Below are 243,831 nucleotides of genomic sequence, written 5' to 3'. Positions count from 1 at the left end.
CTTGACCAACTTTCCTCTCTCTCTGTCTCTCTTGGCCAATTACTGCCAACTAGCCAATATCCCACCCACGCTCGCACAAAGCCCAGGTGGAAGACATCTGGTCTATTCGCTGTCATTAGCCAGGTAACCCAATTAAGCGGCTAAGACATAAAATGACAATATTTCTTAGCACAACTGAATGCCCATTTCCCCCTTATCCGACGAGTACTGTGTTAGAAAGTGGCTCACTCTCGTTACACTGAACAACAAAGTCACGTTCCCTGGGAAAACACTCAGCAGCGGACATAAAAAGACGGAAGAATGCGTGTAATCGAATCTTCAAGACCGAAAAATAAACATGTTAATAATACAATTTTATGATTAATACGAAATGAGCTGCGGCGCGGGAAAGGTAGGGATGCGATGGGATTGGACAGAGGAGATGATGTTGCTGTTGTGTTGTGCCTTTGCTGTTGCAGCGCCATCGAAAAGTGCGTGGGCCGTTTTTACCTCGCATCCACTGAAGATGCCGGGAACAGCAGCGAATGCTGTGGAGGATGCTGCTGCGATGCTTCGGATGATGGGGGAGCGGAGGAGGCTGGGGAGCTTATTTATAAATCACGCACATAATGAAATTTCAGCAAGTGGTCGCCGCTGTCCGAAAAGCGGCAAAATATGCAGCGCTGATGTGGGATAGCATCTCGGGTGTGTCCGAGCCCCGGTGATATATGCACATCTGCATAATGCTGCTGGAGCGAAACTGTCCGCTGACATGCCGGCGACATAATGACGAACAGGTCGCGGCAGTGTCGCACTCCACTCCAATCCTCCAACTCCAACTCCTCCCCAAAAACACTAGATATTGTCGTGTTACGCATCAGTCCCGTGTCAGCCAAAAGGGAAGGAGGCCACCGAAATAGGGGACACTTGTACTGCATAAGTAGCCATTAATAGGTGCCATATGCATATCATTTTGGGGTCTAGTTTTTACGAGTCGTTCGGTTGTTTTAAATGCCTGCAGAGCGTGCCGTTTATTTACGATCCTCTCATTTCAAAAGATTGTCTGCCGGCCCCGTCTCCGGAGTCCGGACCGATTTTAGGATCACGATGATGACGGGGATGCTGTGGAGGAGGTCTGGAAACAAGGCTGGACGCATTAACGAAAAAAGGGTTCACATGAATTCGATTTAATGGCCCCAACGAGGGCTACAATGTAAGAATGTTTTGGAATTGAATTTCCGCATAATGGCTCAAAACAAAGTGGATATAGGGCCACTCGCTCCCATGATCTTTAAGAAGCAAATTATCCGTGAATGAACGCAGGGGTGAAGGAAGTAATATAATATTATGTTATAACCATATTAAAAATACTCTATATCCGTAACAAAAAAAAATGTTCGAAGCCTGGAAATTCATTATAATGTTCATCCTTGAATGGTATCAAGCCAAATTTCGTCTTATAAAAACAGATTGCTTGACTCAAAAGGGCTTTTTTTGCAGACCATAGAAAAGCGGGTCATCAAATCATTGCCTACTTTAAGGCAGTGTCCTCTTGCGGGTCAATGATGTAGGAAACTAATTGAACATCGCATTGTTCGGGATATTCAGTTGCTTTTTACAGTTTGTATTCTACAAGTCCCACTTCCTCGTTTAATTTCCGGAATTACCAAAGCTTTCCGCCATCGATCTGGCCACTCTATCGGCGCTGTTTACGCAAATTTTGCACGTGGGCGTCTCGGCTTACTCACGCGTCAAAAGAAACACAAACGAAGACAAAACGCGCTCTGCTGCTGCGGCGTTGCTTTTCTCCAGGTAACAACAACAACGGGCAACCAGTCAACAGCTGAGAACAAAACAAACTGCAATCAAGGCAACAACAAGTTGTTGCTGCCTCCGTCGCACAGTGGGGATATTTGGGGGTTTCTCGTTGTAAAATTTATAACTTGTGAACGAAGAAAGTTAACAGAGAAATTTAACTGAGATATAGATAATTAAAAAATAGTTTTGGAGATACAAATATAAATATATAATATAAATAAAATATACAAAATATGTTTTAGCTTTTAAAAATGTACAATAGTACATAAAGGTTTTTTATACCCTTGCAGGGTATTATAATTTCAGTCAGAAGTTTGCAACGCAGTGAAGGAGACGTTTCCGACCATATAAAGTATATATATTCTTGATCAGCATCAACAGGGGAATCTTTCTAGACATGTCAGGAAGAAATAGATTTTTTGGCCATTTTTGCAAAATTTTATAAGGGGTTACATCATTAAAATTTTTGATTTTCATAAAAAATTGAATTTTCAAATTTTTTAAATGAAGTATGCAGATTTATTCACTGTAGAAAATCTTGCACAGAACAGTTTTCAGATTTAAAATTAATGCTCTTTTGGCAGAGTTATGATATTTTTAATTTAAGAAAAAATCAAGAAGTTTTTTAATATAAAAAATATTCTTGATCAGCATTAACATGCGAATTTTTCTAGACATGTTCGGAAGAAATCGATTTTTTGGCCATTTTTGTGAAATTTGAGGGGTTAAGGGGTTACATCATTAAAATTAGCAAAAATGGCCAAAAATTTTGATTTCTTAAAATTTTAAATTTGGTATGCAGTTTTTTTAAATTAATAAAAACTAACACAAAACTACTTTCCGAATCGAAATGAATGCATTTTTGGCTTAGTTCTGATATATTTTAATTGTTACCTGCAAGGGTATACAAACTTTGACTGGTCAAAGTTAGTTTTCTTTCTTGTTTTTTATTAATCTTAGTTTAAACAAAGTTTATTAAAAATAATCCGTTATTGTATTTAATATAATGTTTATTAATTTATTATTCTAGCTTAGACCGATGAAAATTAATTTCCTAAAAAGCAAACTGTCAAATTTTTATTATATATTAATAATAGAAATTTTTAAATTAATTAAAACAAACAAATAAAGAGGATTCATGATCGACTTTTATTTGATTTGACCTGAAATATGGCGTGTTTGCGTGTTTTTTGAAAATCTCAGTTTACTAAAACTTTGTATTTATATTATTTAAACAATTTCCTATATGTGATTTGAAAACATTGCTCGCAATCATGATATTTTGTAATTTTCCAAAGTCTACTCCTCAAGAGACCCCATAGTTCGCCGCTGCTTTGGCCGACTGCGACGCCAGCCGCTCAGCCGCTTCGAGCCAATCGCTCCCTTCGCATTTTCAGTTTCAGTTGGCACGTTGAACAAGACGGTACGTGGATCGGATCAGTCGGCGATCGGATCGAATCAGTGATCAGTGGGATCAGTAGTCAGGTGGCAGATAAATCACGGATATCTCACGGATACGGAACGCTGAATGGGGGGAAATGCGCGCTGCAGTTAGTTGGCCGTGATCTATGGCCGCTTTTAAGTGTGTTTCTCAAATCATTCGGAACCGGTGACAAGATTTCTGACAGCACCCATTCATGCCATGCCTATCTCGGGCAGCATTCAGTGCAGCATCCACCATCCACTGCCAAGGTGTCCGCGATCGCGTCGCGTTTGCGTTCTGGTCGTTAATAGCATAAAAGTGTTTTAATTTTTATTGGCACGAACGGCGAGAGTCAGTTGTTGTGGAGCAGTTGCCGTCGCCGGAGGATCGGATCAGGCGTCGTCGCGTGTTCGCCTCCTCGATCCCATAAAATCAGCTCCCCAAGATCTTCGCGTGTGTCCCCTTTCCACTCAATCCCAATCCGCATCCGTATCCCAATCCCGAACCCAACCCACCTTCGACTTCTCCATTTCCCCCCCTCGCTTCCAATTGTGGTTTATGCTTGTCGCTTGGAGATTTTGAAAAGGGTTTAAATTATCTAATGCATCCGTTTCGTTATCGATTCTTTTAGTGTGAAGAGCCTGCGATTTGTTTGATCTTTCGGTCAGCACATATAATAAAAGTGTCTGTGTGTGTGTGCGTTCAGGAAGCGGCGGAAAGTGTGGAACTACTCGTAAAAATAACTCAGGTCGTTTCCATTCTAATTTGCGCGTTGACAGCCGCAAGTGGCGCAAACAGCCTAAGGAGCCGTACGTCAGTCTCTCCCCCAGAATAATTCACTTAAATCGGTGCAGCAGCCGGCGCACCTCTTGAGGAGCGAGTGGTACGTGCAACGTCCTTGACTAAGAGGTGAGTGTGAAGGTTAGCCCCAGACCTCCAGGCGGAGGCGCTGTGAATATAGTACGTAAGCCTCTGTGTGTGGCCAAAATCTGGGGTAACCTAGAGTCTACTAAAATAAGTGTAAAGTGTAGTCACGGTTGGTTCGTGAGGTTCCTGTCCTGTACTTAAGGAAGCGGGTCGTTTTAAGACATTTTTATTTGCATATTTTACAATTTTAAGGAAGTTTAAGTTCAATTTCCGCAGGAATTGCGCTGTTTAAAATTGAATATAAAATCAAGGAAATAACCACAACACATAAACTCTATGATATTAAACAGTATACCCCTAATTCAGTTTAACTAAAAATTTTTAATTTTAAACTCTATTTTATGCTCCGCTAATCGCCAGCCTTGTTGATAGGCCAATAAATGTATAAATGGTTTTTATATGCGTCTCCTGAGATAACAATTTATATCACCGCCATTTTATATCTGATGATAAATCATGCTAATTGTTGTTGTAATTCAAATACTATCGATACATATTAATTAGCCACACCCAGCAAGACAACCGCAATATCGCTGTCAAAGCGGCCTGTGGCATCCACAGAGGCCGACCGAGCGACCACCGACATTAATCTATTGAAGATCTTTGGGTTTATCTGCTTTGGCGCCGTAAATACCAAAGCCGAGTCATAATTTATTAATTACCGGACTTTCCACACATATTTAAGAAGATTGTCCGATTGCGGTTTATGTTTCTGAGAGAACTATAATTATGTGATCCTATAAGGTCAGCATATACAGAATTGTTTGCTCTGCAAAGCTGAACGGCAGCCACAGTTTGTGAACACCGTTGACCAAATTTGGATGGAGACAGCTTTAGATTCCAAAGGGATTGTTAAATACATTTTGGGATAACATATTTGAGTTTATTTGGCTTGATTCCCCCATCACTTGGCCAGTTTCTACTGGGCTCCACTGCTACTCTATGCCAAGCGATTCAATTAAAAGACGCCCACAGCAGCGATCTCCATAACAATTTATAACTGCCTTTCTAAGATGTCTCACAGACTTGCGGTTATTTTATTATTTGAATATATTACTCAGCGGCAGTGGCGTCTTGGCTTAAAGGGGTATTGGTCTAAATCGTGGCCTTAATTTCCTTTGGGCCTTTAAATTTAATGCGTTATAAACAGGGCTTTAATTGGTTTTCATAGTCAGGTAATGTGAGATTTAAAACAAAGTTGTTTAGAGTTTTTTTAATAAATTATTTGTATAAATATTCTTTTCATCAAATTTCCGTATTGATTTGTGTTTTAGTTATATGATATATTTATTACTAAGGTTTTCGTTTCCTTTGTCACTGCTCGGCCATTTATTTTTACCCCTTGCCTACACAAGTGACTCCTCACACTTGGCAATATCTTTCTCAGCGCGCTCACCATATATAGAGCTGGCGTTTGACATTATTAAAACATAAATAATATTTCTATTGTTGGTATTGGAATTTCCGCTTGGCAGCGAGTTATGGGTTCATAAACAAATGCAAATTAAATGGAAAATTGTTGCAGCAGCAAATTAGCGCATCGTCAGTGGAAAGCCATTCAAATCCAATATATCCGACCTTATGCGGGAAATCGGGCTAACAAATTTTTAATGCTTTGTATTGACTCGTCTTAAATTTGCAATTCAAATTGATCGTCACAATAAAGGCAGCAGCAGAGGCCTTTGTTCGCTGTTTGGACTTGCGGTGTCAAAACTGATTCAGTCCGCGATTGAAGACGGCGACTTCGGTTTAATGGTTAATCAACATAAGTTAATGGGTTTTCGGTTTTGGCCTAATGATAGATTAAACACATTCTCAAACGTTTTGACAAGATCGCCAACATCAAAATAATAAAGCTGAGCCAAAAATCCATCCACTGGCCAGTCACAAAAATATCATTTATAACCTGTTGATTAGATCCATCTGGAGAAGAAGAGAAGAAGATCCTCGCCATTGGTTTCTTTATAATTAGATATTCAGCACTGATATGCAAATTCTGTAAGTCAACGCAAAGACCACTTGGTGTGGTCCCGCAAACACCTGATGCTATTTTATATAATTATATGGCGGCTATATACGCAGCAGCATGTTGTTTATTGAAGTTTATGGCATTATAATATGATTTCGGACAGATTCTAGCTGCTGGCTATTTGTGGCTGTGTAATTTATTCATGATGTATGATTAGCTAAGAAAATACTTAATCAAATACGTTTTTAAAGTGTGTAAAAATGTCTCAAATATGTATTTAATGTTTGGATACACGATTTCTTCGCTTACTCAACTATTACGTTTTCAAATTCCTACATTTAAGGCCACAATTTCCATCATCTTATCAACTCTGATTGAGTAACTTGGCAGGTGGCAATTACCATATCCAAAATCTCCTTTTCCCGAATAATATATAATTGACAGAGCTTTCAGTATTTGGAAATAGGACCATGTACAGCCACTGAATGGTCAACATTTCAAACTGTCCACTGCTGCCTTGTTTCGGTGGGAAATAAGTAGTGAAAAACGTATTGAGAAAACAGCAAGATAAAAAGATTGAGCCAAAGCCGATATTTAAATACAGAAATCAATAAAATGAGGACGTCAAGTGCCGCTCGAGACTATTGAACTCGGTTTGGAGTCCAATCTTAATCTTGACACTTTCACGCACCGTTCGGCCAGGCCTCGCCGGAAGTCATACAAAGTCTATTATGAAGAAACCAATTTATCAGGCTGCACCGAATCAATGCAGTTCGGAGCTCAGTCCAATTATAATGTGCCTGGATATATAGTTAAACAAAGCCAGAAGAAAGTCAGCTGCAAATGAAAATCCGCAGAAGAATTTCCCTAAGTGGCTTAGCCGGGGCCCCGCTGCCCCTCTGCTCCCCCTTTCTTGCCGCTCGTGATGCGTAGGCGCCGTCATAGATTTTTTCCATGTCAAACCAGCAACTGACAGCAGGTTTTCCAGCGATTCCCCGAGCTCTACGGCTCGAACTGAAGCCGAACCGAAGTTTTCGGCTGAGCATTTAAGCGCGGCTGATTTGATTTCAGTGACACGACGCTTGCGGCGACGATGGACGCGAAACTTGTCCTGCCCACACGCGACTTCACTCCAACTGAGACCAAGACGGCGACTGTGACTGCGACTGCGACTGCGACTGCGAAGTCAGCTTTAGCGGTGTGAGCAGTGTGAACAGTCGCGCATGCGCAGAAGCTGGCCGGGCGTTTTCTTTTCGTTTTAATTTTTGCGCCGCTTTAAACGCCCGAGGGGACAAGGCTGTGGATGTGGATGTGGTTGCATGCTGGCTCCGACCGGCAAAAAAAATCAAAATATTTGAATTTCTAATGCCATCCGAGGGCCGATACAAGAGTGTATCAGTGAATCATCGTTATTAAGGAGAGGATACTCAAAGCTAATTGAGTTGCTCACCTTGTTGTCTTTGATTAGATAAACCACATGAGTTGTTCATTTAATAGAGTTTGTCCTGTGGTTCTGGATTCTTTTTTTAATTAAATTCGATTTACCTTTTATCTTCGATAAGCCTTTTATTTGATTTTGGAAGACATTTTGTCCAAAAGTTTTACAAAAACATTACCAGTGAAACTTGATGTTAAAGAGTCGGTAGAAATGGTTCGATATCGCTCTTTCAAGATTGCAAAAACAAATCGTGAGTGTTTTTTGAACAATTATTCTCGTATTCGTACATTTCTATTCAAGCTTTTTTGTTTTACTTCATTAGCACTGAAAATTATTCAAATTTTTATTCAAATCCCACCTCAGTCCAAAGCTTTCATATCCCCAGAACAGCCCTCGCCAGCCAGGGTTCTCGTTTCCCTTCCACTGTCCTCGGGCTAGCCATTCAATCTGATGAAAATGACTTTTCCGATAAGCATCAAATTTCCTTTGATGATAGTCCAGCAACGCCTTTGTCACCGCCGTGACAGTCGTCACGCTAAACCCGTTCGATCGGCTTGAGTCTAACCCGGCAGGGGTCTAAAACCCGGCTAGTGGGTGAAGATCTCATCTGGAAGGGGATACCCGATAGCATCCCTTCGCAGTTGCGGTGACTATGATGCTGCGGCTTCCGTGTGCTTTTGCTTTTGCTTAATTAAATGTCAATCAATGTACTCATCGCTTTATGGAGACGGACTTTGTGTCTGATTTGTCCGCTTTATTAAGTAGATGTGGCGTCGTCTTCATGAAGCTGCCGGCTGCTGCCGTTGTTTTTTGTGGTTGTCACTCTGGCGTCTCCATGACGAGATTCTCTGCCAGAGGCCTCGGTTAGTCGGTTGCGTGGGCGCTGGCAGAGATATATGCCCGGCCTATGCATGATCTATACCGAACCGATGGCATTAAAAAGTATTTAATAAATTTCGGGGGACCGAGGATTATGTGTACATTTGGAAGGTGTTTCCACTTCTGGTTTCGTCTCTGTTTTTTATGTTCTGGGGCGGATTACCTGGTTGACATTTTGTGGGAAAAGTTCTGGTAGCCGCGGAGCCATCTTAACTGGCTATTAATAAACGTTTCAATGAACACTTGGCACAGATCTCAGGCATTATGCTTGGGTTAAGTTCTTGGTAACCTTTCACGGAATTTGAAACGATTGAATAGCTCGGAAGACCTTAAGCCTTGGAAACTTATAGGTAATGATCGGGCCTAGATGGGATTGCTTTCATATAAGCTATAGTCTTATGGGAACAGGAGATGTAAATTGAAAAGTATATGCAGTATTTTTCAATTGAAAAATTGTTGATTTTATTTCTTATAACGTGATTAAGTGAGGGATTTACTTGGAACTCTCTTGGATATATTGTCACTAATATTCCTTAAAGTCAATACAGCTACCTTCCAGGTAGTAAAGTTCTCAATGGCCTTGATCCCTCCCATAGACTGGGCAAATAAAACCCCTAAAATATTCTCAAATGCTCTTAGCTCGCAAGTGCCTGCTAGTTTAACTTTTCAGAGGAGGAGACCCACTAGAAACTGGGCTGCTCGAGCTCCGGTAATTGCGATTGCGCCCATAAATGGAACAGATCCTACGGCCCCGTCCATCCACTCAGTGACTCAGTGACATTGTAGCCAAGAGAACGAGAAGCCAGCAACGCCAATGACAACTGCCACTATAAATCCATAACTGTCAGTCAACATTTTGGACCAGTATCGGAGAAGGAGAGGAGTTGTCGTCGTGTATAGTATGGCCATAACGACATTTGCTTTTGGCTCTGACTCTGAACCTCTCGGAGTCTCGGCATCGGAGCCACCGTTACCACATTCCTGGGACACCTTTAAGCCAGAGCTGAGCCGAGCAGAGCATCTCGGCCACATTTCTTGTGTTTATTTAAGCACGAAAGTTGTGTAATGGCCGGGAGATGGGATCGAACAAGGTCTGGAGGAAGGTGGCTCTACCCATTTGATTTGTTTGTTATGCAGTTTACAACACTTGTTGGCGTTTTTGTGGCTCTCAAGTGATGAGCCAAATGCCTAATTGCAACTGGGTATATTTTTGTGAGGCGGAAAGGGATCTCCACTTTGTTTTATGACTCCCACTCGCTTAATGCCAATCAGTAGGTACTTATTACAAGCTAGATCTTTCTACATTTTATTTTATTTCATTGATCGTTAAAGTTGCGTCTAAGGTAATTTATGATCACTCCACTGCAGTGGAAGTTCTTCTCCCTTCGCTTCCGAGATTTATGTAAGTTAGATCAAAAGTTTGGTGTAAGACGACTGATGATGCTTTGTAGGAAAAGCAGATGGCCAAAAAAGGCAGAGCAGTGGAGTTGTTAAGACATTGCATAAGTTAAAATCACTCTAGTAATTTAATTAGACCAACTCGTTTCTGGTTGTTCATATTTTTCCTAATCTCGCCTAGATATTCCAGGAAACTGTTTGAGAAAATATGCAGTCCCTTAGTTCATCATCTAGCGCCGTGCTCCCATCAACCTTTCCGCGGAACTTCCTCTGGGGGCAGCACCTGAAAATACACCTAGTCAAAAACAAAGCTGAACACACGCACATTAAATAAACATTTATTTAAGTTTTAGAAAAAGAGGCTGGCAGGAAAGAATGATTGCAAAAATCCGACATAAATCTCCACAATGGGCCCCCAAAAAAATTACAAGAAGAAATATAAAACTTAAGCTCCGAAATGCTTTATTGTGATGACGCCCACAGATGGGCCAACGAGATGAAAGACAAAGAATGGGGGGATCGGGATGCAGACAAATATTTTTATATAGATACATCTAGGTGATACCCGACCAAATACTTCCGGCCAGGAGAACGGCAACGCTTGTTAGAAATTTAAAAAATGCAAAATATTTATCAATCTCTTTTAATTCTTTTCTCGCTACACAAAATTTAATTTGAATTTTATTTATTGTTTTATGCGATTTTATTTTATGCCCCGCCACGCAACGCATTTAACCGTGCGTTTTATTTTTAAACATAAATAAACAACCACCGGCTGAGGAGCTAGCTCTGATTTTCCCGCTTTATCGTCTCTGTTTTCTGTTATTTATATTGCAGTTGGACGGAGGAGACACACTCGGAAGACGGCGGCCACGACGACCACGATGATTTGGACGCGCGTGCTGCTCGTGGGGCTGACCGCCTTGGCGCTGACATTCGTGGAGGTTGCATCACTCTCACTCGATCCAGGTAGGTGCAGTGCAGATGCACTGGGAAATAGTAAATTTTGGTTTAGGAGAATCCAGTGGGGGTTTTGACTTAATAAGAAGATCATTTCTGCTTTATAAAATCGATTGTAATTTGCAAAGACTATGCTTAAATTAAGATCATTTTTAAACATTTTATTATTAGAGAGAATAAATATATTAAACTTAATCTATTAAAATATTTTTGCAGTGTAAATCAATACCAATATTTTCACATTTTTTTATGGCTCAACATGCGAATGTCTGCAACGTCAATGTTTGCCGATAAACGCCCAAATGGCAAACTTTTGGTCACCAACTAGCGCCGTTTTATGTAAATTTCGAACTGAATCCCAATGCAAACGTCGCCGCCTGACAGTTGGGCTCGTTTTCTGCTGAGTTGCTGACCTCCCACTCCGTAGATGGCGTTACTGCAGCGCGATCACGAGCACAAGGCTTGGGATTCCATGTCCATGTCCATGTCGTGAAGGTCATCGGGGCTTGAGCCTGTCAGAAGTTGGTCGCAGCATGACAAATAACCGCGCAAATGCGTGAAATTCTATATGGAGTCGTCGTCTTGACGGATTCCTTGGTCTGGGCAAATACGATTGCGTCTCAAGCATTTATTTTGGGTTAACACGATCCGCTATATTAGAGGCAAAGTCTCGCGGTGACCAAAATAAACAGTTCCATGTTCCGCGCCCGAAGTGCTGTAATCTCTGGCAGGCGCAAAACCGATTGCCAATGTTTGTGGATAAATAGAGCAAGTGGCTGAGACGGAGAAAGAGAGATTAACAAACATGTGGTTTGGCCACCTCAGTGCTTTATCTTTGTTTGTATTTAGTTGTTTGTTGATTTGGTAATCAATATGTTTGGATATCGCAGAACGGAAGTTCTTCTTGAGGGTTTCGTAACTGATCTTCAAAAACATAACGAGATAAGGCACGGAACTGAGATTTCCCTCTTTCCTTTAAATAATGATAGGAGTAAAAAAGAATATAACTTTAATAGCAGGTTGATTCTAATAAAACGATTAAGTAAATGCAGATTAAATTCCTTTACTTTATCATTTATAATTCATAAATTTTAGTTGCCTCTGCGGAACTGGAACAGTTTATACGAAAGGGGGATGTGGTCATATCCACCCGTCACATAAGGTAAGCAGACTTTAAGAACCATAGGGAGCTTCTTAATAACATTCTTGCCACCACATAGACCTCGCCGCAAGCTGCACATATCCATTGAGGCCCTCTTTATGATCGACTTCCCTATGCTGAAGCACAAGATGTCCTTCTTCCTGGACCGCAAACAGCAGCGGGTCACGCTGGACATTAGTGCTAATGGGGCCACCGAGTCGAGGAACTTTGAGATACCCAACATTAACGAGACGAGCACCATTCGCTCCCTGGCCCTGCAGTTCTCCAAGAACAGGATAACACTCCACGTGGACTGTAAGCCGAGCACGCATCACGACATCGACATGAACCTGGCCAAGCTGTATACTCAGATGGATGATCCGGTGATCAAGCTGGTGAGTGACAGAGATCCCTACTGTCCCACTGGGGGATAAAAAGTTTTCTATTTCCTTGGCAGTTTCGGGAGCGCAAATATCCGTTGCACTTCGATGGCGACATGGAGCACTCCCTGCAGCGAGCCAACTGCCAGAAGGGCTATCATAGACGTGGCAATCGCCGCATGCTGCGCAACAAGATCACAGAACGAGGTAAGTTATGCAAGACTTTTAAGAACTTCATTTCCAATTTCTTAAAGAAATCTCTTCAGCCAATTTCTTATAATTTAGGGATATATTTTAAAATAAAATTTCTCTCTCTTTTCAACTATTTTAGAGAAGAACAAGAAGCGCGATGTCCGCGGCTGGTATGAACCGACCATTGCCCGGGAAGGAGTCGTCGACCACAGAAACCAGGAGGTGCCCACGAACGTAGAGCGTGGCGATATCCCCGTGCTGCATGGCGACTGCGAAGGTAGGTTGCCCAACATTCATTTCATCCACCCATCACGCCCAGTGGTGGATCAACTCCCCACGGTAGTCTGAAGGCAGTCAAGGAATCTCGGCCCAAAGGCGTGGCCCCTTCCTACGGCTCTGGGATTAGATGTTCGCTCTGATGAAATTATTTGGCTTTTGTCAGTTGGCGTTTATGTCAACGGAGGAGCATAGGTGATTCAATTAGGCAAATGTGGTAGAACAGCCCAAGTCGGTGTAGAAGCGTGGGCAGGGGAACTGATTCGGGGGATTGCTGCATCGAGTGGGGGCTTGAAAATTTCAATGGCATGTGCAAGTGAATGAACGAGGCCTTGAAAACGAGAGAAGGCATTCGGAAAGTGCAGCCAGAAAATTGTGAATGTTTAAAGCGTAAAATATAGGTAATTCATTACATAAACAATAATAATTCGTAGGAATTTAAACCAATCCCCAACAGAATGAATTGTTTTGACTTGGCTAAAAATATACGGCCCAAAATGACACAATTGTTGACGTTGATTGATAACTTACGAGTGCCATTTATAAGTCAACTGATTTATGTGGGTTTCTAGACTTAAAAGGCAACTAACTTATGGATCAAATGGTGTAGAAGTACCTAATGGTTCTGAAATGGTTTAAGAACTCTGCATAAGAATAATCAACCAGGTTAATAACCTTGTAATCCTATTGCCCTGAACTTGATCCGGTTGCCAAAGCTGTAAACTATCTTCACTTAACCCGCTAATACCTTATAAATCTGGCAAGCGATTATTAATGAGGCAAACGCACATCCGCTGCTGTGTGATATAGCCATAAGTACCCTCATCGAAGTCACCATCTTGGCCAATAAGTCGCCGCTAAGTGATCGGTAGGGGGAGAGGCGCCCACAGAGAGCGACAACACTAATGAACGCCGAGATATGACAAAGCCCCGTGCATAGGTTGTGCACTCGCTTTAAACTACAAACAGACTCGTACATTGGCACCTGGAGTCGAGTCGGCATAATTATTATTTATCTGGCTCAGAGCAAAGACACCAAATTGGTAGCCGTAGCCCGCTCTGATCTGTACCCACACAATCTACTCAGCGGGCATAAAGACTCTAGGCTACACCACGAAAATGGCACAAGTTTCTTTTGAGAAATAAAGGAAATTTAAAGAAATTATCAAGCTTTGAGTTATAAATTTTTTTTAACAAAGATAGTTAGTTGCTCTAAATGATCAATCAATGACAATATTACAATAAGATGCGTAACTTCCACGTATTTAATTTTCCATGTCCTATCTTATATCTTATTGTTTACAAGTATATCATCTTTCTTTTTTAGTAAAGTTATTTTTAAAAAAAAAATTTCAAATTCTCATGAAGTATAACTATAGTTATTCCCAGTGTACTTGACTTGAGTACAGACCGGCATGTATAAATCGCAAAGGCAAAGGCAACGACAACGGCAATCGTAATGAATGAATTACGTGGCCAGGCCGCCGACGAACCAGATAGAAGCGAAGGTTGCCGAATGTGGCCAAACCAAAACGAGATCGAGATCACTGGCGGGGCGGGGTTAGGATGTGGTGGGGCTCGGTCGGACTCGGAACGGATGCGTTTGGGCGTTAAGGCGGCGGCGTTTCAGTGTTGACAAAACTCACTCAGGCAGTCAGCCAGGTAAACCGACAGAGTCGTACAGATGTGCATATGGATGGAGCGGACCACTCCGTTGAACTAGTTTAGTTGTTGCCATGTGTCTTACACGATGTCATACAACTTAAGCGGCCTAGAGATGACAGATCCATAAGCGATATATTGCAATTTGTGGACTTTTCTAGGATTCCCCGCATTACAAATTGAGTTGGCTTTAATTTTGCCCAGAAGCAGTCTCTTTGGGATACCTGTTTACAGTTCTGGTTATGGTAAAGACTTTATAGTCTTAAAATAAATTAAAAAAATATATTTTAATTAGAAACAATATTATTTTCCGTTTGTAGATTATATAGATTTAGAAAGAAATCAGTTATGAGTTTATCAAGGGGTACTTCCCACACATATCACGATAATTTCCGATAGTTCCTGTGTCAAAGTCTTGACGAGGTTAGTCACTTGGATATCTCATCAGTAGAGTTTCCTGGCTTATGGCATAAATTAATGCAAGTGTGATTCAATCCACTTACCAATCCGAAAGATACCCACACACAACGTGCACAACTTAGGGCCTGGATTATTCAAGTTTCACCAATTAATCAGCACACTGACTCATCTCTAGAGGGAGACCAGGATTTGGTGCTCCGCTTTGTTGTCCCATTGCATTAAGCTGCACTAAAGCCCCGATCGCATTAGCAGCTGTTCAAAGTCCCGACGGAAGGAAGGAGTTCGCTGGAGCGACAAAGCGGATTAGGCTGCAATCAGAGACCTTCTGGTCCACACTCCGGCTGGGATCTGCGAGTGCGAGTGCGATTTTGCATCGGTTAGACCTTAATCTTGTCAGACGCTGAACGCTTCCCACACACATACACACACCTTTTGAGGGAGGGTGTTCCTGAATTATCGTTGCTTTATTTAAGTCCCCAACTCAACTGTTACTTTACCCTGATCTCTGTTCCAACCCGCTCATTGTTCCAAACAGACGCCCTCGCACGCTCGCTGAGCGATTTACTGGCTCTGGTGAAGCTGCTCCGCGAAGACGTCGCCCACCAGCGCCAGGAGATTGCCTACCTGCGGATGCTCTTGGAGAACTGTGCCGGCTGCAAGAATCCCCTCAGCGGAGACAACCAATTGCGCCTCGAGCCCGACTGCCGTTCGGCAAATCCCTGTTATCCAGGTGAGTAGTGCGTTTACGCAAAATGTAAACTTTTCATTTTAGTGGCTTAAAAAAACATTAAAAGCTTTTCTCTAGTACAAAGATGGGCCCTTATTTTTAGAAACTATCTTAAAGAAGACTCTAAATATAATATTTTTTATGTAATTTAACCAAATACTACAAAGACTTATTCTTATTAGTCTAAGCCCAAAAATTATAAGATATGATTAAGATCCTTTAGAACATATAATATTTTGCAGGTGATAATAAAATGCAATTATAAATTATAGTTAGGGCTTTAAAATAAAACAATTCCTACATATAACCTAATATTTTCTTGCAGGAGTGGAGTGCCTGGACTCGGCATCTGGACCCAGATGTGGCCATTGTCCTCTTGGCTTTATTGGCGATGGCAAGACCTGCAAGCCGGGCGTCACCTGCGCCCACCTCGTGTGCTATCCGTAAGTCCATCCTTATGTTCATCCTTATGTGTTGTCCGTGAGCGTGTGTGTGCGGAATTAGCGCGGCTCATGGGGACTTTAATGGCGTCAAGGGCGTGGCCACCGCATCCATGTTAATTGTATTTGTCATGCTGCGACTCCGAGGGCTTGAAAAGCGCCGGCATCCGAACGCCTCTGACTGTGCAATTATTTGCATTTTGCATTTTGCGACTTGCGTTTGGCCTTAATGGCAATTTGATGTTGTTTATGGTTTGATGATCTAGGCAAACAGGCAACTCCTTGACAGTCCAGCAGTGTCGCTATCCTCATCTGTGTGTCTCTGTTCCTGTCTATATATCTCTGTGATTGATAAGCACGTGATGGCCATTGAGAAGACACATTTAGGCCTTTATTTGCTGGATGAATTCTACGAATAAATGGGAGCAGGGAGAGACCGTGGACTTAAGCTGGTTACACAGAACCGCGTAAGTGGATTGGGCTTAATGGCTGCGAGTCATGTGAGTGATTCTAGGACCGGTTCTCTCACCTCAGCCCATCCGATAAGCTCCATCGATCGCAGATATGTCAATTTGAATGCGAAGTCTTCCTAATCCCTTGTCACACCGAAAGTTTTCCATTTTTTACGTTTATGCCTTATCTAAGCCGCATCGCCAAGTCGGGCTAAGATAGTTTAGGCCGTTGAAGTCGAAAGATAAATATTCAAATGATCCATAAGAGGGGGCTTTATCTGCCAAACGATCTCTTTGATCTGAAGTATTGGGATTCATAATCCAGTCACCTGCCGACATAATATAACCATCATATCTGCGGCTCTCACAAGGAAAGTCTTTCTCCAAAAAGACATCAGGAACCACCCACAGCCCCGATGGCCAGCCGGAAGAGCTCATGAACACAGTCGGAAATCAATAAAGAACCCAGTGAGGATTGTTCTGGCCCCGATCTCCGGTATCGCGCCGCTGCCAAATTTGTGTCGAATCCAACTAATTATGCAAAAGACCCACAGCACTGCTGGGGACTCTAATAAAAACATTATTTCGGGCACAGGCGCATGTCATAAATATGTTAAACAAAACTATAACAAGTTATGCGATGTAACGGAGCTGGAGTTGGGTAGAATACACTGAAGGCATTGTCCGACAAAATGCAACAAAACCTTTGGCAATACGGAACGTTAAGCTGTGCGGCCTGGACCACAAATGGCACTTGAAACAGCCGCATAAATTAGTTAAATGTGAGCTGGAATAGAGAACCCGCACACCCAGTTTAGAGCTCGGGTTCGACAGAACTCCCAACTCCCGGGCTCCCAAGAAGCCCAACTTCTGACTGACTTCATTGTGTCAGAAGGTCCAAAGTGATTTTGGACTAGGAGAAACCAGGGAAACGCGAGAGGCGAGCGCCTGTTCGGCATAGGAAGCCCTCCTCCGGGCCATAAATTTGTGTAAATTATTGAGAAGAGCCCGAATGCCGGCCAAGAACCGATGTGTGGTGTAGGTGTCTAGGGATCGCTTGGGCTTGTTTCGTATTTGTTTGTATTTCTTTGGATGGGTGCGTCCTCTCCCCGCTTGACCGTATTTCAATTTGCATAAAATTGTTTTAAATGTTGTCACGACGTCGATCGTCTCGTTACTGTCATCTTTCATTATCGATGAAATGTGGCCGATGTGTGTGGTAGGCCGCAAACGATACTCTGTTTTCCCCTCCTCATTTCTAGTCCCAGTCCCAATTCCAATTATTTTAATTTAGAACCCACCAAATGTCACCTGAATCAAATGCGGCGTCATGGCTAAACATGATCAGCGCTTAGCTTGCCTTTAGTTTGATTCCGGCTCCCATTCTTTAGGAGACTTGGAAAGACGATCGATTCTATTAAAAGGCCGTAAAACTTGCGCTAATGACATGCACACCTGTTGATCCTTTGTTGTGGCAGTTATCGTGTGTGTTTTATGGGGGTATTGAATTTAGAATAGGTCCCAATAGGTCCCTGTCCCTGTGGAGTGATCTCTTTTGTGTCCGTTGAGATAATGGGCCGAGGTTTCATTCTTAGTGCCTCGGCTGAACTCTACATTGATTCCCTACATTCTTTTGTATTCTTGGAATTTACTAAAATGAGCATAAAGGTCATAAATATAATTTATAGTAAGTAAACTAATATCGGGCTATTTGAAAGTCATAGTAACATTTCTTTTGCAATTCTTAAATTAGACACTTGAGATTTATAAGGACACATTACCATTAAAAGGAAAGTGCAAAAGATAAAAAAAGGATACCAGCCATCTTCCTGAAGTTGAATCTCCACTTTTATTTGCATTTCGTATTCTCCCAGCACTTTCCATTTCCAAGGGCCCCGGCACAGGTGTGCTGTGTTGACCACCTGAAAAGCCAATCATAACTTAGCCCCAGGCCGATGACAGTCGGACGCCAGGCACCTAGAAAGATTTCACTGCGCCGCACACTTTTGTTCAATTTAAATTATGCATTTGATGAAATAATCAGCGATGCAATCAAGCTGCAGTCCCCGAACCAAGGCAGATAATATTACCATCTGTAGATGGGGCGATAGCGGCTGGGAGTGTGATTCCTGGACCGATGGCAGCTGCAACATGTGTTCGGGCATGTTGGACAGTTTTCCCGCGACACAATTCCATTTGATTGTGGCAACTTTCCCACAGAATCTCCATTTCCCTCCTGCCCCCCAATTTCCACCACTCCACCCCTCCGAAAGAGCCAAACAAAACGTTTACGTCTCAAAGGCAAGAGCGGGAAAAGCCAAGAGTGGAAGCGGCAGCGAGCTGGTTCACGGCTCGAAACATCAAAGTTCGGTGGAACGCATATCTCAGTGTGAATCAAGTTCGCCTACGCATTGGAAAAAAGTGGATCCATTGATTCCAAGTCGTTGTTGTCGTCGTCGTTGGATTCGTTTTTGTTGTTCCTCCTCTCGCTGCTGCTCTGGTGCCGCTCTGGTGCTGCCCTGGCTGTTGACTCTGCGGCTGTGGCAGCATTTGACTGCTTGAATTCAAATTAATAGGTGGCTCTGGCCTCGTTTATACCTGAGGGGAGTTTGTGAATTACTTCAGTGAACGATATTAGGATCAATGATCTTGTCTTTAATTAATTAATTCGTTATTTTATTGTTTTAAAAATGATTGTTCACCTCTTAATGCAAATAGACTACATATTTCTATAAGAATTTTTGATGATTTCTAAGAAGTATTTCATACAGAACTTTTTAAAATATGTCCAGCTAGCTTCTTATTTAATAATCCCATAGTTGTACCCTTTATTAAGTTTGACATATCGTATCGCCGCATAAACATTTACGATGCCGGTTGTCGGGACCGTGCGCAGGCGCAGCAATGAAAACAAAAACAAGCCCCGACCAAGCCGAGTCGAGATCAGGCAAGAGCCAGAGCCACAGCCACAGCCACAGCCAGAGTTGGAGCTGAAGCTGGAGCCGGAGTCAGAGCCGCAGTCAGCCTCGCAGATAAGTGGCCTGTGGCAAAATAAACGCCGCTTTATGGCAGTTAGCTGCAGTTTGTCCAGAGCGTGCGCCACATTCGAGGATCGGGGTAAGGGAGCACACAGGCGATTGAGGATTGGATGGTGGTGGCACTTCTCCCCCTGGAAAGGGAGCTCCTTCGAGTGGCAGCCAAGTGCTTGGTGGCTTCGTAGCTGCTCTGGAGTGGTTTGCATTTGCATGGCATGCGCTACCATTAGAAGCCATTTGGAGGAGGTTAATGGCAGGGGAGCGAAATGTGGGGAGTCCGTAAGAATAGGGGCTACGACCGAGCTGACTGGCAAATAGACCATCAAACGGGCTAAAGGGTTATCCAAAATGTGGGATTGGTGCCCCTTAAGAGGACTTAAATATAATAATATATGGAATACAGTATTATCCCGACCAGTGAACGGCGACGTCCCATTGCCACGAGATGGCCAAGGGAGTGTGGCTAAAAGCCTTTGCATGCTTCGAATCCATGTTCACACATTACTCAGGCCCTGCTCCTTCACGGGACCAGCCCTCCTCCTCCCCGGTTGCTTCTATGGCTCTTTTGGTCAGTGTTTGGACTCGAGGAAGATCGCGGGGACCTCGCCAGCAAATTGGAATTATGAATTATGAATGCGTGGTTAATAAAAAGAACGTCCAGCAAGAACGGCAGTCGAGACAGGGCAAGTGGGTCCGTCATGCTAACCATCCAGCATCCAGCATTCAGCTTCCACTGGATGCAGTGGAGGCGGCTGGAGGGCGGGGTTAGCGGCCGAAATGCTAATGCGTTCCTCGCTGCGCTTGACTGGATATTTTCCCAGCACTCAAACGAAGCCGCACCGAGCGGCGGACCCAGACAACATGGTCGGATGAGCCGAAACAAAGCAGAAAAGCGCAAAGTGCTGGCCGAAAGGGAACCAGAAGGAGGCGTGCGTCTCTGGGAACGTAGCCGGAAAGCGAAAACCCCCACGCAGCACCCAAATCCCAATACAGCCTGGCCGAGGGTACCCGGACAGCGCCTTGACTTAGACCGCTTGCCACTTAAGTACTTAACACTTTTTGCTAATTGCGCGGTGCCAGTTGGCAGTTGCCAGTTGGAGGCCATACCCGAAATGTTCCACGGCAGAAGACAATATTGACGCACACACTCGGGATTGGACAAGTGTGTTGCGGCCCACCATGGAAATGCCAAACCCTGAAGCTGATGGGTCTCATCATCTGACAGCACTAAAAAATAACACAAAAATCATTTTTTTGCGACTCGGCCTGTTTTTTCTAGCTAGCCAAATGTTGTTTTAATACCCTTTTTAAAATGAGAATATTGAATTTACTATAAGGGTTGATAATGAAAATGTTAACCTTGATTTGAAAAGCAAGTTGGAATTATTTTCCTATTTAGTCTTAATAGTTTAGACTTTACAGAATGCAGCTTGACACCTTGAATAATACCAATAATATACATAAATATTATGTTTGCTACAAGTAATTAGCCTCCTTTTTACAGAGTATAAAAGCGCTGTCAGCTTTAGAAATCCTCAAATCTTGTTTCGTCATTATTGTTAGCTTCTCGGGCCATAGCAAGCTGGGAAGCTAGGGCCAAGTCCGAGTCGCAGGGTCCAAGACTACAATTAACTCTGACTCTGTGTCTTCCGGCAGGCGAAAACGCACTGCACTGCATGTGCTTAGTCATAAAATATTGGAAACTATGGCTTCTGGGTCAGTTGGGCACGGTAGTTCTTGCTGATGGGTGATTTTCCTAGGAAATTGGACTGCCATGAGTTATGTCCTGACAAAGTGGGATGCAAAAGCGAAACACAAACCGAGCTGCACATGGCAATAGAGATGGAGATGATGGCAGAGGCCCAGCTGCAGATGAAGATGGGGCCGCGTGTAACTGTAACCCCGAACCGAAGCAACTAATGACCATGTCATGATATGTAAATATTTTGCAGAGCCACAAGCAATCCCACACTCCGGAGCATAAATAAGGAACGGTCAGGGAAATTTACATGCATGCAGTGCATTCGGATATGTTGTGTTTTGGCCATGGGCCATCCGCGTCACAGCCTACACAACACATGATGTTGGCTCTGGGCTTATTTATTTGGGCCTCGCTGGCTTTTAATAAGATTTTCTTGTAATTGTAATTTGTTTTCTTTTCGGGATCCGCCGCTGCCCTCCTGCAGGAGGCAGCAGGCACATGTCTCGTCGCTTGTCGAACCCCGCTTTGTCGGTGCTTTTGTGACCCTCGCCCTCTCATCCTCTCTCGAGCGCTGTCCCCTCCGCGGGTAACCTTTTCTCCTTTCCAACTCCCAGCTCACAGCTCAGTGGCCTTTGTGTAACCATTTCCACTAGCCATCATTAATAAATATGCCTTTGTGCGCCTCGGACTGTGTGTGTGTGCAACATTAACAGTCTTTTGTGGCTGTTTGTTCCTGCCTGTCGGTATTAATAAAAATAAACAATATGCCCCAGAACACATAGCACACACTCTCCCACTCCCATACCCATTCCCATTCGGATCCCTGCTCGATCGCATTAACAAAACAATCTGTGTCTCCCTTTTGCAGAGGCGTCCAGTGTCACGATAGCGTGAATGGAGCCCAGTGTGACTCCTGTCCGGCCGGCTACGAAGGTGATGGACGCACATGTTCGCTACGTAATCCTTGCCTGGACACACCGTGCCCCTCAGGTAAGTCGAAACAGAGTCGGGCCTCTATTGGATTTGCTTTGGGCCCGCTATCTGTTCCCTCCCCTCAAGTGGAGTTTTGTCTTTTGGGGAATTTGTTGGTTTTATGGCTAATTTGGGTTTGTTGTGCCATTAGCTCAGCATCGAGCTGGTTGATGGGTAAACATGGGATCATAGGACAAAATTTAAGGAAGAATTAGAAGAAGGAAATGGTTTGGAAACATTTTAATTGATTGGAATAAAGGGGATCAACGAAAAGTTTTAATTATTAAAAACCAGTAGTTTCAGAAGCTTTAAGCTAATTAAAGAAATAATGTATGTATAGTAAAAAAAAAATATGCTTTGGATATTATTTGATAATATTTATATTTATTAATATTTTTAGAATATCTATTTAACCTTCGATGTCGAGTTTAATAATATCATTGGCTATTTATTAACATGAATTTAACAATCCACAGATATTTTGCTAGAAACCTTATCTCCTAATAATCCCCAACCTTTTGAGTTTAGGGTAGCCGTCGGTTCACACGACTATTTGATTTATTAATGCCAACTTCGGTTAAATTCAGCTAATTTCGGCTCTCGGGCTCTGAGGACTCGCCGACCCTTTGATTGAATAAAAAAACCCTCGAAAATTATATGGTGCCAGGGGTAATTTCTGGCTTCCCGCGAATGTGTGAAACAAGACAAGGCTAATCAGGGCCCAGTTTCTCAACTCGGTTCCTGGGCGTGCTGGAATGTTGGGGCCCCCGTCAGTAGTAAGTCAGTCAGGTTGGCAAATCGCTTTGCGGCAGAAGTACAAAGAGCAGCTGGATTCAGTAGAGGTGGGATCCATTAGCCATGGCGGTGGGGAGACGTCACCAATTACACTACCTGATTACTAATAAACAATTCTCATTTGTACTAGGCAACATTCTAGTGCCCTCGCATAATGTGCAACACTATCAGAGGCAGAGCCAGTACACGGCCCGCAAATACTCGGTCGTAACGAACTAATCCGCAGCGGGAGAGCTTGACACACGCCTAAATTACTTGCTACCGAAACATAGAAAGTGCACATATTGAATACTACTACCAATATTAGTCATAAGTTGTAAGCTCTACGATTGGCAAACAGCGGAATTTAAGTATTAGCAATCCATCAGCAAAAGCAGCAAAAAAAAGAAATATTCAAGCAAGCAGCGAAGAAACAATAAAATTATACTTTTGATAAATCGTTGCATAGAGTACATATAGAGTACATGTCCCATTTCAATGCCCAGAAAGTGGAGTCTATAAACGTGTAACGAAATTTGTTTCCCTCCCCGCCCCGATCGAAATCTCCCAATTATTGTAATAAAATATGAATAATATTAATAAACAAAAAATGTATGCTGTAATTTTTTTCTATTTAATAAAAATAAACTCAAACATTGGCTCTATTTCATTTTTTGGCTCTCAAAAATCATCTTTCACACATCCCACATGTCTGTATATCGCATCATGTTTATACACTATCATTTTCTGGTCATGCCTCAGAAGATATAATTGTCAGGGTAAGTGAGTTTATTATCTGGTAGAGTATTATCTAGAGCAAAGCTTTGACTCCAGAGTCAGCAGAACCTCTGAAGACATTCGCACAGTGTCCTTTCTTATTGAACAGTTTTGTAAAACCGCTTCTTTCCCATTTTTTTTTTTCTATAAAGTCAAGCTCTAAATTTTATTATTAACTTTAAATTATTATATCTTAGATTACAATATAAATAAAATCATAAATACATATTTTGAATGAAAACATTCTTTTCTTAGCACTTAGCTAATTACGCTTAAAAAATTAAAAAAACCTCTTTGACTTTTATTTACCATAGGGACTTATTTTCCTTCTCCGATAAAAAACTGATATGAAAACCAACAGGATATATTTTATAGTACAATTATGTTTTTCTGGCCAGAAGCCTGTTGAAGTTCCCCAACTTGTCTTCACTAAACACATCATCCGCTGCCACTAATCCCCCATTTCATCAACTAAACCCATTATTTGGATATCACTTATATCCGTTGTGTTCATTTCCCGCTGACCTCTCTTGATTGCATTAGGTGCCCAGTGCCTACAGGTAGGCTTTCCGCCTCACTTCCAGTGCATCACATGCCGGAAGGGTCACGAGGTCAACGGCACCAGCTGCCGGGACGTGGACGAGTGCCGTCTCTACATGCCCTGCGACGATCTCACGACCTGCACCAATCTTAATCCAGGCTTTCAGTGCGGACCCTGTCCACCAGGATTCGATGGTGTCCACGCCCATGGATACTATGCGGACTTTCTTTCGGTGGAGTATCGCAAGCAGACCTGCGTGGACATCGATGAGTGCCTGTCGGGCTTCTTCCGCTGCCCCGACCATTCCACATGCATCAACGAGATTGTGAGTGACTTTTAGAGAAGAAGATACGACTCTCTTCAGGAGTATACTAACTACCATGTCACTTCTGCAGGGTTCTTACCGATGCCAGTGCCACGAGGGCTATGTAACCAATGGCACCTACAGCTGCCTGGACCGCTCCTCGGTGGCCGTGTGTCCGGATGGCAACGTCTGCGACCGGAATGCCGTGTGTCTGCTGGCGGATAACCTGCGGTACCAGTGTCGCTGTAATGTGGGCTGGGCAGGAAACGGGGTGATCTGTGGGCGGGATCGGGATCTAGATGGCTGGCCGGATAAGTCACTCGAGTGTCCGCAGCTGCATTGCAGGCGGGACAACTGCCCCGATTTGCCCAACTCAGGGCAGGAGGACGCCGACTTGGATGGCCATGGCGATGGCTGTGACGAAGATGCTGACGGGGATTTGGTGCAGAACAACAAGGACAACTGCCCGTTGTCCTACAACACAGAGCAAGTGGACACGGACGGCGATGGAGTGGGCGATGTGTGCGATAACTGTGTGCACAGACATAATCCCCGCCAGCTGGACGCCGATGGGGATGGACGGGGTAACGAGTGCGACGAGGACAGCGACAACGACTCTATACCTAATGAGGGCGATAACTGTCCGCTCCTGCCCAATCCGAATCAATCGGATGTGGACAACGACGGCGTTGGAGATGTCTGCGACAATTGCCCCACGATCCCCAATCCTATGCAGGAGGATCGCGACATGGACATGGTGGGCGATGCTTGCGACAGCGGAATAGATGGGGATGACGACGGAATTCAGGATTCCGAGGACAACTGCCCAATGGTCAGTAACTCGGATCAGCTGGATACGGACGGGGATGGCAAGGGCGATGCCTGTGACGATGACATTGATGGCGATGGCATACCAAACTATAGGGATAACTGTCCCCTGGCCAGGAACCCCAAACAGCTGGACTTTAATGGCAACGGCAAGGGCGACATCTGCGAGGAGGACGAGGATGACGATGGAGTGCCGAACATCCTTGACAATTGTCCCAACAACTCAATGATCCACCACACGGACTTTCGCACCCTCCAGACGATTCCCCTGGATCCCGACGGCGACTCCCAGGTGGATCCCAACTGGGTGGTCCACGCCAACGGCACCGAGATAGTACAAACCCTCAACTCTGATCCGGGCCTGGCCGTGGGCAACGACTCCTTCGGCGGGGTTGACTTCGAAGGCACCTTCTACGTGAACGACGACACGGACGACGACTATGCCGGGTTTGTGTTTAGCTACCAGAGCAACCACAAGTTCTACGTGGTGCAGTGGAAGAAGGGCTCGCAGACCTACTGGGAGCCGAAGCCCTTCTACGCCTCCGCTGAGTCCGGCGTTCAGATTAAGCTGGTAGACAGCCTGACAGGTCCTGGGTCTAGAATGAGGAACAGTCTTTGGCACGAGGGCGATACGCCCGGCGAGGCAAAACTATTGTGGAAGGATCCAATGAGCATTGGCTGGAAGGAACGAACCTCCTATCGCTGGTCCCTGGTCCACCGACCGGCCATTGGCCTCATCCGCCTGCAGTGAGTAGTGATGAGTCTCTCGGGAATTCATGATATATCCATGTCATATTCGTCTTCTCCTTACAGAATGTTTGAGGGCCACCGTCTGCTCATGGACTCGGGCAACGTCTACGACTCAACGCTAAAGGGCGGACGGCTGGGCGTGTTCTGCTTCTCCCAGGAGATGATTATATGGTCCAATCTGCAGTACAAGTGCAACAGTGAGTAAAGCCCAGTCGAGGAGTCTTCAGTCCTGCTCATGCTCATCTATCCCTCTCTTTTATCTTCCATCAACAGACCACGTGGATGCCCTGATCTATAGAGATCTGTCGGATCACCTCAAGACGAAGGTGGATCTAAGCAACTGATGAGTCCCTCTTGCGAGCTTAAGTCCTTCTGCCATCCATGTTAACCAAATTAATGATTAATGCTAGGCTAAGTGAACACAGATACTACATAAGATAATAAATGAGTTGCAACCTTTTTTCTAATATAAAAGTAAACTAAAACTACTCTTTTAGAGAAGATATATTTATAAAGGAAAACCCCTTTGGAACTGTTATAGGAAACAATATTCTATCTATTCAAAAACCAGTACAATTTTCATAATTAAAAGTCACACCGAAAATGTTTTTAAAATACAAGTTTATGGTAAAATTAAGAATCACTCACTTTACCTGGTAGAAACACCTTCGAAGCCTTTATTGAAAACTGAAACTCTAGTAGGCCCTGAAAAATGCATTACCAAAGTCAAACCTAATGTCCCCCGTGAACATTATTCTACTCGCACATCTCATTAGCGTAGGAACATAGTTCAGACTAGGGAAGGTTCAGTTGCTAAAAAGGTATATATACAAACCGAACCATCGTACACACAGTTGTCGAGCTAGCCGACATATATATTTAAATTCGGTTCAGTCTTGCTATAAATTGTTAAGGGTAAGTAAGAGCAGAGACTCAGAGTCACTTGAAGGCGCTATCCAAATTGATCGGAACCCTTTCAAGCGTCTAGGAACCAACGATGGCCAACCGTAATGTGCCAGCGACTCCATCTCAGGAGGAGTTACGTGAGAAAGTGAACATTAAGAATGTGAAAAATTCGGAAGAACGTGAAACAGACAATTCGAACACGAATGTAGACACTGACTCGCTGCCGTCCGTTTCCTCGGCGGGGGCTGTGAGTCGCGGGGCCGTTAGCACAATTAGGAGCCAGACCAAGATTCCGGGGCCCATTTCTCTCGGCCCCAGCTCCAGCACCTTTAAGTTAACCAGCCGCAAATACACAAGTGTCCTCGACGTTAACAGACTTCGTCAGCAGTCGGCCAATGACTCTGGCATCCAGATGGACTCTTCGATGTCCGATGCGGAGGCAACCGCCATGACACCCATACCCGCCCCCGTTCCGTCAAGCCGAAGCGAAATGGAACTGAAACTGGCCGAGGAACAAACCCTGAAGGAGCTTCAGCGCGTCGTTGCCGAAATGGAGGCCGAAGTGGCGTTGGCCGACAAGGAGTACGCGGAGTTGGATCTGTTAGATTCATCCAAATTTGACCAGACGTCATTGTCTAGCGACGTGGAGCCGAGACGAGAATTAGATGACCTCCAGGCCAACGAGGACAAGTCAGCTCCCATTGAGGCACTACTGGCCGATGAAACTGAACAGGGATTGGCACAGAAACAGGCATCAGACGATGTTCAGAAAATCGAGGCAACTGCTCAAGTGGAGGGCGCACTAGCTGCCCCGGAGGCTAGCCAGAAACTGTCACCTGACGGGACTCAGATCAACTCGGAAAAATGTGGGCAGGAGCACCCTCTTGCTGGTACGATCACTAATGAAGTGGCTCAAGACAATCAACAGATGCTGAAGAAACTGACGCAGTTAGAGGAACCTGAACCTGAAAAGAATCTCTTGGAGCCTATCCCTCAGGGTTCTGTGGAGAAATTCCCACAGATCGTACTTGAGGAACCTTCTAGGGGCTCTGTGGAAGCGCACCTTCAGCAAGCTTTCGCCAATGTTAATCAAGCTCAGGAGCAGGTGACGCCGGAGGAGCCCGGAGATGCATTGAACGAAGCTTCCGGTGAACAAACGGATGCTGTGAGCGAGAACTTGCTGAGCGAGGCAGAGCCAGGGATTGGGGAACTGGATCTGGCCACCACCTCGGAGAGTGGGCTAGTCACCCAGCCCTCGCAAACAAATAGCCACACGGAAGACCCCTTGGACAGCAATCGCAATGTGATTACCTTGGAAGATCTGCTCCGAAACGCCAGCAACGTAGAGCTGCTGCGCCGGCTGCTCCAAATCGGGGCAGAGGCCAACATGGTCGAGCCTGAGCCGGACTTTGCCACGCAGGAGTCATCGGCAGAGGATAAAGAGGAAACTGAGTCAGTACCTGAAACAAGTACGACTTCTGGCACTGCCACGGGAACGGAAGCCTCGACCGACGAGGATGGGGAGCTGGGGAACGATGACGAGGACGAGGATGGGACGGATGTGTCCTCTCAGGGACTCAACAAGGCGACAGTTTCTTTGGTGTGGCGCCTACTCTCCGGCAAGATGTTACACCTAGCCTGTCCAATACTATTTTGTGGCTTTGCTGCCGGCTTGATATACATGTCGCGCAAGTAAATTGGAAATTACACCGAATGCAAGTACCTATCACCGATTCGACTCAGATTCCTTGGTACACATTGTGCAAGGCTCTTCAAAATCGCTCGATACATTGGCACAGAGTTGACCTAAATTATATAAAAATCAATAAAGAATTTCAAAACCAATAAATATATATGATTTTACGTTTTTAATTTGTAATTCAATTTAAGCGCCGATAACGGAGGTGATCGAATAGACAGGTTGCGCTACCTCACGGAACAAGCAGTGGTTGCAATCGCAAGCAGTGCCTAAAGTCGATTAATCGATTAATAATCAAATTTGAAATTGATTCTGAGCTGTCATTTTGTGCAAACTGACGGACAGACGGACATGGCTAGATCGAATCATTTTTAAACCCTTGCAGGGTATTATAATTTCAGTCATAAGTTTGCAACGCAGTGAAGGAGACGTTTCCGACCCTATAAACCATATATATTCTTGATCAGCATCAACAGGGGAATCTTTCTAGATATGTCAGGAAGAAATCGATTTTTTGGCAATTTTTGCAAAATTTGATAAGGGGTTACATCATTAAAATTTTTGATTTTCATAAAAAATTGAATTTTCAAAATTTTTAAATGAAGTATGCAGATTTATTAACTGTAGAAAATCTTGCACAGAACAGTTATCCGATTTAAAATTAATGCTCTTTTGGCCGAGTTATGATATTTTTAATTAAAAAAAAAATAAGAAGTTTTTTTAATATAAAAAATCAGATTTTATAATACAAAATAATATTTTTCTAAGTCAAGGAATCATTTCCGACCCCATAAACCATATATATTCTTGATCAGCATCAACATGCGAATCTTTCTAGACATGTCCGGAAGAAATCGATTTTTTGGCCATTTTTGCGAAATTTGATAAGGGGTTACATCATTAAAATTAGCAAAAATGGCCAAATTTTTTGATTTCTTGAAATTTTAAATTTGGTATGCAGTTTTTTAAATTAATAAAAACTAACACAAAACTGCTTTCCGAATCGAAATTAATGCATTTTTGGCTTAGTTAGGATATATTTTAATTGTTACCTGCAAGGGTACACAAACTTTGGCTGGCCAAAGTTTGCTTTCTTTCTTGTTCTACCTCAAATTCGTTTGAAATTTAAGTTTTGTCATTTGTTGTTTTGACATTTATCAGTAACCTGTGCCAAATCTGACTTTTAAAAATATCCAAATTTTCACATATGTATGTATGTTTTCCCACTTTTTATGTAAAAACTTGTACGGCCAACGAAATTGTATTTTGCGGATCTTCTTATAAATATTATAATGACATATTTAGCGAGTGTCTGCGCTGCTGGCCTCATTCACCTGATGCACAATTGGGTCTTGCCGCCCGACCGGTCCAAGTTGCTGGGACCACAGTTACCGTCTATCTTGGTGGCCATTGCCCTGCTGGATCTGATCTATGATAATAGACTTTTACCCCATGGTTTGGAAGTAATGTCTGTCATGCTCCAACGGTTCTGCGAAATGACAATGGCGCTCATCTTGCTGGAGCTGGGCATTAACGTCATCTGGATACCGGTGGAGCGCCTTATCCACCTGCTGACTAAAATATTCTTGCGTAGCACGGGTCTTCTGTCAGAAGGTTTCGAGGGCTTCTGGGTGGGCTGCGTGACAGTGCCACTGTCCCTGGTGATCCTGGCCTTCGTTGGCCACGCCACCGATCACTTCTCTTTGCTGCGCAGCCGAAGCTTTCGTGTGAAGACCAGGGTCCTGCTCAACGTGGACGCATCATTGCGCTATCTAAAGCGTAACCAGAGAGTCACCGGAATGCCGTTGCCCAATTACGCCGAAAAGCTTCAACAACACAAGGATGCTGCAACCAGGCGCCGACGAGGTCAGGACTTCCTAAGACACTTCCACGATTAAATAAAGAATTCACATAGTTTTTTAATTAGATTCGTTTGTTTGTTTTTTATTTTTTACAAGAGATTTCTAAAATAATTGTCATACATAATAATTAAATTGCTTTTATTAAATTACACAATAACGACTATATTTGATTTGCTTTCAACAGCACTCGCGAACAATTGATGTGTGGTTGGAAAAATCTATGTTTATATAAGGTTTACATATAGCATATATATATAGTGTGTATTGCAATTTCGATTACTTGTTTAGGTAAATAATACTTAAGATTAAAACAATGTTTTTCATTCATTATATTACGCATAAGTTCGACTTAATTTCATTTAGTTTGCATACCTAAAGAGCACATATGGGAGTTACTAATTTAAGCTTTCTCGTCTCGTTACGTTTTGTCGCGTTCTGAAGGAGCTCTCGTAGCCTTGCATTAAGCCACGTAATATCCGAGATATTTGGGACTGAAGATGGTTCGAAATCGTGTCGCGAGACCATTACGTCGATTCAATGCAAGGCTCTCCAGTGAGTATTTGTGGGGCAGTGTGCTGGGAACACTGTGCTGACAGTGCGTTGCTGCTCCTCCTTTGTCCTCCGCTTTCCATTCTTTATTTATGACCACATTTTACATTAAAGCAGCTTGGTTATTCTTGCAATTCATCCTTCCTTACTGCACTTCGCTATCACTATCACTCTTCTCTGAAAATTCAAAACAGGGAGCCTTGTTAGTATGTAGAGGCAGAGAGGATCTGCTGGATGGTCTTACCCTTCTTGCCCGGATAGGCGTGACGTTTCAGTCGGTCGTATAAGTCTTCTTTAGTTCCGTAGAGCGAGGCATTGGACCTGGCCAGCGTGCTCATCTTGCCGCCATGCAGACCTGGAAATGGGTTAAGAGGTTAATATTTTTTTTGAATAAAAATTGTTTTATTAAATTAAAACTTTGTTAACAAGAAATTTATACTTCTTCATAAGCAGTTAGCTTAATGCCTAGGTGCCTCTGAAAGATCTGTTCTACTATTTGTAATTTGGAATAATACTATTATAATTATATATACAAGTTTCTAAAAATCAAAAAGAAACATAGTTTTAATAAAATGCAAGGTTACCCTTATCAGTATTAGAAATATTTAAATGTACATATGACCTATTGCAGTTTTAAATTATTTAATTAACAAAAAGAGTAAAGCCTATAGGCTATATCTTATCTGGAGAGTAGAAAATGGAAAAGTAAGTAAAGCCTTCCGTCTATAAAATTAAGCAAGAATATAATATATTAGCTCATCTTAGAAACTCCCTTTTATTAATGACCTAAGACACACCCTCTGATTTTTAATCCAATCTCAGATATAAAGCAGAACCTCAAGATCTAACTACATTCAATGCTGTACCAGATGGCAATACAAGCTCCTCATCAACGTCACTTACCATCCTTCATGTACGTCTCGTTGTAAAAGTTTGGCATCTCCCAGCCGTCCTCCTCGTCGTCGTAGTAATGGGCGTAGGTGCTGTGATGCGAGGGCGCAATGGACTCCGCATAGGGCGTGTGGGCGCCATAGTAGAAGTTCACCTGGGATCCGGTCTGGTCGATGGCCGGGGTCAGCATCTTCTTGGGGTCGCGCCGCTTGGTCGAGCGCACGCAGATCATCCAGATGAGCAGGACGATAATGATGATGAAGATCACGGCTCCGGCGATGCCGCCCGCAATGTAGGCAAACTCAGAGCGCTCGGCACAGTGGGGTCCAGTGAAGGAGCCGACGCAGCGGCACGACGGTGTGCCCTTCAGATCCTTGACGCAGGCACCCGAGTTCTCGCAGTAGCCGTCGCAGACATCCGTGCAGGCCATGCCCGTGCCGTTAAATCCGGGCTTGCACTCGCACTTGAAGTCAGACGTCTCTGGCACCATGATGCAGTAGGCGTTGGCATCGCAATGTGGCTTGCCCTCGGCAATGTGCTCGCACGGATTCGTGCACTCGCTCTTCGAGGTGGCCCCGGTGATCTTGGTGCTGTGGTTCGGCGGGCACTGCAGGCAGGCAGTCTGCTGGGACTCCGACTGGTAGAAGCCCTTGCGGCACTCGATGCACATATTCAGCGTGGCGTTCAGATACGTTCCGGGCGAGCACACTGGCAGGGTGCACTCCTCCACGGAGCTGGCGCCCACCTTGGGTGTGGTCCTGCCCAGCGGACAGGCGGCGCACGAAGGCTGGACACCCTGGAGGCGGTAGGTACCGCGCGGACAGGGCTCGCAGCGACCGTCGGCGCCCAGCTGCTGGCCGGAGCTGCACTCGTCGCGGCACTCCTTGCGCGAAGTGGCCTCAGTGGAGCGCGTCGTCTGGCCCAGGCCGCAGAGCTCGCAGCTAAAGGCACCTTCGTTCGGTTGGTAGAATCCATGGCCGCAGGAGCGGCACAGGCCTGTCTCGGCGTCAAAGTACTTGCCAGCCGGGCAGCGCTCTTTGCAGTCCGCCGCCGAGCGGGCACCGGGTCCAGCTGTGACTCCGGGCCGGCCGGCTATCACCGGACACTTGCTGCACTGCTGCTGTCCAGCCTCGGATTGGTAGGAGCCGCGGGCACAGGCGATGCAGGTCTTGTTGGCACTGTCGTAGAAGGTGCCGATGGCACAGGGCACGCAGTCGGGAATCATCACCACCTGACCGACAGGACAGGCGTATTCGGAGCCCAGTTCCAGCGAGGCTGGATCCGGAACGGTGTTGGGCAGGATCTCCTGAACGGCGAACTGGTCGTCCTCAAGAATGAGCTTCTCGAGCAGCTGCTTGACGCTGGATCGCTCGCCGGTCGAGGTGTGCACCACGGGATCGCTGCAGAGGGAGAGAAGCCGAGATGGTTAGTTGGGTTCCAATGGGGTTACCTTGTTCGTAAGATTAATAATTAGGTGCTCCAATGGCCATTTCCAGATTTACAATTCGTGTATCGCATAAATGCTTTGACTTTAATTTTTTTAATACAAAATTTGTAGTAAAAATTATAAAAAATATTTAAATTTCTCTCTCTAAACCTTCACCATTATTTCCCTGAACATTTCCTCGAATGATTATATTCTTTTATGTGACACACACATGCAAATCCCTTCCGGCCATCAAAGGTCAAGCATTATGTTGTGGTTAGAACGCTTTTAACATTTAAGATGGGGTTAGCATGGTAACGAGTGGAGGGCACGGCGATGGGTGGGTTGGAGTTGATGGATGTTGGATTAGACTGAGAGACTGAGAGATTGCTTTGGTTGGTAGTTGGTAGTACTGGGTGCAGAGCAGATGCTGGGTCGAGGCAAACAACGGGGTGCAGTTAGCTTTAGCTGATCGCACTAGCGAGTGCTGGACATACTTTACAGCCGGGAAGGCTATCTCCAGGGTGTACGTGTCGCCGCCGGTTTGCTGGCGTCCCTGGCGACCCGTCAGAGCCAGGTCGTCATCCTCCTCGCTGCAAATTGGGTTAACGAACACACAAAACACATATGACATATACACAGAGTACGAGTACGAGTGCGAGAACGAGTCTCGGGAGCACGAGATCAGGACATGCTAGACTGGTGGCTTCACTCTTCCCCCAATGGCATGCCTCTACTTACTTGACCACTGGCAGCTCGGCCTCCATTACATAGACACCGCCATCCTTGGCCTGGCGACGCACTCGGTTATTCTGGGCAGCTCGGTAGTGATCGCACTTAACATCGATCTGGATGTCCTTGCACTCCCTGAAAATATCAAAAGCACGCGAGATTAAGTACGTCATCCCAGACTGGACTGGATGTAACACCCACCTGGTTCCTTCAATGGCGTACGAGCAGAAGTTCCAGTCGCGGTTCAGGCCATTCACGGAGTTGGTCACCTTCTGGCGGAGCACCGCCTGACCAGCCTTGTTGCACAGCACGTCCGAGGGGAAGAGCATCTTGATGCGGAACACCCGCTGGGCGGGCTTCGAGGGTGAGCACGATGGGTAGACCAGGGGCGTCGAGGGTTCGCGAGTGGGTCGCCAGAAGCCCTCGGCTCCGCAGGTATAGAACTCAGGAACTTGCTCCGAGAAGCGCAGGCCGGCATTACAGGCGATCTCGCAAACCTTGAACTGGCCGCCGGCGCCCCAATCCTTGCACACCTGGGAGCCACCAACGGGATCGGCCAGAGGTGGACAGAAGTCGGCTGAAAGTAATAATTATCATAAGTAAGAGTGAAGGAGAATTACCACTCGTAATACTTACTCAGCAGCGACACCTTGAAGCTGCAGGAGGCAGTGTTTCCGGCGGCATCCGATGCGATGTAGGTAATGTCGTAAGTGCCCCAAAGGAGCGTAGTACCGGATCGGTGTCCGTTGCGCTCGTAGATCTTGGTCACGCCGATATTATCGCTAAAGTGCGGCTCGTCCCAGTTAACCACCGCCGATCCGTTCTTGGCAATGACCCACAGATCGCCGGGACAATGCTCTACCACTGGTGGCTCCTTATCAACCACCAGTTGCTGGCAGTTGGGGCCAGTATAGCCTACGGGGCACTTGCGTTGTCCACAGAGCGAGGGCACGTTGCGCTCCACTCCGCCGGAGGTCACCTCGTAGCCAGCCCAGTTAAGGATCAAGCCAGGATAGAGAACTGGCTCCGATCGGCAGTCGCGGACCTGCTTCTGGATCTCCGAGGTGATGTCGAGGGCTCGGGCCCACACCTGGGCCTTGGTCACGGTTCCCTGGAAGCCGGCATCTGAGTAGGCCAGCTCATGGCTCAGGCCGTACGGCTGTGGGCGTCCCAAGACGGCCCAGAGATGCGATGGCAGTGAGCCACCTGCTCCGTACTCCATCTTGCTGGCAATCAGTCCCTCGGTGATCAGTTGCAACTGTCCGGAGATCCCATCCCAGACCACGGCTACGTGATGCCACTGGCCGTCGTTCACGGAGGTGTACTCGCCGAAGCTCAGGAAGGCGTCGGATTGATCCTCGAAGAGCGATACCTGGACACCGCTAGAGTGGGCCTGGAGCAGCATGCGACGGCGCTGGGTTATGCGGGCGGACTCCACGCCGTAGAGCGTAAAGAAGATGCCGGGGTCGTCCTTCTGGGCAAACTGTACCCACATGGCCACCGTCAGGCTGTTGGCCTCGCCCGTGGGGAAGGGCACCACCTGGGCGGCCGTGGAGCGCGATGGGTCGCTAAAGTACAGGTCGTAGTCCACCTGGATGGCCTTGCGGCAGTCGTCGCCGGTCATGTTGAAGGGGCACTGGCAGTAGAAGCCATTGGTCAGGTCCACGCAGGTGGCGCCCGGCGGACACGAGTTGTCCTTGCAGTCGGCGATGTCCTGCTCGCAGTTGCGGCCGGTGAAACCAGGCGGGCATTGGCAACTGTAGCCAGCACCATTGTCCAGGCAGGTGGCTCCGTTCTGGCAGACGTGCTCCTCACAGGCGTCGTACTCGTACTGGCAACCAATGCCGGAGTAGTCCGCCGGACAGCTGCAGTTGAGGCCGGAACCAAAGTCTTGACACTTGCCGCCGTGCATGCAGGGATCGCCGATGCAGCGCTCCGGCGCGGTCTCGCAGTTCTTGCCATCGGTTCCGCTGGGGCAGACGCAGAAGTAGTCCTGGAACAGGTCGATACAGCTGGCGTCGTTCTGGCACGGCGCCTGCACGTTACAGGTGGTCACCTGCTGCTCACAACGCATACCGCTCCAACCTGGCTCGCATCCGCACTCGAAGCCGCCGACTCGATCCCGGCAGAGACCATTATTCAGGCAGGGCTGCGCCTCGCAGTCATCGATGTCCGTTTCGCAGAGCTGGCCCTTGAAGCCGTCGCGGCATACGCACTCGAACTTATTGTCTTGGTCCAGGCAGCGCTCTGTGCCCACCGGGTTACAGGGGTCGCTCAGGCACTCGTCGATCTCCGCCTCACAAGAAAGGCCCACAAAGCCGGGCCGGCATTTGCAGCTGAAGCCGTCTAGCTGGTCCACGCAGGTGGCTCCGTGCTGGCAAGGATTGGAGGCACAGTCGTCGATGGTGTGCTGGCAGTTCTTGCCCGTGTATCCCGGCTCACAGTTGCAGCTGTAGCCGTCCACCAGGTCCACGCAGGTGCCTTCGTTGGCGCAGGGACGCGTCTCGCAGTCGTCTATGTTGATGTCGCAGGCGCCGCCTGTCCATCCCGGATGGCAGACGCACTCGTGGTCGAAGAGCCGATCCACACAGGTACCGTGCTTGCAGGGCTCCGACAGGCAGAGGTCGATCTTCTGCTCACATCGCTTGCCCGTGAATCCTGGAGGACACGAGCACTGGAAGTCGTTGACCAGATCCGTACAGTTGGCGCCCAACAGGCAAGGATTCTCGGAGCAGTCGTTGATGTTCAGCTCACAGTGGATGCCCTCCCAGCCTGGCAGACACTCGCACTTGTAGCGGCCCTGCTGGAGGGCCTGGCAGCTGGCTCCGTTGCCGCAAGGATTTCCGTTGGCGGTGCAGGGATCGATGGTCACGTCGCACTGATCCCCAGTGTAGCCGCTGCGGCATAGGCAAGTCACATTCTTAAATCCGGGCTCGTTCTTGCACATGGCCCGAGCAGGACAGGTGTCGGCGCCGCAGTCGCTGGCCTCCTCCTGGCAGTTAATGCCTGAGTAGCCCGCCGGACACTCGCAGCGGTAGCCCTGGGGCAGGTCCTTGCACTGGCCGCCGTTGTAGCAGGGCTGCGAGGCGCACTCGTCGATGTCCTGTTCGCAGCGCCGTCCGGAGAAGCCGGCGGGACAGAAGCACTGGATGTCGTGGCCCATGGGCACGCACAGTCCTCCGTGCTGGCAGGCTCCCTCGCCGCACACAACCGGCTTACACTGTTCCCGTCCCTTGGAGCCGGCGGAATCGGTTCTCATGTTGCTGGGACACTCGTTACAGCTCTGCGCTCCAGCGGCTCCTTGGTAATGATGCAGCGGGCAGGGCGAGCAGGGTGCCAGTCCCGTAGCGGAGTAGGTTCCAGGCGCACACTTGGCGCGACACAAGTCCCTATTGGCGGCGGCTGGTTGGTAGGTGAAGCTCTGGGCCGGACAGGCCTGGCAGTCCTTGAAACCTCCTGTAGGGGGCTCTGCGGTGAAGGAGTTGCGTGGGCACTCCAGACACGGGACGAGACCAGTGGGAGAGTATGTTCCATAGCCGCAGACCGGCACACAGTCCGCCAGGAGCTTGGTTCCCTCCTCCTTGGTGTAGGTGCCGGCCGGGCAGCGCAGGCAGGTGCCCTGGCGATCCCTGTTCTGATAGAAGCCGCGCGGGCAGTAGGTGCAGCTGTTCTGGCCCTCGGACACATAGGTGCCGGCGGGACAGTGGAGGCAGCGGGGCACGTCGCTGGTGTCCATGTTGAGCACCTCGCCCACGTTGCAGTTGAAGCCGCGGGTGATCTGAGACTTGAGGGCCCGGAGTGGTGGACACTGGTTGCCGATGTTGGCTATGTTCAGCAGGTCATCGATCACGGCACTCGCGTAGGGCACGCTCAGGTCGAAAATCAGGTTCAGGGTGGATCCGCACAGGTCATACAGCTGAGGCTGGCGCACAGCCGGCAGGATGGAGAGGATAAAGTCCATCTTGACAACGTTCTCCTCCAGCAGCATGGGCACCGACTTGACAAAGGTCACGTTCATGTTCACGTTCACCGCCGAGCAGCGCTGCGAGAGCAACTGATTCAGGCCAGAGTAGTGCTGAGCGAGCACATCCTGGTACTGACCCAGGCAGGATTGGGCAACGGCTCCATTGGCACGGTAGGTGATGGTAGCGGTCACATGGTAGGCGGCCTGCTCCGTGTTCTCCGATACGCAGTCGGGAACCACGGATGTGGGACGCCACAAACGGGATGTCTCACAGGAGAAGGTCTTCAGCGGTTCGCCGTCCGTGAAGCGGAAGCCTGGCTTGCAGGTGGCAATGCACTCGATGCCCCGGTCGCCTGGCAGGCAGTTGATGGCACCATTGGCCGGCGGCTGTAGCTCCCAGTCGACGCAGGGCGAAGCCTTGACGGAAACCTGGAAATGGCAGGAGGCCCGGTTGTTGTACTTATCCGTGGCCGTAACCGTCACGTTCTCAAAGTTTCCGATCTTGATGGTGGCACTCTCGGGCTTGAACTGCAGCTTCACCTCGCCGGTATCGTCGGAGGTCTTGATCCGCTTCCGAGTGTCGTTGAAGTTCACGGTGTAGCTGTCCTGCCGATCCACGAGCTCGATCACGTAGCTCTGGGGGCACTGCAGCAGAGGCGGCGTGACGTCCGGGACCGTGATGTTGATTTCGCAGATGGCCACGTTGCCGTCGTAGTCGAAGGCCACGTACTTGACCACCGTATCCTTGAAGATGTAGCTGGGAGTGCGGAAGTTCTGCGGCTTGATCTCCAGGCGGGCAATCGATCCGGAGTTGTCCACGGCCGTGGGCTCGGTGAAGTTCACGGGCAGCACACCGCCGTTCTCATCGCGACGCACAACGATCGGTTGCTGGGGGCAGTTCTGGAAGATCGGCGGCTCGTTGTCCACGCAGGGCGAATAGCCGTAGTCGTAGCCCAGCAGGGGCTCCTGCTTCGGCTCATCGCAACCCATCAGCTCGAACTTGAGGCAGGCATTGTCCATGTAGCTAACGATGCCCAGGATGACGAAGCGGGCCTGCACGTACTTGGGCAGCGTGATCATGGCCAGTTCGCCGTAGTTTCCGGGATCGCGCATGGTCAGGTTGAAGTTGGGGAAGTACACCACGTAGTTCTCGCTCTCGGCCTGCTTGTAGAAGAAGCGGATCTCCGTGGGGCGACCTACAATGTCGTTGGTGACCACACCCTTGACCAGGATGGCCTTGACACGGTAGATCTGTCCCAGATCTACGCTCACGTAGGTGAAGGCTTCCTGCTTGCCGCACCAGCCCGTGGCCGAGTTGAGACGGATGTTCTTGGCCTCGTAGTTGGGTCGCTCCGAAGTGGCGTTAATGGCCGAGTCGGGAATCCGGCCGGAGCTCAGGCCCAGAGGCTTGATCACCTTGCACTCTGGCTCCCGGATACAGGTAATGGGTCGCGGGTTGATCAGGATGTAGCCGGGTCGGTTGCAGCCGAAGTAAACCTCCGAGCTCTGCTCGTAGCTACGGGCAATCTGGCGACCATCGGCCGGACGGCCAGGATCCTCGCAAACGGGTCCCTCGCAGCGCAGATCGCCAAAGTCCCAGATGCCGTCGGCTCCGCAACGGACCACGTTGTCGTGACGGCCCGTCTGTCCGGCCAGCTTGAAGGTGTTTTGACAGCCGAAGAAGAAGCTGCTCTGGAAGCGCGTATCCACAAACTGGCCATATTCCGCTCCGGGTGTGGGCATGGGGGAGTAGCAATCCACCCGCGGGCACGAGGGCTGCATACCCGAGAGCCAGTAGTCGGGCAGACCTGGCTTAGGGTCGTACACGCACTGCCGGAATCCTGAAGAGGCGGTGGCTCTCAGTTGGCGACCAGCCGAGCCACAAGTGATAGTCACGTTGTCGCGGAAGGGCACCAGGACGGACTCGGGATCGGGACGGGCCACAGTCAGACCCTCCAGCTTGTCGTCGGGCAGGGAGACGCACTTGGCATCTGGAAAAGGAAATTAGAGAATTTAGAAAAATGAGAGGACTAGATGTATTCCCTGCTACTTACAATTGCACTCGGGCACGCTGGCGTTCCACTGGCCGCTGGACAGGCACAGGGCCGCCGAGCTGCCGCTCATGATGTAGCCAAAGTGGCACTGGAAACGCACTACATCACCAAAGTGATAGTCATTGCGATCGCTCAACAGTTGTCCGTTCTCCGGGGCCTCCAGCTCCGGGCACATCACGGGAACACAGGTCTTGTTCCTTTGGTAGCTGTCGCCGTCGCGTTCTCCGGTCTCGGAGCGCTCAATGTGGTAGCCAGCCGTTCCGTTAGAGGTGTACAGCTGGTAGCCGGTGTTGCATCCGCAGGCATAGCCTCCGGGGGAGTTGATGCACTTCTGGTCGCAGCCGCCGTTGTTCTTGCTGCACTCGTTGATGTCCACACAGTCCAGGCGGGTGCAGCCCATCAGCTCCATGCGCAGGCACGGAGCACCCACGTAGTCCTGGATGCGGAAGCGGATATAGCGAGCCTCGATGGGCAGGGGCAGGTTTAGGATGGACAGGGTGGGCTCCAGAATACGGAACTCAACGGCAGTGCCATCAGGATTGGCGTAGTCCTTGAACACATCGGTCAGATCGTTGGAGTACTGCAGACGCACCGCCGAACTGAAGGCCACATTGCCGTCGGGTCGTTGCACGGACATGGTGCGGAAGCCACGCAGAATGGTGGGTGCCTTCAGGTCGATCAGGATCCAGTTGGCGCCGGGCTCCGAGGAGCCGCCGCACCAGCCGTTCGTGTTCAGGCGCACCTGGGTCTTGCTGTAGCCGGGCTCGCTAACCGAGGTGCTGATGCTGTCGTCCGGAATGCCTCCATTTCCCAGCCCAAGATCGCCCACGGGCCGGCACTCGGTGGTGGCCGTGAATCCCGAACGGCACTGGCAGTGGAAAGAGCCATTTGTGTTCTGGCACTCGGTGGTGGTCAAGTCGCACTGGGAGGAACTGCACTCGTTGATGTCCTCGCAGGTGGGTGGCTGCTCGAACTTCTGGGCCTCGCTACAGCGCATGATGTTGCTGCCGATCAGCTTGTAGCCCTTGAAGCACTGCACCCTGGCCTCGTCTCCGTACAGGTAGGCACGAGTGGCGTCCACAACGAAACCGTTGGCGATCTCCGGGAATTCGTAGCACCGTTTGCGGGTGCAACGAGGCACATCGCCGCTCCAGGTGCCGTTGGACATGCAGGTGAGCACCGGGTGACCGTTGCGCTCGTAGCCCGGCTCGCATTCGTACTGGACAATGGTGCCGTAGCTGCGTCCGCCTCCATTAAGTAACGTCACATTGGCGTGGGGCACCTCCACAAGGGCGGCGCACTGAGAGGCCATGCAGTGGGGCTGGCGCTCCCAACGACCATCTGGCATACACGAGATCTTCTCGATTGGGGCACCGGAGGCAAAGGCAAAGCCTGCATAGCACTGGTACATGGCGATGCCACGATAAGTCACATTCGAGGAGCCAATGGAGAAGCCGTTGTCGATCTGTGGCACAGGACCGCAGTAGACCTCTGTGGGAATAGGAAGAGATTCGAATCAGTAACTAGTTTCCTGAAGAGAACCTTCGAGATACTCACCCTGACACTTGGGTATGTAGGAGACACTCCAGTTGCCACCGCGCAGGCATTCCGTAACCAGACGCGTTTTGCCGGTGGCAAACTCCTGTCCAATGGGACATGTAAAGCTGACCAGCGTACCGAAAGCGGTGTCGCGACTGGAGGCCAAGGCTCCGATGCCAGGCTGCAGTTCCGGGCAATCAGCCGAGAAGGTGGCCGACCATCTAGGGTTCAAGAAAACAGAGATTAGTCCCTAAATCTTTCTATAGAATCATGAGTAACTTACCCCGCAGCATTGTGCAAAGCATCCGAGGTAAACTTGATGAGCATCTCGCCCGAGGAGGCGGTCAGGGTGAGTTTGGGCGCCGCCGTGCCAGTGAAGCCATTGCCCGAGTGCAGGCGCAGACCGGAAGTGGATGATCCGTCAAAGACCTGGACGTTGTCGCTCTTGTGGACCGTGAACTTGTCAAACTTCAGGGAGAGCGGCGCTCGGGCATTGTTGCGAATGGTAAAGTAGCACTCCTGGTTCTTGGGGTAATCCGCCAGGCCGAAAGCGGGCGAGGTAACTGTTCCGTTTCTGGCCGTGATCGTGGCCTTGCATCCCTGGATGTACCGCAGACTGAATCCCTTGCCAGCTTCACCCAGGCTGGACTTGAAGTACAAATACAAAGCGTTGCCCGTGGAGATGATGACGCGTTCGTTCTGGATCGTCTTGCCAGTCAGCTTGGCGATGGTGCGGCTCATGGGCGAGTCTCCGTCGCGGATCATCAGGTAGTCGCGTCCCTCGGCCAAGTCCAGGTCGTCCACCTCGATGGAAATGATTCGCCCCGGCTGGGCTTTGATCACGTACAGGCACTCCAGGCCGCCGGGATACTGCTTGGGGTAGTTGGGGCTAGTCAGGATCTGGCGCTGTAGAGTGGCCTTCAGGGTGCCGCCGCAGTTCTTGGCCTCCGTCTTCCAGGTGGCCCGGAATCCCTTGCGCTCCACACTGCCGTCGGTGGTGAACTTGACGATCATGAAGTTGGAGGCGGACACGAAAGGTTGCGTGGTTAGGTCCTGCTTGCCGCTGAGCGTGGCCAGCGACACGGATTTGTCCTCGGTGCGTCCGCCGACGAGGATCTGGACGGTGTCAAAGGTCTTCTCCGTCTCGAAGTCCTGGAACTGCAGGATGATGTTGCTGCCCAGTGGTCCCTCCAGAGTCCACTTGCACTTGCTCAGAGCTCCGTACTTGTGCGGATAGTTGGGCGTCTCGATCACATCTCCGCCAGACTGCATGTGGTAGTGGCACTGGGCCGGGCAGTCCAGCTCATCGGTGCCATCTCCGCAGTCGTCGCTGCCGTCACACTTGAAGGCCTGGTTAATGCACTTGCCATTGGCGCAATGCAAGGCTCCCTGGGGACAGGCCTGGGCGCGGCACATGAAAGGCAGGAGGGACTCGCAGGTGCCCAGATCCCAGCTCTGAGACTTGCCGCCAAAGCCAGCGGCCACGCACTCACCGGAATCGGAGTTGGGCTGGTGCAGCGACCAGTAGCCGGAGTACTGCGAGATCAGGGCTCCCGAGGCAGACTCAAGCGTGTTGGTCCTCAGGTCGTCCAGGGAGGCCAGACCCAGCCAGTACTTGTCCGAGCCGCGCTGATTGGGATCACTGGCCCGGGCAATCGACAGGGTGTCGTTGTTCTCCGCATAGCTGTCGATGGCCACCAGTTCGGCGCCATATCTATGGAGGAGTAAGAGGAAATGAAGAAATTAGTTTTGAAAAATATAAATGCACTTAAAGTTTGCCCGAAAAGCCAATGAGTTTATGTGGAATTTTTAATTATCATTTGTTATTGCTCCCCAGAGGATATGGGCGTTTAGTGAGTTGCTCTTGGCCAAGCTTCCGCTGCCGGGCGTAATGGAACTTCAATTATGCAGCTGCGCTTTACTTTCTATTTTGCGCTTCTATCTCAATTATGCGGCTGCATGTGGATCAGGGGAAATCAGGCGCTCTGTAGCCAGCGAAACTTTCGTTTCCAATCGCTAAACTCACTTTGATTTCAATCTCAAAATGCAGAGTTCTGCGGGAAAAACAAAAATAAAACGAGTTTACGCCCAGAGCCATTGCGACATTACGCATTCGCCGCGTGGGACGTGGCTGCAGCTGCAGCGGCATGCCAAAAAATAAAAAAAACGCAAGAAAAAACTCTGAAAAATCGAAAAGGCACAGCAAATTATGTATGAGAGACACTCCCTGCAGCGAGTGCTGCGTGCCACACAAGAGTGAAAACTTCAGACGCGGCTCCGTAAGTCAAATTTTATATATGGCTTTGCAATTTACAATACGTATTTATATATGGCCTGGGCGGGCCTAAGGTAAGCCGCAAGAGATCTGATCTGTTTGGGCTTGTAGTTAGCGCTTTCGCGTATTTCAAGTATTTTCACCCAAAGATATCTCTTAGTTGGCCAAATTTTGAGGGTTACTTGCTGGATTCCAGCCATGTTTGCATGGCAAATTCTTGTCTCGCTTTCAGGTGATAATTTGCGAAAGGCAAAGCCTATTATATCCCTGATTTGGGATAGTAAAAGGTAAAGAAAGGTATGGGAAATGGTACACAGAAGCTTAGATTGTTTAGATCAGCTAGTAAATTGTTTTTAAAATTTGTATTTAAACGAATTCTCAAAAGCAATATTTATACCTTTAAAAAAAACACGTTTAAATATATTCTAATTATATTTGCGTTTATGAAAATCTTAGGAAAAGTGTTTCCTTTATAAAAATATATTCAAAACAATATATGATCATTTCGGTTCCCTCAAATTTAAAATTTCCCTTAAGGCCAGGTTTTTTTGGTAACAACTCTGCTAACTCGAAATGTTAACGCCTTGTCAGAGCCTTCGCTTGATTCTGCCGCATTTCACATGCTGCGCACGCCAGCCAAGAAATTTCACCAACAAAAAAAAAAGATCAAAAGGAAATACAAAGAAAAAAACCATACTTCACAGGTGAATGGGTAACGACACCTGTCAACGCAATCGCCCTCTGTTTCTGTTGATATAAGCAATACACTGGCAGTCGACATTTTGGCAAATCGTCCGTTTGAAGACACACACAGCCAACGTTTGTTGAACTCGGGTCTTAGCCACGTAGCCGGCATTCGAATGAACACTGGACTTGACTGGCTGGGGCGAGGTCTATGGCATGTAAATTACATTAGGATAGCCTGGCCAGCGGAGTCACGATGTGCGGAGCATACTTAAGTGCCATTTAACGCCGTCGATGGCAAAGAGAAATTGCGTAGGGCATTGACATTCCGCCGGAGCCAATAACTTTATTAATACATATCTTGAGTCCGCCGGCGCTAACGAAACACGAGTACATCGAGCGAATCGCCGAAAAAACAAAACTGGAGAAGAAACTTTCACCCCGCCGGCCAAGAGGGTCAGCTCGAGGTTCGGTTCTCACGTTCATTAGGACTGGGGCTGGAGCTGGAGCCGGGGCTGCCTTATCAAAACACTCTCGGTTTCCAGGGGATTCTTGGTCAGGTGCTCGGGTGATTGGGCGGCGGCCCAGGTATTTGGGTATTTGGGTCGACCAGAAACAGGCCTGGAACGACTTGGCCGGAAGCATTCGGCGACTTTCTTTTCGCTCGAAAGATGGAAAAAGAGCCGAGGTGGAAAGGCGTAGTTATGAATCAGCCAGGTAAAGCTGTAGGTATCGATGGTATTCGGCCCTGCCCAGTCGGGCTGAAAAGCAATTTCAAACTTGGTCAGCAGCGGTGGCGGCTCCTTTTTTTTTGGCTCGGTTTGCTGCCCACTTTGGCATTGACAGTTAGCTGTCGGCAACGGAAATGCAATGCGGTGCTGTAACGGCATCAAGTACATATACATCTCTCGCCGCCGATAAAGCTGGCAACCATCGATCCATCCATCAATCCGTCCCAGAACAACAGGTAGCGCATTTGTTCAAGCTTGGCTGATCGTACAAAAACAAAAACTACATCTTGATTGCTTTGCTACCTTCTCTGGTTCTCCGGTTCGATCGTTGATCGTTGACAAAGAGCGGAACCAGTCCAAATCCCCACTCACTTCCTCTCTACCAAACTTATCTTAACTTGGCTTAGGAAATTATCATATAGTTATGGTTGTGATTCCACTCACCTTCGACACAGTTCGGCGCTTTTCTCCCACGAGTGCTTGATATTGAAATACTTGTAACAATTTAAGCCGCGCAGTTCCCAGCCTGGAAAATGAAAAGAACATGTATTTAGATAGGAAGAAGAAAATTTAAATTATTAAAAATAAAAGGGGAAAATGCATTTCCACTAAAGTAGACAAAATATTTATACATTCCCCCCTTTTCTGTAGCTTAAATTGAATTTTATAAGTGGTATTTGGCCCAGACTCGAGGCTTTTCTCATAGTAAGCTACTTATGAGACCCCCCCAGAGTTTTCCTGGAAATTAAACTGGATATATTTAATCATTAAGTATCGCCACCAACTGGAAGGGGAAAAGAGAGAGAGGTTGTATGTGACCCCAATCAGCATTTTAACCTGTTCTGCATAATTTATTACTATCTGTGAGTGTGTTTGCTATAAGAACAAGAACCGATAATTAAGTCGTTATGCTTACAGAGATGAAGATGTGATACCGAAGATGTGACCAACACTTGGGCTGTGACGCTTTCATTTTCCGCCAAATACCAAGAGTTTTCCTGGTAAAATGGGAAAGTTGTGCGCGAAACTTGGACACGGCCCCCGGCCCGCCTCGCAGTCAGCTTGATTGACAGCTTTCATTTAAAATCAAATCGACCAAGATATATACACACGACACACACACGAAACCAAAACAAAAAGCAAAAGTATTTAAACAATTTGTGCTTTTTATGAGTGCCCAAGCACGCGCCATCATTTAAAAGTCACAAGTAGTTGGTTGTATTTGGTATTTACTGTGGGTCGGCGCAAGTCGCTACAGATTTTATATTCGTTTGGGAGTTGATCCGAAGGTGACTTTCACGATTTCCTCGTCCATTTGAGCTGCGATTTGATCGCATTGGGCTTTCCATTAGATGGGAAACTGCATCCTGTCGATAAGGCCTGGCCAATTGAATGTCTCTCTTGGCTTAAAAGTCTTTCATTAAAGAAATGCATGCTGCCAGTTCCAAGATAATAATTCCCCCTTAATTACCTATCACTACTTTACATAAAAATGTATGATTTTCGACACTATTGTGCATTTAAAGTTTAAATTAAAAGTTCAAGACTGACTAATGTGTGACATTAGTTGCGTTTTCCTTGAACCCGGAGCCTGTCTTGGGGTTATAAATATGGCCACAACCGTAAGACTTTTGGCAACTTAATTGGCTTTTCACCTTCACATGAACTGAAGCTAAGGTGAGAAGGCACTGCCCTGTTTTGAAACCATATTTATTTAAATGTATACGGATTACGACATAGTTTAGATTATATTTAAAAGATTTTCCAACATTTTATCTGATTCATTGTTATGCCGCCTCATAGTTTTTCCTTTATTTTATTCATTTTTCCCATTAGAAATCAATCAAATCCTCAGGCAGCCACAAAGCCTTGTGGTCATTACCCATTTTAGCACCAATTCCACCCAATTTACAGTTGGTTAACGTTCTTTCTGCGGCTTAGTGGTTCGCCTAACTGGCTAAGTGGACCGCTATTGGCCGCACAATTTGTACGAATTTATTTATTTGTGTGCCACATTTACCGCACAATTTGGTATTAGCCATGCTTCAATGCCAAAATAAAGAACACGGCTAACTGTAAGCTGTTCCACTTCCATACGTGGGCGAGAGAGCCTCCAACATTTCTGAATTTCTTTCGGGGATTCTTCTGAGTTGCCTGTCTACCACGCTTCAATTGGGATCTAAGTCAGCGCAGAAGCCCCGAGTAATTGCGTTTAATAGATTCTCTTTTTCCCTATCTCTTTTCTATCTCAGTTGGCGATAAATTCTCAACCTTCTGGCCATGTCACCGTGACAGCCAAGAACTCCGGCGTTCGATTCGCGGCGAGCAATTAAAGCCACGTAACTGCCAATTGGCTTTGGAAATTCTTTTGGTCTTCGACTCGACTCTTGGGTGCAGCCACCACATCAACTGGACAAGGTTAGCCGGTTTCAGTTGCCCTGCCGCACTGCCCTCCTCCTCCTCCGCTGGCTTGCTATTTCTTTGGTTCCATTGCGCGTTGTGTGCCAGATATTTGAAATTCTTGCCAGGAAGTTTTATTTTTCTCCTGTTTCTGTTTTTCATTTGCGCCATTACCTATGCAAATGTTTGCTGCGTGACTTGGCCAAGTGCCTTCTCCCCGGTCTGTGATCATTGTCTATATTTAATTTGCAGCCGAGATTGCAGCATACGAAGAGATCTTGTGGAAACAATACCGAATTAGCAATGTGAGAATTTCTTACGTAAAAATCATCTAGTTATCTACTATGAGCATGTGAGCATGATTTTAACATGGGCTTATATATTATTTGGTTATTATTCTCTTTGTCAAAGTTAATTGTAGCTAATGAACTGCAGCAACAAACTGGCATTTTGTGGGTTGAGCCAGATTGAAAAGATGTGGAAATTATAATTGTTATGGAAATAATTATGCATATCTTAGAATCAATTATACTAACTGGAACAAAGAGGCTGTAAAAATAGAATTAAAAACCTTTAAAATACCAGTTCCCCTGCTTAACCCCTCTTATAGCTCAATTTCGTAAACGAAGATGGTATCTGGCTGGCCTAAACACACACGTATTACCCATATTTCGAAGTAATATATGTCATGCCCGGTTTTCGGTTAGCTATTTCGAAATTCTCGTAATTATTCTGCTTAGGGAAAAGTAAAATAAGAAGGGAAAAGTGAAAACTCGGCGGTGGTTGGCAATAAATCTTCTTCACTGCGCTCATTTCATTAACCCCATTGCCAGCCAAGAAATTCGTTATCTTGGCCATTAAATCTCTACGAAAAAGAAGAAGCTGGCAGGAAAATGAGATCTCAATTACAGTGAGTGCGTGGAAAGCTCCAAATGTTCTTCTTGGAAATGCTGTTGGCTAATTATTTAGCTAATTACTTTAACATTGATTGAATTTGGTCTCTTATAGCCCTCCCTTTTGCAATTCCCACAGAGGTCAGTCAGGTGGAAAAACGCTGGCTTCCCCTGGCCAAACTCATGTGCCACCAAATGTGGAAATTTTTTGTTTAATTTGACTTGAGCACACGCGCATTTCATGCTTTATGATTTTCCAAGCGCCTCAATATCATAAATAAAACAACAAAACCTAAACAACTTCCTTACAAATTAGGTGTCGCTCATTCATAAATCTAATCCAAGTGTGTGCCTGCCGACCCAGAAACGTTTATCAAACGCTTATATATTTTTCTGCCAGTGTACATGGCTGGATGGTTGGCGGCCGAAGAAGCCGCAAAGAACTCGCCGTTTAATTAGCTCGAAACTCTTGGCAGCTCGGCGGCGATTACTCAAGCGTGGCCAAAAGTGTGGAAGTTGCTCTTCTAAGTCTTCACGATCGACTTCGTGAGGAGTGAGTTGTGTATGTTTGTCAGTTGGTCGTCTTCAATTTGAGGCTTTTACCGTTAGGCCTGACTCGACTCCCTAGGCGCTGCCAATGGCCAGCGGCGAAACAGCTTCTAGTTGAGTTGGAACATTGATTTCTTAGGGTATTTGAAGTGGTTGAAACGGAATATCCTATATATATATTTCCTATAAATACCTTTGAACAAAATTCCTAAGCGTCAAAGTATTTATTTTTAATTGCGGCCTTGGATTCCCCCTTAACACCATCACCATAAATCTGTGAAGAAACAACTGACAGGTTATAACCTGAGCATCATAATTCCATTAGTTGAGTCATAAAACAAAAAATGTCGTAAACAACAGTCTCTCATTCTTAGCCCATATATCTTTCGATATCGGTTTATTAGCATCGATCAATATGCAACAGCAAAATGGAAAAACTGCAATAACTGGCAAGAGTTTGGCCTATTTTTCGAGCCCCAGTGTGAGTGTGTAACCAAACCCAACCGACTGCACCTAAGACAAGTCCCAAGCCGACACACGGGCAGGCACCTGCATATGAAAACAGAAAACCGAAGCGCGGTGAAAAAAAAATATTTAAAAAATAAAAGACTTAGGCAACGAACTCGTTTGAGAGCGCCTGTGTATATGTGTGTGAGAGTGTTAATCAGCACAGCAAGCTGCACTGCAGCTAGTTAAAAGATGGACTCCTCTTGGCATCGAGAGACAGGAGCTTAGTCAGTCACTCAGTCGGGCAAGTGAATAAAAAAAAATAGACAAGAAAAAGTATATGAAAAATAAACAGCAGCAGCAGCAGCAACTGCTGCAGCGGAAAACCGTTAAGAAATCTTGTTCCAAGTCTGGAGTTGGAAATTCTTCTTATGGCGCACTCTCTATATATGCTGTCATGGCTTAGCATTCTACGAACGAGGGAAAATGGTAATGGACGCGACGAGAAACGAGTTTGGCCATATGTTATAACTGTTATGGTTTACCTATATATATATGTATGCGAGGTACTATAGGTGTTGTAGGTGGCCAAGTGAAAGGCCCACCAGGAGCACAACTCCGGCAGAAACTACGGGGTACTGATTGATTGGCCTGGCCACCACTTCCGTCATGTTCACATTCTCTGCACACTTATACGCTTGCCCAAGTGTGTTTCTGGTCAGCTTTTTTTTCGTTTTTTTTGTTGGTTCTACCAGGCGTTAACCCGTTTAGCAGGTTGCTTATTGGATTTTGTCATTAGCTTAAGAATTTTTATAGCACAAACGTATGGGATATGTTTATGACACAAATATGGCTAAGCCTACACTGAGCATTAAATACTGGCATTCGATCTTATAAAGGAAATAAATACAAACCAAAGGAACGAGATAGCATTGAAATAGTTTATTTTTGAATTCTTAAAGTATGATGGATTATATCCAATTTCGTTAAGCCCATACAATCCAAGCGTGTTAATGACCTGCCATCTATATTGTAAACTTTTCTTGGCTTATCATTGAGGAAACTATTTTCTTAAAAAGGGAAACTCACAGCGTCATCATTCAGCCATTATTCGAGCCACCGAAAAAGCAGCGTGAAATTAACATTAATAGGTTGAAATCGAAAAACGCTCAAGCCAATTCATCAATTTTAAGATTAAAGAGTGGATAATTTGGGTCAGAGCCTCTAGTTCCCACCGACATTTCTTCTGGCTCAGCAACAAGCGGAAGTGAACCATCATACCACGCTGCGTTCAAAGCCAATCAATTATGCAATTAGAAGCTCTTAGACCAGCCGAGAGACAAAAAGAATTCCTAAACACATAATTGCCAACTGCTGGCACGCCCCTTATAAGCACCCAAACAAATCCGTTTCCGATTGCCACGGCTGCAATTATACTCGCTTTTGATTTATGCGCAAAGTTTTGGCTTTGGCTGCTACACCTGCCTCCGCCTGGCCGTGCACGTGTTGTTACCAACGCAATTGGCAATTCATACTTTATTTTTTGGGCTGGAAAAATGTGAACTAACAACTGGCAGTTTAACTTACCATTTGGACACGAAAACGCCTCGTCCGCTCCGATCGTGTGTAGCAAATTGAAAAGCAGCAGCGACGACAGCAAAGCGGCCAGCCAATGCGAATTGGCTGCCGTCGGTTGGTCCATATTGGCCCGATTTAATGCCCAATTAAGCGCTGGATTTTGTTACCAATCTGCAATAGAAAAAAAAAAGTGAAAAAAAGTGTCAGTTCGGTCGTTTTAGAATCCAATAATCCAGAGGAAATTAGTTTACGGCCTCGCCCTGACACTCGAAAAAATAAAATAATCATAAATAATCATAGGAACCGGTTGCCTCATTCACACCTTCGCACACACGCATCCGATAAACTTAGACGATTAGCGAATTTATGCCACGCTGACTCAGTCTCCGGCTGATCCGAGCACGTGTTTCTGCGGCTGCTGCGGTTTTAGAAAGTCCCTCGAGAGTCCCAAGCCGCAGCTTGCAGAAAAGAATTTGCATATACTAAGCTTAGCCATGAATAAAGCTAATGTTCGCTTTGATGTGTTATTTCTAGTTGAGAATGGAATCTTGGTAAGATGACTTTCGGAGCTGGAGAAATTCAGTATGGAGATTGGGGAAATACCGAGCTTAACATGATGATGATGTCTTGCTATAACAAGGTGGTTTCGTATGTTTAATTAATCTTCATTAAGTAAAGTTTTTTTTATATAATATATCCACTAAGAAACCCATAATGTATTATTTCTACTTAATATTGGAACTTTTTACCATTAAAGTTTAATATTTAATCAGTCTTCATTAAGTAAATCCCTAAGAACAAAACAAAATATAATAAATTTCTTGTTTTATTCAAGTTTCTACCTCACTCACACTCCTTTCACCTGTCTTAGTCACGTTTTATTTGTAGCTCCTAATAAATTTACCCCAATCGCACCTTCTATGAACCTTAAAGTAATCCAAACTGTATGTGTTAAGGTCGCTGTACTCAAAAAATAATAAATGTTTAACAAATGTCAAGAGTTGGGTATTATTATTTAGACTAACACGAAAGTTTAAGGCTAATCCGCAGCTTATTGTCATGCCTCACGACTGTGATTGCTGAGCTTGTTTGCCAGCCATTGTGTCTGTGGGTGCGTGTGTGACTTTTCATTCATATCCGAAGCTAAATTCAGTCCGTGTGGGGTGTCTGGGTGTCTGTCTGTCTTATTAAAGGTGCCCGGGGGGTGTCGGTGTCTGAGTGTCTCGCCCCTCGTCGCCTTGCAGTGCTTTTGTAAGCGGAGATCGAGGCGCAAGGTTGCCGTTATTGTCAAGTAATTATAGACTAGCTAACACAAGATGTACAGTTGCCAGTGGTTACAGTTTTGATTAATATTTGCGTGCTAATTGAACTTGTTTTGGGGTGGAGGCCAAGATCTTTTTGGGGGGTGAAGAGCTTGACCTGGAATTACTTAATAAAAACGTGGAAATTGAGACAAACATTTGAGGATGCGAAAGAAACATTTCTTGAAGGTTTGCTCGATCTTAAACAATCTGTACTATATCTTTATTATTTTCATATTTGACTTTCACGTTTGTTGCCTAAGTCTTTTGTTTGTAAGTCCAAACCTGATTGACACAGTGGACATTGTGCTGTGTTTCTTAACTGCATTTGTAATACAAAACCCCAACGCAACTCACTCACACAGACCAGTCGCAGACCAAGTCCATTAACAACTTCCGCAAATTGTCTCGGAGAGAAATCTCAATCTCGGCTTAAAATTTAGTCAAACGCGAAGGCAAACGCCCTGCCACATGTTTCGTTTGCAATGAGATACACACCGATACTCCAACAAAATATTAGATAACTCTGTTGCATGCGAATAAAAGGCTTAAGCCCCGAAATGAAAAAAAAAGTGAATAAAAGCCATTGAAAAGCGGCTTAAACCCCAGACAGGTCTTGGCGGCTTTTATTGAAGGAAAAGACACAACAGCAGCTAAAATAATTTGCAAGTAAGCTGAGACTGCACGCACCACTCGGCGCTAATTAAGAAAAATAGCGATGCCAACTCTTGTTTATTTTTATTTCTCTCGGGGGCTCAGAAATCATAATTAGAAAATAATATAAGCAAAAAGGGCAATGAATTATGCAATGCGTTGTTGTTTTCTTTCGCCGGAGTTTTCCCAGTTTTAAGTTGAATCTGTGGCCGCAGCAGCAGCTGCAGCTGCCTCGAGAGCCAAAAGCCAAGCCGCATTTTTTGTGCAATTAGTCGGCTATGCGGTTTGGCCCAGAAAGCGACTTGCAGCCGCCAGGCAGCAAACTTGTTCGATAGCTAACTGTTTTTCGCCGTGTTTTTTTTTTTGTGTTTGTTTGTTGTTTGCTCGCTGCTTATCTACCTGTCCACACAGCAGCTCACATATTTGTGTGCCTGTGTGGGCGAAGCAGCCATTGTTTAGCCAGGCCAAGTCGCCAAAGTCAACTTCAGTGGCAGTCAGCGGAAAGGCGCCAAAAATTATAGAGTTTTAGCCAACATTTATTTACCTTGCTGCTTAATGAAGCGCACACCGCGGGAAGGGGGCCTGCGACTGCGTGGGCGTGGCTGGGAGTGGGAGTGGGAGGCTTTGACCTAACCAAAGACCAAAGACAGCATTGTCATTAGCTTGGCTGTGAAATCTGTGAATTTGTGAATCCATTGAAGGTTAAACAGCATAAGTATTCACATTAGCTCTATGGCGAAGATTCATTAAAATGAAATGTTTAAGTGTATGCAAAAGGCAACAATTAGTAATAGGTGATTAGCTATAACAAGCAGCTAAAATTGTTTACTTTTTTTAATTTATTTTATAAATTTAAAAACACAACTTCCTATCACTAAAAATATGTATTTCTTAATTGATTTCTGACAGGACAACTTTAGACTTTCTGAAGTCAACACCCTGGATTAATATTTGGCTTTGAGCTTATATAATCACAGCTAATAGTGCAAGCACGAGCGTAGCCTCGGGGCTTAAAAAAAGTAAGCAAACACTTTTTTATGTTCCTCCTCAAAACTGCAAACTGCAACCGATTGCATTGGCTTTATGCTAATGTTGGCTTGGCTAATAAACAATAAAAACTATAATTTATACATCCATTTAGCATGTAAATAAGCGAAAGACCTGAAGAGAGTGAAAGGTCCACAAATCCGCAGATCCGCCGGGTTATTTGATTTAAAGTCAACCGTTTATTGGCCATTGATTTAGCTTTGATTATATTTCTGTCTGTCTCTATTATGCAGACGCCCAACGAATGGGTTGGCAATCGTTTTGAAATATTCACAAAAACAATTTGCATAAAAATGGGCGGCATGGGAAGTCATTTGGTGTGTGTGTTTTCGTGATTCCCATGACTGACACCGTTTAAAGGTTGATTAAAGCCAAGATAGCAAATGGAAATTCATTGGGTAAGCTTATTTTAACCAAAATAGTTTTAGTATCTTATTTCATAAGATGTTTTTAAGTTATGTCCCCCAAAAAGAACTTACTGAAATGAAAAAGCTGGTTCAATGCGGGTTCAATAAAATATAGTTTATCCTTCAACTTCGTCAAGTACATTCATTTTAATAATACTTTTATAATAGTAAAACAAAAAATTTATATATAAAATCCCATCTAGCACTTGGAATAACAAAAGACTTAAGCAACGAACTTGACGGCGAAGAGAACACCTCATCACAACGACAGCTGAATGGTACAGAACAAAAGAGTTGGGCAATCCAACACGAAAAACCTTTTCCATCCGCATTGAAGCTCTGTGTGTATGTTTCGCAATCGCTATCGAATGTGGAGAGGAAAACAGCATCAAGCTGCAAGAAGTGCGGAGCGCTGCGTCAGTCGCGATCAAAATTCACATATTTTCTAGGCACACATGTGCCTAGCAAAGCGAATATCACCAAGAAAACGGAACGATCTGTGACCAAACCGGTTGCTGTTGGCTCAGCCAGGTCTGCAGCCATTATTGATGACACCTTCGACATTTAGCCGGGCCAACAGAAACGGAAAAAAACAACAGCAAAATCAAAACGAAAACCTTAAGATGATGACTAAGTTGAGCTTGAGCAAATGGTAAAAGTCAAACAGGGTACATAATTTTTGGTGAACTTTTTGTGCTGCCGGTTTTCGATTTTGGTGATTGGAAATGCAGCTGGTGCGCCGCAGCATGCCGGTTTGTTTGCCTTTTAGAGCCGCCGTTTAAGTTTTCCATTTCCATTTCGCATTGGCCATCTATCTTCACACGAGCTCATGATTTTCCACCGAAGCCAAGGCGGCACTTTCACTTGCGCACTTGTCTGGAGAGCATTTTCAGTGTTTCTTTCGTTTGCCAATTTTCCTTTTGTTTTTGCTTTTGGCCAAACAAATCGATGCGGGGAGGGGCGCCTCGAACACGTTTCCAGTTTTTGTGCCTGCCCAACTAATGACCAAATATTATTTTACTTTGATTTCTTTTGGCCTGAAGGTCAATTGCATTTTGTTTTCCACCTTTTTTTTACAAATTGAGTTAGTTTTTCGGTGTCAGTCGGCTGAGGGAAGTAGAGTTGCAGTTGCTGAGGAGAAACTGGGACAGTAAACGAGGATCAAATGCTAGCAGAGATGGAAACAGATAGAGAAAGACCTTAAATGAAATGGAGAACCGCTTAGACGCCAATGTATTTATCTAATTTGATGATCTTCAATTGAGATCAGTTAGAGAAACACTTAACTTGTGGACAGCAATCAAGGCGAGTAGATCAATCTGGGATAGACAGTCTAATGAATAATAAACATAGCTTGGGTTTCTTTTAATTTAATTGAGACTTTTACTAGAGACACTAAATTGATCAATTTATTGCTGAGATAGATTGGCTTTAACTCGTAATACATTGGCAAAAAATATCTATATCAAATTCAAAAATTTTAAGAAGTTTTGTTAAAATAAACAGACTTTTGCTTTTTTAAAGTATTACAAGAGTTTATCAAAATTGTCAAATCTCAAAAGGGTTTTATTTTCATAAATTGAATACCAGAATCTCTTTAGAAGCGGCTTCTTTGTTCCCCCAATCAGACTCACTCTCATTGGGCCTGAGCTTTCCATAATCCAATCAACCCAACCGTTATGAGTCTCTCTTTTCTTCTGGAGAAGTGAGTCTCTCTAAGCACTGAAACCAGATTTTTATGTAAATTTATGTTCTTTCTGGCTTCGTGATTTCTTTTCCCCCCCCCACCTTCCATTGATCTTTCGGCTCAACATAAAAATTTGTGTTTAATTTCGATGGTCAGGTAGCCGAAGCCGCAGGGAGCACCGGAGCTCGAGGAGATCGGGCTCAGAGGGAAAACCAGCTGGGGCAGCTGGCCGATTGGTGGAGAGACCCAATGAACTAGTTTCGGGCTTGTGGCATGTAAGTGTGTGTTTTTTTTCCGAACGCTTTGGTATTTGGGTTACTTGAATTGTTTGTGGCCAAAGTTGCGGCTAAGGCAATGAGGCCTTAATGTGGGTCCTATTGGTCGGGGAAATAAAAGAGCTACGAAGGCTGCACATATGTATGTGTTATATCCATCAATGAATAGGGCAGAGATTTTTGTAAATATAAATAGTAATCAAATTGACTTCTTATCAGTTAGCTGGGAAGATATTACTAAACTTGTTTTGGGTTTCCCATCGTAAATGCCTTTTTCTGAAATCATTTTCCTCGCACAAGCCAACACAAATAGCTCTTTTCACCGGGCTTGTATTTGTATTTATCTTTTTCGGGTAACTTGCAACCGGCAGACTTGCAACAGCAGCAGCGCCAACAACATCCATTTGTTTTCATGTACGGCCAGAGCCGTCGAAAGCTGGGCACAAAATGGTCAAGTGGCTTCCACCGGCCAACACTTTCACAAGCAGAAAACGCAAAGAAGCGCGGCGGGGCTTCGAAGTGGGTGGCTACCACGAGTGCAATTAATATTTAATTCGTAAATAGACAAGGAAAAGTTTTGTTTTCAAGATTTGGTAACTGAAAACAAACGACTTGGTGGAGCGAAGAAGTCGAAATGCCAAGGAATGCAATTCGACACCGCACCTCAACACAAACAACACACAGATCCACCCACAAACACACTGGAAATGCCGAAATGAAGTCAGCGGTTCGGCTTGAAACAACAAATTCAGGTTATAAACAATGGCAACAACTACAAGAACCACAAGGGAAAATGATGGCACACCCGTAATTTCTTGAAGTGCTATCATTCATGACAATGAAGAGTGGAGATTATATCACCAAACGCAGGTCGACGAGTGATTTCTCTAACAGAAACTATGTATTTTTCAATGCAATGTACATATTATTGATAAATTAACTCTAAACCAAGTTCTTAGTGAGTTAAAATGCTTATTCAGATTTCAAGTAATTAACAGTTAATTTATAAATTATATAAAAAGTATGATCTTTATAATAAAACCTCCAAAACATATTTATAAATATTGTAACTCATTTTTTAAGTCCATTAATCACCAGGGCTTGCCCAAGAGTATCACTATCACACCAAGCCCCAGTATCAGTTTCCCAATTTTTTGTTTTCGTTGGAAACTTTTGAAGATGCTGGCTGCGTGACTCGAAGATCCGCAGATGCGAAAGACGCCAAGACGCGAAGCCGTCAAGAATGCAGCCAAAAAGGCAAGAGCGAGCAGCCCAAAACAGGTTAACTGAAATATGCACACCGGAGTCAAGAGTCAGACGGTCTACCCAAGAGATGTGCCTTTTGTGTGTATATGCGGTGTGAAGCAGTCATGTGAATTATATTTTCAGCCAGTAGTTGTTTGGAGATTCGGCAGCTTCGAAATAGAGATAATCTTGAAAGTGAATGGCGGCTCTTGGGAGAGTTATTTTTTTAGCCAACTAGAAGCCTGATAAGTTGGCATCAAATAAGAGAGACAACTCTCCTCACTGAGCTTACATTTATTATGTTTTTCTATTTCAACAATTGTCGACAATGACAGCGTAAAATGTTTTTTGTTTTGTTTTGGCTTTTCCCCTGCGATCAAGCTCTACTTTTCCGTACACAATTCTCACAATTAAAAATATAAGCACCAAACATGGCGGGGGACGGGGAGAAAAGATTGGGAGATTGAGAGAGGAGAAAAAAAAATAAAGAAAATTTGTGGCAATTGTAACTAATCGACGGGCAATGGCAGATGGCGCCGTGAAAGCGCCCACCTAGGATAGGAAAACTTATGAAATTGTCAACTGCTTTTCAACGTGATTAAGCTGCTTTTTTTTGCGGCGGAGAAATGGAGAGCGCCGAGATGACCATTAAATCGCTTTTAGAATGAGTCGTGCTTTCGTGGCCACTTTCACTGCCACTGAGACGGAAGTTGAGAATTTCCAAAACAACAAAATTGAAAATCAAAATCCACAGAAACTTTCGTTACTGGGAAAGAAAACATCTTGTTGATTAGAAAATGATCGACCTCGCCGAATTGTTATAATTATTTAATGATTTGATGAGCGTCAGACACGCACTGAAGATCCATTTTGCGCATGTCGGTGAAAATCTAAGAAGCCAGGACGGGATCAGCCTCATTAAGGGATCTCCTCTTAGATCAATTCAGACAAACACGCCCTGACATTCCTCTCTTCTAATGGCTAACTGACACTTGATATAAGACAGGAGATTTATCAATGCAGTTAACCGAATTCCACCCTTGAGAACGAACTACCAAAACTAATTTTCTTTCCCCGACTTCATTTGATTTCTCGCACTTTCAGTACAGGTATCAAAATGGAATGATTCCAAGTCCCTTACCTGGGTGTGATTGTTGTGAATTGATTTCCAGGCTTGTTGTTATTTTGTCTTTTTTTATGGTGTGTTCGCTTGCCTCTACCTGCCAATTCTAAGCCTTGGAAAAAGGTCAAAGAATTCTTTGCCATGTGCGCTCATAGCCCAACTAATAGATTTCTTTGTGGCGTTTCTTTTAAGGTTTGATTCCTGTGAAATGGGGGATTAGATCATCGAAGTGCAAACGAAACTCAATACCATTGTTTTCGGTTTAGGCAGTGAAAAAAGCAGGAAAAGTTTTAATTTATAATTTAATTTCTTTTATATAAGAGTCAAAAGCCATTGAAAGAGAAATTGTTCATGCAATTCTGGCCAAATCGCAATTTAACGCAATTACTAAACACAGACAAATCGAAAGACTTAGGCAACGAACTTGGCTTCTCTATAGGAATGTTTATGTAAAAAGGTACTTCACGGCTAGCTTTCCACATTTATCCGCAACTTCCGTTTGGCAGCTCCGAGGTAAATACCAATATACAAATTATGACTAAGCCTCAGCGCAACTTGGGCCATAAAGCACGCGCTAAAACAAGTTTTACTTGATTCGATACTTTTTAGCAGAGCTATGGAAATTACTTAAGTAGAACTCATCTCTTTCGAGATTCCTTAATCATGGCACAAATTTCCATAAAGAAACGAGTTTATTTGTGTTTGCCAAATAGCTTTGCTTTGCCAAAAAAAAAACTGAGCCACAGAGGAGAGCAAATAAAGTTTTTGTGCGCTGTTTAAAGATCCAACGAGTGGGATTTTTGTGACGGGCTTGTACGTCATTTGTTCTGCTTTTCACTTTAAGTTGACTTGGCTTGAGTGAAATTTTTTACTATTTCTACGGCGTTTCGGTTTCTGTTATTAAGCAACAAAAACAACAATAAGAACAACAACAGCAGCAGCGCTCAGAGTGCGTCTTGAAATTGAGGTTAACTGTTTGGTAGCTCTCGCTTTTCGCCTCTCCGGGGGAGCGGCAGCAGTGGGGCTGAGGGCCCGCTCGACTTGGCCTTTATTGAATGAATGTGACAACAAAGGCGAGTCAGACACGGCCGGCAGGCAATCGAAGCTCTTTTTGGGGTTTTGTCTAATAGAAAGTAAAAGAAATTGTTCTTATTGTCGCTGTGTTGTGGCCGCGTGTGCCACTTTTTATGGCTTAATGGAAACACACATATGTGTATATTGATTGTTTTATATATGGCCCACAGCATAACCACTCTCGGCGCAATCAGAGGAATCAATCAATTATTTAAATACAATTAAAGCAAAGTTTAATTGCAAATTGTTGGATAAAACGAAAGCATGCCATTGTTTATGGATACATATGTATATAATCGAATATTTGCGCAATGACCGAGTCGAAGTGAGGCGTGGCCTGAAATTGGTTTTTACTTCATTATTGTTTAATGATGGATAGTAGCTAGCGCATTGTAATGATGTCAGCTTCAAAGCCGAAGAATATAGTCATCACTATATTTATTCATCAATATTCCAGTCCCGATAGTTCCCTCTTATTTCCGATTCCCTTCAAGCCCCCCAATTCTTTTACTCTTCCACTCTTTAAGAGCCTGTTCGCAGCCCTTTCAATATGCAACTCACCTCTTATAAATGCAGCTGTAGGTATAAATATAACCACAATATGGGTTCGTTATGTATCGTTCGCGAATATTTAGTATTCCAATTTATGTGGCATGTCAGCTGGTTATCCTTGAGGTCAACAAAGGCGACTACAACGACGGTCTCTCTCTCTCTCTCTCTCTCCCTTTCCCGACAACGGCGGTGTCAGCTCTTTTTCTTTATGGCAACTTTTGGTTTTTTCGTTCACTATTTATGTATATATACATATATACGTGTATATATAGTTTTTAATGGGCAAGGCCAGTGTTGCACTGCTGGGAGGTATATTCAAGTTGATTAAAGATTAAGCTAAACGAAATTAAACCGCGTCACATAAAGCTAATTTACGATCCCTGCGTATAGACCGACTATCTATAGTTTCTCTAAAGGGGTTGGGTCTGTTTAATTATGCATGCCATGGCGGAGAACCGAAAGAAGTCACACCGAGAGTTCTCGTCACCAGTCTGAGCACGTTTTCGGAATGCGTTGGGAACATTCTTAGGTTTCGAGGTAACCGAAATCTTCGAAGAAATACTTATGCTAATTAAGTGAAAACCGAGCCTCGAAGAATTCCAATTTCACATTTCTGTTTGCCATGATTTAAACAAAAAAAATAAACAAATGACTTAAGGCACAAACTAGTTCTGCCAAACAAATGACTTGAGCAACAAACTGTTTGAAGGGAGTTGTGGCTGGAATTACCTAACCGAAACTGACTGCACTTAGACTGCAGCCCTAATTATTTTTTGGCAACAGCTTGTGCTTATTTCTGGCAGCGCCATTTCTCTTGGTCGTATTGTTGTGCAAAGCACTTGCTGCCCAGTTGTGGCTTCTTTTCGCCGCATATGTGTGTGTTATTTAGGCCCGGTTAATGGGAGCGTAAATGCGCAGCTGGCATGTGAAGTGAGTACGGTGGAGTGTGTTACCCCTGTGGAGGGTACTGCTACCATTCCCCGAGGGTACTACACCATACGTGTCTTGGCAGCCGTCTAATGTCAGTTAACAAAAGTAAAGTGCAAAAGGCACAGACAAGTTAATGGACTGGTAAAAACCGAAGAAGCATAAGAAAATGGCTAAAAGAAATTATACTAGAAGTTCAACTAACTTGGTTGGCTAAAAACAACACAGAATCATTATAGCGGCAAGATTTGCTCTATTTTAAATTAACTTCCTAGGTGTGGTATGGTTTATCGAATTGTTTTTGAATTTGTAGTTATTTAAATGTTGGTTTAAATGCAGGTTAAGTGTTTCCTATTTTCTTTTGGCACTATTTTGTTTTCAAAAGGTTTCTTTTGGCTTGGCTAACACTTGCTGGAATCTAAACTGGTCCCCAATGTTCACTGCTTATGTTGCACTTTGGAAATTTTCCTTTTGTTTGGCTTGTTGCATTTTAAACACACGATCCAAGCACGCGCCTCTATTAAAATGCACAGAAATCCTTTGCCACACAAACACACACAGAATTGAGCACAAAACAACAATTGAATAAATCCAGTTTCGGGGCCAAATACATTCACAAGCCAAGGCACACCAGGGCACTGATATCTAAAGATCCGGGAGAGCGTTTACTGTACCATGCCACACGAAGGCCAGATTCAGACTGAAACTTGTTCGAAAAAATCAACGCGCCTGCACCTGAAGTCTCCGCTCACACACTCGAGCCCGCACACACACACACACACACTCACACGATATCACAAGACACGACAGCAAAAAGGCAGCTCAAGAAGAAGGCAGAGAAGCAGAAGAGAAACAGAGTAAAAGAAGGTAGAAATGTAAGACGGCGCAAAGAAAATAAGACAGCGCAACGTGCCCGTTCCTCGGATTTTCTTGCCTCCGCAGACTTCTTAACGGCTCTCGGCACTCACACACGCACACACCCAGCCAGTGATCGATACATACACTTGTTTAGCAGCTGAAGTTTTGCCGCAGCCTCTCAACGTCCACAACGCGCCACAGTCGAAAGCATACTGAAAAGCCGAAGACTCGGGCCGAAAGCTTGCGACTTCTTGGCCTTCCGCCGATCGATCGTCGCCGCCGTTACCGCTTAATACTCGGCTCGGAAATCTAGCCGGCAAAAAGGTTGCTTGATTACAGCCTAACATACCTTTGGCCAAGTGCGTGTGTACATGGGTTTAGTCTTCTAGGCAGGATTAGCCACAGCATCCTTGCTTTCCGAGAAAATCCAGCTAATTGTATTCAAAGATGCTGGTGATTCCTTAATCCCCATTCTGTTCAGCTACCTTATTTCAAAAATTAAAAGACAAATAGAACTCAGCCAAATTTTACTAGGATATCTTGCATAGGCAAACGAAAGACTTAAGCAACGAACTTGCAATACAAGAATAAATATTCAAGTTGTACAAGTTGTACTGTACATAGTGCATCAACGCCTTGCAATAACTTTACATTTTTAAGTTGTAATTATCAAAATTTACCTATGACTGAAAAGTACTCGAAATGACGAAAGGAAGGGAAACCAGAAAGAGGCCAACAAAAGACTGAGGAAACGAACCTGCTGAAGGGTTGACTAATAAAATAGAGTGGGCCATAAAAGTAGGACTGTTACAAATTAGACTTAATCTCTAGTACTTAACTGGCACCATTTTTATATTTTTTAAGGCCTTAGAATCCTTCGCTTTTATGATACTAAATATACTTAATTTATTTTATTAAATTTTTCCTATTTTTCGCAATGGGTTCATACTTTACGTAACGATGTATTTTTGTGTCTTTAAAAATTCCACCTAATTGCGTTAGGCATGTGCCTCCGATGGCAGGTTTTACCCAAACATCCTGAATTCTGGATAACTAAGATCCTAACAACCCCTCAAGATGTGCGAAATGGCAAACGGAAGCAATATAGATATATTAGAGGCCCACAAGAGACTCAGGCAACGAACCTGCTAAAAGAGGTCATAAAAGTAGTCATAAAACAGGGTTTGTTTAACATTCTATACCCTTGGAAGTTATTTACAATACAGCTTTCAAGCTGCCATTAGTTTTTCAGGATGAATATTGCCATTTGTTAATCACTTTACTGATGAGTTTAACCCTCTTTGTCAGCCTAATTTTGTGGGTATAGTAAATATAAAATACTTGAATCGAGCCTGGTTACTAATTATGCTTAAAATTAAAGAAATTACTACTCTAATTATAGTTTTGTATGACAGGAAAAGCCATTATCCCCGTCTCAGGACCTATGTATCTTTCTACGCTCTGCCAGACAGTGAAATTGAACAGTGCTCAGACCACAGTGACACATTAAACATAAGGCCAAATCGTCAGCCATTCAAAGTGGGAAGCGAAGACCACTACAAGCCAATTGAAGAGTGGCCATCAGACGGTTGACGAAATCTAACTGCTGGGACAGCAGAACGGAAGTACCATATAGGGCGCACATTGAAATATTCCGGCGACACGCATGCCAGATGAGGGTTTGGGTCGGGTTCGGGCTCAGTGTCCAAGTTCTAGGGCTTGCCTGCCCAATTTTGGTCAGAGAAAGTCTTGACATTACCCTCAGAATAAGTTTTGTATTTTAATTTCGAAAGACCCTACTTCAGCCTATACAAGATGCCATTCGGTCGACGCGACAAAGATTTCAAGGAGCTGAAAAAAATTCAAAAGGCTGATAAACTCATATATTTTCGTGTTGTGGCCACTGTCATACCAGGGATTTTGTTGGGTGGCTATGCCGGCATGAAGATTGCACAGTTTCTTGAAGTATGCGAACTGTTCACGCCCGATACCGTGGAAAACGATGACTAGAAGACAGCATGGCACAGATTGAACAAGAGTATTTGGAGCAAGCCAGAAGCATCCTGTCCTCTATATGTATGCTAATGTGTCGGGGCCAAACAAGCCAAACGGGATGCTAGAAAAAAAGAGCAGTCCAGACCGGTAATTCCAAGAAATCAGCCCACAAATTTTTAATTGAATCATAATTATGGGACCAGGTTTAAAATTATATAGTTTATCTTAATAAAGCTTATTCTACGGAAAAGCGAAATTTTACAATTGAAAACTATTTATAAAAATCTCTTTATCCCTTGAGTACCTATGTAGTTTCCATTATATTAGCTAATTAATGTAGCTAACGACTGGGTAAAGGAATACTATTTTCACCTTTTAATTATGACACAATTACAGCGAACTTATTTCAGTTTATGTAGAGCATGAAGGGTGCTTTGAATTGCAGATGAGCTTGGCTCTTTCGCAGATTTGGTCATCGCCTTCAATCGAATCTAGAATATATTTATTTTTCTGCTTTGGATGTGGGTTAGGCACTCATTGGGAGCGAACACGCATTACAAAACAGAAGTCCAACACGCTTCAATATTTATCCAAGCACCTCATCATACCTGTGGATCTCGATCTTCTCCGCTTGAAAACCCATCCCAGTCGCTTTTAATTTGCTCTAGGAGCGGAGTTTCACGTTATTAATAAGCCACATTCTTCTGAATAATGGAATTATTTTTAAATTTTGCAATAAATTCAAAGTTTAGTAAAATTTTAGTAAAATTAATAGGTTTACAAAACTTGTTTTTATTTATGCTGAACCTGATTAAAGATAAAGATAAAGATTAAAGAAGATAAGCCAATAGTGTTTCCAGCCTAAAAGTATACCTCCTCTCGTTTTGTACTACAATAAATCTTCTTCGGGAGGCGACCAATACATTTTTTATGATCAAAACATGAATTTTCCGATACTTAGGCACCTTACGCCTTACTATTTTCACTAAAAACATGAAAACCTAATGAAAATGGTTTGCTAGCAGATAAAAAAGTTCATTTTTTGAAAAAGAAACGTTACATTATTAGTGGTGGTAGTTGGGTTCGATACCAAATCGATAAATTTCAAAATACCAAAATCGGCCAAGAACAGCTGTTCTTATCGCAAAAAGTAAACAAATGATAATAATAGAATGAATGAGATTAGTGTCAGAGTGTTAAAAACTAACTTTAAAACGAACCTTGACTTGGCAGTCAATTAAAATCAGTTCACAATGTGGCTGGCAGGACGTGTCCTTGGTGGCTCCATTCTCCACACAGGCCGCACTTCCTGTCGCTTGTTGCATCTTAAACGCCGCGAGGTTTATTCGGTAAGAGGAGACCTTAAGTTGCGTTGCTTCCTTTCCCCTTATATAACGTCCCATCTGCATCATTAGGAGTGTTTCCGCATCCTGGGCGTGCACGAGTCGGCGGATCAGAATACCGTGCGCCACGCCTACTTGGACCTGGTGAAGCGAGTGCATCCGGACTCGGGCACCGAAGAGGCCAGCGCCGAACGATTCCAGCAGGTGGACGAGGCGTTCAGGGTGCTGCAGGAGAAGTTTGCCAAAGGGCGACGCAACATTCAGGAGGACGAGGACGAGGCCATGGAGTTTGATATTCAGCACACTGCTCCGCAGCACCGCCAGTACCTGTCCAACGAGGGCATTGGCGTCGGTACACCGTTCCAGCGCCAGAAGCAGTACCAGCAGGTGCGTGCCATGAAGGCACAAGAGCGCGTCCTCGAGCATCGCATCGACAAGGCGGCTGCGGGCGAGAAGACCCTAATGTCCAAGGGCAATCATTTCCGCAAGCACGCCATCAAGACCAAGTACGGCATCGAGCGCGTGGTGGAGGATCTCATCCAGGAGGCAATGTCCAAGGGCGACTTTGACAATCTAAATGGGGTCGGGAAGCCGCTTTCATCGGCCCAGTCGCAGACTCCCTATCTGGACTTTACCACGCACAAGCTGAACAAGATAATGCTGGACAACGGCTTCACGCCGGAGTGGATCAGCCTCAGCAAGGACATACGGGAGGCTGTGGCCCAGCTCAAGGAGAAGGTGCTCCAGGAGCGTACCCATTACGGCGAGTGGCCACTGCAACGCCCCGAAGAGCTGGCCGCCTGGCAGACGTTCAGTCAGCAGCACCAGGAGGAAGTCCAGCAACTGAACAAGCTCATAGACAAGTACAACCTGTTGGTGCCCATCCTGAAGAATCAGTTCTTTCGCCAGAACCTGGACACAATGGCCGAAAGGGTTTTCAAGGAGCCAGGATTGCAGCGCAACCTGAAGCGACGACCCACTCCGGATGCCTATATCAACAACAATGATCAGAAGCAGCAGAGCACGAGTACAAGCATCTTTTCCCTCTTTAGCAATCTTTTGTGATGGAAAGTTTGTTTTGAACAAACAATTGGTGATATTAGTGATATAATAGTTATTTTTAATAAAAATGAATTGCAGTCTTAACCAATCAAAAATGCATATAAAGAAACGTCATTTATTGGCAGATGTATCCATCCCTGTGATTTCCGTGCCTAACTCAAAAACAGCCTAGGATGGCAGTGTAGTTCTTCCCTCGGCACTGAGACGCACTGTTCCGCTGGCCAGCAGGGCTAGAGCTCTTGGGAACGCCCAGTGCTCGGCCTTGTGGATGCGCTGCGTCAAAGCGTCCTCATCGTCTCCGGGCAAAATGGGAACTGCAGCCTGAACTAGAATGGCTCCCGTGTCCACGCCCTCGTCCACAAAATGAACCGTGCATCCCGACTCCTCCTCGCCAGCCTCCAACGCCTGCCGCTGGACATGTAGACCCGGGTACTTGGGCAGCAGAGAAGGATGGATATTGATGAGACGGCCAGACCACTCCCGAACAAACGGTGCACTCAAAATGCGCATGAAGCCGGCTAGGCACACCAAATCCACACGAGCTGCCTTGAGATTTCGCGTCAGTTCGTCGTCATAGAGCTCTCGAGTCTTAAAGTCCTTGTGTGCGATGACCACGGAGGGTATTCCGGCACGAGTGGCACGTTCCAGGCCCAGGACACCTGGCTTGTTGCTTATCACCAGCACAATCTCGGCATGCACACCCTGGGCGGAATCGCGAGTGGCATCGATGAGTGCCTGCAGGTTGCTGCCCGTTCCCGAGATGAGAACAGCCACTCGTTTACGGGGCGTGGAGAGCATCTTTTGGGTCCTCGCCAACGAGGCCTCGAAGTTCTGGACCACCACCTGCGGCTTCTTCGGATCCTTGCGGGCAATAACCTCTCCAACCAAAGAAGCCCGCTGTGGGTACCGTAACTCCTTCAGTACACGGTCGGCATCGGCGGCGGAAACCACCAGGACCAGACCTAAGCCGCAGTTGTAGGTGCGCTGCAACTCGGCGGAGCTAATGTTTCCAGCTGCCGCCAGCCAGGCAAAGACAGGCGGTAGCTGAAATTCATTGGCGTCCAGACGCACTGCCAGATCCTTGCGGAGCACGCGCGGAATGTTCTCACTGAGCCCGCCGCCGGTGATGTGGGCTAGAGCCTTGATCCCGTGATTTGGTTGCGATAGCAACTCGGCCAATGCCTTTACATATATCTTGGTGGGCACGAGCAGCTCCTCGCCAAGTGTCTTCTCGCTGAAAGGCGCCTTATCGTTGAGACCCAAGCCGACGCGTCTCAGGACGGCATGCACCAGACTGAAACCATTGCTGTGGACACCTGACGATGGCAAGCCGATGAGCACATCACCCGGCTGAATGTCGCTTAAACGGGGCAGGATACCAGAGCGTTCAGCAATACCCAGGGCGAAGCCAGCCAGGTCATACACCTGGGGCTCGTACAGCAGCGGCAGGGCAGCACTGTGCGAATCTGGCAAGGAATTGTTCATAAAACATTGTACTTGATATTCAGACCAAGATTACTTACCAATGAAACTGCTGTTGGCCTGCCGAGAACCCTCTAGGACTCCGCCATGTACCTCCTTGGCCAGCTCCTCCTGCCACTGACCACAGGCATAGTAGCTGGAGAAGCTCAGCGGCTCGGCTCCATTGCACAGAATATCGTTGACACACATGGCCACCAGATCGATGCCCACGCTGGAGTTGCGATTCGTTTGCTGGGCAATTTTCAGCTTGGTGCCCACACCATCAGTGCCCAAAATAAGAATAGGGTCCTTGTAGTTACCCGAAACCCGAGTTAGACGGCGTCCAACTGCATTCTCAAAGCAATCCGCCCTCGAGGCTGCTACAGCGTCTTTGGAGGCCAGTTTTTTTAGCTCCTCTGGCAGCTCACGTTCACCAAGTCCTCCAAAAGGAGCAGCTACGCGCTGCAGTTGCTCTGTAAAGTTGCGCACCTGCACTGCAGCTCCAGTGGTCTTTGCTCGTCGCTGCAGAACGCCCAAAACCTTGGCCCCTGGCAGGGATGTGCGCCACAACTGGCTAGACTGTGGCAGGACTAAAAGCATACCAATGCCGCAATTGTGTCGCTCCAGCAATGTTGCTGCGCTGAGCTTAAGCTTTCCCGCCAGCCAGCCAAAGATCTTGGGAACGGGAACCGCTCCAAAGTCCAGTGTGGTCTCGAAACCCTCAGGCAATAGGCGCTGTACATCGTTCAGAAGGCCATGGGTCACGTGGGCCACCGACTTGATCTCATCCCCTTTCTGGAGGTGGGAAAGCAGCTGCTGAACATACAGTCGGGTGGGCGTGGCCAGGGAATGGGCCAGGGAGAGACCATCCTCTCCACCGTCGACGGGGGACAGATCCTTGAGATTCACTTTCAAGTCTTGCAGCCTTGTGAGAATTTCGTTAAAGCCGGCACAGTGGAGTCCAGATGACGGCAGGCCAATAAGAAGATCTCCTGGCTGATAGAGATTAAATCGTGGCAGAACGCGAGACTGCTCCACGATGCCAACACAATAGCCGGCCATGTCATGCTGACCGGGTCCATAGAGTGAGGGCATCTCCGCTGTTTCGCCACCTGGAAGGTAGAAATGGATGTTAATGGGTTTCCTCAAGGTGAATTAAAAGATTTTTTTCTCACCAACTAAAGCGCAGCGCGCATCCCGACAACCATCAGCCATTCCCTTGACCAGCTGAGCAGCCAGCGGAACGTTAAGCTTGCCGCAGGCAATGTAATCCAGGAAGGCCACAGGCTCAGCACCAAACTCAAGCAGATCGTTGGCAGAGAGGGCAAATAGGTCGTAGCCCACATTCTCATACAATTCGTGCTCCAGGGCCAGCTTAATCTTGGCTCCCACTCCCTGTGTGGCCTCGGCAATGACGGGCTCCTTGTAGCTGAGCTCATTTAGGCGAAAAAGTCCACCAAAGCCACCCAGGCCGCCAAGAACGCCCGGCCTCTGGGTGCCGCGGGACAAGGGCTTAATCCGCTGGACAAGAGCATCGCCAGCATCGATATCTACGCCGCTGTCCTTGTAGCTTAATCCTGGAGTGCTGGCAGTGGCTCTAAATAAATAAATAAATATTAAGATACACATTTGTTATGCAACGAGAAGCTTTGAAGCATAAAATGTAGTGGGAAATGATCTCTTGTTGAGTTTTAATGGCTTGATTCTTTTATTTTTTATTTTTTCTCATTCAATTTTGATGGATGATTAACTTGTATTTACATTTTAAAGGCCTTTTGGGCAATATCCGTTCTGTACTGAGCTCCAGAGCCGGAAAAGCTGATACTGCCAGCCAATTTGGTGGCCTTGGCAGCTGCCTCCTTCAGGCCGCCGTCGAGAGCAATGGCAATTAGGACACGACCGCCATTGGTCAGAGCTTGTTTTTCTTTGTTCACGGCCAGGCCACTATGGAATATCAGTTGGGTCGGAGTGTTGTTCGCAGGAAGACCTACAAAAAATACAATTTAGAAAATCTTAAACTGGATTATCAAGAAATGCATACCTGTGATAATACATCCTTTTGTGGAAGTCTCCGGATAGCCAGCACTGGCTAGGATCACGCCCACGGCGCTGACTCCACTCCGCCACTGCAGAGTGAGCTTGTCCAGCTTTCCGGTGCAACAAGCCAGCATCACATCAAACAGATCGGTTTCGAGCAGCGGCAGAATGACCTGAGTCTCCGGATCGCCAAAGCGACAGTTGAACTCCAGGACGCGGGGACCATCGCGTGTCAGCATGAGTCCTGCGTAGAGAACACCCTGGTAGGAGATTCGTTCCTTGGCCAAGCCCTGCACGGCCCTCTCAAGAACGGCCTTTTGGACCAGTTCCAGTGCCGGCTGACTAATCAGCGGACATGGACAGTAGGCCCCCATGCCGCCGGTGTTCGGTCCAGAGTCGCCGTTGCCCAACCGCTTGTGATCCTGGGCGGGCAGCATGGCGCGCACACTCTTGCCATCGGTGAAGGCCAGCACCGAGATCTCTTCACCCTCCAGAAGCTCCTCCACTACCAGGGTAGCTCCCGCTTGTCCGTACTTTAGCTGGCCCAGGATTTCATCCACTGCCTGGCAGGCTTCATCCACATTGGCGGCCACCACCACACCCTTGCCAGCGGCCAGACCAGCCGCCTTCACCACCAGAGCCGGATAGGGGGCGCTGGAAAACAGGTATCCAGTTTCATTTCACTTTAAAACACTTGAAAGACCCATATAACTCACCTCTTGATGAACGCTTTGGCTTTGTCCGTGTCCGTGAAACTCTCGTATCGTGCCGTTGGAATCCCGTGACGCAACATAAAGTCCTTGGCCCATTTCTTGTCCGCCTCGATTTGGGCACCCTGTTTGCCAGGACCAAAGCAAGCAATGCCCTCCTTTTGCAGGACATCGCCCAAGCCCAAGGCTAGCGGATCTTCCGGTCCCACGACCACTAGAGCTATCTCCTTTTCCTTACTCCACTTGGCAATGGCCTGGAAAAAAAGTTAAATAAAAAATAATGAAATGATCGGGCTTTTTAAAATATTTTTCGATAATATTTAAATAACAAATACTACATTTTTTATATTTAAAACTCATATATAATAAAGTTAATAATATTTTTCTATATATTTGTAAGGCAGGGTGATCTATATTTCGGTATTTATAAAATTGAAAAGTGACAATAAGTATAATTGAGTTTAAAAACATATTTACTTATTAATAAGTAATTCCATTAGGAATTTTGGGAAATCCATAAAACAAATTCAGGTCTTGATAAGCTTGGTAAATAATGAAAACAAAATTAATGAAGAAATTTAAATTCGGTTGAGATGATTATAATCAAAGAACCGTTAAATTCGCATTTGCTAAGCTCAAATCAATTTACCTAATTGATATCACAATCATTTTTATACAAGTGCCACACTGAAACACATTTTTTGAAAGGCCGAAAGCCCCCTCCTTGCATTTCAAATATATTACCCAAGGTTGAAATTCTTTAATAACATTAAAACAAGTACATCTCCTTATATCTTTGATCCACAATCTCAAATTTGTAATTACTCATTCTAATTTACATATTCGATTTCATGAAAATCTGATATTTTTGTGCGATCTTTATTGGATTTTCCCATCTAACCGGGCCAGTTCTTTGTTTTGACTTTTTGTAACCACATTCCGAGTGGCAGATAACACTCCTCTAAGTACTCAACCGGTTCCCTCGTCAATTTGTCGCCAAAATAATAAATGCCTTCCTAATTGTTTTGCCATTAAACTGGGTCTGGGGGTGCATTGTCTTTGCACCGTCGAGATGAACTGACTAAGGCGCCAGCTATGTCAGCCGTGTGTCAACAAACCAAGTTAATCCCAGGCCCGGATCGCCGATCGAAGATCGACTTAGTCCGGTTTCGCGGTTGGCGTGACTTCGATATCGTTACGCAGCTCTAATTCGAATTGGCGCCAACGCAGAGTCGGATTACCCCGCCGAGGTGAAACGCGTCCGAATTGCACTTGGCTGCGTTCCAGACCATTTAGCACCTGGAGCGGAGACTACTCATCCAGGTTTCAAATTCCCAGAGTTCAAGAACGTTCACACGGTGGCTGCCGAGAAAGATGACGTTTTTATTGAGCCACTTGACTTTCCAAATTAAGTCCGATTTGGCAAACCCGGCCAAGGTTTTAATTTCCCGTAACGAAGGTTAGAGAAGAAGCGAGAAGCTGACTTGCTTATGACAGGCGGAACTGGCCAGGTGATAAAGGGGGGAAACTGAGAAGAGATCTTCGGCAGAGAGAAGAGACACAGAGAGAGATCAACAACATTTTAAACTCGGAATCTCCGAACGAGGGGACCTGCCAAATTTGGCTAGAACGTTTTCGTCTTTATGCTTTACAGAGTGCGCTCATGATTTACTGTATTATATGCAAATTAAGTGCGGGAGAATGGGATCTGGGGTCTGGGGGGGTCTGCCAAGGAATGCTGCCACATTTGTTCACGGATAAGTTAGGGAATTAGATACGCTTTGCTGAATTAGTCGGACGGGTTCTCGCACATCTTCCAAAAAAAGTATATTCGGCGGTAAAGATATATCTCTGGGATGAAGCAGGAAATTTCGTCTGGGATTTTGCTGGCAAAAGAAGTGATTGAATTATATGTTTGAAGATAACACTTTATACATCATTTATCAGAACAACTATGTCGTGGAGCTTAATGATTGAACTATGCAATTTCTAAGAATAACTATGCAAATTTCATGAAAACAAAGAAGAATTAATTAAGCATCGTTTACGTGAGCCAAGGCTTCCGAATTTGGCTTAAACTGAAAAGTAATAAAAGTGTTCCCTTCATTGGAATGCCATTTCCTTCCAAATCCAATTAAGCTCGTGAAAATTTTAACTGCTTTTACAAAAAGTATTGAAAATAAATCTTAACCATATGATTCATACCCATCAATCACTCAAATAATAAACTTAAATGCAAATTCCAGATGCAAAAATCTTGTAAGGCAGTTCAACGATCGTCGTGGTATTTAGAGTTCCTTGAGAATGTAAGCCGGGCAAGGCAATATGGGATTTTCAAGATCAGCCACAATACATATCAAATTGTAAGTGCCCCAACCTTCGAGTAGGGCATACCATTCACGAATGTTTCACAGTATATTATTACTCTTCTTTCCGTTTTTTTATATATATATTTTTGTCGCTCTTGTTTTGTTTTTGGTTGGTTTTATGCCATCCCACACTTTAGGAATTGCAGCGGCGGCGACAACGACAAATAACGTCGTTGATACCTATATAAAATAATACTTATAAGAAATAAAATCATTTTATTTATGACTGACTAAGGCAACCAACGGCGATCATGGAGAAGATGACGACGCACCGGCGGAGACGGAGACGCGACGCTGGCGGCTCGGAACTGGGTTTCCGAGGAGAAAAATTGCCAAAAAATCACTGGTGAGCGGATGGATATAAAAACGAAAGCCACTGCGAAGCGAGCAAGTAGTTTAGAACCAAACTCGAACACGACAGCAGCTCATCCTCCATCATCATGTATTTGCTTGTAAGCCCAGCACCAGCCCCATCTGGGACTTTCCCGTAATGGATAATAACAGATGTCTCATCCCATCCTTCAGGTTAGTTTTTGCGTCGCCATTTTGGCCGTGCTGCAGGTGCAGGGTGCCTCCTACATCCCGGATTCGGACCGAAACACCAAGACGCTCCAGAACGAACTGCAAGTGGAGCGGGATGGCAACTACAGGTACGCCTACGAGACCTCCAATGGCATATCCGCCTCGCAGGCAGGACTAGGCGGCGTTTCCGTCCAGGGTGGATCCAGCTACACCTCGCCCGAGGGCTCTGTGATCAGTGTCAACTATGTGGCCGATGAGTTTGGCTACCATCCCGTTGGCGATCACATACCGCAGGTGCCGGACTACATATTGCGGGCCCTGGAGTACATTAGGACGCATCCCTACCAGGTCAAGGATTACTATACCGGCGAGCTGAAGACCGTGGAACACGATGCAGCTGCCTTCAACGTCTACACCCGCAATTTCCAGGAGGCAACGTCACCGAGATCCCGGCCAAGCACCACACCAAAGACCATCTACCTCACCCATCCGCCCACGACGACAACGGTGCGACCTGTGCGACAGAGACGCGGTGCTCCGAGGCACTGAAAATGACGGATGACTGGGGATGTGGTTCAGGAATCTTTGGCGGGGGAAGGGGCCGGTCTCCATGGAAACCAACATACAAATCTGTGAATTTTGATCTAAACAATTAATTAAGCCTCAAACAATAAATAGAAGTGCTAAGCAAGCGTAAGCTAAAATATGAAAAAGAAGACAAAAGGCAGCTATTGTTAATCGATCTGTTGACATATTCGTTGGGTATTGTTGGTCACGAAAAAGAGCCGCAGATATCTGAGCATGTTTGTGAATTTGCGATCATTTTTACGGATTATCATCATAGTTTCACTTTACTTGATATTTTGTGTGAAACATTATTTGGATTGGGTTACTTTCAAGCCAAATGTGCTAATACCAGATAAAGTTAAAGCTTTATTAAAATCATCTTAAACAAATTTAGTTGATTAAAGCGAACAAAACACTCTATGTATTTAGCTTATTATTTTAGATAATTTTTCAAGCATCCAGACTAAAATATTATAACTTTTATTGCTGCCCCTTGCTATAATTAATTAGCTTAAATCAAGTAGATGAAGCTTAAAAAACTGGTTTTTGTAGAAAGATCACTTTCTGTTATCTTTGAATAAACCAAATATTGCAGCCTTAAACTTTTTCGTTTAATGGAATACCAATTAATTATAATTAATATTTAAAAAAAAAACAATTTAAAAATTATTCGACACTTAAGAAAATATTAAATAAATAAATTATCGTTGCCTCGATCAATTTAATAGATTTACGTAAATATTATAGTTAATTTTGATGGCATATTTTGTTTAAAAAGTGAATGCCTGAATAGCAACTACAAAATCTTAACACCTATGTATGTATGTACTGCTACACAGTATTATACGTTAATTATCAGCAATAATTATCAATAATTTGCTTAAAGTTTCGCAATCGCAAATCAAGCACCGTGGCCCAGCAACGGGTTAAGGCAGCTGCGACTTATCAGCGATGGCTGCACTTAATCTGCACTGGAATCTTCTCTCCCGCGTCTCGATTACGGATTTATTGCGGGCTCAGAGCATAAAAAAACTCTCCGACAGCATAGTCACCATGTTGGGAAGCCATAAAAATGTATCACAGAGGCAATAAAACGGAACCAAACTACATTTAAGTGCCGAAAATTCCACGAACTTTTGCTTTTGCAGCTGCAACTCAATTAACCCCCACAATGGGCACCGTTAATTGACTCAAGGTCAAGCCGTGGACGGGGACAACAACCTACATACCTCGAAATCCTTTGGGTCCAGGACCTTGGAGTCCAGATTCTGGCATTTGTCCACCTGCTGGATGCCATAGCTGCCGGGCAGGGCGTAGATCTGCTTTATTTTCGGCGACTGCGAGAGCTTCCAACAAATGGCGTGCTCCCGACCCCCGCTGCCGATTACTAGGACGCGGTGCGACATATTTCGAATGGAAAACAACAACCAGAACTAATCACGTTTCCAAAGCAATAATAATATCGCTTTTTTGATGCTCGCCCACGTGTTGAGCTTGGCAAACAAGAGAACGAGAGAGCGCACACGCGATACACGCACGGAGAGAGCGAGGGAGCTTTAGACTGAGAGAGTGGGGGGGCTTTAAACCCTATGTTTGCGCTTATGTTTTGCTTCCAGCGATCTTATGGATCCAGTAATAAACCGCACCGTACGACGCCTCGTTTCCAACTGAGATCCGAATATATTTTCATGTGCTCTATCGCCCTAGGCCTAGGTAGGCGACGTCGCGACGTCAGCGTCCGATTATGTTTGTGTTCGTGGGCTGATAAGGAGCCCCCGCCCGTCTCAGTTGCACTTTTTTCCCACTGTTTGTTGTTTTCCATCGTGGGATTGGCGAATACAAATAACAAAAACACGGCGATAGCCTTTCGGAACCTCTGAAGAAGCAACGATCGCTGGGGGTAAATGAAACTGTAACAACACCAAATGCATCGCCTATTGAGCTGGCATTAATTAAGGAATCAAAAAAATAAATGGAATGATCTGGAATATTAATGATCTCCTAAAAGATCAGCCGGCGTCTAAAAGCTCTGTTTAAGCTTATCTAAGAATTGCTTAAAAGCTTCTAAACTCCTTTGGAATTTACCATTTCAGGGTCACACTAGTTTAAAACTTATTTACATAATTAATTTCAATAAACAATCATAAATTATGTATCTGTAGGTATAACATTGTTAAAACAGAGCTGATTTTACTAAATAAGTTTTTAAAAATCCATAATTTAACAGCTTCTGATTGATGTGGCTTTGAAGCTGTAAACAAGATAACACCTTTGGCTCAGTAATTTAAGGGATCATTGTACTCCAGAAATAAACAATGGCACGAAAATAACATAAATACAACTAGTACACTTTGTTATATCAATTACTAATCTCGAAACAAAACAATATAAGAGTAGTTTTCAGCACTAGTTGTGTTCTGTCACTATTTAAAATTATGGTTTCGTTTTATTAGTATGCATTATACAAAATTGTGTAGTGTGAGTTGTAAATTTACAAAATATCTACCGTAGTCCTTCATAAAATTTGTTTTACATTGTTGTTGTTGATGCTTGGGTAGAGTAGCCTGTGGGATAAAGCAACGAATATGCGCCACATCGAAAAATTTTTTAATGTTCGGCGACTCAGAATCTCAGAATGAATTGTTTCATGCTTTTTTTTGTGGTGGTTCTAAAGAAAAACATGCGAAGAATATAGAAGAAGCTCTTGAAATGGTGGCACCCCGCCGTACTTCATCGCTTCAGTCTGTTACCGGCGCATCTGAAAGCCAATGGAGCCATTCGGGCCACGAGGCAATCGCAGGACTTCGTTAAAGGGATGCGGATGCGGGTGCTGAGCGAGTTGCTGCTGCTGTTGCTGGGGCGATTGCAACGATTGCTGGCGCAGCAGGGCAGCAGACACACTACCGCCCACCACTGGGGACCAGCTCTGCTGCGGATTGGGCGACGTCTGGGTCTGCTGTGCTTGGGCCGGCATCCCTACGCCACCAAGACCTCCACCTCCATATGGCGGCAAGCGCTGGTTATAATGGGGCTGAATGGAGGGCGACTGCTGCTGCTGCTGTGACGGCTGCTGCACATTGTGGGGATAGTAGTAGTTCAAGCCCGGCTGATTGTGCGGCCCCTGGAAGTAGCTGTTGTAGTTATTATACATGGCCGACCCCTGGGACATCTTCGGAGCCGAACTGGAGCGATGCATTCCCGCCGCTGGATGGCTGCCATTGTTGTTATTGATATTGTTGTTGCTGCTCGCTGTGGCAGAAGGTGGTGTGGCAGCCGGTGCCGAGGGCGGAGCGGTCGCTGTTGTACTGCCACAGGCAGTTGGCGTGCTGGGAGCGGCTCTAAAATGAAAAAAATTAGAAAATTAGAAAAGTTTTGGCTTTGGTAACTATATGGTCACTATGGGAACTTTTGATCGTTTTCCTAATTCATTTGGTAGTACTTACGGTTTGTCATCCTCTGGATTTTTGGCCGCACCCAGGATACGAAGCCTGGCCTCGGCGTACTCTTGCTCGCGCTGCTTGAGCGTCTTGATCGGCTGCTTGGGACGCATACCGTTCGTGTCGCGACGCTCCTCCGCCTGGGCCGGTCGCCGCAGAATCTTCACCGTCTGATTAGTGGTGGGCGTGGCATAGCTGGCTGAATCATAGTCGTTTGTCGACTTGTGCAGCACCATCATAACGGGCTGGGGGGCCTGCAAATCAGCCTCTGTTGGCTGCAGCGGAGTCGGCTTTCTGGCAATGGTTATCTGCCTGGGCGAAGGAGTGCTGCCGCCCCCGCTGCTGCTGCTGTTGCTCTCCAGGAGGCTCTGCGGGCGCTGAAGCAGTTTCATTTTGCCAACTGGACGATCGTCACTAGTCTGCAGCTGCAGCTGATTTTGCAATGTCAACGAGATCTGTGTGGTAGACGGAGGATAGCATTGAATTGGGATGTTGGAGAGCTGTCAGCCAGCGAGTACTCACCGCCGTCTCGTCAATTTCCTCCCAGTTGTCTAGCACATCCTCGCCATGGGACATTGTTTAGCACAAGCTCGTTTTGTTAAACGGAACACGTTGCGTGCTGGGGCGCTCGAATATATACTTGGTTGCTTTACGCTCTCTCCTCCTCCGCTCTGCTCGCCTTGCTCACTTCCTTCTCTTGCGCCTGCTGCTGAAGCTCGCACTACGACTGATACATGATTCCTTCGCACTTTTATCAGACATAAGTTAGGCGTATGGTTGGCACACACAATTTTCACGAAATCCGCTCCTCGACACTGCTGGAAAAAAACACAATACGCAACAATTTTGTTCTGTTGTTGCCGTTGTTGTTGTCAGTGCTGCTTCTTCTTCTTGCTCTTCTGGCCGAGGTTTTTAGCTTTCCACTGCTGCAGGATGAGCAACTGCGAGCCTTCAGCCAACATGCGTGTCGCCAGAGGTGTGGAGGCACCCGTTTATTGCCAACAGTAATTGCTATGCATTTAATTTCAATGATTAAACATGTCTCTTTGCTTTTTATTTTTTTTTTTTAATTCTTTGTGTGGCCGTGCACGCGTCTCGCAGCGAATGTCGATTAAAATTTGGTATTAGGTATATTGGCTGTTTTTGTGATCGAACACAGAATTTCAAAAATATATATTGTATTTCTCTGTTTTGCAAACTTATTTCTATGTATATCTTCGGTTAAAATTGTTTACAATGTGACAATAAATACACAATTTTGGACGCTCTATATCTGAAAGAGTTTATAGCTAGTATTTTTTGTTGCGCTGGTATCGGTATCGGTAGTGCTGCCAACTGATAAAAAAAATAATTTCTGACTTGTATAAATAAAAAGGAAAACCTAAAACTATTAAACAAAAAAACAAAACTTAAATCGTAACGATATTTCCCGTGTTTTTTTACCATGTGCTTTTTTTCTAAGAATAGTACTTAGACCGACAAAGTCATTTTATTACTAAACAACTTTTTTGACGTCAAAATAGCTGAATTGGCAGCCCTGCTCAGATTGGCGCTGAAGAGACTGCAATTTCGGTGGAATCAAATGAAATACAATTTAAAGCGATAAGCCAATTGATCATGGAAGTAGTAGCAGTACTCCCACAACCTGCGGAACACAGCATTAACATAGGTCAGCAACCGCTTAGAGAAGAGATAACGAAGTGATAGCAACAGCTGAAATTTGGCGTTTTTCGTTCTTCACACGTGCCCGTTCGTTCCTAAGAGGCTTACGGATTTACCAGATTGTTTACGTAAATAGAAGTAATCACGCGATGACGACCGTGGAGATCCAATCTACGGACCGAAAGGCCAATCCCGTCAAGTCCTTCATTGCCGGCGGCTTTGGCGGCATGTGCAACGTGGTCGTCGGTCATCCCCTGGACACAATTAAGGTGAGCCAAGAAATTGAGTTTGTGTGAAATTCCTGGGATAACACATGTGTCTCCTCAACTTCACCAGGTTCGCCTGCAGACCATGCCCATGCCATTGCCAGGACAGCCACCCCGATACAAGGGCGTTGCGGACTGCGCCGTAAGGATATTCCGGCAGGAGGGATTCCGAGGTTTCTATAGGGGAATTTCCGCTCCTCTGGTTGGCGTAACGCCCATCTACGCAGTGGACTTTGCCGTGTACGCGGCGGGCAAACGATTATTTCAAACGGACGAACACATTAGGCTCACCTACCCGCAAATCTTTGCTGCCGGAGCCCTAGCCGGAGTCTGCTCCGCACTCGTGACAGTGCCCACCGATCGGATCAAGGTGTTGCTTCAAACACAAACCGTGTCCAGTGGTCCATTGCTGTACAATGGCACCATGGATACGGCGATAAAGCTGTATAGGCAGGGCGGGATTAGGAGTCTATTCAAGGGTACCTGTGCCTGCATTCTGAGAGGTAAGTAACTTAGCTTTGCATAATCGAAAAGCAACAGATATAAGTTAAGCTAAACCCCTAGATTCCCCCACCGGCTTCTACTTTGTGACCTACGAGTTCCTGCAGAACTTGGCCAGGCAAAAGTCCAAAACAGGACAGATTAGCACCACATCAACGATTTTATCCGGCGGAACGGCTGGCATTGTGTTTTGGACTTTGGCCGTGCCCTTTGATGTACTTAAAAGCCGCCTCCAGTCGGGTGAGTCAGCCACGTCAAACCTTTACTCACAAATCGAAGCTTATAAATAAACCATTTTCAAATTGCAGCACCCGAGGGCACTTATAAGCACGGCATTCGAAGCGTTTTCCGAGACCTGATGGCCACCGAGGGGCCGAGAGCTCTATTCAGAGGCATTCTCCCGATACTATTACGTGCCTTTCCCTCGACAGCCGCTGTTTTCTTTGGCGTGGAGCTGGCGAATGATTTGTTGAATTAGGTTACATGTTTTGTATTTAAGAGAGAGGCTGTAGTTAGTTGATTAAATTTTGTTATCAGAGTGATTTAAGAATTTTCCTTATGGGATGTCGACAGAACCAGGTAAGTCTCACTTCCATTTAGAAAATATTCACAGATTTCCTTCTAAATTACAATATCAGTTTATTTTCTTTCTTTAGTTTTTCATTTAGCTTTCGTTTGTGGTCTATCCCATAGTTTTAACTACATGCTTAATTTTTGGAATGTCATAAAATCACCTTACAATATTACGAGTACCATTAAAACTTGCTTTATAAATGATTGCACATTAATCATATAAAAATACTTTAAAGTAATTGCAAAATAAATACATAGAAAAAAAATGTATAAAATGTACAATACTCCTTAGGAAAAACAATTAAAACTAAACAGAACTGTGTGTGCATTAATTATTGATATAATAAATTCATCTGAAGCATTAGCTGTGATGCTCACTTGGTAATCGCAATCAATACGTTTATATAATACTTAATCAAGAAAATCAGGCTTCAGGAGACTGAAGTTTATGTAACACAAATATTTAGCATCCATTTAGTCATTGACAGCTAGTTTTTGGAGTGGATCTTCATCGTGATATTCAGAAATTGAAGAATTCTTTAGTCATGGGTAACTGTGATGTTAGGCTTCCCCGAACGAAAGTCAAACAGTCATGGGAATACAATCCTTAGAATATGGAAGCTGGATTAGCCGTAAAAAAAAAAATAAAATAATTGCGATGGACTCTCAAAAGATCAATGGAATATCACGACTTAGCTTTAACTAGGTATAAATTAGCTGCTCAGTTTCTCAGTTTGGCGTAAACCTTAGCCCGTATGACTAGTGTTTGAGCCATTGCTGCCACCTCCGCCGCCGCCGGCGAGTCCACCACAGCAATTACTCTGCGCTGCTTTGGCACTGAAGCTCCCCAGTCCAATGGAGCTTCCCTCCGATTGTCGCTGAGCGGCCGCCGCAGCGGCAGCACTGCTGCCATCCTTGCTCCGCGCCTGGCCAATCAGCTCAGCGGCAATCTCGTAGAACAGCCGCTCCACGTTCTCCGCCTCCTTGGCAGACGTCTCCAGGAAGTACATGTCATGTTGCTTTGCGAACTCCTCGCCAATCTGGGTGGGTATCTCGCGGTCGTCTCGGTCCGTTTTGTTGCCGACAAGTATCTTCAGCACCTTAGAGTTGGCATATTCCTGGATCTCGCGCAGCCAATCGGGCAGGCAATCGAACGTGGGCTGGCAACTGATGTCGTACACCAGGATCAGTGCATGAGCTGAGCGGTAGTAGCTCTGGGTGATAGAGCGAAACCTTTCCTGTCCGGCCGTGTCCCAGATCTGTAGCTTAATCTTCTCGCCCTCCACCTCCACGGTTTTGATCATGAAGTCCACACCTATGGTGGCGCCCTGGCCGGGCGGAAACAGTCCCTGGGTGAAGCGCCGCACCAAGCAGGTCTTCCCGACGCCAGCGTTACCCACAAGGACGATTTTGAACAGGAACTTGTAGTCCTCCATTGCTGAAGCAGCCAAAGAGAGATTGCGTGGGCGTCGAAAAGGTGTGTGTCTGTGTGTGTGCTCTGAAAACGGAGGCGAAAGTTAGTTGGTCCCAATTCGGAGTTTAGACACACCTTAGTCAACGACGCGTAACGATGAATGCGATGTGCGATGATGGGGTGGTTCCTTGGACTCGCTTACGCCATCCGGGCAGGAGACTCGCCTCTCACCTGTGGCTCTCTGACGGTGGGGCTAACGGTCGGCCTCAAGGCTGCTGCTCTCGTGCTTTGTTTTTTTGTTGTTTTCTTTTTGGCTATTTTGGTGATGACTCAACACAGCAGCGCTCCTCCAAGTGCTCTATTTTGTCTAATCAGTGATAACCATAATCCGCCGCGCATTTATTCAAAGCGCGCTGGCCAGACTCGGAGTATTGGAAAATCGGCAACTGGTTGCATGCTGGCGCATTAATTGCCAATTGTCTTTTCTTTTGCGTATGTTTACCAACAGAATTTTGCTGTTTTTCGATTATTGTGATGGTATTGGATTTGTGAATGAAATGCGACCGTTTCGTCTTATCGAGACAATACCAGCAGTGCGGTCACACTGAACGAATTCAATTCAAATATCGATATATACAAAAATCGACTATACAATTTAGTAAAACTGTATTCCTACTAATAGTTTCTATAGTTCTGTAGTTCTACTTTTTTTCAAGTAGGTAAATATGTACATACATACCTTAAATTGTTTTCTCAAACTATCGACTAAGTTTTTATGGCGACTATTCGATAGATCGATACGTCGATACATTTTTCACAACAACCCTGATGCCTGAAAAAACAAGCAGCCACGCTAGAGGAAAAAGTTGTGGAAAATTTATGAAAATTGAACTTTACTAAACGCTAAAACCTCAAAAGAAGTTTGTAAGTGGTCCTGCGAATTGCGCTGAGCGTATCCACCACCTTTTGATTTCTCCAAACGTGCCAGACGCCGAGCGGGAGACTTTTTTCACGCAGCACCCCGCAGCCAGCAGCGGAAGGAGCAGAAAGCCGAGGAAATTGAACATGGCCGAGGACTTTGACGTGGAGGCGATGCTCGAGGCGCCGTACCAGAAGAATGTAAGTTTCGAATGCCACCTTAAAAAGATTATCATTAAAATTAAGACCTACTGGTTTGTACCTAAAAATGTGATTATTTTGCTGCGAAAAAACAGTTACTTCATATGTCTGTATACTTCTTTTTCACATAGACACCCACAAGCGCGCCGTTCGTACGTGCATTTTGTGTTTGTATGTAAGTCGTCGTCGTCTCGGGCACACATACACACATGTGCACTCGATGCATATTAAGTGGCCGCCAGTCTTAAATCGATTTTTAACCTAATTTTGTTGTTATTTCGGAAAAATCGGCAGGCGTAACGGTGCACTGTGTGATTTTTTTGTTCATCTAGTTTCATACCTGACTGCGCGCATTCAGAAATAATTTCGCCAAACGCAATGTGGGCAAATCTCTGTCTGTATGTGCGTTTTTCTTGTTTATTTTTTTTTTTCTGCGATATTTGGAACAGTGGTTGTCGGTCCCAAAAAAAAATGGGCACAGTGGCGGGCAATGACAATTAAAAAGGGGACAAAATATGGAGTTTTTTAGTCCCCTTTTAACATTTAATTATTCATAAAAATTAAAATTAAATTAAATTACAAATTATTTGAAAGACAAAGACAAAAATAAAAAGTATACTAATTTTTTTAACATTGATTTACAATTATATACTCTAGAATAGACGATTATGCTATTAAATACTATATTTTTTTAGTAAAAACTATTGAAAAAACATTTTCAACATTTTGGCTTCGGTCATTTTCTGAATATTTTATTTTATCGTATGTGAACTTACTCTGGGATTTACTGTTTATGTTCTTTGTTTGGTTTTTACTTGAACTTTGATCTTCACTACTGACTGACGGACAATTTAGTTGTGTATGCATACATTTTTTTATTGTCCTCTCGTAATTGGGTAAACCATCTATCTGCAAGCGACTCTTAAAGTGGGAAAAGGTTATAAAGCATTCTATATCATATTGAAAAAGAAAACAACTTTAACTCGCTTACGAAGTCGAACGTTGTATATCCTTAGCTCTACCGTCTTCAAAACCTATTATGTTTCTATAATAGACTATGGTCTTATCTTTTAAATCAATGAAAATATGGGAGCTGTAGACACAACTAACATAATTACCTTAAAAAAAATCTAAAAAAAATTCAGTTTCCAAAGATACTTGACTGTATTGCCAAGTAGATCTACTTCAGCTTCTGTTTGACCAAATAACTCAGAACCCGAATCATTAGTTTAAAAGAATATTTACACTTATTTGCTCATTTCTGAAGATCTGACATGTTGATAGTAATAGATCAGAACTGTTATTAAATTGGCAATTATTTTAATCAGACTACGAAATCATTTAATTCGTCCGATTGTTAACTATCTAATTTTCCAGATTATTCAGGTTTTTGTTAAAATGCACGAAATCTCATCTTGTAAACATATTCCAATGTGGAGGGCACATACTTGAGTTGTGAACGCTCTTATTTCTCCCTATCTGCTGTCTCTCACTAAGAACAATATATGAAAAAAAAAATACCCACACAATCACCTTAAAAAAATATAAACAAAAAACCAAAATGCTAGAATAATTCTTAAGGGTGAAATGTCTTTGCAGAGAATCGTATAAGCTCAATATTGTTGCTAGAGATTGTTTTGGTCATTCTAAACACAAAAAGCTGGAGACCATTTGGTAAGTTTGATTGTGCCACAGAAGCTGCGAATAAAAAAACCAATTACAAAATTAAAAACAATAAAAAAAAAAAACCAAAACATATCTAGGCATTTTGTATTAAATATGATTTGTTTATGTTTGCGTTTTTTTTCTTGAACACACTCCAATTGAAATCCGTTTATTTACCGCTCTCTATGTAAACCAATGAAACTGAACGTGCACTAAATTTCAGATAAACTCCTCCTAACTTGTCTGGGGCAGCAGGCAGCACAACTACTACTCTCACTCACAGACAGACAAGAGAGAAAGTCTCGCCCAGAAATTACAGAATTACCATAAACAGAAAAGAAATCAAAAATAAGCAATGACCAACACAAAAAGCCCACAAAGCTAAAATAACTCTATTTGAAAACAAGCAAAAAGTAATAAGCAATTCTTAAACTAGCTTTACAAATTTACTTATATAATGTCTATGTCCTATATATATATAGACGACGTCTTTTTGAGAACCAATCAACCAAGTCCACTCCACTCCACTAGCCAGCGCTAAACATTCCCTCAAAACTGAACTGAACTGATTGACAATGAGATTGAGAATGAGCATGGGAAATTTGCCCATGTGGAGACAACATTTCTCGCCGTCGTGAACCATCTGTGTGTGTGCCATATATACAATATATATATTATATTTACCAAAAAACTACGTATAAGATCTCTATTATTATTACTCTATTACTACCTTGCTGTGAATCGGCAATGATCCACAAATGATCATTGTTGACTTAAGCATTTCTATTTTATATACTTGCAGATACCAAAAATTTAACTAATTTACTTTGATTTGCTTTCTCTTATTCAAAAAAAAAAAAAAAAAAAAAAATATTTCAAAAAAAATATGTACGAAACTGAAAAAATAATATATCATAACAAACTCAAATGATATAATCGAAAATCAACCAACCAACATCTCAACAACGACAACAACGTAACGAACGATCAACCAACGCCCGTTATGTGTTCCTACCCCCACCACAAAAACTGAAATCCAATCGACAAAAAAATAATCCAATTATATGTATGTACATTATTGCTTGGGCCCGCCCCCAACCATCTCCTTCTCCTCAACCTGTCCAAACCATCCACCCCAATCCAAAATCCACAAAAAAAAAAAAAAACAAAACCAACCTATCTGTGTAGAATGTCAGTGCGGGCAGCGGGGGACGTGGTGGACGCAAGCGCAGCGGCAGCAGTCCCGGCGGTGGAGGCCATGACGACGACCATCCCGAGAATGGAACACGCAATGGCAGCGGCGGTGGAAGCTCAAACAAAAAACAAAGCAAGCGATCCCGGTAAGTTATTCCCTCTATTATCAGCCCTACATTGCGCAGATTCCTTCAGTATAATAACTTTATCCACCTTCCTCAGGAGTCGAAGCGGCTCGCGTGATGGCAAGTCTCGTCGTGATCGCGGCGACCGCGGCAGTGAACGAAGCAGTCACCGGGATAAGGACAAGGACAAAGACAAAGACCGCGATCGAAACCGCGACAATAAATCCCGCAGCGACAGGGACCGAGAGAGGGAGCGGGATCGTGAACGTGACAGACCTCGACGGAGTCGATCACGGGATGAGCGTGGAGGTGGTGGCGGTGATGATCGCCGCATGCGTTACGGCGATCGGGATAGGGATCGCCCTGCAAGAGATCGTCGTGGGGGCAGCAAGAGCCAGCAGCGGGACCGGTCACGGGAGAGACGGCGACGCAGTCGGTCTCGCGATCAGCAGCGCAAAAGGCTAAGTCCTATACGTGAACGCAAACGCAGTCATTCCCGTTCAAAGGATAGAAAGTAAGTTTTAATTCCTGCTTTCATGGATTGCTTATTAACCACTATTTTTATCCGCACAAGTAGCAGCCGTCGGCGAGGCAGTAACTCCCCTCGCCGCCGCTCGCCGCCAAACGGAGCTGGTGACCGGACCCCGCCTACCGAGCTCAGTCCCGAGGAGCGTGACGCCCGCACTGTCTTCTGCATTCAGCTGTCGCAACGGGTTCGCGCACGGGACTTGGAAGAGTTCTTCTCGAGCGTCGGAAAAGTGCGTGACGTTCGCCTGATCACATGCAACAAGACGAAACGTTTCAAGGGCATTGCCTACATCGAATTCGAGGATCCCGAGTCCGTGGCCCTGGCCCTGGGTTTGTCCGGCCAGCGGCTGCTCGGCGTGCCCATTATGGTGCAACACACGCAGGCGGAGAAGAATCGACTCCAGAATGCGGCACCGGCATTCCAGCCGAAGAGTCATACGGGTCCCATGCGCCTCTACGTGGGATCATTGCACTTCAACATCACCGAGGACATGCTGAGGGGCATATTCGAGCCGTTCGGCAAGATTGATGCGATTCAACTGATCATGGACACGGAGACAGGCCGGTCCAAGGGATACGGCTTTATAACGGTGAGTTAGGCATTAGTTTCTTCCGAATGTAGATTAAACATCTCACATTTTTTACCCTGTAGTACCACAACGCTGACGATGCCAAAAAGGCTTTGGAACAACTGAACGGCTTCGAGCTGGCAGGCCGCCTCATGAAGGTAGGCAACGTGACGGAGCGCCTTGACATGAACACAACATCGCTGGACACGGACGAGATGGATCGCACTGGCATTGATCTGGGCGCTACTGGACGCCTACAGCTGATGTTCAAGCTAGCAGAGGGAGCCGGCCTGGCGGTGCCCCAAGCGGCGGCCAATGCGCTGCTGGCCACAGCTCCGCAGCCAGCACCGGTGCAGCAGCAGCAGGCAGCACCCTCGATTGCCACACAGTGCTTCATATTGTCCAATATGTTTGATCCGCGAACGGAAACCAATCCCACCTGGGACGTGGAGATACGAGACGATGTGCTGGAGGAGTGCGCCAAGCACGGCGGTGTGCTGCATATCCACGTGGACACCACCTCCCCCACGGGCACCGTCTACGTAAAGTGTCCAAGCACAACGACGGCGGTGCTGGCAGTGAACGCGCTGCACGGACGCTGGTTTGCCGGACGTGTGATCACGGCGGCGTATGTGCCCCTGATTAACTACCACTCCATGTTTCCGGACTCCATCAGCGCCGTCAATCTGGTTGCATCCACCCGCAAGAATACCGACGATTGAGGATGCGGAGGGAGGACAGGACCTATTACGGATGTGCAGGGGGGAAATTTGTTAATATTCGTTACGCAAATCATTTTTGGCCAGAACTTTTTAAATTTTTTTCAAAGACTTTCGACGCAAGCTGAAACCAGGGGCACATATTCAAATACAATTACTAAATACACTTATAAATATATATGAAATTATATAAATTAGGCATTCCTAACCCGCCAAACCGCTCTAATTTGGGATTTCAACTTTGAAACTAATTTAAATGTAATCTGAAATGCTGCTCTGATCTTTCCAGATCGAAAATAACTTAGTTCTAAATTGTAATTTGCTAGTTTGACCGCCAAAAACAAGTTGAGGGCACAGACACCGATGGACGATAGGTGGTAATCTGGGGCGGGCCGGAAAATAATTTTCATTTTTTTCAATATTAAAAGCCTATTTGTTAAGCCCAGCCTAGCCTAGTTTTACTATACAAATATTTGTAGAAAAGACTATCGAATCAAAAATAAAACAAAAAAGACAACGAGCCAAAAGTGTGTTTAATTTCAAGCGCCGATAGCGATAGGCCGATTAACAGGGCTGCCGCCTCGTGAAATTTGGTATTATCGATACATTCCGATACTTGACCGAGCAGCCCTGTTCGTGCACGAATTTCGGCAGCTGCAAATCGAAATCTAGTTAAATAAAATTTTAATTCACAACATCGGACACGCACTCGGGGCACGCCGTGTATTTTACCAGTTGAACCAAACATTTGCCAACGTTTACCAACCATTAGCGAGCGCGATGTGCAGTGCGGAGTAGAAGAAAATTCCATGTGACCCCCGAGCTCCCCCGTCCGTGTGTTTGTGTGTGTTTGTGAAAGCAGCACAGCGATGGAAAAAATGGCAAACACAAGCGCACAACTACAACAAATGTAGGTACCACAGGCAACTGAAGCAACAAAAGCAACGGCCAAGCAAAGCAAAGAGTAGGGCCGAAATGAAAATTCAATAATTGGACGCCTTGGCGCTAAGGTTAGTTTTTCCGAGAAGGGGAAAACTATTATGAAATGTGAGAAGTGTGCGCGAACAGTGTTTTATAATTCCCGCACACACACAGGCGCACAGCTGCGCCCACGCAAGATTGTGTGTGTGCTCATTTTTGACCTCCCCCACGCACCAGCATCTCCATCCTTCATTCCCAGCCCCCCACCCGTCGCCCAGCTGATTCATGCTGCCCGTGATAAATCAATCGGTGTGAGCCCTAAAAAGCACAACATTGCAACGGTGTCGCTGCCGTTTAATGACCCTGCCCCACTGGCAACTTATATAAGGGAGCACGAAGTGTCCAAGCGCTGGTGCGTGTGTGTTTGTGCGGCGTGAAAATAGACCAAAAAGAACAACAAAAGCAACGCCAAAACAACGGCGGCAGCAGCAGCAACTTAAACAAATGCTCGGATTTTGGCAAGCGTCTGAGGGTTGTCGTTTGCTTCGAAATTAATTTTAGAGCATTATGCCATCCACGCTAGTGTTGTTGTTTCCCCGTTCTGCCTGACAATTGCGCGCCTTACGCTTGAAAAAGGAATGAAAAACGTCTTCCTGTGTGAGTGTGAAAGTGCGAGTTGGCAGCGTCATGACAGCGCAGCAGCAGCGCGGCGACAGAGCAGCCCGACTATTACCGTTACGTCCGACGTCGCCGGTTTCCATTCACGATTTTCTTCTGTTTTGTTATTTCTGGCCCTAGTCTATATATGTATGTAAATTCCTCTCAGAGCTCTTCGATTTGCCATGTGTGTTATGCAATGCACAATGCAGCAAATAGCAAATGAGCGCAAAAAAACGCCATTGATTTGAACAGTGTTATCATTGGGCGGCATTATCGCGATTTCTTTGCGCTGGGACACCCCGCGAACCAAGCCTTTTTTGAGTCCAAAGCGTCGTCACATGCTGCCCGGAGTCCGTTGGTCTTTGTGCGTCACCGAGTTGCAAATTGCAGACTCCAATTCACACTCCACCGTCGCACCCGCTCCTTCTCCGTTTTAACGATACTCGCTTCGCTGTGTTTATTGCCTAATTACACTTCATTCGGCGCTTGTTCGCTTCGCGTCATTATCACTGCGGTTTCCATTGCAGGCAACGCGCCTCTGGGCACGTAGTCTATCTGTTCCACTTGATTTTGGCCATCTCTCCAGCTCTTTGGCTCTTGGTTCTGCTTTTGAGAGAAGTACTCACCGTTTCCGACCTCGAAGCACAGCGTCGTGACTCGGCAAACCAGCCTCCGCTCCATCAATCAATATTGGGGTCGAGATCAGTAGACGCCTGCGCGACGCTTAACATACTCCTTAGTAATTGTTAGTTTTGAAGCTTACCTCATAAAATGATATAAAATAAATTTAAGGTAATCGTTTTTAAGTTGTAAAAGTGATTACGTTAAGCATCAAATCAGAAGGAATATTGGAAATGGTCAAGGATTTAAAATCAAAATAAATTGCATTGCTGTAAAAAGACCATTTACCTTTGTTTTTCTCGAGTCTTTTGTCTTTCTAAAATCGAGTTTTAAATTTTATTATTATTATTTACTCAGAATATCCATAATTTAATCCTTTCATAATTTAAAACCCCAATAATGGCTTACCAGTAGCATTCGACATTATTTCATGTAAAACTGTTTGCATTACACACATTTGTGCCACTGAGTGTGAAACTTTGCCACTGCCAATTTAGTAGTTGATAAATATTAAACGAAAATCCTTTGACGTTTCGCCAATATTTATAGTATTAATAATCATTCACTTTTTCTTCCCCGCCGCCCTTATCAGCAGTCAGATAAGCGACAGCCGCGTACGTTCGTTCCCCCGATCGTTTGTTAGCAGTGAACTCATACTCATTCCCATACTCATGAAAGGCAAACAGCGAAAATAGAGTGGAAAAGTCGCTTGGCAGCTGGCTTATTAGTTTCATGTGATTGCCAGACAATTAACACAAGTCCGCGCCTCTTTCTCTCTCTCTGCTTTTTTAGTTGAGCAACTAACCAGACGCGAAGCAGAGGAGTCCCCAGGAAACCCATAAGAGATTTAATCCCCAACCCTAAACCGAAGAGTAACAATCCACGACAATACTGGAATCCAGGAGCGATCACCATTTAATGCTATCTGCAACACTGGGGGCCAATGGCGGCCCTCAGCCGCTCAGTCCCTCCGCCCAGGCGACGCTCAGCAAGCACCTGCCGCGCCTCCAATCGAAGCGTCTCCTCCAGCAGACGCAGTCGACGGCTTCCCCGAGACCCCAGACCTGTGATGCCAGTTGCCTAACAGGTAAGTGCGAACCCAGTCAAGCTTTTCTAACACGGACATTACTAAGAATAGTTTTGAACTTAAAAAAAGTGGATACCTAAGTGTGTTGCATTTTATATTTAATTTTTAGTCAGTTGTAATACAATTGCAATCGCTGGGGGGATATGGTGCCCCAAGGTATGCCACTACATTACAAAATAAATTAATCTAAAATTTAAAACCTAAGTAAAGCCGAGTTAAGGAGGTTTGACTGTAACTGCATTTTAAGCTAATAAACACAGTCATGCTAATTTGTTTGTTTATTTATTGCAGAGCTGTGCAGCAGCGAGAACCTGCCCGAAGTGGAGATCTTTTCGCTGCTAGAGGAGCAAATACCCAAGTACAAGGTGCGCAACGACTTCCTCACAAACTTCTCCGGCTATGCGAATGAGGACTGGTTTGTTCCGGCCCCAGCGCTGCCCATTCCATCAGAGGGTCTGGGCTTGACCAAGGAGCAGACCCGAGAGTGCCTCAATTATTTCCGTGAGTTTGCAATGTTTATATTACGAAATTTTTCATAAAACCAGGGAAACCAAAACTTAAGCTATATAAGTTTGATCTGAACAAGGCAAAACCTTGCTTTTGTGATAAAAGCCTTATTGTTTGCTGACTAGAAAGTGACTCAATCATTTGTGTGACTTTATGTTGATTATTTTCTTGAGAAAAGGGTTATGAACGGAATTTTTTGTGCCTTAAATACTTAATTACTTATTTATTCAGGACCAAAGCTAGGTCTACTAACATAGCCTTTTATGGAATGAAAACCAAAAATTTTAATATTCTAATATATTTGTTTATATGGCTCTTGTATGTCATTGCCGCGTCGCTATGAAATTGCTCAATTAATATGAATTTATCAGCGGAAACTTGTGCGGGGCCCCAGCCTTTGAATCATATTCTGTGTGTGTTATACAATCGTTGTATACTAAATTCTATATAAATAAGTGTGTATATATTTCCATTGTCAGAAAAACACAAAAAGTTTGCTTAAACTTGTCATCTGGTTTTTGTGTTTTTTATGCGTTTTTAAATATTTCTGAGTGTTTATCTACTTTCACTTTGACGCGAAACGCAATTTTCTTTTATCTTCGCAAGAAAGCAGATTAAAAATAAATTGCCAAATATACTATATTCACTACAAATTCTTTTTGTATCACATGCAAATTTCTTCTGCCGTATTTTTCGTCGCTGACATTTGTTTGAATATTTCTGTCAATATTTCATGAGCTCTTTTAGAAATGCCCTCAGATTTTGATTGGTTTATACACTTAAAAGTGGTTTTAAATTTAAATTCAAGAAAACTTTTTTTTTTAACAAATTTGTATTTGTATTTTATGAAAATTATCAAGACTTCTGGAACAAGTTTACGAAGAAATTTCTATAAATACGTTTACGCTTTCTATTTTGAATATCCTAGATTTGATTGTGTGTCTTGTTTTCTTGTATTAGTGCACAAATATCAACAAACAAAAATATTTAGCACATTTGTAATTTATTTTATAGGGTTATTGACCTTTTCGTTTATTAAAAAACAACTTTGGCTCATGAATCTTTGATTGAGAATCCGATATTTTTTTAAATTTCATTTATTGCAACTGGGCAAGTTGCAAGCATCACACAAGAAATCGTATAACTAGAAACATTATACTTATTACTGTAACCCAACGTTTTCATAAAGATCACATAACTTTTGAAATTGCCGCTCAAAAGTTCTCCTTAATTTCTCTTCCGCCCAAACCAACACTTGTTGCTGTGGCCAGTATTGGAAAACAACCGCAGACAGCTGTTGCTTTGCTTTGAAATTCAGAGTGACCAAGGAGAAAATATCAAAAAATATCAAACAAAAATATCGCGATTTCGATATTTGGGCAAAAATATCGACACGCCAGATATAGTGGGGAAAACAGCTGAATTGACTGGCCAGCACTACTTCGTCGCGTGCTTCTGCCTCTGCTTGTATTTAAAATTTGAAATAGCGCCGCGTCGTCGTCCGTCGTCCGTCCCGTGATAAATAAATACGAAACCCAGTGCCAAAAACACCATTCGAAAATGTAAGCGGTTCGCCCCGTTTAATAATTGCAGAAATAACCCCAAGACGGCGGCGAGAAAATGTGTGTTGGCAGTGAAATTGTGCGTGTGCTGCGGCTGGCATAATTGCCAAAAATACACGGGGCAAATATGTGTGCCGCCGAATAAGAGCGGCGAAAAATCATTAACGCAACGCAGAAATATTAATGCATTGCTCATACGCCGTGTTTGTGTGCCAAAACAAAGCGAAACACTTGGAATTTCTCCAAGTGTTGGCGCTCCGTGTGCCGTCATACGAATTGAATTTATTTTTAGGACAACTACAGCGGTTGTGAGTGTGTTTGAGTGAGTGAGTTAAGTTGTGTGTGTGCTAAACTTTATTTTTTTTTTTTGTTCATGAATTATGAAGAGGAAATTTGTTGTTCTTGTAAACATTTAAAGGGAGCGCGCCCTCTATGAACGGCTGTGGGTGGATTTGGGGCACTAGTGTGTGTAAGGCCATGGGCAGGGCTTGTTTCTGTCAGATTAATTTGTTCTTTGCTGTCTCTGAGGCATTTCTTTACTTGTTGTTGCTTGGGTCTTTACATAATCGGTTTTCCATGCGCCGCTATTCCTTTATTCCGTTTCGTCTGTCGCTTTCGCTGATAAGAGGAGCGTTCTATAATAGGCCCTCTATCGGAATTTCCAGTATATCTCTGTCTCTGGATCGGCATTCGGTCTCGTTTCCCCACTCTCCCCATCACTCTTCCACTCGCACTCGCTGTCTCGAAGCAGCTGTTTGCCGATGTTTGTTTGCCATGTCTATTAGTGTGAGTGCGCGAGTGTTGGGTAATTTTACCATTTACCGTTACACGAATGCCATTCGTCCAGTTTGTTGAGTGCAGCCGGTTACAGTGACCACCGCATAATAAGAATCTCCTGATTGTAAGAAGGCTTGTTGTAGTGTCTCGTTTCAGATAGCGAAAAGTAGTATTTAGTTTTTGATGAAATAAAGTATTCAGAGTAATAAGTTGTTATTAAAGGGATTACACGTATCTTTTTATAAACAAAATAATAAAACAAATTAAGGTAAATTTCCAAACTGTCTGCCAAGTCATACTCTTTAATAAATTTTGCGATCTTTACCGCAAATGATTACTAATTATGAGTCATGACAAAAATGATATTCGCCGCAAAAAACACAATTAAAGCTCAAGACATGACCGTATAAATGAACGGCTCTTGCAGTGCCAGCTACCACTGTACGCTTTTAACTTGGCTTCTTGATCGATCACCATTATCATCCAGTGGCTCTTCCGCATCAATCAACGGTTTATCTGCCAAGCTGGGAGAGCGCGTTCCGTTGCTAATAGCACCATCATCAAGTGCTTCAATGCGGTTTCGCAGAATATTAACCGTACGGCGGGGCCCTGGCCTGCGTGTAAGCTATGAGGCACGCCGAATGGCCAGTCATAATCGCCCCGACCGACAATGGTGCTTTTATTGGTGCTAAGCTCCGCCAAACTAAATGGCACAACACCCAATTGGTGTCATGTACGACGTCGTGACTATGACCGACCGGGAAAGCGGATAATGCCCGCTTTTTGCTCGCCTTTTCGGCAAACTATTGTCCGAGATGGTTTACATTTTGTGTTGTCTTTGGCGTGGCATACTTTCATTGCGTCACATCGTCACCACCTGCTGGCGGCATTCGTCCAATCTGTCCCGCACATTTTCCCCGACTTGCTCTCGGCTTCTTCTGTGTCACTGGCCTATTGAGTAGGACATTCACATGGCCGGCGATAATTAGTGCACTAAAATGTGGCTCAAAGCATTTTCCACCGTAATTGCCACATGATACAACGATCACTCACTTGTGGATATTGATTACAGCGGGCGGACATCGAACTTCCTTGACTTTGCCATTGTTCATTGACACGATCGATTGCAAAAGAGGAAAAGCTGGGACTAGCTAAACATATTTTCGATTTCAGTATGCTAGAGACATTTTTAGCTTTAACTAGGATGGATTGCCAACCTACCTCAGGTAGTTTTTGGATCTTGAATCGGGGTGTCTTATTGTTTACTTGTTTTAAAAGTCATCAGAGATGTAATTTAAAAGGTAGGGTTAGTAGACCTTTAGCTAGTTACTTCGGTATTCTATATGGAACAAATTTATTTAAAAATGGAAAACTTTGGGGTATCCACCCATTTTATTAGTAAAAAAGCTTAATTTCCCCTTTTGAATATATTTACATTCGAAAGTTACGTAATCTCCTCATATCCCCAGCATCTTTTCTACATATTTCTAATCTCGAACCTAGACATTGGAAAGCATTCAGGTGTTGACCGGTGCTGCTCATCTTGTACTGACCATAAAAATATGCTTAAATGCACCAAACTTTGGTCAATAATTAATTACCAACAACCAACGTTTGTGAAAGTTGATGTGAACCAAATACATCATAAAAAAAAAAAACTAAAATACTAAACAAAAATAAAACATGCCAATAGAGTTTTTGTCTAATGTTACTGCTTGCTGCCATTTTCGTTTCATTTTCGCGTGTACGAATTGATTGGCCTTTTTCGGATGTTGCTTGCTTTTCCCTCAGTTATTTATTCAGTTGTCTTTACATAATTACCCTGCCTGGGGCTTCCGAATGCTCGATCGTCTGTTATTTTTTATATTTTTCATATTTATCTATCAGCCAATTAAGCTTACTATTCTTGAAGCCCATTTTGTCATATGCCGCGTATTGTTTATCTGTGGCGATAACTTGATTTATTCGGTATAGACGTCGGCTCCCTTCGAATGGCCGGGGGAACGTGACTCATAAATGCATATGAGTATAAAGTGAGTGGGCTACGCTCTGTGCATGTCGATGAACCTCTCAAAAGCTGGGCTCACCGAAGCACATTACCCGCTTTCGACTGCAGGGACAAAAAGCAAAAAAATAATAATTAAAAGAAAATGCAAAATACAAATCAGTTGAATCATCTGCCTAGCGTATTTTTTTGCTTGGCCAGATTTATGTTGGTCATCTCATGTTGACCGTTCATTTGGCACAACCGTTAGTATCTTGTATCTAGCGCAGCAGTTATCTCTGCTGGGTTTCAGCTCTGTTTTTCTTTCACTTCGCCAGCCGGCCATATAAATTATGATCGAATGGCCATCGAGAGCGTGAATGGACCAGCCAGAGGAACGCCCAGAGCATCGGGATGTGCACCATTTACCACTTAAGCTGGGCAGCGTTCTGAGACAACCCACGCCTGTTGCTACTGTTGCTTCTGCTACCTGTTGAATTTCCATCGACCTACGTGATCTTGGCCATGTAAGAGAACGTCTCGGACGCATCTCTCAGAGCCAGACTCACTAATTTATATAAACTCGTTTGCGCCCAGCTTTTCTTTCCCCTAGTTAAAGGCAGCCACTAAATTTTCACGATACCCACAATCTGTCCACTCTTCTCTTGGGCGTTGCGGTGTGAAGTTGAAGTTTTGAAATATTTGTGATTTATTTTTTGGCTTGCATTGTATGTTAATTTCGAGATTTATACGGCTTTGCAATTTGCCATTGTTGTTATGTTTTTGTTTTGATTTTTTTGGAAAACAAAGCTAAAAATCTTCCGGAGATGGGAAGTCATGTTGCCTCATAATCAAGAGACGGCGGGGCTCCAAAAGTTCGCCGTTAGTCGAAGAGAAGGCTTAAAATAGCACATCGATAATTGCAATTCCGGTCGTAAAGATAAAGATCTGACAGTCCGTTATCGGGTGGGAACCTCGTGAAAAACTGATCCAAATGCGCACTAAATAAAAGTATTTTAGGCGTCTGTTTGGCAACCCTAAAGGCCTGACAAGTGCCGAACTACACAACACTCACTCCACACCCAATCGTTGTGGGCATTAAAACACACACACACGCAGAAAGCAAAGTAAACTAAAGCGCTTAAATTAAAAGTTAATTGTTCGTTAGTTATAAACATATGGTGTTTACATTAAAGTAACAAAGAAGTTCGCGTTGAAGAATAGCAAAGAAACGATGCACTTAAACCAAAATGCCACTACTCAACAATGTACTGGAAGTTAAAAGCAATCAGCAAGAACCGAAGCCGCCACAGCTGCTTCATTATCCCGCTCGGAAGCTGGAGGCTCTGCCCATAATAACCGAGCAAGAGGCGGACGATTATGGGGAAAGCTTCGAGAATGGCGTCCAGCTGAATAGCACCTTTTGCTTGGACGCGGATACCACCAGCTCACTCGCCACAAGCAAGTCGAGCAGCTCTCTGTGGTCCACCACCTCGGAGGATTCCCTCAGCAGCGTCTCCCAGATCACCAGCCAGCCCTCCAATGCCAGCAAGCATTTCGAGAATACCTACAAGCTGCTAGGCCAGCATTTGGACACCAATAGCCAGCGAGCGGCGGACAAGTTGCAGCAGCTAAGTGTATCTGGCAGCGATGTCGACAGCATCTCCAGCACATGCTCCTCCATGTCGGCGATTGTCAACGGGATCGAGCCACCACCCACGCGTCTGGAACTTGAACTGGAGGCAGTGGATCGCATGCGATGCATAGTCAAGCAGATGAAGTCCAGGCCAAAGTCGACTGATCCACCGCTGGGAGTTTCAGCACCTTTGTTGGCCCTGCTCCACGACTTTGCCTCAAAGGGGGAGCGCAAGGCGACAGGCTGCAGCAGCACTCCATGCACTCCGGTTCCCAGTCCGATTACTGGGCCCTTGGAGGCACCGACCTTTGAGTTGCCAGCGGAGCTGCTGCAGGCGGCCAGCTCCTGGGAGCTCATGTACTACGCCTCCAAGAATGTTGATGGCAAAAACTGCCTGAAGGTTGTGCGCAGCCTGCTGACTAATAAAGGTAAGAACAAGATCGCGGCTTGATCATCCAGCAGATGTTACTCATTATTGATTCCCTCTTTCTGGGAACCGTATGTTTGGGTAATGGCAAGCGAGCCATTAAAGCTATTCATTCTATAATAGATAAATGTAAAAGCTATAGTGGATAATTGAGTGGGCCCTAATCGTAGTAATCTACAAGTGTCTGGATTTGATAACTGATTCAGTTACAATACATGTACAGGGCTTTCAAAGTGTGCTTATATTTATAATATTACCAAAGCTTGATTAGTAAAGACTTTATTTTAAGCAAAAAGATGTAAGCAATGCCCAAGTGTCTTTATCAAAATATCTGCATTCGAAATAAACCGGGTAGATTACCATTGTTATTAAAGTATTTTGGTTTTATGGACTCACTTTCTGTAGTTCAGGGACAACTTCTCCTGAATTTTTACTTATTATTTATTAACTTATCAGTAAAATGCAGCCTGCAATATGTGTTGGCCTCAAGTTGTTGAGCCATATCTTATCAAACGATTTAATGTATTTCCAATTAATGGACTTTATGGTTGCTTTTCCCGTTTATTTGGTTTCTTGTATTCTGGTCGACGTGTGAACAAACACGACAGCCATTTTTGCACATATAGGCATATATTCAAAAGGTTCTTCATTCTTCTGCATAAATATATTTACTTTCATGAGTGTGTCTCGGACTTTGTATTTGTTTTGCGATATATTGATCGTGCGAGCTTGTCATTAGAGTCTCGACTGCCCTCCCTGTTGATATTTGCACAACTTATGGTGGTTATTTTACTCTCCTATAATCGTCTAGGTTTTTAGCAAGTTCATTAGAAAAACTATTAAGTTCGCTGCGAAAGGCACATGATCTCATCTTGTGCGGCTGTGATCTTGATGTCTAGGGCTCCGCTGCTGCTGCTTATCAACGCAACCCTTGTATTAATTTCGTTTCCAAATGTGGAGAGGAACTTTTGCATGGGGCTTATCTTTCATTCGCTAGATACACTATCTTTGCAAATTGATTTGAGCGAAAAAAGCTCTTGTCATTAATTGCCGTTAATGCAGACAAAACCACATGACCTTTTTTGTGTCTGTCTGAAGTTCTATTAGCAGCGTCAAATAAGTAAAAAGTCATTAAAGAAAACGTTTTATGACTTGCAATTAAGATTCACTGAACTAAAGTTGTACTAAGGCATTAAGACTTCCCTTTAAATAACTGGAAAATTTAATTTTACGAGCAAAAGTAAAAGAAAATAAAACTTAAAATTTTTTTTAATATCAATAAATACGCTTGATAAAGTACAATAATGTCAGCTATAATCAATACATTTTTAAAAGACTATAAAAACTTAAAATATCTAGAAGTTTCTTACATTGGTTATAGGTAGAAATTTACAAAACCATTAATATTTTCGAAAACAAATAGAGCTATGCAATCTTTTATGGGGTGTTTTAAATATGTCTCAACCACAGACATACAATAAATGAGGTCTGGAACGGGTTGTAAATCATTAATTGGGTCATTAGTTTGGGGTACTTTGTTCTCTGATTTGTTCTTGATGTGAACCTTTTATTTATACGTGCCGTCCGAAAGAATCGTGAGTCGAGTACCTAATACTGATCCTCTTCCCATTTTATTATATTTAAGACGTTCCTTCCTACCTGTCTAAGTGCTCTGTAGTTCTTGGAAATGTATTCCAAGATTCGTACGCGGAAAATTGCCGCGTTGATATTCGCGCCCTATTCATGAATGGATTAGGATTATGCGGAAAATGTTTCCGGTTTTTGTTGGACTTTTCCTTTGTACGGTCAATTACCTGCAAAATAGGAAATATGTAAAATATGTACCACATATGTATGGATGACGAAGAAAAAAACAATTTGAAGTTTACAGGGATTTTTGTAGGACAAAAAATTATAAAAAGAGGAATATAAATTATTGAATACTTTCTTGCAGTTTTAAATAATTTATTGAATCTTGTTAGGAAATATTAATTTATAAAGATGAAATGCGAATCTATTATATATAGAGATATCTTTTGGATTTTTTCAATACTTAGTGCTAATTGTTTTTAATTTTAAAATTCGTTCAGCAAAATAAAAAGGCTTAATTTAATATATAAGTAATAGCATAGTTGAAAAACTAGTAACTTCTAAAAAAGGGCCATAAAATATTACCACGAACTAACATATGCAGGGTATAAATTAGTCGAACCTCTTAGTCGCTCTCTTTACCTTTTTTGACGCTGGCAATACTGTACTGAGAGCGAGCTGCTCTCTTCCGTTCTCTCAGTCGCTCTCCCCGTTGTGAATGGTGGTGGATTCCAATACAAAATACAACAAACAAAATTCATTCGCTGCTTCCACGCCTCGCATCGGTTCTCGTATCTGCAATCTGTAAATTACACAATTTGTGCAAAATTCAAGCAGCTGCCGTACAACAATATCCCAAAATTGCCAAAGTCAAGGGAATAGAAGTGGAATTTGTGCAGTGCATCTGTAGAAAATGAAGTGAGCAAGAGAAAACTTTGGCAAACTGAGCAAAAAGAATAAATTAAGAAACACGCAAAAGGCATAAGAAGAAGAAAACCCCCTTGTCCAGTAAAAGTGTGTGTGTGAGTGCTCCGTCACGAGTTTGGAGCGCAGTTGTTGTTTCTTCTTCTAGCCACCTAGATTTGAAGTTTTCGCGTTTAAAGTTTGTTAATGTCTCTCACCTTTGGACTCTTGAGCAGATCAGCCTTGGGGCTATTATATACACTTATTTATTGTGAAGTGAAGTGAAACGAAACGTGCAGAAAATAAGCGGAATAATTTGGAACATGTGAGTGTTTATTCTCTTGCTTGCGTAAATTTCCCATTTTGTTAGAATTTCCAGCTGCATAGCTGTGTCTTGTGACTTTTGTCTGGGAGATAGAGATAGATTCACAAATACCGTTGCCATTTCCCTTTCACTCGCAATGTCTGTTTGGGAAAAACGCCTTTTACTTTGAGTGCTACTGCAGTTGCTGTTGTTGTTGGTTTCGTTTTTCCTTCGCTGCCGGTCCTCCTCAGTCGCAGCCAGCATCGCAGCTGCCATTTGTGTGTGTTCGTTTGGCCTAGCAAGAAGTTCCACTCTTCCAGGAGAGTCAGAGCGCGAGAGCGGGTGGTTTCCAAGCTGCGCTCATGGCTAAAAATAAAAACAAAAGATAACATTGACCAGTCGAGCGAGGTTTTAAATTTTTTATTCGGCTAAGCGAAATCTTTTAAAATAAATTAACGAGCGCAAAGTGATATTGCGCATGCTCCACGGATAGTGGGTGGCAGAGAGCAAAAAAACGGACCCAGAGAGCGAGAGAGAGAGAGAGAGCGCGACATGACAGTTACTCACATTTTCTCTTGTGACTCGGGACAATTCGCATTAATTTAACAATTAGTTTTGATGTTTACATTTACCGACTATCATGGCAATTGAAAGTAAATATTCAGCGAAAATGTACAAAATCATGTGATGCCCAGAAAGCAGCGGATAAAGCAGAGCCAGTAAAGTATAAAGTGTGGGAAAGTAACATTTCCACCCTGCGGGGCCTGCAAACAAACCGAAAGAAGTGCCTTGCCAGAATTTGTAAAATGCCTTAAAAATTACATAATACAGCTTGACAGGAAATTGCACACGACGCCTCGCCAATCGAAACGATTTAAATTTAATTCAGATCAAGACAAGAATGCCGCAATCTGTGCTGTGACTAAGAAAAGAATTTACAATAGAAGAGCAAGGAAAATGACGCACGTAAACAATGCCGAAGGGGAGATGGAGATGGAGAAGGAGGAGCAGCAGAAGGAGTCGTGGCGAGAGAGGGAGATTGCTGCCGGCAGCAGTGCTCACCATCGATTTTTACCAAGTGCATCGGAGAGAGATGGCAATACTGCTGCTGTGGATGCTGCAGTTGCCACAACAACCACAACTGCAGCAATGACGATAACCTGCTTGGAAGACTTTGCCTTTGATGCATGCCAAAATTGGTCGCAATTAGACGAAGACTTTTGCATCACGGACAATGAACTTGAGTACGAGGATGAACTCTCCCTGGGCAGCTGTAATATGGCAGAGGCAGCGGCTTCCGCAGCCGAGTCTCTATTAACGGGAGATCAGCACAACGAGCAACTGCTAATGGAAGGTGGTTAAAAGTTAATTGTGGGCTCTGTAATTTCAAAATTATTAATAAACCTTGCGACTTGCGAGTTGGAAAATTTCTGTGCCGGCACACCCTAACTTTGCACAGAATGTAAACAATGCATTGGTGCGGTGTTATTATGTGGCTAAATAAAATAGTTGTTTTAGTCTTAGATATTGTTTATGCACTTTTCTAGAAAATTTCCCTTTTTTCCACTTTTGTTTTTCTTTGAAACAAGATAAAAGATTTATAAAACATAGTCCTTTTCTCCAACTTTCAAACATAGATCAAACCTGAGAGCAGCAACAACTTAACTTTTATTATGAAAATACGTTAAGAGATAAATTTCCAACAAAATATAACAAAACTATCTGGCATTTTATATATTTTTTGTAGTTCTATGCGGAAACCGCGTTAGCCAGATGACTCGCGCATACGATGACATTGAGGCCGTGACGCGACTGTTGGAGGAGAAGGAGAAGGACCTGGAGCTGACTGTCCAGATCGGTAAGGAGCTGCTCACCCAGAACAATGCCCTCGAGGCGAGAGTCACGGACCTGGAGGCTGATCTTAAATCGTCCAACGACGATCGCGCCCAGCTGGTCCATGAGTTGCACAAGAAGAACGAGCTCATTTCGGTGCTGACAAATGATGCGGACGATGGCACGGATACTGGTGAGTGTTTAAGGATTTTTAAAAAATTTAAGCTGTACAGTGATACAAAAAAGAGCCAGTAAGGCTGCAATTTCAAAGCGAGCAATGTTTAATAAAAGTAGAAATTGGCATATTTTATTATTTCAATTGGTATATAATCCAAACATCAATTTTTGCAGATACGCCCACAATGTCCAAGTCGATTACCCTGGATCTTCTGCAGCGCAAGGTCAACACGTTGCTCGACGAGAACAAATCGCTGAAGAGCGAGGCTACCCAGCTGGCCCATAAAACAGACGAGGTGGAGGAGCACGAGCGCCAGCTAATGGCAGACATCGGTGCCCAGCTGAATGACGCCAATTCCCAGTATGACAGCATCAGCTTAGAGCTGGAGCGACAGCGCGAGGAGAATCGACTGCAGCACGAGCAGATCGTCAGCTTGACCGCTCGCCTGGCTGAGGCGGAGATGCGGCTGCACCAGCTCACTCAGGACAACGACGAGCATCTTTCGCTGCTGCACGTGACCAAGGAAAACCAGAATGCCCTGGCCCTGGAGCTGGTCGAGTTCAAGCAGCGGTACGAGGAAGTCCTGGCCCTGCTGCACTCTGCTCAGGACCAGCTGAAGCAGCAACGCAAGCGTTCGCAACCGCAAGCACGCAGCTCCTTCCTCGGAGGCCTGGGCACGAGTGGAGCCGGCGTTGGTGGCGGCCTCTTCCAGCCGGATTCGCTGCACAGTGAGCTGATGGAGTCATCGCTGTACTCGGAGAACAGCCTTGATTCTGGCATCTCCGGTGATAGCCAGCGATCGGCCGATCGTATCAATCGCATGATGATGCAGATGCCTTCCGGCGGCATGAGCTCCTCGGCCATGGGTGGCAGCATCTATGCCGGAGTTGGCAATGTGCCCCCATATAAGCGGGTCTTTGATACTGTACGATGTGCGGGTAAGAGCGGCAACTACATGGACAGTGGCAATGTGTCGATGACCCAATTGGGTGCCATGTCAATGAGCAGCACTTCGGGACCGCGAATGGCGTCTATGGCGTATCCAGCGGGCTCGTACTATCGCGGCGCTAGCAGTCAATCGCTGGGCGTTAAAACTCTGTCCAGCGAGAGTCTCAACTCCCAGTCTGATGACGGCTATCCAGCCCAGCCCTCTGGTGTGCCAGGAGCGCCCGGCGCCAAAGAGTTGGAAGCGGCACTAAAGCGACTGACGCCGGCCGAGGTCTTGGCCCGTCGAGCAATGCTTTCATATGCTCCGGCTGGCACCTACAACTACGATGAGCCGGCGGCACACGGAACAAGTCACGAACGCAACTCGAACCTCCCACTTGGCGTTCGCACGCCGGACAGCATCATGTCTACGGGCTCGTCGGGAATGTCGGGATCAACGAATCACATGTCCGCCTCTATGACGCACCAGTGGCGCCTGCCCGAAAAGCTGCAGATTATCAAGCCGATGGAAGGATCGCAGACCCTGCACCATTGGTCGCGCCTGGCCACGCCCACGCTCAGTGGCCTGCTCGACGAACGTCCCGGAGTAACGATCCGTGGCGGTCGAGGATTGGATGACCTGGGCATGCAGGTCTATACGCTATCGGACGTCGAGGAGGATGTCAGCGATGATTTGCCCGGCAAGCAGTTTGAGGCACCTGGCTGCACCTTCACCTACACCACAAGCATGGTTATGCATCCGGACGATGGCTTTGTGAATGACCTCTCGTTCCTCTCGCAGTCACAGATGTCCTCGCGCATGGCCTCCACATCAACGTCAAGACAGCCCAGGTAAGGCAACAGCTAGGTTTTGAATCCATTCCAGTCTCTTATATCAATTACGCTCGCTTCTTTCAGTTGTCCTGCCACGCCTCGCGCTGGACTCTCGCGCAAGAACTCCTGCTCCACATTCTCGGTGAACCTCGGATTGGCTGGAATGCTGAATGAGCGGGGAATCAAGGCTGTGACACCCAGTGCCCTCAACACACCCGCCGGTCCCAACTTTTCGCCCACAGTGACGCCCTGCAATAGCCCCGAGGGATCGCCACCCAGGTGCCAGTCGCCGGAGCCTCTCTTCGGCCTGCTTTCTTCGGGTGCAGATCTGATCCGCCGCAAGATTGTCGGGGATCAGCACCAGCAGAAGCAGCGGAGCAGCCTAAGCAAACAGCAGCAGCAGAAGATCATGCTGTCGCACCTAGAGAGGCGGGCTTTGCGTTCGCTGAACCTAATCGAGAAGGTGGAAAGCATCGGACTGGAGAACATCATCCATGCACAGCGTGGCGTGGGCGCGGGAATAGCCAACCGCAGTAGCTCGCCGCTCAGCAGTGGCAGCTTGCAGAGTCTTCACACCAGCACCAACAGCATTGTGGACGACATACACTTTGATCGGGCGCAAATTAAGGGCGTCCTTCACCGAGGCTTAAAATCACCAACACCTGCAGCACCGTCATCTTCAGCAGCAGCGGCATCGACATCGGCTGGAAGCAGAGCAATTTCGACGATCAGCAGCAGTAGCACCAGTGCTTACAACAGTGACGATAGCGACGATCAAGGTTTGGTGATGAAAATCAAGCCAACGAAGAGTTCAACGCCGACAACATCGATAGCACAAAGTCAGTCAACACCTGTGGAGAAGGCATCGACATCCACTGGCGGCGGCACTGCGACCGAGACGCGACTAAAGCAGATGCAGCGCCAGAAGTCGCGAAGGCAGCTGAAGAACGGCATGGCCAGCCAGAGGCCCGACCTGGGTACAATCGCTGGCGGTGGAGCAGGTGGCGGACGAGTGCGCCCCGATCTGGGAAAGGTATCGGACAGCACTAGCAGCGGCAAAACCACCAAGCTGGGCTCCAAAATTGGAACGAAGGCAGCGGAGGAGGAGGAGGCGGCGCCGCAGACCATCACACAGGCGTTTGTGGGCTCAGTTAGTTCCTTGCTGTTCGGTCGCAAGGGCGGTTGGCTGTAAAAATGCGAGCTGAGGTCATTCACAACCCTATTCTTTACTGTTAACGTAAAAAGAATGCCTTTTGCAAGTTAAAAGTTTTATTTTTTTTAGGCACAACGCGAATCGAGTTTAAGTAACGAAGTGTAATGTTATCGTGTGTACGTTTAATTTTTATTTTTTATTTCTTTTTGCCGCCCGGCCGTAAAGCTCCGCAAAACGCCTGTCATCGCCACCTTAAAGCAACACTGGAAGAAAAGGCTTTAGTGTTTGTAGCTGTGATTTGTAAATACATATAGAGAAATGTTTAAATTTAGTAGGTATTAATCTGATTACTTCGCATACTATTATTATTTTTTGCTTCAACTGAAGGCGGCAAAACGACGGTCAGTTCGGAGTACCAAAGCAGCTATTTTTTTAGTTTAAACAACACTTTGCCAACTTTGTATTTATTTTCCTGTGTTTATTACCACTTAAACGAAGACAAAACCATGTATACATACATTTATTTTTATGATTTTCTTGGGATAACTATTTGTGTATAGAGTCGCCAGTTTGTATATAGGAAATGCGAAAAACGAAGCGAGAGAAATCTGTAACTTGAATGTGGTTAAGCAAAGAAGTACATATATATATTTTTTTACACGTATGTAGTTTACGTTTTTGCTTTCCACACGACGAGAGAGGAGATGAGCTCCCAGCCCAGCCCTACCCAAAATATATAATCACAAAACACGTAACTCAAAAATTGCTATCGCTTTAAATCGTAATACTTACTTGTCTCGGTGCTTTGTTTGCTGCCATACGAAGGTGCATAAAACTCGAACTGCAGCGAGAAACTATTATTTTTCTAGTCCTATCCTGGGTCGGTGCTCGTTTGGCTAAGCAAAATATATACCAAGCTTAGCTTCAAAACAGAGCGCCCTTCACTCTCGAAGCCTCCACAACTTAAGAGCACTGAACAAAAATGTGTGCAGATATGCGTATTAATAGATTTATTAATGGGAAACATACAGCAGCCAGATCCAGTAAAACATACATTTCATTGGTGCACTGACACTGGACAACACACATCCTTAGCAGGCACATGTTATCAAGACACTGGCAAACACACTCTCTTAGTAGCCAGAGGCAGTTTATTGACAGAATCCTCAGAATTAAGCAGATTTTCTTTCTTTTTTTTATTTGAGTGACAAAAAAAATATCATGGATTAAGAGAATTAGGAATAATATCAAGTTTGGGGAGAGTTGTACGAGTTCTTTTGAGGATTTATGCTTAATGGCATTTAAACAAAAGAGTGTTTGGACTCAAAAGCTAATCGAGTGTGTTATACCCTACAAAAGTAACGAAAGAGAACATTGGAATACAGAACAGATTGTAAAACTTATTAGTTTTAATTATCAATATATTTATTTATATTTGCAAAATAAAGAGAACATCGTTAAATACAAATCGAATGAATCAAGTTTTTCTGTCTACAAAAATGGATTGAGTTTCTTTTCCCGACCGACCTCCAAGCCCATTTAGGTCATTAATTGTCTTAACCTACGTATAATTTATTAAAAGGAATCTTTAAATTCTACAATTTGGTAATGAAATCCCCTTTGACGTTACGAACTACCAATATTTAGACGATCCTTCAAAAATATTTACAGGAACTTGAGGAATGAGGAAGCCATCGCGTGTTTTTTGGAAAACCGTTGATAAGAGACTTTCACCTTCACACTGAACCCCGGATTTGCGTCATGCTGCTCAAACAGAGCTCTTGACTACAAGACAAACACAAACATCACAAGGCGTTAATTAAAGAATATCAGACGATATTCATAGCGATATTAATGGTGGCTAGGTGTAAGTATCAGGAGTATAAATATATAGGAAACAAGGGAAAGCCTAGTAAAAATTCACGGGGAATAACATACATAGTTATGTATTTACATTTATTGTATTAATTCTATTAATTAAATCTATCAATTTCCCCAATCATTTCTGGGGCAAATGCCTTATCGATCATGGAAAATAAATATATACATATATATACGATCACGGCTTGTGATAGCTCTTATCAATTCCCGTCGAACCCGAGATGCTTTTTCGAAAGCCTTCCAATAAATCGTGAATCAGTTCACCAGAGAATTTCACACAAAACAATCTCAAACTCGCCCAGTTGAAGGATGCACAACTTCGGTACCTTATTCCTTTGGGTGCTGGCTTCCTGCAATCTGTGGGTTGGATCCTTAGCGGAGGACCTTCAGACCGGCTCAATCTTACCCCAAGGAGTAGAAGCTAAGCTGGAGGATCAACATCAGCAGGCGCAGGCCAAGCTGGAAGATCAACATCAGACGTTACAAACCAATTTGGGGGTGTACCAAGCTAAGCTAAATGAAAGTCTACTTGCTGTGCAGACCAGACTTGAAACCCAATTTCAGGCGGCTCTGAGCAAGGTGGAAAATCAACTGCAGGCTATGTCAAATAAGATGGATGAACTTGAACGAGCAGTCAAGGTGAGAGTCCCGGATCTAGTTGGAAATACTATACCACATGGTTTCGAGCAAATCGGTACCAGATACTTCCATGTGGCAAATGAACGTGTGGATTGGGCAACTGCTAGGATAAGGTGTTATGAGATGGGAGGTTTCTTAGCCACCTTTCAAAACGAAGACGAATTCAGCACCATCACAGCAAAACTGCCAAGATGGCAGGGCTATTGGCTGGGTATCAATCGGGATACTAATGGCCACTTCGTATCTGTGGCCTCGCACAAGCCAGTGCAATTTTTAAAATGGCATAAGGCAGATCCAAACGACGAGAACCACCTGATCAACTGCGCCCTATTGCACCAAGGCGAGATGTGGGACCACAATTGTAGTACCCGTTGGAATTTTATTTGCCAGGCGGGCAATGAAACATAGCTTTAAATAAAGTAAAATTTTGAAAATAATAAAACCTTGTCAATCATTTCCAGAGCATTTACATAGATACAAGTTTTGGTTTAATCATCGAGCTTAAGTTTTACTATTTATAAACCGGAACGTTACTTGATATTTGGGACTTTAAATCTAAAATTATTTTCTACAAAAATAAACCTTTGGATTAAAGATTATATCAAAGTCCCGTCTCCTCTAGAAACACTATAAAATAGTACTCAATTAAATATAAAAACATAAAATAATAACAATAAGCTAAGAAAATATAAAAATTGAAAAACAATTCTTTTTCCCCATAAAGTATATATATTCTTGATCAGCATCAACAGGGGAATCTTTCTAGACATGTCCGGAAGAAATCGATTTTTTTTCCATTTTTCCAAAATTTCATAAGGGGTTACATCATTAAAATTTTTGATTTTGATAAAAAAATGAATTTTCAAAATTTTTAAATGAAGTATGCAGATTTATTAACTGTAGAAAATCTTGCACAGAACAGTTTTCCGATTTAAAATTAATGCTCTTTTGGCCGAGTTATGATATTTTTAATTTAAAAAAAAATCAAGAAGTTTTTAATATAAAAAATCAGATTTTATAATACAAAATAATATTTTTCTAAGTCAAGGAATCATTTCCGACCCCATAAACCATATATATTCTTGATCAGCATTAACATGCGAATCTTTCTAGACATGTCCGGAAGAAATCGATTTTTTGGCCATTTTTGCGAAATTTGATAAGGGGTTACATCATTAAAATTAGCAAAAATGGCCAAAAATTTTGATTTCTTTAAATTTTAAATTTGGTATGCAGTTTTTTTAAATTAATAAAAACTAACACAAAACTGCTTTCCGAATCGAAATTAATGCATTTTTGGCTTAGTTATGATATATTTTAATTGTTACCTGCAAGGGTATACAAACTTTGTTTGGCTGGCCAAAGTTAGCTTTCTTTCTTGTTATCAATAAAAATTACATTCTGGATTTTCAACAAAAGAATCATCGCATTGTCTTAATAGTTCCAAATGGATGGTAATTTTTTACAGTGTGTATATGCTACTTAGGTGCTTCTCCTCGGGAAATATATACATACATATGTATATACGGGCAGCGTTTTAAATAGCTATTATCAATTCCAACTTGAATTGGATGCTGATAAGAGACTTACACCAGACCATCACCCGGTAGCCGACGAGCCTAAGCTGGGCAATATTTCTGCATCTTGAATTAAATAGTGGCCTAGAATATATTGTTTGTTTGTATATACATTTTTATACACACAGAAGTTAGGAAACGCGTGAACAGAGTGTGTCGTCATCTTTATAAAAAGCTCTTATCAATCCCAGCCTAAGCTCGATGCCTCTTCGAAAGTCTTTGAATAATTTGGGAATCAGTTCACCAGAGACTTTCGACTTCCGCGATCCTACAATTTTCCAGTAAAAGTATGCACAACTTTGGTACCTTATTCCATTGGGCGCCCAGAAATTAGGAATTGCGTGGACAGAGTGTGTCGTCATCTTTATAAAAAGCTCTCTTATCAATCCCAGCTTAAGCTAAATGCCTCCTCGATAGTCTTTGAATAATTTGGGAATCAGTTCACCAGAGACTTTCAACTTCCGCGGTCTTAAAATCTCCCAGTAAAAGTATGCACAACTTCGGTACCTTCTTCCTTTGGGCGCTGGCTGCTTGTATGCTGTGGCATAGAGCCTTCGCAAAGGACCAGTCGGATTATGTTCGCCTCGTCGAGGATTCAAAGGGTTTTGCATCTTCGATGAGGCAAACATAACCCGACTGGTCCTTCGCGAAGGGTCCTTGCCACAGGATACAGGCAGCCAGCGCCCAAAGGAAGAAGGTTCCGAAGTTGTGCATCCTTTTACTGGGAGATTGTAAGACCGAGGAAGTTGAAAGTCTCTGGTGAACTGATTCCCAAAATAATTAATCACTGTCGAGGAGGCGGAAGTTGAAAGTCTCTGGTGAACTGATTCCAAATGGTTTTGGATCCTCGATGAGGCGAACATAACCCGACTGGTCCTCTGCGAAGGCTCCTTGCCACAGGATACATGCAGCCAGCGCCCAAAGGAAGAAGGCATCTGTCTCACTGAACTAAGCCCACGACTTAGCGAAGTCGTCAAGGCGCAGAACGAAGGGAACACGAACACCCGTGATGCTGACAACGAAATCAAATCGAAACTGGAGAAATTGGAGGTGAAAATAGGAGAAGTGCAGGCCAAGCTACTTCAGGAGGAGGTGCAACTACCAAGAGTGGAAAGGAGGCTGATCAGACGACTACAAGGAATGGAAGCTAAGCTGGAAAGACAACTTCAGGTGCAAATCAAACTGGAGGGCCAACAAATCAAGATGGAGGCTATTCTGTTTGCGGTTCAAACTAGGCTTGAAACCAGACCTGAGGCGGTTCTAAATCAACTGCAGGCAGATGCTGTTAAGGTGATCACTGCGATCACGAGTCTTTCCTCGAGTAAAAATGTCATCACATAACAGGATCGAGAAACACATTTTCTAAGTTTAAATTTGTAGCTATTTTTGTTGTCAATTAAACATTGTATGGTCTTAATGTTCCACATGACGAGTCTTTTTTTGTAGTGTATTAAGGTGCCCCTCCTTGGGAAATGTATAGAAACGAGCACCCACAGAGTGCGGGCATCGCTAGAAATAGTTCTTATCAATCCCAGCTTAGACCGGATGCTTTTTCGGAAGCCATGGCCTGATTTTGGGAATTCGTTGATAAGAGACTTTCACCTTCACCCCGGGAACCACTGATTTACGTCACGCTGCCTAAACAGAGCTCTTAGCTACAAGCTTTACTTCTTTCTGCTACGAATTAATAAAAAATTTAAATTATTTTCATATTTATATAACTATTAATCAAAACCATCTTGAATGCGAATGTTTTAAGAAAGACATTGTGAAATTTGTATAATTTTAATATAGATCATTTTTATTTCCTTGTAATGACTAACATTTTAAAAAATTACAATTCAATATTTTGGATAAATTATTTTGTAAGCATTATATATTTGTTTTTATTTTCGGCTTGTGTCCTTTTTTTTTGTTGTCGTGCTTAATTTCGTCTTCGTTTTCTCACACACATTTTAATTTGTTGTTTACAATAAGGTTTAATTTTTTTTTTCATGTTCATTTTCTCAAATTTTAATTGTTTTTTTTTCTCTCTATGTGGTTGTTGCTGCTGGTTTGAAGAATTATTGCTTGGTTGCAATTTGTTGAGTTTAAATGTATGTAGTCATTAATGTAAAATTTGTAGTTCTATAATACATACATATGTATATATATATATATTTAAATACATATATCATCCTGGAGTCACACATACAGGCACCCAAAAAGCATGCAAATATGTGCGAAGCCGGTTGGTATTGTAATGTTCAAAATAAGCAATGTGTTTAGCATATAAAAGAAGGTTGGAAATATATAAATATATATCCATTCAAATGAAATATTTAGATATTTGCTTGCTTCGTTGATAGAGTGTTCACAGTGCAAAACTAAAAACAAATGTGTATATGTATGAACAGATCCAAAAAATAATATGCAATTAAGTACAATTTTCCGAACATTTATAGATCCTTGATTACTTTAGCTTTAGCTTGTAACTGTGTTAAGTAGATATATTTCGTTTTCTTCACTCTATACTTTGCATTCTAAAATATTTTGTGGTAATTTGTATTGTTTTTGCCATAATTTAATTTATTCCAGCATAGTTTGATCCAGAATAATAGTTTTTAACTGCTTTGGCGAGCCTTCTACAACCATTTAATGGGGTATATGGGCTGCTCATAACTCTTCTGTTCTATATGTCGTGGTTACAAAATTAAACTTGGGGGTGGCTGGGCTGAATCGGATTGTAAAATAATAATAAATTACATTAATTAATACATACAAATTCTACATGTTATGCGCCAATACAAGTTACAAATTCAATTTGAGATTTAAGGTTTAATAATAACTGGGGTTGTGATTCAATTCTTCGTCTACTTTTTTTTCGGGTTCTATCATTCCGCATTTGTTTTACATTCTTGCTTTTCTTTTCTTTTCGTTTGTTTGTATTTTTTTTTGTTTTTGAAAAAATGAACACTTTTTATCTGGTGGGAATATACATATGGTTTTGGAAATCTATTGCACAGAACATGAATTCTTATGGCCATTTTTGTGCTTTAGCCGCGCCTTCGGCTTGTATTTTTCCAAAAATGAAAGCTGCTTGGCATTGATGGCTCCACGTCGTTTGCTAAAATAAATAAAATAAATTTAATGATATTTAAACTTTAGTAGAGGAAAAAACAATATAAATGAAAAGGATGCGCAACGTCAGACTACTTTTTTGCACTGGCATATTGAAATACAAATAGACATCTTAATTTATATATTTGCAATAAATCGATATACGATTTAAATCGAAATAAATCAGATACAATTTCTCAGATATTCTTCAATAATTACAAATTCCGCAACAGTTTTATATTTCCTCTCGTTATAAATTCTTAATTTAAATGTAATCTCGTTACGCATCTTATTCATTTGTATTTTCAGAATAGCATATGGCACTCACTCTCTTATCATTTCCACCGCTGCCTCGTATTTCAAGCCCAATTCAATCAGTGCCAAGGCAACCAAGACAGGAGCTCGTCCCAAGCCTGCCACACAGTGAACGGCAACGCAGGCCTCCGGATTTTGTTGATATCTAGCAGAGAGCGAGCAGAGAGAAGAGTAAACATTAACATAGTTAGCATTCCAGGTGGGAACAGGCACCGTGCTTAGATGAGATTAAGTTAACATAGAATAAAATTATACTGATTTTTGGCTAAGCGTGTTTGTTTATCTGTTTTTTTGGTCTAAATATTATTCTAGGTCTACGCTTACCGACAAGTCTCATTATCAACAAATGCAGTATTATTATATATTGCTGATGCTAATTCGCCAGTATCATTGAGATTATCGTATTCTGTTAGGGGAATGGTATCTGCGGCCCGACTGGACGCTGCCGATAGACTGGCTCTGGTTGTAGACGCTCTTATTGTTGTTGTTGTTCTTGTGGCTGCTGATGTTGCTGTTGTTGTTGGAACTGTTTTTGGTATGTGTCTGAGCGAGAACCGCTTATGTTTGTAGTAGGATAGTGTGGCGCTTGTGGACTTTCTAAAACTAGGGCACAGCAGCAGCAGAGTATTGGTATCATAAAATAGCACACGAAACGAATCATATATATATAATATATATAGATATATAGGAAGAAGGTAAGGTAAGTTCGGGTAGATCAAAATTGATGGCTTAGAAGTAAAAATAGTGGGTAGGAAATTTACAAACGAAAAGGGTTGAGAAGAACGATTGTACAAGAAGTATTGGAAGTAAATTAAATCTGTACAGCAAATGATAACTGATGACTACGTGGGAAAGCGCTTTTTCAAACTAAAAACGAAAAGAGTTAGCAGCTAAGGCGTTGGCGTGGACTAAAAGCAGGGGGTTTTACTCATCGTCAGAATGTTCGATTGTTGATGGTTTGTATCACATTTATAACAGCACATTGGATAGATAGATGGCTTAGCGCAGCGTATAGATTTTCGTTCGGATTTCAATTTGATCGATTTGATCTTTTCATTCAATCGTATGTCACAAAGCAATAAATAATACTGAATAAATTGATAAAAATCACTTGAGGTTAATCTATGTATGTAATATACTCGCGAATATTTCGGATATGAATAATGGTATCTTATAAAATAATATTTCAACAGAATTATTAGTACTACATTATAATAGTCTATGACTAAGCTAGAAAATTAGGATATTTTAACTGGATTTGTAATTGTACTGCAGAGTACAATTGTTGTTAGTAATGATCGGATCTGGCAAATGATATATAAAGTGATCAAATTTCGATATACCCTTGCAAGGTTATGATGCCTTCAGAACGGGTAAAGAATTTCTGGCAAAGTTTCTACTCTTAACTCTTGCAAGGATATTAAAGCTTCGGTCTCCGAGGCTTGTCTTTAGAGCTCCATAATAATTGCACAAAATAAACAAATGCCCTATGCTCAATGAAACGAATGAGTGTAATATTTAAATGTAAGACTAAGTAGATAATCTACATAAGGCAAGAGTTGTCATTATCTTTACTTACTTATCCTTCAAGACCTCAAACCACTCGTCGACGACTTGTTGAGGCGGAAAGGTGCCGTCCTCAAAAGCCAGGTCCTTGACGCTAATGCCTTGTGTCTCGAGCTCCTCGGTATTATAGCTGGGCTCGCACACGCGGACCACAGTGTTGACATTGTTCTTCTTTAGCTCCTGCGGGTAAGGAAATTGAATATTAGAGTGAAATTGGATGCCAAAGAGACAAGGAGGACTTACCATAATGTAATGATTAATTGTTATGTCTGACGGTCGATCGGTGATTAGGAACTTCATGCCCTTGTACTCGATTAGAGCGGGGGCTGGGCGCAGATCTTTTTGACGCATGTTGATGCTCATAAACGATTACAATCGCAGTTCTGGAGGAGTAGTTAATCTGACTCGGCGGTGTTGCTTGAATTAAGTGTGTGTACTTTTTCTTTTAAATTTAACGTGTGGTTTTCACAAAATTTTGTTTAGCCTTTACGGAAGTAGTTCGATTTCTAGATTTAAAAATTCAGCGTGTTAGAATCTTACAATTGGTTTTTCGTTTAGTTCCGATTAATGTATACAAAATAAATATAATTATAATTAACTCTGTTTTAGATTAGTACGCTTAAATTGTTCACATCAAATACACACACACAGAACTAAATTCTATTCCTTATGACGAAATTAGGTATTCTTTTTAAATATTTAAGTACAATTTTGGATTTTTCTTCTATCACAAAGAAAATCAATCAATTTCCTTTGACGATTTCTTGCTCACACATAAAATAATGATTCCCTGTTAAGTTAAGCACTCGTTTCTCGATTGAAAATGATTGGATTTTTAGAATAAATGTTGATTTTGTTACAATTTCATTTCAGCTTTGTCGCGATAAATAAAAATATGTCCCTGCTGTGATATGATCTACGATCACTGCGATGCTTAAAATGTATTCCTCTTCAATGTATCTCCTCCACAGATTGACAGATTGACCGACTTTGGCTACTGGGGCCCGTTGCTGTCGCTATATCAGCTAATCCGTTGACGGTATCCAGCTGAACAGATGCACCAACTTATCGACGTCGACTTCCGAAGAGGTGACCGTGTTCACTCAGGCTATCACCGCCTTGTTTGAGAGTTGATTACCTGCAAAGAAATCGGGCGAGACGATAGCTTAGTATGTGAACTGGAGAAATCTGGTTATAATCGGTTTGGGGCTTCTTTATTTAAGGCTCACTACTCATTGTTCACTCAATTGGCGACTATTCGTGGGAAACTAAAAACAATTTAGCTCAATTACACGCAATGAAATAATTGAGACTTTTGCAATTTTAGCCAGACAGACACGCTTCCCTGTGCCCTTATCCATTTCGGTCAAGCCAGCAGTTGTCCGGAAAGGTCACTGCGCTTAATTCCCATCCAGTCAGCTGACCTTTCCATCACCACCCACTTGAACACCGGCACATACACAGAAACACCCAGAAACACTTGAGCCAATTAATTAAGAATGAAAAGTGGAAAATGTTCAGGTCCTTGGCGCAAAATAATCCATATCTAAGCTTACTTTTTATTTGTGCTGTGCCTGGCAGTATTCTGCACTGTCTAGATGAAACTCCATAGATGTGGGAACAGGTCTAACCAACTGTAAAAGAAGAGAATTACGAATTAGTATAATTCTATTACTTAAATATTTTAAATAAATTTATTTACAAGCTAGCGCATGAAAGCATATAAAAATGAATTTGCCGTTGCAAAGGTAAAATGTTGGTACTCTCAACAAAGACATGGCTTTACTTCATAATAAAACCAAATCATAATTAAAACCTACAGCATTATTATCTTAATATTTCACGAGTCGAAATTCACCAGCGTAAAGTGTCAACCCACTCGCGAAGTACACCTTTTATTATTTCTGTCATTTGAATATAACTTTTCGTACAATGTCCCATTTATGTGAGGTAAATGCGCCACACTCTTAAGACGGAAATAATTTGTAAAAAAAAAAAAATATGTACTTACTTTCCGGAATGCAATAAATCAGACTTAAAATTCACAAGCTTTTGCATTTATAATTTCTGGCTGATAAAAAATAAAAATATTATATATACTTTACTTTTTGACAAGCAACAAATATATATTTTAAATACTTTTGTTTTATAAATGCCTTCCATCATTTATTACAGCCTTTCAGTATATGTAAGCTTGTTTGTTATAATCGACATTTTATAAATAAATAAATTGTGATTTATCAAGAATAATAAATCAAAGAAATATATAGAAACTGGGTTGCTTAGCTAGCTGCCTGTGAGCGGAAACATTAAAAATATTCCCTAAAAGCGATCCAAGATAATTTTTGCTCTAGCCAAACGGGGGAAAATCGTTTCCAAGAACATTTACATTATATATGTACAAAATATGTATGTATAGTATATATATTTAGCGTTCCGTTGTTGATCGTGAAAAACATATGTATAAAATTAGTCCACAAATAAAGACAGAACCAGAACACAATGATTGTATAATGCGTATAGTATTCCGTACGGGGAAGGTGATAACACTCTAAGCAAATATTCCATTTTTTATGGCCGATAAGTCGTTTAAGTTTATTTTAGCATTTGGGGTTTTAAGCATAGTAAGTTCTCTTGAAATTCGGCAAGCAATTGTTGCCGGCCTGCAACTATGTACTTATATTGAGGAAATCCATTATGGATTTCCCATAGAGCGAGACACAGGCACTCGTGAAACTAATTAAGAAGAGGGCGCAAAAAAAGAGCACGGCGAACTTTTCACCAGACGCCTGTTTGTTGTGATAGAACTCGGTAGAAAACTTTCACTTGCTGGCATGTGTATATATATATACTTATATCGGACTAGTACATACTAGATATTTCCGAGCGTGTATGAGTATGTTTACCCCATGACACCTCCTCGGACAACAAAAGCACTTTTTGTTGATGCTATTTTACTGACTTATGCAATGTATTTTTTGTGTTTTGCGTCTTGGCGAATTTAAAAAGTCACACACAAACGCTAATAATATATATGTAATGATTTAGCAAGTTATACACATATAATATGAACTCTAAGTAACTGATGGTTTACTGATTACAACTGGAATCCCGATTAGATATGGGCTTCAGTGTCAGGTGTCAGTTTGAGCTTGGAAGACGCCGATCGGTTTTATCGCCGTTTATCAGCCGGATCGACGAGCACTCTCCAAGCTTTTTATGGCAACTGAGGAGATCCAACAGACATCTCGCAACATATGTACATACATATATACGGTGGTCTCTCGCATTGGAGACTTACTGGTGGAGATCGCGTTCTGGCGGATAGGGGGGGAAAAAAAAGGTAATTACCACAGTTAGTCGCCCGTGATGCGGCGCGATAGGATCTCGATTAAGTATCGACAAGTGTCGATTCTGAGCCGTTGATCGATAACGATTACTCCACTAGGCAGACGCGTATTGATGCGCGATGAGCACTCTCTCATGTTTTGCTATCGACTGTCGCGTTTGGCAACTCATCGTTCGCCATATGTACGGCCCCCACTGTGGAGACTTACTGCCGGCGAGAAATAGAGAAAGAGAAAGAGCGGCAGGAGTGGCAGAGAGAGTCGTGACGCCAGTCGCTCAGTTCACTTGGCACGGCTCCCATGACGCACATCTCTACACTCTTCATTCACGCGGTGAGCTGTGCCAATGTATAGGTGCTCTCGCTGACCCCCTGGGTGCCGCGCATCCTCGACTCCCCCCAAAATGATTTTACAGTCTGCTGCATATTTAAAGCTCTTTAAAACGGATGTTGTACAAAAAACAGTGGTGGCAGAACTGATAGCAACGATAGGCCGGAACAGGTATTGTTTCGATATCCAAATTGTTAAGCTTATGTAAAAATTATTAAATTTTTAATTAAATATTTTTTAAATGTTTTAGAAAATAACGTAATACAAAATGATACATTTTGAAATATTAATTTTCTTTTATAGCAAAATTAAGAAAGTGTGCATTTATTTTTAAAAAATAAATCAAATAAGAAACATAAATATAATAAAATAAATTTATACATTTCTTATAGTTCATTAACTGATATGAAAGGAAAAGTTAATCATCCAGCTTTCATTTGTTTAAATATTTTATAATAGTATTTATAAATTATTCCCTTACAATCTCATATATTTAATTTACCAGACTATTTTCTCACTTCAGTTCTCAACCAATTAAACCTTTAAAGCACACAAAAATCACTAAAGGAACTTTTACAGGTAGAACCAACCTTTGCGGGAGCTCCAAGGTCAGTTGTTATTTAAGGGCAATAAACAACGCTTAATGCGGTTTATTATATGCACAGTTAATCAAGGCTAGAGCCGCGCACAACTTGTAACTTAATATAAAAATGGTCTTATATTAAAGTCAGTTAAACCTAATCAAGATGTAGGCAAATGCCATGACTACAATAATAGCTAATTGTCGCAATAGATTTACTATATGTTAGGTATGTATTTATACATATATTCGTCATACTCGACTGCATTTCGATGTAGATACAATTTAATCTCATGGCTGGATTTGGGAAAGCTCGATATCATTTACTTGCACATGAAAGCTGCAGCTGATTCCAACTGTTATTATCTATCTATTTTACGTATCTTTTCATTTTTATAATTTTAATAGGAAGGGAAAAAGGAGCAAGTTATTTTATACGATTTATACATTTAAAAGTTTTAAATGCTGTTTATGCGATTTTATTTAATTTAATATTTGGGTAAATTGCTAGCTAATAAACAATTTAAGACAAGAAATATTCATCAGTAATTTATATCCCAAAACCCGCCTTAGATGGCAATAATAATATAATTAAAATGTTTACCCTTGGGCTGAAAATTAGCTTTCACAAAGCCTTTTTTTTTTTGGGGTAGCAGCTGCGTTAAGTCTAGGATGAAGTTGGTTGAAATTCCTCGAGACAAGGACCAGACAAAAACAGGTCGGTGGCATTTACTTATACTGCAAAGCAGACAAGGGACAAAGAACTCAAGCAAAAACCAAAAAAATTCGAGACAATAAGTAAAAAAACAAAGGTAAAGGTACATTTTATTCATCCATTCATCATTTTGGAAGGTTGGTGGTTTGAGTATTCACTGAGTTTCAAGTATTTTGACTATCTAGCTTTATACTTCGGTTTAAAGAACTTCTATTTGATTTCCTTTGAATTAATTTGCAGGCTAATTCTTTTGTATATGCATTGTATTTAAGAGTAATTCTTAGAAAACAAGCGGGGCATATGCAAAAACTAGTTGCCTTATGCCTGTTTTTACAAAGCGCAACAAATAAATCATAGTAAACAAATAAAAACGGCGTGAAATTTGATGATGGCAACTGTCATTTAAGTTTCAGCACGACTAAGCCGATGTCTGCAGTTGTCAATATAAAACGAGAAACGTGCTGTATCAGCAAGCAAAGCCAGACACAACGCAGACACGCAAGTGCAAACAATTATCGAAATCAAATCGGATGGATATATATTTTTGCAACAGTTGCAAAGAAAACTAGAAGACTAAACAACACGAAATTGAGAAAGCAAATGTAACTAATTATTAAAGAAAATATTTTTCCCATAAGGGAGAAATTTATGGGCTCAATGATAAAATTCAGTTAAGGGGGATGATCTTCCTTAGGACGTTGTAAAGTTACTATTACGACTAGTTGACCCAACTTGTACAACTTATTGGACCTTTCCTTATTTTCCACCTTAAAACTTTGCTAAAAATCCCAAACTTTTTAGAAAAGTAATCTATTAGGCATGGCAAAGTTTTGCTTACCTAAGTTAATAAAACAAACAAACACGTTAAGAACACACTCACAGACATTTTGCCATTTAGGACTTATTAAAACTCATGGACAACACAAAAACCGCAAAAATCCGACAAAAAATACTTCGCTTTGTGCACCACAACAGACTCAAAGGCATACTGAGTCCAAGTTACGAGTTATTGATTTTGCGACTAATGGAGGCGGTGGATCTCCGCCTCCTAGCTCGCATCCTTGATTTCGTTATTTCGCCATAATGGAAATTTCGAATTCGTGGAAGAACTTTCCGTCTGCACCGTACTAGGAGATGGGCAGGAAGCGGAAGCTCTAGTCCGAGGGTTGTCACATATTTACGATAGTTGTGAACTACCAATTAAATTAAATTGAATTTATAATATAATAATATTTTACGGCAAAAGCTTTTAGACAAAGCGAATATAAAATATGAAAGGATTTTAATCAATAAATCCTGTATTTAAACCAGTGGTACTTGACTCGCGAGTCACCAATTTATCTGTTAAATTTTAGTTTTAATAAGCTTTTTTTTTCTTTTAATTCTTACTCTTATTTATTGAATATAAGTTGGTGTATATATTAATTTTATCATTTAATATAATATTATACATATATTCACATACGAGTCATGAGACTGGTGGTTGAAGGTATCTTTATGCGTCATCGTGTTTTTATTGTATTTGCTCTCAACCAGAAAAGCGGAGAGGAAGCCAGAGACCGGCTGTTGCTGTTTGTTTTGATAAAAAAGACTAATCAGGGGCGTAGCCAAGAAGTAGGGTCCTATAAGTCCTATACTCCACTGATGGTAAACAATCATCTTGTTATTGCAATTATCAAATGCATGTCTCCCTGCCACAAATCGCTTGTCTTCTTCCAAGGTTGATTTTGACAAAAATTACCCTAACAAAATGTCGTCTTACTATTCAGTTTTTGTTATTTCGCTTTAGCCAAGGGCAGGGCAAACTATTGAGGACAAACCGCACAACATTTATCGCACTATATATAGAATCCGTTGGTGGTTGTCGCCGAGGGAGGACGGTGGTAGTGGGCGGTGGCACTTTCCTATCTGCCTCCCTTCACCTACTGACGTTTGTAAATCGTATTGCATGCTTTGTTGTTTGTTTTTGGTCTATATTTAGAAATGACATGTATTGGTGAAATTCTGCACACAAGCTGCCAAAACGTGACAGCAGTAAAAATAATACACGGCTATGAATTATAGCCAGGAAAAGTATTCAGAAAAACCCAACTCTCATTCGAACTTATAAGCTCTAATTAGCGAGTGCTTCGCTTGAAGTTAAAAATTGGAGTGTTTGAGAAACTTACTTCGAACCCCAATCAATTTTAATCAATCGAAATGACCTTAAGCTAATTGGTGGCAATTAAATGACCATAAATTCGGCTGCATAGTTGGAAGTATTCAATTGATATACAAATGTTTGGCTCTCGCACTCGTATGAGTAAGAATATAGAATACTTGAAAACTGGCAGAAAGCAGATAAACCCAGAACATGACGATCGAAATGCTAAGAACTGGAGGCAAGAATACTGCCTGATGAACAAAAAAGAAGAAGGAAATATGTGTGTACATATGCGTAATACATAAGCTCGTATCATTTCAGCAGAGAGTAATATCAATGTTGATTAAACTTGAGCAAGACTTCATCAAGTGTGGATTTTAGATAAGACAAAAAATAAATGGGTACTCTTGAATTATATATAAACTTATCTTCCTCTATGTGGAACGGAAAAGTTATTGAAAAGTATACTGGATTTTTCTTTACAACTTAATTATCATGGTGATGTAAACAGTTTGTTAATTAATGAATTTTTTTCTGATGTTATTTGTGAAATAAATTTTGTCTTGATATAACCGGGAGTTTCTTCCTCTCGATAGGGTTATCTTTGCGTCTTATGAGAAAAAGGAATTTTAAAAACGTAAGATCAACACTTGAAATAAATGATATTTTTTCGACCAGGCAATATCATTGAACTTTTTCAAGGACAAGACCCATTGATGAGAGAAGCCACAGAACGGAAACCAAAGAGAAGAGAGTTGTATCGCTATTTGCCTTTTGACCACCGGCTTTCTCACTCTTTGAATTCCAATTGACGCAATTGACTGATAAGTTCAGGTTGAACCGATCGGCAAACATCGCGATAAATATATAAATACCGGCGACCACCAGTGTGTTCCGGCGTAAGAGGGCAGAGATAAAAGTTAAATCAAAGCACCGAACCTTGTTAAGTAACTGAGCAACTGATTACAAAAAGGCGAAAATTATGAGTGCAAAAAATATCATTCCACTAGATAACTCTGCGTCCACGGTTGCTCAGTATAAAATGGGAACTGATTTGGTTATTTGGCTCGAAATTTTTGCTCTCCTACGTCTTTTGTTTATTGTTTGTCCTCTCTCCCACTCTTTGATATGATAAATCTGTTTAAAATGTATTCACAGATTAGATATATATCTGAGTTTACGTGCCCGAATGACGTATTGTGTGGAGCAAAGAGAGAAATGGCCAGAAAAGAAATTAAAGGAAAAGGCGAGAATGTAGAGCGATGTTCGAAGTTTTTCTGGGGCGGCGCAAACAATTCCTGGCCTGTCCTAGTTCCATTCGGATGATAAACTGGGTCAGCGGCAGTAAGCTGACATTTACTTTCAATTGGCAACGTCATGCGGCGCAATAAGTGTAATTTCATGCTCACAAAGGACCATTTTCCGTAAAAGCCACACATTTACATAAGATGTTACAATTGTTTTCCTTCGTTTTATTGATATTATTCGAGCATTAAATGATCTCAGGTAAAATAAAATAATGAAATGATTCCGAAATGATTAAAGTCATCTAGGTCGTTTTTTATAGCATTTATTTAGATATTGGTATAATCAAAAGATTCTATCGGGTATATGCGGGATTTTAATAGGTTGGTTTATTTAGAGAAAAATGTTAAAAAAGTTATAAAAATAAATTTTATAAAATTTAAGTTTAAGAAAAGATTCCATATCTTATTGCCATTTAATATGATAGTAATTTAGGCATTTAATAGGGTATCGATTTTATCAACAGAAAAATAAATTATATTCAAAATTGCCAAATTTTAGTTGTTGTAATGCCTTTAACATGAAACCAAAAAGTTTATTAAACACAAAAAAAAAATAATAATATTCCTTATAAACAGCAACATTTATTGCAACGACTCTTGCATACCCTTACACTCTACTTTCAGTGCCAGGTAGCGTAATAAAAGGCTGGGCCCCAAATACCAACGCACACAAACACACACCTTTTCTGTGAGTGGAAAGGTACGGTTTTTCTTATCGCTTATAATTTGTAAAATGGGAAAATGGCTGCAATGAAAAGCCAAATACACTTACCACAATTGCCATACACATTTGAGTATAACTTTTGAAGCTTTTTCGTTGCTTTTTCGTGCACGCGAAAATTGAATTCACGTTCACACACACAATCACACACTGACAGCGACTCTCACAGACAGGAGTTCCACGAATGCACTTGGCTTGTCTGCTCGACCACGAATTTGGCCTTTACTGTTCTCAACTGGGACTAAAAGTGTTTTATGTTAAATGTAATTGGCAATTGATTGCTTATGGGCGACATTAACTCCGAATCCGTTTGCTGCCGTGGGCGAAATGCTTAACCTCAAATTTCTTTGTCGCAAAGTCACACACACACACGCAGAGTCGGGCAAGGCGAATATCAAATGGTCTACGATTTTAACAGGGCGTTGCTAATAATTTTTCTTAGCGTTATTCGAAAGGATTCTATGTCACTGGATTATACAATTCACATGTGTATCCACCAATTTCAGGGTGTAATTTAAGCAGAGCGACTTGCTAACAATTCACAAAATTAGTGGTTAGTGGTGGAAGTAGGACCGATGTAACACACATTCGATTAATCGATAGCACCGATGGGTTGGCTAGTGTCTTAAGACTATCATGAAATTAACAGCTAAAACATAAGTTAAAAAATCGATCACTTAACTTTGAAATACTTATATGTACTTAAGTTTTCCACGAGATAGAACTTGTTTAAACAAGTCGATTCTGAAAACGTATATCGATGTATCGCATGATTAAATATAGTTCAATCGAGTATATAACCGATTCCACTCCAATATATCGATACTCCGATAAATCGATATTATTGCAAATATATAAACCTCGATATATTGAGCAATACGAGTTTATTTTGCTATTCGACAATAATTTAAAAAGTGCAAGAAAAGCGAGATAAAAGATTCAAGTCGAACAAAAAGGGCATGTCCAAGCGCAAGGCCGAAGAGACGGAAGGTGAAACAATGGCGGCAACGGCAGAGAAACTGTCACTGGTGAGCGAAAACTCTAGGAGAATCGCACACCTGAGCAAATAATGAAATACGTTCTTCTGATGATTAATAGAATGACTATACAATTGGCTTGGAGGATCCGGTGAAAGACTACCAGAAGCTGATCGAGACGCGGGTTCAGGTGGACGAGATCGTCGAAGATGAGATCACCAAGGAGAATTTTAATAGAACGGCTGCAGCTGCGCGTGAGGTCATCTGGCGGCTGCTATTCACCGATGCAGCCAAAGCGGACGGTGAGGATGACTCACGGCAGCAGAAGGCGAAGCAGCTGCTTGAGGAATATAGAGGCGACGCTTGCTTCTACGACCCGATTCCCTACAATTCGTGGATCGTCAAGCTGCGTGACGAGCTCCTTAAGCGAGAAATGTTGGATTTCTGGCGCGATACCGTCGTAAAGCAGCAACTGGGCCCTTGCTGGTCGCGTGATTGTGACCTGTTCGACAGCGATGACACGCCCCCGCTGGAGTTCTACGCCCATGCCGGGTGCACGGCTCCATTTGCGGCCAGCCTCAAGGTGCGAGCCGCCTTCGAACACCAGGCCTCGCTGGATCAGGAAGAACAAGCAGCAGCCCAGCCGAGTACTCCCGGCGAGCTAAGTGCCGACGATGCCGCTGCTCTTTCCGGCGACTTTGAAGCCGTGTTGACCAAGGAGAACCCTCTTGAGGAATACCGCACCCTGATGAAGCGCTTTGTGCTGACCAAAATCATTGTGCCCGACAATGTGCATCAGGAGAGTGTGAAGAAAGTGGCCGCCGCAGCAAGGGAAATCATTTGGAAGCTGCTCTTTGATGGCGTGCCTTCGCAGGCCGACCAGGACAAGGCTGCCGAGCTGCTGCAGGAGTACAAGGGCGACGCTGGCTTCTATGGACCCCAAGATTACAATGAGTGGATTGTCAAGCTGCGCGACGAGGTGCTTACACGGGAGCTCCTCGACTTCTGGCGCGAGAAGATGGTCAAATTGGAATTGGGGCCAAGCTGTGCTCGCGATTCGGACTACTATACCAATGAGGATCCGCTGCCCCTGGAGTTCTACGATAAGGCCGGCTGCAAGGCACCCTTTGAAGCCAACACCGAGGATTAGACTTTAATATTTCTAGAACTAATCCGAAAAGGCAACTGTATTAATTGTTATTTCGTCGTACTTTGAGCCAAGCTCAAGTCGTGCCTCTTTTTCTTAAAAATAACATTATTTTGTTAAGGTTTGACAGCTCAGATAATCCGAGTTGATGTGAAATTCATTTGTCCTTTTTCTGTAAACACTAACAGATGTCGACATGTCTCGAATCTTAAAAAACAACAAAATATTTTTGTAAAGAATTTTTCAAAATATATTACCCAAAAAAAATCAAAAGTTGTCTTTACATTTGTAATTTTGAAACTAAGAGGATTTATTTTATAATTTTGAGTAGGTTATATGCAAATAAACAGGGATAACTGTATAACACAACCTAAGTAATATAAGTATAAGCAGCGTAACGCTGTAAGTTTTTGACACAAATTTTTCTTGAAGGTTCTCAAGCTGGCAGATTAGTTCTTATTCATTGTGTTTTTTTTTTTTATTTAATTTTATAATTTTATACTATCCACAGCTGTAATATAAAATAAAAAAAGCAATGATTTTCCTTAAATGTAATTGAAACTTAATTTTATTTATTTTATAAATCATTGGCATTGTTAATAATACATTTGGTTAAACGATTGAAAAAAAAAGGAGACTGTACTTATAAGATGAGGTATATTTCATTTAATGGTATAGAATTACTGATTCGTTTTCCATCTACCTCAGTTATATTTTTATATTATAAATAAATTTAAAGTTAGTACTGCTATTTTGATTATTTGCTTAAATTTTGGAATGCAATAATTAAACCATTTCTTTCTCTTTTTTACTAACTAGAAATCACTTTATAATTTTTCCTTAATTATATAAATAAATTCATTAATGGTTCACAAATGTATACACTTTTGTTGATTTTTTTTTTCGGTTGTGGTGAATAATAAAAAAATTATATTTAATTACGTTTGTTTTGAAAATAAATAATCTTTACATTTGTATATAATTTCATTAGTTGCTTAAATTTATCTTTTGTTCTTATAAATCTGGTTTTTCAATAATTTCTTAAGATACAATTAATTGGTAAATAGTTCTTAAATTTAATCGTTATTTGCGATTAAAGCATTTGTTTAATTTAATTAATTATGTAGTTTCTAGTGTGTTAACATTATATTATTATTATTTATATTATTATTTTTTTTAATCATACAAAATTAATTTCGAATTTGTTCTTAAAAATGTAAAAATCACTGCATTTCTTTGGGTTTCTTCACGAGTTATCCTTGCGGTAAAATTAATGCTTATAATAAGTAACTTAAAAAAAGGTTTTATCATAAAATATACCTTAAAAATATGACTTCTAAGTTTTGAACATGGAAGGTAAACGAGAAATAATTTCAAGATTCTAATTTTCAACCGACTAGATTTTTTTTGTTTGGTTTCTCGTTCCCTTTTTCTATAATTATTTTTAATTTTATTTTGGACACTGGACTGATATTTAAACTTAAAGAAATGAAACAACATAAAATATAGTATTCAACATTGACAAAAAAAAAAAAACGCAACGAAACGAAACCAATAATTCCAATTAGAAAATAACGTTGTTTGAGTTTGGATATTCCTTCTTAATCCCTAAATCCCTGAAGCTCTAATCCTCTCCGTCGGCATACAGCAGACGAGATCGTGACTTGCGTAGAGGGCGGGCGCTTCCGCCACCGATACCACTGTCGCCGCCCTCGCTCTCACCGCTCTGCCACGACTTGGTCTTGGCCCGGAAGTAACGGAACTCCTCGTTGTGAGCCGGCGACAACATGGGCACATACTGGCGCGGCTCGCACAGGTCGGCATGCGAGCCGTAAAACTCCTTGTACCCATTGTGCAGCAGATACAGCTCCGGATAGTCAAGCGTCGGGTAGGTGGATGCGTGATGGCTGCGGTCGTTGTTGCGCAGAAAGCGCAGAAGCTTCGGCGCCCGCTCTGAGGAGAACTCACAATGGAACACATAGATGCGACGCTGCTCCCCGTCCTTGTGCGTCAAGCTGGGAAAGGCATCCTGGATTTGGCCGCGTGTATAGAGATTCCTAGAGCCGCGTATGTGTCCGCCCAAAAATTCGTACGGATAGCGACAGTCAATGATCTGGTAGTCACCGCCAGTGCCCAGCTGCTCGACAAACTCGCCCTGGATGAGGCGGGCCAGTGTTTCTCCGGAAATCGTCTTTAAATCGCGATGGCGGGTGCCGGTTAGCAGGCAGGGCAGAGCACATGGTTTGCTCAGATCCCCGATCAGTTCCGGCTCGTCACCCAGGGCGGTCATGATATCAGCATCGTTCATGGAAAGCGTCTTGCGCTGCAGTTTCCTCGTGGACGGTGTGGGACCTTGAACTTTTTCCTGAGAGTCATCCTCGCTGGGAAACAAGCTCAGACAGCGGCGCAACGACCGCTTTTGTGACTCGCCTTTTTCGGGATGTTGTTGCTGCTGCTGCTCCGCCTTCAGTTGGCCGGTAATGAGCAGTTCTAGGTTGCCGGGCAGCCCCAGCTGTTGATCTTCGTCCTCCTCCAGCTCGAACATGGCCATGTACTCGTCGTCAAGCGAGTTGCCCGAGTCGTAGCTGTTGAAGCTGCTTAGGGCCCTGGACGATGTGCTGTGGAAGCTTCTCTGGGTGGACTTGGGCGTGCCGCCGCCGCCACCAGCTTCCAGGCGCGCACCACGCATGTTTTGCGCCAGTTCCGTGATGGGCGACAGGATGGTGGAGCCGCTGGACTTGAGCAGGCGCTGCAGCGGTGTTCCCAGTGGCCCCTTCACCCTCTTGGCTGCCTGTGGGGCCACGCTCTCCTGGCTCTCGTCCACCTGGTCGCATGCCCTCGCTGTCTCTCCATCTTCGCCGACTTCAAAGTCGAGCATCAGCCGCTTGCTGGCCATCTGCAAAAAGTTTCGCGGTCAGCTGTACGCAAATATCAGCTGTAATTATGTAAATAAACTCACTGGACACCGCTAATCGTCGCTGTTTGGGGTTTTATTCGGTTTAACTTTGGCTTTAGCCAGCACAAGCACTTTATTTTTCACGTTTCCTGGAGGTCTCTCCGCCTTTTTGACAGTTTTCGTTTCGGCTTTAGCGGCAAATTCATTGGCGCCTTTTACCTATTCCTCGTTCCAGGGCTAGACCAAACTCAACGGCGGGCACACTCGCGCATTCGCGCGCCCCTGCTTTTTGTTTGAATTTGAACAGTGTTTTTTGGGGGAGTAGTGAAAGCTTTGACAATTTTAAATGGAAAAGTAAATACAGATGACGTGGTGTTTACAGAAAATAGAGAGAATATACATTAGCTTGAATTTCACAGAAAATTATCATCACAATAAGAAAAATATATCGAAGTTTTTATACCTTATTGAAAAAATATATACTTCTCAGTATCCATCTGGCAATATTTTTTATTTATGATAAAAATTTGCCATAAGTGAAAATATTTATGTTGGATAGACCTAAAAAAATGTACGAATATTTTCATGACAACCAGGTTTAATAGATAAAAACTATCTAACTTCTATTTAAATGGGGATAGATAAATATCGATTTCCAAGGCCGATACATCGATATTAAATTGTAAATAAATCGAAAATATCATTTAAACTTTCGATAAGACCATTCCGGTTTCTTTTTGGCAAAAAAACACCGCTACCCTTACTAAATAAATAAAAATAGATAATAATAAAAGACTTTCGTCGACGATTACTTTATTTATTTTGCTAAGGAAATTTTTTAAAATGTTTACAGTTTTTAGTTTTAGTGGACATGTCTTATAAAATGTGTATACGTGTCGAAATTGAATAAAACTCGATTAAAAGGAGTCCGAAACTCATAGAGATGAATATTAATTGGATGAAGTCGCAGCAAATCCACGTATACCATTATGACTAGATTTACATATCTTCGTAATGTTTCTTTTTTATACATTTTACAACGTTTAAACACTCCAAAAAATAAATGTTGTATTAGTAATTCAGTTTGTTTAAAAAATTACATTTAATAGTTAACTGTTTTCAAATTTCCATTCATTTCTCTAGCATCTTAGCTCAGCTTTAAAAACGCCGTCTTCATTTTGATTTCATTTCCTTGAAAATAATCCTAATTTAAATTGTCTTCTTCATAATAATATAATATTATTATATTTTTTCTATGCATAAATTCATGAAGTTCATAAATTGTTTCCACATTTGAAATACGATACAAAGGCAATTAGGTTTTAGTATTCAATTTTTGTTTGGTTTATCCATCTTTATGTGTAGATCTTGCTAATGCTTCCAGACTAATTCTAAGGCCAGAAAAGAGCTTTAAATCATAGATGGTTTATCGAACTCAATATCGAACAAGTATTAGATACTTTACAGGTGGTCCTATATTTGTTTTTTAAAAAATCTGTGCGCGCGTTCGACGTTGACTGCTCCGTCAACTTGGCCGTTTTTAAAACATTAAATTCAATAAAAATACACATTACAAAACAGGAGGAAATACATGGTAGGTATCTTCTTGCAGTAAACATTAATTATTATCCCGTATAAAAACCGTTTTGTATCTATAATTAAACCGTTTTGGGGGCTGTAACAAAAAATCAACGAATTTAAGTAATTATTTTCCATTGCAATAATAAGAGTAAGTGCATGTGTCTTATGTTTTATCATTTACTCGTATTATACAATAACTACTCTTTTATTGTTGTAAAAACAAACAACTAAGCTTTATAAAATTACAAAAATAATTGTTATTAGAATTATTTTTGTTCTCTTTTACAATTTCTTTGGTATTTCGTTTATTTTGTGTTTTGTTTTTTTTTTTAATATTTGGCTTTGGTTGTACCATAATAAACTATCAAAATTGTCTATGAAACGTGGGGTTTAAGCTATAGGCGTTATGTATGCACTTGGGTTGCACATAAATAACATAACGTAGCATTATTTAATAGTCGTGAGAAATAGTTGAAGGATCCGCTGGGGCTTCCTTTGGGGTTGGTCTGTAAGTTGCCTTTTTCTCAATTCGCTACATTTTTGTATAAAGTATTAAGTAACTTTTGGCGCGGTTTGTAAGTCTAAGAGTTGAAGTTGTTCTTGCTAAAATTGGTTTTTAGTTAAGAAGATTGTGCCTGTGTTGGTTTGGTTGCATTCTTGTTAAACATTGGACTACGGCATAGTATAGTTTACAATCTATATAAAACAAAAATATATTCATATAAGGACAACAAACCGATCGTAGTCGCGTGTAGTAAGTACATCGTAGTTGTTGTATAGTATAAGTAGTTGTGTGTGTATATATCCCCTAGCGCATAAAGCAGCGCGTCAAGTAAAACATCAAAATCATGGTCAGCGGCAGCAGCTGAAGCGTCAAACCCAGCCGCGAGGCATTGCCGCAATAGGTGTACAGTTCCTCCTGAAAATAAAATTAGAAGAGATATCGATAGTTATAGATAAATCATAGACAAAACACATCATTCTCTTATGACTGCTGGAGAGGTGCATATTTTTGAATATCCATTAAGAAATTATTAAAAATTTATCAGGACTTCAGAAATCTATTTTAAATAATTTTTTTTTTATTCAATCGATTTTTTCGATATTTTAAGTATCGATATATTAATTTTCACGATATTTTCGATATTGAATTAATACATTATATCACACTTTTCCATTCAATATATCTATACATTCCCAATCCCCTTTCCCTTACCCTTCAGGTTACTTACATTTTCGTGCTCCGTGTAGCACTCCTCGATGCGTCGCCGCTCGTAGAAGCTCATGTTGAGCTTGTAACAGGGAAACTCCGTTGGGTACTCCAAGCGCTGTGGCTCGGTCGTCAGGCGGACACTGCGCGATGGCATCAGGACGTTGACAACCACCAGCAGCAGATTGGAGTTGGGTATCTTTTTAACCAAGAAGGGGCGGGTCGAGGGTGGCTCCACCCAGTCATTGATGCCCACCAAGGCACTGGGCTCCAGGGCGTACAGCGTGGAGCGCATGTCGCAGGGCTTATAGATGGGATCCGGTTCGGGTTCCTTAAACAAAGCATTCTCATCGTCGCCGTCATCCTTCGGCTTGGAAGCCGAAGCTTTGCCGCCGTCGCCCACGGCCACGTACTCGTCCTCGATTTCGTCGGTGTATTCCATGACTAACGATCATTGAGAGATTATTTACTGATAAAAGTTTGTTTTGAATTGTAACACTTACATGGTGCTCCATCTGCCCACCACTGAATCCTTTGATACTGAAAGAAGAGATGACCCACTAACCACTTCCAGCCAAGACTTAACAATCGAAGGGGCTAATGGGAAATTTTAAATCGAAATAATACAAATATATACAGAAAAGTACAAAATTTGTGCATATCTTACATGCAGGATACCATGGGCATCACTGTTCGTTTTTGGCTCCTCCTTGCACTGCTCCTGGTAATCGTAGACGGCGATGCTCAGGAAGATGCCCCTTTCCACCATCGCAGACATCACGTCGCCGTGGAACTCGCCAAAGAACTTACCAGTTGTGTTGATGTTCTGGCCAATCACAATGTAGGCATTGTTGTCGATGACCACGCAGTCCACGTCGTCATCCGTACAGATGGGCAGGCAACGGTTGCACTGTATAAAGGATTTTAAATCAATTTTTTAAGGTAATTTTTTTGGACGCCTGGACTTCTTCTTACATGATCCACGGCGGTGATGTTGAAGAACCTCTCCCACATGAGGGCATGGGAGAACTGAAACCCTACGACGCAGGCGGGCGCCTCCTTACCACCGTCCCTTGGGAAGATCGCGTGCGAGGCGGTGACCTTTACTTCGCTGTCCTCCATCGGATCGTTGTAGTGTTTTACGGAGTATACAAAGCTCTCTGTTCGGTCCTCATGGTGCTGCAGGATGGCGCTTTTGTACCAGGTCTCGTCAATGGCCTTGGTGTGGTAGTCACCGAACTCCCGATCCGTGTCTACCTCCACTTCCCCAAAGATAAACTGCCACCGGGTGAGGCCGCTCATCGTGGCCACAAAGCGAAGATCTGCTCCAAAGCGCTTGATCAGCTGGCGCTCCTCCTCGTTCTCGAACTTCCACTCGCCGTAGCTGGAGTTGGTTACCTTGGCGTCGAAGACCAGCAGATGCACCAGCTCCGTGTTGCAGTAGTAGGCATCGTCGCCTAGTGTTTGGCGGCCGCAGTTCACTGAAAAGGAGAGATTGCTTGTGTCAGAAGAAAAGTGGACCAAGAAAGCTAATCAGCAGCAGACTTATCTACGTACGGTCATCATTTATATCTCTATCGGATTCGTCTTCGGCATACTGTTCTGACCATTTCCAATCCTTCTTCACCATCTTGCCCAGAAACTCCCGCAGCTCCGCCTCCGGTGTCTTGAACTCGTGTCCCTCCAGATAGTGATACTTGCAATAGACCCTGTGTATGATACGATTTTGTTTAGACCTTTTTCTTCACTGAGAACTAGCGTTTCACCCACCAATCGGGATGGACCTTCCAGTTTTCGCCGATGAAGAAATCCGATATATTGATCTTCATGTGCGTATTCTTAGACACCTCCTCGCCCACCTTGATCCACGTCTTGCCGTACTCGCTGGGCATAACGATGCCCAAGGTGAACGGGGTATCCGGCAGAGGGGCGAAGAAGTAGTCTTGCTTCTCCTCCGAGACGCGACGCATTGTGTCGTAGTGGAACTTCACGGATACATCCTTGAACTGCTTGGTCTGGTTCCGCACCATGGCGTTGCGAATGTTTAGGATGGTATCGCCAGGCTCTCGGGGATTTTCATCCTCGAATAGATGCTCAACTTCAGTGAAATCGATGCTGTTGTAATTCGGATTCATCTTGCCATTTGTCTGTGTGGAGGAGGAATTAATATTAATTGAAAAATGTATGTAAAACATTATATTAAGATTAGACTTACCCCCATTGGTCGCAGGTCAGGATGCAGCAAGACATATCCGTTGTTGGACACCACAAAGGAGTAACCGTTGACTCCAAGCTGAAGGGAATTAAGAATAAGCTACCATAATCCTAAATAGTTTATCCATAGTCTCTTACCTTGTAGGGCAATGTCAGCTTGTCTATATCTTCCACAGGCACATCTGTCCCAGCTACGCCCAGCATACGTGCCCTCGTGTTGGTGCTGTTCTCATTGAGATAGGATCGATCGAATGCTGGCACGCCCACAGCTATCATAAGACGGGGTCTTCGCTCATCAGAGGTCTTTGGATCATACTAGTGATGTCAAATATATATATTTAGCTATCGATCTTTATATTGCAAAAGTCAATCAATAAGTTCCCACTCACCGTCTTATCCGTAAAGGCGTGAGTCCATGTGGGTGGATGGGCTGTGTTCTGCAGAACGAGGGGTGTTGCAATGACGTCCACGTACTTGAGCACCTCCTCGTGCACCTCGTCAAGGGTCTGGACATGCGAATAGTAGCCCCTGTTTAGGCAGGCCATCCACTGGATCTCGCGCACCTTGGTCACCTCCTTGCCCAGCAGGTAGGTAAAGATGCGCACGTTCATGTGCCAGGTACCGTTCTCGCCGCTGCCCCAGTTGTACTTTTGGAAGACCTCGGTAGTATTGCCGGCGACGCCGTCGGTGACCAACATGATGGCCTGGTTACAGCTAGACGTTGAGTTGGCATTGCAGTGCCTGCTATCGAAGTAGGAGTGCAGCAGCTGGAAGGCCTTCTCGTATGCCAGCGTCAGATTGGCATAGCCCTCCGGATCCGGCAGGTTTGCGATGGCCTCGTTGAAGATCTCGATGTTCTCGGGCGTGGCCTGGACGAGCGCTCCGTTAAAACAGGGGATGATGTCCTCGACCTCCGCCGAGTAGCGGAAGATGGTGAAAAAATCGTTGTTCGAGAACGTATCCAGGATGCTACGGATGGTGAATTTTCCCACGTGGTGGCGAAAACCTGTCATTGATCCGGAGTGATCCAGCAGGATGACGATGTCCTTGGAGCAGGTGGCCGTCTCAATGTACCAAGATCGCTTCCGACAGTCGTAGGTATCGGCATCCATGCGATTCGGCCTTATGTCTGTCCACTGAGACGCTGGATAGTGCCGCAGTATGCCCGTATCAGAGCCGAAGTACTGCCACGACAGGGCCGGATCGGACTTGTAGTTCCTCTTGAATACCTCGTCTAGCTGCTCCGACCACATGATGGTCTTCAGAACTCGGTCGGAGCGATCCCAAACGTTCGAGGGAACGTGCACCGAACTGTGCTCAGTGTCCACCGGCGTGTTGTAGAAGTGCGAGTCAGGATTCAGTTCCATGGGGGTGTACATCCACGCGAACTCAGCCTCATTCGGCTCCAGAGTCTCGGAACTGTTACCATTAAAGGTGGAGTACTTGCTGGAGTAGTATGAGTAGTTCTGCAGTGCGTAGGAACGGTTGAACTTGAAAGTCTCGTACTCTTCCTCCGCCTGCCTCTGAATGCAGCGCACCGCATTCACCTTCCGGGCCAGCATCTTGGCCACGTTGGCCGTGATCGATTTGATCAGCTCGGTGCCGTTCTTCAGCTCCACTCGAGCATTGTACTCCTTATACTTCTCCTTGATTTCCTGCGACTTGGTTATCTTCTGGGCAAGCAGAAACAGCTCGTCCCCAAACTCCGTGGCCCATTTTCCGACTCTGCAATGGAAAGACAATTAATATAGTTAGTATAGTATATATTTTTATGCTTAGTTGTTAAAAAAGAACTTAGGGATTAAATACTCAAAACCCCCTAGAGTATGTAATCCCACGTTATTATGCTTCTTTTGGATTTTCACCAATTAAAATCTCAATCAGATATTTCGCAAGGATATTCCAAGGGAGCGGTAAACAACAATTTATCAGCGTCAGAATTCCCCAAGCGAAATGTCAACCACCTGTCCGAGCTCCACTAATTCAATTAGCGCACATGTTCCGCCCATGGTGAGAAGCGGGCGTGTGGGGGAGCAGCCGAGAGGTGTGTTCGCACCTGACCGAGGTGACAACACGTCCTCCTGGCAGCGACGCCAGCGTCTTACCACGAACAGCTGTGCCAGCTTGTTAGTGTGCGTGAGAAATCAACAAGTGCCGGCGCGCGCATCTTCTCTCACTTCCGTTCTTAGCTTAGTTCGCAGATTCTCTTAAACGGTTTTCTCTCTCTTAGGAACCTACAGTGCAGCGGGTCGATTCCATTAGTTAATGCAAGCATTAAATATTTTAACGGGAACTTAAGACAGATCTATGAGAAAATGATTCTAAAGGTCGGGTGTCAAGAAGTACAGTGGCAACTTTTAGTTTGATATGGTTACCTACACTCAAAATAATTTTGACGCTCTAGATTCGTGAAAAATTTGATTGAATTGCTTTAAGGATAAGTAACTTTTTAATAGCTCACATATATGTATAAAAATCATATAATAGCATATAATAGTACAAACATATATCCAGGGATGTTAGAACCAGTTGGGAATTATATCTGTAATGATGGATGTACAGATGAACAGATGGTGATGGCTCATCAAAAATGTTAATATTTTATGTGATCTAAGGTACTAAAACTATTATTATTTTAATCATGTCTTATATATCATTTTAGTATTCATTTGTACACCATACTATATCTTTCTTATTGGTTAATTTTCTACGCTGCCTATTTTTATATCCGTCTCTTACAGTTCAAGGGTATAATTAAATTATCCACCGGAGAGCATTATTCTCTATTCTCATTTAAAAATCAACAAAACAACATTGTATTACACAATATTATTTTAAAATATATAAATTGCTGACTGATGGAATGAATAGTATTTGATATATAAATATGCAATGCCTTAAGGACCTAGTATTTTTGTGGTCTAAACACTCTTCTAGAGCGTTCATTTACGATTTATAAACCAGGTTTTATTTCCACCGAATATTCAATACATTTTTACGAACTATAACCATTCATAGCGTTTGAGTGTTTTGGTGAATAATTTATATTTCTGGTCGGCGAGTAGTCGAAAGTAATTAAAATTGCAGTGCCCAGCGAAATATACACTGGCCGAATTCAGCTTGCGTGTGAGTGCGGCGTTTATTATAAACATTTAATGGCAGCGGGTGCCTGCGCATGACCAAATTCATAAAATCACTCGCTCTTTCGCTCAGTATCCATGAGTATCTTAGTATCTGCGAGGCGGGGCGCTCTTGACGTGGCTTTTGATGTCACCGACGCTGCCTGCGGCGCTGCTTCGGCCATTTTCATTTCACTTCTGTCGCCGACGTTGCCTTTGACACAGTTATTCCGACGGCACACATGCACACCAGCAGCCCACACCCGCACTCACACCTCACACAGGCACACACACAGGCACACTCGAGTGTGTTGGCCCGGTCGGCGCTCGGAGAAATTGTTTTGGTTTTTGTTTGCCGTTTGTTGGTAGTTGGAATTGAATGATGCCTCTCTGACTTTTATTACGTTCTGGAGTTGTTCAATTAATTTGGCCACATTCCTGTGTCGTCGTATCGATACTGTCATTGTTTTGGGGGCCCCACTTGTTAGGTACTTTTATGCCACATAAGAAGGTTCCTGAACTTTTGATAATTGTTAAAAAGAGATAAGTAAGAAAGCAATACAAATAAGGTAAGCTACATATAACATAAGATGCCAATGGTTCTTTTATTATTTTCATAAATTTTACTTTAAATTTAAACTAAATTATTATACCAATATATATTTTGTATAGGTAAATAAAAATTCTGGGAAAATTATATTGGTCCATACCATATTTCCAGAATAATGGGTTTATAAATCCATATATCTATCTCTCTATTTATCTTTTTATGTATCCATCTATATATTTCAGTATATATCTATCTTTAAATCTATATATCTTAATATTTATCTATCTATATATCTCAATATATATCAATCCAGCTTAATATTTATCTATCTATCTATCTATCTATCTATTTATCTATCTATCTATCTATCTATCTATCTATCTATCTATTTATCTATCTATCTATCTATCTATCTATCTATCTATCTATCTATCTATCTATCTATCTATCTATCTATCTATCTATCTATCTATCTATCTATCTATCTATCCATCTATCTATCCATCTATCTATCTATCTATCTATCTATCTATCTATCTATCTATCTATCTATCTATCTATCTATCTATCTATCTATCTATCTATCTATCTATCTATCTATCTATCTATCTATCTATCTATCTATCTATCTATCTATCTATCTATCTATCTATCTATCTATCCATCTATCTATCCATCTATCTATCTATCTATCTATCTATCTATCTATCTATCTATCTATCTATCTATCTATCTATCTATCTATCTATCTATCTATCTATCTATCTATCTATCTATCTATCTATCTATCTATCTATCTATCTATCTATCTATCTATCTATCTATCTATCTATCTATCTATCTATCTATCCATCTATCTATCCATCTATCTATCTATCTATCTATCTATCTATCTATCTATCTATCTATCTATCTATCTATCTATCTATCTATCTATCTATCTATCTATCTATCTATCTATCTATCTATCTATCTATCTATCCATCTATCTATCCATCTATCTATCTATCTATCTATCTATCTATCTATCTATCTATCTATCTATCTATCTATCTATCTATCTATCTATCTATCTATCTATCTATCTATCTATCTATCTATCTATCTATGTATCTATCTATCTATCTATCTATCTATCTATCTATCTATCTATCTATCTATCTATCTATCTATCTATCTATCTATCTATCTATCTATCTATCTATCCATCTATCTATCTATCTATCCATCTATCTATCTATCTATATATCCATCTATATATTTATCTAAGTTTCTATTTATCTATATATTTTCTATTCATCATAATATTAATTATTAACAGGAATTTAATTATTTTCTGCATCTGCTCTGTTGTTAAAATGTTGTTTGTGTCTATTTTGTAGCTTTAATTTGCTTGTGGAAATTTTCTATTATAAAAGTATTTTTGAGGCTTAAATTTTGAATTATTTATGGTTCCATGATATAGTTTGCTAATTGGATATTAACTTTATTTTTATATTCTTGGCCTTGGTATTATTATTAATAATGAGTCATTAGATCTGTTAGTGGCTGATGTCATTTGTTTTGCTTATTCATTTCGAATTTATCGGTTTCCTCTGAGGGTTTGAATTGAATAAGCATAAATAAATTGATAAATGGTTTGCCTCTATATTTTAGAACGATTTTTTGATATATATTTGGTGTAGTATTTGCATTTTGGTTCAACATTTCATTAATTAAGTTAAAACAAGTGCACAGTAATTGATTAAATCGTTTTATCGCATATTTAATTAAAAGCAAAACACCAAGTGTTTACCCACAAAAAAGCAAAGCCAAGAAATATAAATAATTCGGTGGTCGCTGGTCCCGTATTTACTTAAATTAAGTGCCCAACTTTCGGCATTATGTTTAGCGCGGCCCAACAAAATGTCCAATAAAATATTCATTTAGCGCCAGTAGGCGACGGAAGGTCTACCTGCTCTACCTGTTTGCTCATGCCCAACAGTCAGCATGTCAGGCGAACAATTTTTTGATGTGACTTTATGAAATGTTAGGGCCCAAAACAAAAATGCGAAAAGCATGGGGGAAAATTCAGGGAGAGAAAAGTCGAGCAAAATGCTGACGCACACACGCATGCACGCCAAAATGAAATAGAATAAAAACGTTCGAGACAAAAGACAAAACGCTTAAACACGCAAAGCAAAATGAGAAAAAAAGACTATAAAACCAGGGGTTCGACCTTTAAAATACCTTATGACATTTTTAATATTTTATTACTTTTAGCAGGTGGACTTATTCCTAACTTCCTCAGCTTGTCTACTAAATAAATTGCAGCTTCATGTGCCTTAAAGGTCACTATCTTGAAACGTTATGTATTATTTAAAATTGAAATAATTAACATCATGTTACAGTTGAACTTAAAGATCCATCTATAAAGTAGAGAGTTTTTGAATATATTTAAATCTCTGAACTATCTACCACTTTCAAACTTTTATATGTAATACATACTTAACTCTAAAAGTTACTACATTATGACTGTAATGCAGAGACTTAGAAGAGACTTGGTTGATTCACAAAAGCTTTAAAAATAATATATATGTCGTAACGTGTAGGCAACCATCTCCCACCACTCTTTCCCTTGTTTAACTTTCCCAAAAACTCCTTATTTGCGCAAAGACTTTATCTGAATCCGATTCGCTTCCTTCTTTGAATGTTCAAAAGGAAAACAATGGCTGTAAACACGATAAAGCTTTCATCTTTCCTTCTGCGCAAATACATAGTATCCAAAGGCAGCCCAATAAGCCCCTTTCAGTGTCTACAGGGAATTCTCTTGAAAGGAAAATAAAAACCGCGGGGAAAGCGGGCGTCTGGCAACGAAATTAGCATAAAATGTACGAAAAATTAACGAGCGTCGTTGACAACGAGAGGAAGCAAGGCGACAAGGATGATTAGAACACGCCCCCTAATTGACTTGTTCGCGGGCCCTGGGCCTATCCAGCAAAACCGAATATCTGCTGACCAATTTTCACCTGCTGTTGGCAAGGGCAAGGAGGGAGGGTGCGGAGAACACTTACGCTTCATCCGCCGCCGAGGCCTCCGCCAACATGGGCGAGGATGTGGGGGAAATGCCGCCATGCGGCCCGCAAATCAGCAGCAATAACAGCGGCTGGGAGAGGAAAAATGCGGTCAAAATGACAGCGAAATGTGTCATCAACTTTTCGCATAAACCAAACATTTTTCTCGCATTTTCCTTGTTGCTGCTTGGCGGCGTCGATTCTCGCTGGGATTGGGCTATTGGCTATGGACCATCGGGTCAAGTACGCATACGACGGGCACTGGGAAAACTCGAAAACCCTTCAAAATTGATATACAATTTTGGGTGGAGTCGCCTGCGTCGGCTTCGACGCCAGCAGCGCTGACGGGATTTCCTTTTTTCGCTTTTCGCTCTTCACCACACAAACACAGTCACAGACACACGCGAACGGCACACGGAGCGTATGCGTAATGCGAATAATAATTAGAATAATAACTCCCTTTATCGTTGTTAAAAGCCCGACGATTCTCAGAATTTTCCTCGAAAAAGTGGCCACTATTTTTCGATTTTCGTAATTTATTTTTGTATTTTAGTTTCCCTCAGCAGCGTGCGTTGAAATTTTCTATATATAAACTGCGGGTTCCGAGCGTGTTCTTTGATTACACATATGGAGCACACTGTCACTGGGCGAGAGCGGGTGTGTGTGTTAGTGGACGGGCAGCTAGAAATTTTCCGCGCTTTTCCGTTTTCCGTGCCACTAGCCGCCGACGTCGAAGAGCTGCGAGCAACTGAGTTGGGGAAAATGTAATCGGCTGGGCAGCCAGCTCTCGCTTCTTGGCTCCCCAGTTGCCGTGCTCTTTGGGGGTGCTCTTTCGGAGTGTCCTATATTTAGGCGCTCTCCTTGTTTACATTTTCTCGAATGCCGAGAAGGCGATGAACAGCTGTTATCGCTGGCTTTCCCTTTATCTATTGATTTTGTCACGAGGGATTCCGCTGATTTTCATCGAGTTTCCTTTGTGCCGCATATTCACAACAGAGAGGCGTTTTCCCGTTTTTTATGCGAAGCATCGTAAGAGTCGTGCGGCACTTGACAAGAGAGCATTATCATGGGGGTCTCTTGGGGGCGCGAGTCTTAAGAAATTATTTTCGATGCCCATGGATATTATTCTTGGCTTTGTTGACCCAAGAGATTGCAGCTTTATGGGCTATGGAACGTAACTGTTTGCTTATGCTGCTGGTTTATTCTGTATTTTTGGGATAGGGAAATAATAACTCAATTACTTTTTGATACGCACACGAAAAAGATGATTTAAGTGTAATATTATGTTAGTTTTTTACGACTCTTTTATACTTAGAAACCTGAGAAATTTAATAGGAATTTAAAGAATGCTTTAATCACATCAATTTTAATTGAATTATTTTCCAATTCATAGGATAATTTTACTTACTACTTTCCTTTTATCCTTTGCAACACATTAATGGCAGAGTCACAACAACATGCCGCCTGCATATTTCATGAGCTTTTTAAATCGACTTTGGGGGACTATCATCTTGCCATAATCCCCGGTTTCAAGCATTCGGTCTGCGTTTAGCAAGAAAATCCAATTTTGGTGAGCGCAAAACCGAAAAAAATGGCTTCCCTGATACACATACTAAACGACAAAGTTCAAGTTCAAGTGTGAGAGGTACATACACTTCTCGGGAATGTTAAAGTGTAAAAGTTCTAAATATAAAAAAGACTAAAAAACTTAAAAATAATTAAGATTAATATTAAAGATATATAAAGATATATGTACATGGTTTTTTAGAATGGACTTTATAGTATAGAGTCTATACTACAGAACTATCATAAACTATATCGTATTATAAATAATGTTTAAAATAAAATTAGACCCTAAACCCTAACGATTTTGAAGCGATCAAGCTACCTTTTATAATTGTGTCATGTTCTTTGACATATCAACAGTTTGGATATACGAAAATAATCCATTTGGCATTTACATTTCGACTATAACCGAAAAAGTATTCCTTTTAGACCTGAAATTTTTTTATTATTCAAAATTACAGTGCCCATGAAAGCATAGCTCTTCGTACGTCTTACTAGTTCCTACTTGGTGGTCAATGCTCACCCTAACGATCTTGGCGATCCTCCTGGGATTCATCCAACTTGTGCTGTTTCAGTAGGAGATCCACCAAGGCAGTGATGCAGGTTCGTAAGCCACGTCCGTTTGGGGTTAAGTAAGGCTCAAGTTAAATTTTTTAGTTCCTATTGGGAGCTATTCTCGAAGCCTGTTGCAAGCTTGGATAGTCAGAAGTCGACGATTGTTTGAGGTCGCACAGGTAGGGAAATATAATTTCCTTGTGGAACTAGTCTAACACCTCTGATTTATTCAGGTCCTTGGCTATGGGATGCTTAGCTTCCAATCGCTGCTTCTCGTTCTTTTCGGGCATACCTTAAAGCTGTCCTTGACAATCCTGACGATCCAACTTGTGCTGCTGCTGCAGGAGGTCCATAGTCTTGGTGCTGATGCTGGATTGAAGTCCACTGCCGATTTGAAAGGCTTCCGGTTGGCGTTGAGGAGGTGCTTCTGCTGGATCACGCTTGATGGCTTGGCGGTTCTCAAAGGTGGCATGAGAGCAAGGTTCCCAGGGTCAGAAGAAGAATAACGCTTGGGAAGATCGCGTGATGCTGCTCCAGGGGGGACTACCTAAAATAGGCTTAAAGTTCGAGGAGCTTGAAAGATTAGTGCTGGTCCAAATAATTTCCACAAATTCACAATAGATTTATTAACACTATGGAGGATGATCAACCATTAAAACCCTATTCTTCCTCACATACAAGACGTACATTCGTCGCTCAGGCGATACTCCCTGACATTCAATCTTAAATATGCTCGTCGAAAAATAAGAAGTGATCCGAATAAAAACCAGAATTTGTAATTTTTGTAAAAATTTCTTGTCTTCAGTTTACCTAATTTTAATTTGTATAAAATAAACAGTGACTTTAGAGATCAATTCTAAATCGAATAATATATAGTAAATATTTTGTTAATAAAATCTCATTTGGAATATTCACACAATGCTTTTCTTTTGTGTATGTCAGTCCCTCACAGAAACATGCGTTTAAATGTATGCACACATTCAGGACTACAGACAAGGACGTGCTGGATGCCAGGCACCAATAGCACACATACAGAGCTGGCCGACAGTTATGGAATTCAGCACCAGAGACAGGGGCCAGGAGGTTGCCATGATGACGATGACAACGCACTTAGTCAAATTTTTAATGAACTCAACAACGTTTTACTTTCACAGAGAACGTCAGTAGCAAAGGGCAGTGTTTTGGCTTCCGACTATAAAGTACCTATTAATGTTTTTTCTTTGGGGAATACAAATCCACAAAACTGTCGTAAAATGATTAATGTGAGAGAGTCACCTTTATGATTTAAAACCATTCTTTTATATGTTCCCTAAATCCCATATTTTATACCATTTATATTTACTGTATTTATATAAATTATGTATTTATTTAATCCAAAGCTTCATATTAACCCAATATGCCCTCTTCCCCAGAGAGTTTCTGGAATAAACCTAACTACAAGTTGGAAGCATATGATGGAGGACCCTTTTTGAGTGCAGTTGCCTGCAGTTTGCCTCGACAAAGGGAGGGGCCACAGAAAAAATTTCACAGTAGTGCCATTTCAGGTATTTTTTTGTGTTGCCTGCTGCCCCGGCTGTGGCCTCTGCTTCTGCAGGCGGTCTAAATTATAAGCATACTTTTGAGGGCGCCCCGCGCACTCAACCTCCGTGATAATGCTCGTAATTGTGGCATCTGTGGAACACGCATTTGCCGGATGAGAGGAGGTCTCGTGTGCGGTTGGGTCTCTGTCTGTCTCCCACCTTTATTTTTTAGGTGCTTCAAGTGAAAAGCGAGGGAGGCGGGGAAATACCGCAAAATGTTGGCCTGGGCGTATTTCATTTGCATAAAATTATGAGCAGCCGAACAAATGTACAAAATTGTGGCAGTTCGAGGCAGATGAATGCCGGGGGAACTGTTTGCTTGAAACTTCCGCGAATTCATGATGAACACACACTTCAATTAAAGACTGATAGACCAGACAAAAATTTCCAATCGAATCGTACGCCTTGGAGCATATAATCAACTTTTGGCAATTGCAAACTTTTTGCCAGCCAAAGACCCCCGGAGGCCGATTGCTTCGACTTTCGTTTTCTTTTCTGTTTTTTTATTTTTTTTATTTGTATACAGGGTGCTTAAGATGTGCGATGACAGATGCGAAATGCTTGCTCAAGTTACACTGTAAAATATTTTAAAAGATAAAAGATGATTGATAAATCTCAAAAAATGTAATGAAGATCAACCTAATTGGATCTGTATTTGGTATAACTATAATTTTGTTATGAATTTTTTGAAACATCACTAGAGATTACAAAAATCAGCGATATATCTGAACAGTATCAACATTTGTCTCAATAGTTGGTGTATTTATAAATCTATATTTTAACGAATCGATATTCTATTTAAAAGTTTTTACAAAATTGGTTTAAAATTCTAATATGTTTGGTTTTATTATTAAAAATTTTAGTTTGTCGATAAAACGATATTTTCGATAGTCTATTTTTGACATACTATTTAATGCGATATATTTTAACTTCTCCTTTTCAGTATACATGCCTGCACAACACCCTATTCCCATAAATTTGTTGAGAGCCCAACCAATATTTTTTTTGGTTCGTCCTTTTGCCTCCCGTGGCTGTTGACTACAGTCGCCATTGCAACACCAAGAGCAACACAAGCCAGGACAATGCCAGAGAAAACAACAAAATAAAGAAGGAAAAAATAAGAAAAAATAGGTTGACATCCAGTGTCAGTTGCCATTTCCATTTTATTGTTTGGATTGGTGCCAATTGCGCGAACGTTTTCCCCTTGCTCTTCTCTTGTTTTATCCTTTATGTCAATTTTGTGCACACAATTTTTGGCAGCGTCCTTTTTGCATCTTTTATGTGTACGAGTTTGGTAGCTATTTGGGTAAAATTTATTTTAAAATATATACACAGTTTTATAACTTCTCAATTAAGAATTTTCATAACATCTTATATCTCACAAGTAAGTACCTAATGAAAATAAAACCAAACAAACTTCATTCATAAGCTTAAAAGGTTAAAGTCTAATAAAGTAACAAAATCTAGAATATTTGTACACATTCCAGGCTGTGGTTCAACAATCTTTTTAGTATCGAGCTTTAAAGGGTTCTGCTTTTTGGGTCGGTATTCCGGTTAGCTGATTTCTTTCTGCTGTTTTTCTTGTTTTTCACAGTTGGCTAGCTACGTTTTATAGTCCAATGGCGCATCAGCATCATTTCATTTTCACCGCAAGTCCTTTAACCGAAATTGTTCTCGTGTACGTGTGTCCTGCTCGATGAATGTGTGTATGGGTGTTCAGTGAGCTTGAATAACAGGCAGAGCATCCAAAGCGGGTTTCGTATAATCTACAATGTTGATTTCGTGCCCAAACCGTTTTGGATCTCTCTCTCTCTCTCATTGTTAAGTATCCTTTCAGTGTCCTTTCGGTCACATTGACATCGGCGGCAAGCTGCTTTGCGGTTTCATTTTGGCTTACTCCAGGGCTTGTCAGATTTTTGGCTGTGATTTAATTACACTGGATATTGTTAGAGTTTCGGTTTTACATTTAATTTTAATTGCTTACCAATCGAGCTGAATATATTAAGCGCTTTAAGCACTTTCAAAAACCAACAAAATGGGGAAATGTACACTTGACAAAAGGGTTTGGTACAATTTTCAATTTATTTAATTAAATGGGTTCAGTAATTTTCTTTTAAATTGTAATAAAATAGTCAATATCTGCTACCTGTTTTTAATTGTAGATTTAAATAACATACATATATTTAATGTTCTAAACTAAATTTTACCCTAAAAAACCGCTGAAAAGTGAAGGATATTTAAAATGACATTAGAGACACTTACTCTTAAAATAAATAGAAGAAACTCTTGATTATCTTTACCAGATAACAACTTTGAGTTTCTAAACTTTTTCTATTACAATTTTGGTTTTCGTATTTTGAAACTGATTGTTTTTGTTAGAAATTAAGTGCATTATAATGTTTGCTTTGCTTTTACCAAGAAGACTCCTTAGTATACTTTACCAAAGGTTTCTTAGAACATACACTAGGATAATCCTTGTACAAGAGCTGTGGTTTGTGAAGCATATGGTAATGTCTGATTAGCTTTTACCAAGAAGGCTTTTCCTTGAATTTTACCACCAAATTTACAGAACTCAGACTTGGATATTTCCAGTACAAGAACTGTGGTAAGTCTTAGTATTTAAGGCCAGAGTTAAGATTTTTATTTCAATTTTTATAATATTTTTCATTTTATGTTTCTAATTTCAAGAGTCCTCTTTAGGATACAATAAAGTACAATATTTACACAATATAAAATACAATGCTAATAATTCCTTTGACTAAACATAACATTTTTCGTGTGTACCCTATTAATTATGGCCGAGTTGGCAAAAGCCTATAGGCAGGCAGTTAACTGCGAATCGAGTGTCAGAGTCATTTTGGCGTGGGAAGTGCCATAATTTATGTACTGGCGCTCCCATTTCATGGGCTCTTGTTTCCCGGTAAATTATGGCCTCTGTACGTGTTCCTCGTATATTTTACCCTGCGACTGACAATGACTCTGACACATTTGCCGGGTTTTTGCCTTTCCCATTTGTCGCTTTAATGTCAGCATCCATAATGTTGCGAAAGCCGAAATGCTCTCATTAGCATGCAGTCGGAATTGAATTAATTTATACGCAAACCGATTCTGCTAATTAGTTATTGCTGGGATTATTTGCCCAGAGTAAAATGGCCCAGTGCACTGGCACGTGTGTTGTTTGGCTTTCGATCTGTGGCTGGGTTTTTGTAATATCAAAACCGCTAATTAGTTGTGGTGTGGCTTCTGAATGAAAAGAGTGTTTGTAGATGCAAAAAGAAAATCGATTATGCTGGGTTAGCCATCATTGAATATCAAATTAGTTGGCGAAACATCGATATTAATTACATGCTGAAGGCTAAACCAAACCAAAGAGCTAAGATTATAAGTAAATGTATTGTAAATACAACCACTAAGTCAAGTCATCGTAAGAACTTCTGCATTCCCTATTCTTTGCCTTTGGATTGGATTTGTCTTGAAACATCCCGAAAAGCTGTTTGTGACATTGTTTATTCAGCGGCTTAATATAGTAGTTCTCGTCCAGATTTTTGCAACTCTCCCAATTCAACGCCTTTTTTGCGCACTTCCGTTTTAATTAGGCGAGAAAGCTTTTGGGTGGGATTTTTGGTAAGCCTCTGTGCCAAGCACTTTGCTTAATTTATCTTTTCAATAGGCTCCCTTCACTCGGCCTTGTTCAATTAATTCGACCTACTTTTAAGGATTTAGCGGAGCTGAAAAACAATGAAACTGAGGGAGGGAGGGAGTGCTTCGGGATTAATGAGAAATGGTTTTCGGCTTCAAGTTTCGGGCAACTGTATGGTAAACGTTTCAACGCCTCCGGGCTATAAATAGAGTCGCTGTTCGGGCAAATCGATAATTGCTTTTGTGGGGCTACAGATTCACAAGCTAAATTACGGGAGAATTAAATTCAATGAACCGCAAATTAGTCCCCGAATCGATGTTGAATTTGATCTGAAAGTGTTCCCCGGATACTTAATGAGGACTGCCTTGTCATTGTCAGCCATTTAAGCAATATCTTTAATTAATTTCCTGCGACACAAGACGTTGACACTCGTCGGAGAGGAGGACAGCTTTGATCCTACAGGGACTGCCAGCGTTTAACCTTGTTGCTCGTAGCCTTGACAGACAGCTAGGACCAACGCCCACACCCATTCATCTTGGCCACGTTTCGGGAAGAGACACGTCCATTGTCCCGTTGACTGATGATGGGCGACGTATGATTTATGAGCCTCGAAACCGCCTCGTTCCATCTCGACATGCGAAAAATCCATTCGTTTTTCTAGACCAAATTTTTGTTGACATCGAAAAAACGTTAACTGCAGTTGGCTTATGTAAGCGATGCAAAAAAGAAGGCTCTTTTTTTGAGTAGGTTTTTAGAACAAACTTTACTGACTTTACTGGCTGAAATTGATGGCTTGTTAGATCAAGTCTAGGCTTTAAGGTACTACAAATTGGCTTACATCTTTTATGGAGTATCAAGGGAAAAACTGTGGTAGTCTTCAAATTTAAATCCCTTTAACTTTGGCTTTCCTATCAGCCACAAAAACGGGATTTTTTCCTTATGTTTCAGTATGGATCCATTGTCTCATTACTTAAATTACGGATAACGAAGGCCGATGGCCAAACGGACACCTGACACTTGCCCAAAGTTCGGATAAGGACACGGGAAGCCAGAAACTGACAAGTGTCAAGACTTCTTGGGCATTGTGCGCCTAATTAAAGAGCAAACAATGTCCGGGGCAGGGAACATGACTCCTGGGCTGCTGCACCTGACACTCTGCTCTCTGCAGGGGTTCCATTCGTGAGTCCTGCGCCGTTGAGTCCATTTGCAATTGCGGTCTGCGAACTAGGACAGCGTGATTCTACACAGAAAGAAAGAAAGAGGGTCTTAAAAATCGGGAAAATGTGTAATGTATTCTAAGCATATATTAAGCATTTGTTTAAAGAAACCCATAAATTTAAACATAAAATGTATTGACATGACAAAAATATTACTTCAATTCATTAACTGTTTTAAAAAGATAAAGGATTTTATGATAAAAGACATAGCACCTTTCTAAAAACCTTTTAATCCAATCTAAATGATAAATGTATTTGAGTTTTTTTTTCTTTTTGTGTACTTTCCTTGTGGTATTCATATCAGGAGGCAATTTACTCGCCACAGAGACTAAGTGCTCATAAAGACATCCGCTTTTGTGGCGACGATTGGCACCATTGTCAACACTTGACCAAACGGTTTGCCCCGCCGGAATGGAGGCTTTGCTGATGTGGATTCCGGCCTGAATATTCATAGGGCCAATGTGCTAGTCGGAATCTCGTCACTCATGCATTATGCAAGCGCTGGCATCCCCATCATCATCACCATCAGCATCATCTCGGGAGGTGCAGCGACAACAATGCCAATAGTGCCGGCTTTGACGAGCTTTACTAGCACAAAAACCAATGGAAAAAAGAGGTCCAATTGCAATACCCAAATGGCAGTAGTAAGAGTGTCTGTATTGAATCGATTCGTGAAATAATTGAATATGGAAATTCTCCATAAAGGCCGCAAATAAAAAAAAGCATAAAAGGTTTTCTTTGGAAATGTGTAAACAATGAATTGCATGCAAATGAAATGCAATTGAAGCCTATTATATGCATTTTGTATTTAATTATCAAGGGTTAAGTGCTAAAGGGAAAACTCTTTTAATATGATTTAAGCAAATTTCACAAATTTTGTTGTGCTGATTAAATATTTATACCGAATAAATGTAAACAAAAGGATTAAACATGTCAAAAGAATGAACTAATTACATTATTGGTTTTTCGTTGAATCAGTGTTTATTGTGTTTAGTATGCAAATACATAATAGAATTGTTGTCAAAGGGTACGGGTTTCTGGTTAAATTTCAAAAACCACATTGTTTTATTTTAAAGAAATAAGTAAATATCAAGGACTGATATTGAAAGAATCAATTTTTTAGACAGTAGTTTAGGTTTCTAAGGCCTCTCTACTAAAATATATATATTTTTTAGTTTAACTTGTACAACTTAAGAGCAAAGTTTATAAAATATTACAATATTTATTCTTACATTGACGGCACCTATAGATGAGCATAATACACTGAATGTAAGTGTTTAAATTGCATTTTTAAGGCTAAATATTTTTTATTCAATTTGACACAAAATGGTATATATTTTGTACTCATATTACCCACTTTCTTTTTCTATTTTACAGCAATATTGACAAAGGATATAGAATGTCTCGGCTGTACGATATTAGAGTATGAATAGTAACTACGAAAAATGTATCTTTGACATTTGACATTTCACAGATTTTCGTAGCATTCATTTTACTTGACTGGTGATTATTTCGAATACAATTAAGTTAAACGTATTATCCAAATTTAGGATAAAAGCCTGTGAAAGCTTCGATACGCTTTTAGTACTATCCTTTTCAACAACACTATTAAACTTGAGTCCTGAAAGGCTTTTATAAGCTTAAAGAAAGCTTAAAGCTTCAAAAAGTTTTGATATCTTTTGCTGCAGGTCCTGTAGAATATTTCTAGAGGGAGTTACTTATAAATTTAAAAATATTTACTTTATTATTTATGGGAATATTTTAAGGTCTTGTTAAAAATTAACAAATTTAAAGAATGGTATATTTGTCAAACTCTATAAATTGTTGTTTGTAACTAAAGAATGTCTTCAAATAAGCTTGAACTAATTTTGATTAATTACATTCAAGGCTTAATGAAATCCAATCGGGCATATTTTAAAAGGTTAACTACAGCAGCAGCAACAACGCAATCAGAGGCAGCAACAACACTCTACAAAAATGACCTCAATTTGATTGTTTTCAGGAAGTTCGACGATGCATGTGTGCAAGGACTTTGTCTGTGTGTGCGTTTTGCAGGTGAAAGGCATTACAAATATTCAATTATTATCCATTAAGGCAGCGTTATTGGTTTAAATGCATTTCTAGCATGCTTAATTGAATTTCATTTGGCAAATTCCCTCCACAATTAAAAATTATTATTTATTATTCGTCTTTATTTTTTGTATATCATGGCAAATGCAGAGTTAAGGCAAATCTATACAAGTTTATCAATCAAAAGTTAATGATGTTGATTAAATATTATACAGTTTTACTTGGTTTAATTGATTTAATGTAATAATAAAGCTAGAATCGGTTTGAATTTTTAGCTTTGATGGGATTATATATAATATTTAAGCATTTAGAAAATACAATGGATGAAAACTAATATAAATCATTGTAAAAATAATAAATCTAAGCATGATTAGCTAAGAAAATATAGAAAGAAAAGTATATGCCTGCCTTGACAACTTGTTATTATTGCCTTTATTAAAGTTTTTTTTGGGAAAACTAAAATAAAAAAAATATGGCCAAGAACTACCATACATTTGATCATTTATATTTTATTTATAAATACAGAACAGCTTTTTGTAATATTCTTTTGAAGAAAATATTCCCTAAATAATTACTTTAGTGCCTCACATTTTCTTAGTTTAATGCACTGCCCAACATCATCATCAGCAGCACTACGGAATTTCCACTCATCATAAATACCGGTGGAATTCCCACAAATTCATACGAAATACTTTACAATAATAAATAGCATTTTTCTGCAAGTATGCAGTAAGCAGCAATGCGTGCTAAAATAAAATGTCCTGACAATGAGGACGAAAGACGAAGTCCTTCCCAGGGGCAATGGCACCTCTTCACTCTCACAGGCAGTCAGGAAACAGACAGAAAGTCCGTTACTGAATGCAACAACTGCGGCGGGTATCATTTATTCACAACAAACCCCACGAAAAAGAGAGGGTGTCCCGGAAAATGGCAGCTGGACAAACTCGAGTTGAGGGTTCAAGTGGGGTAAGAACTTTAGTTAATTGAATTAAGGTGAAGAAGTGAAAAGTGTTTCAAAATAAAGATATTCTCTGGAGATATAAGTAATTTTTAGGGTTTTCTATAAAATAAAGAAAACCAGGGACTAGAGCTTTATTTATACCAGCTAAAAATACAAATTGTTTATACATTTTTTAAACTATTTTAATATTAGAACACATATCAATTCAGGTTTTAATATAATTTATCATTGCCTAAAATGATCCCAATTAACTTGTTCATTTTAAATCTTATTTATAAATTTTAACTCCACTTTCCACGAAATATTTAAACTTAAAATACTTACTGGTCAACGCTTGGAATTTTTCTCATTTTATCCTCCACTCACTCGGGCCAGAAGGAGGCATCACGTAGGCCGGCCCTGACCAATTACTCCACATACTTTATGGGCATCAGCAGTAGAGCTGGCAGCTTCAGACGATGAAAACTTTTGCCCAGCACAGCCAGACACATATACCAGTACATATATATATTTTATAAAATTTAATGCAGCTGATAATAAAATGGGCACCAGGCGGGACACAAACACACCACGAGGAGTGATGTTTGTGCCAAAGTGCAATGCGCATAATTCATGGACTTAAAAGCGTTAAATAGAATGCCGGGCAGATGCAGAGAAATCGGGCTGAAAGGGGCGTACAGTAATAAGCCTAATATGTATGTAAATTGCGGATGGAGCGGCCCAAAAACTGTGGCAAATTGCAGACTGGCCGCCAGACCCAAAACCAAACCGAAGCTCAGGACCAGGCCCAGGCCCAAGTCCAGCCAGCCCTCTCATCTCTGGTGTGTCAAAATTTATGAGGATTGCGTGACCTTCGTGCATTTGTGCGTGATAAATCAATTTCATTGCAATTTGTAATTGTGTAAAATGTATTTTCAATTGGCCTGGCCAGCGCAGGCAGAGACAGTGGGGAGGGGGGAGAAGGATAGGCGGGCGGAAATGCATGATTTTGGTCACATTTCCAATTGTCAATGAGATTTCAAATCTCCGAGATTTATGCGTTGCAGTTTCACCAAAGCGCACACACAATGAGCGTTTTGTCCGCTGTGTCAAGCAATTTCTAAGCCATTATATATGCACCACTGCCACGTGTCCGTGTGGGTGAACGTATCTCTTGTCCGTTTGTAAATTTCAGTTTTCGGTTTCATGATTTATGCATGGCCACCAAAAGCTAAAAGCCCGCCACCCCCGCCTAGCCCGTTCAAGACCAAAGACTAATTGCATTTGGTTAAGTTTGAACCAAGAGTTTTGTGGATGAATTTAATTTGCCATCCTCTGGGTTACAACCATATAATTTGATCAAAGGTTTGACTAAATATTGATCGTTGCTGTAAATTATTCTTAATTGTAACTTGAACTTGTGAGGTAACTAGTACATCTAGAAAATAAAGTAGTACTTTGTTTAATAATTGTCAAATTTATAATAAACTTAAATTTACCAGAACGTAAAGCAGACGAAAATGTTGATAGATAAACCCAAATGTTGCAGAGAACATGTTGCGCAACACTGAAGTAAAGACACAAGTTGCTAGGTAAAAGTTGAGTTAAACCAAATACCTTCTTTTTGTTAATTTGGAAATTTTTGGTAACTGCAGCACAACATATTTCGTAATTTTTTGTTAATTTAATATGTCCCATTTTAATTTCCTTTTCTTGTTTAAATTTTGTTTATCAGAGAGAATTTTCCCATTGCTAAATTAATTCATTTGATTGCAGTTATCAATTCATATGGTTATATTTCATAAATTTACCATATGCCAGGCAAAAGTTATGCCCATTTCATTGTTAATTCATGCAAATTATGTTTGGTCATTGCACACAGCCCAACGGCAATTAAGCTAATATAAAAAGCGATAAATGAATACAATGCCAAGCACCAAAAATGGAAACAAAAACAAGTGCTAAGCGAGTCATTTAATCTGCATCATTAATCAAGGGGCATATGCTCTGATTATTATATTGCATTAGGCCCACTAAATTTCCAGCTAAACAAAAACACACACTAGTAATGTTAATTTGGTCAATGGGCCTTCCATAAAAATCGATAAGAGAATAAACTCCAAAAACCTGTAATGCCAGTAAATAATTAAGCTGTAATGCAAAAATTACTCAAATTTAATTACCGAATGGCAATGTTTTTGTTGTCATGCTTTCAATGATTTAATAATTGGAATGAATACTTGGGATAAAGGCCTAATTCAAAAATGATGCGTTTGTGTGTGTCTATTACAATTGAGTTAACGTCTAATCCTTGGCCCAGCAATGAAATTTAAGTGAGCAGAATTAATAAACTGTGGTGTGATTACATGTGTGAAATTTGAATTTAATTTGTTCAATCGGTTAGAAGAAATGGATTTAGTTTGATTGTTTCACTCACCTTTATTAAAATTTCTGGCAAATAATGCAGTAATGTGCGGACATCAAGCACATTCCTTCAGTTGAAGAGGATTTAAGGAATTTAAGTGGCTTATGGAAGACTTAATGCCAACACTAATCCTTACCATTTTTCCCCAAACATAAGACAAATTGCTGTCGAGTCAAGGTCTACGTTGATGAACTGTCCTAAATGTATTGGTAAAACTGAATAGACAGGCCTGAGTTTTAGCCAAACAACTCGACTTAAAAAGGGCAAAAACTATAGAAATACATGAGGAATATATTGAACTTCAAATTAGTGTATACTGTTTGTTATTTACAATAAAAATAAGTGAGTTTAACTATTATTAATATATTATATATTCAAATATCTCAATACCTTTTCTAGATTTTAAGATTTCTCTTCGAAGTTTGCCAAAGACTTAACTTAAAATTCGATTATAAATTCTTAATCACAAAACTCTCTTATGAAGTTTTCAGTGTCTCTCTCTGGTCCGCCTCTGACCTGTACTGTTGGTTTGCTAAGACCTCTGCAAAAGCCTGATGACTGTCAAATTAGTCCAGGAAAAATGTCAAAAAACGAAACAGAAAAACCCAGCAAATTTAAGGAACTATCCAAGTTCCATTAGGACATCGGCCTGCATTATGCTGAAAAATGTTTTACGGGTCGCACATTTCACATTCCAAGGCGTAAAGCATAATTCCCCTTCAGTAAATTTTACATTGCATATTTATACTCGTGTGCTTTGATGCATTTTAAAATTCATTCAAATTTTCTTGCTGACTTGCTGCAATAAAACTTTATCTTTTTTAATATTCATCTTTCATTTTTGGCAAACAGCAAATATTGTTTCCGAAGGCGGAGGAATTTGGAAAAAATTTGCATAAGTGCTAATTTCCTAATCAAAATTCAAAAGTAAATTCACATCTTGGTGAGTGGCAGTTGCAGAGAGCAGAGTCAGAGACTCTCGTTCAGTCTATTTATGCATGAATGAAATTCAATTTGCATAATTAAAGTTAAATGCATGGCTGTTGCTCAGTAAATTCATAAATAATCCAGCAGTGCACAGATTACATCAGAGAGGAGAAATAAGCTCAAACAAATGCAAAATAAACAAATCACAAATCACATGTTTAATGTGACAGAACTATGCAAACAAAAAATTGGATTCAAAAAGCAAACAGTTTTTTTTTTTTTATTGAATTCATGAAAAACCTTTCCTGATTATTCGGAAAAACCAAAATAAAAACGGAAACTCACTTAGGCGTAAGAGTGATGGTCGCAAAAGTCAACCCATTAAGTTTGTCTAGCCAGAGTCATTTGGCCTAATGGCCTTCCAGCAGCATGTGCTGGTGGCTAATACCCGGTCTTATCTCTCCCGTCTCTCCCTTTTTTCCTCCCGAGCATGGCCATATGTCGCCTGCTTGGCCAAAAACTTCACTTCACACTTGCAGTCGTCCGAAAGAGTCATAAAAGAGTTATTAGTTTTAATGAGCCCGTCCATCGGTGGAATTAAGTTCTTGGCTAAGTTCATCCAACTGTTGAACTTTCCACTTTTGTGTGAAAAATGAGGCGCATTTCCATATTTGTATATGCACTTTAAATTGCTTTTTAATTTGTATTTGTCTGCTATTATTTGTTTGTCATTCATTGTGCTGTAAAAATCAATTGACCTAATTTTGATGGCTTTGAAACTGTTATTTTTTGTTTGCTTGATGCAAAATTCCATTGTCTGAATTGTATTTAAATAATTTTATTTGACACTTGGAGGCTTTTGCAAATTGCGTTTTGTAATTTGTTTTGCAAAATCATTAAAGACAGTTAATTATTTTCGACATTTAAAGGTTTGAAGCAGTTTTTTTGTGGGCAAGAAATTTAACAAAGTGGTTAGAAAATTCTGATACAAGAATATATATATATTGTATATACTTTATAGAATCGAAAAGGTTTCCTTCACTGCGTTGAAAACTTCTGACTGAAATTATAATACCCTGCAAGGGTGTAAAAATAGGTATATGTAAGCCTCTGAAGAAAATCTACACTTGACCACAAAATTACCAGAGAAACTGGCAGACTCGTGAGCTCGTCCCTTCTTAACATGTTAAAATAAAAACAAACTACTTTAGCAATCACATTTAAATGCAAAATGTGCATGTTGTTTGACAAAGCCTCTTTTAAGCTTTTAAGCAATTAATTAAAATATAAATTGTTTGAGCTTTCATTAAATATCAAAAAGCAGGACAGTGCTACTATTTCAATAATCAAAAATGGTTTAATCCACTTTTAAAGCCGGCAAATGCCTGAAGTGAGCTTCATTATTGCATTAAGTACTTTAGTGACCAATTAATGGTGGAGCTTGATTCAAAGCCGAATTAATCCACTCAGACGGATGTACATAGGGATTATGCAAATGTGTATTACGGAATTTGTGCAGTGGCAAAAAGCAGTTCATTAAATAAGCTGCACAGACAGACATTTGTGATGTAATTTTGTCATTTTCTTATCCGTCAGCTCAGTTGGAAGCATTTAATTAACAAAATTGAAATGTTAAATTCGCAAATGCCACTACTGCTTTACTACTTTCCACTGTGAAAGGCCACCAAGGATGTGGGACAGATCAATAACGAATGGAGAATTGAAATGTGGAAAGCTTTTTAAGCGATTTAACATGCCGTAAAACGCTCATAAATATGATGGTCAATAAATACGATAATAAAATGTTTTCTTCATATACAAAATACAACTAGAACACACAAAAAGCTCCCCCCGGGCCGGACACGGATATTTATATGTGTGTGTGCACAATGGACCCGCATCAAGGATAGGCAAGGCAAAGCAAGGCAAAGCAAGGCAAGGAAACCATTGAAGCAATCAGGCAGTCCATGACCACAGCTACTGCATTCCGCCCCAGACCAGCCGTCTCCTCTATTCGATTATGATAAAATGCCTTTAGGTGACCACAGCCACAGCCAAAGCATGCAAAAGTGGGAGGCATGGCATGGGTTCGGGGGGGATGCTCAGGAAGGATATTCGAAGAACCCAAAATAATAATCGTGCGCATAAATAAAACATTTTAAATCAAGTGGTTACCCCAAAATCCCCTTCGCCGCCGCCCCCCCTCGCATTCGCATTCGAAAACGAAGCGAAACAAATAAACAAACCAGTGAGGATCCAAAGGAAAAGGACAAAACTGTAGATGAGGAAAAAACTGAAATTGAAAGTCAGGACATGAAATATTTATGTATTGTGGGTTTCCCGAGAAAGTTTTGTGGGTGCGTTGTTGCCATCTTGGCATGTTTGCTATTTGTGGTTTATATGCCAATAAATAAAAACCTTTGCTTTTGCCCTTGCCCCGAAAACAACAACAGCAGACAGCAAATTTTAAAGTGTGTCCGTTCCCAATGCTCACCGCACTGTAACCAAGAAAGCCCACCAATCCGTTTGCCCCCAGCCACTTTCCAAATGACCCACACACTCAGAGACACACTCAGGACTCGGACACGGACACGGCCAAACAAATTGTTGCCTGAACTTTGCTCTGGCCAAGTTGCCTTTTGATTGAGCTGTTGGTTTTCCTAAAGGGTCTCCACTCACACTGCCACCCTGCCTGCCTGCACAGTCCCCTTTGTCAGCAAACTATTTGCACTTGGTTTTGGCTATTAAATTGCATAATAAATGTATCTGAAATTCGTTCTCTCGGCATCAGAGAAGTGTAAATTATTTTTACAAATTTGTTGGATGGGAAATTTGAATGCAGGAGAGACCGGTAGTTTACTGGACACTGCAATTTCAAGTGGATACTAGAAGAGAAGATAAAGTGGTTATTTTAGAGCGGAGAAATGTCTGGAATAAGTGAGTGTTATTGCTGAACAATAGTTTGAAAAACCTTTAAACGTTGTTAAATAGTTCTATATCGAAGAATATTCTTTTACAAAAACTATATATATGAATTTTGTATGTTTAGGGAGATTATTAATTATAAAATAATATAATTTTAATTGCTATATTATACTCTCTTCAACATTAATGGGATTTTGAAAGTCCGGAAAGACACATCTTGCCTAAAAGAATTTTCCCTTCAAAAACCCAGAAAAGAATTACTATTAAATCTTGCCAAAAAAACTAAAAAAGAATCACCATACTAACAGCAAACAAGTGTCAATAATTTATAAGCAATTTCCTGCAACATTTGTCCACCTTACTAATCTTGTGGCCAAGTGCAAACACCCTTTGTGTGCCTTTTAGCCAAGGTCCTCTCAGCACAAGCCACCACCACGAAAGGCCGATAAAAAGAAGCCGAAATTCTTTTCTATAGAAAAGTGCCTGCCTGGGCAAACCAAGGACTATGCAAAAAGAACTTAATCAGGAGCTGTTGACAGTGCCCAGAGTCTTGGCTTCAATGATACAGGGTTTTTTGCAGAAAAAGAAAAAAGGAGATACCATGGCCTAGGGCAAATATGCTAAGTCCAGAAACTGACGATGGCCTCTGCAAGATCGACCGGCAAGTTATTTAATATAGTATAAAACATTGAAATATGTATTATGTTTATTCATGGCCCATATACCCTCGTGGCGTATCCTCAACCTCTAGCTCATCCGTGGCCCCCGATCCCATCACTCTCGTCTGCCTGGCTTGAGGAAATGAAAAAGTTTTAGGCCCATCTGCTGGCTGCTCCTTGGCCTCCTCGCTTGATTGCCGCAGGCGTCTCTGGCTTTTTGTGCTGCTCTGTAGCTTCTCCACCCCTCCAACCATCCAGGGAGGGGTCTTTGAATTTTCACTTAGGCTTTTTGCATAATCAAGATAAACGATAAGTAAATTTATCTTTATTAACAAATCTTTAACGTGGCCTGGTAATTTATTTGCGGTTTTGGCCGCCTGCCCGCCGTCAGGAAAATGTTCACCAGCGGCCCTTTTTCTTATTTGACTGACATTTGAAATTGAGTTTCGGTCTGTGGTTTTCCTTCTCACAGTTGGAGTGTGATGGTAAGGTCAGTAATTATGTAGTTTAGTTGACAGGTGAAATGAATATATAATATATACACTTGAAAAACATTGATAACCAATAGTTTAGACTCAATTTATGGGGATTAAGTCAAGCCCACGCTCGTATTAATACTTAAAGTTTAAAGTTAAAAGTATATTTATGAGTAAGTCTATTTTTATAAGAATCCATGACTTTATTTAAAGCTTATTTATATTTATTTCAGACACATTGGCCCCCCTATTCTTTGTTAGTTAAAAGTTGTGCCATTTTCGGGGAAGCAGCTCGGCTGTAAACACGTTTCGCGGAAACAATCATGCTTGCAATAGTTTCCTGCCTGATTGTAAAGCGATTATCTCCGCTATATGTATGGCTTAAATGTGTGCGAGTCCGGCAGGAGTCCATGCTGCTCCGGCTACCAGACCGATCCAGCTTGCCGGCTCCTGTTCCTCGGCGTTCCCTTTCACGGGCCAAGGGATGTGCAGCCGGTGGCACACATGACTTCCGTCTGATGGAAAATAAAGAAAACGAATTGAGTGCAGGACAACGGCATCGCCGGGCTTGGAGTGGAGGGTTGGACGCGAGGGTTTCGAAGGAAGCCAGCGGGCAGAAGCATCCTAGAATGCCACTGATTAAAGCCAGACGGGAGAGACGAGAAGCTCAGAGACGGAAAAAATGAGGGAACACGGTAAGCGACTAAAATAGCTTTGGTATTGGTTTACTTTGCCTGCACCTATAAAGTAAATAAGGAATTCGAGATGCAGCCGGCACTGAAAGGAGCTAAAGCTGCTAAAGGAGCTGAAGTACCCGTTGCCGTAGCCGTAGCGTCTAAAACGGCATTAAAGGATTACGTAGTTTGGAATTTACTATAATAGGGACATTGGCAACCTGCAATCTATATCCTTCCCTTGCTGCCGGGTGGAATTTCTAAACTGGATATTAATCCAAACGACAAAGGGAAATTAAAACTAAGGCAAACATAAAGAATTTGGAATAGGGAAAAGTCATTTTAAACTATTAAATGTCTTATTTTCTCACCTACTTTTATATTTAAGAGTAAGATTTCTTTAGCCTTAAGTCTTATTTGTACAATGAAACATTTCGATTGAATTCGAAATGGCAAACTTGTTGCACTATTCATTCCCCATGCCATATTCTGTTTATCTTTTCGAACTTTCCCTGCAAATCAATCAATTTCCCCACCATAATTGTTTATCGTTATTCACTTATCCGGGGCTTCAATGCCACCTTTTCGACTGGCAATCAGACAAATAAAACTTCAATTAATTGAATATCAGAAAGTAAAATGCGCACACAATTCCGGCCAAACAATTCCTGCTGCCTGCCGGCTGCCAGGCGTCGCCATTCGGCCGAGTGAGTCGTGAACATTAAGCCGGCCGGAATTCGTCATGCAGGACATGACTCTCTGTCCAGCAATCCGCTCCAGACAAAGTATAAAGTGATAAGAACCAGAGCCCGCGGGGGCAGAGATGCCGGCAAAGGCACCGGACAAGGCAGGAAACAGGCGATTCGAGCCACATAAAAGTTTTTACCAGTCCAAAGGAATGGAGGGTCCTTCACAGCAATGCTGCCGTAGGTATGGACAGAAAAAGTCTTGTAAATATTATAACGATATTTCGTATAAGAATGAAAAGGTAATGCTGGAAACCCAACTTACTTATTGGATAAAGTAATTGATATTAAATTTGCAGAAATTGAGATTGAGTTTGAGTCTGTAAAAAATATTAATAATTAGTAATGATTGATGATGGTTTACTTGGAAAAAATTGAAATCTATACCTTAAAGATCCCCGTACAAATTTTCGTATATTTTTGTTGACATGTCTTATTTGATTCCAACACGATATATGTACATCCCTAGTGAGTGTGCATGCGGAGGGACTTTTATTTGGCCGCAGCTAATTGTTTTTCGTTACGCTACGCATACCAATGCATTTAGCCATCGAGCAGGCAGGACCATAACTCTCGAGTGTTTTATGGCCTCACGCACGGCAGGATCAGGACAATATCTTACCACCGCACACCGCACACAATATCCTTCCTTCCTGCCACACACTCGCGAGTGCACACCCTTGAGCCATAAAGTAAACCATACACCGGAATCCAAGTACTTGGAAATTTATTAATGCCTTTGGTCGCCAACGATAACTGCGCGATGCCAATTCCACTTTCGGCTCCACTTTCCAATCAGAATTCAATCTGTCAGAAGCTTAAAATCTCATTTAATGCTCTCCGTGGTTCATTGCCGGTTTAATTGGCTTCCGGCAGCAGTTTGTGAGTTGTGAGTGAAACCAAAACACAATTTAATTAATCGAATTCGAGCGGCAGGAAGAAGAGAATGAGTGGCAGCCTGGCTCCTGGGAGTTATCTAGAAACAATAGATGACATAATTCACATGTCTTTGTGTGGCCCATTGTCCATTACTGGCTGCTGCTTGCCTCGTTTACTTTGGCTTCGCTACCATTCTTTTCGGGCTCCTTTGTCAGACTTTTTTTTCTGGCTTTTCCCGGCTTTTCCCCCGCACAAAAATGTCTGTGAAATGAGCCGTAATAAGCTGAAAATGCCTTATGGTTTCAGTCGCTGCTCTTTGGCGAGGATGAGAAATTTGCTTTGTGTGGGGCTTATAATGAGGTTAACGGAAATTAACTTTGTCAAGTTGCGTAGTAAATTAAGGTACTTTGGCGCAAAGTTTTTAAAAAATTTTCATGTAAAGTAATTCATAAGGAAACCATTTTTGTAGTATTTCTACTTCCTGATATCTTGCGTTTTAATACCTTTTTCATTTTCGTGTCTGACCTCAGTTGCCGCAGGATTCCATTTCCTTTTAATTGGTTATTATAATTATTTTAAACGAACATTTACAAACTAAACTTGCCTTTTGCCACCGTTTAATTGTTGGCGTAAAAACTTTATTGCAATGTTAATTGTGCAAATTATGCTGCAAAAAGGAACTCTCTAACAAATACACACACCGACCTCGCACACATGTGTATGTATTTGCCGCAACAAACCCTAAACAAAGGAAAATGGCAAAATGCAGAACATCAGCAACAACAAGGACCCCTTGCAATCCTGGCAACAGTAAAAACCACATGCCAACACTTAATGCCCACCACGTTGGGCTCGGACAGAGGCCGGCGTCCAGGATCTGGCTCATATTATGCTTAATTATAAGCGTATATATGCACAAAAGGCTGTCCCGCTGGCCAACAAACATTGTGGGCATAGCTGACCTCGCATAGGTCATATTACACGCCAGTCTGGCCAATTTCCACAAACACAAGGAGGAGGAACGAAGGACGAAGGACGTAGGACGGGTCCTGTATCTGGTCCTGTTGTGCGACTGCATTGGCCAAAAGTTTGGCACGCCGAAAACTTTCTGCTTGCCTTGCAGAAAGTCGCCAGTAACGAGCCCAAAATCAGAAACAGGATCGCGGCCAGGACTTTGGGGATGTCTTCGACATTCCCGCAGGAAGTTTTGCGGCTTGGTGACGCTCTGGTAGCCCAAACTGAGTCTAGATTCTAGATTTCAGCGCATTTCTTAACTGCGTGAAAGTGCAGCCGCCAAGTAAACATCAAAAGGCAATTAATGGTTGCTTGCTGACATGAAATAATTATTATAGCAGAGTCTGGCCAACTTAACCCTTTGTTTTCTGGATTTTAAAGAGCATTTTGAACTTAATTTAAGCTAATTTAATTATGCCAGTTTCCTTACAGATCGTTTGTCAGGGAATAAGTTTAGCAAAGCTTTACTGTACAGATGATTCGAAGCCACCACAAAACTCTCATCTACTTAATAATTTATTCAATTTATATAATAAGTCAAAGAAGCTAAAGAAGAGGGGAATATCACAAAGCAGAGGATACATAATCAACTCATCTCTGGTGGTAAGTTAACTACATATTCCTTCCATAATTACTTTCCTTATAGTACCACAATACTTAGTTGCCAATGAAAATTAATTTATTGCTAGCAAATTGAGGCTGTACCCCATGGGTCCCTTTTGTGCATATGTCGAATATTTTATGACGACACCATTAAAGTTCATTACCGAAGATTTCCCGCATTGTCTGCATTGTCATTTTGTTGCAGCATGCAAATATATCAAAAACTTTAGTCTGTGTGTGTCTATGCTCGAGTTGAGTCGTCGCCAGGACGCCAGGACGCCAGACGGCGGACCCGACTCCTCCAGTCTCGACTTGCCTTTGCCGATGCCAAAGATTTATTATTTATCAGTGCAGAATGTGCAACTACTTGGCTCCCCCCCCCCCGTTCCCCGGGTTCAGTCATGTGAGCAGCATAAGATTTCTTGGACACATACGCACATACTGTAGGTACTTGCTTGGGTGGGTCCTGCAGGCTCTGCTTACATCCTTTGCCTGAAAATCTATATGCATTGTCTCGAGTCGAACATGCAGATTGTTTACTGATGTTATTTTGTTGTTATTTTCCATGGCTTCCTGCAGTGGCTCGAACTGGCAACGAGAATTGCCTTGATTTTGTTTCTTCCTCAGCGGGGCAGCCCAGTGGGTGTGGTGGTGGTAAAGGGTTGATAGATGGAAATGATGGCATTAAATGGATGAAGAAGTAGTCTTCCGTTTCAGGCCAAGGCAATCGAAGGAGCAGTTTGCCCTTTCCTAGTCCCACAATATTATTTCAGTATCTTTCCCAGAAGCTACTCTCAAAACAAAGGACTTGCACATTCTTTTCGACTTTCACATGACCATATCGTGGCTCCTCTGCCTTTCTCTAAACAATTCAATTACGGGTATAAACAGCAAATAAAAAGAGAAATAATAGTGGGGAAAAAGTTTTTGGTTGTCGGAAGCGGCAGGAGGAACTAAATGAAATGAAAATGAAAACCAGACACGCAGGCAGAAAGCTGAAAATTATCTGTACATTTCGTGCAAATGAAAGCAGAAAATTCATTTTTGCCGCAGTCAGCTGACGGTATCTTCGTCCTCCTCCTGGCTCCTTGCTTCTTAATTTCAGCCTTTGCTTGGCTGCATTTAACTAATTGCGATAATTAATTAGGACTAACAACTGGAGTTGGGTAAAACTGCAAACTGCAGCACGGGATAACACAACACCAGGAACCGTAAAAACATCGTCAAAGAAAGCACTGGGCACGCAAAGAACGCCTATACGAAGGACCGGAATCCTGGCCCGGAATTCATACAATATGTAAGGATGTGCTACCAAATAGATATAGAAAATTCACCTCCTGGGGCCTTATGCGTTATGGAGTTAATAGCTTTGCTTGGCTTCCAACACGAGCTTCGCTTTCATGTCAGAGCGGAATTGAGTTGGTTGCAAAATAGTAATTGGGTTTACCAATGAAAAACTACAGACTGCAAACAGTTGTTAATATTATTTATTATCTTGTATAATATCTCAGAGGTTCCCCAATTATTTCCATACATTAATAATGCAGCTTGTTAATTTTTAAAATTTTTTAAATAAAGCGGCAAGGGGCTTCGATTCAGAGAAGCTCCTTGTGTGTCTTGGACTTTGTTTATATTGCATCGTTTCTATTGTAAGAAAACATTTAGTGATTACTGTGATAAATTATACTATTATCTTATTTAAGAATATAGATAATATCATAACTTTATATACATTTATTTCCAATAATCTGAATGTGTAAACCATAAACATTTCTTTGGCACTCTTTAATTTCTCCTATAATAATTTCTATATATAATAATAATAATAATAATCCTATAATAATCCTATATATAATTTCCCTCCGGAAATCCATAGTATCTTCTCATATGGGATCCCTAAAATTTGGCAGATTTCAAATTAATTTCGCTTCATTAAGTAATGAAATTCCCGAGGGCCTTGCTTCACACCCCTTCTGAGCTTCAGTTATAAAAAAGTTTCCTTTGCTTTGGCCAGGCATAAAAAGCCGCAACTTGTTTACTCAATGCCGTTATTTTCACTTCAACACTTGGGTGGGTATATTGGAAGCCCTAGGGAGGAATAGACACGATGGCATCGCGGGGGTGTGCAAACCCTTTTTTGGACTTACAGTTTTTGCATAACAAAGCGGCAAACACAGAGAGAGAGAGAGAGAGTCTGGAAGGACGTGGCATTGCAATTTATTTAATAAAAAACGCGATGTCGACGACCCCCGCAATTGAAACTTTTTCAACCGCGAAATACTAAAGCATACTTCTAGGCAATAACGTAATTCAAATGCCCCGTAGACGACACCAGCAAACTTTGCACACATTTTTTCCCAAAAGACGAGGAGCTGGGTAAAAGGGAACGCAGCTGAAAACTGAATCTGAACACACTCAAACAGGCGAAGGAAAAGTTTTTCCAAAAATGGCGTAAATTGCTGGGTCTCCCCAGAAGCAACAACAGCAACAGCAACATAACCCGAACCCGAACCCTTTTGCCCCCACAAACAATCCGACCCGACCACTTTTTTGGGTAAATAGTGAGGAACCGAGGGTGACCAAGTGGCAAAGTCAAAGCCTTGCGCGGCATTTACTAAAATATTCATGGCCTGGTGCGTCGACACCCCGTCACCGATGGGCCATGGGAATGGTGGTAGCGGGAGATCCCGAGATCGACTGCTAACTGGCCTTTGGACTTGAATTGGTTTCGTCGCCGCTCGTCTGCATTTTGCTGCTCTTTTTGTTTATGACACGAATGAGCGAAGTTTTTGATATTTGTTGATTGCTTTTTATTTTTTCGGCTCTGATTGTGGGCGTTGAGTGGGCAATTTGATGATAAAGTGGGCGTGGTCAGTTGGAGCGAAACAAATCCATTTGCATTCTGATTTCCAGTATGAATAATTGTTTAATTGTCTTGTCAGAAGCGACGCGTTGAGAGCACAGAACAGGGCATTTTCAAACAAGATAAAAGTATTTTAATTTAAAGTTTTGCCGTTGGTGGTTAGCAGCATGTATTTAGTTTATTTGTTTGCCAGACATTTGGCATTAGATTGGTAATCTGACAACAATTAAATTATGTTTAATGCCTGCTCCTAGGGCTTATTTATGACTCGTGGTTAATATGTTTTGCAAAATTTAAAATTAAAAATAGGAAAGTTAAATTTCTGCTACATTTCTTTAATGATAGATCCCGATAAACCCTTTAGGCAGTGCCCTCCATTAGCGGAAAATTCAATTCAATCGAAACACTTTTGTTTTGCATTTTTTCCGCTTAAAGAAATAAACAGAGACATTTGGAAATGTTTTCATTGCGAGCTTCGTGGGAATGCGATGATGCTGAACAACTGATTTTTCTTCGTGGAAAATTCTTTTGTGTATCTTGGGGTATGCATAATGGAGGGCACAAAAGCATGTTTAAGAGATAAAGATGTAACTACTAAAGGAGCAAGTGCATTAGGTTCGAAATTAAAGTGTTTTTGCATTAGGAATAATGCGAGGAAGCTCACTTAAGCGATACTATTTACTCAGCAATTACGAAAGGGAAATTGTGCAGGTAAAATGTAGTAATGGTTATTATTCAGCACATAAAATGAAAGAAACATGTTTTATAATTAAAAATATTTATAAAAGAGTACACCAATAATACAAGTTTAAATTATAAATTTTGTTGTTGTCCAATTCCGAGTCTTAAGTAATTGCTTATTCCTAAACTCAACCATAATCGTCTGAGAGGTGGCCTCAGAAGCAATTTGTCCGTCACCGTGCCATAAACTGGCTGGCTAGAAATTTGTAATAGCCCCGATAACAATGGCTTGGCACGTCAACACGAGGACTCCTTGAATGACAGCCAAGGATGTCGGGGGTCAGAGGAGAAGGTATTCGGTGAGAAAGAGGATTCCGGCATGACCCAGAGATAGCGGAGGATAGCTGGCAGGTTGGATTAACCCCGTTCTCGGGGCCGAAGTCACTACCAGGCAGGACACTTGAATGGCAGTTTCGAGCAAGTTGAGGCGGCTGTGCGATTGGTTTGCCGGCCATAAGGAGGCGCCCCCCTTCAAGGCCATAACGGCAAATGGCCAAGCAAAATGGATGTCAACAGCAGATGCTCCAGTTCCTGCGGTTGCCCGTCATTTGCATTTTACCCCTTTTCTTTTTTTTTCTTTTCATTTATTCATTCATTGGCGCGAATTTAGATGACGCTATTTGTGGTAAATATTTGATCGATCATTGTTATTTATATAAACCGATACTAATCGGTTTATGTGCGAGTTTTTTTCTGCACATTCTGTCACAAACAATTGGTGAAAAAAGTGTATATAAATAGTAGTTGCAGCATTCCGCCAATGAAAATTGATTGACGCCAACATAAAAAATAAATACTCACCTGGCCGCTGCCGGAAATGACCAAAAAGGGCAAGCTGAATGGATTGGTTATGCTGATGGAATAAAGGCTCTGTTTCAGCTATTCCCGCTGTTGTTGTTGTCATTAATGCTCGATTCTTGTTGTTCCTGCAGCACTTTATTGACGTTTTCGGGTTCGTTTTGGCCCCTTGATTACAATTCGCTTCCGGCATTCATTAATTTTTATTTAGCACATTTTCGGATCGACCAAAAAGAGTGGAGGAAAATCGCACAGGTAAGTGAAATGGCACAAGGACACGGCGGGAGCCGGGAGAATATGAATAAATTATGGCTACATGTGGGTGGCGTTTTGGGTGAGACGGAAACGGAAAGTGTGTTAATTTCCGACAGCAAAATGTTTACGCTTCTGATGGACGTGGCCTGCAATTGATTTCAATGCGCTGACAGAATGGCGAAAAAAAAAAATCCTTGTTGCTTAATAAGTGCAGGTGGCCCGGGGGTCAGTCGAGTTGAAGAGAACACATATACATTTTTTATGCTTCCATGTATGCGCAAGAATATTTAAAACGAAACAAAATATGAGGTGGACAAATCGATCGATTACAAAGAAATGTAAAACATAAAAAGTTTGAAATATATTTATCGGTGTTATAAATATTTGTATTTTCCGATGATAAAATAATAATGAAAGTTTTATATTTGTTATTTGAATGAATGAATTTTTAAAATGATATAAATACCAAATATTAAGCCTTAAAAAAATAAAGATATTTGTATTTTCAGGAAATATCCTTTATTTGATATATTAAATTTTTTTCTCTGAAATTTGCTAAAACAAATTACCATTTTGGTGTTTAAAAATGTGTAATAAAATCAGTTTTTCAATTTAGAAATTTTTAGGAATTATTAATATATATATTTTTATAATTTAACTAAAAAATGTATATTAAAAAGGTGTACAAAATGATACAATTTCACGTCCACATTTTTTCTAGATTTTTTTGTTGAATTTGTTGAAGTTCAGCTTCATCTTTAGTAAAAAAAGAGAGCTATAAAAGTTTCAAGAGTAAGGAATGTTAAGTAATTGTAATGCAGCTATAACCTTGTTCAAATTAAAAAGAAGAGTAAAGAGTTTAAGAGTAAAAAAACTAAACAATGCTCCTTTTAATGATCCTACAATAGTACAGCTCACTTTAATAAGTAAAGAAATATTTTAATGGCCACTTCTTTTAAATGAATTGGTACAAGTTTACTATTATGGCACTTGCATTTTTACTGCCGTAAAACTCAATAAGAGAATGCATTCTCACTGCAGCAAAGAATGCCTCATTTATTATTCATTCAATATTAATTCAAGCATTTAAAATTACCGCTCCACCTCCAGTATTCCATTAAAAATGCTTTCGCATTAACCAAACGCCCATATCCTGTAGAGCTATCATTGCCCGATTTATTGTCACCGAGGGCACCGTTGGGCCACCCGTCGTCCTTCACTCATTCGGTCACTGCAGTGACAAAGGCTGCAGCGAGCGAACACCTCAGATGTCCGCAGGTGAACTTCATTTGCATATGTGTCGGTCTGTTTGTACGACTTTTTTTTTGTTGTTACTCCCTGCTTTCCCTGAGCCCATTCCCGGGCCAACATTTTCATTTCTTCTGCTGGCGTTACCACCGCGGGGCCTTTGTGTCCACACGCCCCTTTCTGTTTATCATTTTGCGCCCATTCCCGGTCTCGATTTTTCTCACAACATGTAAAATGCAGTCGAGCATTCGAACGCGTAGGCGTTTCCTTGTGAACTTACATCAAAATGCCTGTGCATGGAAAAATTATTGAATTCTTTATTACGGAGAGCAGCAATTAAATTGACTTTAAATAATTAAGTTGAGTGAACTGAACTGGAGTAAGTGCATTTATTTTGCAAACAAATTGTGTTCTTATTTCGCTTGAAAAGTTTATTGTTAGCGTTTCATTTGATTGGAAAAGAGATACGTGAATATATGTAAAGAAAGTGACTTTAAAATGTGGGTGGCCTTACGTTATTTCTATTATTTTCTTTAAAAAAAATTATAGAAAAATAACTAAATAACTTTTCATGTACAAATGGAGATATACAGATTAGATTTAAATATTTGCTACCCTTTCATTTTAGTTCCCAATTGCCATAAAGTGAAGCCTAAAACCCTGGCCAGCAACAAGTTGACCGAGTTGGAAGCAAAACGCTAAATACAAAACAGCTAAATTCAAAGCCAGAGCCTTCTGGTAGCCAACGGATGTTAGTCCTCGCAACACCACTTTACGACCAGCACACACACATGTGGGGACGCCCCCACACACAGCTACAGCACACGCACTTAGGCCGCCGTTTCCGTTTCCGCTCACTTAATGTTTCATTTTGTTGCTGTTGCTGTTTGGCCGAAACCGAGAACCGCCGCCTGTCACTCAGCCGACCTGTGTGCGTGCGTGTTTGGGGGCCAAGTTAATGTCCAACATGCTTGTCCATATGTCAGTTAGTAGTGGTGTGTGTGTGTGGGCCATGTGTTGGATGCCGAGACAAAATGGCTTAAGTAGTCACTTTTTGTGCTTATGCCTGGACTTTGGTTTAATTAATTACAAGATTAATGTGACTGCACAATGTGTGTGAGTGGTTCAGGCAATTGCTAACCATACTCTGGACCAGGAACATGGGACGTGGGCCGTTGGCCATTGGACATTTGGCAAACTGCGTGTGACGGCGTCGTAGATGAGTTCATACTACACAGCATCGGCCAAGTAATTACATTCACACCCCACACATTTGTCATTAACGATCCTCCGGCTGCGGTGTGAGTGGGAGACGCTGGAGAAATGTCTCCATAAATGTTTATGAACGAAAGGAAATTTGTGGAAATTTTGTGCAAGTGTTTACACAAGTGCAAACGATATATGAATTATAACTAAATAAAATATTTCAAGAATAAATATTTTAGTAAACACTTTTCTTTGGAAATATTTATAGAAAACTTACAAATTATTAAAAATACTTAAAAAAAAAGCTTATTTTACATAAAACCATCTTTCTATCTATAAAGATTTCCTTATTTTATATTAATTGCTGCTTGTCTACTTTAATTACTTTGTCTAGAAGCATATTTTGGGTTGATGTCAACAATTTAATTAATCCCCTGAAATGCTCAATTTCATTGCGGTTTTGTCAGTCGGCTTGTTAGCAATCACTCATCCCAGATAGGTCTTCCCTTGGCGGATTCTAGGCCACTTTTTCGGTTTCCCATGCTTCCCTATTGGTGGCTCCAAACGCAACTGACATCTGTCAGCACTCATTAGCTCAGTGCGTCGATGTGGTCATGTTGTTGCTGGTATATGTATATGTATTTTTTCATGATTGATGCATCGTCTGTTATTTAAACATGTGACACAAAAACCCTTGACAAGCGAGCTTTAAACTCCCATATAGATCGTGCAGATGAAAACGTACAATTTTTGTTATTTCAGAGGGGAGAGTTGAGAGATTTCAATCCCTCTACTTGTCTACTTTACATTCAAATAGCATGCCAGCATGAAGCTCCTTCCTGCACAGTGTTTTTTTTTTTTTTTCTTTTTTTGCGTTAAAGAGCCTTTCAAGTTTCGATATGTAATCCTTTGATTGATGCTCGCTACGTCAAAGCACCGACCCACAGCCGTACACAACACCTCCACGCCCATCGTCCTTGCAGTGCTAGGTACTAGGTAGCTACCGAAATCAACGCCTATGCAAATTTGCCGAAGAACGACGACCAAGGTGAGAGGAGTGACGAGTGATAACGGGATGGATGGATGGGCAAAACTGGTGGCGGCGAGAGAGTCCCAGGAGTGAGACGAGTGTTAGACATATGATGACAAAGACGATTTTCGCATTTTTGCCTTTTGATTAGCCAGCCATTGCCTCGGCCTCGGCCTCAGGCTCGGTCTTTGGCTTGGGCTAGGGCTTGGGCTCGGGGAGGCCTTACAAGGATATTTACCCTCCGACAGAGCAGGAGAAGCCGTCCTGTCCAAGCGAAATTGTAGTAAAGTTCAGGTAGCCGTAACTGTAACTGTAAGCCCAGCCGTAAACAGTAGCCACAAAGCAAGGCATTTGATTAGCCCAAATGGAGTCTTCAAAGCTATCAAGGGGACAACGCATCTGGCCAGCAACGCACTGCAATTGCAGCTCCTGCAGCTGCAGACTGGCATGGAGGGTCTCAAAGAGGATAAGGATATCAAATACGGACTCTAAGCTATTGGAGATTATCCTTTCTTTCAGCCTTTATCGATTTTGTCTGGCTAATTCCAGTCTCTTTATATCTAACTTTATTATATTTATCATTAGTAATATTACAATCTCTCTCAATAAACAACCCTAATTTCCATTTTACAATTTCCAGAGTTATAAAGCTTTTTGCTTTTTCTTTGTTTTTAATTTAATTATTTTATTATACCAATTCATTACTCCCTTTTGCATACCAAATCACTTGCCTTATAAAAAAATAGTTTATAATTGAATTGTCGCACCTGGCCAAAGGCCGCAAAAAGCCATTCTTAAAGCTGACCGCATTTTGATGTCTGCAAAAAGCCAATCGATGTTGTCCCCAAAAGCCGCGAAATGCAAATTGAAATCAATTAGCTAATTATGGTGCATTGCAACCGCAATGCGAGAGAGACGGCCAGAGTCTGAGGTTAGAGCTGATTTTAAATTTGTCTATCGATTAACTGGGCTCGGTCTAAACTTGGCCATTGCCCTAGCATTTAAGCCAGCTTGTTGTCCTCGAAATCTGTGAGTTAACATTTCTCTGGCCAGGCAGAGAAATCCTTTTTCCCTAAACCCACTCAACTGATTTTGGCCAAAATAGCTGCATTTTCGCGTGGGCGTTGTTGCGTTCCGCGCTCTTCCACTTCCACCTGTTGGATAATTGAAATCTGGCGTACGCGGGAAATCGGGGGAAACAGGTGTGGCGGCCAGGTGGATCTAACTTTGCACTCTGTCGAAAATATTATTGAAGGGTTAAAGTTTAAGCTTTTAAGTGCAAAAACACTTAAATTCAATTGTCTGTGTGTGTGTGTGCCTGTAAAGGTTCGTGGCGAAGCGCACTTTAAGCCAGTAGTGGTCTGAAAACTTTTCGATGGGATTGTATTTGCACTTCTGGTACCTAGGCCACAAAGTTGCATTTGTGTCGGACTGAACCTTGCACGCACTATATATTTTCTTTACATTTTTAATATCTTATGTTTTGTTTTAGTTTTTAGTGCAACTTTTAACAAGGTGAATACACAATCTATTATATTAGAACAAGATATGGTTAGGTTCTATCTGGAATTTCAAATAATTAGAAATTGTATTTTTTATGTTTATAAATAGTTAAGAATTTCTACATATATTTCTTTGCTAGTTTAAATTAAATAAGCATAACATTACAGTTCATCTCCGGAAACGTTGACAATGGAGAACATAATGGCAGAGTGAATAAAAAGAAGGGAAGACGGAAGACATTTGGGGGACACAAGCAGTTAAGCGGCTGCAGGATCTCGCTACGGGGAACCATCCCCTCCAGAAATCTCCCTTTTCCATTGCAACATTGACAAGTGGCCTTTAAATGAAGTGAAGAAGCCAAAGCTTTAGCTGCCTTTTGCAGCTGGCGACCTAGCCAATGGTTGAATGGTGCAGAGAGAAAAAAATAATGTTAAACGATGGTCAAGTTGAACTTAAAAAAGATCCTACGCTTTGTGATGATAGATTAAGGAATCAGGATAGCCGAATATAAATATATATTGAATATTAAATCATATATTTATTATCAAGCAAGCTAAAGACTAAAGCTGAACCGATGATGATTACGGCCAGCCAAGACAGCGTCCTTGAATGCTGGTTGACACAGGCGGCAAGGGTCTCATTTCTCCAGTTCGGCGGTCCTTATGTCTGTGCCATTTCCCTTCGTCGTCGTCGTCCTTCGACACGTTTAAGGAATGCCAAGTAACTTTGCGCTCAACAATTTAGTGTACATCTTCCTATTATTCTTCCGCTCGCCCACTTCCTTGAAGTTTTTCCCGCGACTTTCACTCGAGTCCTTCTTGCAGTGGGAGTTTCGTGGGCGGGGGCCCCGTTTAAGTGATAATCCTGACTTATGCTGCGAATAATGTTGCTAAACTGTTGACTGCACTTTCGCTTTAACTTTTATTCCCACTTTTCACCACTTAAAGTCACGCCGAATGTCTGCTTTTCAGGACTCGGAAATCGAAGGACTGAAGGATGGAGAGAGTAAAGTAAAAATGTACTTTAAATTGGGTAAAAGATAAAGCCTTTGGGATCTTTTTAAAATAAATTTATATGCAAACTAAACTTAAATAGGATTTTTATATTATTTTAGTAAATTTAAAAAACTCAACTTGAATATTTCTCTATATACTCGTTTCTACATATATATTTATTTGCATCTAACATGGAATAGACACGCATTTGTTTCCAACGGCTGACTTTTCGGGGGCACGAAAGCCAGTTGCCTAAATTCCAGAAATACCACGACTCTTCCTTCCTTTTCACGGGCTTATGCAACTGAGGGGGGTAAAAACTTTGCTCACGTTTTCGTGAATTGATTTGCGAGCGTTTTTGCGGCGAAACCCCCAAGGCCTGGGGGTCACAGGTCACCCCTTTGGCCTTTGCCTTGTCTTCGGCTCCTCATTCATAATGAATAATTTCCGCACGAATTGAATTCAATGGCCAAATGGTTTTGCCGGCTTGTGCCGTTCCTGCCTAATGGCCATTATTATTATTAGGATTATTATGATTACGATTACAACCGAGAATATTACCTACCGTACATTTCCGTGGCTCCTTGATAGTTTGGTTTCCATTTCATTAGATTGACGTTCGATGGCAAAAACTCCATTTAATGTTTCATGATTTATGGCGTTTTTAATTATTGGGTTAAGGTACGAAAACAGGTACCGCTGGGGCTGGTCTCTGTAATTTGATTAATTTGTAAAATGGCATTCAGTTGGAGTTCAGCGCACAAGGTCAGCGATGAAAATAAGTATGATTAAGGGCTGTAAATCAATCCCCAAACTAATTAAATGCTTTTCAATAATCCAATCTGAATACATTTAAAATTGAAGACAAAAAACCGCTTGAAAAACTCACAAACTCACTGAACTTAAAATTCGCAAAAAAGTTAAAGTCCCACCAAATGGAAAAATGTTTTTATTTTAAGCAATTTTCCAAACAATATTTCCATTAATTGGCAAATAAAAACACTACAAAGAAAATAAAAATAATGGATATGTGAAATCATTGACTCCCGTTTCGATATGAAATGCGTAAAATGGTTGAAAAAAAAAATATACACCTAAGCGGGGAAACCAAATGAGAATTATCAAAAAGGCAAAGTCCATGCCAAAAGCTTTTATGTTCTATATGGAAGACTTGCTGCAAAAACGAGCATCAGAAGTAAACAAAAACGAAATAGCACGCATACAGGGAAAAGTAAAGCCAACAACAATCAAAATTGGCCAACACAAAAAACTTTGGGCAATAATAACTGCATTTCGCCATTGAATGTTATTGCATTAGTTGGTTGGTTTGGAAAAAATAGGAAAATATAAAAAGAACAAAACAGGAATTGTCCAAAAGAAACTGCTGAGTATGCGAAAAATCACATTCGGATGAAAACTTTTTACTAAATGACACTATGGCATAACAATTGCATTATCCCCTTTGATCTGATTGCTTTTATTTTCTTTTTTTTTTGTTGTGGCTTTGACCATTTGCGTGGAATTTGTTCCCATATAATCCAATTCCAATCAAGGCAAAGTGCACAAGGATTCTTTTTAATTTTTGTTATGATTTTATTTTAATTCAAGGTTTTTTTTACTAGCTTTATAGATTTTTAGGTTAATTATTATTATTTAAAAAAATTACTTTAGAATTCTCATTAAAGACATACAAAAATTTATACAAAAGTCTGTTTATTTCAAGGAAAAAGTAATTTTTAATCATAAATAGAAAATTAAAATGTTTAATATATTTGGAAACAAACTAAAAACTATTTAATTTCATAGATTAAATCGCACAAAATTCTGTTAAAGTCTTTGCATAATTTTTGTTTGTCAAATTCGCTTATTTGGTTTTGGTTTTGATTTGGCTTATATTTTCCTATAATTCTCTTTTTTTTTGCAAACTGCAACGCTAACCATGATGACGATGGTAACCGAATTCCGGCCACGAAGTGACAAACGCATTGAACAAATAAATTTGATGGCCAAAAAATAGTTTCACCCGAATCGTGTGACTCTTTGTCCGAAGCATGCGCATGGCAGGCTTTTCTCGCTTTTCTCGAAACTGGAACGAGAGCGGAAAAGTGCAGGTTTCACCACGGATAAGCAACAAGTGGTCGCCGGTTCAGGGAAACTGCTTGCTCTGTGAGGGGAAAATGCTGGGGTGGGTTCAATGGACTGCTTTATTCACCAAAAACTTTCCCCAGCAGTCGAAGGAGAGTGTGTGGTGAAATGTATGCAGCGGCAAGCAGTTTTCCTTTGAAAATCTTTCTGGTAGCTTTTCTCATTAAAATCTTGATTTCTGACTCCCATCCAAATACTCAAATTCATTAGGCTTTTCAAATCCCGATTTTGAAAATCCTGATTTTTTTTATTCACCTTGATTAACAATTTTCCAAGTCTCAATTTCGAAAATACCAATTTCCTTAACTTAGAATTTCAGAGTTTAACCCAACTTGGTGGGAATTGGGATCTATTTGGGGGACATTGCCTCCCAAAATTATAACTTCTCTTCTTTTTTTAATCATATTTTCATATTCTGTGAGATATAACCATTTATATTATTCCAGAATTTTGAAAACCACAAAAATTTAATATATAGTTGCCATAGGAACGATTCATAAATGTTAATGAAAATTTAAAACTGTAACTTTAGAAAGGTAAATATGATATGGAAATCTAACTTTATCAAAGCTTCAGTGACCTTTGATCTTTTATAGTTTTTTAATGCTATACATTTAAGAAAATACATTGGTATTTAATATTTTACCGGTCAAATAAGCCAAGTCTTTTTGCATTACACTCTTTTTTTTTATATTGAAGCTTATACAGTAAGAATAATATTATAAAAAACACTTGTAAAGTGAAGCCAATAGCGTCACTTGAAATGGCTTTTCATCTTCTATTACAAACCATTTTCCCAACGCCTTCAGGCAGGGCACGTGACAAGTCTCCAAGCACCAGAGCCAGTCACGTGAATCGGAATGGTAAAAAATGAAATGCTAAGCCCTTTGTGACTGCCACGCAGTCAGAGGTTAAAGTTCCAACGTGCGAAAGTTTTGCGAAATGTAGCGCAAATAATTGCGTAAGATGAGCACAAGAGCGGAAAAACTTGTTGCATCCCAGCTAGGTGTTTGTGGCTTTCTGATTGCGTGTCAAGTTTGTGAGGTTTGTGACTTGTGAATATAAAGAGGATATTCTAAAAAAAAAAACCTTTTCTAAACGAAAATTATATAAAATATTTGTCAATGCCTTTCGATACCCCTTTTTCTTAGGATTATTATTTGTTAAACTGTTAAAAAACAACAGATGAAATTAGATTACAGAGTAGCATCTAGTAGACCGCACCAGAGAGCTCAGCGGTGACATGAAACATATTGTTTATATTCATTATACCCAACCCATGAGAGGCAGCCGCAGGAGGGGAAAATCTGCATATTTATTGTGGCAACCATTTCTAAACTAACTTAACTAGGCCGTCCCAAAATGTGCACAGCCTCTGCCCCCGGATACTCAGACTTTCATCATGAAATTTAGACAAAACAGAGGGCAAAACCAACAATAACTGAAATCCGGCGAAACGGAAGCACAAACATTGCCCAGAAAGTTTTGTCATCATATCGTTGTGGCCATAAATGTTCAAACACGGAATGCTGCTGCCCTGTTAGAAAGTCATGCCAAAATCTGACCAAATATGATCAATGAACCCAGAAGTGTGTAGCCAAAATTACGAATAATTTGCAGAGGGGGAAAGGTGAATAACTAATGTGTGTGTCTTTGGTTTTCCTGCCTCACATGAATCACGTACTTTATCTTGGCTTCTATTGAGTAAATATTTATGCTTTGGTACCTGAGTTAATTGCTGGCAAACGGAAGTTAAATATTCCCAATATTACCTGTTCATTACAGCTAACTAAATATTTATAAATAATTAGGCAAAGACCAAATAATTGGGGGAAATGGGTGCACACAAGTCTTTGTTTGATTTCAGAATCCAAATGTAAGCAAGGTTGGTTCAAAGTAATTCTATTGTCGCAAGCCAACTCTAGACTGTGTCAATTACAATACCGGCAATTTGCATTAAAAGCTTATGACAGCTGGCGGAAGGGCAGGGCCCAGGAAGAGGATGAACTTTGAACCAGAATCGCATGATATGTGAGAAAGAACAGCTCTAAGTGCAGGCTAAGTGCCGGCAATTCTACTTACTTGCACATCTGTCAGGTCCGTGGGGGACTCCGGACTCAGGAAGCACTTAATAAATTCTAAACAATTGTTTGCGTCTTGGTCGAGTGCGAACAAAAGGCAGACGTCATTATTGTTCGTGCCCGAGTCCAGAGTTCCCTGTCCTCAGGCCAGAGATAAACCCGGGTCAACGGTCTCCGGGCCAAGTTAGTCAAGCTGCATGTGAGGCCGTACATCATAATTATCTAAATGCCTGCACTCTCGGCTTGTTGAGTGCAAATCGAATTTCAACCACATGCAAAATCACAAATCAAAGTACGGAAAGCTTGGAGCGTGGTGCTGGGCAACCCTTGTGCTCGCGGAAAAAGAGATGATGATGATGATGATGATGGCCCGGACATGGAAATGGACATCCAGGATGCTAACCAGTAACTGCACAGTGACATGTTTGTAATTAGCACTTCACCATCGGCACGTCCAATTTGAAGGGAGCGAAGCTGTTGTTGCGCAGCAAAAACCCCAAAATTAGTTTAAAATTTCGCACATTCCAGTCAAAAGGCAGAATATTACGTTTGCTCCATTACAGAGGTCTATTATAGCTGGGGAAATTCAGTCTGGTTAAAAGCGAAAATACACTCTCTGCTGGAGATGTGGACTAATTGAAATTAATTACCCAATATTGACGTATGAATTTAAATTAAAGAAATTACCTGAAGGACGGGAGTGTTTGTAGCCATTCAGGATTCATTTTATTAAATTACTCAAGTTATTTGTATCCTTAGCATTAAATAATCTTATGATTTACACAGTATAATATTTCAGCTAAAAGCTAAAGTTTCATGGCCTGACTTTTCCTTTTTGGCCAAACACTTGGAAGTGAACTTTTGTCTTAACCTTGTTACCTCATTTTTGGAAAAAATTTCGTCACTTGGATATCAAAAATTCAGCTTGAAACAAATTTAATTTCACCGAACCTTTGATTTCGCTTGGAAGACGACTGAAATATGTTGATATACTTGCTTATTTTAAATCAACTCACGTGCCAAGGAAAAGCGAGGACACTAACTGAAAGAAGGAGATGCGAAACGCCTTGGTATAATCTTAAGAGATATTTTTATTTAGCAGTCAACAAGTGACCTTTTTTTAACTCACTTTTGGAGAAAGGAAGTTGAGAGGACGATGGCAATGGAGGGGAAGTGAACATTAAATGAATCAGACAGAAAGTGCATTAAATGCACTTAAGGCTTGTCATCAACCATCGAGAGTCATAAACACGATTATCTGGAATTTACAAGAAATTCAATCAAATTTATCCAAAGCAAGAAAATTGATTTAACCGCCGAAGAAGTCAAACCGCAGAAAAGACCAAGCATCTTACTATACTCTTTAATGTGACAACTAATGCTAAGACAGGACTCTTCTAAATTCATCAGCAGTTTATAAATAAAGTATACTTATTCAGTTTAGGCTTTTAAAGAATGAAGGAATGCTCAAGGACCATCAGATTTTAACTAAAAATAAAACTATTTTTTAATAAAAATGTATCCTAATCGTTTGTTTTTAAATATAAATTGTTCTACATAAAAATCTATTATTAAAATACTACCATTTTGATACAAAAAGTCACAGGAAAATGTTTCAGAAATCGTCTGCCGGGTATCTAATGGGCGGAAAATAAACTTTCCTGTGAGTATTGGCTTTTTAGTTTCAGGCAGCTTACAACTTTGCATCATTCTTTTTCATTTTGCGTGAGTAGATGGATGAATGGATTGTTGTGCCTTCGTCTTCCTGCGTTTGACTTGCCGTTGGCTGAGTGCCTGCTCGTCCTGGTCTAGATGGAGCCAAGTAGTCAGGCAGTCAAGCAGCCAAGCAGCCAAGCAGCCAGTTGGCGGCGGCTTGTTGAAGCGAGGATTTGTCCTCCTCTTGGCCCGGATGATTCTGCCTCTGACCTAGGAGCTTCGACCTCGATGCCCCTCCTTGCGGTCCAGGGCCTTCGCTGATGCAGCCGGAACGGTCGCCTCGGTGGCGTCAAGAGCTTACATTATTTATTTTGTTTTATTTTTCAGTCTACGATGGGCGGTGTGAGGGCGGTACAACGACCCAGAATGATGACAGATCAAGTATTTATAGAACGTCGCTTTGCATTTCATTTGGTATTGATTTTGTTAATGGTTAAAGCGAACCTTGATAGTTATAGTTTATAGTTTCTTGAAGCTCTGGAAGAAAGCAGTAGTTTTGTTTATAAACTGTTTCTATATTATTTTTTGTTTATATTATATTAAAAGTTAAAACTGAAAGTATAACTCATAGAAATACTACAACTAACTATAGTTTGTGTCTAAGTAAACTCTTAGAAATTGTGTTAAAGAAGAGAGTAAGAAATCTTAGCGATAGTCATCGTTTTAATAATTGAAAAACTGTTTAAATAACTGCTACCTTAAAACTAAAAATCTAACAAAATTCTAGAAAGTTTCTTTAAATCATAACGCCTTTTCTTGTTAATTTAAAAAGTTATACAAGCATTGCGTATATTTAAGCTTTTATCAAAGTTACAATAGCCCAAGCTTATCCTACTTTAAGGCATAATAATTGTAAATATATCATTTCAGGTCTTTTATTCAATTTTTTGTTGGCATCTGATTTTTTCCGACTGAGCTGTTAACATGTAAAAAATATGGTCAACACTTTTCACCAGACAGCCAGTGCAGCGGGGGACACTTGTAAAGGAGTGGGGGCTTTTTACATTTAATAAAGGACATACAGAAATCAGCTTAAGCCGCCTCTTTTGAAGTCTCCTGGGCGGCTTGGGCCACCCGTCGCTGTGTTGTCATTTTGGAAATATTTTTTCACTCTACTCATGATGGAAGGCGAACTCTCTACGTCGTGGCTCTGCACTTGCTGGTATTTTTCGAGCTTGGTTGTATTTATTTATTCTATTTTTGTTGTTGTTGTTGCTGTCAAGCAGGATATTACACCTCGGATTTCGGCGCTGTCTTTCACTTTCGCCTGCTGTGACATATTTCTATGGCCATCCTACCATCCCCTGGCCCGCTGCGTGATAAGTTTGAGGCATCCAGACAGACACATTTTTTGTGGCTTATTCGCATCCGTTGTCGTTTTTTATATATATATATGTATATATAACCTGCTCTTTTGTTTAATCTTGTAAGCAATATCAGCGGGTGCTCTTGCCTCAAATTGTTGCGTATATCATCCCTAGGGGCTTTATTGTTTTAATATGTTAAGTCGCAAGTTTGCTGAAATTTGCATACCTTAATATGTGAAAGTTATGGGAATGTTACCCATGACAAGTAAAAATAATTACCAAGACTTTTGAAGGGGAGATGATGCAGTAAAGTAATAGGATATTTAGCATTTGAGTTAAGAAATTTATGAAAATCTTAGTTTTAGTTGGATCTAAATCCTTCCATTCCCCAACCCTTTTTTAAAATTTAAAAAAATCGTAAAAAAGTTAAATTCCTGAGAATTGTTGTTAAATTCAACAAGACTTTAAGTGCACCCTTTATTATCTGTTGTTAAAGTATTTTATATTTCTTTATTTACCATTGGCAGAGCTACCGATTCGTACTCATAATTTAATGCAATCCACGTGGTTCTTCTAATCGACATTCCTTTGGCTTCGTCTAACTAATTTTCATACATTTATCAACACTTTTTTGGGGAAGGCCCTCCGGCGAATGTAATTTGTACTGGCTGAGCTCGCTCCTACGGAATTCCGCTCAGTTTCTGGCTGCTTGATTTTTTCACCGAACATCCGCACATCCGGGTGGATGAGTAGGTATTCGCACCCAAGCGCCCTCACCAAATTAGCCATTTTCTAATGAAACACAATACGAAGATACCGAGATGGGCTTGGGTCTGTCTGCTTAGATAAAAGCACAAAGGATAATGCCGGGGGCCGAGGCCCTACTGATGCCCTTTAACCCCCAAAACCCCCACATGGTACATAACTCACCGCTGATTTTGAAGCACTGCCTCTCGGTTTTTTTTTTTGTTTTTATTTGGATTCACCGGCGCTTTGTTTGTAGTTATGTTCTACGTGCGGTTAATCGCAAATGAGCAGCGCCGCTATTCCTTGGGCCCATAATGAGACCAATTAGGCCCAAGGCAAAAACTAAATGCCGTGTGCAGCTTGTGTAATGGGCCGCCTAACTATGCGTAGTGCTTCCCTTCCCTTTCACCCACCACCACCCCTTCGCAATTACGTATACGCTAACGGCTTTACATCTTTGTGCGATATCCTGAAGTTAACAGGATGCGGCATCCGCAGCTTTAAGGTCCGTCTTTCGCCTCGTCTAGCTGTTTGTCAGCCATTTGATGCCCGGATTATGCTGATGTTTCGCAGACCTCCTGGCGACCAGCGGCAATTGGCCCTGCAGCATTTTATGGCTCCATTTGGATGGGAACTCTGCACTGGCGAATGCAATTTGAATGGGCCAAGTTGGAGCAAGTTTCCCTTAACGCTTTATGACTTGTCTTCGACTGAAGTTTTTTCTTTTATTTTTCAAATGATGCTGAGTTTGTTATCGTGGCAATAATGGCTTGTTTTCACCAAGTTTTTAAATAAGCTGATTGACTTTAAGTAGGTTAATACATTTACAAATGGTCCACAAATGGTTCTCGATAAATAAAAATCACTATAAATTAAAGGACTATGATTAAAGGAATTTTTATATATTTTTTTAGCCCTGGTTTCTTGATATCCTTTTTTATTTAAGACACTTGACCATAGCTTCTTTTCCGCTCATAAAAATATGTTCACTGTCCAGGACAAAGGATCTCCACGCGTACAATGACGATGCATTTGTGGAATATTTGCACGGAAATCGCCAGAGAGCATGTGAAATATTTATGAAAGGGCGCACTGTGGATGTCACGATGATTAGTTGCATATCCTCTTAACCCACCAATGCCAGGGCTAGCCGCATGCTTCTGAGGCTCTGGGCCCGATTTCCTCCAGGCAAATATTTAATTTAAGAACATTTTCTTGCGTTATCCCATGGCCATGGGACGTGGCCACAGTGTGGCGTGTCCTGTCCAGTGGCTGTCCTGTCTTGTCTTTGGAAATCTCAGTTGAATTCCCCCACTTTCTATACCCACTGAACACACCCCCACACAGCTCCTTTTATTTCTCAGCAGCTCTCTGTTGTTTTTTCCTTCGATTGCAGTTGCAGAAGCGTCCACAGTAGAGCTGTTAGTTTGGCTACAAATATCCTTTAGAAACCCTGAAAAAGAGTCAAAGATCCTTTTGGAATAATTGTATATTTTTATGAACAATATTTTTAAGATTTTCTTTAAAATCTTTTATTGTTTTTAAAGTACTTGGGTATTATGTGCTCGGGATATTAAGCTTCTTGTGTAATACTTTTATTATTTAGAATAGAAAAATGTTTTGAAAGGTTATATCTTGGATTTATTTTGCGTTTTAAACGCAGCACTGGACCACTGAGCCTCGGCTCAGTCATACTCGTATTAGCCCAAGTCAAACAATGGCATTGGCAAACCGAGAGCAGCGCCAAATTGCAACGTGCAGGAACCGACGTAGTGCAAAGAAAGGAGCCGAGAAACAGGGGGCTGGGCCAGAGATGTTAAGAAAATGCAGCAGACAGAAAATCGATGGAACAATGCTGGCTAGTGCTACTATGCCGCTGCTGTGTGTTTATTTGTTTATTTTCTGTTATTCCCTTTTTGCGGCCAAGTGGGGGAGGCACTCTAAGTCCTTTGTGTGGCAGATTAACACGTGCAGGCTCTCGGGACTCTAAGAAAAAATGGGGAAAGTCAGAAGGTCACTCTCGAATGGCTGGCACATGTATTTAAATTGGATGCGGAAATACACATACTCTCACAATTTATTATACTACCATCAGCTCAGCTCTGCTCAACTTTTTCAAATCGATTAATATGAAAAAATCAAGCGAAATCAATTTGCACTTTTTTAATTAAACTTGTGTATTCCCCCCCCCCCCCCCCCCAACGTTTATTCCCTCTTATGGCATCCGGGATTTTATAAAATGGTTTTGCAGGTTTCTTTATTTTTTTGCAGCATATTTTTCAGAAATCGCTGCGGTTGTTTGTCAATTGAATGATGAAATACTGCTGTGGGCGTTTTCAACCCACTTTAGTTCTGTATATTAAATTATATTGAAAGAAAAAGACATTTTATTTAAATGACATGACTTTCAATCAATAAATTTTCTGAACAGTAGGTCGTTTGTTAAGGTTGAAATGTAATTTAACTGAAAAATTGTTTAGTTTTTTAGATAGAGGGACGTTATTGAAGACTTATTATTGCCATATTATCTATAAGATCAGGTTGGTTCACTGTAAAATGAGATTTAGATGTTAGATAATACCTACGTAATTAAACAATTATTTGTAATAAAATAACCTGAATATAAAACAATTTAAAACACTCTAGATTCTCTAATTTTAAAGCCAATTTAGTTGCTTATTTCTTTTGTTTGAAATCTTAATTTCCATTAAATATTCTTGATCTGCTGTTTGGTTTAGGAATCCCCCCCAGTTAAAAATACCTTCCAAATTTTCTGTTGCTCATATATTTTGTTTGTTTTTATTTTTAAAAATTCAATCATAACAATTAAAATTCAGTTTACATTTACTTTTCAATGGGTTCGGCGTCTCTCATTTCTGTTGAAATTATGCTATTACATTTATGAATTTGTCTGTTATATATATATTTATAGTAAACAATTCCTTTTAACATTAATTAGTCAATTATTAAATACTTAAAAAATAAAATGCGTCTAAATCGAAATAGGTATATTACTCTGTCCTTCAATAACGAAAATTATATGATGTATATCAATTCTTTTTTAGGTGATTAAACTCTAACCAATTATATTGTTCCATTTTTTTCCCTTTTAATCATTTTGGTTTTGATTTATATAATTATAATTACAAGTTAGGCTTAGGTGTTTGTTTTCCAAAAATATATAATTTCCTTAATTTACATTCATATAGTATGTTGTTTAGTATTTTGTATGCTTAATATTGGTTTTATGGCTCGTTGGAGGACAATGCGCCAAGATAGACTTCTCAAAAAGGCAAAAAACACTATTCATTTTATACAACTACAATTGGTTGATTTATTTTATACAAATTTTACAAGTTTATTTTGTTTTATTTTGTTGTCTGCTGTCGCTTTCGCTTATGAACGATTCGAATAGAACAATTCTCGGCCCTTAAGACTAAACTGTTTTTTCTTCGCTAATTATACAAATATTAACACATTCCGCGTCAACTTTCGCTAGATGTACAAATAAAATTTCGTTAAATAGTACACATTTCGTTGGATGTGCAGTTAAAATTCCACCAAGAAGACATTTTGTATATGTGGCCTAAAGTGTGCGTGCTATGAGGAGAAGCCCTGATTCTGATTCCCCTGGCCTCGTTGCGGCGATTTCTGCTGCTGCTGCTGCTGCTGCTGCAACTGTTGCTGCTGCTGCTGTTGTTGTTGTGTGGTTGGTACGATGTTTATTTGACTATGGGCATTAGCTCTATTTAAATTACTCAAACTGTTTTGGCTAAGTTGGGACTTATGATTATTGTTTGCGGTCGTAACTGTGGCCACGCGTCTGAGCCGATTATCCGGAATCGGTGGGGATTGTAATGTGCCCGAATACGGCTGATGTTGCGGCGACAGGGAGGCGGGTCCGCTTCCACTGCCACCGAAGGCGTTGCGAATGCTACTGCCGCCACCTCCACCAGCACCCACCAGCCCGCTGGCCGAGCCTCCAAAGATGCTGCCGTTGCTGCTGCCGATTAGGCTCAGCGAGTGCTCGTTCGAGAGGATCTGGTGGGCGGCCAGGTTCATCTCCTCGGGCGTCATGTCCAGGGCCTCACGCATCTCGCGAGCGGCCGTCCCCACGAACTCAGAGTCACAGTATTTGCCCAAACCCTCAGCGGCGAGTACCTAAAATATTTCATTCAAGATTCAGGATTCACATTATATACATTTTATATATTTAAAAATTTTAAAAATTTCTTTTGGATTTATCTAAAATAAACTGCCCACAATATCAGAGTATAAGATGCGTAACGGCAAGAGATGCTGGCTCTAGAACTAGCTACAGTCCCTCTGAAGATTCTGTTCATAAGAGGTCTCTAAAGCCAGCTGCATCTTATTGCATTATTATAAGTTTACCTATATTCAGCTGTTACTCACCCCTCCAATCAATGATTCGGCCAGGCCGTTCATTTCAGATGAAGTTGGTAAACGACGCTGATCGTAGGGACTAGCTGGTGTCGATTGGATCATGCGCTCGTGGCCAGGAATAGTACCATTGGGGGCGTAGACTGCTTGTGCGCAATAAAACAAGAAATTTGGCAATTAATTCATTTAAAGGTATACACAAATATCGTATCTTTGATGGATATACATATATATATATACGCATAATATGGATATAACTTTATAGAGCTTGATGATCTGTGGTATTTTACAAAATTTTGACAATGAAATATACTCAACTTTTCTTAATTTATATGTTTCTAGAAATAATTACCTACAATTTTGTATTTTTATAGTGAAAACTTAAAATCGGTTTCAAGTCTATTAATACTAAGGCTCTTATTACATTTGATATATACATTTTTAGGTACCTTAACAAAAACAAAAGGAAAACGCATAGATGTTTAAACCAAAAATTGAAGTCCAATTAAGTAACTAAACTAAATTTCAGTTCTCTGTGATAATTTTATATGTCTTTATACAAATATTTATATTTTTAAACGTTTTATCGATACTTACATTCTTCTCTTTTAAATATAGTATTTCTTTAACTCTCATTTTGATCATCAAGCTTATAGTTTGTTCATATTACAGTTAGTATTTAGTTAGGCATTCGATATTATAATTTGTATTAACACTGTTTTCAAACATTGTCATTCTGGTTAACAACCTTTAAGACTATGATCATAAGCAGAACTCAAACCAAATCAAAAGATTCTCTAGCTAAAGCAAGCAATTATGGATACAACTAGGCAAACTTAGTATTTTGGCGGATACTTATAAGCTAGGTAACATCTAAACGGTTTTACGGCCAGGCGTTCTATGAACAATGCAAGCGATATCTCAGAGGTGTGGCGTGTATGGTGTATTCACAGTGTTTTGAATGTTGGTGAGGGGGATCCCTAGGCCCCATCCATGTGACTGTAAATTCCACACAAAACGAAAAGAGGAAGCGACGACGACATTACAACATTGAAGGACAACAGCGAGGAGTCATTGAAAGAGCTGCTCTAGGAAAACAAATACGTATATTGGTAGCATAGCAATGGAGACAACGATCACCGATCGGATCCTCGGCTCGGGTATAGCGATTGAGTAATTGGTTTAGTTAGTATCGTAAGTATTTGATGGGGGGTTTTTTTGTTTATGGTCGCAAGGCACACACGCACACACATTTTCTTAGGGGCTAATGTTCAGTAAAGCCAAGTCCAAGGCTTATGAGTAGATGGGCACAACATCACGGCTTGTTTATAGGTATATAAACAAAATTGCATATTTATATATATATGGAGAGTATATAGACATCGATATCGGGCTTTTGGGTTTGCTTTTAATTACGTTCTCTCTTGTTGCTGTTGTTGCGTGTTAAACGATTGTTGTGGTTAAAGTTGTTTCTGGTTCTGGTTGTAGTTTGTTGTTCTGGTTGTTCTGGTTGTAGGTGTTATGTCATTAGATCCACTTTTGTTATCAGGGACGAAACTCTCAACTCGGTCACACACAAATAGCATAGTCTTTACCGTTACGGTAACGGAATGTTGCAATTGTTCATTTGTCTCATTCAAAACTTAACGGAAAACATTAAAACATAACTCTGAATCTTTGGGAACGATCTCTGACTCTGTGATCTGCCTCGAACTCTTTCGAAACTCATCCATCAGGAATTTGTCAGGGTTCGAAACTCAGCACTCGGTGGTTTTTAAACTCGAATCACTTAAGCTATAATGAAGATTTTTGTGAGAAAGAGTTATAAAGACAAATTACTTTAGCAGACACAATTGACTGATGTGTTTTTGTTCTTTCTAGTTTGATTTTATCTTAACGATTTCACGTTGGATTTTTCGTGTGTTAGTTCCGTTGATTAGTTTGTAATTAACAAAAGGAGCCACATTCGCTTCGGTTAGTAGTATTAATTTATTAGGGCGATTCCTTGGGGAGAGATTACTTGTATAGGGGGGTTTGTATCGATAGTATTTCAGATAGATCAGCCAATTAGATGTCAGGTATAGTTACTTGCTGCATCTTGTTCTTAAAATAAAATACTTTGCTCCAATAAAAATAAGGAAACGTAATATAATAAGGTAATATGGGGCACTTTCACGGGGTTATCAGTTATGGGGACTCTTCAGAGTCTTCAGAGTCTGCAATGTTTTGACTTTACCTGCTTAAGATCTGCTCTGGAACAATCTCAAATGTATATGCTTATGTATCGAGATGTGTGGCTGTGTGTTTTGCTTGACTTTAACTCTATGGCAGCGAAAGCGTTTCTAGTTTAGCTGTTGGATGAAGCTGCACTCAAATAGTACTACATTTGTTCTACATTAACTAGACTATGTAATCCTAATTAAAGATCTAATGAATGCTTACTACGAATGTTAGGAAAACATAATGCTGTTTTGATTTTAGTTGTTTTTAATTTAATTACCGATTAACGAACAGCCAAGAAACTACAATAAAACAAAAAATCAGCCGCCTAGTCTCATTGGTTATGGGTGTGTTGCTCTCGATTTGAATTATCATATCAACATTTGTACATGCCGCAGGCAATAACTTATAGAATCTTATACGAGAACGCAGTGGGCGATAGTCTGTACATGATTTAATTTTGCAATATTTTTAGTTGGAATGCAGCAGCTACATAGTCGGAGTTCGAACAAAACAAATGAATACAGTCATATCGGTGTTTTGGGTAAGAATTTGTTGCGTTTTTGTTAGGGTCGAATTTTTGGGAGTGTGTGAGAAAACAACAAACGAACCAATCGATCGGAATTAATTTCAGAATTTTATCCAGTAAAAACGAATAAAGTATAAACACATTAAAAATAAGGTTAATAAATTGTTGTGCACTTTTGCTGTTGCTGTTGCTGTTGCATTTATGCTGTAGTTGATTGTTAGGTTTTGGTTTCTGTTTTAATTTTATTATTGCAATTTGCAGCATTTTAGGCTTACCATTGTTATATGGATGCAATAAAATACCACGATTGCGGTTGCTGAAATTAATGTTCGGGGATTGAGTAAAAGTTTGGTTTATATGTGGCTCTTTTTTTTTTCAATAAGTTCTTGTTGGTTGGTCTTATTTCGATTGGTTTTAAATCCGCTAGTTTAAAGGTATTTTGTGATTGCAACTAGGTTCGCTAAGTCAACTAATTTGAAACTCGGTATCTTGCTTTGGTGTGCTGCCAAGTCGGTACGCTTGGCCGGCTCCTTTTGTCCATTACAAACTTTAAGGCGCTCTTCTCTAGGTGACCAAACAAAATGCCACGAAACAGAAACGATAATGGTTGGCAGTAAGGAATATTGATCAACTCACTAAACAGCAAGCCATAGTAACAAGTAGTATGGTAATGGAGCTTGGTGTGTGTTTATCTTTTTTTTTTTTCGTATCTTTTTTTTTTTTCTCTAGGTGAAAACCAAAAGAGCAAGCTCCAACATTGGCCTAATGTCCGTTCCCAGTGAAGCCCTACGCCCGCATACTCACTCGTAGGAAATGGCATTGGCCTCCGGCGGCAGCGTTCCGGTCACAGTAACCGGAGCCCCGTTTTTGGCCAAAGGCCGCATGGAGATGCTCTCGCCGAAGGTCCTCAGTTCGCCGCCACTTCCGGAGGCCTGCAGCTCGTCCTGCAGCTTCCCGGCCGCCGCCAGCCTGGCCTGCATGATGTTCCGCGTAATGTTGTTCACCCCGTCGGCCACGCTGCGGTTCAAGCTGTCGTACAGATAATCCCCGCCAGCGGCATCGGCGCTGCCCAGCACCATTGTGCTACCACCCACGCCCATGCCCACCGCCGCGGAGGCTGAGCCGCCGATGGCCAGAGCTCCGTTGCTTTGCGAGGCGTTCGCCTTGGCGCTGCGCCGGAAGGTTCCGTTGCCATGGCGCCGGATCGACGACCACACGCTGCCGAAGAGGGTGTGGTGGCGCTGCAGGGAAGTCAGTCAATAAATTAGACTTTATAAGGAATTTCATTCTCTTACCCGGTGCATGGGCTCCGGCTCCTGGTCCAGTTCATCGAGGTTGCCGGAAATTGCTCTCTTGAGGGCCGGCGACACCTCGTGCAGGGTTCGCAGACCCGCCTGCAAGGTGACCGTATTGCTGTCCGGATGGCCTTCCTTGCCCTCCTGCTCCTTGCGCTTCTTGAAGCGCCGGAAATAGTCCTGGATGAGATAGGTGGCGTAAAATTTGCCCACGGTCACCTCGTCATCGTTGCCCGGCGGCGGAACCACTTGATCCAGCAGCTTCGGATTGGTTCGCTTCCAGATCTGCTTGATGGTGGCCCGCAGTTCGGCGTTAGCGTCGTCGATGTTGCCCTCCGTCTTGATGCTCAGCGAGGTGCGAACCACAGCAAAAAGGGTGGCGTTGAACAGGACGGTTCCGTCGGAGTTGAGGGGCATGTTCATGGACACCAGCCGTTTGCAGGCCATGCGATGCGGGCAGAGCTTGCCGAAGCCCAGCGGCGGTGATATCTTTCGCAGCAGCGTGACCACGTCCAAGTGCTTGATGCGGCCCTTGGCATCCGGATCGTACTCGCTCCACAAGCGGATGAACTCGTCCAGATGATGGGGACCCAGGATGGACCAATCGCGGGTCAAGTAGTCGAAGTTGTCCATAATGACAGCCACGAAAAGATTGATGATCTATAAAAATAGGGGTTTTATATTCCATACCAGGAAAGGTTTATAAAATTTCCAAGTTACCAAAAACGAACAGAGAACGTAGAAGGAAATGAAGTAGGGATAGGCTATTGAAGAGCCGCAGGGATCTCCTGGCGTATCCGAATTCATGTCACACTTTACGTCCGGCTGGGCCGAGCAGGACATCATGATATCCTGCCACGCCTCTCCGGTGGCCGAACGGAATAGCACCAGCACCGCCTGCTGAAAGGTCTGGAAGTTATTGTTGTGCGTTATGGAGTTGCCGCCATCCAATGCAATTTTGCCAAAAACCTTGAAAAATAAAATATAAACTTGAGCCAAAGTACTTTAGAGTATTTTCTAAAGAAGACCTACTTGCATTCCCACAACTGCATAGATAAAGAATAAAAGTACAATAAGCAGGGCCACATAGGGCAGAGCCTGAAATGATTTGATAAAAGTCCAAAGTAAGGTGCGAATGCCTTCTCCTTTGCTGAGAAGCTTGACAAGTCGCATCACACGAAACAGGCGGAAGAAATTAATGGATATAAGATTCGAGCCACCCTGAAAGGTAATTAAATGTAATAAATATATATTTATATATATTTAATCGATAAACTTACCGACTTGGCCTTGGATTTGCAGCCCTCGACAATGTCACAAGCTGCCTGAGAAGTGTCTTTGCTCTGTGGATATTTTTACAAGTAAAGTTTTATAGATCTCAAAGAGTTAGCCCTGCTACAAACCTTGATTTCAGAGTAGACAATGTCAATGAAACTGCCCAAAACAATAATAAAATCGAAAACGTTCCAGGCATCGCCAAAGTAGTTCTGCAAATACCATGAATTAATTATCCCCTTTTTTCCCCATATTAAAACTCAACTTACCTTAAACCGAAAGGCTGCCAGTTTAAAAACAAATTCCAGGGCAAACACTGCCGTAAAGATCATATTCAGGGCATCAAGAAGTTCGGTGTACCACAGAGGCTGATTGTAGAACTTCATGGCCAGCGTCACCGTGTTTATCATGATCAGTACGAATATGGTGTATTCGAAGGACGAGGATGTCACGAACCACCAGACCTTATACTGTATGCCATGCTTGGGTATATAGCGCCTTACAGGCTTTGCTTTCAGCGCAAATTCTATGCAATTACGCTGATTCTTATCCAGATCACAATTCTTGTACTCCTGCTCGCCCTCGTTTTGGAAGGTGACAATAACGAAACCGACGAATATGTTCACCATGAAGAAGGCAATAATAATAATGTAGATTATATAGTAGGCAGCCACGATCGGACGGAAGTTGTGTATGGGGCCGCCATTTTCCATGTTTGAATCGATGGAAACGTAAAGCAATCTAAAATGGAAATATTAAGGATCTGAGGAGTCCGGAGAAGCTTCCCTCCACACTCACTGGGGCCAGCCCTCGAAGGTGGAGACCGTGAAAAGAGTCAGCATGCCCTTGGCCACATCGTCAAAGTGAAACCGATTGTTGCTCCATTCCCGCTCCTTGAGACGCGGCTTATGGACATCACCGTCGTCGTAGACCAGATAGGTGCCACTATAAGGGGTTAGAGAATTTGTAAATCCTCTTTTCGTTGCTTATATTAATCAAAATCAAAACTTACTAGCATTCAGCTTCAGTCATTTTGGAACCATCAGTGCACTTGAAAAATTTGCCCTATTTTTATGAAAGGTTTTGGTTGGGAATGCAGAGGGACGAAGCGGCGATGGAAAGACAGCAAAGAATTAGAACATGGAATCTAATGCCAGATAAGTCAGAGGGAAAGCAATCTCAACGGGAAATTGACTTCCACCGAGGTTGCTTTCCGCAAATCACAAACATTAAAACTGCTTTACTGTACGGACTATTAACTAAGACCTAGTCAAAAATATAGTATGGATCGGAATACAATAGACTATCTAGCTCTATGTTTTTATTTTGGATTAAATGTATGCACACATATACAGGGTGTTTCATATGCAAACACATTTACATACACGGCTGGAAATTATTGGAAGGACGAGAACGATTTTAGTTAATATTTTTGTTGGACAACGCAATATATTTACAGACGGGACAAAAACGAGTTGTTACTAGGTTTCAAGTGGTGTTAGGTACATGGGAAGATATAGAAATATATTACATTGGGTTAGCAGGGGGGCCAGCCAACGACACTCTTGCCTTGAGGTTACTTTGGAGAAGCCAAAAACAGAACTAAGCCGGTTGGTAAAGCCTTTGAATTGCTCTTTGGTTTACCAACTGTTGCAAAGCGTAGATTTCGTTAGGGAAAAGGAAAGCTCAGAGTTTGTCATAGAAAAAGATTGGTTCTGTCCATAATTCAAAGATATGACATTGAGAATAGTTACCTTTGGGTTTGGAACTATCACAAAAATTAACCTACAACACAGATACCCAAATGGAAAAAACACATCAAAATTCAAAGCACATTAAGCAGCATTTGTTTTCTGTTTTTAATTTATTTATATAGTTGATTCCTTTCAAAAATAGAAGCGCACACTTAAAGCCAACTGAAGGCACCCTTCACCAATCATGTTTCATATAAAATTCAAAGAAATTACCTTAAAGAGTTGTACTCCAATAACAGCAAACATGAATTGCAACAAATATGTCACCAACATGATATTACCGATGGTTTTGATTGCGACTACAACGCACTTGACCACATACTGCAGAGGTTCGTAATGTTTCAGTGCAGGCCAATTGGTTGGATTTTTAATTTGTGACGTGATTATGATAATTGAATAATTTTTATATTTTCAATTCAAGTTTGTGTGTGATTTGTCAGCATCAATAATAGGGTTAGGGTGTTGTGTTTTTGTTTTATTTTTGTTGGCCACATTTTAATGTTTAGGATTTTGTTGCAATGAAAACAAAGGTTTGAAATGGTATCAGTATTAATTTTATACAATTTTCGTTGATGGGTTGCCAAAATACAATTAAAAACAACCAAAAAAATACACGTTCAAGGAGAGAAAATGGAAGAAAATACATTTAAAATATTGGGTCATCATCCTTAAGAAGTTTTGTATTTGGTTTAAAGTAAAATTTTTTGAAGAGTACGATTTTGTTTTATAGTTTTGGATGGATAAATAAGGATTTATAAAACAAAAGGTCTAGATTGAGAGTGTTAAGAGAAATAATAAAGTGTTTGAGTAAATAATAAAACGAGTGTATTTTATTGAATAATAAATCCAAAGTAAAAAATTTGAGAGAACATAGGGAATTACTTTATTACTCGTGGATCTTTGTGCACTTAAAATATATTTTACTGTGGATTCAATCAGCTTTACAATGGAAATGTTAAAATGGATTGTTAGTTCCGATGGTCCGCAAGGCTCTAAGGGTTTTTTTTTTGTACACCTGAAAGCTTAGCTTTGGTTGGCCTTGATGCTAGGGTGCAAGGTAGGTTGCTTCTGGGATGCTGGGGGAGAAAAACCCAAGACTCAGGTGCTGTGGTGTGTGCTTTTGGAATATTGGATGTCGATTCGTTGCATTTAGACGTGTACAAACGCAGAAAATGGGTGTGGAATATATACGAATTGATATTGATTACAGTTTATGCATAATGTGTGTGTTTTAGAGTCGTGTGAGTTGTGTTAGGATCGGTGTAATCGCTTGAGTTGTTGGTTAGCTATCCGAGAAACGATAAGTCCTAAGGTAATGAACGGACATGGCTTTGGAACTCCTAAGCAATCTCTTCTTCAGTTGTTGATCTTTGATTTTTAGGCTCCTATACCGAGTGCTCCTTGAGTGTTAGGCTGCGCATTAATAAGCAATACTAGGCAGCAGAGGTTTTAATTATTTACATTTTCATTTGTTTTTTTGTTCTTATCTAAACTGATTTCATTATTAGTAGAACCAATTATGCTGTACATAAATTAGTAAATATATATTAAAGACTAAAGGAAAAACCAACTTGTCAAGCAATATTAATCGTGGCAAATTGAAACGAAAATTAATTTGGAACAACACAATGTTAGGAAAGTTCTTTGCATGAGTTGAAATAATCAATATTTTGTACACATCTCTTAAATATCTAGACAAACTCCACCTATTTTAAATTTATAAACTAAGCTGTAACTATCTTTAAAACTTTGTTAACTTGAAGACTAAGCTAAGTTAACTTAAATATTAGGAAAGGGTTCATGCGCAGACTGCTCTCTTTTTACATAAATTTGAAATTCAATTCACATTTTGTATACAAGTCTCTTAAAATTAAAGCATTTAATACCCTTGAAATCTAATTTAGAGACATTTTAAATAAGTTTATACAGTAAAATCAAAATTTTAAGTACATCATAAAATGTAATATATCAATTTCCTATTCTGAAAAAACTTTTGTTAATCTCCAAATTTAAAAATAGGTAATTTCTAATATAACTGTATTAAATACAAGTTAAAAAAAGCCCAATTTATATTATTTCTCAAGGGTATTAAATGCCTTGGCAGGTACTTTTCTTCTAGCCCTATTATCTTAGGCATGTACTTAATAAAAAAAAAAATGTAAAAAATCAAACTTAAAAGTAAAATCATACCTTAAACAACTGGACTCCTATAACGGCAAACATGAATTGCAGTAGGCATGTGACGAGCACAATATTTCCGATAGTCTTAACCGCGACTATGACACATTGAACAACATGCTGTATGTGATACGACGATACATAGTTTTAGAATTACTCTCGTTTAAATATAAAGGACTTAAAATACACAATGCTTATTTTGTTTCTGACTTCCTTTTGTTGCGCGCACAAGTCGGTGGTCGTGTGTTTTTAGTATCAAGGGTTATTACATAGATTTCACTATGCCCAAGCCACGCCCATACATTTCTATTCCACGCCCATTTTCGTTAGGTGTTACGAGTAAAGCTCAAAACTAAAAATTCTTCTTTTCAGCTGTGTATAATTCATTAAGATATAATATATATATTTTTGTATAAATCGATTGTGGTGCACCCTACACCCAGCATTTCAAGGTTTTATGTTTGGTTTTCTTTTGGCCAAAGACCACATCTTTGGGTTATTTAAAAATTGCATTTTACTTTAAGTAGTTGAAAATAAAAAAGGAGTTATCTCGCAACTGAATTAAGTAATCAAAATAAAAACATTTTTAATGAAAGCAGTTATTCGTGTGTCAGAAAAACGAAAATAAAAAAGTAATAGAAAATGGCGAGTAGAGAAAGTGCTTTGGATGAACTCTTACCTTGAGACCCTTGGCACGATTGATGGCTCTGAGCGGCCTTAAAACACGGAGCACACGTAGAATTTTCACGACTGAAATCGCATTCGAACTGCAGTTGAAATCGACGTTATTGGTTTTGTTCCAGAAGTAATTAGTATCACAACTACTGGGTTAGAGTAGTTAAATGAGTTATCGTTTACCTGGACACTAGAGATATCAAAGACACGCAGACCACAAGTAAATCTAATAGATTAAATGCGGACCTGCAGAAGGCTCCGTCGTGTAACACGAAGCCGTATGAAATCAATTTCAGAATCAGTTCTATTGTGAAAACTGCCGTGAAAAAGTAATCAAATTTATTGAGCACCTGGAAAACAAATGGACAGGGATAGACACCGAATGAAAAGTGTGTTCAGATAAAAAGAAAGCACAGTAGTGATGTCAACTCTAGGCAAGCACAGATCGTAACTTGGTAACTTACAAGTTTTAAAGTTCACTTGATGGCATTTTGCTTGGAACAGGAGCTACTTACTTTATTCAGGTCGTCGTTGGCCCTCAGAGGGTTCTCGGCTGCCAACATGGCCGACGAGAACATGATGCAACACAGGATAATGTTGCCGAAATTGCTGTGATTGCAGAGCCAGTGGCAAAAGACGCGGAACCTGTCAGCGAATAAAAGAAGGTCAATGAAAAACCCAAGGTTTTCGGTTTTAAAAAAACAGTAAAAACACAAAAAACAAACTGAAATACAGATCATGCAGGAGGATTAGGGTGTTCACAAGACAGGTTATAGAAACAATAAAAATGGTATAAGAAGCAGCTAATATTTATGAATCTAAACAAAGTTGGTCTACTGAAATGGGGCTTCTAAAGACTAGTCAAAATAAAAATGAATTCGGGATGGTTTTGATTTTTTTGTGTTTCACTTGGGACAATACACGAAACCAGGTTAAAAAGGACACAGACACATTATCACTAATATTATGCTTTACAGACACACATACGCACATATAAAAAATATTTGTTTTTTTTTTCAGACATTTTTCTTATTCTGAGGGAAATTAAAACTAAACAATAATAATAAAAACCTGTTCTTTTGTGAGAAAAGAAAAAATGATGTGCCCGGCGGTATGGGTAGAATTTTCGTGGCCGTATTAACCTCGGACATACGTCGTGGGCGTGCTGTAATCATGCCTTCTTCATCCACTATATGCAATACAAATTTTATCATATATTACGTGTATATATGTGGTTGCCAATTTGGAAAAAAATAATAAACACAATGATGAGCAATTATGGACGGAAGCCATTTAAACGGTTCATCTACAAAATACCTTAAAATTAAACCTAGATTCTAGCAAAAAAATAATCAGTTCTGAAAGTGTCATATATGTGTATATAAAAAGTATTGGTATCGATCATATACCTGCATTAAAAATGTTTTGTAAAATACTTAAGATTGGCCAACCTTAACAGCAAAATGCAATAAAACCAAGGTAAGAAAAACTGAAAAACTGAAAAACATGAGCATCGTATATGGGTTTCTTGTCTCGAAAATATTACAAGTTATATACATTCGCAATACGCATTAGATACAGCTCGATGGGGAATTATATAGTCGATTGTTTGTCACATGCAAACCACAAACTGCTGAACCGGTGTGCAAACCAGGGTAAGGATCAAAGGAAAGTAACTCAAATCAAATCACAAGACACATGAACCATATCAACGAGTGTGCGACTGTTTGTTTGTTTGGTTTCTTGGGTTGGTTTCGATCAGTGATGGATTGCTTGATTGATTTACCTGTTCGTGTAACTGAAAATGAAAAATGCACTGCCTCGCGGAATGGGCTTTTTAGTCTTCTTCATGCTGACTTCGGATAATCGCCGGGGTCGTGCAGTGACACGTGCTGATACTTCGGAATTGGAGTCTTTCGATTAATAATTTCGAGTGTTTCGTGTGTTTATTTGGCAGGTTTTTATTTTTTTTTTTGTGCGAGGTTTCCAAGAAAATAGCGGCGGAGTATGATGGCGTCGGCGGCATAGTTTTAGGAAATATTTTTGGGTTTGGTTTCGATATGTGTTAGTTTTTAGTATGTCTAAGCGTAAGCTAAGATACCTAATTTGAATTCGTAGTTTATGTATAAATCTTAAACTAAAGCTTAGTTGAAAAAGTTATGGAAAGTGTCCATTAAAACATACCTTCTTGTTCCTCCTCGCACATTTCACGGACTTCCTCGTCGGAGAGGGTTTCATGATCCCTAAAAATAAGGACTATTAGTATCTGTCTTGGGCAGGAATGTTCTTATATGAATATATGACAAAGATCAACTCAAACTAGTCTTAAAATCACTGACTGACTATGTAATTTTCCTACATTTTGTCCTCGTCATCCATTTCTTGGTGATCCATATCCAAATCAATGCTTAGATGATCATCCTCGCCATCGATGGTGGGCGTGGGACTGTGAGACTTTTTCTGAGCCGATTCATCGTGCTGGAAAACATATATCGTTAAAATTTGTAATATATTTTCAGAAAGGTTTTTCTACTTACGGGCTCCTCTTCCTTTTCCACCTCGGATAGAGAGTCGGCATCGGCCAAATTGTCCACGGCAATGGCCAAGAACACGTTCAGCAATATATAGTTACCGCATATGAACAATATGATAAAGTAAATACAGGCCAAGGCACCGTAGGAGGAAACCCCACCATAGGCATTGATGCCCGTGTACATCACAGCGTTCCAGTCCTCACCAGTCATGATCTGTCGGGATAATAGCATTACTTGATATTCCAAGTTTGGAGTTTCATACAACTCACCTGAAAGACTGTGAGCAGGCTCTGCCAGAAGCAGTCGAAATTCATCCGATACTTCTCCTCTTTGCCATCAAAATTAAACTTGCCGCCAAAGACTTGCATGCCGAGCAGGGCAAATATCACAATAAATAGGAAGAGCAGTAACAAAAGCGAAGCAATCGATTGTATAGAGTTCAATAGGGAAGCCACGAGATTCGAAAGGGATCGCCAGTATCTGAAAGGTAGAAAAGCATTCTAGTTATATAGAAACTTGTTGATATGGTGAGCACTCTTACTTGGTCACTTTGAAGACTCGCAAAAGACGCACGCATCGCAGCACGGAGACACCCAGCGGAGGCATCATTCCCGTGTTGGTCAGCAGGGTCTCCGTGATGCTGCCAATCACCACGAAGCAATCGAAGCGATTGAACAGCGAAACAAAGTAGCCCTGAAAGCCCAGACTGTACATCTTCAGCAACATTTCACAGGTGAAGAGGCCGATAAAGACCATGTTCGTGTATTCTGTATAAAATATATCGGTGATGGATAAATATATTATAGAAAACGATGCTATATTGTCTCACCCTGGAAGTTGTCCAGCCAATCCAACTGCTGATAATGCTCGGTGGCCAGGACGCCCGTGTTGAGGAACACCAGGACAATGATGAGCCAGTAGAAGGCCTGGGACTTGACGGCCTTACGGCAGGCACGTCGCATCCGGCGATTGACCCTATCAAAGTCCTTCTTCATCTTTCGCCATCTCGACTCGGTCAGCTGGACTTCGGGCATCTCCTCGCCCAGATTCTCTGTGGAGTCCATTTCGTTGGGTTGCTTGACCTTGCCATCGGATATCAGGCCGCCGACGGCATCCGGCTCGATGTCCTCCGCCTGGGTGATCCAGTCGAGGTAGCCCCGCAGGTCCTCCTCGATCTGCTGCTTTTCACGCAGTTTTTGGAAGTCGCCGCGATTCTTGGCCTTGTTACGCTCCTTAGAGAACTCGCCGGACAACACACCGAGAATTAGGTTCATCACGAAAAAGGCACCCAGAATGACCATGGAAATGAAGTACATCCACTGCCAGTCGCTGCCCATGGCATCTTGGATCTGGAAGGGTGAAAATTATTATTAAATCGAATAAATACATCAATCTTTAAAGGCAAAAGAACTTACCAACAGTTTAAATAAATCAAAATATATATAAAGTTAACAACATGACTAATTTTTCTAATTTCTTGTGGCGACTTTTTACACTTTAAGACAACTTACGTTATACAGGACATCAGTCCAGCCCTCGAGGGTGACGCACTGGAACACCGTCAACATGGCCAGGCCGAAGTTGTCGAAGTTGGTGATGCCATCGTTGGGTCCGTCCCAGCCGCCGTAGCACTTCATGCCCGGCGGACACTCATAGCCTCCGCCGCAGGCCCGGATCTCGTCCTCGTATTCACCTAGATTCCGATTTGTTGGATTTTGATTTGTTTAGGATTCATGCATTAGTGATGGAGTGAAATGTGGTGATGGGATGATGGAATGATTTCTCTGGGGCTCGTTGTGTTCGTGGGAGTGCCTGTTTGTTCTGTTTTGTTTCTGATTGATTCTTGTGGAGTGTCATTGGCGGAATATGCCGCATCTTTGGCATATTTGACTTGTCCAGAACATTGTTTACACGAACAGTTTTATTGACTAGCAGATTAGTCGGAAATCGAGGCACTTTCAAAGTGGAAGTGGAAGTGGGACTGGGGTGTAAGAGTCATTGGGTAGGCCTCCGATTTCCGAACTCACTAATCTACTAGTGATAGAACCTTTGGACGCTGATTTTGTAATGCGACATATCTGGTGGCATTCAAGACAATTGAATGATATTCGAACAACGTATAAATATTGTACGGTTCGTTGGGGCAATATGGGAGTGTCTTTGCTTACCTGTGACCTCGTCGCGACACGCCTTGTGCAGTTTGCCAGAGAAGAGCTCTAGGCCAATGATCGCGTAGATTATGATTACGAAAATTACCAGGAGTGCAATGTGAAACAGTGGCACCATGGCCTTTAAAATTGAATTAAGCACAACCTGTAGACCTGTAGAATAGCGTTATGAAAAGCCAATATATTCGATTGGGTTTTTGTTTAGTTTCTTTTTTTTTTTGTGCTCATTAAGTTGGTTACTGGCCAAATATCTAGGACAAACAATTAAAGCTTGGCTGAAAACACGGCACAGATATGGGGGTTCTTTACGTTATCTGTACTGGTTGTTTAAGATGATGAAGTTAATATCAGAAATAAGATCAATTTGTAAAATTTGACGAGACTAGGAGTGTCTTGGGATCCGGAAATGTATTATATATTATTCTTAACAAACAAACAATTCTATTTTTATTTCTGTGCCGCATTTTGGCCACGATTTGAACCGTGGATATTGAATTTTCGCTTGACATTCGGGACTAGTGATTTGGTTACTATAGCTTTCTTTTCTTTTTTTGTGGTGCAGTGAAGCTCTTACTTGGTACACCCGATACAAGTCGCAATGGACGTAGCACACGAAAGGCCCGGAGGGCCTTCACATCGAAGGCGTCCTTCATCAAATGGGAGAGTGCTGTGCTAATCGCTCTGTAAAAATGTGTGGCATACAAAGTTCATACGTGTCTCAGTTTTGGCATAATTTGTTTTTTCTTTTTCTTTTTTTTTTCTTGATTTTTTGATTCGTTTAAATTTCGATTAAATTGGATATAAGGTAACATAGAAAATGGTTAAAACGAGGCCGGAGGGGGCCTGGGCGCTTTGCGCTTTTAACTGGAATATTTTAAATGCTTACCCTATAACTACAATTGTAAAATCTAATAAATTCCATCCATTTCTTAGATATGCACCATTATGTAACATAAAACCATATGCTAAAATTTTCATAACACATTCCGCTGTGAATATAACTAGGAATACATATTCAACTTTTTCCTGTGTGTTTTGGTTTTGGTTTTTGTTTTGGTTTTGGAGTGCATGTGTTTTCGGATTGAGGAACGTGGGCGTGGTTTTCGGGTTGATTTTTTGTATCGAAGATGAGTTTTATGTGACGATTGGATGAGCGTTTCGAGTGCGGGTGAGGTGAATATAAAAGATACATGGGGAAAAATTCATAGACATTAGTAATACACAATTCAAATTATATTCCTTAATCGTTTCCCAGTTTGGGTCAATGAAATGACTTACCAAAGTCTGATTCGTAACATTCGAATCGCTGCCCGGATAAGGGGTGTAAACAGCCAAGGCAATACAATTGGCAAATATGGTTAACAAAATAAGGAACTCGAATGGTCTAAAAGGGATCATTGGTTAAGAAAAACCAACTGAATGATAAAGTTTTGGCTTATTAATTTATAAATATCTTCTATACCTCGAACAACCGACTGCTGAACTATAATTAATAATTATTAATTATCATAAAATTTATGTTATTCTCTTTCTATAAAAAGGATACTTCCACTCCACGATGCGGATGCATAAGGCTCGCAGGGGATTCTTAACACTCAGACAGAATAGCGCTCTCTGCGGACGATCCGGCTGCGGCTTGCCCCGTCGCTGTGGTCTCTTTTGGCCGGCGGCAGCGGCTCCCGCTCCCTTCTGGCCACCGGCTCCACTGGGACCGATGGTGGTGCCATTCATGGTCTCCGGAATGTTTGCTATGCCCATTGAATCGATGCCTAGAAGGGGATGCAAGCGGTTGGTTGACAGATACAATTTAAGCGGAATTAGGTTCTATATCTCGATTCACAGATTATAAACATAGCTCCTAGAAAGTCGAACATAATTAACTAAAGAAATAAAATATATTTTTGTATAAGAATTTTTTTAAAGAACCCTTTTTTAATTGATTCTTTGAGGTAACTTTGTTTATATTCGCGACTCACCCATTATATTGTTCCCACCGCCCAGTTCTCCCTCGCCGGCATAACGCGCTCCTTGGGAGGCATCACCGCCGCCGGGTCCGCCGCCATTGCCGTTCGGCGAAAAGCCGCCGGCAGCTCCACGCTCAAAGTCCATGATGTTGAAGAATTTTCCAGTGCCCCCACCGAAATTGTCTATGAGCTCCGCTGAGCTGGAGTAGAATGGCGAAAAGGCCTGGGTGTCGTCCTCCTCCTCCTCGAAATACTCGTCCACGTCCTCGTCGTCGTCCTCGATGGATTCGTCTTCGTGCTGCTGCTGCTGCTCCTGCTGTTCCTGTTCATCAATATCTATGGTAGTGCCCTCCGGCTCCTCGTCATCCACCTCCTGCGCCTCGTGATCGATTTCAACGTCGTCGTCGTCGTCCTCCTCGGTGATCCTACATGTCCTCCTGATCGAAGGACGGTTGCGCGTATTCTTTCTCACCACCACATCGGCGTTGTCGTCCACCTCGCCGACGTCCTCGAGTGAGTCGTTGTTTCCGCCGCTATCCTGGATGATCCGGACGCCCTCATCGGCATCCTGGCGCCTTTCGCTGAAGCTTTCGCAGTCTGTATTTCCGCCGGCGCCCAGCGATTGGTCCTGATCCCGGTCGCGTGCCTCCTTGGCTGCTGCCGCAACTGCCGCTACGATGGCAGCCGTGCGCAGCGTCTGGGACTCGTCCTCGGGGTCGTCCTCGTGGTCGTGCTCGCACTCGTCGCAATCCCCGATAAAGCTGCTGACGTCGCCCACGCCAAACCCATGCAGCGTGCTATTGTCACCGGTGATGTCGCAGTTGCAGCTGTTGCTGCTGCTGCTGTCGCCGCCGACGGCGCTGTAGCTGCTGTCCTCGTCGCGTCCCCCGCCGCTGCTATAGCTGCTGTTGGTGCTTCCGGCACTGGTCACACTGTTCTGCGGCTGCAGCTGCCACGCCTCCTCGGGCGTGAGTCTGGGCGGTGCACTGATGCCACCGCCTCCGCACGAAGTGCAGCTAGATTTGCGGCGCTTCCCGCTTCCTCTGCCTGTGCCGCTGGTCGAGGGTCCAGCCGCTTGTCCCGGACTTGTGCCCGATCCTTGAGCTAGTCCAGTAAGAGATCCTGATCCCGATCCCGATCCCGCTCCTGCTGCTGCAGCGGACTCAGGGCCTCCGTTGTTGCTTTTGTGGCGACGCTGCTTGAAGTCTAGCTTGTAGGTGGCGTTGTTCACAATCTGGCTGGTGACGTTGCTGAGAGCGAGTTCAGTGCTGGTGGGTCTCCTCCTGGTTCCACCAGAACCCGGCTGACCAGGATCCTCGAGGGGTTCAAGCGCACTGCAACTGTTTTGGGGAAAAATCAAAAAGTTAACATTATATATTGATAGAAAGTCGAATTGTGATAACCATTTATTCTACAGGTTTTGGGGATGTACACCGAAAAAAATAAAGGATAAATGAAGAATAAAATGCAATTTAGAAAAGCAAAACATTGGGACACATTTAGTTTGATCTTTGATTTAGTTTCTTCAAGTGAATCCAATCTTTTTGGGATTGATTCTTACAGGGATTTCTTTAGTTTTTAAGCTAATTCATCAATTTCTTATTCATTTTGTATTACTTTTTTTCGGTGTACAGGAGCTTACATTAAGTAAATGCTTTTCAATTTTAAGGTGTTCCATTCCCTTAACACATAATTTGCTTTGAGGAGTCTTAATGAGGCTATTGAGGGATCCATTGACTAAAACTTATCGCGTTGTGGAGAAAACTGCTCTTTTGCGATATTTAAAATAAGACTTAATATCTTTTACCCCTTATATTAAGTTTTATACAATTTAATACATATATTTTTCGATTTCCCTAGTGATTCTAAATTGATTACAACAATAAGCCCGAAAAACCAGAAGGTATGTAATAAACTAAATGCTGAAAGGCAAGATAAACCACCGATATTTAAAGGAATTTTCCAAATAAACAAACAAATTTCGTTGGACTTGGATTTTGGCGATTTATGGCAGCTGTAAGCTATATGTGTTTATTCGATAACGACTTAATTTGGCATAAATATTCAAATCAGTAATAAAAGTCCAAGAAAGGTGCCAAGATTTTGGAAGAAAATCACATTTTAGTATAGTAAATATTTGTGAACCCATCGAGTGTATGCATAAAACTTTGACTTTCAGTTATAGGAAATTATAAATGAGTTTGGACTTCAATCTGAACCTCTAAGTTCCGCAAATATTTGACTACTTGACCACCTTTTTACGAAAACCTTCCCAATTGTCCTAAAAACACCCACATCTTAAAAACTAATTCTTGGTTTCGCATGCGATTTCATTTTCACACCAAGGTAGCCAGACAAACACAGGACACTTGACAGCTAGGGACAACATTTAGGCACGATAGGAGTACGAGTACGAGTACGATAGTTAATTGTGGGGTCTCGTTCCGACTTACTATGCCCTAGACCGCCTAGTTTGTTCCATTAAATCGAACTCTTGCATGGCATGGAAAATGTATTTCTTTTCGTGCTCCAGCTGGAGCTGCATGTACCTTTGTTGCAGGACCGTGCCCGTCGCAGTTCCCAGTCCGGCTCCCAGGCCCGCTCCCGTGGGCGTTGTGCCCGCGGACGCCGATGTGGTCAGTGCCGACGTCGCCGCGGGCACCGGCAGCGTTATCGTGGGCGATCGATGCTGGTGGTGATGCTCCGGCCTGACCACCACCACCTCCAGGTCGCTTTTGGGCGACGATGACTTGCGATTGTACTTCCTACTGCCGCGCGTCGGCGTCTCGGCCTTCAGATAGCGCCGCGAGGTGGACGGGGAGGTGGGCGAGGGCTTGCGCTCTATGACCAGGGTGTTGTCATCGTAGGCTATACAGTTCACGAGCTCGCCGCCGCCCATGGGCGGGGGATTGGAGGCTGCGGCCGTGGCCGTGGCCGAAGCTGAGGTCGACGCCTCATCTCCGGCTCCGCCACCGCGGTCATAAAGTTTGGCCTCCTTTTGTCTCTGGAATTGCAATTGGCGGCGTCGCTGCGAGGAGGAGGTGGTGGTGGAGCTGCCGCTCCTTGAGATCGAGCTCGACTCCTGGGCCCTCGTCGGCGCGCATGATTCATCAACGATGACAACACTGGCCGTTGGCAGTAAATCTCGGCCGGGCTCCCTTCTCTTATCGCTAGACTTATTATCCTTATCCTTATCCTTATCGTTATTGAATTTATGATTTAGCTTAGTGGTGGAACTAGAACTGTCCAAGGCATCGTGTCTGGTAATTGGCTGTTGCTGCTCCGGCTGCGTCGGCGATTGTTGCGGTGTTAATGGGGCTTGCTCCTTACGGTCTCCTTGTTGGATTATAACGATTACGATGACGTTAATTGGTGGCACAGAGGGTGGGGAAGAGGTTAGGTTATTAGTTTTCGATTTTTGGCATGACAAGTTGAGTTGTGTGACTGAAATAGCCATAAATCTGCCTTTATTGAACTAAGGAACTTCAACAAAAATGATGAAAGTTAATCAAATATTCTCAAATTGATGCTATATAAATGGAAGGATCTACATTTAACACTGTTGATAATACTATTAAAATTGTCTTTCTATTTTTAATTCAATTTTTAAACGTATTCTTCAAAATTTACTGTGTTGAATTTCTTTTAATGCGTATACGTAATTTTTCACAAAAACACACGGCTTAGATGTAAACTTGAATATGCATTTTATGAGTTCATAGAGTAAATTATAGCTTAATCTTCTGTTTGTTTACTTTTAGCTAAAATATTACGTATACAAAAATATTACGTATACGTTTGAAAAATATTACGTATACGCCAACGATTACCAGACACTGCCATGAACTATATTCGATTTGGTTTACTGAAACTCACTAAATTAAACCAAAATGTAAATGGAAAAGAGTAAATACTCATAGGAAAAACGATTAAATTGCCTTTTTACCTGTATTCATATTTGATTTTTCATTCGGACGCTCAATTTTATTTGCCTCTCTTTGAAATTTATTTCAGAAATACGCTTTTGTTGGAGAAAAGTGATTGCCAAGTGCCGAAAACGCAAAGTGGTAAAAAGTATGGCATCAACAGGTGTGTTTGGTCCCAGTCGTCACGCGGACATAAATCTCACGGGGGAAAGCTTTCTATTGTTGTGTTTGGTAAGGGTGTAGAACATCGACGGTGATGGCTTAGACTATATTTATTTTTTTTTTGTATTTAATTGGACGAGTTTAAAGCGACGGTTTATAAAAATTTGGCATTGTTTTTTAGTCGGTAGTCGTTTGAGTTGTGTAGATTCCCAGTAATGGTTTGCTTGTAGGGCTTATTTTTAGGCAACTGTTGCTCTCAGCGCACTTTATTGGATTTTCCTTAATTCCGTTTGAGTGAACAGGCCACGAATTTTCATTAGCGCTGATAACTTATCATTGAGTTTCCTATATATAGTATCCATAACCTAGTAACACACACACAGCGAGAGAGAGAGAGAGTGAGAGAGAGTCAGAGCGAGAATCTAAACAAAAACACGCACAATGTTTACATTTTCCATTTGTTGTCGCATTTTCCCCAAACTGTCAACTCAGCGTTGGCCAAGAGAGAGCCACTTTCTCTCCCTCTCACTCTCCTGCCTGCATGCTCCTTTTGCAGCCGAGCTTTAAGCCTTTTTGCAGCAAACAAATCAAACTTTCACCAAGGTGCCAGAAAAGCCACAAAATTATTTTCCTTTTTATTTTGTTACTGAAAACCAAATGCCAAATGTGCACAATGGGCTTATTTCCCGAAAAAAGACAGGGCTTGATTAATTTGTGGCTGTAAGTGGAAGGAAAGCCGGTGATTTCCGTGGAAGTAATACCAAAACGCCTGGCAGGAAAATGAGGTCAAGAGCGCGCTTTTGGCACTAGAACTAATTTGCTCACTGGCCTTTGATGGCCCGCCTGGGAAATGTTCTGCGGACTGTATTAATTACATTAACTTCACGGTTTTTCCACTAGTTTTTAGCCGAAGTCACGTCTGGCAGTCAGGCAGTCAAGCTGACCGATTGACCTACCCACGCATATGTAATAGCCTTCAAACACAGGCCAACACACACACACACTCGCACCAGGCACCTACACATGTGAATGTGTGAAAAATTTATAAGGTCCACCACGGCGAGGAAAGTGAAAGTAGCCTGCACTTATTCGCTTCTAATTTGCAATCAGTCCTTTGGCCTTAGACTTTAGCATTAGACTTTACAATTGCCGTTTTAGGATTTCGGTTTGTCAGGTTTTCCTGCGTTGTATTTTATTGTATTTTTCACACGCGACACCCCAGCAACGTGAACGAGTTTCAGGAATCAGCAACGAAAGCACACTGTGCAGGAAAATTCAGCTTTTCCCGAAAGCAACCGCTTTTGAGGAAAGCTTACGGGTGCAGAGCTTGCTTATCGATTTGGGGCGTGCGTTGGGTATCCTCCGGAGGTTGTGACATTGGATTAGGCGACCTTTTGGTGTGTTTCAATATTTGAAAATGTAAATATTACTAAATAATAGTAGGAGCAATGCAAATCAAGTAGATATTCTATTTGCATAACTAAGTCTAAGTTTTATTTTGTGTAGAATTAGCTAGATATGCTTAAGGGGTCTATAAATAAATACAAAATGTATTGAAATAGGTAAGAATATTTCTTAAATTTTTTTAATAACATTGGGATGAAATAATAAGGATTTCTGTGTTCAGAAAAACTATGACTTTACGCCTTTAATGATATCTCAAAACTATACAAAGGATATGCCAGGGATATCTAGAAAATCTGTGACTTTTCAGCCTTAATGATATCTCAAAATTAGGTCGCAAGTTATCAACTCTTTTAAATAATAAACACAAGTAATAATAATAATTATTACCCCGGAAACTCACCAATAAAGAAGTAGTCATAACAAATTTGAATTGAAATCTTGTTAAAACAAAAAAAAACTAAAAGTTTTACTATAAAAAACTGCTTTGTTTACAAACAATTTGAAATCGGAACGTAAATGTGCCGGGGAATGGAAAGCAGGAACCAAACATTTATGTTTTACCTATTCGTATTTTATTTGTTCTCTTCTTTACCACATACATATTCACTAGAGGCCTCTACAAATATTTATGAATAGATCGCGAGAGTTTTCCGATTTTCCATATCTTTATCTCGCTTGCACCTGCATTTGTTGTCAAACAGCTGTTGTTGGTGAACGCATGCGCACATGAAAAATTTTTGACATTTGAAGAGAGATCGAATCTCTCTCAACGAGAGAAAAGCCCTGAGAGAGAAAAAAAGACGTCAAATTATAGAAATGGGCATTTTCCCCCGCCGACTTTCCTTTTTCCGAATGAACTTCACTTACACGGCGGCTGCCTGAGTCATCGCAAAATATTTTCTGACGCTCGCCGATATATCAAAATGTATAATATAATTTCTGTTTTTGCTTTGGGTGTGTTTGCCGATGAGCTATACAATTTTCCTAATGATATATATCCGGCTGAAAGGAGCTCGGTGATTTGTTGGTATTCCTCGGCGTGTCATGGAAATAAATGTTCACAAATTGTGATTCAATTTGAATACATTTCAGTCAACCAATTAGTATCTGGAACGTGTCTTAAACGTTCCTGTGAGTTTTTCTCATATAAATACCATACCATTTGATCACGTCTTTATGATTTGTTTATTTTTGTGCACAATTTTCCCCAGGTATGTGATTTTTTGTTTTATAAACAATTAAAGGCAATGGAATTTGGATTTTGATCTCATGTGATAATGGAAATCTGCTTTAAGGTATTATATGTTACAAGTGCACTTGAAATAACCAGTACATCCTTGCATTATTTTTATATATATTTATATATAGACTTAACCCATAAATTCTTTTGATTACTTAGGACCAAGAACATAAAGTCGGCGGCATCAGCAGAATTAGTTTTTATAGTGTCCAATGAGAAATGTGCGGCAAGTATTTTTTGAAACAACAGAAAAACGTCAGAGGGTGATCGCTGATGCTCAGGGGGTATAGATACACCGGAAAAAAAGTTGTATTCAATTTTAAATAGCATTGAAATAAGTAAGGAAAAAGTATTATACAGCTTGTAGAAGTTTAATAACAATTCAGACTAAGTTTAATTAATTTTTCGACTATTGTTGTTTTTAATTTCATACTAAATCTCCACTTTTTTCCGGTGTATAGTGTGTGATCGACATTCGGGGGCAGTTCGTCGGTCATTTTCGTTGGGCCAGAAGACGTTTCGCCCGTCTAAATTTAGATCAAGCCTACGTAGTTGAATCGGCCGATGTTTTCTTCAGTTGTAGCCCCAATTCGAGACAGAGAAATTAAGTTTAGTGAAATCAAAAATCGTTTATCCTCTAGCACTCGGTGCAAATTATGCCATGGAACACTTTAAATTGTTATTTTTAGACAGCTAAATCGATGCATATATAGTATACACTTGATCTAGTTAATTGCGGGGCTGCTTGTTGTACATTTCACTTACACGCTGATCCCTCGGCGTTTCCCTCGCGTGGCAACAATAAAGACACGCCGCGACTTTTATCTGCTGACGGGGGGCGGCGGTCGTGCGTACCGAAAATCCGAGCCAAGAGGCAAAGGCAGCAGCCAGCATACGTGGCGATGGTATTTTTAAACTTTTTTGGGAGATATCTTCTCCCTAGCTAGTACATATTTTTCACTTGGCTGGGATATTTTTCACTTTCCACCGATCTTAGCTATAACTTGTGAACGGTTACTGATTCTGCATGGCTGTATTGTTAACTTAACTTGATTACCTTATGCACTGACATTTGTATTTATTTTTATATCTAGCTGAGCAAAGTGTGCCACCGCGCAGCATGTAGTATAGATTTATTTCACACTTGATACATATACATTTTCAATATATATATGTTTTTCCTTTTCGATTTCGGGCACTTTAACTCGATTTACCTTTGACTTTGCACTGAAATTAATGGATATTAAGGCTTTACTTTAAAAGAAAACCGACAAGAAATGGGAAAAAGACCCCGAAAGCGGAATTTTTCCTTCGCCCGCGCAGAAAATATATTTTCTGCAAGTAGCTTAAAAATAAATCTGAACACACACGGGCGCGTTGCGCGATGGCTGGCAAGAACGCTGCGGCGCCGAACCCGAACCAAACCAAACCACGCCAACGATCAGCCGAGAACTGTCAGATTGGTGAGATCTTGGCGGCCCCCGTTGCCTGTTGGTGTAATTTTTTGGTATTTCTTTAGCACCGATAACTAAGGGGCCTTTTTTAGGATATTTATTTACTATTTTTTAATTTGGAAACTAGCCTATAATTGTCATAATTATATTATAATAGTAAAAGTATAAAAGTATAATATAAAATGAATTAAAAATTCGTTTTACTATTCAAAAACAAAACTACTACTATTTTAAAATGAATTTTATAAGAATTTATATATTTAAATATATTTTTTTAAATTAAGAGAATTTTTTATAAATAAAGGTTAGCTATATACTGAATTCTAAGATTTATTTTATTTGAATTTATATTTTTAAATCTTTAATTTATATAAAGAGAATTTTTTTTGATTTTACTTTATATTAATATATTATGCTTTTATATTTACCTCTGCTTCAACAACCTTATATACTATAACATGCCGGCACTTTTGTAACTCTGACAGGTACAAGCCAACTTTTATAATTAAAAACTAAAGCACAAACAGCGAAACAAATTCTAAATTACAAGAATCATAAGCAGGCTTACAAACACAAACAGAAAATCATGCATGTAAAACAAAAAATAATATTTATATATGTGATTATGTCGGTTGAATACCAGAGGCAAGAGCAACTTTTGTTTGTACGTTCGTTTGGCACACGTAGCATATTTACAGGAGTTGAACTTGTAAGCAAAACTGCGCCAACAGGAAGAGGAAGATCCGCTCAGATTGTCCTTATGCCGAGAGGATGCCAGCGAGGAGGATGTTGAAATACATTTCTCCTGGCTACTGCCGGCACATACATATGCTTGGATGTTAAATGTATATAATTAAGGGGCGAAGTTCTATCAAATTTTCAAAAGTTGGTCAACGATATACACTTTATAAGTGGAATTATAAATATATTTTTTATAATTTAAGGTAGGATATGGTTAGCTAAGATGAAGGACTTAATAAACTAATTTATCAAAAATGTTTGATAAGAAAAAAGGGTATACAAAATGTTGTTTAATTTATGAGATAAACCCACACTTTTGTTTTTTTATAAAATAAAACATTTATTATTTTAATAATTACTTTTTAATAGCTTTAAGATTTAATTTAATTTCTTATTTTCCAAACATTCATTCAGTATTCCATTTCCATTGACTTGCATTACATATTTTTCCCAGATACTCGTTGGTTCAACGCTGCGTATGCGCGTTATTAACTTGTATGGCTAATTAAAAGTTTTTTTATTGCTTGTTATCAGAATTTTTTACCACCAAAAACATATTTAAATAAAAACTGCTTTCTGTGGAGGCCATCTCCTCCGCAGACACACTCATACTCACAATTGGTAAGATAATTGCATTAAAATAACTGAGAGAGAGAGAGAGGGAGATTCTCAGAGTGCCTCGTCCTGGAGGACTTCATTATAAGTTGCCGTCTGCGGCAGGAGAAACCCAACCAAGCATGTAAACTGGGCAACTATATTTCCTATCTCTCACTGCAGGACGACCTAGCAACACAACGTTAAACTTGATAATTTTCTGGACATTTTAACTGTAAAGTGACATTTCATACTTTTGCGACCTTTCTGGTTTTTCGGGGGCCATCGTTGAGGGCAGTTGGGGGAACAATATACATAAACGTTACTGCAGCAAGGACGCCAGCTCGCCGACTCACAGGACACTCGATAAAGTTGCGCAAAAGTCAAATCTCAAAGGAAATTAATTTGTGTTGCAATGTGAAAATAGTGCTGAAAATGAGGTTGTTACTGGGTTTTTCTGCGTTATGCGGGGGAAAAACATTCAACACTCAAATGCAACTGTTTTTGAAAAGAAAATGTTAAGAAATTACACAATAACCTGTAATTATATTTAAGAATGTTAGGAGTCTGGGTTATTGTTTAATTAAGATTCCCTTTTTAAAAAATTCAGTTCAGTAATTAAATATGTAATAATCTGTAAAAGTTGAATTTTTGTTATTTACAAACACTCTTTCTTTTATTTTAAATTGAATAAAATGTAATTTTATGAAATCCTTTTTTTTATTTAACAATATTTTTAAAATTTCCACTATTTTTTCATTCTTTTTTACATACGACAAACACGTTTTCATATTGCCATCGTCCGGTTTTCATATTTACTTGTTTAATATTTGCTCTCCTGTCCTTTAATATTGCTTTTATGGAAACAGGAAAAAATGATGAAAAGGAATGGTTACAAGGACCAACTGTCCACAGTTTAAGCCTCCGAATGTGTGTGTCCAAAGGCAATATATGGAAAAAGGGGAAAACAGCCCCGAGGAAGTAAAAAATGCAGTCTTGGTGGCCAACATAACGATTGGCACTCAGACAGCAAAATGGCCCCTTAACCAGTTTGTTTTGCCATTTACTATAAAAAAATTGTTTTTAAGAATTTTAAGACCTCGTATTTTAGCTAGGTTTAAATATATAACTAATATTTACCTTCTTTTTGTCTATATATTTCTTTAAAAAAATATTTTAAAATTAAATTAAACATTTTTTAAAGAACTTATTTTGTATAGATTTCTATCATTCATTTTAATCAAGGAAAGCACTCAAGTTTAGTTTTGCTTTGCTGTTTTTCTTTCCATAAATGAAATTTTCCCATTTCATAAATCATATGTTAATATTTTGCTTTCGTATCCTCGCCTCCACTAGATTCTCAGCCTTTGTTTGCCAAGTCATTTCCTGTTTAATTAAGCGACACCATGCCGAGCAAATAAACACGACCCCCGCATGTGTGTCAAGACATTCAGCCAGATTACCCCACAAACTCCTCCTTCACTTGCCCCCTCCTCAAGGGGCTTCTTGTCTCTGCAATTATTAGCCTGGCTATAATACGGGTTTTTATTTCTTGCCAGCCAGGGGCAAAAGATACTGCTTGCCTTGGGGATGGGACTTTTGGCTTTGTTCCCAAGTCGTCTGCACTCTCAACAAAGTTATCATAACAAATACTAGACCGTAAATAATAGAGATAAACAAATTATTATAGATTATTAAAGGCATTGATTTTGTTTATATAACTTGTTAAAATAAATACTTAAGATCTCTTAGCCCTAAGTTGGCACTTAGTTTACAACTATTTGTTAGCTTTGTTTAAATTCCTCTTCTTAAAAAAGGCTTGTAAAAGTCCCTTATCGTATCTCTCAATAAATTTTCAAGCCATAATGATCTATAGTCATTGTCTATTTGCTACCACCTATGTATGTCCACATCGTTTCTTCCATTAACTTCAATCACTGGCCTAACCAGACGCTCTCTCTCTCTCCAGGTCTGCTGCACATTCGCCTTTGGTCACTTTAAGCTCCCGTTTGGGGGCGGCATTCATGTGGCAGGCTTGGCGGAATATCTGGATCCACACCATCATCTATCCGCTGCGACGGACATTTTTTCTGGCGCCGCTTGATGCGTCACATCTGTCTTTGCCAATGCCCGCTTCCTTGGGCTTTCATTTCGACTAGTTCCTTTTGCCGGGGTTTTCCCCTTGGACTTTTATTGACACTGATAAGTGTGCCCAGAGCATGGCAAAAAGGTAAGCAAAGCTGGCAATTTAAATTGAAATTGTTTGCCGCATCGCAACAGCAGGCAGTAAAACCGAACGGCAACAGACGAAAAAGGAGTGGAGCGAAGGAAAAGCCAGAGCAAATCTAAAAAGAAAAAACAAAAAAAAAAAAATAGAAGTACAAAAAATTAAGTGAAACAAAGTGTTTTGTGACAATGCAGAGGAGCTGCACCAGTCCGTAACCGATGCCCGGTGCCCGGTGTCCTGTGGGCGTGGCAGCGGAATGCAAAACTGAGATTCGTTTTGCAGCAGCTGGTGATCTGGTCGAGTGCGTGTTAATTCCATTTGGGCAGTATTTTTATTGACTAACCACACAGAGAGAGAGAAAGAGAGGAGTCCATTCCCCCATTGAGAAAACAGTCGGAGCTCGGAGTGTCCTGATTGTTTTATTAAACATTGCCAGTCGGGAGATGGGAGTCGGAGATATGGGGGCAGGGATAAAAGATGGTCTCTTTGTTGGGTTTATTTCTACTGGCAAAACACTTGATTCAACACACTCCTGGGAAAAATCCAGCAGACTAGCTCGCTTTCTGATAGATTGAAAAAATATCCTTAAAAGTGGTAGAGAATAGTTTGAATGTTGTGAAAAATTTATGTTAAGATTATTGCTATGATTGTTGTGTACCTCTTCAGTCCCTTAAAAAGGCTCCTTTAACAATTTCAACTCCTCTTGGGCCAGCCCAATATATATCCCCTCCCAGAGCATTGCAAACTTTGCCAATAAATACATGCATCCCTGCACTCATCCGGCACTTCCGCCATACCTTTCGTAGCGAACAAAAGTTCGAAGCACAAAATAATATCGTACACAACGCATATTTTTCGGTCCTTCGGCGAATAGTGGTCCTTTCCCACTTCCAGTGGTAAGGATGCTGCAAAGAAAATGGCGCGTACAAAAAGCGGAAGTGCACATTAGTTGTATGCAAAAAGTTTGCCTGAAAAGGGGAAGGAAGCACAACTTATGTACAACAACGGCAGGGGCAGGGGCAGCGGCAAACAAATAGAAATTTGTGGATGGTTTCGCCCTGTCAGCTGAGCAGCAAACTCTCTCTGCCCAACTAAGGAACTGCCAAAGCAACTGAAAAGGTGCGAACAATTTTTGTGCACACCTGTGCAAAAAATGCTTTCAAAAACTTCTATGTATATGTATTTCCCGTTCTAGCTCTCGTATGGCTTGGGTATTTTACCCAAAATAATAATATTCCGCATTCAAAGTTAGCAGCATTTCAATTTTCGCCCCTTCCGTTGTTATTAAATTTCCCGCTGGAAAGCAAAGTTTAATATATGCATGTCAAATGTATGAATACGGTAGCCCAGTCACGATTTTTAAGTAGAACATCAGCCGGGGCATCCAGAGCAGCAGCATCAGCATCTAAAATGCAGTCAGCCTGTCTCGGAACGTTGCCTCCCGCTGGCTGTCTGTCCAAAGAATTGCAACAGATTTATTATTTACAAGCCGGGGGAAGCGCTGGAGTTTTTGGGCGGGCCGAATTCGTAGTATTCGTGAATATTCTGCCCTGTGACTGAACACAATCCCCATTTCGACAATGAAGCGGCTGCCAGTCTGCAATTATTGACTGTGAGTAGACCGAATATCAAAATAGTTAGGGTTATTTTCAGTTTGTTGCTCATTTATGGCTGACAAAAGCAATCTGCCGGAAGTAATTGGTTTTTGCTATTAAACCCAAGTTCATTCAGATTCAAAGTAAACGGTACAAAATTTACCTTAAAAGTCATTATAAAATAAGATTAAAAATGGAAAAACTGATTATATACACATCTTTTTATCTTCCTTCGTTGAAAACCTTTAAATTTAAATTTCCGCCAGCTGTTCTTACATTTCGCATTGAAAATTCTTCTGGACAAGTTTATTATCGTCACCATTATTGCCATTCAACAGCATGCCACGCCCACGCAACAGTTGGTGCTGACATTGCAGGCTGGCATTCTTGGAGGAAAATCAAATGGAATTTATGGGCGCCACATTGCCTCGCTTTGGACTCGCCTTGGGGCTGTGGAAAAAGGAAACCGAACCTGCTGTCATCTATTATGGAAACCTATAAATCCAGCCAGACGGCGACAAAGGGGCGGTAATGTCTGTCATTAAATTAGCGCTAATTTGTTTAGTGGTGTCTGGGGAGACATTCGCCAAGAGGAAAGCTTGCGAAAAGTGCCCATTGAAGGGTATCAAGTGACGTGTACTTAATTTTGCCATGGTAGGGACCTGCACCCAACTCTGATAGGTTAGTTTAACTTTCATGAATCAATCATTTAACTGAATGATAATTGCCAATTGATGCACTTGGAATCGAATATATGCACTTATGCGAATATCAAACCCAATGCGTTTGGCGAGGAAGCTATAATTATTGCGGATCTGTAATCTAATATCCGCCTGTGAGAATTCCAAACTGAATTCTGGATGGTTATCGGTGGGGGATAAACTGGGCATGGGTAGTGTCGTAATGTGTGTGTAGTATAAATTGTCATTGTTAAAGTGCTAATGCATTTTCGGCATGCAAATCCCGTCTGCAATGTGTGCCATTACAATTTCCATCATTGTTACTGCACTTCCTGTGTCACTGGGGTCAGCTATGCGGCATTTTGAGCCGCACTACGGGAAATATTTTGAGTGGCACAACAAACAATTGAATGCCTTTAGGGATTTCATAAAGTTTCCAAGGTGCTTTAACAAAACCGATTTCGATAGAAGCCAAATGTTATTTGACCTAAAATATTCTCTAGATATGGGAACAATGGCCTTTGTGGAGTAAAGTGTAATCCCAAAATAATTGTTTTTATTTGGAATGGTATAAAATTGTATAAAAACGAGACTAAAGTGTCTAAAAAGAGTTGTAATACGAAGAGACCCAAGTAATCGTTGAAAATGAACAATAATTATGTTTTCGAAAATACCACATCACCAAAAGGATTAATTACCAAAAATATCTACAAAATTTGAAATTTTGTTTAACAGATATCAAAATCCTGCAGTCTATCATTAATGAGTATTGTAAGCGAGTTATGTTTTCCATTGTAAATCGGTGCCTCGCCAACACCTATGTACATATAGGGTGTCCGTGGGCTTACGGATCGGCCAAAAGCCTCGTTGGTTCTGTATGAAATTGCAATTTATACTGCGTACAAAACAATTTCCCAGCGCCTCTGCCTCTGCCTCAGATACTACGGATTCGGTGGGGAAAATAGCAACAAAAGCAGTGCGGCAGCCAGTGCTTCCGAAAAGACAGTGAATGAAAATTTATGTTGGATGCGTGACCGTAAATGCTGTGTGCGTGATAAATCAATTTTCATTGCACACCACACACGCGTACAATTTCGTAATTTTGTGCAATTTGCGTGGGAGGGGGCTGTGTGTGTGGGTCTGTGTGTGCATACACGATTTTAAGTATTTATGCAATCGAGCGGTAAAGTTTTGCGTTTGGATTTGGCTCCATCTGCCGTTAAAGGAAATATGTATTTGCCAGATTTCGGTAATTGTAATGCATTCGCAATTGTCGATTGGCCTGCGAGATTGACATCTCTCTGCCACACACACACAGACACCCCCAACATACACACTCACAAATATATATATAATACACGACGGACGCAAATGTCTGATTATTTTGTGATTTATGCATTTCAATTTGAACCCTATACGGACATGTGTCTGTGTAAATGAGCAGGCCCAATTTCAATTTCCACTCAGGTTAATTTCAATTAAAAGTCGTATTCTGGTTTTAATTAACACAGTGCACGAGCAGGCTTATAAGAAGATATATATCACCTGAACTAATTATGTCAAATGAAGTAATCAGAGTCCATCTACATAGGCGATTCAAGGGAATTTTGCATCTTATTAATTATAAGATTATTTCCTATAAAATTACTTATCATTAGTAAATTTTGGAGGAACAAAATAACAACTTTTCAGTGCCTTCTGCTTAGCTCTCCCTTACAACTAATCAATTAATTAATTTAATCACCGTTGTTCATAGAAAATATTATTCTTTCCCGTATCTCTTCTTTTTAGGCTTCGTAAACGAGCCGTAAGTGAGTTTATGGCTCACAAAGTCTGGTCTTAAAGTACAGACCCCTCACCGGAACGTGTGACCCCAATTCCCATGAAACTCCTCCCCCATTTGCCACTCTTGACTTTTAATGCCGGGGCTATAAATGTCAAGTCCCGCGGGGCGACACGCCCTCCTACCAAAAGGAGATGCCAAAGACAGGGCGAGAAAAAACCACAACAGTGCACAAAAGAAACAAACAAAAAAGAATGGTAACAACAAACCAACAAACAAACAAGATGAAAAATAAGAAAAAACTGTATATGAGGTGGAGTCGACCATAAAATACCTGTTAAAAAAGCAATGAGTTTTCTTCAGAATTTTACGAAAGAGATTTTGATATTTAAATCGATATTATATTGATATTCCTTGTTATATATCGAACCAAGTCCATTGCCTCTTCTTTTCTTATAGCTTAGGGTGGTGATTCGATAACATTTAAAATCAAAAGTTTATTGTTTAATTATTAATATTTTTCGATTTTTCAAACTTTGATTAATAAAATTGTTTTTTTTTTTTTATCGATAAAATAGGGAATAAAGCCATTAAATTAGATAATACTCACCTCTTTTAAGCATTTCCAGACCTCCCTTCCTCCTCCCTCTATTCACAACATCATGAACACCATATACCCTCAATTTCGAAGAGTACTGGGTATAATCACAGCTACCCACACACACATATGTACCCCACATACCCACACAAAACACCAAAGTCACACAAGCAAACATTAAGAAATTTGTAGGAAGCGAATGCGTTTTATTTAATTTTTATTACCGTCGACGTAGCTCTGGGCCAATTTGGCAAAGAGTGTTCGTGGGTGCGGGTGTTGTGTCCAAGGGAGAATGTTTGTGTTTGAGTAATAAAGCATTTAAGAATTATGAGCGAGGCAGCAACAAGCTGCAAAACAATTAGCTTGGCGGCCCGCAAAAGTATGCCACAAATAAGGAAGGCGATGCTTTTCATGGCAAAGAACGAACTGAAGCTACTCTTGCCAGCTAGTTATTTATGTTAAGACCTTAAAAACAATAAACCATTTAAAATAATCAATTAACATAGAAATAAATACTAGAAAAATAAATGCCTTTAAATCATAACAAAAAGTTGAAAATAGAATAGAGAAACAAGAAATGTACTGGTTTATTTCCAGAAATGTACAATTAGCAGAGTATGCGAATTAGAGTGCAAAGTCCTCTTTCATATTTACCAAGCCAAGTGAAAGAAATTGAGATGTCCGACGTGATGCCATTAAAGCGGTACATCCTATTCCCATACACCCAACCGAAACATCGTTCCGCCAGCTTATGATTAATGCTTTAATGAGCCACAAACAATGAGGGCGCGAGGAAAGAATGGTTTCCACGAGAGGAATTAGACGGTCGGCAGCAGGAAGCGGGGTGCGGAATGTTGTTCGAACAACAACGGCAGCAACAGACAAACCGCACAGGATGCAGATGCAGATGCAGTGGAGATGGCGGGAAATGCTGGAAAAGTTAGCCTAAAGCACCAGCAAGTGCCAAACGCATATCTGACCCGCACACAAGCGCCAGTGTTGGTCGAGTATATTGAGGGAAAAATTAATAAATTATAAATTAAGTTAGAAAAATTACAAGATTTCAAAAGATTAGAAGAACAATATGGTTAATATGTAACATATACCTTGTTCAGATAAATCGATCCTTAAAACACAGCATTTCAAGAAGAGCATTTAATACACACTAAAAGAATAAAACCTTATTTTATTTTTGATATTTTCAAATTGAAAAGTTTTAAAACTCGTCCTTTTAACCAAATATACAGTTAGATTGGCCACACTGACACGCCAGTGTGACCGTAACAGCGTTTGAATTTAAAGGACCAAACTTTGCCCGGTCCTTTGGTCATTTCAGCTCGTCCGTGAGTTATGCAAGTGAAGTTTTCTGACCACCACACAAGGCTGTAATAACAACAACTATTCGGCAACAACAATGTCCATGTCCTTTCCCCAACATCAGTGGGCGTGTCCGTTTGTTTTGGTTTTGGGTAATGTTCAAGCGCTCCGTTTGTCTCTGTTTGCTTATAATTAAGCCTAATGTGCGCTTCGTCGACAATTTAAGCATCTAACATTGTTGCGGATAGTTTTTGTCCAGTAATTGGCAGCGCGGACAGTGTGGGAATCTTCTCTATTTTTTTGCAGGATTTGGCTATAGGTTGAGTTCGGTTGCCCCCAACAATTAACGCCGCAAAGTTTAAAGCTTTTTGTGCATAGAATAAACTTTTGTGGAAAATAAATTCGTTGGCAGAACATAACGAGACATTTTAATGATGAATTGCAGCATTGCAACATATAAATTTGCAACTTTGGATTGTAATCATTTGCTTAAATACTAAAATGGCTTATCCAGAATGGATAATACGGACATAGGGATATAAGACAGTTTGTAATTTCATTTATAAATTCATTTTAAAGTTTAAAATTTAAACCATATCTAACTTTTTGTTTAGCAAACACTTTTGTCACCAACAGATTGCATAATAAGCAGAGAAAATTTTGAATCTGGGCCATCTTGACCTAATACAACATTAAAATTATATTTTTAAGAACCAGAAATCCTAATTTGTAGAAGCTTTAACACTGTTCTGAATTAATAATATAAATTATTTGATCTCTCTTTATTATCTTCGACATTATTCAAAATTTCCTTTTTAACTTTTGCCACTTCATAGCCACTTTTGTTTTTCATTGAAAAAGGCTGCCAAACGTGACGTGCTTTGAATATTAAAAAACATTTATTTTTCTTCCCATTTTGTCAATAAAAATGACGCGGCCCCCTTTGAACCACGTCGAGGTCATAAAAATTAAATGTTTGGGCTTTGGAGTCTGCGAAAAAAAATGTATGAAATATTGGCAAACAAAAAAAAAAAAGTATTTAAGGTTAGACATAAACGGAAATCAAGTGAAAAGGTCAAAAATACACGAGGTTCGCAATTTGCCAGGCGCCCATAAAAGTCCAAAGCACAAAGTCCCGCCCTGCTGTCAGCCATCATGCAGTGTTAATTTATTTGTCGGTTGATTACAACGCGCTTCCGGCAGCCTGACGGCGGCAAAAGCAAATTAATTTTTATGTCTCTCTGCAAAGCATATTCTGAGTAATGCGAGGGCGACCCAAAAACGGAAGTGTATTAATTTCCGACCAGCGACAGGAGTCTGAGGGGAAGCACATCTCGGGGTGAGGGCTGTTATCAAGGTGAATGTTGATCTTTGGCTAAGGTCGGAGGACTCTAAACTGGTTTATATCGCGCCTAATTGCTTGTTGGATTTTTAAAAAATTTTAATTTCAGCATAAAATGCTATTTATTGATCCTATATTATATAGTAAGTGTATTCTTGTGCTGTCTGGAATGAATGCAAGTACAAATTCAATATTAAATGTTCTTTTTTAAAGCATTTCTTTACCATTTTGTAATTTACGAACATTTAAAGCATTAAGTTCCTCCATGTGTCGCATTTCCGAATAATGTCACAACAAACAATGGAAAGGCTAAAGCATTTATCGTAGCTCTCCTTGGCCGCTTAGCCAATTATCAGTTTCACATTTCATTGTCTAATCACGGTGCCGGCCTTCTCGTATGTCAGACGCCCAGAGAGCCGGAGTGTCCGAAGGGAAGGCAAGTCGAGCGGAATAAACCTCGGCTCAGTCGCCGGCCTTGCGGCGAAAGTCGGTCACTTGTCAGATGGCTTTGCGGCCGGCCGGGGTGTGGAGTGTTGGTTTTGGCCAGGCAATGCATTTGCAATTAATTGCCATAATTAATTAGGTTTAAGCGAAACACTGAGCGACGAGCCAGGGTAGATACAGGCACTAAGTAAAGAATAATATTAAGACATTGAAATAGCAAAAGGATCTAGAAATGTTTATAAGCATCTTGCTTGATTATTCGCTCAGTGTTCGGACGGCATGTACAACCTGGTGTCATGTCCTTATCGGCTTGCGTGCACTGGCCAAGACGATTGGGGCCGGAATGCTGGCCAAAGAATGGCGGTCTCATCAATTTCACTGATATGGCCGCGTCCCAGGATATTGTAATTAATCCTTAAATTCCTCGACTTGACTTTAAATTCAATTAAGCTTTAATCAATTGCAAGGCAACAGCAACTGCAACACATCCGGTGGCACTCGTCCTCAGACCCCGCCCGACATCATAACGACAGCCACAAATAACCGCAGGATAACTTCATTTGCATGAGCCCAGGCCGGAGCCTGGACAGAAGGAGCGATGGATGGGGGACGCGATCGCGTGGGCTTGACTGGCCATTGTGCTGCAGAGGCTGCAGAAATGTAAAAAAAGCCAACGATGAACATTTGGAAAACCCATATATTATATATACATTTATATTTATACGCACACAATGCGCAGCAGTAGGCGGTACATGCATATGTGCATTTTTATTATGTTGCCTGCCTGTTTTCGCATTAAAGAATTTCATTTTTGCTGCAACTACCGGCTGCCGCAGGATCCGTTGTTCGCTGCTTGTTATACATGCATGGGATGCTTCTTACGTTAACAGATAGTTGATAAAAAAAAGCAAATAAATATTTAACACCAGTTATGAAGCCGTTGAAATACTCTTGCAAGTGATGTTTGCAACCAAGAAAGTCGGTAAAAATGTTAAAAAAAACCTAAATGATATCTTGGTATCTTAAAGAATTGGATTTTTAATAAAGAAAAGTAATAATCATAAACATTTCTTATAAAAAAAAAGGGTACAATATGTATAATAACTTGTTTATTCCTACGCCAAAATAAGTAACTCATTGGTTAAAACATTTCTTTCTTATTTATAATTTATTTTGCATTTTTTGTATAATTAATATTATTATAAACCTCCAAATGAATCTCCCAGTTCACATGCCCCTGGTAGCGGTGAGGTCTTCATGTACTTGTTGTCATAGCAATGAAATAAAACGCCTGCCATATGAATAAATAAATACAAATTAAATAAAAGTTGCAAAGTTTCGCAATAACGAAAAACGCATAATTGTCGTGATAGGGTCCCGTACATTTAATGTCCTCGCGTGGCTTTCATTCTCGACTGAATTACTTTGAAGGATCCCCGCCAAGCTCATAATTTATCCAATAGTCTGTTTCGGACATTAAAAAATGTTCAATATTTCGGGTCAACTCAATTTGCATGGAATTGACATTAACTGGGAAAGGGTGAAGGCAGATTTGCATTTTCACCGTTAACACGTGCCAAGAAAACTTCAAGTAAGGAAGTTGTTTTTGACCATTTAAAGGCAGCGGCGGCTATAGGGCTTTAAGTCTATTTGCCAGTCGTCCGGGATGACACATCATTATCGGCATAAACAACAAAAAGCACTTTATTGGCATCATCAACGGCAGGCAGGCAAGCAGGCAGGCAGCAGGCGATGATTGCAGATTGGTGGATGAAGAGGAGCTGCATGTGGCAACCCTTACGGCCGGGATCCTTTGGCCAGCACCACCTGCACAATGGCCTATCTGCCTTCCCGTTGATAGATTGTCGTAGACGGCTGGGACCCATGCAACATTACACTGATAATATTTGCCACGCCCTCTGGGCCATACATTTCACCCGGCCACAGCACGAAAATGGGGGTCTCCAGTTCGGGCTTAAAGGCTGCGGTGAACAACTGGCCATTGTGGTGCCTCCATGGCTGACTTAAAGGTTGATTAAGGCTGTTGTTGTCAGGCTGAAGCGGCTTGTTTTCGCTGCAGTTGAAATAATTTCCATTACACAGACCATGACTAAGAATATCAGTATGTCTTCACTCCTCATAAAATAATACAAAAATTACTATTTAAATGTACCTTAAGGAATACCCGACCTCAGACATTAATCAAACTGGCTTACTGGACCTAAGCTAACAGTCAAGTCTATGAAAAAAGTCCATCAAGGAGTGCATTTCTTCTGGCTGCTGAGCTTTTTGCACGACCGACTGAAGGACAACAATCAAGGGCGACAAGTAATGGACATCCTGGCCATGAAGCTATTGATAAAAAGTTGTAGTACTTGTCGAAGGACAACCTTGTCGAACAGTATTAGTTATCCTTGCTCGGTTTTTGTATGCCTGTTGTGACTTTATGCCAATAATTTTTAGAATTTTCTTGCCTCTTTTTCCTATTCTACCATGTTTTGTTGGCTAACTCCCTGACTTTCACTTGAGCCTGTCTCTTTGTCTGGCCCTCTGCCTTTCTGTTCGTATCCATGTGATAATCCCGACTTGTGCCATGTGAATAATGATGCTCCAGATGCTGGGGCAAAAGCAGTTTAACGAATTTTTTCTATCTTTTCCCCAACAGCCTTGGCTTTTTTTTTAGTGTCCTAGACGCCGGGAAAGCCGCGTGCCGTTGACAGCTGAATAATAACTTGAAAAAAATAACTTAAAAAAAGGAAACCTGAAAAGAGGAGAAATCCACAATTGCTGACTATTTAAAAAATATATATATGGCACGCAATATGAAAATGTTCAGCAGTTTTGGCTATTACTATTCAAGCAAATATTTAAAAAAGACAATCTATTTAGCAAACATATTTTCAATTAAATTAAAATAAAACATTTTCCAATTTATTTGCTCCTGTTACCAATTGTTTACAATCAATTTGTTGTTCAGAAATATTTTTAACTATGAACTCGCCGCACACATGACAGAACAAAAACGTAAACATATGCTATATAATTACACGCAAAGTGCTGGGGGCTGCCTGGCAGGGCGCCTCCTGCATTGAAAATGCAAATAAATGCACTTTTCATATAAAATTAACAATTTTGTGAGAAGCCTAGAGCAGAGGAGAAGAGGGACCACGAATTGGGTAATAAATGTTTTCATAAAAACATCAGAAAGAGGCGGTTATAAGCCCAAGCCTTGCCTTAATGGCCAGAAGATACTTAAATCGATCAAAATATATTAATGTCCTGGATAATGCGATTCATAAATATAGGTTTAACTTTAGAAAGTCAAATTAAATCCAGCATATTCCACATGAATAGAATAGAAATATAATATGAGCTTAAATGCTATTTGCATAATAATTTAAAATTATGATATACTTTTGCTATTTTGCTCATATTTTTACATTTAAATTTCAATTTAATTTGATTACCCATTTTTCTCCAGTCATTTGGTATATATTTTTCTCAATGAGTTTTCTGCGCACAACCATTTTGTGCTGCACAAAAGACAAAACCGCAACAATTTACAATAATTTACATATAATTAAAAAATGAAATAAAACGAACGAAAACCACCGACAGGCAACGAACCATTTTCAGACAATTAACTTAAAAATGACTCTCGCTCTTTCAGGCGGGTCGTTAAAAGGCCAAAATGCTCTCGGTTCTCACAGCTCAGTCCCATGGAATCTTTACTTAAAGCATTATTAGTGGCGTTCCAATGAAATATAATAAATCAAATTAAAATGTGAAACATTTATGCCGTCGTATTAAACTTGAAATAAAAAAACATAAAATGTTGAAAATTTGCGAAATGCCTTTGCTCTGATATTTTCATTTATTTATGCAATAACAGCAACAACGGAAAACAATCAACTGACCAAATTCATACTGGTTGGCCAAAAATTTTAAAACAAACATAACATGGTGAAAATATTTACATATGAACTTTCATTTGGCTTACAGTTTCGTTGTTGTTTTCCCAGTTGCTCATGAATAATATGTTTGCTAGTTACGAGAGCTGCTGGAGAGCGCTTTAAAAAGGTCCTTCAGCCAGTATTTGAATGCTGGAATCCCTCTGCAGGAGGAGCTGGACACATAATTAGTGTCAATCTCAGGATTCCTGTACCAGTGTGCGCCCTCTACTATCCCCTTCCTCGTCGGATCCTTTTACTCCTGGCATATGTTCCATCTCCCAAGACTGTGCCCACTTAAGTATGCAGCACAAAATTCTCGTACGCTGCATGCGTACCAAAAATACCAAAAGCAAGGCATCTTGTTTGCGATGGTGTCTCGGCATTAGTGTGCGTGTGGCCGCCACAGTGCTTGTCTTTTGTGTCTGTGCTATTTACTTAGCCAAAACGTGCGTAAAGTTTTAATTATAAACTTTTTTCTGGCACTGCTTTTGGCGCAAGTCCGCCTGCGGGCTTAAATGCCTTCTCAAACTTCCAACCCGGAGCCGGTGCTTAACGACACTTTAAAAGGGGCAATATATGAGATTTATGTGTAGGTGGAGACATCTGGTCTAGTAACTAAATTAAGATTAATTAAATGATTTATGTGCACATTTTTCAGCAGCCTCTGGTCAATATGCTAAAGTTTAAATTCACCGAATACAAACATTCGGAATCGTTTTTGTTTACATTCTGCCTGGCAAAACCTTTTTGTATAATTGCAAACTTTTCTAGGCAATGGAGGAAATCAATTTCATTTGCTGATGGGCAAAAAAGAAATTAATTTGATTTCTATGTGTGTTTATATCGATGGTGAAGAGTGCAAATCAGATAGAATATGGAACATGAAGGGTCATAGGAAGCCAACATAAATGTGGACTGACAGCAAATAATGGGATTGACAGCATTGAAAGCTTTAAATAAAAATTGATTTTTATTTCGCTTTTAATTTGTGATTATTTATGAATTGTTGAAAGTTTTTTGATTGGAGTGTACATGAGTTATTCCACTCAGTTTAATTAGTTCCGTTTAGGAGCTGATTTACAGTCAAGTTTTTGGCAGAACATAATCTTTGATTATTCAAATTAGCCTCTAGTCTGTCTTTCTGGTAAGTATAATGGCTCGGCTTCCTCTGTTTAAAAGAAAACAAAGCATACATTGCTCATTTCTCAGGGAATAGACAAACTCTATTTGAGCGGATAATTGCATAAAGCGCTTTATAATTCAACAAAGGTCTTTTTAATGCACAGTGAATGGTGACTATAGCTGTAAGTAATGTATAGTTGTTGTTTAATGCATAAATATTTGTATAAATAAACTCCAAAGCAACTATGAATTTCGATCACTGTACTTGGGTGCCTTATGCTCTTCGAGAAGCTTACTGGTCCACTTTATGAGAAAACGACTGACTGACTGAATAAGCTAGAGAATGACTGAGCAGTTGTTTGGTTGTGCATTTCAATAAAACATTCAATGCATAACTACAATGGGCATAAGTTATGTATGCATCGCTGCTGAAGCGCCAGCGGGAGGCAGTGGCTGAGTTCACTTGACTCGCACTAATTCCCCCACAAGGATAATCCTGTTGTTGAGCCTGATGCCAGGATATGGATGCTGCCGATATGGCATCCTCATTGATTGACTGAGTCGGACGAAATCCATTCTGTCTGTCTGAATGAAAGGGCTTCGTAGACTACGAACACACACTTATCCATAGCCACTCCTTCGGCACATCGTCCGCTGCATCTTTGAACTACATATATTTCTGCGGACAAGTGGCCGGGAATTTAGCTTTTGTTGAGCTCGGTATTTAATAATATAAATTAAAATAATATTCTCAGAGCTCCCTTCTGCACTTTAAGTTTTGCTATTTAAATAAATATAAGCAAAAAATGAGCAATGGTAGGAAAAAGATTATCTCGGCCCAAAACTTCCGGCCCGGGAAATGGCGGACATTGAACTTCTCAGCACGCTGGCCAAGGAAATGCTTAAAAACTGTAAAAATAACAAGAAGGCAGACGGAAGAAAGAAGAAAAAACATCCACACGTAACATTAAACTTCACAGTCAAAACATATTCGGCTTTCTTTAAAGCCACACCACAGCGCAAATCAAATGGGGGCGCACGCGCCTGCAAGTATGCAATGCTGTAATACGAGAATAGCACGCGATGGAGATGATTTCGGTATATAGGGGGGTACTGGGTGCAATGGGTTATGGGGCTGAATGGATCCATGCAGCAGGCAAAGCCTGCTAAGGCGCTTGGCTGTTTATGAAGAACGGAAGCGCTTTAATTTAATGTTGCCGCAAGATAAGGAGCTATCCAGTGCACTGCTGGGGTAATATCTAAAGTGCGGGTACTGTAATTGCTTAGATACGTAGATCGGTTCTGTTCTAACCAGCCAAAAACTGAGGTTTAGTTACATTTAAGGTGGGTCCAGTAAAGATTTCTATAGTTAACAAATTGTCTTGATAATAAGAGAAACTCGACTGAATAAATCTGTATCTGTATGGAGGCAGATACTCGGTTCCGAAAAATGCTAGTGTTCCTATGTCTGTGTTCCCAGAAGCCCATTTGCCTTAAGGCCACAGCTTTTTTGAAGATATCTATTGGGACTATGAGCGGAGTAAGTTTATAGAAATTTAAAAAAAAACAACTTTATTTTATACATATAGTTTCTTTTCAGTTTCTTCAAGTATCGTATAAATTCTTTTGTGCCATTCGAAGTATGTATCAATAAATGGTATCAAATAGCTTATATTATTCGTAAATGTATAATCATATATTTTGGTAGAAATAAATAAAGATAGAATGCGTGAGAATGCATACATCAATGATGTCTGCAGACAAGAGCAGTTGTTTTAAAAGCCTAATCTATGGCTGACTTAAGGTCTTACACAACTTTTTAGAAGTAGTGCCTCAGAGGTTTGGCTTCTTTAAACCGGAGCCGTGGCAATGTGGTTGTAATCAACTCAATTAGCTATTGTATAAGCATTTTCCACAAACCCCGCCGCCATCGCCACCAAAACCGAAGCAAACACAAAACTCAATTAGATGCCATAACTAAATAATCACAAACACATTTGCGCAAACAAGGGCTCCTCCGGCTGAAGCCTGCTCGGCGACCAAGAAAGGTTGCTGAGTAAGCTGGAAAAAATAGAGAACCGGGTCAACACAACAACACAGGAGCAACACAGGAGCAACAATTTTGAAACAATGAAATGACGACAACGGCAGGAGCGACAGGGCATGCCTGGAAAATTGCTCGAAATGCTCAGAAGCCAGAAAGGCAAGAGTCGGGAAAAGGCGTTCGGAAAGATGGAAATGCAGGCAGGGGCGGGAAATAGAGGGATTCGGTGGGCCGAGGGGGGAATTCCAACATGTGACGCACGTGACAAAACTTGTCAAATGACTTTACTTCACTTTGACTGCGAATCCCGGTTCTGGTGTCCGTAAACGAGAAGACGGAATCCCGGCCCGGACGAAGGATATGTTTGTGTATATTGCCCCCCCCCCCATGAAATGCTTAAGAAAACTCGACTTTCTCTCGGTAAAACAATGAAAAGGAGGCGAAAAGGAAAAGTCAGCGGCGGGAGTTTTCCAACTTGTTGCGCCCTGGGCTAAATTATGACATCAGGGAGTTTCGGGGAGAGCGACCGGGGATTCCCCAAGCGGCGGAATAAAGCATTTGAAGCCGAGCAATGAAGTGGAATTCTATGGGACTCGCAGATAGCTAGGAGCTCCCTTAAGTATTCCCCGAAGATAAGACTACAATAAATAAAAATTTACGCACTGCTGGCATTATCTTTGTTCAATATTTCACTTTTAAAGAAGTTACTTAAACTGTTTATGAATGGTTTTTCGTTTGTAAGGATCAAAATTAACGCATCAAGAGTGCCTTGCAAATCGACCAGAGAAGGCTTTGGAATCCAAGTCAGCAAGCTCATGTCATGGAGTCCATGGAGCCTGAAAACATTTTTCATTCTCGTCTCTGTTCTCTAACGACAAACATCTCTTCCAACGAAAACCAAATTTTTTGGGGCTGAAATCCCATTTCCGTAAACAGGCAAATAATGTAAGTGTGAATAAAACGTACAGTGAAATATTATTTGTGAGTAAGAATTGGGTTTCAGAGCAAGATGTGCAACCCCGGAATGGGCTCGATGTCTGGTACCTGCTGCGGACCGACTGGCGGACTCGGACCCTGCTTGCTGTGCGGTCCCTACAACGGCCAGTGGTTCAAGTCCATCAACCACTGCTGCGGTCCCTGCGGGCCCTATGGCTGCTGTTCCTGCTACGGGCCATCCGGCGGACACTGTTAGCTGGAACGAAGGATTTTTTCACCTCTTGTACTACTGGGTGTCCCACATTATAGCCAGTGCAGCGATGAAAGAGATGACTGGGCCGAGGTGGAGCCAAGAAATTTGTGTTTTCCAGAAATTGTTGGGGACAGAGCTCAATGGAATCTGTAATTTAGATCCAAAAGTTAATAAATTCCACGTATACTTTTAAAATAAAGGATCAACTATCAAACTAATATATGTTTCAGATTAAAAAACATTCACGCAGTGAATAGCAATTCCTTCAATTACTCAATTACTTTAATACAAATTCCTATAATTACAAATCGAACTCCGTCGTCCAAATTTAAGTGTTCAGGCTGGAATGTTTTCTGGTTTGGCCTGTAGTCTAGTGGGTGCATTTAGGGCTAAAAACCGATTTGTTTGTAAATATTTGGCTCGTTTACAGCTAACGACTCACCAGGGAGCAACCAAACAGTCGTGTAATGCTAATGGGCCTGTTGAGCGCAAATTTGTTAACGAGAAAACCAGGAGTGACTGCTATATTCTTTATTGCGTCATTGCTCGTTAAAGGCGGCTAAACAACCATTGATCTCCGTAAATTTGAACAGCAGAAATGTTGAACGAATTGTGGCTGGGAACCAGGAGGTTACTTGGGGTGCTTAAGCGACTTGGAGCCGCTAAGACTGGGAAAGTACTCCGAGCTCTTGAGATCTGGGGCTTGGGGCTTTCCCATGGACATGGCCGACGGCAGCTTGCGGGGGCCCGTCTCCACCTGGGGTCGCTGGTGGAGGTCGCCCTGGCTCTGGCGCAGAGCAGGCGGAATGTAGACCTTCTTCGATGGGTTCTTCTTCTCCGGCTGCTGCTCGGACTTCTGCTCCTGCTGTGGCTGTGTCTTGACCATGTTCTGCCAGGGACAAGAGGCAGAACCCATAACCTCGTCCAGACGCTTGCCTTGGCCCACATCTAAGCCATCCCCGGCAGACTCTCGCTGCTCCGGCTCTAAAACTTTGACCTCGGCCGCCGGAGCCAGAAGGGTGCCGCTCATAGTCTTCCAGGTGATACGGGGTACACTAGTGTAATTGAAGCGATTTTCCTCGGTGTAATCCGACCACTCGTCCTCATCCTCGGCTGTTGCGTCCGAGAACTGAAGCCCGAACTCCAGCGGCTTGGCGACTAATGGTCCTGCCGATCCCGTTGGACCCTCCATCAAGTTGTTGTTGTCGTTGTCTAGTCCTTTGCTTGGATCGCTGCCAGCCTCGACAGGCTGGTGGATGGATTCCTCCAGCGTTTTGTACAGCTCATCGGTGGCCAAGTAATTTGGTTTTTTTTTTTAGACTTTTTATTGTCCTTCTTGGCGAAGAAGTCATCAAGAGTGGACATTTTCAAATATTTATTTCTGCTCAGTTTGTGCGGGGACAAAATCAATTTCGAAATGGCAAGAGGTGAGCTCAGGAAGTTTAAAAGGAAGCCTACTAGATGCTCGAAAATTTTGTGTTCATTTTCCATGGCCTATCCTATTTTTTACAGGATTAATTTTAGAAATACCGAATTTACAAACACTTTTCTGCACATAAGGATTTTCTGTGGTGAACACAAGAATTTGAAGTTAAGGCCTGCCTTCGAAGCCAGCTTTTTGTGGCATAACCAAAGCCCTATATACATACATATATATAATCGGGACACGCAAAAGTTAGTTGCATTCAAAAGGCTTAATAACATAATTTTTGCCAGTTTGTTGGGTGGATGGATGGACTGTGGCACTGCGTGGGAGGACTGTGTGCCCTGCCATTCGCTATCTGCCGGCATATGCCACTAATTAGAATTAATGCCCTGGCCACGCCCCGCACCGCCTCCGTGCAGCTGGAGTGGTGGGAGTGGAGAGGACCTTTTTATGCCACTGTGCCGTGGCTCGAGTAGTCACATATGTTCATTATGCTTGCTCGCCGACAAGTGGAGGCGACGGTCCTCCTACGATCCTCGACGTCTGCTTGAGTAATTACCAGAGACCAGAAACAGAATCAGAATCAGGAGCTGAAACAGAGGCAGTGGCAGCTGAAACGCAACGTGAATGCGGTGGCAGGATGCAAGTGCAGGTCGTCCTTGTCGCCATGGCAAAAGCTTTTTATGAAATGACGATGACATAAAACAAATGTGCTGGCCAAACGAGAGCGAACACCACCCCCACATCTGGGAGAGAGCAACAACAACGACCAGCCATGAACATGTCTCTACTTAAATTTATTATTTAATTAGTGCGACCAGTTGAATGTAGGTGTGCGTGGGGTATGGTGTGTGGCTGTGCGACAGGCATCAAAAATGTGGTGGAAAATGTAAGGGAAAATTTTAATAATAGTACAAGGAAAGGCAAATAAATTCTGTAAGTTTTACTAATTTATATATTAAAGATTTGTTTTGACTAAAGAATCTAGTAAACTAATATTTAAGATAAAGTGTAATGAGTAATTGTAATAATTAATAAACTTAAATTCTAGACAAAAAACACTTGTAAATTTTCTTTTTGATTCTTTAGAGTTGGGGATTCCCATTCGATTTCCAAACCAGCCTCGAGGATGAACCTTAATTTGCTTACACATTTAATCAGCTTCTTCGCACCTGCAATTGTCAGTCCCTAATTAATTATAATTCAATTAACACCAGACGCCAATTAAAAGATGAAAGGCAAATCGAAGCTTGGTCGAAAATCTAAGGCCCAGAAAAAAGTTGAGGCAAGGTTAAGAGGGTATACTTTTTCCCAGTTTTTAATTAAAAATTTGAATTGCCCTGAAGGCGAGAAAGGCCTCACATCAAAGAAATACTTCTGTTTACATTTAAGGTGCACTTATTTATGATCAGAGGTAAATACTTCATAGCACATGACTCACACAAAACGGAGAAGAAAAGAAAGACTTTAGCAGGAGCCTGCACAAAAGTTGAGGGAGCGCGTAGTGAAAACTATCAGAGGAAAGCCCCAGACCAGGGCCATCAAAAAAGCATGACAAGTCAGACGGAACAACACAAACAGAGACAGGGTGGCTTTTCCAAACGCGTGGTGCATTTTCCCAGTTTCCCGGAGAGGGGGGAGGTAATCAACCCTGAACCGGAAACGAGACTGCTAAAAATATTGGCGCCACTTTGGCGGGACGTCTGGCCAGAGAGTTGGCGACGTCTGCGGCTCATCTCAACGCCCCTGTTATTGTTATTGATTTGGGCGAGTGTGTGTGCGGAAGCATAGAGTCCTTGAATGGGGATTCATCCACCAGGATGCATAATTCGGGAACACCCTTGCGTGGCGTTGATGACATCATCATGGCCATCAGCGGCAGTGGCAGCCTCAGAGGAAGACACTTTTCAGTTTCGAACTTCTCGATTCTGGCTTTTATTTTATTATTCTCCCACTGCGCCCTCGCTGTAGTACTTTGTAAGCTTATATGGGCATTATATTTAATGCTTATTATGCGACTCGATTACTTTAAAGCTCTTTATCGCCCCCGGCCGCAGTCGGGTTACAATTTTTTTTTACTGACTCATTTACTGGGCAGCCGCAGACCGACAATTTGTACCAGCCACTGACGCACACAACCGACTTACATCGACCGTTAAAGCAAAGTGTTACAACACATATTTAAATTATAGACTTTTCCGCCTCACGCACGTCCTGCCGTCCTTCACACATGCACGCGCTTTTCCTGCCTGGGCGCCATGAAAATTGTTTGTCAAATTACAAAGTTCTTTGGGGATACTTGGCAACACGTTTTCCGCAACAAACTGCCAAAAGATGGCAAGAGGACATACATATATTAATATTGCCACTATTTCTGTTTGGAGTTTCTCAACAGAAATTAACTCAAAGCTAACTTTATTTAAACTATAGACTTTATATTTAGTACATAGTTTCAGTTGCCCCAAGTAAGTAATGGCTGGATCAGAGATTTTCATTGCTATTTTTTCCAGCAAACTCATATTTTTACTTACTTAATATATATACATTTTATATATAAACACAAATTCAATTGCCTAGCCAAAGTTCAGCAGCCATTTCATATTTTTTCCGTGGAATTTCCCGGAATGCAAAAGCATGCTCACATTGATGAACTAAAATGGTTGTATTGCCTTTATCCAATTTTCTTGTTTGCCTTCATTTTATTTGATTTAATCAATGTGCATCGGCATTTCCCGGCACACATTTTCCTCGCTGCCGCTGCCACTGCCACTTCCCTCCTCTCCCTTGGCCCCACCATTTTCTTTGGCTTTCCTCTTTCTCTTTAACGGTTTATTTATTTGTATTTGACTTTCGCTGCGTGGGCGTAAAATGACGCGAAGGAAGCCCGAAAGGCAAATACAATTACAGTGAGTGCTCCAGCTCCTGCGGCTCCTTCTGCTCCCTCCGCACCCTTCACTCCTTCCGACCTTCCCGTCGTCTATTGGCCAAAAGCACAGATAAAAGCAAATACCTAGGCAAACAAATCATTTGGAAAATATTTTAGCGCACAAATCACAAATCGAGGTGCAAAAATTATTTACGAATATTATTTGGCAAACCCAGAGCGTCAAACGAGGCGTCGAAGAGGAGCAAAGTGCACAGAGACGTTCGCCGGATGGATAGAGATACATATGTATGTAAAAGGAGCTATAGGTGCCAAAAATAAGAAAATGGAAAGTCAGCACCGAGACGTGAAAAGCGTGAAAAGTGCAAATATTGCCGCTGCCCCAATATTTGTACAGTGTTGTATTCTTTTTTTCGTTTGATTCCATTTTGTTGATGAGTGTAAGCTTCAATGATTTTAAGCCAGGACCATGGAGTTGTTGACTGACTGATTCAATAGGAAGTCGGTCTATAAGTGGCTTGAATGGCAGTCGGCAGTCTGGAGTGAGGACTTGAGTCCCCGGAGAATAATCTAACTGTGTCTGTGGCCAACTCAAGATTAAAGGCAGTTTGAAATAGTACTTGGAGAAATCTATAAAATCTATACTAGGAATATATCTATATAAATACCCGTTTTGCTCTGAGCAATCCTTGCCTTATTATGAGTTACAAAGTACAAACATAATTACCCGAGTTACCCCTAAGCACAATAACAGCGCGTCCAAATATTTCATGGAAACATGTACGCTAATATATACAAACAGCCAAATCCCAGCCAAAAGAGCAAAAAGTTGGGTAGTCACTTGCACTTCCGCTTACAAGTGGAGCCTCCGGGAGTGGCGCTGGCGGTGGTGGTGGCACAGATTATTAAAATAAAACAAATAAATACGCCAGGGAGTGGCGCTGGCTGGCAAAAGTCTTGTGCAAGGGAAATATTTGTATTTATGGCAAAAAGTTGTGTATAAGTATATGTGGCGTAAAATACGCGAGTCTAACAATGCTCTCGACAAGTTTTGCGGGATTTTTGTGAAATGCAAAAGGATTCTTCTGCGCACGAGTTCCACATACTTGAATAATGTTTTCACAGCCCCGGCACAATGATTTTTCTTCAGCGGAATATTTGCTGTTTGCTTTACATTAGGAATGATAATTAAGTGTGCCCCACGCGTATGGTTGTGGCGTGACCCAAGTTCTCTGAAAGGGGCAACTGCTTGTTTAACATGTGCAATGTTTACCTGGGCCTGGAAGGGTTGAAGAGCCACGGGTAAAGAAAACTAATCAGCCAGGATTTTTCCAATATAAAGAGGTTTTGAAATAACAAAGAGAGGGGGTTATTTTTGTGAATAGTAGGATTAGTCATCCAAAAGAAATTCCCTATTTGCTATAGTCTTTTGCAAAAGAAGTCAAGATATCACTTATAAGAATTACTAGTAGAAAAAGCTTATATTATACTTCATAGCGGTTCTTATTGAGACTCACATCGAATATCGATTGGACGTTTTGTGCCTTTGAACTGAACTTAGCCTTGTGACCCCAACAACCGGCTTTATCAAAGCACGGGCATCTTTCAGTTCGGTCAATTAAAGGACAATTAGGAGGTCCACTTGAATCACCGGAGTCGGAGCTCATTCTCACTTGGAAGCCCGAAAGTGCGCCGGTTCCCAATCTCGCTTCATCAGCCAAATTGCCGACTAACCCAAATGAAGGCCCTAATTCGGTGACCTTTGTGAGTGGTGGATTTTCAGTTGGAATTCCGCAGCTCCCCGACCTGCTGCACTTTTCGGCTGCAACATTCCCCGCAATCGAACATTAATTGTGAGAGGAGGTCGGCCCTTTTGCAATTTTCACTGGCTGAGCCGGCGAATGCATCATTTGGATAATCAGCTATCCTCGCTGCAAGAACTCGGTTTGCTTTGTTCGATGTGAGTTCGAGGGTGAGTCAGCAGCGAGCAGCACACTAAAACTTGTCCGACTGCGGGAAATTTATGATGTTTTCATAGTTCTTTCTTTTGCGCCCCCCCCACACACATGGCTGTGGGAAATTGTCGATCCTGCATATTTGAGTTTTTATCCTGCGGTTTATATCATTCGCAAAACGACAGCAGAGACCCATGAAACGGGGGTCTGAGACAGCGTTTGCGGTTTATTAATATTTTTCGCAGCCACCGAGGCTGCCGCTGTCTGTGGCTTTGACTTTCACAAAAGTTTACAGACGCGCCCCCCATGTGGGGTGGTCGGTCGTGGGATTGGCTTTTTGATTGGGGTTTTAGCTTTGTCTGAACTAGAAATAGATGGAATATTTTTGAGTTTTATTTAATATGCACATAAGCTTACTTTTTCGGTTCCCGTATGCTTAAAATAAACTCGTAAATAAACAAAGTTGAATGAGCATTTAGCCTCTCTTTAAACTGTAACAAATTGAAAATTTACATAGTGATAAATTTATAGGATATGTATTGACTCTAATATAAGAAAAGTTATTATAAAAGCCATTGATCTACTGCCACAATTACTCTAAAACTTCTATAGCTATAAAATATATTCGATTCCCAGGAGCAAGATGGCCAAGTTTAAGTGGTCCAGAATGGCAACAATGCGTATTTTTAAGGAAAAATGTATCCTTTGTGCCATGTATGCTTCCTTGCCCTCTTATTTGGAAATTCAACTCGAGTCTGCAGTAGCAAAGCCCAGGCAAAGACATTTCCTTTGAGACACAACGTCCTGCCAGCCAAAGTATGTGGGCGTAATAGCATTAAATGCAACTATAAATATCTTTATCTCGGTGGAAGTAGGACAGCAAAACTTTTGTTGTTTACCGCTTTTTACCACTATTATTTACAAAATATGAGTTCAACAGTTTGGCCAACAAATGGCGCAAAAGAGACTTGAAATATTTTGTAACCTAATGAAATATAGTTGATTCAGAGTTGGAAAGGAAATAACATTAAATATTTTGATGAATTAATAAGTATTTTAGTTTATTTTTATTTTTAGTTTTATTTATATTTAAAACCCTACGCAGGACAATTATATTTGAATCTTCCCTATTCTGGCCACATTATTGCCGTGTACTTCACACCAGACACCCTCACAGTTTAAACACCTGCCACACCTGGCCACACCCCTCGGTGTTGGCTATTGTCTGCCCCACCCACAAAAGCAGCTAATAAACGGCAAATATTGAAACATTTAAGCGCACGCAACGCGCGGCCGGAGACAGACAGGACTCAAGTGAGACAGCACTCGTCGGTGGCAACTCAAGTGTAATTTCCATTGTTTGCGCTCGCAGATACAAGCTCGCATGGGCACACAATGAGGTGCGCAGATACAATAATTATAATGCAGCGATGACAGCAGCAAAGTGCCTGTGGGCCCGTCAATTACCCACAAATGTAAACTGCAGTCTGAGCTTAGTGGAAGAGTACATTGATGGTCTTATACCTTGAAGAAATCATATTAAAAAATTATAAACTATAATCAGAAGAACTTTACATCTGTTAGAACTAAATCTTCCCAGGTTCTTCCACAACCTATGGATCAAGGGGTATCTCTTGGTCGCATCTGTTATCGCTTAAAAAACTGTCAGCAGGGGATATACTATATTTTCCACATCAACGCCCAGGCTGCACTTCACTCACTCGTCGCTCGTTCCCAAGTACTCAATTAAGTGCTTAATGTGTTTATTAAAAGTGAAATGGCAAGCAACTTCTCATGGCGCTGCGAGGGCTTCAAACTGTTTGTTGCCATTGCCTCTTGTCGTTGTTGTTTGTTTGTTTCTGCTCGGCATGTTGTTATTTTGTTTGGTGCTTATGGTACAGTTTGTTGTTTGTTGTTTGGCGCCCGCAGCTTTTGGCGCTGGCCCTTTGGCGTTAGTCGCTCAGCAGGCGCGTAATTGTTGCCACTTTCGTTGTTGGTTGTTGGTTGTTTGTTGTTACTGCAGTGGCGGCTCTAAGGCTTACGTGGGTGGCCTTTTTAAAGCCAGAAATGTGTCAAATTGGACAATGATAGTTTAAGTTTAAAGGATAAATTAGCAATTTGGTAGTAAAATGTCGAGGCAATATGCCAATCTAGTGTATTTTTAAGTTTCATTTCAACAAAAGTACTTTACCCTAAAGTCTTTCCTCTACAGACCACATGCTACTGGCCAGGGAGCCAGGAACCTGAGGTGCAGTCATTGACATTGTCGGTGGTTTAGGGGGGGCTCTAATGGCTTCTTTTAGTACTTGTTGCGGGCAAAGCGAAAATTTCTTGCTGGCCATAACTGGGGTTAGACCAAAAAATAACCAGCCCCAGTAGTGGGTCTGCAAAAACCCATAAAGTTGTGAGGTTTTATTCACCTCAGTTGCACTTTCTCTCTGGCTCAGCTGCGTTTGGCTCACTTTCAAATCAATTTGCTGTCCTTTCCCGTACAATGCAAATGAGTTTTTCCTTTTGTTTTTCCAATGTTTATGGGTTTTGCTGTTTTACATTTCTTCTCGCACAGAGATTTTTATTCTGGAAGTGAAAGGCACTGACCGTGAAATTGAATGACAAGCTAAATCAGTCAACCAACGAAATAAAACGTCACACTCCCAGGACGAAGGCCGAGGGCGTGTGTGCATGTGTGTGGGCCATTTGCAACTATTTTGCGTACTGCCTCAACATCATTTGTTGCGCCCCGCCCCTACCGCATCCATCGGCTGGTGGGAGAGCAATCAAAGCAAACATCAAATCAAAATAATGCCACCATTTATTTTCAATGAACTTTAATGACTTCTTCTGCGAATTGCAAGCAGGCACGCCAAGGGCGGTGGCTCAGACCCAGATTTCCACTCAATCCACTCCGGCAGCAGCCTCAATCTCCGGCTGTCATTGATTACATAACAATGGATAAACATTCCATGCTAGGCCCACGGAGGGACACACACAATGAGCGAGGGCAGCCCCATCTGGATGCTGGAGCGTTTCGCATCAAAATAGTAATGAAAGTCATTCATATGTTTGCTTTTTCCTATTTTCGTTTCCGTTTCCGCTAGCTGACGTTGTTTTTCCCCATTTTTTCATTGTTTTTACCATAGATGTTCCAGCAGGTCGCGTGGTGGTAGGCTTGGAATTTATTGCATACTTTTAGGCGTTGCACAGGAAATTCTAAGGACACGGCACGGATAAAGGGATTGCGGCGAGGCGAGAGTAGTCGGCTGTTGTTCTTGGTATATCAATTAAAGTGAATGGGATTTCCTTGTTGTGCCGAAGAAAGTCGATTTAAAATTTTAATAGCTTGGCCAGAAAGAATTGGCATGAGTTATCACTCAGACATGCGATATAATTGATTCTAGAACTGCTTTTAGGGTAGAGATTTTAATTGAAAAAGAATCTATATTTTGTTTATTTTGAAAATGGTTATTTTATGGGCTTAGCTGAGGGATAAAATTAATATAGTGAACCCTATTATTTTGCATATCTTTTCCAGCATAAGACAAACTTAAAGTAAAGCCTTGAAATATTCTCAGGCTGACTTCTGCACTGATGGAACAGTAACTATCGGCTGGCTTCTAACCTCCCAGCGAGCAATACTTGACTTATGGCTGTCCAGTTTTGGTTGAAATTTGACAAGCACACATTACTCACAACGCTCGCCACGGGGTGCAGCCACTAAAAGTACAAAATCGAGGGCTGGCCGGGACGAAGGACCTGCCACCTGCCAGGGCACGCACAGACACCCACTGACAGTTTAACTGTCATTAATAAAGAGCACCAGGCACCAGGCACACTGGCACTCGCACTCCACATGTGGAGAGGAGGCTCCGCATAATTGATGTGTTTTTGTGAGTTATGCCTGAGCCCGTCGACCCACGGCTCACTGCTGACTTGCCAACTTTCTGGGTCCTTACACTCAGCCAAATTCTAGATAGAGTTTTGTTGAAATCATGACTTCAAAAACCGATTTTAAAATTGTGTATGCAGTAAAAAATAAATATTAAAAATAAACCATATTTTCTTGGAGTTTACACTTTAACCACTTACATGAACTAATATTTTTCCCAGTGTTTTCTGTTGAAGTGTGCCAGGGGTGTGTTATCAGTTCGTAGGGCGCTTAGAGCATTTCCGGTTCCGCCTCGACCGACCACCATTTGCCGGCTGTTGTTTGTCCGTGCTGAGTGATGACTTCAAATTGGCCATCTCTGATGATGACGGCATATACGTGTAGTCCTTTGTATTCGACAAGGCCAAAACACGTGTGAGAATGTCTTGAGTTTGGTCGGAAGCTTTTCATATTTTCCGTTGATTTTCTGACTTGATTGTTGTGGGGAATGTGTAAAGAGTATGTAGTGTATGTTACGAATATAACTTTATTATAAACTTTGGTAAAATTAATAATTAATATCGAATTAAAACAATTACTTTGCCTTTCTCCCAACAATTCGATTCCTATTTTCTGTTATTTAGGAGTCGTAACTGCCCCGTGTTGCGCTCTTAATTGATGGCAGGGCATATCCCCAGTCGTTTTCCTTCGTTAATTCAACTTATCTGGCTGTTATTCATGGCTGCGAACTCCGCACCATTACCAATTGCTCAGGTGTGTGTTCCGTCCCTGACCATTTGACACCTCACACACACCCAGCTCTCCATACACCCACTCCAGAGTCCAGAGTCCACACTGCGGCTTTCAGCTCGGCTTGATAAATGATGCGCAATTTGTAGGCGCAGCATTGTTAATAGAAACAAATTGCTGGCCTTTAGTGCAGTCACTCTGACGGGGGCGGCAGGGGGGGCGGCAGGCAAAGGTGCGACGATTAGTGTTGCTTATTTATAAAAATTAGGCCTCTACAGTTTCTGGGAAAATTAATTAAAATTGATTAAATGCGTGTGTGAGCTTAAAAGTGAGTCAGTGGGTATAAAGCAATGGAAATAATTTAATATTTTCAATAAGAATTTAACTAGAATATGTTAAAATGTATAAATTTGTGAATAAGTAAGCACAGCTAGTCCGAATTACAGTCCATTTTGACTTTCATTCTGTTGCTGCATTTAATTTCATTTAATTTTCAGCCACGCCCCGCATAACATTGCCAGTCTTGCCAGTCATTTTGGCAATCCACCACTGATCCCAACGCCCCCCCAGCCACGCCCCACATTTTCCACATTTTCCATCGCCATCATCTTGTGCTGGCTGTTGCACTGCACGCTTTTCACTTTTCATGAATAATAAAGTGAAAGTCTAGTTAGTTTGGCATTTTTCAGCTCACTACTCGACGGGCGTCTTCCTGGCCGAGGACTCGGCTCCTGTTCTGGCCTAGCCACTCCCCCAGCCGCCCCCAGCTGCTCCTCCTCCCACCTTGGCCAACACTGCAGCGTACATTTGTAATTTCGTTGCATACTCTTGCGAGCATAAAAACTCTGAAAGGCGCGCCACCTCTCGCAATTGTTTGGCGGGTCGAAAGGAAAAGCGGCGGGCGGTCAGGGGGCTTTCCCAGTAAGTTTTTCATTTTCATGTACCTCCGGCTGCACTCTCTCAGCCGTAGCCATTGTTGTTCTTCGCCTTATTGTATACCGTATTTAATGAATAATTTTTAATAGCTTCACCATTGCCGTTGGCTTCCCTGGCAGCTCGTTGGAACAGAGAGGCATAACGGAAACTATTGGCCCTAGAAGTGGATTAATTTGACGGCAAAACTTTCTGGGGATGATAAAAAGAAATTAACTTTGGATTAAATCATTGCTGAAAGTTTGAATCGATTTTCTCCGGCAAAGCAGGTTTTGTCTGAAAGTTTCATAAAAAAAAATATCTGTTTGTTTGGCATTCTAGGAGTGAACTCTTTTAGGAGGTGATGTAAGAAGTTTTGGGATAAAGGTTTATGGAAATTCTATTTTATTTATTATGGTAGTTTGAAGTCTTAAGAATTGTTAGATGTCCTTAGCACTTGGGTTTCTATACATAAAATATATTTTAAAATATATT

General features: G+C 41.6%; 22 protein-coding genes and 1 long non-coding RNA gene across 46 annotated transcripts; 13 read left to right on the top strand and 10 right to left on the bottom strand.

Moving 5' to 3' along the window:
- Positions 1-3,192: 3,192 nt before the first annotated feature.
- Positions 3,193-26,598, top strand: Tsp (Thrombospondin). Of its 4 annotated transcripts, none has more exons than XM_017168573.3 (14): positions 3,193-3,220; positions 3,852-4,129; positions 10,669-10,800; positions 11,887-11,953; positions 12,012-12,327; positions 12,390-12,519; positions 12,644-12,781; positions 15,398-15,592; positions 15,915-16,032; positions 22,087-22,208; positions 24,285-24,607; positions 24,678-26,161; positions 26,228-26,361; positions 26,438-26,598. In XM_017168573.3, exons 3-14 carry the CDS (start codon positions 10,716-10,718, stop codon positions 26,506-26,508), a joined length of 3,183 nt encoding a protein of 1,060 aa, XP_017024062.1. In that variant the 5' UTR covers positions 3,193-3,220; positions 3,852-4,129; positions 10,669-10,715; the 3' UTR covers positions 26,509-26,598. The 4 variants fall into 4 exon arrangements, with proteins under 4 accessions (XP_017024062.1, XP_017024063.1, XP_017024061.1 ...); XM_017168572.3 differs by having other exon boundaries at positions 3,208-3,282; XM_070289118.1 differs by lacking the exon at positions 3,193-3,220 and adding an exon at positions 3,468-3,489.
- A 313-nt stretch (positions 26,599-26,911) lies between these two features.
- Positions 26,912-28,933, top strand: LOC108075793 (uncharacterized). Of its 2 annotated transcripts, none has more exons than XM_017168363.3 (2): positions 26,912-27,079; positions 27,153-28,933. In XM_017168363.3, the coding sequence occupies exon 2, from the start codon at positions 27,162-27,164 to the stop codon at positions 28,764-28,766; it is 1,605 nt and encodes a 534-aa protein (XP_017023852.1). In that variant the 5' UTR covers positions 26,912-27,079; positions 27,153-27,161; the 3' UTR covers positions 28,767-28,933. The 2 variants fall into 2 exon arrangements, with proteins under 2 accessions (XP_017023852.1, XP_017023851.1); XM_017168362.3 differs by having other exon boundaries at positions 27,146-28,933.
- A 980-nt stretch (positions 28,934-29,913) lies between these two features.
- Positions 29,914-30,697, top strand: LOC108075847 (uncharacterized). The gene has a single exon (XM_017168428.3). The coding sequence runs from the start codon at positions 30,062-30,064 to the stop codon at positions 30,665-30,667; it is 606 nt and encodes a 201-aa protein (XP_017023917.1). The 5' UTR covers positions 29,914-30,061; the 3' UTR covers positions 30,668-30,697.
- Positions 30,698-30,724: 27 nt separating this feature from the next.
- On the bottom strand, positions 30,725-62,695 carry uif (sushi, von Willebrand factor type A, EGF and pentraxin domain-containing protein uif). 3 transcript variants are annotated; one of them, XM_017168432.2, is made up of 13 exons: positions 62,638-62,695; positions 51,353-51,514; positions 45,921-46,002; positions 42,070-43,500; positions 41,805-42,007; positions 40,248-41,738; positions 34,866-40,184; positions 34,431-34,806; positions 34,239-34,364; positions 33,995-34,090; positions 32,084-33,471; positions 31,425-31,535; positions 30,725-31,357 (listed from the first exon to the last, which is right to left on the bottom strand). In XM_017168432.2, the coding sequence occupies exons 2-13, from the start codon at positions 51,465-51,467 to the stop codon at positions 31,326-31,328; spliced, it is 10,770 nt and encodes a 3,589-aa protein (XP_017023921.1). In that variant the 5' UTR covers positions 51,468-51,514; positions 62,638-62,695; the 3' UTR covers positions 30,725-31,325. The 3 variants fall into 3 exon arrangements, with proteins under 3 accessions (XP_017023921.1, XP_017023918.1, XP_041632076.1); XM_017168429.2 differs by lacking the exon at positions 62,638-62,695 and adding an exon at positions 60,718-61,010; XM_041776142.2 differs by lacking the exons at positions 33,995-34,090; positions 62,638-62,695 and adding an exon at positions 60,718-61,010.
- A 1,530-nt stretch (positions 62,696-64,225) lies between these two features.
- On the top strand, positions 64,226-64,744 carry LOC108075826 (essential MCU regulator, mitochondrial). The gene has a single exon (XM_017168397.3). It carries the CDS (start codon positions 64,309-64,311, stop codon positions 64,501-64,503), a length of 195 nt encoding a protein of 64 aa, XP_017023886.1. The 5' UTR covers positions 64,226-64,308; the 3' UTR covers positions 64,504-64,744.
- Positions 64,745-65,669: 925 nt separating this feature from the next.
- On the top strand, positions 65,670-67,186 carry LOC108075865 (dnaJ homolog subfamily C member 28). The gene is made up of 2 exons (XM_017168460.3): positions 65,670-65,837; positions 65,904-67,186. The coding sequence occupies exons 1-2, from the start codon at positions 65,742-65,744 to the stop codon at positions 66,894-66,896; spliced, it is 1,089 nt and encodes a 362-aa protein (XP_017023949.1). The 5' UTR covers positions 65,670-65,741; the 3' UTR covers positions 66,897-67,186.
- On the bottom strand, positions 66,995-76,232 carry Gart (trifunctional purine biosynthetic protein adenosine-3 Gart). Its single transcript, XM_017168458.3, has 7 exons — positions 75,789-76,232; positions 71,108-71,355; positions 70,396-71,045; positions 70,116-70,341; positions 69,530-69,951; positions 68,417-69,466; positions 66,995-68,359 (listed from the first exon to the last, which is right to left on the bottom strand). Exons 1-7 carry the CDS (start codon positions 75,963-75,965, stop codon positions 67,062-67,064), a joined length of 4,071 nt encoding a protein of 1,356 aa, XP_017023947.1. The 5' UTR covers positions 75,966-76,232; the 3' UTR covers positions 66,995-67,061.
- On the top strand, positions 73,877-74,688 carry Pcp (Pupal cuticle protein). Its single transcript, XM_017168461.2, has 2 exons — positions 73,877-73,922; positions 73,996-74,688. The coding sequence occupies exons 1-2, from the start codon at positions 73,911-73,913 to the stop codon at positions 74,539-74,541; spliced, it is 558 nt and encodes a 185-aa protein (XP_017023950.1). The 5' UTR covers positions 73,877-73,910; the 3' UTR covers positions 74,542-74,688.
- A 753-nt stretch (positions 76,233-76,985) lies between the features above and the next one.
- Positions 76,986-79,225, bottom strand: LOC108075864 (uncharacterized). Its single transcript, XM_017168459.3, has 3 exons — positions 78,519-79,225; positions 78,003-78,451; positions 76,986-77,897 (listed from the first exon to the last, which is right to left on the bottom strand). The coding sequence occupies exons 1-3, from the start codon at positions 78,570-78,572 to the stop codon at positions 77,306-77,308; spliced, it is 1,095 nt and encodes a 364-aa protein (XP_017023948.1). The 5' UTR covers positions 78,573-79,225; the 3' UTR covers positions 76,986-77,305.
- Positions 79,226-79,382: 157 nt separating this feature from the next.
- Positions 79,383-80,967, top strand: MME1 (Mitochondrial Magnesium Exporter 1). The gene is made up of 4 exons (XM_017168411.3): positions 79,383-79,927; positions 79,995-80,427; positions 80,489-80,665; positions 80,734-80,967. The coding sequence occupies exons 1-4, from the start codon at positions 79,808-79,810 to the stop codon at positions 80,901-80,903; spliced, it is 900 nt and encodes a 299-aa protein (XP_017023900.1). The 5' UTR covers positions 79,383-79,807; the 3' UTR covers positions 80,904-80,967.
- A 72-nt stretch (positions 80,968-81,039) lies between these two features.
- Rab30 (RAS oncogene family member Rab30) lies at positions 81,040-83,050 on the bottom strand. 2 transcript variants are annotated; one of them, XM_017168413.3, is made up of 2 exons: positions 82,644-83,050; positions 81,040-82,496 (listed from the first exon to the last, which is right to left on the bottom strand). In XM_017168413.3, the coding sequence occupies exon 2, from the start codon at positions 82,432-82,434 to the stop codon at positions 81,745-81,747; it is 690 nt and encodes a 229-aa protein (XP_017023902.1). In that variant the 5' UTR covers positions 82,435-82,496; positions 82,644-83,050; the 3' UTR covers positions 81,040-81,744. The 2 variants fall into 2 exon arrangements, with proteins under 2 accessions (XP_017023902.1, XP_017023901.1); XM_017168412.3 differs by having other exon boundaries at positions 82,548-83,034.
- Positions 83,051-83,185: 135 nt separating this feature from the next.
- Caper (RNA-binding protein 39-like protein Caper) lies at positions 83,186-88,858 on the top strand. 2 transcript variants are annotated; one of them, XM_017168410.2, is made up of 6 exons: positions 83,186-83,336; positions 83,401-83,531; positions 86,385-86,536; positions 86,613-87,029; positions 87,093-87,633; positions 87,696-88,858. In XM_017168410.2, the coding sequence occupies exons 2-6, from the start codon at positions 83,478-83,480 to the stop codon at positions 88,332-88,334; spliced, it is 1,803 nt and encodes a 600-aa protein (XP_017023899.1). In that variant the 5' UTR covers positions 83,186-83,336; positions 83,401-83,477; the 3' UTR covers positions 88,335-88,858. The 2 variants fall into 2 exon arrangements, with proteins under 2 accessions (XP_017023899.1, XP_070139411.1); XM_070283310.1 differs by having other exon boundaries at positions 83,232-83,531.
- Positions 88,859-88,978: 120 nt separating this feature from the next.
- Positions 88,979-107,708, top strand: milt (trafficking kinesin-binding protein milt). Of its 4 annotated transcripts, none has more exons than XM_017168406.3 (6): positions 88,979-89,241; positions 91,326-91,620; positions 91,912-92,121; positions 103,058-103,336; positions 103,495-105,100; positions 105,167-107,708. In XM_017168406.3, the coding sequence occupies exons 2-6, from the start codon at positions 91,452-91,454 to the stop codon at positions 106,272-106,274; spliced, it is 3,372 nt and encodes a 1,123-aa protein (XP_017023895.1). In that variant the 5' UTR covers positions 88,979-89,241; positions 91,326-91,451; the 3' UTR covers positions 106,275-107,708. The 4 variants fall into 4 exon arrangements, with proteins under 4 accessions (XP_017023895.1, XP_017023897.1, XP_017023893.1 ...); XM_017168408.3 differs by having other exon boundaries at positions 88,979-89,341; XM_017168404.3 differs by lacking the exons at positions 88,979-89,241; positions 91,326-91,620; positions 91,912-92,121 and adding an exon at positions 97,554-98,514.
- A 717-nt stretch (positions 107,709-108,425) lies between these two features.
- On the top strand, positions 108,426-109,163 carry LOC108075767 (accessory gland protein Acp29AB-like). The gene has a single exon (XM_017168327.3). The coding sequence runs from the start codon at positions 108,426-108,428 to the stop codon at positions 109,161-109,163; it is 738 nt and encodes a 245-aa protein (XP_017023816.2).
- Positions 109,164-112,106: 2,943 nt separating this feature from the next.
- On the bottom strand, positions 112,107-115,696 carry PRL-1 (PRL-1 phosphatase). Its single transcript, XM_017168553.3, has 4 exons — positions 115,556-115,696; positions 115,326-115,492; positions 113,760-113,891; positions 112,107-113,438 (listed from the first exon to the last, which is right to left on the bottom strand). Exons 1-4 carry the CDS (start codon positions 115,673-115,675, stop codon positions 113,327-113,329), a joined length of 531 nt encoding a protein of 176 aa, XP_017024042.1. The 5' UTR covers positions 115,676-115,696; the 3' UTR covers positions 112,107-113,326.
- A 50-nt stretch (positions 115,697-115,746) lies between these two features.
- On the bottom strand, positions 115,747-118,823 carry LOC121502391 (uncharacterized). The gene is made up of 3 exons (XM_070283313.1): positions 118,664-118,823; positions 116,869-116,946; positions 115,747-116,450 (listed from the first exon to the last, which is right to left on the bottom strand). The coding sequence occupies exon 1, from the start codon at positions 118,795-118,797 to the stop codon at positions 118,669-118,671; it is 129 nt and encodes a 42-aa protein (XP_070139414.1). The 5' UTR covers positions 118,798-118,823; the 3' UTR covers positions 115,747-116,450; positions 116,869-116,946; positions 118,664-118,668.
- Positions 118,824-125,303: 6,480 nt separating this feature from the next.
- Positions 125,304-126,852, top strand: EndoGI (Endonuclease G inhibitor). The gene is made up of 2 exons (XM_017168619.2): positions 125,304-125,483; positions 125,554-126,852. Exons 1-2 carry the CDS (start codon positions 125,415-125,417, stop codon positions 126,580-126,582), a joined length of 1,098 nt encoding a protein of 365 aa, XP_017024108.1. The 5' UTR covers positions 125,304-125,414; the 3' UTR covers positions 126,583-126,852.
- A 647-nt stretch (positions 126,853-127,499) lies between these two features.
- On the bottom strand, positions 127,500-129,857 carry twe (twine). Its single transcript, XM_017168594.3, has 2 exons — positions 129,539-129,857; positions 127,500-129,475 (listed from the first exon to the last, which is right to left on the bottom strand). Exon 2 carries the CDS (start codon positions 129,473-129,475, stop codon positions 128,204-128,206), a length of 1,272 nt encoding a protein of 423 aa, XP_017024083.1. The 5' UTR covers positions 129,539-129,857; the 3' UTR covers positions 127,500-128,203.
- A 414-nt stretch (positions 129,858-130,271) lies between these two features.
- Ca-Ma2d (Ca[2+] channel Muscle-specific alpha2/delta subunit) lies at positions 130,272-141,925 on the bottom strand. Its single transcript, XM_017168560.3, has 11 exons — positions 141,203-141,925; positions 134,870-136,205; positions 134,619-134,795; positions 134,482-134,559; positions 134,037-134,413; positions 133,824-133,975; positions 133,242-133,747; positions 132,934-133,176; positions 132,770-132,863; positions 132,289-132,710; positions 130,272-131,975 (listed from the first exon to the last, which is right to left on the bottom strand). The coding sequence occupies exons 1-11, from the start codon at positions 141,361-141,363 to the stop codon at positions 131,865-131,867; spliced, it is 3,657 nt and encodes a 1,218-aa protein (XP_017024049.1). The 5' UTR covers positions 141,364-141,925; the 3' UTR covers positions 130,272-131,864.
- Positions 141,926-143,131: 1,206 nt separating this feature from the next.
- Positions 143,132-144,114, top strand: LOC138927910 (uncharacterized). Its single transcript, XR_011444364.1, has 3 exons — positions 143,132-143,371; positions 143,426-143,502; positions 143,557-144,114. It is a non-coding gene; the product is annotated as an uncharacterized lncRNA (long non-coding RNA).
- Positions 144,115-185,502: 41,388 nt separating this feature from the next.
- On the bottom strand, positions 185,503-209,064 carry Ca-alpha1D (Ca[2+]-channel protein alpha[[1]] subunit D). 12 transcript variants are annotated; one of them, XM_041776188.2, is made up of 34 exons: positions 208,959-209,064; positions 207,673-208,179; positions 206,276-207,062; positions 203,739-205,066; positions 203,309-203,531; positions 203,041-203,146; positions 202,649-202,788; positions 202,337-202,443; positions 201,763-201,915; positions 201,106-201,287; positions 200,424-200,943; positions 200,136-200,361; positions 199,864-200,074; positions 199,598-199,807; positions 199,420-199,538; positions 199,245-199,303; positions 198,132-198,249; positions 197,576-197,705; positions 197,244-197,410; positions 197,065-197,152; positions 196,398-196,505; positions 194,421-194,528; positions 193,466-193,518; positions 193,252-193,398; positions 192,723-193,194; positions 192,582-192,665; positions 192,459-192,521; positions 192,211-192,399; positions 191,899-192,147; positions 191,179-191,838; positions 190,688-191,124; positions 190,159-190,199; positions 187,147-187,277; positions 185,503-186,894 (listed from the first exon to the last, which is right to left on the bottom strand). In XM_041776188.2, the coding sequence occupies exons 2-34, from the start codon at positions 207,680-207,682 to the stop codon at positions 186,334-186,336; spliced, it is 8,187 nt and encodes a 2,728-aa protein (XP_041632122.1). In that variant the 5' UTR covers positions 207,683-208,179; positions 208,959-209,064; the 3' UTR covers positions 185,503-186,333. The 12 variants fall into 12 exon arrangements, 10 of the variants coding, with proteins under 10 accessions (XP_041632122.1, XP_041632114.1, XP_041632115.1 ...); XM_041776180.2 differs by lacking the exons at positions 194,421-194,528; positions 198,132-198,249 and adding an exon at positions 198,847-198,973; XM_041776181.2 differs by lacking the exons at positions 196,398-196,505; positions 198,132-198,249 and adding an exon at positions 198,847-198,973.
- A 22,077-nt stretch (positions 209,065-231,141) lies between these two features.
- On the top strand, positions 231,142-231,762 carry LOC108075818 (male-specific sperm protein Mst84Da). Of its 2 annotated transcripts, none has more exons than XM_070283311.1 (2): positions 231,142-231,300; positions 231,359-231,762. In XM_070283311.1, the coding sequence occupies exon 2, from the start codon at positions 231,365-231,367 to the stop codon at positions 231,545-231,547; it is 183 nt and encodes a 60-aa protein (XP_070139412.1). In that variant the 5' UTR covers positions 231,142-231,300; positions 231,359-231,364; the 3' UTR covers positions 231,548-231,762. The 2 variants fall into 2 exon arrangements, with proteins under 2 accessions (XP_070139412.1, XP_070139413.1); XM_070283312.1 differs by having other exon boundaries at positions 231,159-231,300; positions 231,346-231,762.
- A 220-nt stretch (positions 231,763-231,982) lies between these two features.
- LOC108075816 (protein CDV3 homolog) lies at positions 231,983-232,958 on the bottom strand. Its single transcript, XM_017168390.3, is given in 2 exon segments — positions 231,983-232,861; positions 232,864-232,958. Coding segments are annotated over 2 exon segments (732 nt in total). The 5' UTR covers positions 232,910-232,958; the 3' UTR covers positions 231,983-232,175.
- Positions 232,959-243,831: the final 10,873 nt, after the last annotated feature.

The sequence above is a fragment of the Drosophila kikkawai genome, chromosome 2L (assembly GCF_030179895.1).
Source record: "Drosophila kikkawai strain 14028-0561.14 chromosome 2L, DkikHiC1v2, whole genome shotgun sequence".
NCBI classification, from domain to species: domain Eukaryota; kingdom Metazoa; phylum Arthropoda; class Insecta; order Diptera; family Drosophilidae; genus Drosophila; species Drosophila kikkawai.
This window is presented reverse-complemented; position numbering and strand designations above follow the sequence as displayed.

Bases quoted from the DNA above. Each gene is read 5' to 3' on its own strand.
- PRL-1 (XM_017168553.3), bottom strand. From the start codon at position 115,675: ATGAGCATCAACATGCGTCAAAAAGATCTGCGCCCAGCCCCCGCTCTA. The intron at 115,493-115,555 runs GTAAGTCCTCCT...CCTTACCCGCAG, and splicing joins CAATTAATCATTACATTATG to GAGCTAAAGAAGAACAATGT. The intron at 113,439-113,759 runs GTGAGTGCCATA...TATTTATTTTAG, and splicing joins GCGGTGGAAATGATAAGAGA to CAAACGACGTGGAGCCATCA.
- LOC108075826 (XM_017168397.3), top strand. From the start codon at position 64,309: ATGCCATTCGGTCGACGCGACAAAGATTTCAAGGAGCTGAAAAAAATT.
- twe (XM_017168594.3), bottom strand. From the start codon at position 129,475: ATGGCCAGCAAGCGGCTGATGCTCGACTTTGAAGTCGGCGAAGATGGA.
- Gart (XM_017168458.3), bottom strand. From the start codon at position 75,965: ATGTCGCACCGCGTCCTAGTAATCGGCAGCGGGGGTCGGGAGCACGCC. The intron at 71,356-75,788 runs GTATGTAGGTTG...CTTTTTTTCCAG, and splicing joins TGGACCCAAAGGATTTCGAG to GCCATTGCCAAGTGGAGTAA. The intron at 69,952-70,115 runs GTAAATACAAGT...TTATTTATTTAG, and splicing joins GCCCAAAAGGCCTTTAAAAT to AGCCACTGCCAGCACTCCAG.
- Tsp (XM_017168573.3), top strand. From the start codon at position 10,716: ATGATTTGGACGCGCGTGCTGCTCGTGGGGCTGACCGCCTTGGCGCTG. The intron at 11,954-12,011 runs GTAAGCAGACTT...GCCACCACATAG, and splicing joins ATATCCACCCGTCACATAAG to ACCTCGCCGCAAGCTGCACA. The intron at 24,608-24,677 runs GTGAGTGACTTT...TCACTTCTGCAG, and splicing joins CCACATGCATCAACGAGATT to GGTTCTTACCGATGCCAGTG.
- LOC108075847 (XM_017168428.3), top strand. From the start codon at position 30,062: ATGACATATTTAGCGAGTGTCTGCGCTGCTGGCCTCATTCACCTGATG.
- uif (XM_017168432.2), bottom strand. From the start codon at position 51,467: ATGGACCAACCGACGGCAGCCAATTCGCATTGGCTGGCCGCTTTGCTG. The intron at 34,091-34,238 runs GTAAGTAGAGGC...CCCAATTTGCAG, and splicing joins GCCGAGCTGCCAGTGGTCAA to CGAGGAGGATGACGACCTGG. The intron at 33,472-33,994 runs GTATGTCCAGCA...CTCCCTCTGCAG, and splicing joins ATAGCCTTCCCGGCTGTAAA to CGATCCCGTGGTGCACACCT.
- milt (XM_017168404.3), top strand. From the start codon at position 97,701: ATGCCACTACTCAACAATGTACTGGAAGTTAAAAGCAATCAGCAAGAA. The intron at 103,337-103,494 runs GTGAGTGTTTAA...CAATTTTTGCAG, and splicing joins GGACGATGGCACGGATACTG to ATACGCCCACAATGTCCAAG. The intron at 105,101-105,166 runs GTAAGGCAACAG...CGCTTCTTTCAG, and splicing joins TCAACGTCAAGACAGCCCAG to TTGTCCTGCCACGCCTCGCG.
- LOC108075864 (XM_017168459.3), bottom strand. From the start codon at position 78,572: ATGTCCCATGGCGAGGATGTGCTAGACAACTGGGAGGAAATTGACGAG. The intron at 78,452-78,518 runs GTGAGTACTCGC...TCTACCACACAG, and splicing joins AGGAAATTGACGAGACGGCG to ATCTCGTTGACATTGCAAAA. The intron at 77,898-78,002 runs GTAAGTACTACC...TTTTCATTTTAG, and splicing joins AATCCAGAGGATGACAAACC to AGCCGCTCCCAGCACGCCAA.
- Caper (XM_017168410.2), top strand. From the start codon at position 83,478: ATGGCCGAGGACTTTGACGTGGAGGCGATGCTCGAGGCGCCGTACCAG. The intron at 87,030-87,092 runs GTAAGTTTTAAT...CCGCACAAGTAG, and splicing joins TCCCGTTCAAAGGATAGAAA to CAGCCGTCGGCGAGGCAGTA. The intron at 87,634-87,695 runs GTGAGTTAGGCA...TTTACCCTGTAG, and splicing joins AGGGATACGGCTTTATAACG to TACCACAACGCTGACGATGC.
- LOC108075793 (XM_017168363.3), top strand. From the start codon at position 27,162: ATGGCCAACCGTAATGTGCCAGCGACTCCATCTCAGGAGGAGTTACGT.
- LOC108075818 (XM_070283311.1), top strand. From the start codon at position 231,365: ATGTGCAACCCCGGAATGGGCTCGATGTCTGGTACCTGCTGCGGACCG.
- LOC121502391 (XM_070283313.1), bottom strand. From the start codon at position 118,797: ATGAGAGAGTGCTCATCGCGCATCAATACGCGTCTGCCTAGTGGAGTA.
- Ca-Ma2d (XM_017168560.3), bottom strand. From the start codon at position 141,363: ATGTTTGGTTTATGCGAAAAGTTGATGACACATTTCGCTGTCATTTTG. The intron at 136,206-141,202 runs GTAAGTGTTCTC...TTTCCATTGCAG, and splicing joins GCCTCGGCGGCGGATGAAGC to AGTCGGAAAATGGGCCACGG. The intron at 134,414-134,481 runs GTAAGTCTAATC...TCCTCCACACAG, and splicing joins CTGACCTGCGACCAATGGGG to ACAAATGGCAAGATGAATCC.
- LOC108075767 (XM_017168327.3), top strand. From the start codon at position 108,426: ATGCACAACTTCGGTACCTTATTCCTTTGGGTGCTGGCTTCCTGCAAT.
- MME1 (XM_017168411.3), top strand. From the start codon at position 79,808: ATGACGACCGTGGAGATCCAATCTACGGACCGAAAGGCCAATCCCGTC. The intron at 80,428-80,488 runs GTAAGTAACTTA...CTAAACCCCTAG, and splicing joins CTGTGCCTGCATTCTGAGAG to ATTCCCCCACCGGCTTCTAC. The intron at 80,666-80,733 runs GTGAGTCAGCCA...TTCAAATTGCAG, and splicing joins TAAAAGCCGCCTCCAGTCGG to CACCCGAGGGCACTTATAAG.
- Ca-alpha1D (XM_041776188.2), bottom strand. The intron at 199,808-199,863 runs GTGAGTTGTATG...TTATCCCGACAG, and splicing joins GCCTGCTCACAGTCTTTCAG to ATCATGACTGGTGAGGACTG. The intron at 190,200-190,687 runs GTGAGTATGCGG...CATTAATTTCAG, and splicing joins GCCAATGCCATTTCCTACGA to CAACCGCAATCGTGGTATTT.
- LOC108075865 (XM_017168460.3), top strand. From the start codon at position 65,742: ATGTGGCTGGCAGGACGTGTCCTTGGTGGCTCCATTCTCCACACAGGC. The intron at 65,838-65,903 runs GTAAGAGGAGAC...CTGCATCATTAG, and splicing joins AACGCCGCGAGGTTTATTCG to GAGTGTTTCCGCATCCTGGG.
- EndoGI (XM_017168619.2), top strand. From the start codon at position 125,415: ATGTCCAAGCGCAAGGCCGAAGAGACGGAAGGTGAAACAATGGCGGCA. The intron at 125,484-125,553 runs GTGAGCGAAAAC...GATGATTAATAG, and splicing joins CGGCAGAGAAACTGTCACTG to AATGACTATACAATTGGCTT.
- Rab30 (XM_017168413.3), bottom strand. From the start codon at position 82,434: ATGGAGGACTACAAGTTCCTGTTCAAAATCGTCCTTGTGGGTAACGCT.